At 48.0% G+C, this 239,282-nt stretch overlaps 1 protein-coding gene and 1 pseudogene across 5 annotated transcripts; one reads left to right on the top strand and one right to left on the bottom strand.

Moving 5' to 3' along the window:
* Nucleotides 1–35,935: 35,935 nt before the first annotated feature.
* On the bottom strand, nt 35,936–36,736 carry LOC149352984 (dnaJ homolog subfamily B member 2-like; annotated as a pseudogene).
* Nucleotides 36,737–60,287: 23,551 nt separating this feature from the next.
* for (cGMP-dependent protein kinase for) lies at nt 60,288–208,885 on the top strand. Of its 5 annotated transcripts, none has more exons than XM_089582191.1 (18): nt 60,288–60,870; nt 164,216–164,382; nt 165,282–165,395; nt 167,602–167,707; nt 168,526–168,589; nt 169,568–169,645; nt 175,612–175,718; nt 176,827–176,898; nt 177,327–177,404; nt 179,399–179,486; nt 180,155–180,294; nt 181,387–181,476; nt 186,889–187,030; nt 188,917–189,080; nt 200,397–200,519; nt 202,857–202,919; nt 203,214–203,280; nt 205,495–208,885. In XM_089582191.1, the coding sequence occupies exons 1-18, from the start codon at nt 60,476–60,478 to the stop codon at nt 205,591–205,593; spliced, it is 2,157 nt and encodes a 718-aa protein (XP_089438317.1). In that variant the 5' UTR covers nt 60,288–60,475; the 3' UTR covers nt 205,594–208,885. The 5 variants fall into 5 exon arrangements, with proteins under 5 accessions (XP_089438317.1, XP_089438316.1, XP_089438320.1 ...); XM_089582190.1 differs by lacking the exon at nt 60,288–60,870 and adding an exon at nt 116,492–117,096; XM_089582194.1 differs by lacking the exon at nt 60,288–60,870 and adding an exon at nt 135,833–136,677.
* The last annotated feature ends 30,397 nt before the right edge of the window (nt 208,886–239,282 follow it).

Below are 239,282 nucleotides of genomic sequence, written 5' to 3'. Positions count from 1 at the left end.
TCCACTTTGTGGGTAGATGAGGGTGAGGGAAGAGGAAAAGAGGGTGGGAGGCGACGGGTGGCGAAAGGGACACTGCGGTCTCCAGTCAGAGTGCAGGGGTGAGATGAGTGGCGAGTGTTGGGACGCAAGGTAGCAGATCCCACCGCTGCCACCAGTTGTTGAGTCGCAAGGTAGCAGATCCTACCGCTGCCACCAGTTGTTGAGTCGCAAGGTAGCAGACCCCACCGCTGCCACCAGTTGTTGAGTCGCAAGGTAGCAGATCCCACCGCTGCCACCAGTTGTTGGGACGCAAGGTAGCAGATCCCACCGCTGCCACCAGTTGTTGAGTCGCAAGGTAGCAGACCCCACCGCTGCCACCAGTTGTTGGGACGCAAGGTAGCAGATCCCACCGCTGCCACCAGTTGTTGAGTCGCAAGGTAGCAGATCCTACCGCTGCCACCAGTTGTTGGGACGCAAGGTAGCAGACCCCACCGCTGCCACCAGTTGTTGGGGCGCAAGGTAGCAGATCCCACCGCTGCCACCAGTTGTTGGGACGCAAGGTAGCAGATCCCACCGCTGCCACCAGTTGTTGAGTCGCAAGGTAGCAGATCCCACCGCTGCCACCAGTTGTTGAGTCGCAAGGTAGCAGACCCCACCGCTGCCACCAGTTGTTGGGACGCAAGGTAGCAGACCCCACCGCTGCCACCAGTTGTTGAGTCGCAAGGTAGCAGATCCCACCGCTGCCACCAGTTGTTGGGACGCAAGGTAGCAGATCCCACCGCTGCCACCAGTTGTTGAGTCGCAAGGTAGCAGACCCCACCGCTGCCACCAGTTGTTGGGACGCAAGGTAGCAGATCCCACCGCTGCCACCAGTTGTTGAGTCGCAAGGTAGCAGACCCCACCGCTGCCACCAGTTGTTGGGACGCAAGGTAGCAGACCCCACCGCTGCCACCAGTTGTTGGGGCGCAAGGTAGCAGATCCCACCGCTGCCACCAGTTGTTGGGACGCAAGGTAGCAGACCCCACCGCTGCCACCAGTTGTTGAGTCGCAAGGTAGCAGACCCCACCGCTGCCACCAGTTGTTGGGACGCAAGGTAGCAGATCCCACCGCTGCCACCAGTTGTTGAGTCGCAAGGTAGCAGATCCTACCGCTGCCACCAGTTGTTGAGTCGCAAGGTAGCAGACCCCACCGCTGCCACCAGTTGTTGCGGCTCGAGGTAGCGTGGCCAGTTGTGGCGTCTCCAGGTAGCGTGGCCAGTCGTTGCGTCACCAAGGGGGCTCGTCCGGGATGAAGGAAACTTCGAAGTTGGCGATTACAAAAACAAGCAGATTTAATGGCAGGAAACTAAGACACTTATTTACATAAATTTACAAAAAGAAGAGCAAGGAATCAAAAGTTAAGAGTTCATAGCGTCGAGCGTCTGGATGAGCCTGTTATCCAAGGCTCAGAGCCACTGGATGAACCTATTACCCAAGGTTCAGAGCCTCACTGGATGAACCTATTACCGAAGGTCCAGAGCGTTCGTGCCCACTTTGGTCGCAGGTTATATAGCCCAAGACTCCGCCCCTGCACCAGGCGACATTCCATCGCGACACAAAAGATCGGCACCAGCACCGCCATCGAAGACCTGTTGAGCCTCCTCACTAGGCGGTAACTCATCGTGGCACAAAAGATCGGCACCACACGTCACTGCCAACTAAGACACCTGCTTAGAGCCCGCACGTGGGAACTGGCGAGTCCGCATTCCTAAGTCCGCAGTCCGCATTCCTATAGCATTGTGTCGTGTTGACGTCATAGCCGCAGCTGCGCAGGCTTCCTCTGATTCGTTCCGGGTTTTTTTTTCAAGACGAGGGACACCCTTTCTTCTCCTGTTGTCGGTTGCTTCTCGAAGGGGAGGTCGTTTTCGCCAAGCCGAGTGTGGGAAGAGCCTCGTCGGCCACTTCCCAGAAAGTCGCCCTTTTCTGTGAGGTCATCGAGGGGTCAAGTTGAAGTCAAACGACCCGTCAAAATTGCCGCTACGTATAATCTCCCTCCGTTTCATCTCGGGTCTCAAGATGAGTCGTAACAGCTACCTCCCCCGCCAGACGAGTCTCGGCGAGTAGCAGTCATCGCTGCTGCACGAAGAGACGACTTGCAGAAGCATGCCAGAAGTATGCCAGAAGCCCTCTGCCGCTCGCAACGTGGTCTTCTATTACGCCGGCCAAATTCTTTGAGGCGTCTCTGAAACCCCAACCACATGCGCAAGCAAGCACTCAACTTCCCTCCGAGCAAACCAGTTCCAAAAGAGGGTGCTATAATCCGGTCAGTATAGCCATTGTGAATAGCTCACACTGAAAACTCCCAGGACCCACGCAAGCTGAGAAAAACCGAACCTGCTACTGTACACCTTCATTTTCATAAACGCACGAAAAAACTTATAGTAGCAATTTTGATTCTTAAAGAGTATTCCGGACTGCTGAAAAAGAACAGCTAAGAATTCCGCGTCCCTTCCTGCATTTACTTTAAAAAAAATAAACAGCTCCAAAAGCTGCATAACTGAGTGAAAATCACAAACTTTACAAAGACCACTCAGCATTACCACTAAAAACTGGAAACTGTTTGCCTTCACCCCTGTCTGGTTTTTTTTTTTTTTTCTTTTCAGTGAGTCAATGCACAAAAAAAAAGGCAAACACTTATTCCCCGAATTGGACATTCTTTAGCCGCGCCCTGCGCGGTCGTGGTCGGATGGCCGGTCCACAAGCAGGTGCTTCAAGAAAACTGCGTGCTTGATTGGTTCCGCCTCCGCTCGACCTACTGAGGAAAGGGTGCCTCCACCATTTCTTTGTCCCTGCCTGCAGCGACCCCCTCCGACTCACGCGCTCTCTGTGGCGCCCTTTTGTGTGGATGTCGCGCCCTATTCTTCGTAGTGCAAAGCCTGCGTCTCGTGTCCAAAGACTATGCCGTCTGTCCCTCTTTCGGCCCGCCAGGGCAGTCACCTGGGCTTTGATCGGGCCCATCCGCCTTCGGGAAAATTTCACTGATTTTCCTTTTCGGTCATTAGCTTTCGTGGTGCCGTCCCTTGTTGATCTGCCGGCCCTTGCATCAGCATGAGCACCTGCCCTGGCACTTCTCAATCGCTTGTCGCGTTTGCGATGTTTCTTGTGTAGCGACGCTACTTGCGCTTTATTCTGAGTGCCAGGCGACGGACTAACTGACGAATCGTCCACTCCTGTGGTTTCGTCTGAGCACCCAAGCTCATTTTCCTGCTGTCTTTCTATCGGGGCAGCCTCCTCCTCATTCCGGGCAACAGAAACAATCTCGTCTGTACGGCACTTTTCAGCGAACGTTGCGCTCTTGCCTGGCGCTTCACTGCTACCGTCAGGCGATTCCCTTTCACTCTTTGTGCCGCTTGATACCGCCTCGACTTCCTGAATGCTAGTGCTCGCCAGCTGCACCAGCGGTGTCCCTTCTCTGGCTCTTTCATTGCGTTTACACCGAAACTCACTGCATTCTTTCTGGCGCGGGACTTCAGTCTTATCTGCCAACGCGCTATCTGTCTCAGGCTTAACAGTAAGCGCGTCACACCTTTCGTTTTCCTCGCGAAGTTTTCGCCTTTCTTGTTCTTTATCCACATGGAGGCTTTTCTGCGGAATAGTTTCACACCTCTCGCCTGCCTCCTTGTTGAGAAGAGGTACCACTTGCTGGGGACAACCGCCCGACCTCTTGCTCAACTCCATTTCTAACTTACTGAGCTCAGTCCTTAGCTTCAGTAATTTTGCTTCCCTCTCACGTTCGCGCTGACGCCACTTTTCCTCTCTTTCTCGCTCTTCCTGCTGTCTGAGCTGCTCTTTTTCCTGCTCTTTTCGCTGTCTGAGCTGCTCTTCCTTTTTTTGTTCGATGAGACTCCACTCTTCAATGAGCTCCTCATCATCTGCCCCCAAATCAGTAATGGCCTGAATTATCATGGGTTTTCGTGCCAAACCCCTTGTCTCAATCCCCAATTCCTCACACAACAGCAACAGGTCCGACTCATGCAGTTTCTGTAGGTCCATGATAGTTCTGAGTCTGAGCTATTTCCAAAACAACTATGCAAAAATACCAAACCTGTAAGATTTAAGCACAGGTGTCTACCAGTTCTAAATTTTAACCCTCTCTTAGAACCTGGTCCACATCAAAGGAAAAGCCAAGCACTCACCCACACACGTGATCATGACCAAGACAGCTGCACTCTCGCTGGCCGACCGTTGTTGCCGCTTGTAGCTTCAGATTCCCAATCGCTGATCCACAGTTGTTGGGTCTTCGTATCTCACCAGTCGTTGTTCCACAGATGTCGGGACTTCCAGGCCTCGAATCCCAAGGCTTCGGATCCCAGGCTTCGGATCCCACGGCTTCGGATCCCACGGCTTCGGATCCCACCGCTTCGGATCCCACGGCTTCGGATCCCAAGGCTTCGGATCCCACCGCTGTTCACCAGTTGTTGGGACGCAAGGTAGCAGATCCCACCGCTGCCACCAGTTGTTGAGTCGCAAGGTAGCAGATCCTACCGCTGCCACCAGTTGTTGAGTCGCAAGGTAGCAGACCCCACCGCTGCCACCAGTTGTTGCGGCTCGAGGTAGCGTGGCCAGTTGTGGCGTCTCCAGGTAGCGTGGCCAGTCGTTGCGTCACCAAGGGGGCTCGTCCGGGATGAAGGAAACTTCGAAGTTGGCGATTACAAAAACAAGCAGATTTAATGGCAGGAAACTAAGACACTTATTTACATAAATTTACAAAAAGAAGAGCAAGGAATCAAAAGTTAAGAGTTCATAGCGTCGAGCGTCTGGATGAGCCTGTTATCCAAGGCTCAGAGCCACTGGATGAACCTATTACCCAAGGTTCAGAGCCTCACTGGATGAACCTATTACCGAAGGTCCAGAGCGTTCGTGCCCACTTTGGTCGCAGGTTATATAGCCCAAGACTCCGCCCCTGCACCAGGCGACATTCCATCGCGACACAAAAGATCGGCACCAGCACCGCCATCGAAGACCTGTTGAGCCTCCTCACTAGGCGGTAACTCATCGTGGCACAAAAGATCGGCACCACACGTCACTGCCAACTAAGACACCTGCTTAGAGCCCGCACGTGGGAACTGGCGAGTCCGCATTCCTAAGTCCGCAGTCCGCATTCCTATAGCATTGTGTCGTGTTGACGTCATAGCCGCAGCTGCGCAGGCTTCCTCTGATTCGTTCCGGGTTTTTTTTTCAAGACGAGGGACACCCTTTCTTCTCCTGTTGTCGGTTGCTTCTCGAAGGGGAGGTCGTTTTCGCCAAGCCGAGTGTGGGAAGAGCCTCGTCGGCCACTTCCCAGAAAGTCGCCCTTTTCTGTGAGGTCATCGAGGGGTCAAGTTGAAGTCAAACGACCCGTCAAAATTGCCGCTACGTATAATCTCCCTCCGTTTCATCTCGGGTCTCAAGATGAGTCGTAACACGAGGGAGTGCGACGTGTTTCGTGGTGATTGATGGCCGATCACGCCACCCGCTTGCGCAGTCTGAACCCGTCAGCGGCTGCTCAGTCCGGGAGGACTCTATTGCTAGCGCATGCTCTGTCGAACGAATGGCATTGATCAGCTGTGAATTTTTTTTGTACAAAGCAGTAAAGATTGTATCATTCCTTATACGCGTACTCTAACGAAAACTCCCACACAAGCCCCTGTATTCTAAGAGTATTGCCTATTCTTTTGAGAGCTCCCGTAGAAGTACGTTTTTGTTGAGCCCTCGATAGAAGAATGTGTGTGTCTTCTCCGTCTACTACACTGTTAGCAGAGATAAGCCAAAATGGGAGTGAATGCTGCAAAGAACGGAGGTAGCCTAAAAGCGGTGAAGGAGAAATTATGCTCCGTTTCCTACATCATGTGCAACGCTGACAAAGCTACCGCTCTTGTTTGCGCTGCCTGCATACGTGACCAAAACGTAATGCGTTCTTTGTGGTGAGTGAAACATGGAAAATGCTTTGTCTGCATGCATACTACATGACACACATATGTGTAGAGATTGATTAAATTAAGTCTTATGGCTGACCACACGCTATCGGTTTCTCGTGCCTTATACTACTCTACCACAGAATAAGCGCGAAGTAACACCCCTTCCTTTAATTTCTCGTGAAGACTACTTCCACACCTTTCACAGCGTTGTACCTTAAACAGATATATACGTTAAGAGACAAAGAGGGCAATGCTATTAGCAATATAGATAAGATAGTTAAAGTAGCTGAAGAGTTCTGCACAAATCTATGCAGCAGCCAATGTAATCAAAACGTTATAATGAGCGAGGCAGTAGCGCACAGCAATGACCAGTAACGAAAGAGGAAGTAAATAAACCCTTCGGAGCAATGCAAAGGGGGAAAGCAGCTGGTGAGGATCAGGAAACAGCAGATCTGTTAAAGGACGGAGGGGAGATTGTGCTAGAAAAATCAGCCACCCTGTATACGCAATTTCTTATGACCTCGCGCGTACCAGAAGCCTGGAAGGACGCTAACATTATCTTAATCTGTAAGAAAGGAGACGTCATGAACTTGAAAGATTAGAGACCGATCAGCTGACTGTCCTTTGCCTATACAAGGTATTTACTACGGTAATCGCTAATAGATTCAGGACAGCCTTAGACTTCAATCAAACAAATGATCAGGCTGGCTTTCGTAAAAAATACTCGACAATAGACTATATTCACACTATCAATCAGGTGATAGATAAATATGCAGAATATAACCAATCCTTACATGTAGCCTTCATTACGAGAAAGCATTTGACTCAGCTGAAACATCAGCAGTCATGCAGGCATTGTGGAATCAGGGTGTAGGAGAGTCTTACGGGAAAATACTGGCAGATATCTATAACGACTGCACAGCTACCATAGTCCTACATAAAGTCAGCAATAAAATTTCAATAAGGAAGGGTGTCAGTCAAGGAGACACGATCTCGCCCATGCTATTCACCGCCTGTGTACAGGAGGTATTTCGGCCTGGATTGGGAAAAGTTGCAGATAAGAGTTAATGGAGAATACCTTAGTAATCTGCGATTCGCTGATCACATTGCCTTACTAAGCCACTCGGGAGATGAAGTGCAAAGCATGATCAATGAGTTAGACAGGCAGGGCAGAACGGTGGGTCTAAAAATTAAAATGCAAAAAAACTAAGTAATGGTAAACAGTCTCGCAGGGGAATGGCAGTTCAGAATTGGTAGTGAGCTGCTGGAAGCGGTAAGGGAATACGTCTACTTAGAGAAGGTAGTGGCCGCTGATCCGGATCATGAGAGGGAAATAACTAGAATAATAAGAATGGGGTGGAGCGTATATGACAGGTTCTCTCAGACCATGAATGGCAGTTTACCAATATCCCTCAAGAGAAAAATATACAATAGCTTTATCATACCAGTATCCTAGGGGCTGAAACATGGAGGCTAACGAAAAGAACAACGCAGCGAGCTATGGAAAGAAAAATGATAGATGTAACGTCAAGAGACCGGAAGCGGACAATGGGTGAGGGAACAAACTCGGATTAATGACATCCTGGTCGAATCAAGAGGAAGAAATTGGCTTCGGCAGGGCATGTTATGCGAAAGCAAGATAGCCGATGGTCCTTAAGGGTAACAGAGTGGATTCCAAGAGAAGGCAAACGTAGCAAGGGGCGGCAGGAAGTTAGGCGGGTGGATGGGATTAAGACGTTTTCGGTGATACGGTCGGTAGGTATACAGCTGGCAAAGGACAGGGTTAATTGAAGAGACATGGGAGAGGCTTTATCCTTCAGTGGGCGTGGTCAGGCTGGTGATGATGATGATTGGAGTAAATGGCTCGTCCTCTTGAACACACCCATAAGAAGGTTTTATTTTCTATATGAATTATCTTATTTACTCCCCTATTCGAGAGAGGAGGAGCAAAAACTTTATTGACTCGAGGGTATTTATGGCACATATGCCTATCGGGGCCCGTACGGCCCCACTGCACTATAACGTTCATGAGTCCATGACGTCGCGCCCGGTCCGTCGCGATCTCCTGCGTGTCCGGGTCCGCGGAGCGCAGCAGGGTCTCGCATTCCCCCTAACTGGTCAGGAGCTCCAGGCCCCGCGCGGAAGTATCTGCCGGGTATCTTAAGAGCATGTGTGTGAGTTTGGTGAGTGGGTGGGTGCAGAGAGAGTAGGTGGAGCTGCAGGCTCCAGGGTGGATTCAGGAGAGGATATAGGGGGATGGAAGAAGGCGGGCCTGAGGGCGCCTCCAGGGGATATAATGGTAATTATTGAGGAATGGGTGGGGTGGCGGTAGAGCTGGCACTCTTCCCTTTAGGCATGCGTCAGCTCGCTGAGGAAGTGCATGCGCTCCAGGGAAGAGCCCAGCTCGGTGTCCTCCATCACTCGGTTTATAAGACCTCGGGCGTGGTCATCGGCGGCCTCGTTGCCGGGATTACCGGAGCGCACAGGGGCGGGTGCGCGGGGAGCTAGTTGAAAATGAAAAAGGCAGCCTCATGGACTCGCCCCATCGCGATATTTAGGAGGACACTGGCTTTGGAGTCCGTGATTATATACCTGGATTCCGTGCGAGCAAGCGCGACCGCTATGGCTGCCTCTTCTCCGGTCTCCGGGGTGAAGGACGGTGGAAGGGAAAGTGTAGCAATAGGTTGTAGGGTGTGATCTAAAAACCGGCTGCCGCTTCAGAGCCCGTTCAGGCCGCGTCCACCCATACGGCGTCAGGCTCCGTTCGCAGAATTTATGGAGTGCTCTCGCACAGGCCGCGCAGCGGGCCTGGTTATAGGTAGGGTGGGTGTTTCGGGGGAGGTTTTACTAGGAGTTGAGAGTTCAAGGGAGAGTTCAAGGGAGGATTTAAGAGTACCAGGGAGACACAAACATGGCGCCATGATTATGCATCCTCAATGTAGGCTCATTTTTACTGCCCTGTCAGCGGATGAAACAGACAGGGAGCAGCCGATTAGGCGACTGCGCTGCTCTCGTGTGACCTTGCGTCACGGGTTCTTTTAATGCAATAGAATTTAGAGTGCAGTCTCAGGAAAAAATTCGGGCGTATCTGTCACGAATTCCCTGACTGGTAGAGAGGTCACGTGACTTTGTGACGTCATCATAACCAGCACCGGATTGTGAGGTAACTGCGTATCGTTGCCAAATCCAATCCAGGTGCCACCTGCCCACCGCAGAGTCGCGCACGAGCCTTACAGGAGAAGAGCAACCTGGGTTGCACAAGCCCCACCGGCGGCTGTTTGAAACAGTCACCTGCCGGGGCAGTGGCGCATCGCATAACCACTGCACCAAATGTGCCAGTAGTGTTATGAGGACTTCTCAGGATCCACAAATACGATTGAGAGGGCTGTGACGTCATTAACACCACGTGACCACCAGTGAACCAATCATAGTGCACCGCCAAATTTGCAAATCTGAGGACCTCCAGAATTTGGAAGTTGGCACACCCCTCAATGCTCAAAAGGACCTCCAAAATTTTAGACCCACCCCAGAAAATAAATTAAGGTGGCTTATGGGGGATTAAGGGGGAATAGTGGGTCGGGTTAGTATAATCTCCTATGATAGTCCAATAGAAGGTACAGTACTCAAACATTCTAGAAGGCGATGACTTATGCATGTCATATAAGGCATGGAACCGGCTCCAACAGAGTTCTGGCAGGCAAATCGCAAGAATAACATTAGACACACATTGCAGGCACCGTAGCAGGCAACCTAAATGCTATCGTATTTTATTTAAGAATGTCTCTAAGAAGGCCTCCAAGCTTTTCTGCCGACTGCAAACAGGCCGGCGGCGGAGACAGAAGTGGCAGGAGTCGCCTGCTTGTCGTCTACTTGTGCTTTGCGAGCTGGTTTGTTTGCCTATTTTCGCAGATGAAGCAATGTAACCTTACCAGCTCTATCAAAAGTTCACAGCTGCGACAGGATTTCATGGCAGTTTTCATGGCCATGCACCATGCTTTTGTTCACTAAAAACTAGCACAGCATTGGTATAAAATGAGCAATTACTCCCTTATTACTACCGGAGGTAACTGGCATGAGTGCTTGCTTTATTCTTCGTGTCTTCAACAATTTGTTTATAATATGATTAAGGAACAATGAAGCCGCGTAAGCTTTACCAAGAGCTCCGCTTTCTATTCCATCGCAGTTCCATGTCGGTGCAGCGCACTACAGTCGACTGCAACCACGTGCAGTATTCTTGGACATCGATTTTAATTGCGAGGCAAGTGTGGAATATTGCAAAGTACTGTTATGGAAGTATTGGAGGTAATGGTCCATTCTTCCGAGGCCTAGCAAAATATTTCTTTTAAGGTTTGTTCATCGCTCGCATCGAGGAGTTAAGGCTGCCATATAAAACAAGTGGGGAACATTTTATGGATAGCAAAAACGTTAATATAAAAAAATGCAAGCCTGCCGAGGTGAGCCCTCCGGATATAATTATTGTTATGGCGGAATCTTACGATACATGAAAAGATTACGCTCATAAACAATTTCTCGTTGAAAAATGCTCTTGTGCAGAATTTATGGGCATGACACCGGGCGAGAGAGAGAGAGAGGGAAAGGCAGGGATGTTAACCAGAAAGGATTCCGGTTGGCTACCCTGCACAGGGGAAGGGAATGAGGGGAATTAAAGAGGAAAGAGAGAAGTAAAGGGAAATAATCACAGTCTGTCAATTAAGGCAGTCGCTCTCAAAAAGCGAAAGAGTGCCTTGTAAGCCTTGATGGCAGTTGACTGTTGTGGCCACGGACCGAGGATCTTGGCCTCTGTGAAAGGGCGAGGGTCCAGGCTGTCCAGAGCACATCGCAGCTTATGTCTTTCGGCTACAAAGGCAGGGCACTCACACAAGATATGGGTGATTGTCTCATCACAGGCGCAGTTCACACAAGAAGGGCTGTCGGCCATCGCGATCCGGAAAGCATACTTATTCGTGAAGGCAACACCGAGCCATAGACGACACAGTAGTGTTGCTTCACGACGCGCTACATTACACGGAAGACGGAGGCGCAGTCCAGGGTCCAAAGTCCTGAGGCGACGGTTGCACAACTCACCAGAGTTCCACGCTGAAAGTGTGAGCTCCAGCCTCAAGGAACGAAGCCCACACGCTGCGTCAGCTCTCGTTACGGGGATATTAACGGGGATTCCGTCATCGTGGGCAGAACGGGCAGCTTCGTCAGCCTGGTGATTGCCATGAATGCCGCAGTGGCCCGGCAGCCACTGGAAAATTATGTTATGTCCTTTCAATGTGGCGTCATGGTAGAGCTTGCGGATTTCGGCAACGAGTTGTTCGTGTGACCCACGGCGTAGTGCAGTTTGCAGGCCTTGAAGGGCTGCTTTAGAGTCGGTGAAAACTGTCCAGTCATGTGCAGATTCCTGACTAATGAACTGAACTGCAGCCCGTAGGGCAGCTAGTTCTGCACCAGTTGAAGAGGTGAGATAGGTAGTCCTCACCTTCATTAAAATAGACCTGGCCGGTATCACCACAGACCCAGCAGAGCTTGTTGAAGTCACTGAGCCATCTGTGTAGACATGTATGCGGTGTGTATGGTTAAAATGCAAATGATGCAGTGTCAGTTGCTTGAGAGCAGGCAATGATAAATCAGATTTCTTATTAATTCCAGGAATAGATAGGTGCACCCGGGTTCATGGAGACTCCATATGGGTGAGCATGATCTTGATGGGTGGGCGAACTGCGAAGGAAGATAGGCACGGTGAGCTTGAATTACTTTTGCAAATGCAGTATGTGGTCTGAGTACGGGAAGAGCTGCAAGATGATGACTCGGAACTCGCGTGAGGTGCCGAATGTGTGTTCTCATGGTTTCAACAGCAATGTATGAAGTAACAGGATGCTCCCCAGCGACAAGAATAGTGGCTGCCGTTGAGGCACATTTAGGTAGCCCAAGGCAGATTCGTAGAGCTTGCGCTTGAACACTTTGAAGTGTCTGAAGGTTTGTCTTTCTGATATTGTTTAAAATGGGAAAGCTATACCGCATGTATCCCAGGAACAGCGAACGGTACAGTTGAAGCATCGAGCGTACAGATGCACCCCAGGACTTTCCCCCGAGGAAGGAGAGAATATGAACAATCGCTGTCAGTTTCTTTCGCATGTCGTAAAGATGGGGACTCCACGAGAGGTTCCTATCAATAACAACGCCAAGGAAGCGATGGTTTTTCTCATAGGGAATGGCGTTGCCATTAATATATATGGGGTAACTTGTCATTTTTTTTCGCGTGAACGCCACGAGGGAACATTTCTCGGTTGAAATATTTAGGCCCTGCTGACGAAGGTATAACGTCAGTATCGTTGCCGCCTTTTGTAGTCTCGCACGAACTTGGGGACGGGTCACGCTTGATGCCCAAATACAGATATCATCGGCGTATATTGAGATCTGGACTGATTGTGGCAATGAGTCAACCAGGCCGACGAGAGCTATGTTGAAAAGAGTTGGGCTCAGCGCTCCACCCTGCGGGACTCCGCGCGAATTTAGATGCGAAGAGGTTGGTCCGTCTTCAGTCTGGACAAAACACGACCTCCCTGACAAATAGCTGCGTATCCAGCTGAACATGCGGCCTCCAATCTGAGCAGCTTCTAATGCGTCCAAAATGGCCTGATGCGTTACGTTGTCGTAGGCGCCCTTGATGTCCAAGAATAGTGCCGCAGTCAATCTTTTCAAGTGTTTTTGGTGCTGGACGGACGATACAAGGTCAACCACATTGTCGTGGCCGCTCTTCCATTGACACCGGGCGAAACGCGCCGAAAAACTCTATGAGAATGAGGCCTAAGCGACAGGGTGGTGGCGAGTAGAAAGGAAGATCAGCCATCGTGGAAGCGCTGGAGGCTTCAGAGCGACAGTTCAATGCAGCTTAATGTAGCACAAAACGTCGACTATCCGTACTGTTTTATCGCAGCAGGTACCCAGGGAGCAGCAGAAGCGAGAGGCGAGTCAGCTACGATTTATTTATTTTAAATAAAATAAATAAAAATAAATAGATGGTAACGAAGGGGGCGTCACTCACCGCCATATGCGCCTGACCAGATGCAGACGGGACGCTGTGCGGACGGCGCAAAATGCTCTTTTATTGCGAAAGCAATACTACACCTGGTGTCGCCTCTTCGCGGTACCGCAGCCTACCCTTCACGGCCGGTGGTTGGTCATGTGACTACTGACGTCATACCAGAGCGAAAGATGGGGCACCAAGTCGGCTCTTCAGCGCGCCGCAGCTAGACTTCGCGGCCGAACGACAGTTGGCGGTCGGCCATGTGACTACTGACGTCATACCAGAGCGAGAGATGGGGAACCAAGTCGGCTCTTCAGTGCGCCGCAGCTAGAACTTCGCGGCCGGTCGACAGAAAGAAGAACCTCCTGAGAATGATGGGCTACAGAAAGAAGAATCTGAGAATGAATAAAAGTTTGGAAACGTCTAAATATGGCCTTTCATTTCGTGGGTACACACGGACATTAGCAATGTGCACCATCCTTAAGCGAAACGCATAGCGTACCCAAGAGGATATTGCTTTCGCAATTACCTAGGATTAACCAAAGCTAAGCCCCAGTAATTTTTTCTTACTCCCTTTGGTATTTGGGGAGAGTTGAGACTAAAAACCCCATTTCAGAATGGGAGTTATAAGGAGGAGAATCCTCCTTTATGTCCCATTAATTCATGAATAGAATGTAATAGCGAATTTGCTTCATATTTGTTCAATATTGATGCAGTGAATATTTTCAGACGTGGAGTTTAAAGGGCGACATCAGCCACTTTAACCACCACTTCAGTTGATTCTTGTTCACAGTACTTCTTCTCGGTCATCTTCGTCCAAGGCCTACCTGAATGTCTCTCTATCCTCTTACAGTCTGCTCAGGCAGAAAACAGCGGAGGTGAATGACGTTGAGGTCTGTGAATGTATAGATGATATATCCATTCCTGCATTAAATGCCTTCGTATGACAACATGGCACTTTAAAGCCGCGATGTCATTTCTTCTTTCTTGACATTTGTTTATCGGACAAGGACAGTGTCTAGCGTCCGAGAAAAACGGTGAATTTTCAACTGCAGGAACATTATACAAGCAGTTCAAAACTAGGCTTTGGGGAATATTAAAAAAACGATGAGCAGCACACTAATGCCGTTTTCGCATGCATGTTATGCGACAAAGCCGGCAGCGGTTGAGAGGAGAATTGTCGTCACGAATCTCCTAACTAAAATCAATAAACTGCTCAGTCAGTGCACTCAGTCTGCACGCATGCTTAGGTTGAAAGCTTAGAAAGCGCTCGAATTCCCAGATCATCCATCAGCTGGCATCCTCATCGCGCCCGTATTACAGAACATCCGCTTCCGAATTTCCAGCTCAATCTGCGTAATCACACATGCAGGACAGTGACGATCGGTGCGATACTCCTCCTTGATGTGACGCAGCTGCAGAGTACGGCCGCGGTATTGGCAATTTTCATGATCTAGGGAGCGGGGCCTCAATTAGTCTGATTTATTTGCGTTACAAAGCACTGCTTCGGGGGTGAGCACAGGTAGAATCGTGCTTGTTAAACTAGCGCGTGTTTGTCGACGTTAGCAACCTCTCATCACTATTAGCAAGTCAAAGTAAACTGACTCCAGTAGGAATAAACTGGGACTTTATTCCATAAACTAGTTGGACCAGTTATGATTTTCACTTGGGTGTGCACATACTATACTCGGATACAACTTAAGTCTGCAGTGAAGCTCCGCCCACAATCAGCCTCCGCGCACAGAATTCCTCCACGACAAAAAAATAGTGCACTGCTTAAGAGTTTCTTGTTACGTAAACAAGAAGCTTAGCACAAGAAAAAAGTTATGAGCACTAGAATTTTGTTACGTGCAGTGTTTGATATAGTCAAACATTAAAAAACTGGTTTCGTTTGCTTTTTCGATTGGCCAGCGGAGTAATACAGGACGCCGCGGACCGCGGCCCAGTGTTAGCAACTGCTATTTTTTTAAGTTGTATCCTACTATAGAAAGTTTTATCACAGCCGGGCAGCCGCACGGCCAATACAGTAATACTATAGTAATACGTAGCCGTTGCTACCGTTGACAGGCTTGCCTAGCCACACTTGCAGTACGGTCGCAGTTACCGTACAGTACAAAGAAACTACCTGTAGACAAGGGACAGCTAAACAGATTTTGTTAACAACGGCTAGCAAGAACCTAAGAATGCAGTGAACTACAGCAAGTCACGCTCGGCGCGCATGCGTTCAGCTGAGCGGTTTTGGTGGCGCGCACTCGGCGCTACCTATGGACGGAAGGAGCAAGTGTTCTTCGTCGAGCTTTTCTATTTCAACATAGATGGCGCTACACTATACTTGGGAATAAAGCCCACTTGGGAATAGGGTGCCTCGATGCGCGCGCCTCCGCACCCTATTTGGGAATTACTTTGGAATCGCGCGCTTCCCACTTCAACGTAGACTACTTCATAGTGACAGGATATTTATATGAAAGGCTGAATTTAACGGGAACAGACGAGGAAGGAAGAACTAGTATTGTGAGCGGCCATAAGAGGTTAATCGCAGTTACTGGGTGTAGAGGAAAGGATGAAGCTGTTCCGGAAAAACATAACTTGCAGCACGGAATTTGTCATATATCAATGACTGTGATTTCATCACCATATCACCAGCGGTAGAAAAGTGTCACTCGAAAGGTCTTCAACAGATCACGCATGTATGAAGAAGTTCTCAAGGTAAATCATAGATACGGACCTAAATGTTGGTGGGACGTGGATATTAAAGATGCTATATCAAGCCACCAAGCATCTTCCAGGGCACACCGGAAAGCATGCCGGTAAGCAAAACAAGATAATAGGCCCTTGCAGAAACTCAAGAGAAATGGCACGAGTGCAGAAAACAAAAGAACCATGATTGGCTAAATATGGTCCAAGAAGCGGCTGGTAGGTATGGTTTAATGGAGTTTAACGTCTCAAAGCGGCTCAGGCTATGAGGGACGCCGTAGTGAAGGAATCCGGAAATTTCGACCATTTGGGGTTCTTAACGTGCACTGACATCGCACAGTACACGGGCCTCTAGAATTTCGCCTCCATCGAAATTCGGTCGCCGCGGCCGGGATCGAACCCACATCTTTCGGGCCAGCAGCCGAGCGCCGTAACCACTGAGCCACCGCGGCGGGGCCCAGGACGTCGCGTCACGAGGGTCAGCTGCACCCGGTGTGGTGGCCAGCGCGTCACCCCTCCCCTTTTCTCTTCTAGTGCACGGTGCTATCGCCGTTCTCCGCTTCAGTGTTGAGCTTGCACCATACCGTACGACTTATAATTCAGTAAACGATTGCATGAAAAACCCTAGTGGTGAATATATTTGCATGCTCATATTACCAAGGTAAGGAAAATAAAACTGTGAAATTTGCTTTTTGAACAAAGGCGCACTATATAATTAAGAGAAAAACACAACAGTGTTTTGAAGACATGGATGAATGTGACGATTGACATTGCGAGAAGAGTTGGAAATACTGTGTGAGCATTTAAAAGGTTCACAACGACATGCGTAGGAAACGTTGGGAAGAGATAAAATGGCAACTGGCCAAGGACTATTTTAAGATATGCATAACCACTGAATCGATATCTGCAAGTGTGACTAGAAAGGAACCAATCAACTGATGCAAACACCTTCCCAGCATGTGAAAGCGCATGTTACTCATTACGCAAGAATAATTATGGACTACTTAAGTGGCTAATGGTACAAGGTCCAAGCAAACGTACAGAAAACAACTGAATTTATTGTCGTTGGAATAATAAAGAACAAAAAAGTAACCATTCAAGAGAGTTTAGACAGATACCAGAAGACAGCTAAAATAAACTACAAGAATGACAAGGCAATATTAATTATTACTGCAAAACAAACACCTTGAGAACGCCTAGCAAGTCGTTCACTCTGAGTATCTTGAACCACTTTTGAAAATGTACGCACTAGCACTTCAAACCGATTAAAACACTAGAAGTGCGGATGGCTCGTGTAGTTAAGTGCGGGCTAGACAAAAATCAAGGGATTTCGTGCAATGGAAGCATTAGGGTTCCCAACTCTATATAAAGAAATTTAGTGTTCAAACTTCAGCTGGAAAGAACCTCGTTATAACGAAACGGTTTATAACAAAATAATGGATATAAAGGAATTACCATTCCCTTTGTAAGCTCTGTCAACAAGGGCTGTAAAAAAGCTACGTCTGTAAAGGAGTAACCGCCGGGCCCCTTCAACTTCGTTATAACGAGGTTCAACTGTAATTCAATTTTCTCCGAAAATTTTCTTTTCATATGCAGGTAGACAACTTATGATATGCATCAACCCGTAAAAATGCATATCAAACCTACGAGAACCATAGATGGAAAAATTACTTCATTACTTTCCAAAAAATAATCGAATTATCATAAGAATTAATTTCATGAAAATTGCTAAAATTTCATTCAATTCCATACCATTTACTGCTCACAGAGAGTAATTACATTACATTACATTACATATAATTACTTTCGGAAAGAATTACTTTTAAATTACTTTTTCTTTTCGCACGTACAAGAAGCACACCGGGAGCAGTTCCTACAATCCTTTAAGATTTCTCGGTTTACTGAATCGCAGGAGCAGCTGAGTTTCAAAATGGGCATCGAAATTTTGGGCCTGCTTTGAAGAGTGCCCTTCGCCATGCTGAACAGCCGTTCTGGTGATGCGCTTAAGGGCAGCCCTGTCTTGTGCACGATGAAAAACTCTTTTCAGCTTTAGGCACGACTACAATATCGTAAAATGAGTGCCCGTGTTCGTATGAATTAAGCGCCAGTAGCTGCATTCTTTTCCCTTCTCACGGTTCCAAGGTGGCGGCTAAGGCAGCGCACTCATCGCCTCTCACCCGCGTTTGCAATTTCGCTGGCTTGCTGGCCATGGTTTTCGCGCTTTGCTCCTGCTTTCGAAGTGCCCGGCCCGGCGAATGAGTGATCAAATCTTTGCTGGCACAAAGAGCAGTGACACATCTTTAATGAAAGTCATTTTGGTAGTAATGAATTACTTTTGCTCCCAAATTACTGCCAAGCTGTGAATCATTGCGTTACTAAATTACTTAACTAGAATAGTCATTAATTACATCCCACATTAGCAATAAAAGTAACTACATTATTGTAATTACATTACAGTAATTACATTTATAGTAATTCAATTATTTCCACGTCTGACCAGCATGTACCCACCTCCATCGTCCAGAAGCCGCCACCCACCAAAAGCCCACGGTGAAATTGAATTCAAAGAGGCAGTGGGAAGGCGATCAATGTAAAAGCGAAACGTTACCATCAATACAGCTAGCTCAAATTCGTCGCGTCACAATATCGTATTATCGCCCGTGAATAGTATTTAACTAAGAGGTGCCTGATGGAATTGTCCACCGAAGGGTGGCCAGCAACAGTCCACTCCCCCATCACCGACTATGTCCCCTTTCGAGGGCGACGCACAAATCTGCCCCATGCATCTGCCAAGGGTACGGCAGGTGCGGGGCAGAGGTGTTCGCGAAGGCCGCACGAGTCGCTGCTGCGAGCGCTTCTCAGACTGCAGACACCTTCTTTCTTTCCCACTCCGGCGATAGGCTCCAACAGAAAGAGCAAAATACACAAGCTATGCCACTCTCGTCTACCGATTATTCCTCTGCCAGACGTCTGTCAAGCCGCGACGGCTTGTAGACAAAACATGACGCGTCAACCTTCAGCTGACACAGCAGGCGCACTGATAAGTGTATAGCTACGGTGGGAAACGGCGAGGCGACCTGCTGGCTTCGCCTCCCCGATTCACTGTGGCACTATGGAGGGAAGTCTTGCTGCGTACAGTTTGAAATACGATGCTCGCACAGGATGTCAAGGTGGCTTTTTAGTAAGTCGCCAGAGCCAATGAAAAAAAAAATGACACTCCCAGACTTTTCGTCCTCCACCAGGGAGAAAAAGAGGCAGCAATAGCTGGACATGTTTAGAAAAAAAAATTTCAAAATTTAGGTAGCTATTTACTAACCCAGAGTGCTAGCTAAAACTCTTTACTGAGCTCTTGTAAATAGGTAGTAAAAACCTACAATAGAGGGTTTACAAAAGTAGGTCTGGCAACAGTGACAGGCACGCTGACCTCGCCTAGGGTCCCTAAAAAGTATTTCTAGGGACCCTACCTCGCCTGACCCCGAGGTGGCGGCCATCTTTGGATCGCTTCGTCCGTCCGCTCCGTGTCCGGCCGTCAGTGCCCGCCGTTGTGTCCGTGCTTGTAACGTTGTCGCCAAGTGCACTGTGCGTGGAACGGATTTTCAATGTCAAGCGAAGTCCTTTCCTGGTCTAGGGACCTCTCTTTTGTCCCTGACGGTTTCTGCCAGCGACGGCTAGAGGCATATTTTGAGAGCCGAGGCGTGGTGTGATGCGTTATAGTGAAGTCTTTCCCCACATCTCTGCGTATTGCAATAATCCACTTCTTTCTCAAAGCCAGGTTGCTTGGGAAACCATGGAAGGAGACCTGCACAAATAATAAACAGGTTTTGTCAACAAGCACCACATTATAGCTGTGGATGCTATACTTTATAGCAATACTGGAAAATCTGATCACACGAACTCTTGCGCGAAGCAGGCATGGCGCGGTGATAGCTGATTTTTAAAATTCCTTATCATTTCAGCACAGTTCCCTTTTCCCGAGGCCGCCCATTTCAGCTCTTGCATATGAGGTTAAAGCTTGAAATGTCTACTAAAAGAGGAAATAAACAAGAAATCGTCATCTTTACAAAACCAACACTTTTCGGGTGGCTGTCAACTAAGAAACCATCATGGGATTCGAAAAAACCCACTAGAGTGAAACGCAAGCTTCGTTATTTTGTGGATCGCGCTGGCAAGTATTCATAGGCACAGACTACAAACCTGAGCTGCGCGCTCTGGACGCGTACCGGACTTCGCACGCGTCATCAGGCGATAACATCTTTTGAAACGGGCTGGATGTGAGCATGACGCTACACGTGTGATGCCTCATCTTTTCCTGCTTTACAGGATTTTGTAGCGTGAAACAGGCAGCTTGGGCGCCCTAGGCAACCTTTTTGCCATCTGCACAATGCACGGCCATTTCACACAATGGTTTGAAAACTAGCTTCGGTAATCATGCCCTTGTAATAAGTCAAATAGAGAATGGCGAATGCAATCCACGTACAAAAGGCTCCAACGGATCTATTCGAGCTTTAGCCTTCGTTACACATGTATTGCTCCTTCTCAAGTGTCATTTTCCATCTCAGCACAAGCTTTCGTGAAGTTCACAAGGCTCCATTGCACGCAAAACAACCTCGCTGTTTCAGGTGATCGCGATCGCGTTCTATGAGCTATCTGCCAGTCAGAGGTACATGCCGTAATGCCTGACATGCTGCAAGTGACACTTGTAAAGCCGATCAAGAATGCAAACGAACGGTCGTATACACACCTTGTTTCCGTGCGCGTCTACGACGCTGCGCTGGCTGCAGAAAGGCACGCAGCAACATGCTGGCATTCCGAATGGAGCTTGGTGCTAGCACCGACTGTTGTGATGCCAACAAATGACGCAATCACTTGCGGGAATTCCAATGAAGCTCGCTGTGCGTGCACGAGTTCCACGAGGGCTCACCTTGGCGCGTACTCTCCGGGTACAGTGAACTGTCCTCCGAGTATTCCGGGCGGCGCGGACGGACTGAACCAAACATGGCCGCCGTGCGCTGTTCATGTTTTTCTCACTAGATGGCGCTAACTTTTGTAAAGGGTCTATTATCAATGTTTTAAAACTCTGGTTACACCTTACTAACTTGCTGGCGACCGTTTACATAACCCTTGAGGAGTAACTTACAAAAGTTAAAGGGTCAGTCTACTGAATTTTATCGACCATATTTTCTTTGCGGCAACCGATAGCTCTTTACTCAAATTACCGTTTAGCCAGCTGTGGTGCCAAGAAGTGCGGTAGAATATTTTAAAATAGAATTTATTAATGTGGGAACACATCTGTATGAGATGGTAGTCTCATCTGGCAACCATCTGGATTTCCGCCGCGCGGCGACAAACATGGCGGCGCCCGTCGGAGCCGGACCTCTCGCTTCACTGAATTCTCGTTGTTGCTGCCTTTTTCAGTGCGTTCACTGGCCATAAATGGGGCGCCTGTCTTTCGCTTCGTCTCATCTCGCCTATAACAAAACATATAAGAGATAAATTTGCTTTATTTTAATAATTATAGCGACGATTCTGCCGCTCCTAGGCTTAAGTGGAGAGTCGGTTTGTTTACAGCAATGGTTCTCGTCCTGACGACCAGATGGCGCCACTATAGGCTGTTTATTTTTGCGTCTCTGCTAGCATACGCTGAACTAAAAGTGGGAATGTGCCTGCGTTTTGCGTACGTGTAACTATAAATATTCATGTGATTGACAGAAAAAGTGAGCGGTACGCCTTCTACAGTTTACTAGAACAAAACGTGCGTTGCTCTGACATTGGGGCATACAAATGGTACGTAGTATATTCACTTATGCTTCCACAAAAAAAGACTACCACTTTCTTGAACAAAATGAACGTTTGGGGTCGCCACCATGCTTTTTTACGCGACTTTTAACGCCGAAATAAAATATAAATTCCTGCCTAAACCGGGCGCAGACCCCTCGTTATTGATATTATAGGGTGCCAACTACCAGAATATGCCATTATTTATACACTCATCTCGGTGAGTAGACTGACCCTTTAAATGACAGAGGCAGTAGCTACTCTAAGCTATTTAAGCAGCGCAGCACATAATAGTACGCGGCTCTCACCACTGAAGAGGGTTGGAATGGACTGCTGACAACCACAGACAGAGAACAACAAGTGGCTCTCACTTAGTGGGCCCAGGTGCTCACTGCACGACTAGCAAGCTCTGGGCGCGCCATACTAAAGGCCAATACCCCATGTAAGGTACTCATCGTTAAGTACCGTCTTTGTCAAAAGTAACCAGGCTGCATGGTTTTGCTTCTAGCTTGTATAGAGGAGCCCTTGTGGCTTTCCTAAAGATCAAAAGGTGTTGGAAAGTAAGAAGACCCCCAGTCCTTACCTTGAACCACCATTTCAGCTTCAGGGAAGCTGTAAGGGCTTCACTGTACGAGCTAGAAGCAAACCATGCAGCCTGGTTACTTTTGACAGACTGTACATGTGGCACAGCTTCCATCGACTGCGAGGTCGGTTACGACCAGCAGCTTTTAGTTGTCCAGAACAACCCGGTCGTACATCTTCGTTTTGCGCACGCCTGGGAATGGATACTTCGGGGTGCACCGGATACGATGTGCCTCCGCGATTGTTATAGGGTCGCAGCGCGACCAGACACAGCCACACTCAACCATCTGAATTTTGAGCCTCGCGGGTATCTGCTGCCGCACACGTTGGCCATCTGATAACGCTCTCTGCGGTCGTCTTTGCGCCTGCCCTCCGCGTTGGAACTCGCGTCGGCTCGAGTGACGCTGTTGACAGTATCTCAGCATACAGTCGACTACGCACGCCTTTTGCCCTCCTCCTCTACCTTTCGGCTGTTAGCTCCTTCGCAAACGCGTTTACAAACAGACCCATTCTCGGTGGGAACCAAAACCGGTTACCGCCGCTAACAACGAAGGTTGCGAGGCAAAACTACGTTTCATACATAGCTGCCAAAGCTAGCGCGCCTCTTCGCGCTGCCCATGTCCGCGCCCAAAAAGCAAGTCGTCATATCTCGAACGAACGGGCGAGGAAATATGACTATGACAAAGCTCAAATACCGCGACTGACAATGTCCTTTACTTCGTTTTATTTCTTACCACGCTTCCGTCCAGCCCATCATCGAGGCATGCGGTGGAGTGATACACAGCTAGCACGCCTAATCGCGCTATATATGTACACGCCCGAAAAGTAGTTCACTATCAGTAAAAGTTATAACGAGAGCGTTCAAAAAGACTTTGAGAGCACTGCAGTCTACTGCATTGGAGAAATGCGAAAGCAAGTCATCCTGTCACGTGACTCTTTTGATGACATCAACTTTTTGCAAGTCGTCCTATGTCACGTGACACTTTGTTATGTTCAGCAAGTTTGTTATATCCGGTTTCTAGTTACGACATACTACGACACTTCGTTATATCCGGTATTACAAGTCATCCTATGCCACGTTGCAGTTCGTTATATCTGGTTTCTAGTTACGAAATACTTCGATACTTCTTATATTCAGTTTCTAGTTACGACATACTACGACATTCGTTAAATCCGGCCTTTATTAACTATCATTACGAAATACTATATCGGCAACAATTTTGTAACCTTTACCACACTTACCTCCTCAGGACTATGACTTCTCTCGACTTCCGGTGCCATGGTCTGCGCACAACTTCCGTTGACAGACTCTGCGGACAACCAGGACAACTTATCGTCTTCTGAGCCACACAATGCTTTCGCATTAATAATTGAACTCCTGCGTGCCTTCTCCATCATTTGCAATGCCAAGCATGTGTTTATACCTTTGCATGTTTTCTTCAAAACCCTCACCAAGGCTTCGTTCTAGAAGTACTACAAGTAACACGCGGCGGAGTGATATGCTTTTGCGGGCGCACTATTTGCGAGCCTCCGCAACGTTGCAGGCTTAGTGTCAAGCGAAGTATAGATGAGAATGTTTAAAGTGCGTGCGCATAGATGGAAGCAGACCGCTGAAGCAGCAGTTAGTCTTGCTGTTGGTCAGATCTCGCTGAGTGCTTGCTGCTGTCAGCGCCAGCAATCTGCGTTACGGTGTACGTTCACGCTAGAGCGTTCGCCTCGAAAAGCGAGCAGTATTCGCCGCCGTCCAAATACTGAAGCTCTCGCACTTCGTGACACCACGGCACACTGGCGCGCCCACGAGGTTTCGATATCTTACAAGGCAACGGGTTTTTTAAGTACTTGAGCGTATTCATGCCGTAAAAACCACGGCGCTGTGTATCGAACGAGGCGCCCTTCGCTGAAGAGGGTGATGACGCTGTGGCTGTGGTATACGTGTAACGGGCAAGGGCGTCCTCAGAATTTTTTTCAGGGGGGGGGCCCATTGGTTGTTGGCGCCGGAGGGGGGGGGGGGGGTATATTCGTAGCGAAAAGGCACTATTTGAGGAGTAAATTTATTTATTTATATATAAATAAAAAATAAGTAAAAAATACACACATGAAAGAAAATTACAAACAGCAAATTAAAGCGCGGCTAGGAGAGATACATTGGAGTTTATCAACAAAGAAACAATTAAAATTAATAAAAAATGCAAAAAGATACTATCACTTCGTGGAGAAGAGTGCTCAGTCTTGCTGCATACGGGTTCTCGACTCACCCGAATTGATGACCTCGGATTTTTCTGGCGAATTGCGTAATTACACGGGTGATAAATTCATTTCTGTGCTTCATTACACGCTCTCAGTGCACACTGATCATACACATTGATTGGAAAAACAGTTGAACGAGTACGTTGAAAACAAAAAATGACTATATATACAACAAAAACTTATTTACAAGATAAATGCACGCTCGCAGCTTCATACACCTCTCTCCATCTTGCTCGGGCATCCGCACAGTCAAGCAACCGCACACACACTGCTCGGTGCTCGCCGCTCGTCGTTTTCTCGTCCGCTGTCTTGGTTGTTCTCGCCTTCGTTGACAACCCGCCACTAAAAACACCTAAGCACAAACACAGAGGCGCGCACACGAGAAAGGGCTTACTTGCCACAATATCCCTGAATGCGCACTTTTGGGGTGAAAGGAACGCCGCGCTACTTCCGAGGGGAAGGGACACTCGCCACTTCGGTCGGAAAATTTGTTTTTGTGCTTTTATGGGGTTCAGAGCCCCAAAACGACTCAGGCTATGAGGGACGGAGTAGTACAGATTCCGGATAATGTCGACCACCTGGGTCTCTTTCCCATGCACTGACAGGCACAGTACATGGGCGCTGCTGTGATTTGAGGAACAGCCAGCGGTGACAGGCGAGCCAGGCAGGCGCCATCGGGCTGCGTTGACCAAAGGCGCTGGTTTTCGGAGGAGACGCAAGGAACGCTGGTGTGGGGGCGCCTCTGGAGACTGCGTCGTCGTGGACAAAAGCAGCTAATCCCCTTTGCCGAAGGTTCTGAAAGCGGCGCTTCTACCGAACTGCGCTCTCCCGTGGTTCGGAGGAGACAGCGAGCGGCGGCGGCGCCAACTCGTCGCCCGCTTGCCCCTGAGCAGCCCGACAAAGCAGGGGTGGACACGGCTGATTTGTCCTTCCCTCTTGAAGAATTCATCGGTGGCCGGCGTACGAACGACGAAGGCAAAAACAAGATGACCTGTGCACTGTCTGCCTCCGTGTCGCTATCTCTCTAGAGATCAAAGAAACAGACACCCATCTCAAGACGGCTCGAAACACATGCTCGCCGGTGCCGCTGCATGTCTGCAACAGGTCGCCCTGTAGCAGAGCTGACTGTGGCGTGGTTTGAAAACGGCGGAACGACGCGCGCTCGGACGTGGCATTTCGCAGATGTGAACCAAAGCGTGGAAGCGGGGCTGCTTTTACCCTTTCGGCTGAGCGCACCACCGCCCCTGGCGTGCGGCCATCACTTACGGTTCGAGTGAGTGATTTTCCAGGGGGGTGCAGCCGCCCCCCCTTGCCCCCCCCCCCCCCTCCGGACGCCCATGGTAACGGGTGGACCCAAACATGAACATTGCGGCGAAGGATGATGACGCTGTGGCTATGGTATTCGTAACGGGTGGACCCAAACATGACCATTGCGCCTTCGCCGTGGTTTTTACAAATACAAATACCTTTATTTTAATATCTAGGATGTTAGGGATGCACCCAAAAAGCCAATGACTGTCTGTTGCTGCTGCTTTTTTATTATGTAGGGATGCATCTCTTGGTCAAGCCAATGACTGGCTTGACCAAGAGATGCATCCCTACATAATAAAAAAGCAGCAGCAACAGAGTACGAACAACAGTAACAAAGGAGTGTCGTGCATATATCTAAACATTTCCTTGAAACCATTAGATTAGTGATAATAATAAAAATAACATGAAATAAGTGCTAAAACACTGAAAATGCGGAACAAATAACAATAATAAATAAGAACAATGAAAAAAAAAATTCTCCGCCAACACAGCCTCAGTGTTCGACTCAAGAGCGTCAGCCTCGGGACCTTCAAGTGTTTACATCGGTGTGCTCACCAAACGTGGAGAAGACCAAATCCAAACATCCGGGGATGTTTCCTTTCCGGAAACATTCCTTTTAAGACTCAAGCAGCGTCCTCTACAACATGGATTTTGCACGACTATTGCGATTTACAGCCACCTTCACTATATCCGGTATATTTCCTCGTTATATCAGTTAATGAATTTCATAAAAATGTGCGCCACAACACGACGAATATTTTGACACCATCCGGAACCGCCTGCGACAAACGGTTCAGCCGTGATGCCCGTCTGAAGGTCCTCGGAATACACGGTTTGAGGGCGGAGAGGTCGTCGTTGAGAATCCCACACATGCACGCTTTGGGCCTCATCTCAGTTAGTAATTTTATCCTCAGGAAAAGGCCAAGTCATTTGACACCACTTGGAACATTCTGCGTCAAGCGTGTGGCCCATGAATTTTGTGCAAATGGTGGTCCCGGGGGTCCCACTTCGATGGCCGCTATACTACCATATACGTAACGCATCGAAAGTATTCGCATCAATTGAGGCGCTACGCGCCCACTGTTGCTATGTGATGTAGTGTGTCACGTGGTTACTGTTTTGGTCAATTTGATCTTCACTGCAGACAGACGCGTCCTTGAGAAACGTAAATAGTAAGAGCTAACGCTTTAAAAAAAAAAAACTGGAGAAAGTGCGCAGCCGGCGAAACTGTACCATCTTGCCCTCAGGACTTACTGCGCAAATTAAGATGGCTAGGGACTATGAAATAAAGCATCGGACGGCCGTAATTCGTGCGAAAAAATGGCACAAAGCAGACGTGCGTCGTTGTTACGTGTTGGGTAATAATTAATTTGGCGCTGTAAGTTAGCTAGATCATCACAGACAGGGTCGTTATGTTTCCGTTTTCTTTCGTAGCATTTATTTGGCAATAAATTATAGTGGTCATTAAGTGGCGTTATTTTCAGTGATGTGAAAATGGTTAAGTACGAGCCTTAAAGGGGACATCTGTAGCGATACGAAGGTCCCTTTTCCATATTTTCTGCAATTGATCTTTGTTTGCCCGTGGTATCGCATCGCGATTGAGAAATGTTATGCCCAAGACAGTTAATAACTTTCAAGAGATGCTTTTTGAGTTAGAACAGCACGGTTTACGGCACAGCAATGCAAGAGGGGAAGTGCATCAGAATACAGCTAAGACGCGTTTACTAGAAGGCCGGTGAGCTATTACTAAATAGTTAACTTCTTATCTATTACAGTTAGACTCTTCCTCTAATAAGAAGCTTGTAGCCCGCCGTAAGTAATGTCGATATTAGTTTTCAGATTTCTTGAGAATGCCATTCTTGTCGCCACTGCAGCGTTAGGAATTTTGAGGCTACACACGGGTGAAACCGAAACTAAGCGGCCGGAGAGTGCAAGCCACGCCTACGACCTTGCGTCACAGAGCAGCGCGCCGTCACGTGCTGTCTGCCCGCTCGCCGCTCTCACCCGAGGGATGGGAGTGGACATGACACACGAACCGATGTGTGACGCGCGCTCGTGGGCGTGGTTTGCGCTCTCTCCGGCCGCGTAGTTGGCTTCACCTATGCGCGGCCTCAACACAGTGGCTGGCAGCCTTCGTAGCGCATAAGCAGACGCTTTTTACGATGAATGTGTGTTGAGTTAGAAAGAAAGAGAAATAGGGGAGAAACTTTATTTCCTTTATGTTCAGACTGCGGTGAGAGGTACTTTTTCATGAGGAGTCATTGGCGGGTGCTTTAAGCTATGTTTAGTTTCCACCTGTCACAGTACTAATGCAGCACGCTCCAGTTATCTGCGCCGGACATGCTGTCCAGTGGTGCAAGCAGGCATGACCGGCCAGGGCGACCTACACATCTAGGCTCGCCATCCGCATGGCAAATCGTTTAACAACGACCGCATCACCGGCACAGAATCTAGAAGGCCGAAGGATTCCTCGTCACATAGATATACCTATACTACAGCGGGCACGCAAGCAGTGCCTCGAACAGTAGTGCTCTCACGTTGCGCTTTTAGAGACTGCAGGCCTACGAATGGCGCGGGTTTCTTTATATACAAGAAGAGTGCGATGATGTTTTATCGCTCGTGTTCCAGTTGCAGCTGGTGATTAATAGTTTCGCGTCCTCAACTTACACTCTGGCTTTCACCTCTGATGGTCTGCAGAGGAAAATCGTGGTCGTCGATCCAAGAGCGAAACGATGATTTTGACAGTTTGGTAAAGGTAGCAATTTATTCCACTTTGGGACATAACCGGTTACATCCATCTGGTGCTAAATAACGCAAAAATTATAACTTCCAGAAAAGATTTCTGCCCTGCTGCGGTACTTAGCCACGAAAATGCGGCGCACGTCATTGCGCGATGGCATCCTTCCGCTGGCTCCCACTGAGAGGGAGCGGCACGCGCCGTGCATCTCGTACATTCCCGTGTCAAAGGGACGCGCCAGTCTGTACGCGACTTTGTACTTCGACCCGGACATCGCCACGCGCGGACAAACACGGGCCACACGACTGGAATGGCAAGCGTGCCTCTTCGATAGGCCGTATGCTCACCGAAACCGGGTTCACCACCCAGTCAGGGTTTGAAGTATACTTGTCGTATGTTCGGCTACGCCCCTCCCTCCTCTTTCCTGCAGTTTTCGTTGCGCAGTTTTTGTTCACTTTATTTCTTTCTTTTTCGTTAAACAAGCTTCCTCTTTTTTGTCATTGTTCGCCCGACTATTTTTGTCGGGTGCTATCGGACAGCCAGTGTGTCCGCAATCAGCAACAGATTTCGGTTTGGAATGTTATTGCCCTGGGGAAATGAGAACAAGGCAGCTAAGATCTAGCTCATTCCGTGCATTGTTTTGAAGCACTGTGAACTAGCGCCCACGTGACTCATTTGTACTGTCACCGACGACGACCGCTCTGCGAGCTTATCGAGAGAGAATTCGTGCAGGATGGTATCGGACGTTAATGAACTGTGACTCCCACTTTTAAAAACGTTGCAACGGCACCCCGTCCATCCCTAACGCAACGTTTTGAAAGGCCGCCTAAACTTACTGCCGCTTTCCATCTAACGCACTGAATGCAATAAGCCGTTGTCGGCTGTTGGTACACTGCGAATGGTAAATGCAAGGCCGATACCACTGGCAACTATACACGCAGGCACATTTCCAAGTGACTTATCAAACCGGGCCGCAAGCGACGTCACTTGATTAAACTGCAATCTACAGACTGCTTTTATACGCTACAGCATAAAGCTATTCCATGGCGTTTTTTTTGTTACGTGTGTGAATGTAACGAAGGTGTTTGATTATGCCAGATACTTAGGTCAATAAAGCATGCGAGTACACATGCGTCAGGACATATTTTCGTGGATTTGGCAAGCAACTCTTCGTTGTCTTTTTTTTTTTTGTCCCTCTCTCTCTCGGGATTTCCTCTCATCTAGGCACTGTTCGCGTGCTGGTTGCTCTTGAGGCAGATCCAGCCCAGCGCAACAAAACTTAAAGTCAAGGGGGTGGCGGGCCATAATCACCCCTTATAATTTTTCCGGGAGGACCCCCGTCCCCATCTCCCCTCTTCTCCTCCCCCCGTCCTGTCACCAGAATATAAACACCATAGAAGCCAGACAGCGTTTTAGCTCGTGTGTTTGACAGCTGCGGCAGTAAATACACGTGAAGAGCAAACGGTAGACGCTTTACAGCGCGAAAGCATGGGCGTCGCCATATTTCGTCACGTGAGCTTTCCGCCATTGCCGGCCTTCGGGCCTTCTGGTTGCGACAGCTTCGGCGCTCTTTCGCTCTACTTCTACTTCTTCTACTACTACTACCTCTACTACTACTACTAGCGATACTTCTTCAACTACGACGTACTACTACTACTACTACTACTATGTACTACTACTGCTACTACTATGTACTCCTACTAGTACTACTATTAAAAAAACAGCAGTTGTTAACAGTGGGCCGCGGTGCGCGGCTTTCTGTATTACTCTGCTAGCTAGCAACAAAAGTAAACGAAATCAACTTTTTAAACGTTGACTTTATATACAAGCTAGGTTCGAAACTCTAGAGCTTAGAACTTTTTCTTGTGCTTAGCTTATTGTTTAAATAAGAAGGAAAGTTTTAACAAACGAATACTTTCAGTCGTGGAGAAATTCTGTGCAGTGGTCTTGAATGTAGGCGGAGCTTAACTGCAGACAAGTTGTGTCCGACTATATACTGCTACTTCTACTACTACTTCTACTACAAGCCGCCGCGGTGTCTCAGGCGTTATGGTGCTCGGCTGCTGACCCGAAAGACGGGGATTTGGTCCCGGCCGCGGAGGGTCGCATTTCGGTGGAGGTGAAATGCTAGAGGCCCGTGTACTGTGCGATGTCAGTGCATGTTAAAAAACCCCAGATGTTCGAAATTATCCAGAGTCCTTTACTACGGTTACCCTCAAAGTTGGAGTCGCTTTGGGCTTTGGGTTGTTAACCCCCATAAAACCATAAACTGCTACTTTTATTATTTCCACTACTATCGCATCTACTTCTTCTACTACTGAGCCGCCGTGGTAACTCAGTGGTTATGGTGCTCGGCTGCTGACCCAAAAGACGCGGGTTCGATCCCGGCCGCGGCGGTTGAATTTCTATGGAGGCGAAATTCTAGAGGCTCGTGTACTGTGCGATGTCAGTGCACGTTAAAGAACACCAGGCGGTCGAAATTTCCGGATCCCTTCCCTACGGCGTTTCTCATAGCCTGAGTCGCTTTGGAACGTAAACCCTATAAACCAAACCAAACCTACTTCTACTACTACTGCTTCTACTACTACTACTATTACTTCTACTAATACCTCCCCTAATATTACTTCTACTCCTTCTACTGTACGCATTCCACTCATACTCCTACTGCTAATTCTTCCACTTCTGATTTTACTACTTGTACTGCTACTTCTTTTACTTCTGCAACTACTTCTACTCCTTCTACCTCTACTTCTACTTGTGCTTCTACTTCCACTTCTGGGCATCATTGGAAGCACAGAAGCTCAGAGTACAATATTACATGAACGCTTGAGAAAACTGGATGATGATAGATGGGCAGCTAAGATATCGAAATACTTATACAGAACTAACAAAAGTGAGTGAACAACTTTTAATGTCCAACAGAAAAGGAGACCCCCCCCCCCGGCGCTAAGGCCAAGGGGACAGGGGGCGCCGCCTAGACGCAGGCCGGGAGGTCTTGCTCCCTGGCGGCGCCTTCGGCCTGTCGGACGAGGAGGAGCTGGAGCTCAGGGTCCGGGCTTCGCAGTAGGGCCTCCCAGATTTCTTTATTATCTATATTATATGCCATCCCGGGAGAATGGGGGCATTCTCAAATTATGTGGTCGAGGGACCCTCTCAAAACTCAAGGACGGATAAATAGAGTTGCAACCGACAGGTAGAAAATGCGGAAGAACTGGATTAATTCAATGAGAAAAAGCATACCGTAGAAGTATATACATGCGGGAAAAAAGAGAGCGTGGTAGCAACTGCCACCACCCCGTTTAGAAGGGGACGCTCCAAACTTCCACCCCTCCATCCAACGCCAGACGGAAACCACAAGCCTATTGCAGATCCAAGCGACTAGCTTTCCTCTATTTGCTTCGACTTGTTGTGACCTTTTCCAACGTACGTCTTATGGAACATAGACGAACTTTACATGTGGTACACATACCCCCGGGAAATTGTAAATAGCACCGCAAGTGGTGCTGCAGATTTCCTTCTTCACTGCGTCTACTTCGTCACACTGCTCCCAGTCAACTTGTCATGAACTATGTCGGCTGCTTTCTCTTCCACGTGCTTGACGAAATCTTGTTTTCCTGCTCCGTTCGTCATAATGTTATCCCGGCTTATCAACCTCAAGATTTTTTGATAGCTTCTTTTCCAGGGCACGACATTTTTGCTGAAAGAAGAAATGATTACACAAAATGTTCATCGTTTATCACTGTAAAGCTTTAAATCTGAGCGTACACGCACGTGTGACCGCCCACAAATTGGCCAAATATTTTTTATTCCATTAATGTCGCGGAGTCCAAAGGCAGTCTAAGCACATTGCTCAAAGGCCGGTTCAGGCACTCAGCGGCACTCAGCTGTGCCCTCGCGGAAGTCTAAAACTGCGCCGATCTGAGCTCAGGTCTCGCAGATGTAGTCAGCTGTAATCAACTGAAATATTCAAAATTATGTATTAGAAATTTCATCCCTGTCACATGCGTATGCGTAGTTCTAAAAGCGTAGATAATTTGACGTATTGGATCAGCGTCGTCGAAAATGATCAAGCTAACAGTAACAGGCATGCACACAGTCACCTGCCTTCTCCACACGATGACTTCATTATGAATCAGTTACACTAATAGCCGCAAAAAGATTATTTCAATACACTGAGGCGATAACACGATGTCAATGCAACGGCGCAATATATCACTGCTGTGAAGGTCATCAGCTCGTTCTCGCATTCCCGTATTGACTGCCGGCGCTGAAATTTGCTGGCGCATGGGGTTGGTGATAAACGTTTTGTGTGTGTGTGTGCGTGTGCGTGTGTGTGTGTGCGTGCGTGCGTGCGTGCGTGTGTGTGTGTGTGTGTGTGTGTGTGTGTGTGTGTGTGTGTGTGTGTGTGTGTGTGTGTGTGTGTGTGTGTGTGTGTGTGTGTGTGTGTGTGTGTGTGTGTGTGTGTGTGTGTGTGTGCGTGCGCGCGTGCGCGTGCGCGTGCGCGTGCGTGCGTGTGTGTTAGAACATGTCGGCCTGTGCCACGAAATATCTCATGTAAATAGCGCCGGGTATTGTTCCCTCAGTCGACCACAGTAAAATCAGCTCTACTTGCCCGCACATTTCTTCAAAAATGCCCTTCACGCCAGCGTCAAAGCAGCGGTGTTAAAAACTCACTTGACAGTCGCGCTCAAGCTGCGGAGCAGTGGTTCGCATTGCACACCAGTGCTGTAAACGGCGGCTCCGAAGGCCAGGAATGGCGGCCGTCCTAGTGGCGCCACCTTCTGTGCACAGGGCAAACTGCTCTCTGTGAACAGCCTATGCGTTTCCATACTGAGAGCTTTCCACTTGACGCAAGCTTACTTCATCTATAAGGTAGTCCCCAGCTTGTTTGAACGAATGCTGCTGCTTCGCTTTCGAAGTGTGGTGCTCGTTTGAAACTGAGGCACGCTTGCATCAGGCACTTCAAACTTGGTTGCTTCGAATACAAAATGGAAAATGGGATTAAACTGGGAACCTAAAAAAAAGGGCTGATGCTTAACTTGGTTAATCCTGGAGAATGCGAAGCATCATCGTGTCGCGTAATTTGGAGGCGCACAACCACAGCGACGGCGCGAGGTGGGTCCCCGTTTCTCCACTGTCGTGACGTCATCGTGTCACGTGGTGTGACGTCATGTATCACGTGATTTGGAGGCGCACAACCACAGCGACGGCGCGAGGTGGGCCCCCGTTTCTCCACTGTCGTGACGTCATCGTGTCACGTGGTGTGACGTCATGTATCACGTGATTTGGAGGCGCACAACCACAGCGACGGCGCGAGGTGGGCCCCCGTTTCTCTACTGTCGTGACGTCATCGTGTCACGTGGTGTGACGTCATGTATCACGTGATTTGAAGGCGCATAACCACGGTGAAGGGCTGAAGTGGTAGCTAAAGTAGTATGCTTCGCATAAAAAAAATGAGGGGGCACTTAAGACTGCTTACGTGATGTGAAGGCGAAAGCATTATGGCGAATTCGGTTGGCGGGACGAGAGCAGAGGCGCCGAGCAGTGCGGAGCAGTACAGTAGCACGCCGAGCAAGGGGGTGACTGCCCTCCCACGGGAACGCTCTCCGAGAGTCGAGAGCAGTGCGCCACGACCACGTGACCGCACTTCTCTTCCCAGCATTCTCCGCCTGCCCGCAGTGGCGGCAGTTGCAAGCCGAGGAGGCCAGCGCGCTGTGAAAAACCACGTGTTTTGGACATACGCTTTGCAGCCGTCATTTTCCGTGTCGCCGACGAGAGAGAAGAAAAAAAAAAGATAGCGCGGATATGACGCCTTATGCCATGTGACTTCCTCTACACTCGCTTTACAAGAGAGAGCAGCCGGGACTGCTCCCGACTGGTCTCAGCGCAGGGAAAGCCCCCCTCCTCTACCATTGGAAGAAAGTGATTCTACTCCTGCTCTCCCACTGGAGGGCGTCCGCTTGTCTGAGAGCACTTTTGAAGTGCTCTCTAGTGCTCCTGCTCTCCCACTCGAATTCGCCATTAGTGTGTCATCGTGAGCGTTCCACCTCGACTCGGGTTGCGCACTGAGAGATGAAACGCAGACACGCCTCCGAACGCTGATTCCACAAACGCTGAATCCACAAAGGTCCGAGTGAAACACTCGGACGCTAGCCTCAAACTTGACTAGCAAATGTATGCTAGCAAATGTATGCCGGAACGCTGTACGACGCATGGTTGCGTCGCAGTTTCGATACGGAAATTGTTTTTTAGGAAAGGGCGCAGAGTTACAAACACACAGTTAGCTCATCCTTGTGTTTTTCTTTATTCTCTCGCCATCCTTCGAACATAACGCTGTATCTCTATTACACCAACAGCTTGGCTTAGTGCCTACGTCGTTGGGCTGTTGAGCACAAGTCCGCGGGTTCGATCTCGTGGCGGCTGCATTTCGATGGAAACGAAATGAAAAAAAAAAAGTCGTACTGAGAATTCCGTGCACGTTTAAAAGCCCCCAAGTGGTTTAAATCAATCTCAGCCTGTCCATTACGGTGCGCCTCTTAGCCCACAGCGCTGGTTTGATATAAGAGAGCTCTTAACCTGACAATGGCACTCCTTATGCTGCGGAGATATTATTAGAATACATTCAGACGTCTTCATCACACAAAACAAAAGTACATTCCCGTCCGTGTCCAAAAAGGAACGAGAAAGAGAAAAGAAACAAAAAAAAAAGATGCAGCGCATGTATACAGGCCTAAGCAGGCTTGTCTATCGAGCACTCGAGCTGTGGTTGGTGGAGTGAAATCAGCGAATTTTTATAGCAGGTGGTGGCTTTCACAGGTAATCCTCGCGCTCAAGCGTTGCCGCGTAGTATACGAATGGGAAATTCACAAGCGCAGTGCGCGCAAAAAGCAGCTGCAGAAATATTCCGTTTTTTTTTCCACGTCACACAGCTCCAGCGCTATGGACAAGCCTGCTAATCTTTGTACGCATATTGGTCGGCCAGTTAGTGTGGTATGCGTGCAACACTGGCCATGTCAGTGTGTCGACCAGCCCACCGCAACGCTGAGGGTAAAGGGAGGATTTACAAAAAAAAAGGACCAGCAGCGTCAGAGAAATTGCTTGAGGGTTCAATTCAGGAGCTGCCCACAAGCCTCATGAAAATTCATCTCGTTTTCAACCCGAGTGGTTAGCTCCCTCAAAGTGGCCATTTTTTTCTCTGATCGGTGGTCCTGTATCGAGGATGTGGAGGATATTGCTTTTGGCCAGCAAAGATTCCTCGGCAGGAAGCCTCGAACCATGGCTGCGCTTACATACCACAGCCTTCTACAGAGTTACTCGATAATTTGGTAGCGCTTCAGGCTAGTCTAACCCAGGAGTAAGCGTTGGTCGGGCAGCATGTGACCGACAGGACGAGCTTATCGAACTTGTGCACCGCGAGCAGTTGCTCGCTGCTTGCAGTCGCAACAATTTAACTTTACTCCGAATCAGAGTTGTAAAATCAGACTTGTGTCTTCAGCTAGCAATTTATTTTGTTATTCAGTTCTGGTGGCCGCCACAGTCTTTGCTACTGAGAGCTATTCCATGCCAAGCAGCTGGTCCTGCACATTTCTTGCAATACTCTGGGCCTTCGGTACCGCGCTACTTGACTCTGGTCAGAAGAAATTTAGGCAGCGCTGCTGGAGCCCTCTTCGTCGTCGGAGGGACCCGGCTGTTCGGGGAGCCGAATCTAAGGCCCTGCCGTTTCTTCTTGGTCTACCTGCATATTCTCAACGTCGTGGTTTGCGTGCGGATCGACCAGTGGCTCTACGGTGTACGAGATGAGCCGGCCATTCTCGTAACGAAGTGTGGCCGCTGAGCCGTTCTTATTGATGGTGCGGGTCTCGACCCACTTGCCGTCCACGTAGCGAACAGTGGTGACTTCTGTGACGTTTTCCGCGGCGGGTGGAGGCAAGTTGTTGGGATAGAGCTGGAAGACGTCCACCAGCGGCGCGTCCAATGCAACGGGCACGGGCACGGGCGCATGGATCGTTAGATGCTCGACGTTCATGCCGAAAGGGAAGGCCAGGCTCGGCTGTCGCCAGGGAAAAGGGTTCCTGGCAAAAGTGGGACCAGTATAGCCGCCTCCGCCGCCGAGATGCACATCACGTACCAGATTCTCGAAAGGATCAGAGATGCCGAAAAACTCGCGGAACAATTGAGTGGGATTTATGAAGGTGAATGTTGATGCTTGTTCGCCGCTGGTGCCAGCGTTACCGTACTGGTCGTAATATAGCCGCTTCGAGGGATCTGAGAGGACCTGATAGGCCTCTGATATCTCCTTGAAGCGAAATTCGGCCACGTCCCTGTTGCCTGGGTTCTTGTCCGGGTGCCATTTTAGCGCCAGCCGCCGGTAGGCGCGTTGGATCTCGTCCAGCGTCGCACTCCGCGATATCTCCAGCAGGCCGTAGTGGTCGGTGCTCGCCATGGCTGAGGGTGTCGCCGCAGGTTCCTTTGCAGCCGGGTACCACGTCTACTGAAGCCGTAATCCGCAGGACATCACAATCGGGTGCTGTGGCAGTGGCGGACGGTGGGCGGTAGACGGCTGGCTGCGGCGAACACCGGGCGGCGGACGTCGGCAGCGGCGGCGGCGGCTCTGCTGGCTATGGCGGAAGCGCGGAGGCTGTGAGGCGCATGCTCTCGTGCGCTTGTAGAAGCATCTTTCTTTTCGCAGATATCCCAAAGATGAAATATAAATGGAATGAAGGCATTCACCATTATAAATCCGAGTCAGCAGCAGCACACAGAGTCAGAACTTGACCTTAGTTAACAGCACTGGTCGACCTTTCAAACCTAGGATGACCGGAGTGACAGTGTTGCGAACAATGATGCAAACAGCATATTTTCTGGGGAGACAGCATGCAGGCCATGAAAAGCTCCGACGAAAAAAATGGCGTCCAAGAACATCAATTCGAACATGGGTCAATTACGCTCAACCTCCGAGCTGCTTGCTCAGCTCATGTGATGTCACAGTTCAGTAACGTATTCCGACCGCTGCCGTCAACGAAGAAGAAGGCGTGCGACTACCAACAACTTCAGAGAAAGATTTACCTGGAGGTCCCTCTCGCCAGGTTAGGGCTCTCGTTATCTCTGCCAGTGTTATTATCGTTCGGTGCGAGCGCCAAAGGATTAGCATTGGGTTCAATTTCTGTGATTCTCCATAATTACATAATTGCAACTGGTAGGTTGATTTGCCAGCTCCTTTAAAAGTCTTGGAGTTTTTTTTTTTTTTTGCACCAAAATGTTCTTTGTTAATTAACTTCACATATTCTTCTGTCGTTTTTCATCGATACATTTTTCAAAATTCATGCTTGCCTCCTATATGTTTTGTAATCCTAAGGAAATTTCCTTGTTTACGCCACTATACCTTGGCCAATCCCCCCATGTGGGTATGTGTCATTATAAAGAGGATGAAGATGAAGAACAACGACTCTCTAACATACTTATAACACCCTTTCGGCACTAAGCAGTGGGTCCTCTATTCAAATTGTCTTCGACGACATTTTCCCCCAAAATGCGGAACATTTGCCACCCATATTCAAAATGAATTATTAAAATATCCTTTAAGGACCCTCCTACTCACATTAAAAAAGCAACCGACGCCTCGCAATGTAACGAAAAGGCAGGTGTGGGAATATTCTGTTCTTCTGTACACTGGTCCTTTCCTCTGCGTCTTGCGGATTACATCCAGGTTTTTCAAGCAGAGTCTCTGGCAGTAGTGTTTGCTCTATAGTATGCGCCAGCCCTCTCTTTCGGCAGTGGCAGTCATTACTGATTCTTTATCTTTTCGCTCGTCCCTCGCTTCGCCGGTTGACTCTCCCATCTTAAGCACGTTGTTATCACTGCTTCCTTCACATTCAAGCGTTGTACATTTCATACGAGTACTCGGTCCTAGCAATGCGACAATAAATTAAGTTGCTAATAACCTGTCAAAGGCATCCCTCAGCGGCCCCATGTTGCCTATCTTCCCAGTTATCGGTTTCGGCGACGTACGTTATTAAGCGCACAAAACGAGTCTCTTGTAATTTTAACAGATTATCAGCACCTGACAGATATTCCTGGAACAGGAATTTTTGTCGAATTCGACCGCCTGAAGTCTCTCAGGCAAGTCTGCGCTACCATATCCCTCCTCTAAATTTCCTTCTGCATAAGTCTGGTTTGACGCTTTCTCTCCTGTGCACATTTTGCCGGGAACCCTGATCTATGATCACTTCAGTCTCTACTGCTACCGTGTCACCTCTATGAGAAGGTTTTCGGAGCAGCCTGTGCACCACCTTGGCCAGTCAGCTCTTTGACACCACCACGCTTCTGTTCAGCCACAGATTTGTTTGTTTCGCCGTTCAAAATTTCTTGCTGGATGTCATCGAATGCCTCGCTAAATCTTACATTTCCATTATCTGCATTTATTATTTCCTTTTGCATCATTTATGTTTGCGCCATAAAACCCAATATAACTAATTTTTGTTTTATTTATCATTATTCATTTTATTTTTGTTTTTGTTTTGTTTTCGGTTTATGCCCTACTTGAATGGAACCCATCGGTGTTGCACTTCCCCGTGCGTTTCATCCGCCTTTATTTATTAAAAAAAATGGGGGCCACTTAACCGTACAGGTGAACAGCAATCTGCGCATCCCGATTCTTGGCCGGTTCCCCCGTGTGGGTGTGTGCCATCTGTTGTTAGGCCAACAACAACGACAACGACTTTTTTTGCGTGAAAGCTAGTTACACTGTGAAGTTTCTTGTGCTGTTTGAATACATATTCACTAGGAGGGAGAACGGGTGTGGTGACTGGCCCTCCAGTCGGCAAACTGGTGAGGCTCCGAGACACGTTGCACAAGCCTTATGCAGTTCCTCACCGCCGAACTGGGCTACGCACGCTTGATTTCGGAAAGAAGACGATGAAGTGGTTCTACACCACAACGCCGTTCTTTAGCCTCTTTAGTTTTTTCCTAATTTACGGCATTATAATGGAGACACTGTTTCTTTTTTGGTGAAGGTGATGAAAGTGGACGCTATTGAACCTCAGTCTGGTGGGTCAGCCGCTGCCGCCCAGAGAAAACGTCTTGGCCTCCCGAATGACGCAAGCAGCCAGGCCACCGTGGTGTACTCGGCCACCAGGGATGACTCTTTGGCTGACGACGGCTTCATCAGAGTCCTAAGCAAGAAGGCCAAAACGAATATTGCGTAAAGGTGGGGACTCGTCGTCGTCGAGTACGTCCACGATCACCACGGAGCGAGGATCATCGGTATATACTGCCCTGTTTGTGCCAGAGCCGACAAACTCAACCACATCAACAGGCAAGGCACGTCTGTGTTCCTAGAGTCTCGCATCCCGGGATCTGTTGAAGATGTGAGGGTGAATCGTTTTAGGAATGTCGTTGTCATTGATGTCATGGACCGGAACACGCTTGAGCAGCTGAAAGTTTGAGCAGTATCGAAAGGCTCGGCGGCGTCAGCGTCCGTTCCCATGTCCTTCTGGGCAGCGGCACTACGGCAGGCGTCATCTACGACATCGACGTGGCCATCCGCGACTCTGACCTGCCCATTTTGATCCAACCAGCTACCGACGGTGTAGCCATACTGCAAGCTCAGCGCCTTGAGAGGACAAAGTGTATCAAGTTGACCTTCCAAGGGGACTGCATTCCAACGCACGTGTGCACGTACGTACTTTGGGCCCTTTCGGAGCGGGGTTAGGCCTTTCGTCCTGAAACCTTTCCAGTGCCGGAAATGCATGAAGATAAGACAGTAGTGTGTGCAATTTCTCCATCGTGTGCCCACGGTGTACTCAGCCACACAGCGGCGATGCTTGCCGGGCAACAGCCCTAAAGTGTGCCAATTGCCGCGGCCCTCATGATGCTGCCTCAAAAGACTGTCCTCGCCTGAAAATGGAACGGGCAATACATAAACAAATGACAAGATACAATTCCACACACATAGAAGCCGCCGCTAAGGTGCGGCGACGTCGTCGCCCTCGTCATAGGCCTTCTAAGAGTGTAGTGTCCATTGGAAAGGATCATCCAAGAATTTTCGCAGCTTATCCTCCCCCACCGCTTACCACTCTAAGGAACGGGAGCCATACGACTGGCGAGGCAGGGACGGTTGTCGCAGACGGACCTTGGCCATCCCTGCCTGAGCTACGCACACCCGCAGGGACCAAGCAGGTATTGCGCACCTAAAGTCCCGAACCTATTGGTAATCAAGCATTAGGCCCAACTCCGGTCCAAGACCACGGACCGGCAAGTGACTTGGCCATCGCTCTCGAAGCACTGCACGCCTCAATGATGAAACAGTCACTGCGTACCCAGTGTGCTGAGCTTACTGCTGGTCGGGCAGTAGGTCAGGAACCGGCCCAAGTCGCAGACGAGCAAGTAATTACAGCGCTGAAGACATTGGCGAAACCCATGCGTGTGCTGCTTTCCAGCTTGCACACGCCTGCAGCACAGTATGCACTGCAGATGCTGGATTTGTTCAATCCAGTGTCTGCATGCAGCTCTCCAATAGATGGCACAACGCATCCTCCAGCCTCATCGTTCCAAGATGAGGTCGGGATGTCTTACGTTGTCATCCACATTATTTATTTATTTATTTATTTATTTATTTATTTATTTATTTATTTATTTATTTATTTATTTATTTAGTTACAATCAGGGCCGTTAGGCGTTACAGAGGGGAGTGGGAATAACATACAAGTACAAAAAACAAAAACAGCAGCTAAAAAATTAAATGTAGTTACAGCACACACTGGTATAAAATCATTAACTAGCATTAACAAAAGGCAGCATTGCACAAAACACACCACAAAAGAAAACAGCAGCTAATAAATTAAAACAAAGTTATAGACACATACTTATATAAAATTAATTACAGCGTTACGAAATGAAGCAGTATCAGTAATTACAGCAATATTGTGGGGAACGTGATTCCAGCTGACACAAGTTCTGGGTATGAATGAATCATGAAAACACCTTGTACGACAAGGAGGGATCCAAACTTTGTGTCGGTGATCAATGCGTGCTGAAATATACGGTGGTCTTTTTAATAACTTCTCTTTAAGATAAGGATTATGATAAATTTTGTGAAAAGTGCATAATGAAGCTATTGACCTGCGATGGGAAAGAAGCGATAGGGAAAGGTTAGCTTTCATGGCAGTTACACTACTAGTACGACGATAGTTGGAAAGTATGAGAGCGGTTTTGAAGTGATTCTAAGTCAGAAACGAGAGATTCGACCCCAGGGTTCCACATCGACGAAGCATTTTCCAATTTAGAGCGGACCAATGTTTTGTAAAGTAATAGTTTTAATGAACTCGGTGTACATGAAAAATTTCTGCGAAGGTATCCAAGGATGCGGCTGGCGTTATTTATAATGTAGCAACATGAGTTTTCCGAGACAGGTTAGAAGAGACGTGAACACCCACATATTTATAAGACGACACAGTTTCAAGAGTGATGCCGTTAATGCAGTAGGTAGAGAGTGTAGTAGATAGGCGAGAAATGGGCAAATGCTTGCATTTAGTAATGTTTAGCTTCATATTCCACAGGTTACACTAATCCAGTACCTTGTTAATATCTCACTGAAAAACAGATACATCATTATCATCATTAATTTCGCGGTAAATAACACAGTCATCAGCAAAAAGACAAATGGAAGACGATATATTAGTTGCTAAGTCGTTTATATTAATGAGAATGAGGAGGGACCCAAGACCGGACCCCTGAGGCGCGCCAGAGCAAACAGGCGAGGAATCTGAATTGACGTTATTTGCTGTTACGAACTGACTTCGGTTTGAAAGAAAACAATGCAACCATGCAAGCAATGTGGAATCGATGTTAAGGCTGTTTAGTTTATGAAAAAGAAGCTCATGTGAAACCTAGAAAAATCCATAAATATAGAATCAGCATGGGACCCGCGATCTATAATGCAATGCAAGTCATTTGTGAAACATATCAGTTACGTTTCACTTGAAAACGATTTACGGAAGCCGTGTTGGGCATTACTGAAAAATAAATTGGATTCTAAAAAGTCAGCAAGATGAGAGTAGATGACATGTTCCATGATTTTACATGGAATGCTGGTAAGCGGCACAGGGCGAAAGTTATCAGGGCAATGTTTATCGCCAGACTTGTGCAGCGGAATCACCCTCCCAACTACCCATTCATTGGGAATACAGCCTGTTTCCAGAGAGTGGTCAAACAGTTTGGTAAGGATAATTGAACTGTACATCTTTGTATTAACCAGAAATTTCGAATTAATGTTATCGACGCCACAGGAGGAAGAAGTTTTAAGGTTTTCAATTATTCTCAGGATGCCAGTTGTGTCAACCATGGGAAAAGCATCCAAGACCGGACACTCCTGATTGGTAGGGCAAACATTGCCAAAAAAAAGCAGCAGCAAAAACACTATTAAGAACACTAGCACATTCATTAGGTGAAAATGCAACGCCGTCAGAATATGAAAGTAGTATTGTGGGTTTCTACGTGGACACAGGCCACCAACCACCGCGGGTTCGAGCTTCGCGCGAGCCAAGGGCCCCGATCAGCCGTCACCACACACCACTGGGACACCGATGCGGCGCACTCAACCTCCGCTGGGAGGAGAGCGATTCGCCGCAAAGAAATAGGCCTCCAAGTTCACCAAGGAGACGTTTATTCACGTCGTCCTTCAGCAGTACACACACACTCAATCGTCACCCCGTCCCGGGGGCGCGCGAGGAGCAAGGCTCCGCTGCGCGCACGAAGCGACTCGAGCAATGCGCGCCGCTAGCACGCCGCTGCAGGAGAATGTCCCCGCGGCAGTGCTGTGATCTCCCTCTCGTGTCAACCGTTGGGCCGGTTGCGAGAGAGAGTGGGCAATGAACGCAAGGTACTCCTGTCGGAGGTCGCTGGACCCCGCTGGACAGGCTCGAGCCGCTGCAGGTCGGAGGACCCGTGCGGGCGAGCCAAAAGGCGCCAATGGCAAAGGCCGTTGGGGAGCCGGGGCGGAGCTGTGGCCAAATGACAGTGATTAGTCACCTAGCCGCCTCTCCACCGCCTGAGGCGGGAGCAAGGGAAAGAGGAGAAACAACGCGGGAAGCCGCACAGCCGCGCAGAGGCAACGGCGGAAAGCCAGGATTCCCACAGTAATGACGAACTATCTTTCTTGTTCACAGTGTTCCAAAACTATATAGGGATCAGCAGAGCAGGCAAAGTACTGTTAAAGAAGGAGTCCTTAGCATTTTCCAGAGCTAATTTGTACTCAGCGGCCGCAGAAAGGTAACCATCTCATCGTTGTTGCGAATTCGATGATTTGGCCGAGCGAAACAAACGCTTTTTCTTATTGGATATTATTAAACCACGGTGATTGGCTATTACACCACAAAATTCTTAATGGCACAAATGTATTAGTAATACGTTCAACAGTGTCCCTGAACAATTCCCAGTTAGTGTGGACAGAACGCTGTGGAAAGTCTTGTAAATAATTGTTTAAGAAAAGAGCTAATTCACGATTAATGGTATCACAGTCCACCTGTTTGTAATCTCTAATGGACTTGAAGATGCTCCGGCGATTAGGAATATTAATTTTTACATCGAAATGAAGCAAGGAGTGATCACTAAGACCAGGGAAGTACGAGATTGAAGGGATAACTTCCGGCGCGTTGGTTAGCACAACGTCTAGTACATTGGAAGATGATGGTGTGACTCGAGTTGGCTTAGTAACTAGCTGCGAAAGGTTGAAGTCCAAACAGGGTCGCAAAACGTTATTGCATTCGGTAGAAAGGGGGGCGAGGATACGGCGATGTATTAGCCCACACGATAGTGGGATAATTGAAGTCACCAGCAAGAAGGATTGCCGCACCCGGATAACGTACTGACATAATGTTAAGAGCATCATGCAAATCTTCAACGAAAGTTGCACACGGAGACGGGGAACGGTAGCATATGCCCAGAATCAGTTTCTTGAAGAGAACCCGAAGTTCAACCCAAACCAATTCTAAAATGTTAGAAAGACTAATCAGTGAAGACACAATGGCCAGCAAGCAGCCTTTCTTCACAGTGGAACGTCTGCGCTGCCTGACTGCCTTGTGTTAGGGATGGAGGACTGTCGATGTGTTCTACTCAGGTCGCAGCGCTCGGCAGCCCTCAAGGTGTGCAGGCTACAGCTGCGGCGTCCTGTGACTTTCTGTGGGTGTGTCATTGCTTGTCGCGCTTGCTACGGACCGCATTGCTCTACTTCCTCTTATCCTTTTACGCCCCGCTCATCCCTCTCCCCCAGAGCAGGGTAGCCAACCGGAACATTCTTCTGGTTAACCTCCCTGCCTTTCCTCTACCACTTTTCTCTCTCGCGCTCGCGCTTAATTTCTATATACTCGGATCACGTGAAAATGCACTACCTGGCGAGTTCGACATAAAATTTCAAGTTTCACTCAAATTAGCACACGAAGTTTCTTGTGACGTCGCCGAAAGCGTTCATCGAAGAGAGCTTGGACGAACCTACCCCACTGCTACTCAAATTCGCACTTTCTAGCGCGATTCTGAGCGCTACGGCAAAGTCCGCTACAGTGACTCCCCCTTCCACTGCTTTCTCTGATGAAACCGAAACCGCTCAGTAATGGTAACAGAATCCGGCTTGAAAGAGACACACTGAACAATGGCGAGTTCTGTCTGTTTCTTTTTTCTCTCTCCCTCCTCCCACTCTTTCTATTTTTTCTTCGGGCGCTTCGTAAGCGCCACTAAGTCTTTTAGTGCGGTGTTTGCTTCCTGCTACAACGTAGCAAAGGGAATGTCTCTGTGCTTGACTTCGGGCGCCTCGTTCGCCAACCGGCAGTTCTTGGAGCGTTCAAAACGTGAACGAAAATCCGCACGAGGCTACTCGAGGGCAAACACTTTCCGAGACGGGACATGGCGCCGTGTTTTTCCTGCGCGTCCAGGAGTTCTCCAAGCCCGCCTCCGTCCGTCTTTCAGGTACCGTTGCATTCTTGCTTGGGGCTGAGTGGCATTTTCTACCTGACATCACTGCCGCTGTACTGCGCTAAAGAGTTTTCTGAGACTCGGTTACATGGGTTGGGAGCGCGACAGGTGGGCGGCGTTGATGATGAGTGATGTTTCGAGAAGCGGCGTATCCTTGAGCCGCGTCTTTCAAATACGAGCATGCAGTAAATAAGCCTTCATGCAATGTGCTACCTAACGCACGAATACTGCCCAGGGCGGTCATATTCTCTGTGTGGAAGGTGTAAAGTGGATTACCTATATTTTTAGATTCACCACACTTCCTTCATGAAAGAATAGCGGAAGTCGTCGAAACTCCCGTGGAATACCAGAACGATCAGCATGTTTGCTCGTATGACTTAGTCATGAAGATGGTTGTCTTGAAATGATTGAACCGCCTCATGTCACGCTGATGCTATCGTATATTGGCCATTTCTATCCCCGCCGGCTTGCCGAGTGGATATCTCCCCCGTAGAGGTAATATCTTCCTACAGCACTTCCATTTGGGCCCCCTAGGTGGCACACTATTTTATCGCAAGTCACCTACATTTTTATTATTATTGCATGTCCACGCTTTCCATGTGTATTTACTTTTCTGTACCAACTCACATTTGTTCCACGCCTCAAAACCGGTCTAGCCCATACCTCCCTGCACAGCTTCACTTCAAGCGCCTGGTGATCCACCTCCCTGATTTGTGCCCTACCAGAGTTAACATTGGGGGACTGTAGTCTTACACTGTTTGGTCAGAGTGCGATGTTCGGTGCTGCCGCGTCTGGCTCCTCTACACAATACATTCCTTTACACAATACAATTAATGGTGGGACGTTTTCGCCGCGCTGAACTTCGGAAGATGAGTTCGGGTCGGCCACGCATACGAGGTCTGTTGGAAAAGTATCCGACTTTATTTTTTTCTGCGAGCACCTGATGGATATGAAACAAGCGCGCTTGCACCAGCCGACCTTGAACCTTCGTGTGCATGTACGAATATTTTCGGGCCTGCAAGTAGAGTCAGTCGCTGGGACGCAGCGTTTGAGTGAGGCAGTGCACAGTGCTCTCGTCGGTTTTTTATTACAAGGAAAATGGCGGAGCGACAGGAGCAGCGCTACTGCATCAAATTTTGCCAGAAACGAGATGACAACCAAGTGGAAACTGTTCGGAATATTCAGTGCGGCTTTCGGTGAAGATGCTATGAGCAGCACACAGATTAAAGAGTGGTTCAATTGGTTTAAAGATGGCCGCACATCGATGGAGAGCGAGCCACGCTCCAGTCGGCCATCCCCATGCCGAAATGACCGGGTCATTGCCGAAGTGAACGCTGTGGTGATGCGGGACCGTCGTGTGACTATCCGAGAAATTGTGGAAGAGGTGGACATCAGCAATTTTTCTGCACATTCCATTATCCCCGAAGATTTGGCCATGGAGAGAGTTGCGGAGAAATTCGTGCCGAAGCTGCTCACGGCGGAGCAAAAGCAGCTTCGTGTGGAAGTCTCGCAGGTCATGCTAGATTCCACAAACAGTGACCCCGACTTCATAAACACCATAATCACTGGTGACGAGTCTTGGGTGTACGGGTACGACCCGGAAACCAAATCCCAGTCGTCACAGTGGAAGCATTTCATGTCACCGAGACCAAAGAAGGCCCGCCAAGTGCGCAGCAATGTCAAAGTGATGCTGACAGCTTTCTTTGACTCCCTCTGTGTGGCACACCACGAGTACGCACCCTACAGGGTCAAACAATGACCAAATAGTACTATAGGGACGTCATCCTTCGCCTACGTGATGCTGTGCGGCGCAAGAGACCGGAGTTGAGGTCAACAGGAAATTGGCGCATCCATCACGACAATGCTCCTGCACATTCCTCGCACTTGATTCAGACTTTTTTGGCGAAAAACCAGATTCCTGTAGTTCAACAGACTACTTACTCCCCTGATATGCCCCCTGCGAATTCTGGCTGTTTCCCAAAGTCAAGAGGGCATTAAAAGGAGCGCGATTTCAAACAAGAGAGGACATTATGGCTGCAACGACCGCTGAGCTTAACTCCATTCCGAAAGAGGCCTTTTCGGAATACTTCCAACAATGGCAGCACCGCTGGGAGAAGTGTGTGGAGTCCCAAGGAGACTACTTTGAAGGTAATTAGGTTTCCAACGCTCCAGTTATGCCATTTTTTTTCTTCGGCCAACGGTCGGATACTTTTCTAACAGACCTCGTATAGCGTGTGTCTGGCAGTCTTCTCGACGTCTTCGCTTGTAGAATGCGACGATGACGCAAACCTGCGCATATCGCGAATAAAAATTAAATACGCCCGTTTACTGACCGCAAGCCTGGAGCCTGCCTGTGTTTCGCAGGTGAGTCGACGAACCTGGACGTGACATTTGCATACGTTGCAGAGTGGCGGGAAGATGCGCATCTCCTTTGGCGCGGCCAGCCGGGTGCTTGACTGCCTCCGCAAGTTAAGTTGATGCATTGAAAAGTAGCTGGTCACTGATAAGCTCTCAGTTGACTGATGCGCCTTGCTGTTTCGCAAGTGGTGCCACGCGTGCTTCCGCCGAGCAGCTCAAGTGTCATGACGATGTTTTCTGACAACATAAGCGTGTTAGCCTCACAACCCTATATTCCCCAGACCGTCGAAACGTGCATCTCGCACTTACCTGAAAGCAGTCTGAATCTGGACAAAACCCTAATGCATCCTCAATGTTTATCTTCTCATTAAATTTGGCCCCGCCGCAGTGACTCAGTGGCTTTGGAATTCGGTGCATTTCGATGGAAGTGAAATACAAAAAAACCTCCCCTGTGCCGTACAGTGTCAGTGAACGTGTGCAGTGTCAGTGAATCCGGAGCCCTCCACTATCGGGCGTCCCTCGTAGCCCATGTACAGCTTTGGGACGTTGAACTCCACATAGCATAAGACACGCAGTATAATGTAAATAGCGTAACCAAACGTAAAGGTAACCTACGATAAATTTGGCCAAAAGTTTTTCTTTCATGGGAGCGATGGAGGGGCGCTTTTATCCCTTGGCTGAGTCTGGACCGAAGTCCTGTCTTGTGTGTGTTTGTTTCCCTCTTTTCGCGCCACTACGCTTTAGCGCAAATTATGCCACGCTACAACCAACTAGTTACAAACGAAATTCTTGCCAGACGTCCCACTGCAGTTGCGCAGCTAACCTAACACAAGACTAGCACCCTCCTCCGCTCGGCGAAGCTGAAACGTTGAGAGAAATGAGCTGCGCTTTCCCGCAATGTATTTTCGAACTAAAGCAAACAAATGAATAACTTTCATCTGTTACGAACTCTAGGCGCCGACAGTTCCGAGAAACAATGAATGTCTGAATGGAAATAATGCAGAAGTGTTTGTCAAGGCCGATATCCCATTGAGATAAGCAAAGCCGCCGCCAAGAGCAACAAGGCAGCATAAAGCATGAATATTTATTTATTTATTTATTTCGTGTACCCTCAGGGCCAGAGGCATTATAGAGGGGAGTGGTTACAAAAATTTAAGAAAAAAAAATGTACAGTGCAGCAAACTAATTAGTAATACAAAAATGATTGCTCCTAGTTATACATTATTAGCTGTTGGGTTCTTGGTGTGCTGGTTAATAGTATATAATACACAAAATACACAAAATACAGCGCAGCAATACAGTGAAAAACAAACAAACAAAACGCTCGTACAAAAAACAACAAGAATATAGAATTAAAAAAAAAAGATGATGCTCCTACTTATACAAAGTTTTCTAATGCTGTTTTGAAGCGTTGGTTGTCAGTAATGGTAGCGGTAGATGCAGGAAGGTGATTCCACTCAGCAGCTGTGCGCGGAAGAAATGACTGAAACATGGCATTGGTTTTGCAAAATGGAATTCCGACTTTGTTATTGTGATCTAGCCTTGATGAAATGTACTGGGGAGGGGAGATCAGTTCGTGGCGAAGTGAAGGATGATAAAATACCTTGTGAAAAAGTGAGAGTCTAAGGGCTTTACGGCGAGATGCTAAAGATGGCAGGCTGAGATTTAATTTCATTGCAGAGATGCTGGCAGTTCGGTTATAATTACATACAATAAAACGAGCAGAATTATTCTGGACCATTTCTAATGAGTGAATTAGGTTTTGTTGAAAGGGATCCCACACTGCTGCAGCATACTCTAGCTTTGAGCGGACCAGTGTCTTATATAGAAGTAGTTTTAGGGAAGAAGGTGCCTTGGAGAAATTACGTTTTAGATATCCCAGCATGCGATTAGCATTATTAATTACGTAAGAAGTGTGAATGGACCAAGTGAGGTTGCTAGTAATATGGATACCAAGATATTTGTAAGAAGAAACAGGATCTAGAGGGACATTATTAAGGTGATAGGAAGGTAGCTGGCCGGATGTTCTTGATACACGCAGAAATTTACATTTTTTGATGTTTAATTCCATTGACCATGATTGGCACCAAATACAGATAGCGTTAAGGTCTGATTGAAGAGAAGATATGTCATCGTCGCAAATTATTTCCCTGTAGATGACGCAATCATCTGCGAATAAATGAATGTTAGAGGAAACACAAGAGGGTAGATCATTAATGTAAATTAAAAAAAGTAGAGGACCAAGTACCGACCCTTGAGGTACGCCGGACTGTACTTTACTTGGCTGCGAGGTTGAGTCATTAGCAGAAACAAATTGCGAACGGTTAAAAAGAAAGCATTCGATCCAAGCAAGCAGTTTGGGATCAATGCTAAGTTGATGTAACTTAAACATTAGAAGCTTATGGCATACTTTATCAAATGCTTTCGAGAAATCTAAAAATATACAGTCGGCAAGTGAACAGCGGTAAAGGATGACGTTTAGCTGATGCGTGAATGATACTAGTTGTGTTTCACATGAATAAGTCTTGCGGAAGCCATGTTGCGATGGTGAGAAAAATGAATTAGATTCGAGAAAGCTAGCTAGATTTGAGGCAAGGACATGTTCTAGAATTTTACATGGGATGCAAGTGAGCGAGATAGGCTGGTAGTTAAAAGGACAATGCTTGTCACCTGATTTATGGAGTGGGATCACCTTCCCTACCTTCCATTCAGCCGGCAAATAACTTTTTTCGAGCGACTGCTGGAATATCTTTGTTAGAAAAATGGAAGAATAACAGCTCGTGTTTTTCAAAAATTTCGCGTTGATTAAATCGTGCCCAGGAGCGGAAGATGGTTTTAGAGATGAAATTATTGATTCGATGCCTTCTGCTTCAATGGTTATGGGAAACATTGCTGGATAAACATTGCTGTGCGTAGATTGGGGCGTAATATTGGTAGTTGAAGAAAAGTTGCGCAGGAAAACTTCGTTAAGCACAGACGCACATTCGTTAGCTGGAATAACATTGGAAGAGCTGTCAATCAAGATTATCATGTCATCCGCTTTGGGGTTAATCACACGCCAGAATTTTTTTATGTCGGTTTTAAGCATTGATGGCAGGGTATTATGAAGAAAGTTATTCTTTGCTTGTTTAAGCGCGGTTAAATACTCATGGGCTGCCAGTTTGTATTTAGTCCACCGTGTTATGCTAACAGAACCTTTCGCAGATTGGTAGAGACGCTTTTTTTTATTAGACAAGCGCTTGAGACAGGTGCTGTACCATGGAGCGTTATGGTTACAGACAAGGGTGCGAAGTGGGATGTATTTGTTTGTTAATTCAGCAATTTTGGAAGAAAACATATTCCAGTTAGACTGAACACTACGGCAGTCAAAGTCTTGTAGAAAGACGTCAAGGAAGACTGATAATTCAGTATTAATGGCTTCAAAATTAGCTTTTGCGTAATTTCGAAACGGTTTGAATTTTTTAACGGTTTTTGGTCGCAAGATATTCAAGTTGAATGAAAGGGCCGAATGGTCGCTCGGTCCAGTGTGTTTGCGACAGATTCCATAATTCTTGTAGGCTGCGTAACAAGTTGTGAAAACGAAAAAACAGAGCACATTTCTAAGAACTCATTGGCTAATGAAGAAAAAGGCTGTAAGGTTGGAGATCCAGTGTTCCATACTATATTTGGTAGGTTAAAATCGCCAAGAAGAAATAAAGGTAACGTGGGATAACGGCATGTAACGATGTTAATGATATCATGTACCTCATTTACGAAGTTAGATGAATGGTTTGGGGGGCGGTAACAAACACCAATGATTATCTTCTGGTGGTTTAGTTCAACGATGGCCCAAACCATTTCTAAGTCAGTAGATACATGAATACACTGGGATGCAAGATCTTTCGAAATGGCTAAGAGCACGCCGCCTCCCTGTCGCATTGTTCGGTCACAACGATAGAGTGAAAAACGATGAGCGGTCTGAAAAAGTTCGTGATCTTGAACCTGTGAATGCAGCCACGTTTCTGTAAGCACTAAAATATCGGTATTGCAAGTATCTAAGACAGAAGTTAAGGAAGCGCGTTTATTCATGATGCTACGAATATTAGTAAAAAAAACTGATACGTGGGACGCGTCTTGTCCACTTCCCCTCGCGCTTTCCTAACTTGGGACGTGTTCACAATCAACATGCTCGCCGCTATCTCGTGGTTCGTACGCGGCATTTTCGCTGATGGTGTCTGTTGCCGGGTCATAGACGAACTGTTTTTTATTCATGACTAGTTTAGTGTATCTTAACTGGAAAGTACATGGTTGGGGCTGGCTTTTAGCGTACTCAATGAGTTTTTTTCGGGCATGGCGTGTGGCGGGCGAAAAATCTTCGGAAATAGAGACATCATAAATAGGGCATAAATTGGCCATGCATGATGGAGCGGGTGCACTTGAGTGGCTACAAATAGCCTCAAAAATGTATTGCGACACTTGTGTCTCGGAAACTACGGAAAAGAAGTATTTGGATTCGTGGTACCATGAATGAGCAAGACGGCTTGGGAAGGCTTTGTAAACAAAATTACCTTTCAAGCGCAACCAATATTATTCCCAACGATATTGATTTAATATTCCTTATCAGTACTGCCAACACATACAGCGCATTTTACCGAACTCTCATCTATGGAGTGTTTCGGCGAAGCCTGCCACTAATGTTTAAAAATCGGCTTTATCAGGTTAAAAGGGCCCTGTAAACAGCTTTTGAGGACAGTAGATAAACTCGCTTAATCACTACATTGTGTTGTCATGAACACACGAGCCAAATAATACATTCCAACACGCAGCAGAGAACGCACAATAGCGCGCGAAAGTTGGTGAGCCCTTTCCGACGACTATTTGAAAATCTCGATCTCCTCCGTGCCGCGCGTCTGCGTATGTCGGTTAAAAGATGGCGGTTGGTTCGATTCTTTCAGCCGTCACGCAACTACCATGACCGCGGCCTGTCAGCCGCGTCGCTTCAATGGGTCAGGAAGCTGCCTCCTCCCCATCTCGGGAAATTCCCGCGCGCGTTGGCAGCCGGCGTTGGAGAAATGGGTGGGGCTGGCGAATGACCCCCTATCGTTCATTTTTACTCATGAAGCGGCGTCCTTTAACATTCCACGCATAACGTAACTTTATTGAGAGCCCCTTTTGCAGCCCCTCTAAAGAGGGGTTTTGCAGCGCAGCAATATCAGTGTTTGCGCACATAAAAAAAAAAGAGGTGAATCACGTTAGCTAATTGTCTAATAGTGAACTGTTTACCTATTACAATTGCGCGCCTGACTGCAATTAGAGAGTTGTAGTTGTCCTTTATTAACGTAACAGCTACATGGGTTTTTACGATTTCGAAGATGCTATTATCCTCGGCGTAGTGGCCCAACAAATTTCGGTCATCACACGCGCCCTTAAAAAACCACGCTTCTTTGACCACGCTTTCCGCGGCGCATGTATAATGTGACCTTCTCTGTCCCATCAAGGCTGGAGCAGCGAGCAGCGTGTGCAGGACAGAGGTCACGTGGCACGTTCGCCATGAAGTGACGTGCACTGGTGGGCGTTGCTGTCCGCGCGTCAAGGATACGCTGTTTTGAAAAGATGCGCAAGATAGCCAAAGTTTGTCCAGCCACAACGCCAAGGATAATCTCATCTTCGAAATCGTAAAAATTGATGCATACCCAAAAATCTGGACAAAATCATGTTTGGAAGGGAAAGAGTATGAGCGCAATTTTAAGATTTCACTACGACAATCAATATATCAGCAGATCTCCCGTCGGCAGGCTTGATTTTTTTTTTTTTTTGCTATTAACGTTTTTGCTGTCGTCAAAACAGTTCCCCACTGGTTTTCTATGGCAGTCTAAACTGCTCGATGCGAGCGATGGAAACACTCTAAAAGAAAGATCTTGCTACATATCGGAAGAATGAACCATTGCCTTCAATATTTCTATACCAGTACCTTACAACTTTCAAATACTTAAAACTTTTGTCCAAGAGTGCTGTACATGGACTTTACTAAAGGCAACTACAAATCTCTGATTGCAGTCAGGCGCCTAACTGTAATAGTTAAAGAGCTTTATTTTGTGTTCTGTTTGAGTTTCGATTTGTTTTTAGTGGCTGATCCTCATACATGTCTTTGTGCGTGCACTTGGGTATTGGCTACTGTCTGTCCACATGATCCCAGCCTATAAATCTCCTTGTCTTCTCAATAAACTCGCTGTTCCGTTGGGCTCTTCCGTCACTGCCAGCCAATAGTCTCGGCTAGCTTCAATCGACCAGAGTTGACCGAAGTTAGTTAAAGTAATTATAAGAAATTAGTTAACCAGCTTACTGGTTAACCTGATTCACCTCTTTTCTGATATCCGCCGACACTGATATTACTATGCAGCAAAATGCGTCCTTATAGCTAGAAAAGCTTTTTTTTTTCTTTTAGTTAGTGGCGGGCTTCGCTGAAACGTCCGGTGTGCTATCATTACATGTGGCTGCTTCCGCTGGCGAGAGAGGGAAGTCATCTATTTTTCTGCAATAACAGCCATAGAGATTAGCAGGTAATTATCAAGCGCACTCTGCTATCATCCAGTTCCTCCATTTTTTTATCGGTAACGCTATTTTACCTCACTTCTGAGTCACTTTCGAGTCAAGGCGTGGTTCAACGTCAGTCTTCATTCAGGCAACAAAAATCACATTCTTATCATCTGTCAGCATGTAATGTGTAGATGGTTGGTTTATGGGGTTTAACGTCCCAAAGCGACTAAGGCTATGAGAGACGCCGTAGTGGAGGGCTCCGGAAATTTCGACCACCTGGAGTTCTTTAACGTGCACTGACATCGCACAGCACACGGGCCTCGAATTTCTCCTCCAAAGAAATTCAGCCGCCGCGGCCGGGATCGAACCCACGTCTTTCGGGCCAGTAGCCGAGCACCATAGCGACTGAGCCACCGCGGCGGCATATGTAATGTGTGGAGTATTACGAGTCGCTATCCCTAAAGAAAGAGAGAGAAATAGGTTTGTTAACGAAGAACACAGGGGTCGGCCAGGCCGGCTCTTCTGCAGTGGGGGAGAAGGTGAGGAGAAGAAAGAGAGTTCGGAGTGTCTCAACGTAAGTGAGGAAGGAATTCTAAAAGAACTAGAACTGTAACAGCACTGTTAGCGGTCGCGTAGAGCAAACTGGCGTACAATTTGCCTGATTGTATTGCAAAGGTTAGCTTAAGGATACTTAAATAGGCTTAAACCGCTGGAGCTACGCTAAAAGTTTCAGTTCAATAGTTAAAGAGCGTGTAGAAAAAAAAAGAGAGAGAGACCCTGAACGATGTAATTTCTGAGAGTTTATTTTGATCTTCTTTCGCAAGCCGCTCCAGAGGAAGCGTTGAACGCCCGGAAAGAACAAGATTTGGCCTGTTCAAGAGCTGACCTCGACTGCGGCTGCGCGAACCGTAATATTCGCTATGCCAACTGTTATAACGAAACGCTGCCGAGCACGGAATGCTCAAAACGCACTCCAGCCGCGAGAAGTTCGGATTTCGAGCGCTATTTCCAGAGCGCGAAAAGCACTTTCGCAAAAAAGCACTTTCCCAAAAAAAGAACTTCCGCCAAGTTGCACCCTTCAGGTCTTGTCTTGACGCTGCACAGTTTTCTAATTCAGCGTGGCAAAGACTGCGTATATGCTGTAACCGAGAGCTGCAACATTCGCCTGCTCTTCAGCGAGACTTGTGCGCCAGAAAGGGCACACTATCCAGACAGATTGTGCCCTGGGATCACGTGATACATTTGAGGGGGGAGGGGGCTTTATAGCTGCTGCTGCTACTTATCTGTGCCGCAGAAAGGCGACAAACATGGGAGATTTTGAGTTGTTTCACTCGGATAACAAGTACCGACCCAAGAAAGTTCAGCCCAAAGCTACTAAATGCAACGGCTATATAAAATGGCCCTTACTCCGAGGGTCGTCGATGCGTTTAAGCTTGCCACAATCTCCTTGTGCAAGTATGTCCTGGTTTTGAAACGCAGTCCCTGGAAACCGTAGTCAACGCAAGATATTTGTGCGTTATTAAACAACTGCAAGCTCGCTTTGTGTGTTTAGATGTCAATCTAACTCCGCGTTACCCGAGTGAAACGTATCGCACGACGTGGGGTGGCTTCAGGGGTTTCGGAGCACCGAGATCTGGAGCCCATTCCGACTTGTGCATCCGTTTCCATCGACAATTTAGTAAATCAGAAACTGATTTCAAAACTCTGCATCACATTTCTGCCTGTCGGCATCATCGGGGCCCACCGCTGCCGCCGACGCGGGATGTTCCGTTAGCAACTGCGCCACTGCTAAAGGTAGCCCCGAGAATCTTGAAACACTGATAGAGCAAACTTTCTTCCTCATGATCAGCGTTGCAGCAGCTCGGAGAGAATTCGTGAAGAACAGGTTTCACCAGCTGTGGCAGCCCAGCGCATCTGGAGCCTGTGCACGTCCTCGGTTTCCCTGTGTGACCGCACGTGGGCATTGTTGGCAGCGAAGCTTCTGACTGCCAGCGCACGAGGCTTTGTAGCGCCGGCGGTGAAGACTCGAATGACCAACAGGAGGCGGAAAAAAGAACGGTGTCTCATTTACAAATGCTGCGCTCCTCTTCCCACCAGCCTTGCGTGACCGAGCGGCCCCGACGCGCCGAAGATGCGCCCGTGCTTCGTCTTTGCGCAAACTCGGCATAGGCAGCGGGCTCGGTTGCACAAGATGGGCCAGACGTCAGTCTCACTGTGTACGCGACGACTCGCAAGAGCAGGCGTTATCCATCTGAGCTGTAGTAGGTGGCATTTAGTGCGCTGTGCTGGCGCTCTTCAGTTTTTAAGGAATGCATTTGACGGGCGCATTTTCACCCCTCTTTGTCCGTCCGTACGTCCATCCATCGACACCAAGAGGAAACTCGACAATATAAACGAAACGCGAATGGGATTCAAGGCGACAACTTATAAGTGCCAGTATGGGTAGTGGCAACCCGGCGCGCTGAGGCCCTTTGCGCCGACGTGAGCAGGCGGCACTGCGGCGCTACTGTTCACTTGAAATGAAGGTCGGATAAGGTAATGTAAAGGGTACTTGCTCGTGTAATAGTTTGCTTTCAACTAGTGCCAAGTGGAAAACAGTCGCGTTGCTTAAAGCTTGCGGTAATTTCGTACGCCGTGAAGCACAAGCAGGAGGGCAAATATTTATAATAAAATACTCTATATCAGAGAAATTTTATCCCCTTATGAATGCACAATATGCTCACGAGATGACTAAAGGGGGACTCCTTTAAAAACGTTGTCTTTCTTTGGGGTGCGTTCTCTGCTTCGCTTGAGGGCGCGTTCGCAGCACGTGGTCTTGTTCGCGCTGGCTCGTGCTTGTAGTGTCCGCGTTTGTTCTCTATTAGTGTGCGATAGCTTTTGTGGGTTTGGTTGGCTCGTCGCGTTCTGTAAATATGCGTGTGCCAACGCTGGCGTCCTCATTTTTCACATCCGTCAGACCGGCCTCACCTGGAACCCATGACTTCATTGCAAGGTAAATGAAATTATAAGAAATGCTTGCTGTAAGACGCCGATGAAAGGCGGAAGATTCTAAGAAGACATTCTGTACATGCTACGTCATCGGCGCTGCCACGTGGGTGCTTACAATAGCGTAACGAAAAGAGTGCGTAAAGGTTTCTATGGAGACAACCTTCCTTGTGTTGTTTTTTGTGCATGCATGAGATCAAAACATAAAAAAAACACGCATGCATTCCTGCAGTGGGGATATTTCGCCGTAGTACGGTTTAGACCGCAATTTTTTTTAATAATTTGTTACGACGAGCGAGCGCAATGCATTTCGGTCTGATTTGAAGCGAATGCGACAACGCTAAGCCTGAGGCTGTTGCAGCTGTACGACGAAAGAGGCGTTTACATGGATCTAAAGTCGACGACTTTGCTGACGCCGGTGCGATAGCTTTCAGCCGCCCATCATTTTCTACACAGGTGTTTCGTTTAAGAATTTCCACAGTTTTTAAAAAGGAGCTTTCTGAGTTACAAAAGCGATTTTTTCGGCACAATATTGCCAGCGGTGTAGTACATCCGAATACAGCTAAGACGCGCTAACTAGCAGGCTGGCTAACTAATGTTGAACAGTTAACTTTGTAACTATCACTGTTGGGATCCTGAGTTATTGAGAGGCGTGTAGCCCATCATAAGTGAGATCCATATCAGTATTTAGAATTTCGAAAACGCGCATACCCTCCGCGCTATGGCCCAACGAATATTTGCTACATCGCGCCAAAATATATGCGCTTTCGAGACGCTTGCAGGCAAAGGAACCGCTCCAGTGCACGTAACTCGTCGAAATAGCCAAAAGTTGTTGGGCCACAGCGCCGAGGGTAACCGCATTTTCTAAATTATAAAAATGATATGGATACCACTTACGGTGGGCTACACGCCACTCACTAATTAGGGAGACTAACACGAATAGTTAAACTGAAATTAACTGTTCAATATTAGTTAATCAGCTTGCTAGTTAGCACGTATCAGCTGTATTCTGATGTACTACACCGCTCATTCTATGCCGAAAAAAGCGCTCTTCTACTCAAAAAGCCTACTCTTAAAAATTGCGGAAAGTCTTAGGTGAAACACCCTGTATATTATATAGCTCATAAATAAATTCTTCACATGCTTTTTCCTGCCCGTTATCTATAATGACTGTGCAATTTGCTTCACTTCTTTGAATTTATTCGAGCTGTGATTGTCTGAGTAATTTTTAAAAGATAAATAGACCTCTATTCTATTGCTAAGCGTGCGATAGATAACTGACCTGCTTCGGTATGTCTGCTTCCTGCATTGATCAGCCTGCAAGGTTCAAAGCACCTAGTGACATCAGATTAGACGCCTCTCGGGTCATTAGCCCATGACGTGTTCAGCCTTTTACTGACGCATATATGAACCTCCTTTTTTTTGTGCGTTGACTTTTCCGCCTGCATCCACTTGTGCTATTGGCCTCAGGGAAGCGTCCGTCCTAAGTTTTCACGTGCGGCCGCGTGCACGCCACGTTGACTGTTTTTTGTTTATTATAAAAATCATTGCGGAATGTGGTCTTCCTGTACGCGCAACTATGGATAGACGCCACTCAAATTGCATTGTGAAGCGCGCCGGAAGGGCCCCCAGCAAATAGCCCTTGCTCGCCCGCTCCTATTCGTCCACAGCACACTCACGCTCTCACCTTCGCGGCAATCTATCCGCTAGATGATGCAACCTTATACAGCGCATAGCCCGACCGAAGTTCTCTCGATAAACGCTGCTACTTACTGTGATTTATATGCAGGAATGAGGCATTGAAATGACGGTTGATAGAGCTAGAGTAATGACATTACCATATGTCTGTGAAGCCAAAGGAAAATAAGTAAAATCCGCATTACTTTAATCACTGCAACTCGTCGATTTATTCCGGACTCTTAGCTCACTTTTTTCTTTAATTTCCCAGGAAATAATGTTGACATGACATGTGAAACACTCCTTTTTTTTTCCGATTCCGTGCATCGCACGGCGCATAACCATTAGCTCTACCTTCAAGCTTCATACATTCGCAAATCCTTGAATCTCCTTGAACAATCAAAAACATTTCAAGTTTCATGTAGCTTCTACCCAAAGAAAATGCCATATGACCAAGATGAAACAAGCTATGGGCCTAAAAGAAAATATAGCTTCAGAAATTGCATCATTTGAAAGCGAATTATCCTGCAGCTTCCATTTATGATAATAGAATCTGAGTATAGCAGCAATGCTGACTTAACCGAGAAAAATTTTCACCATCGGTAACGCCGTTTCTTTAATCCTTTTTTTTTTTTACTTTCCAATGAACCCGCCGCGGTGGCTCAGTGGTTACGGCGCTCGGCTGCTGACCCGAAAGACGCGGGTTCGATCCCGGCCGCGGCGGCTGAATTTCTTGAAGGCGAAATTCTAGAGGCCCGTGTGCTGTGCGATGTCAGTGCGCGTTAAAGAACCCCAGGTGGTCGAAATTTCCGGAGCCCTTCACTACGGCGTCTCTCATAGCCTAAGTCGCTTTGGGACGTTAAACTCCAGTAAACCAAACCAAACCATTAGGTTAAATTTATAGGTGGGCACTCCTCGTGTCCAAAGAGGGGACTGCAGTAGTGCGGTCTGCATGGTGTATCCGCCTTGTTAACTTGTGACGGTGCAGCATATTGGAATCTGCCTGATCGATAAATCCCAGTTTTTCGATGAACGCAGAGTTCTTTTCATTGGATCGTTCGGCGAGAGCGTTCGTATGGCATGAGAGCTATTTGTTGTTCCTTTGAGCAGGCTATCTTTGTTTTTAGCTATCTTTTCATCATCTTCTTTCTTGAGAAGCAACCAAGCTACTCCACCGTCACAACCGGCTTTACATCATGAGTGCGACATAAACCGGACTAATAAAACTTCCATCCCCACGTCTCCGCACTTGACCCCCAGCGACTGCAACTTGAAGTGACGCAGCCCAGACAGCACCAACTTGACGCAGTTTCGCTTGCACGAATGAATGTGGAGAAGAGGAAAAGGGCATTCCGCGCGCATTTACGAAGCGGCAGCCGCTGGCGCGCCGGCAGCAACCAGCCCGGCGGGGACGTTAAACCTGCCGTCCTTCACAGCAGCTTGCGAAGCCGTGCACAGGGCGGCGCCAGCGGCGCCGCGGAACCGCGATAACGAGGCCTCTTGAACGCGTGTGCGGCGGCCGCTCGCAGGGGCGTCTGGTGCGTGGCCCGATCGGCGAGATCGGCAACAAGTGCGTCGCGCGTCCGAAAAGCGCACCCTGCGGAAGGGCACAAACCTCGTGCGCAGAAGGCCGGCATGAGCCTCGTCGTCGACTGAGTGAGCCGCGACTGGACCGGGTGTGCGTATGTTTCCTTCGCGGCCGCGCCGTTCGGTGGTGATCTGTTTGTCGTCCTCGGCCGCCGATCGCAAGCTGGAGTGCGACGAGAGCCCGCCGCCGTCCTCGTGCCCGGCCGCTCTGCTGAGCATGGGCACGCTGGAGGAGCTGCGCGATGCCGTGCTCAAGCAGGAGCGGATTATCCACGACCTGCGGCAGGTCATCACGCTGCGCGACGAAGAGATCCTGCAGCTGCGCAGCCAACTGGACAAGTTTCAGTCGGTGCTCATCCCGTACAACGCTCGCTACAGCCGCTCGGGCCGGCGCAAGGAGCGCGCCCAGGGCATCTCGGCCGAGCCGCAGTCGCTCCGCAGCATCCAGGACCTCATACAGACCAAGTTCCAGGAATACCCCAAGTCCGACAGGTCGGTGCACCTTTTGCGCTCCGCGCGCTCCTGCGAGCCGAACAGAGCTCGGGGAGCTGCCTCGCACCCCGATCTCTGCTGGCGGTTCGTGGAGCACGCGATTCGCGCGTGCTCCGCTGAATCTAGCGATCTCGCCGCTTCCTGCAGTGCTTCCCTGCATCGCGCGATGGGTCTCAGCTCCAGCTTCTCGTAACCGATTTCACGGAAAAGCGTTTTGTGTCGCACCGCAGCCGCTCGCGATGCAGTGTCAACCGTGCAATGTGAAAACGATATTTTGTGGCAAGTCACCGTTTTATGTCAAGCAGGTGCATCTTGGAAGGAGAACGTACTTTCAGCTGGAAAACGAACCAAAGTAAATGTCTGCACCCTTCAGGAGACAGAAATGTAATTGAACTGTCGCTCAGGTCTGGACTCATCCGCAACCATGTGAGCTGTAGTACCACGCGTGAAGGGAATAGCAATAGCTTTCGGCGCGGGCCAATCTTGAAGTTGTGGGCCGGTGTTTTCGACCCGAAGGAGCGCTGGCGTTTTGTTTGTTTTGTTAGTTTCCTATTCCGGGTGCTTTGTACCGACCCAAATCTCGGCACGCTGACGGTTTATGCTAATTTTCCGCCGGGCAGCCGCAGCGGTCGGCACAACTGGCTGCAGCGGCACATGCTCATATCGCCCACCCGGAGCCAAGGACACCGGATCGCTAAGTTGGCGGCGGCGGTTAGCGGTGTCGGGAGGAGCGGTGAGCGGCGGCCGCTTTCCAGCTGCCTGTTTACCCGCTCTCTCGGCTAGCTCCGGGCGCAGGCACGAAAAGGAATGCGGAGGACTCGCGGCGAGCGCGGTCTCCGTGCTGATTATCATAACCTGCCGACCGTGCGATTCTCGTCCGCGGACTCGCGCTTTTACTTTTATCGCTTCCTCTTTAGCTGTCGACTGGTTCATTTTTCCTTTTTTAAGCAACGTTATCGTTTAGTCTTGCGGTGATGCGTCGTGCGTATATTTGCTGCAAGCTGTCTACGTTAGCCGGAAACTGACGCGGTGCTTGATAGGGGTGGTTCGTCGGCTTGGTTACTCAGCGGCCCTCATGACTATGCAGTAAACATGACACAAATAAAATGGTCAAACATAATTGCGCTTTTGAAAAGACGGAACAAAACAGGGACGACACAAACTCTCGTGCGCAAACTCGTCTTCACAAACAAACGACACAAACTCTCGTGTCGTCCCTGTTTCGTTCCGTCTTTTCAAAAGCGCAATTATGTTTGACCATGTTAACTACCAACTAGCCAAATTTGAAACCCTCTTAACAAATAAAATACTTTGGGCGTTTGGGCTATCTTCATAGCCTGAACGGTGCATTCTGTGCTGCTTCCGTGAATGAATCAAATCAAATCAAATCTTTATTTCCATCGGTGCTACAGATGGAGGGCTACGGAAAAAAAGCTGCCACTTGGCAACTTGACGAGTCCGCAGCCCCAAATATAAGGCAGCGTGTAGACAGCACCAGATAATGAAAAAACAATAAACAAATCAAGACACTTCATCAGTGCAGAACAAAGGAAAAAAGTCCTGAGCTAGGTAAAACAAACATCAGAATAGATAAAATCAGGTTAGTCAATCGGCAAACATGTCTCTAAGTTTAAGAGTGGAACAACTAAATAAATCAAAATTCAGTGACTGATAGTAGTTTAACAGAGATGGCAAAGAATAACACAATCGCTCCATACCAGAATTCAAGCGTGGTACAGCAACCTTCCAGTTTTCTCCATGTCTAGTCTGATAACATTTAGCATTTCCTTCTAAATGTGCCAAGGCATCCAGGCTGTGAATGGACTTGAGAAATCAGCGCTTGCAGTTGGAGACATCTATTCTAACGGAACAGCGCAAGTGCACCAGTGACCGTGCACAGCTCTTATATTCTGTACGATATCGGACTTCTTTTGACAGTTACTCCTCGTCATGAAGCATTACCTGTGCAGACGTATCTATAGGATAGCTGGACTGGGGCGCTGACAGGTTGGTGACAGTTTTCGTGGCGGAGCATCGATCCCATCCTTTATAAAATGCATGCCGTGGACAACTTAATAGTGGCCATTTTTGTTCCTTTTTTTTTTGCGCATTATTATGCCGTCGCACTCGGTTGCTCCTGGTTAGAATGAAATATAGCTGCAAACCGGTTACGTTTCGGCTACCTCCATCTAGCCTATCGTGATTTCTTAAAATTGCACCCGATTATAGTGAGCTAATTACGAAATTATCAAATGTGTTATTAACTGTGAACAACAATAAATGATCAGACGAAGGTTGATTTAGAGATTGTGCTCATCTCCCTTAATTTATTTTTTCTTTCGTTCTTACCTAGGGTGCTTTCAAATGTTTTCTTCGTTTCTAACTTTTTTGTCAAGAGAGGAACGGTGTTGGTGCTGATGCAGAAGTGCAAAAAATAGTCAATAAAAGCAAAAAGAAAATCGAGAATACCAAGTTTCAGAAGGGAAGCACTCACATTTGTAGCCTCCTTGTCACCGGAGGACGCTTTATGTTGCTACACCTATTTTCGAAAAAGATACCCGTAAGCGACAACATTTACTTGCAGTGGAGCCCACCTTTCGTCAAAAATATCCGCGCCACCGCATACCTGACTGCAGCAGACTTATGTCCTCGCAGGAGAGATCCTATTGCATTCGCAAACTCCAAATTCCTAAAAAATGACAACCCTTAAACTCGCACTCTAGGTCTTTGGGAAGCGATTTTCGATGTCGTAACCGAAAATTTCCTCAATGAGGCTCAAATATTCCTATTTCAGGCCCTTTTTTTTCCCTGCAGCAGCTTGAAAACTCCGCCAGTTTAGAAAAAGTGACAATTCTTGTTCTTAAAATTCTCTGCAACGACGCAAAAATTTCCTTTTCGTCAAATTTACTCCTGAAATTTCCTCAAAAAGGGAGAATGCCTCGAATGATACATCACTGTCTTCGGAGCGCCTAGGAGAGCACACGGGATCCAGTGCAGTCGAGCCCGGATATATCGAACCCGGATATATCGAATCATTGTTTATATCGAACAGTCAGAGCATCCACTTGAAAATCCCATGTAATAGTATAGCGCTATTGTACGCGTATTTCTAACTCATTTTCGGCGGAACATTCGATATTTTGAACTGTGCGCTGCGCCCTTTAAGTGCCGCTTCATCTAACGGCGCTCTTCGAACCCTTTTCAGCCGCCGCGGTGGATCAGTGGTTATGATGCTCGGCTGCTGACCCGAAAGACGCGGGTTCGATCCCGGCCGCGGCGGTCGAATTTCTTTGTAGGAGAAATTCTAGAGGCCCGTGTACTGTGCGATGTCAGTGCACGTTAAAGAACCCCAGGTGGTCGAAATTTCCGGAGCCCTCCACTACGGCGTCTCTCATAGCCTTAGTCGCTTTGGGACGTTAAACTCCATAAACCAACCAAACCAACCAACCCTTTCACGCGCGGAGACGGGTCGACTGCGCAGCCTTGGACAGCTGCTGGCAGCGCTGGCGCTGTGAAACCGCGTGATGAGGTGAACGTGAGCCGTATTCAGGGTGACCTGCGGTCTCTTGACTTAATTTTCCACGCCCCATCGCTGTCTTGCGGTGAAGCCAGCATATACTAAGCCCTTGCGGCGGCCCTCTCCTGTCATGCGTCGCTGCCGAAGTCGTTGCTGAAACCAACCGTACCTTAGTTTTAAAGAGATTATTGCGTTTATAGTTTACCAGTAACAGGGTCAAACATCTTATGGTAGGCAGTGGCTGGTTCCAAGCCATCTTCCGATGCAGATTCGATTCGAAGCAGGTTAGGCGTACAAACGCGTAGCGAGCGATGCGCTGCCAGCACGGCGGCGGGACGTCGCTACAAGAACGCGTCAAGCGTGGGTGAAATGTATTCTTGCTTCTGTGTTAGACAGAAGGTTTTCTATCGTCATTTTTAATATGTCGAACTATTTCTCGATCCCCTTCGAATTCGTTATATCCGGGTTCGACTGAACGCAGAGCGGGTGTAATTGTGCGCTATTCTCGTCAGAAATTGGTACGGTACCGTGAGCCGCTCTAAGGTAATTCTGCGTCATTCGGCAACCAAACTTGACCTTACTGCTAGTAGCATGCATGTGTCAAGCGGTGCATTTTTCTCGTGTATATGTTACTGACAGTTCTGGTAACGAGAACTCGCATCGGCCATTGCCAGTCTGTAAAAGTGCCAATGCGAGTAGCTCCAGAATTTCCGCTGATGCGCGACTCAGTACAGCGTATTGCATACTGCAATTTCCCCCTAAAGTATGTATCCATGCTTGAAATAAAGATTATCTATGTATAATTATGCGCGATATCAAGCATGGAAATAACAAGCGAAGTGCTCTAAATAGTGTTGGCATATAAATGTTAAGTACGCTACCAATGTTGCGCACTTTTGTCTGAAACGGTGTGCATGCATTAGTAATATATGAACGCTGTGACACTAGCGCTGCCACAAATAACAGATATTAAACGCTGCACTTGTCACATGTGCGCCTGAAATATTTGCAATGTGGATTATTAAGCAGGGTACAGTAACAAATACGAAATGCCTCCAGTATTAAACGTGCATGCATAAATTCATTTTTTAAACCCGCATACCTCATGGTTTTGAACAAAGGCACTTATTTTGTGTTCGCTGCTCTAAACTGCCTCTAAACCTTCGTGAACCGGAGATATGCGACTGCGAGTACTGCCACGAGTGCTAGTCATAACCAAGGGGTTTACTGTTACCCAGAAGCGATATACGTACCAAGAGCGCTTGTTTTCGAAGCACAACGTGCTGTCAATCGGTCTAGCAGCTTGTGATTGCCTATGATCGCAGTACAAATGGTCTGCGTAGTAGTGAGGTGTATTCGCCATCTCCACCAAAGCCTGGAGAGATCGCAGATGCCTTTCGAAAAAAACAAAAAAACAAAATACGTCGTGGCAAACGCTACTGCCAGTCGTCGGAATTTCAAACGGTGAATGCTTCCGAGATAGAGCAGCTCAGAAGCCAGGGAGTCAACTGAACATCTGGATGAAATGTTATTGTCGAAGCGCTAGATTTCGTCCTAATCATCCCAGCTCACCGAGTTGCTCGCGTTTAGATGCGTGTAGTAATGTAAGCGAGGTCTACTTTATTAGGGTGGTCTTTGCGCACAGTTGTAATTTCTTCCTGTGACATAGTAGTTACAGATTTTTCACTCTACACCACGCTCTCGCAGCTCGTCAATTAGCGGATTACTTTCATCTGGCGTTTCCGAAAGTCATCGTAATAAACGAGTCGCATATCTATCAGTGGAACAAATTTGCAGTGTACGTTGAACAAGCACATGTATGCGGGCCCTTTTGAGTTGCGTAATGCGTACATGCAACACGCTAACCATTGGTGTGCCATGTGCACCTCCGCATGCGTGCTAGACACGTAGAAGGATTTTTATAATCTTTTTCTGCGGGTGCAGGAAAAGGGGCGAAGGGTGCGGAATGGAAGCGCTGGGAACTGTGTGAGTTAACCGTGTAGTCGGACGGCGCTCTGACCTCTAGACTCGCAAAGTAAGTGCCGTTTAGCGTGGCTCAAGTATGGTGACTCGAAAATTTTCCTGGCTGCAGAGGATGCGTAGAGCGACTCGCCTGCGTGCCTCCAATACGGCGACGTCATCAACTGGGTTGCTGCGTCTCAGTAAAATGCTGATTACAGTGCCGCAGCTGCTGCGCGTGCTACGGTGGAGTTGCTTTACTTGCGTGCTGATAGCCCCCCCCCCCCCCCCCCCCCCCCATTCCACTATCTTTGTTCTTCCCGAAGCTTTTCTGTTTGCGCGATCGTTGAACCACCTTTGTTTAAAAGTCACCCATTAGTTGAAACCGGTCTCCCCCACCCCACCCTCCTTTTTGTTTCTTTCTTTTGAAATTTTTGGGCAGATAAGACTGTAGGCCTCTTAGCGGACGCCGTAGTTTGCAAACTCGGCAGCGTCGACCCGCGTCGTTTTCTCCGGCTGAAGCTCATTATGTCGCTGCTGCTGCTTCAAACTACACGCCACGTCCACTTGCTGGCGCCGGCGGTGTCTCAGCGCTTTATCGATGTCGCCGTATCAGATAGAAGCACCAACCGGGCTGGCCCTTTAGCAATCTATCTAGAGAGAGGAAAGACCGTTGATGTCGGCAAGAAAACGGGTAATTAACTTTTACGAGCAGCTTATACGGCGTGTACTTGAGAAGAATCCTTTTGCTGAATATTTTTAGCGCGAGACTGGAGTGGGTGATAACTCTATACCGGCTGCCGCGTTGCTACCGGTCGCTTCTTTTCTCTCTCTCCACCCCCCCCCCCCCCCCTCCCGCCTCGATATGTCAAGGTGTCTGCTAGAGTCGATCAAATTATCTCGCCCTGATTGTTCGCGAAATCAGACGGGCGCACAATTCCAGGAATCGCTCCGTCGATGGGCATCTCGTTCTCGGCTGCTTTTTACAGTCACGGCTGGCACTCCACGGTGACCGCTTCGAAAAGAGTGCGGCGGCTCGCAGTTCTCGAGACGCGCGGGTCAAGTCCTTGCCTCAGTATCAGTATGCTGCGCTGTGTGGCAGTCCAAAGCGCACTGAGTACACTCGAGTATGTTTCAGTTTACAGAAGCTTTGTTGCTCATTATCGCTGGCGTAAGAAGGTAGTCGGCGCCCTTAAGGAGATGTGCGAAATGTTGCATGCAGTTACAGGCTTTCGGTTGAGCTGAGGTTCTCTGGAACTCGTAGGAGTTCGCGGGAACTTCTCTGCCGGCGTTTATTGTTTATCGCCGCACAGCACCACTGCAATGCCCTTCAGTCGCCAGAGCACCCTCACAACGAGCTGCGGTCCGTGGGTATCAGCTTATGCCCCCATTTCCCACGCTTCGTGAGGTCGCCTCGCCTTCCAGCAGACCAGAACACTTATGCTCGCAGTCTTGCTTGTTCAAGTTTAAAGGCTGCTTGAAGAGTGAGTGCTTAAAGTGCAAGGGTAAGTTTAGGTTTAAAAGCTGTCTTTACGGGGTGTCGTCGAGGCGACAGCGGCGCGGAATTTACAAAAGAAAAACGTATACCTCCGCGGGCGCGTCGCAGTTCTGTGCGTTCATTCTCACTTCCTTGGGATATTGCCCCGCGCTTCGTATTTCCTGCTACAGTTTACTGAACGATATATGCACCGCACTCCTTCTGAACAGTTTGTCCTTTCATTTTCTGGCTTGCGTCTACCTTCGCACGCTCTAGCTGCACCTAATATAATTTCTCATGCGCTGCTCTTGTGGGTTGTGTACGCATCGGTAGCGCATGTCCGCGCTTGGGAATTGATAGCGCTTGTTATCAGCGCCCCCTTTTCTCCGCTTAACCACTCAATTGTTTCGGTTTGCAGGCATTGATTGGATGTCACTAACATTTATCTACATTTATGTTAGTGCGTCCGGTTTGGCGTCCCTTTCGCGGGCGCGAGGACGGAAGTTCATTTCGTCATGTTTATCGTGCTTAGTTGAGGCCCCCGACATTCGATATGTGAAGCTTGATCGATGACAGCAGAGCGACTGCACTGGGAATGTCTAGCAGGCAGTTGGCACCGCCGCTCTCGGCTTGGGCGGCTTATACGTGTTAACGAAGGCTGCATATTGGCCCTTCGAAATTATGACTGGAAGGCGAAAGAAGGCTGCCTCTGTATGCCACCGCGGGAATCTCCCGCTCGCACAGCAGCGTTCGCTGCTCAGGCCAGTGCCCCGAATCCGCCCGGCCGCCTGCTTCCGTAGCGGCTTGTCTCCACGGGCATTGGTGTCGAGCGACTTTGCAAACTCTTGCACCAGCGCGCGTTCGGGACGGTGGCCTGGAATCGCAGGTCGGTACGTGGGGGACGACAGCGGCCCAGCTGTGCTCGTTGCTGCGTGCCGTCGTCGGCAGGCATAGTACGCCCATGCAGCTGCTGGAGAAAGCCTTTGTGGGTCGGCCACCCGCCCGAGGCTGGCTGCCAGCCTTGTCCATGTGGGGAGCCCGGTTAGCTCGCCCTTATCAGTGCCTCGCGCCGCGCCACTGTTTTAGGGGTCCCTTTTATCTCGGCGGCGAGGAATGTGTCCACAGCCAGCGCTGCGCACGACAAGGAGCAACCTCGTTGCCACGTCCCTTCTCACTCTTTTTGCCTTTTCTTTGTGTGTGTGTGCGTTAGCGCGGCCAGAACGAGTAATTTTTGTGCAGTTGTTCCGGTCTTGGTTGCTTTAGCGGGTGCAGATTGAAAGCGAGAATCGGTTTCACCATCGGATTGGTGGGCGGTACCGGGGTTGTGGGTAGATGTTTTGTGCGCACGTGTCGGGGCTGAAGTGTGTCTGTCGCGCGGGTTGCGGCAGTTCGCAGCCTTCGAAAGTGTAGGTGTGTTGTAAATTCTCTGCTTTCTTTATTTTTTGAGGTGGGAAGCGCTGGTCGTAAACCCGACCGTCTTTCAGCTTTCTTTGTTTGTTGTATCGTGCGCCCTGCGCCTGAATTTTGAGAGGGAGAACAAACTGAATCAGTGGGGAACCGTCGGGGCAGTGGAGAGCGTGGAACTGCCGAGGCCTATCGTGCCCTTTGAGCTACGGAGATCGTGCAGGAAGTAGTGAGAGTGAGAGGGGTGACGATGGTACGAAAATGGTAAATCTTGGAAAGTTTGTTTTGCAAGAAACTACGCTGCGAACGTGGCGTAAAATTAAACATAATGGCATGCAAATGCAAATAAGCGTTTATAGATATCAAGAGGGAGGGACACATGCGAAGGAGCCCGAGTGAAGCACTTTCACACGCTCAGTCGTTCGCGCAGCGTCAGTGCAGGTGCAATTTCTTAAGAGCAGTACTGCCGTGCTTCTCTTGAGAAAGTGAGACTTTATGCGTACAGACAGACGGTGGAGTCGTGCATTAACAGTGCAATGCTCCATTCCGTTCTATTACATTTAAGACATCTTGCACAAGTGTTGGAGCGTCGTCGAGGGTTTTTCTTGTTTCTTGTATCCTCTGCATTTTCTTTTTTTTTTTTTTTTAGTCGTGGTGCCGCAGTCTTTTGAAACTAGCACGATCTATCCGCCTGACCTCTTCTGGCCCCCCTTGCTTCCTTTCACCGGCGGCTGACGCAGGGCTGTTGTTGCGCGTTCATTGGTGCTCTTGGCGGCACGCGACGACTGATTTGCGGTGCTTATCGCGCCTCCTGGGCAGCCTTTCGTCGCAAATTGTACTGGTGCCATGGGTCGGATGCTGCGTTGCCGACAGGCGTCGTGAATGTGCTTGGTTTTTTGATATTGTACACATGGCTCGCAGAGGGAAGCTCTGAGCCATGGATCACGTGTTGGGCTGCTTTCGAGCTAGGAATAATTATATCAGATTGTTGAATTGCGCATGGAAATCGCCTTTTTTTGTTTTCGTCGTGCTCTATTTTCACCTGTAACATGTAGTGAGGGAAGATTCGTACACCTGCTGATTACGCCGCGTGATGTAATACTTACGTAACATGGCAGGCAGCGAACTTATCACCTTGGATTGGCTCCGGCAATCGCTAAATCTTAATGGAGTTAGGCCCTATGGTATGCTTGACCCGTTATAAACTGGCACCTGTCGTCGCTGCACCGAAAAATGATGTTCCTATGTAAATCACCCGACACTCGCATAGTGGGCGCATGTCGCGCTTTGGAAGTGGCTAAGAAACAGTTTAGCCCAATATCTTTATTATTCGCTCGGATATGTGGCACTGCGTGGGCGAGGCTATGGTGTCGCAGTTACCCTGAGGCCCGACGAACTCGGTATGCTGAGGTTGTTTGTTGTGTAACGGAATTTTACCTGCCATGGCGACACCTAAGCAGAGGCACGGCTTTGTGGAGGGCGGCGGAGTAATTTCGATCATGCAGCTGAGGTTTTTGAAAGTGCACTGAAATTTCAGGGAGGTGGGCCTGCGGTGGAACCGCGAATGTGACTATGTGAAGTGGACTATGAACAATCAGTTCACCAGCAGCTTCTGCGACTACCTCGGCGAAACTGGTCTCTACCCGTTCTTTTAACTTTCTTTCTCATACATTGCACTCCCAGTTTCTCAACTTATGCCTCATGGCACACTTCTCGAATAAAAAAAAAAAATCTCTGCTCATAGGTTTTTTTGTTTTGCATTTCGCCTCCATCAAAATGCGATTGAGATCGAACCCGCAACCCCGGTCGGGCTCCGCAGTTGAACGCTTTTATTATACTTATTATTCTGAGGTCATTAACATACGCGCTGGATATTTTGCTGGCTAGTTGAATCGCTGACGCGCGAGCATAACGCTTCCAGGACTCGGATCATATTGTGAAGGCTTCAGAGAACGAAGCCCGATTACACCAGCCTCTTTATACAGTTTCGTTGCACTGGATTGTCGATGAAAATTCTTGAGCCGCTATGAGCTCGAGGGACGTCGTTGGATAATTGTACGCTGTAGGGAACTAAAGCTTGCGCGGCCGACCCGTGAGAGGGGTGTGAACACCGCGAACGGCCTGCGGTGTAAAGCGTGTACGTATACGCGATTCGTTGAGGTTCACCTGGCGTTGCGCTTCTGCCCGCATTAGAGTAAACATGATAGCGGTCGCGCGCAGCTCAAGCAAGATTTTCTCAAGGATACTTTTGCCCAGGGGACCATGAGGAAAAAAAATTACGCCGCCGCATGAAAAACGGGCGGCGCGCACTTCTGGAGCGGACAAAATTAAATGGCCGGTAGTTCGTGAACGCGAGAGCGAAGGCGTACGTAGCCTTCCTGCAGAGTGCGGTCGTCGTGGGTGTTTCTTTCTTTCTTTCTTTCTTTCTTTCTTTCTTTCTTTCTTTCTTTCTTTCTTTCTTTCTTTCTTTCTTTCTTTCTTTCTTTCTTTCTTTCTTTCTTTCTTTTCATTTGCACATATCAACAGATACGTGAAGATCGAGGTGGAAAGAGAAAACAGTCGAATTTTCGCGCGTTCTCGTAAAATTGTCTGCACTATTTTTCCCCGCATTTTTAGACAGCTTCCTTCGTTCAACATGCGGCGTACAAATGCTGCAGACTCGCTTCACGCGATATGCCCGTTTCAGGGGCTATTTTATAACTGGTGCTGTTGTGGTGAAAAGTGTTCCTGAATTCCTTCACTGCGTCATTCACATACCTATAGGTGACTGCGATTAGCGAAATTTTCGAATCGAATGCGAGCATTTGCATAAAGAAACAAAAATCTGCCTGCATATCTAGAAGTGAATGTTTCCTGCTTCTAAAGAATAAGTAAAGAACAGAGGACGCGGCGTTATATTCGGTACATAAAAATGTTTACTTTCTGCTTTCTGTGTAGCATTTGGCTGAGTTTTTGTGCACAGTCTGTTGAATGCCCGAGAATGTTTTGTAGAGACCGGGCAACATGCGTTCTTTCCATCTTTTTTGTGTGCGCTACAGTTTAGCAGCACCATTCATTTACCGCGCATACAGGTCACATAGCGCATGTGAGCGAACATTTTTCGTGCTAATTTACGTTTTATCGATTTAGAACAAAGGCGCATAGCTAATGTCCCTGCGATATCGAGTTTGTGCTTCAGCCTTGTATTCACGTTCCACTGCTGCTGGCGCTGTAGCCTACTTGGCCCGATACGCCTAATCGTTAACGCCGTGCACGAAGTGGCGCATCCTTAGCATATATCGACCGTGAGAACTTGTTGGGCTATCGTTTGCTGTTTGCTACGAAGCGGGACTTTGCGCTGCTGTTTGTATGCACACGCGAGCATCGTCGTTCCCATGCGCTGCCTTCTGTAGGCGCACAGAACTTTACTCCCACGCACCAGAACTTTACTCCGCCATTTACCGCTTTTTTTTTTTGTCGTTCCTTCAGAGCTTACAGCTGCCTCCGCAGCCCTGGAGGCAGATCGTCCTTTGAACTCGTATCACATGTATACTGCCATACCATGTTTAAATCAGATTGAATTTTGTATAAAGCGTATATACTGTTGATGTGTCAATTTCGGACGTGCTCTATCAATGCGTACAGGCCGTCGTGCCCTCGTCTAGGAGAGCACAGTTAAGCCGAACTCTGTGCTGCTTAATAACGCACGTCAAGTGTGCTGAATGCCGTAGGGGCACTCGGTGGCAATTGTGGTGCTTGGTGAAAAGCGTGGACAACTAGGAAGAGGGGGGTAGATAGGCGTCTTATCTCTCCAGTTTTAAACATACTGCGGTTACCGTCTGCGGACGTACAGTAGTTTATACTGGGAGCATTTTAGTGTTTACCGCCAAGTAAGGAAACCGAAGGGGAGCGGCTGTACCCTTTCGTCGCGTAGCCTGCGTAGTCTTATTTCAGGCAGCAATTTACAAGTTTCTTGTTCGCACCGCATAGCCAGAGGGGACTTACAGGAACGCGGCGCCACCTAACGGGTCGCTGCGGCGAAACGCTCGTGCGGCGGCGGAAGCGGTGCGCGGGGAGGGCGATCGGTGCCTCTGCGGTCACCGCTCGTGGCTGCCGGCGGTGGGGCGCCCGCTGCGTGGAGCAGAGATAAGCGGGGCAATTAAGGTCCGTCCGCCGCACGCACGGCATGTGAACGCGCAATCGGGGCCGCGTTTGGCGACGACGGAGCGCCCTGCCCCCCCTCCACCGATGGCAGGCAGCGATAAATGTCTGTGAGGTGGCTGCTGGATCGGCCACTTTATTGTTCTTTACACCGAGTAAAGAACTATCCAGTGACCGATCCAGTGGCCGCTTGTGCCCGGTAATTATTATTTATCTACTGCCGTTAAAACGTGTTCCGCAGGTACTTGAGATGGTCGGTGCGGGAGGTGCTAGCCTTTTCAGGAGTATTCCCGCGGCAATTCTTCCGGCCTGTGTGTTTCGTAATGCGTTCGTGCGTGCGTTCGTGCGTGTGTGTGTTGAACTTGCGGAAGTGCAGTGCACTTCGCAAGCAAATACGACGGATAAATTGGGCGATGCACCATTGAAAGGTTGTTGCAATGCTACAGCAAAGCAGTTGTCACGCCTATCACCTAATCTATCCGCTGTAATTATTTTTGTCTTGCAATAAAATCAGTGACCGTTTATTTCCTGACCGTGGAGTGGAGCTGTGGAATAAATGGCTGCAGCCGGCAAATTTTTATCGTTCTCTGACCGCAGTGCAATAATCTAGAGCTTGGTTGAACGCTGGTTCGTAGCGCTCGAACGATCGCTGTGATACAAAGCGTGCAGTACGTTTTTGGCCGGGCTTGAGCCATCTCCAGCTCACTAAGCAATGTCCCAAGCGCTGCCTGCCTGCTTTGGGTCGCGCGGAGCGCGCAGAAGTTGGCTATCGGCCGAATTCCTGCTCCTGTAATTACCCGCTTGCGTATCGTTACAATTCGGCTTGACGGCATCTGATGTTTAAATACGGTGATCCTTGCCTGCTGTCTACCGCATACGCGCCGTTCCTGGAACAAAAAATAGTTTTCTCTCGCCAGCTGTCCTCGCTCGCCGGGCTCGCGAGGCGGCGGGATCTTGCGGCATCCCGGACTAGGGACGCGGACCAAGAAGATGCCGGCATTCACTATCTGCGCCGGCTCATCCTCTATATTTATATATTAATGGTTTGCGCTCTCTCTCTCGCCTTCGAAAGTTGTCAGTTAGTTCTGTGCCGCGTTTAAAAATTTCAGTACAAACTTCGGTGTTGTACAGCTTTTCGCTCACTCTGCACAGTGGGGGAAAACGCAGTGGGAAAAAAAAAGTCAAAGTGGAAAGCGCTGTTGTATAATTTTGATGCACATTATAAAGCTGCGTCAATATATCCTGGCCCGAAAGCGCACTTTTCATTGTACCCGCCGCGGTAGCTCAGTGGTTAGCGTGCTCTGCTACTGAGCCGGAGTTCCTGGGTTAGAACCCGGCCGCGGCGGCCACGTTTCGATGGAGGCGAAACGCAAAAGGCGCCAGTGTGTTGTGCGATGTCAGTGCACGTTAAAGATCCTCAGGTGGTCGAAATTGTTCCGGAGACCTCACTACGGCACCTTTTTCTCTCTTTCACTCCCACCTTCCTCCCTTCCCTTAGGGCGCGGTTCAGGTGTCCGCCGAGATATGTGAGACAGATACTGCGCCATTTCCCTGCGTCAGAAATCCAACCCATTGGAAGCCCTAGTCTGCCGTGGGTTTGTGACTTGGATGAAATACTGTTTGTGTATTATTATTATTATTATTATTATTATTATTATTATTATTATTATTATTATTAGCGAACCCTCCTTTCGTCGAGCTACGGGTATGTTGAATCCATGTTATCGGCAGCATTCGGGAAGCCGCATAATGTTCCCTCAGAAAGTACCGCGGGGCGACCAACCCAGCTGCGGCAGCACTGTATGCGAGAGAGGAAGGGTGCTATGGCGAAAAGAAAAAAAAAAAGAAAGGGAGGAAGGATGGATGGATAAAAGCGACACCAGCGGGGAAGCGCAGCGCATGCATGCCTGTCTGCGCCGTTTCCCCTCGTCGAGAGAGCGTTTCAGTGAGCAGCGCCGCGCGGAACGGAAGTCTGCAGAGATTTCCGCCGGAGGAGGAGGGCCTCTGCGTGCACGGCTCGCTGCTGACCTGGTTCCGATAAATGAAGATGCTTTGTCGACGTCGAGGCTAGAAAAGAAGCTAGGGGCAAGGGGAGGGGGTCTCTGGGGCGTAAGATAGTCCAGATACGTTCACAGCGGCTTTGTCGTCGGCGTAAATTATTTTCTTTTTTTCCCCCGTCACGAAATAGCGCGCTCAATCATCGCTCGCCATGTTGTAACTCGACACCTTGCCGAAATGCTGGAGCGCAGCACTTAGCTGACGAGATGACTGCCTCCGGAGTCTTCTCATCATTGGCGTCGGAGGCAGAATCAGAATTAGTCGTGAGAGGACACGCGGCGGCAATTCCGTGCGCGGTGTTTCCGCTCTTTCCCTTTCTCTCTCTCTCTCGGAGCGTGCTCGGACCCCCGACGACGCTGGCGCTCGACCGCAGCGGCGCGTGCATGCGCGGGCGGAGCGCCCCTCCGCGGCTCCCTTAGCACTGTTATCGGGACGCAGTGCGGCGCCCCGGGGGCCGAGCCGGATGCGTGGCGCGCTGCAGCGATGCTCCGCGCGCAGTCTTTCGGTCCACTGAAATAGCCCGCCGAGGCTATTGTTGGCGGCAGATAATAAATTATCTGGAAGCGCTCCAAGGCAGCGAGCGCGGCGGCGGAGAAACGCGCCGCTCCGTCCGCGCAACAGCGTCCAAAGGGCGCCCGGCAACCGGCGCGCAGGTCGCCCGAAACGCGGCGATGACTGCAGCACGCGCGAGGCCGGCCCTCAATGGAGGGACTGCCGAGGGCGAACGCGCGCCCCTCGTCGCAACCGCGAGAGAGGGAGGGCTGAACGGGCTCACGGAGCCAGAACCCGGCTCGTGCCCGCGGGTCTGCGCTGCGTCTGAGACACTGTCAGAAAGCGCCTACTCACGGTGGATAGAGTGTGTCAGGTTGTAGCAGGCGGCCCCGTCACCGATCTGCTGTTGCGCATTGTACCGCAGCACTTGGCCGGCGCGTGTTAGCAGTGGCTCGAGCTCTTGTCAGCGGAAACGTTCGGGAGGTCTCGCGACGGGGCTTGCTGCTACGTGTTTCCTTATATCAACGGAAATCGAGCGATGCGGGGCGCAGATTAATGCGTCGGAAGTGGTTATTTCGTATACAGGGTGTTTCACCTACGACTTTACACAATTTTTCAAAAAAGGTTTTTCCAGCTACAACAGCGCTTTTTTTAGGCATAACATTGTTAGCGGCGTAATACGCCAGAATATTGTTAAGACGTGCCATCTAGCAGGCTGGTTGACTAAAATTGAATCCTTCAGTTTTAACTATTACTGTTAGGCTCCTTAATTATTGAGAGGCGTGTAGCCCACTGTAAGTAATATCCCTATCAGTTTTTAAAATTTCTGGCCATTTCGATGAGTTACGCGCACCGGAGAGGTTGCTTTGCCTGCAAGCTTCTCGAAAGCGCATGTATTGTTGGGCCGCAGCGCCGAGGATAATTGCGTTTTCGAAATTCTACGAACTGATATGGATATTACTTGTGGTGGTCTACACGCCTCTCAATAATTATGGAGCCTAACAGTAATAGCCAAAAAGTTAATTATTCATATTAGTCAACCAACCTGCTGTTAGCACGTCTTAGCTGTATTTCGATATGCGACGCCGCTGACAATGCTATGCCGAAAAAAGCGCTCTTCTAGCTCAAAAAACCTATTTTTTAAATTTGTGTGAAGTCTTAAGTGAAACACCCTGTATGCAGTTTTGGTTGCGCTCATGTCCAACGATATTGTAGTAGTTGCTATGTGGCGATCACGTTGGCGCGATTCTGACAAAAAGATGGGCTAGGAGGTGACATGGCAAACACGGGAGCTGCAGCTTGCCGTTTAGGAGGTCCGTACGAGGAGTGGTTTGGCCGGTTTTGTTCGTCTCACGAGCCACTTGCGAGGCTTTGTGTCAGTGCAAGCTGACTACGGAAAGACTTCGAAAATCGCTGTGGGATATGCGCATGATCTGAGTGACATTCTGCTAGCGCACAGACCCGTCGATTGCGACTCGACCCGTATGCCTCTCTACGCATCGCTACTGCAACTGCAGTCGCCACCTCGGCGCTGTTTATTCTGCTACGCGCTTAATTGTTGGCAGCCGGCGGCGGTAAACGTACTTCCATAACGTTAACGGTGTGCCGAATGCTTAAGTAGCAGCGCTTCTCGATTCCCCTCGTTAATGAGATCCGTGCAGCATGACGTGCTTTGGCGGAACGATCTCGCGTGCGTCACTCTTCCTCTCACGATTGCAGCGTATGCAACTGCGATCGTGTAAACTTGTGAGCGACGAACCGTGAAAGCGGTTGTTCCTAACTCAGCTGCTTGCGGTGCTCAGCAGGACGCGTCGGAGAGCCGCGACCCTTTCGAGACTCAGCGGCAGTTCCTGCTTTCCGGCCGCAGAAGGGTCACGTGGCACCCGCATCACTTCTCGGTGGGGCGCGCGAGTCCCGACAGGAAGCAGTGCTTTGTCAAAACGATGCTGCGAGCGTGCGTACGCGTAAGATGGATGTATACGGTGCGAGAATCCACCCATCTGAATGGCGGGAAATATTCACTTCGGGCTGTGCTGCACGGGCTACGTTAGGCACATACAATTCCTGATATGCTTGTTCTTTCTATCTCTCCTATGCAGATACTTGCCTCTCTTTGTATGTGTGCTGTTCGGGAGGCCTCATTGTTGAAAAATAACGGCGTCACTTCTTCGAGCGGGACGCTTTCAGCGCCCAAGCTGGGCTCGCCTGCTGTGCCTATCTTCCGCTTCGCCGCGTCCGACAAGCAGTACGGGCCACTCTGTGCCCTCGCAGCCCTTCATCATTCTCGCGTTGCGAAGAAAGAGAAGCAGCGCTAATGCATTCTCGTAAATGGCGGCGAAGCGAGACACGGGGTGGAGCGCTTCCGCGGTGTGTAAAGGTACCCTACCACTCGCGCGCCTATTACGGCCTCCCTATAGCTCACTAAAGCGGTCGTCGCCTGAAGCGTTGGAAACTCCTCGCTGGCTGTGCCGTGTGCACAGTATCCTGGTGGTTTTGCCACTTAATGCCTATGCCGGGAGCGTCAAGTGACCAGGAGTTTTTTAGATGCAGGGGTGCGCAGGGTGAAAGAGAACGAGGGTTAATTTGGTTGTTTGACTAGCTAGGGAACTGGCTCAACTTGATTAAATTTTTGGTCGATATAGATGCGCTAGCTTTATTTCGCAGCCTTGGGAAAAACGTTCTCATCGTTGGTATGACGTTCGACTGCCGAGCACGAGGTCGCGCGATCGAATCCCAGCAGTGGCGGCATCATTTAGGGGAGGTGACATGTAGAAAACGCCCGTGTGCTGAGAGTTCTCAGCACTTTAAAGAACACCGTATGGTCGTGGTTAACTGGGATTAACAATACGGGAAAGCAAAATTTTGAGGTATGTGCGCCTGCCCATTCCTGCACATCCCGCGGTCGACAGCTCATGTACTACATCGGTCGCTGTCCGCCTGGCGCGCCAGTGCTGGCGCAGTTGCAGTGTTCACCTCTGCGCGCGTCCAGCCTCAACTTCTGGCGCCTTTGAGACTTAGTCCAGGCCTTGTAAAGGAAAAAAAAAAAGTAACAGACTGAAATGAAACTCTTTCCAATAAAGTCAACTTTCAGAAGTTGCGCTGTGGGATGTTCATTCCACGCTCTGCGACTTTCTTGTGGAAACTTTCCGTGTTCCACCAGCTTCGACCAAAAACGTAGTTATTTTTGTTCGATCTTCATTTAACGCGCTTCAAGGTGCACAGGGTCATCAGCAAGGCAATACGGTATTATTCGCTCTAAATTGGCCAGTATATATTTATAAGCTTTCGTTCGCGGGACATGAAAAGCTGTGACACGCAGGAACAGTTTGCGAGTCCTAGCATGTTTTAATCTCCAGGTATCTTTAGTCAGTGGCCGCGGGTTCGCCTCCTGATTAGCATTTTTATGCTCGCTCGCCGTTACGCAGCCCCGAGTATATCTATGGGATCTCGCGCAGCGGCCCGGCTTTGGCCATTAAGTGCAGGCGTCTGGCGGCTGTGTTCGAGCCGATACTACAAGGCGCCGGTGCTTACAGGTGTATGCACTCGTTGACAAGGTGGAAGGAAGCACTTTATTCATGACCGGCTCCCAGCTCCGCCCCTGTCGCGAGAGTACAGCCTCTCCGGTGTGCAGCCCTGTCGATGCGTCTCAGCGGCCGCGGAGGACAACGGCCGAAAGTGGCGGGAGGGCAACAACGACCTCTCAGTGCGCTCGCATCGGACGATGCTCAAACACGAACCAGACGCCCTGCAAACAAAAGCAAGACGCGCTGTCGTCTTGGGTGCGCGAGGGCCTGATAGCGCGGTCATTTCGGAAGCTTCGAGACGGCCGACTCTTGGGCCAAGGGGTTGGAAAGCTGCGGGAGCGCGGCGTCGCTCCCCAGATGCCCACGCATGGAGCACGTCGCACGTTGGTCTTGGCTTTGTAACCCTAGTCCCGCGTCGCTGTGATGAGGCTCTTGGAGTAAAGTATTCCGCTTAAGCCGCTTTGGCAGTAGTGCCAACATCATTAGCAACCGTATTAATCGGTCTATTTCTGCCTTTTGTCGTGTGGTGCTGCACATTTGTACACTTTTTTGTCAAACGTTTAGAGCCCGGGGGTTTTCTTCTAGTTTACGTTATGTGGCTCGTTATGAATTCCTAGTGTTCCAGATATATTTGCGATAAGAGGAACTGTAGACTTTTCCACTCCGAAGGTTAGGACTTCCACTGATGCTGCAAGCGCCCCACTCCACGGCGTAGAAGCGACCCCCCCCCCCCTGGACTTTAAGCTTTTCACAAAGGCTGTACAGTCGGGGACAAAAGTCCCCGGACCACGTGTTCCTCTAACGATGCCGATAGCGCTGCTATTAGTCGGCGACTGGAGACCACACTTGTGGAGGTAAAAGTTAAATTTTTGTTCTTTCATCTCCACAAGTGCGGTCTCCAGCCGCTGTCTGATAGTAGAGCTATAAGCTTCGTTTGAGGAACACGTGGTCCGGAGACTTTTGTCCCCGACTCTACGTGCTTTCTTGTGTGTCCACTGACAGCCCTTTACAGCTTTGTGTTCTGAGGCCTCCTTTTGCATTGCATACGTTGTGTGTCATGGTCTAATGGCCGAATAAACATTATAAACATCCAACCCTGAGGCGATTATGGAATGTCCACGCACCACCCTCGGCGAGAGCCCTTGCTTCATTCCGGGCGCCGCACTAATTAGTTATTTCTTATCACGAACGCCAGCGCTCCGCGAACGCTGCATATACCATTGCGGACGTGTCCGAGACTATCTCGGGGTGGTCACATCTGCGCGATTATCTCTTCGCGCACGACTCGGCCACTTGTGGGCGCCAGAGGTGATACGGTAAAAATAAATAACTGGCTATTTGCGAGCTGCGTGATAGAGGCGCAGCGCTACTGCTGTGATTTTTTTTTTCTTGAGAGGGGGGAGGGGGGGGGGGCACTTTCAAATATGTGAACAGTGCAGCTGCACAAGACTGGTCGAGGACCACTGGAAGACTTCTCGAGCTGGCTTCACCGCTGGAAAATATAGTAGTGAACAAACAGATATATCTTTTTCTGCGATATGATAGTGGTCCCATTTTTAGAATGTATGGTTACAGGTTGCTGTTATGCTTCAAGACCTCTGTTAAAATCAGCGATAACATCTTAGCGGAAATCGCGAAGCTGGAGAAAAACGAATTTTGTCGCCCTACCCGTCGTGGTGAAACGTGGAATGTGCCCACGCCACGAGCAAACTGCGAGGAATCTTTATCATGCTCACTCCCTTCTTTGTTAAATAGGCTAGAGCAACAGTCGTCTGAACCTTTTTGTAATCCGAATTCTAAGATTAAGTTATTTTTGTTGTCTTTACCTATGTGAAGTATATAGTATGTTTTAGTCGTTCCAACAAAACTCAGTTGTTTTCGATAACAACGGTTTATTCATGTCCACTGACATTCATTTTCGATACCTGCTGTATCCTCGATAACTGCTTAAAATGTTGGTAATACTTATGTGTTCTTTCTTTTCTTTCATGTGACCTGTGAAACACTTGTGTCATAGCCGTATCTGTATGAATGCCAATTTGTTTGGTTTATGGGGGTTTAACGTCCCAAAGCGACTCAGGCTATGAGCGCCCACGAGAAGGTAAAAGTGAAAAATGAACTGAAGGCAAGCAGTTAAACCTCCAACAAATCCTGCCAAGAGAAAAATGCATTGTTGCATCATAATATATCGAGAAATAGCAAATAGGTTTTTTATATCCGTGACATTTTAAATTTATACGAAAAAGTTTAGAATACCATATTTTTTGTTCACTACTGTATATAATTCATAATTTGCTGTCCCATTGTGTTTTCTTATGCGGGTTAGCTGCGCTCCCTCGTGATTGAATTTCTGAAGGTGAAATTTTGCATTAAATATCCTTAGTGGATAGATAAAACAAAAACCGAACCGAATATATTTTCAGCAGCAGTTTGTAAACACCGAAGAGACAGGTAGTTCTCGTCAATGGCTTGAGACATATTAAACAAAAACAAAGCAAACTAAAGCCTTTTCTCTAGATGTCTACTGTGGTGCCCATCATACGTGCTGACATTAAGAAATTTAGTGAGGCAAGCCCGTTGGCTCGTTCACTATTTCGCAGACGCGTACAAGTTGCGAAGAGTCTGGCGCGTTTCGCTGCATATTTATTCGTCAAGATGCGGTACTTGACGGCGGTAGCCAAGCCTCTGGTACCAGCGCAAAAAAAAAGAAAGACTGTCGATGCACCGCAGTTTACTTTCGAAATCGGCCGGTGATGGCGACACCTGCGCTTCATATTTTGGCCTTTTCTGCCTCATGAAAGCCCCGTTTTCAGTGAAGCTATCTTTTTCGTTGCAATGTCGTAATCTATCAGTAGAGGCCAACTAAGATTTCTCCTCGGTTTACATTTAGAGCGTATTTCCCACGTAGTGAAAATTCCCCCAGTGTCTATTCGCCATTGGCCTAGTTCAACGCCTCTGATTAGTTCATCTTGCACCGTCACTTGGGTTCTTGAACCGCACACGTAAGTTTTGTTTGCCGTTCATTTTGCATTACAAAATTGATGAGATAAAACGAATTTCATTTACCGTACACACACTCGACTAAGGGCCGCGCTCTTGTATGGGCCGCTTCCCCCAACTTGGTAGGAGATAATTTGCAATACAAATCAGCAAAGAGGAGCTGCGTTTCACGCGTGTGAAGATTTCCTTGCGCGGCACGCTCCCCGGACAGCTGCCAGGCCACGACGGCAGCATTTCGCTACCATTATTGCCGTCTTCCAGCATGCACCGCAGTGTAGCTGTGTGCCATTTGGAACAGAATTCCGGCGCCTGTACTCGATATGGGTACGGCAACGGCTGACCCCGCGGGTTTAACGTCCCAACGCGACTCAGGCTATGAGGGACGCCGTAGTGAAGGGCTCCGGAAATTTCGACCACCTGGGGCTCTTTAACGTGCACCGACATAGCACAGTACACGGGCCTCTAGAATTCCATCGAAATTCGACCGCACGGCCGGGATCGAACCCGCGCCTTTCGGGTCAGCAGCCGAACGCCATAACCACTGAGCCACCGCGGCGGCTCGGCCTTTATAATTACACGTCATGGAGAGATGGAAGAAAAGTGTAGAACGCGAGCAGTCCGCATGAACAGCAGCGTATGAGCTCCAGTTCCGTGCAGCCGAAGAACAGGAGGTATCAGAACACCTTAGTAGCGGCAGAATCCGTGTCGCAACAGTAGCCAGGCTTGAGCCAGAGTTCAAAACAATAATTTCCTCTGCTGCATCGTAACACTGCCACGTAATGCGATGTGCTCCCTTGCAGGCCACAAGCTATGGACACACCTGTGCCTGTCAGTACCTGGAGCGACGCCACAAATGTCCACAAAGAAACAATTTTCGTCTTTTTATGGGTAAAATATATTTAAGCGAGAGAGCTTTTTCTGATTTAAACCGCTGCTTGTTGAACTGAAATGGCGGAACCAAAACATAGAGTGAACAGCGCTGACGAAAAAGTAGCGACTCAGTGTTGAGCACGTCGGCCACTAACTGGTAAGTCGAGCGGTTAAATGAGCAGTAAGTACACCCCACCAAATCTTTAACTGGCGTGATTGTTGCACCCCTAATTGCACTTTGTAAAAAGGCTTCTTTCAGCTATTCCACTGGCTGTAATTTGACGCGTGAGTTGGCATTTTGTGGTCCATTTTTTTTTTTTAATATTATGCTTGACTTGAGTACCTGCCTGATTGCAACAAATTATTAGGAATCCGCATTGTCAGCAGCCAAAATAAGCGGCACACGTAGCAATTGTTATGGCTGATCTCGCTTCCTTCTCTGGGTAAACTATCTTCTCCCATACTAGACAAGTCGTTTACGCAGAGTAAGCGCGATTGCGACACCAGAACCATTGCCACGTATCCCGCTTGTTTTGCCTCTTCGTAGACGCCGACGATGAAGATTACTAATAATTTTGATTTAATCAGGCAATTACTCCCCTCAAGCATAGTATGAAAAAAAAAATGGACCACCAATTGCCAGCACACGCGTCAAATTACAAAAATATGTTGGGGCTTGTGAAAAGGACTTAAAAATAATATGCCCCTGCCCGTGCCACTAGGTATAACGGGCTTGCGTCAAATTACAGCAAGAATATGCCAGCGGTTTAGCTGAGAGGAGCCTTTTACAAGGTGCCATCAGGGATGCAAAAATGACGCCAGTTAGAGATTTGGCCGGGTGTACGCTACGAAGAACATATTGATAATGCTCACAATCTGGGCACTGGTTCCTGCTATGTTGTCGCGCTTGCAGAAAGGGAACCAAAGGGAAGCCCGTGCGATCCGAATGAAGTTGGGCCTGCTAGGAGGATCGTTTACAGGTAGGCACGCGTGAGCGGATAAAGGTACACAGAAATGAGGGGCTCGTTGTGACACACCGTCTTTGCTAAAAGTAACTGATCAACGGGTTTTGCTTGCTATCCGCGTAGCGGGGCGTTTATGGCAGTTTGAGGAGAACCCTCGTCCTCAATTTTCGGTACTTTTCGGCCCGTTGGAGTGCCGCAAGGGCTCCACAATACGGCTGAGTAGCAAACCCCGTGGCTTTGGCTGCTTCTGGCAGAGGGAGTGCATTTGAAGGAAGCAAAGTCACCGAAACCAAGGACAGCATTGGGGAACGTCTCTTTTTTTTATTTGCGGTTTTAATTAATTGAAAATAATAGTGCAGTTATATCATGTCAGGAAGATAATTGATTATAGAGTAGAAGAAAAAACAACCACGCTTGTTCGCCCTTCCCGTGCCGCCCTGGGGTGCGAGCAGCCGCAGTTGCGCTATATTCAAGCGGGGTATACCTTCGTCTGCGATTCTTTATATTTCTTTTTGTGGAGCCCAACCTAACATATGTCGTCTACTCGTGGCCCTGACGCTGCCAGCGTTGCGGTGCTTTTCACAGCTGAGCTCGTCATGGAGGTCGCCTCTGCGGACCGGTTTATGGCATCCTCATGCGACGTCGTGATGGCGTTGTTTCGTGTGAAGGCCTTCTTTTCGGCACTTGGCAGTCCTGGAGTGTCTTGAGCACGAAACATTTCCTTCAAGCAGTCATCCATGAGAGTTTCTACGCTAACAGCAGCGTCAAGGTACCGACATGCTCAAGGTGTGCTGTCAGAGCTAGATGTAATCAGACGTAACGGGTGCGTGTACTTTCCGAACCAGGCTGCGTTAAGGAAAAAAAAAACAGTAATGGAAGACGGCCGTGAAATAGTGCGTGGAGGCACGTCTCGCCCGAACTGTTTTCACCTTGCGCTGGAGCTGGCATTCTGGCGCCGGATATCGCATTGATATACTTTGTGCAGCATTGAGTGGCGTCTGAGCACGGTTGGCGTGGCGTGATCGCTTCGGAGAGTTAATTTCGAGCCACTCGGATCGCTGCAGCGCATTTCGCGATAATTAACTGCTAGCACAGTATCCAACAGGTGTGAATGCAAAATGAAGTAGGAGTAAAAAAAATGCACTGGAGTTAGGGCTTCTGTGCAGCGGCATCCGCTTGCAACGCTATAGGCAGATTCGCGACCGGAAAGCGTTCATAGTTATGAGAGCAGTGTTACCAGAAGGAAGTGCCTGGAGCGCCAGCTTTTACGGCTGGAAGTCGCGGTCGCAGCGAAATTTCGCGCCGATGCGGCGCACAACCAACGGAAGAATTGTACCATGTGCGTGCGTGGATTCACCTGTCGCCTCTGCCGTAGAGCCGCTCCATGAGCTGTGTGCGCTTCTTCTCTCTCCCTTGCCCCGCGGATTCCGTCGTGCTTCAGCTTCGTAAAACCCGTTTCGAGCGTAGCTCTGGATATGGTGGCCATACGGCCACGCTCTCGGCGAGCAGTGCAGCAGCGTCGCCAGCAACGGCAGTGCGTGGCCGCCTGCGGCCGGAGTGCTGCTCGCAGCAACCGGGCGGCCGCGCGCCCAGCTGTGCGGCAGCCAGGCGCCCTTGACCCCGGAGGGAATCGCAGTCAAGGCTGGTTGCTTTTTTCGGCGGAGGCGCGCGCTCTCCGCCGCGCCCAGCTGTGCCCCCACGCAACTGTGGGCCGGCCGCGCTCGAGCGGAATCCGCCCCCGTGGATGGCAGCGCTTCTTTCAAAGCACCCGGGCTCACCTGCACGCGGCTGACTTGTCTCTGTGAAGCGCTCCTGTGAAGCGTCTCTGTGAAGCACTTGCTCGCTACGCTGGCCCGCAGCTGAATGAATTTCGTACTGCAGAACGGCGGTTGCAATGGAAACCCTATCTGCACGTGTACGCGTCCTCGGAGTTGGTGGTTCAGGAAATGGTCCTGCAGTGGCACTTCCTGCTGAGGGTGGAATAGGAGAAACTAAAAGAAGCTATCGTACGCCGAGGCTTATTGCGCACCTGTATTTACTGATTAGCCCGAGATCTTTAGTTCAGCCCGCAGCTGTCTGTGTACGCTGTTGGTGCGTCGTATCTCGTTGTTGCGCAGTCGCCACATGATTTTAAAGCCAAGAGCGCACTGCACCTGCACACTGCCGGTATGTTCAGTACGCGAATGCGGCGTTGCATGTACAGAGGGCGAAACACTTGTCTAGAGCTATCGAGCTGCGCGCCCCGGACCCGGAAAACTGCTCAGCTGCCAAAGCCGCGGCGACCAGCAAGAAAAAAAGAGCGATCGAATTCCATGAGTGTAGCTGCGCATGCTGACATCCAGCCCGTGTATAGTTATGGCTGCGTGTGCCGTCCGGGGCAGGTCCTGAACACGCAGCTGAGGCGTTCTAGACGAGCGCTTTGCCCTCTGTACGCAGTGGTCTCATCTGTGGACCACTTTCTCAGTGAGTCTGCTGATGACTCGGCGCTATGTGTATAGACCAATCATTGCTACGTGGCAGAGCGGCGCAGAGCTTTTTGCGACCAGTTTCTTAGAAATGGACACTTTCACATAACTGTAAGCGTTATTTCCTCGGTTACGTTATTGATAAGGTTAACGCCAGCCGACTAAGCGTAAGCTGCGCTGCCGTCATAAAACTTTCTCGTGACAGTTCATTGGCGTTCTATATGCTGTGCGCAGTCTGTGGACTCTGTATCGAATTTTTTGTGATGTTGAGCCCCTGACGGCGTCGGCTTGAGAGCGGGAACTGTCGAGATTGCAAAGCGCGCATCAGCAACGTCCAGCGTATCGTTTCCCAGCAGGCGCCAACCATCCATCAGGGCTGCTGAAGAGTGGTTTCGGTTTTTGTAATTTTCATTTCAGCGTCTAACGCTGCCTCTATTTTATTTATTTATTTATTTATTTACTTTTTTTGTAGTGAGCCCTGTTGGCTGCGCGTGCAACTTGATTATTAATTGTGAGCTGTCGCAAAGCCACAGCCACACGCGGCCTGTGAAACACGCCATCGGATTGACGTGCAGCTGTGCATGACTAACTGCGCTTTTAGACTGGCATACGTAGGCGTTGCTCTTTGTTTTTCGTTGGCTGCTAGTTGCGCATACCCCCAGCATTCGTCAGGCAACCTTTCGCGTTGCTTTTGCCGACTCGGCTCAAATACATTTGCTTGCTTTTCGGACACCCGTTTCTTTTATTTTGTAGTTGTATTTTATAGATGGCTTAACCATATCTTAGCCCACATAAGAGCGTGCCATTTATTGACGGAATCTGGCATTAAAGCGACTGGTGAGCCTAAATTATACTTCTTAGTCTGCAGACATTGTTAGGGGCATGCCTAGAAATTTGTCGCTCTCTGAGGTGATGTCTTGGCATTATGTCTTCACTTTATTGCAAGGACAGCCCTGCGAGCTGTGGAGAGGAAAACGATACGAGCAGCGTTGAGAGGCACAAAGAAAGCTGCCTGGTTTAGAGACCGGGAACAGACGCGAGTTTTTGATACCCAAGTTGAAATAAATAGGTGGAGATGAACTTGCACAGGACGCGTTGTGCGTAAAAGAAGTAACCGCTAGTTTGTCAGGGTGACAGAGGAAACGCCGAGGGAAGGGAGGCTTATCTGGGGAGGCATTGACTGAGGCCCGGGGAGATGCGGTGAAGAAATTTGCCAGGATAGGGTGGCTGTGGTTGACGCAGTATACAGGACTTTAGAGGTCTGTGGGAACATTTTCTCTCCGGGATTATGCCGAAGAACCGTATGACCGCGTATTTCTGCGCACGCTTTAGGCACTTCTGAATGTACTACATAAACGGTCGTTAAATATGTTCTCATTGCGAGGGTTTCAGTTCTTTCAGCTGGATTTTACGAGGAGTTTGCACGGTGACATCGATGCGGCGCTGTAGGTGTGGCGCGAAGAAATCGTAGAAGTGATACTGACGAAATGGCGCTGTTACTTGGCGCTGATAATCGCGCTGTTACTTTTTTCTTTGTCTTGTTTTTGTTGGAGTTCGGTCCTTGTCAGTGTCAGTCTGCGCTTTTAGCGGCATACGGTTGCTGATAATCGATGGTGGTTGACGGTAAAAAAAATAAATAAAAAAATGATCTAAGCTTACCGGCTAAGCGCATCAATCAGCGAAAGCTGATAGGCACTAGCGGATTTTGACGTTTCATGAGCGATTGCCCGGTTGGGCACCTCACAGGCCCGTTTTGGCGTCTCTACGCTCACGTGCATACCATGCATTTTTCTACTTGCGGTCTTCGGTTCGATCGCGTTCCCGGCACACTTCACGGACTACAGGGCCCGCTTGTACGAAGCAAATATTTGAGTTCCCAGTATTGTCTTATGCGCGCAGTCTAAACCCTCCGTTGATTTTGAGGAAAGGAAAGGCGCATAACTGGCACACTGGGTCAGTGGCCACCTCAATCGCGCTTTGAGGTGGCGGTAGTGTCCACCTACAAAAACGCGTTACGCGTAACGCGTTACACGGCTGCTGTGGTGCCCCGTAATTTCTTCTACTAAATGGCCTGTACAAAGCTATTGTAGCTCTCACTGTAAAACAGTAAAAAGAAGCGCCCTCCAGAGTTCTTCCTTGCCTTCAGCTAAGTATCTGTGTTCAGCCTTGGATCACTGGCCGCAATCACTTCTGGTGGATACTTGATTAGTTCAAGTCGGATAATTAACGCAGTAATGTAATGCATCGTCGAAAAAAAAAAACGATCACGGTCGCCCCCGTTAAACGAGCGATTCTATTTCCAGTGCGTTCGGTGGCCACTCGTCACATGCGCGCTGTACGGTGACTGAAATAGGCGGCGATAAAATTGCGCCCGGCGGAAACGGCGCGAGGAAGCGGGAGAGGTCTCATTGTCCCCCGCTGCCCTCTCGCGTCGCGTTGTCGCTCGGAGCTGTCGTGCGGTGCCGACCTTGATGTGCGTCCGGCAGATACAGCCGACAAAAAAGAAGTGCCCCCATCTCTCTGCGAAGGAGGAAGAGAGAAGTATCAAAAAGCAGACGCATTCGCCTTATCGGCTGTGGCGGCGGCAGCAGCAGCTAGGGGCTGATGATAGCCGTAGATGGGCGACTCCTCCTGGCCCCTGCTAGCTGCTATCTCGCCCCTGGTGCAAGGACGCGCGCTGCTGTGTGTGTGCGCGCGTGCGAGTGAGTGGGCGCGTGGAAAAAGACCGCGGCCCCCAAGTGGACAGCGGCTCGACCTTTAGACAAAAGCTGTCGTGCCGCTGTATATCGGGGAAAGGTTCCGATTTTTAATTTTTTTTTGTTTCGTTCTTTTGCGGAAACTCATCGGCCACTGAAGAAAGCGCATCCGCCTGCCGTGCAAGAATAAACTAAGGAAATATTCTGGCGAGGGATGGATTGGATTCGAACGTATACAGCTACGGTTGATTGGTTTAGTTGGTTTACGGTGTTTAACGTCCCAAAGCGACTCAGGCTATGAGAGACGCCGTAGTGAAGGGCTTCGGAAATTTCGACCACCTAGGATTCTTTAACGTGCACTGACATCCCAGAATACACGGGCCTCTACAATTTCGCCTCCATCGAAATTCGACCGACGCGGCCGGGATCGAACCCGCGTCTTTCGGGCCAGCAGCCGAGCGCCGTAACCACAGAGCCACCGCGGCGGCGTGTACAGCTACGTTCCGGCAGTTCAACGGATTTACGTGATTGGCATAATTTCGCTTAAGGTATGACACCACTCTTGAAGGAAGAACGTTTATCTGATGGAATAAAAATTTATTTTGCTCTTTTGAATTGTTAGGCATACCATGTCAATATGATGGGTTGGTTAAAACTTCGTTAAAATATTTTGTAATTTTCAATCGTAACTTTTTCCTCTGAAAAGTGCAAATTTTTTGCCTTTCTGGCCAACGGTTAAAACTCGCAAACAAACAAAATTCATACCATAATGCTTCGCAATTTATGCTGCTCTGCCAATTAGCTGTGCAGTGAACTAGAACGAAGAGTCTGTAATGAGATCGCAGGCAGTTACCGCAAAAAGAACTGAAACACTAAAATTGGCTTTCCGAATGTACAGATATTCAGATAACGGGCCACAGCATGAAAAATTATCAGTGTGTTTCTGTTATCCTTGTTCATCGTATGCCTCGATATATAATAACAGAAAGCGAAGTTTCACGTTAACATTTTCACTTAGTGTAACTTTATCCATGTTGGCATAACACAAAAAAGAACAAATTTTCATTTTGAGAAAAATATTATTGAAGATACATTCTGCATAAACAATTTGTGCTAAAATGTTCTCCATCTGTAGGAACGTTCTTCCTTCTTCTTTTTTTGCACGTGTAGCAGCTCACCTTCTCTCTTTGTTTTTGTTTTTTCGCTGTGTTGATATAGCACGGTGCAGGTAACAAATCAGCCTGTAACTTTTGAATGGCACTAGATACAATCATAATTATTTTTTTCAAAAAGGTAGAAGTACGTTTGCGGTTATACACAGACCAGTAAAAATACACAACTTTGTTTTTGTTTTTTTTTAAGAAATTTGGCATTTCAAGAGTGTAGTCATAACTTGAATTTACTGCAGTATTCTCTTCTTTTTCTTTCGATACCTAACAGCGTACAGTGTCCCTGCACGAGATGCGTCCATTAGCTAACGGGGACGCTTCGCTTGTATAAGCAGGTTTGGTACACACTGGCGATCGTAAAATGTGAAGCTGTGAATGTAACACTAAGTGGGACGGGCACAAAGTTCATTTTCACTACAGGGCCTGCAAAATCGGTGGCGGCGCCACAATTCGCATCTGAACTTAGCGGCAAGGAACTTTTCGGAACAAATGTCAGCGCCACTTAGCGCTTACTGTTGGTACTCTTCAAAACAGCGACTCTAGTGCGAACCCGAAGCTAACTGCTGAAGCTTTCGGCGAAAGATCGTACTTTCGGTAGTGCGCGCTACACTGCGGCCGATTCGCACCAGCTGGTGGCAGTTGAAATTTTCCTTTACTTTTTACTTTCGTGAAACAGATCTTCACAGTGTCCCTAAATTTGGGTTCTTCAGGGTCTTTTTCATCAGGGGCATGAAAGAAAATGTCGGGTCCGTTAATTTTAAGAAGGAAGGAAAGGATAGCAATAAGTAATCGACCATGCTGGGCTTGTGAAATACCCTTATTTGCGTACTTGCGCCCAAACACTGCACCGTGGCCGGTTAGCAGGATTGCTGTTGCCGCCCAGGGCTCTTTGCTTTGCACCGACATATGGATGCATGGGCGATTTTGTGTTGCGCCCTGTTCTAAGTGCAGGTTCTCTTCCACTGTTGGGGTATGCTAGCCACCATAGTTGGGGTGAACACGAACCAGTCGTGTTCACCCCAAGCGTGGACGAACCTGTACAGCCGCGGGGAAAGAATCGGCACTGATCTTGTACTCGAAGCAGATCGCATTATACATACACGTTAGCTACCGAACCACCGCGGGTCCTTGTAGCATTGGGCTCATTGGTGGTGCTTTTACGCCTTTGCAGCCTACGTGCTTGACATAGCGAAACCCTCCGAGTGGTTGAGTCGCCCTCGGGCAACTCATGCGGCGAATCAGTTGCCTTGGAACAGCTGCGTGGTGGCGGCCCTCATGCGTGCGCCTTTACGCTGTAGGCCGGGAAGTTTCCTCGCCACATGCTCGCACCTGCGCAACTATTCCGGAAGCGAGCGTCCACGATTATATATAGAAGCGAAAAGGAGGTGAATGCGCAGTGTCGTTGGCGTTCTGTGGAAGTCTGTGAGTGCGTTTTGGTTCGCCCGTTTTAACGAAGTCCGCTATAGTGCATCTGCGAGGCTTTCGGGTCTGTGCACCGTTCTGTCGAACCGACTGTTGCGGTGTCTCAGTTATCCGATATGGTTAATTGTCTAGTTGAATCTAAAACTTTCTTTACCCGTAGTGGGGCAGAGGGTGAATGGATTATCCAACCAAAGGCGAATAATTGCCGCAGTGCACTTGGCTGCAGCATCGACGCTGGCGAGCGAGCACGTTTGTGGGGCCGCCCGGTAGTTTATTATGATGTGTACAACCACGCGTCCATCTTTACCTTCAGTGGAAAAAAACAAACTCGCAATGCTGTCAATTTCATAATTCGGTCATTGCTTTCCTGGTCGTGTTGTACCGGAAGAGATGCTTCTTTCTCGCCAGCAGTCAGTATAGAAAATAAAATGTGGGGCCTTCTTTACCACATTCTTAAAGAAAATGCGATAGCATTTTGAAGTTTGCTTACCTCCAAATATTGCAAAGCTCCCCTGAATTTTGGTAGTAGGCCCATCCCAGAAAATGGATTTAAGGGGATTAGTGGATGGTTTAACTAGTGGAGGTTAGTGGTTTGATTAATGCGGATAAGTGGGCGTCTTAAGGTGGTTAATGAGCATTAGGGGGTGGATAAAGGTGTAAGAGTGGGTCGGGTTAGTATAACCCCGTATGATAATGCAGTGGAAAGTACTCGAACATTCTGGTCCTCAGATTTTCAAACTCGGCAGCTCTGATGACGTAACGACCCTCTACAAATCGGGGAATTTCGTCACGGAGAAACCCGCAGGATGACAACCTAAATGCTGTCGCAATAAAACATTATTATTAACTTCGTTTGAAGGAGCTTAAAAGAGAGCGTATTTAAGCCTTTTGGCGTCACCTAAACACGTTTTATGTGCGCACGCTACATTTGATGTTCTCTGCTAGGTATACGTTCCGCGAACACTGGAATTTTCGGTCAGGACGGTTAATGCAGACGTCCTACATGGGAGATGTTTTTAGTAGACATGGCGTTCTAGTCTCGTGAGCACAAAGTTTGAAGTAAACTACTACAGGTCACATACATGTCCCACGAGAACTACTGTGCAGCATCCCACTCGGCAGAAATATACGAACTCCTCTAATCCTTGTTCCTTGTCATCGCTGAAGTATCGATTCCACACGAAGCTCTGTCCTTCGAACTGCTGTTTCGTGCCCGGAAGCCGCTCGGTGGTGCATTGCATCCGCGTGCCTGTTTTGTTCAGTATCTGCCTTCATTGTTCTCTCTGCTTTTGTCTTTGCTGCCACAGAATGCGACCCGCGTGCATGGCGTCTTGCTCGTCCGATACGTACAGGGTATCAGCATGCACCGCTGCACTTCATTCACAAACGACTAGCGTCAGCGCTGAGGTGATAGCTAAGTGCTCAGCGCGTCGTGCGGTGACCAAGAAGACAACGATTAGAATTTTGCTAGCGGAAGAGTTTTGTTATCTGTCATGTTCTTCGCAGAGCTTACTGACGTCGCACCTCTTTCTCCCCATTCCGCCCACAGCAATGTCACCTTGCAGCTCACTTCTCACTCACAGAGGCCGGTTTTTTAACCGGCCATTTCTTCCTGACATTTAAAATCGAAGCATTCAGAAATTTTCTGTGTTGTAGTGCTCGCGTTGCTGCCCGCTTTCTTCTTTTTGGTTTGTGTGTGTGTGTGTGTGTGTGTGTGTGTGTGTGTGTGTGTGTGTGTGTGTGTGTGTGTGTGTGTGAGAGAGAGAGAGAGAGAGAGATGCTGCAGAGGCCATTGTTGTCCGAAGTAATCACTAGTCACATTGCTAGTGCCACGTGACCATTGCCGTGATGCTACTTTTGCGCGTTATATCACCTGAGTGCCGCCATTTTTGCGTTTGCTTCTGATGTTGCGAGTTATGCGACAGACTAGCCGGCTCCACGCCACTTTCGAACAGGAGCATTTCTGGCATATTCTTGTTTCATAGAAATTCGTCCATTGCGAAAGCTTTCCCGTTGCGAATAAAGAAGAAAAAAGTGCGCAGACGCTTGCTCGTGTATACTTCTTAATATTCATGCTGAGTTTACACTTTTCTAAGCTTTCTATGCCGAGTTTCAGTGAAAGGGACAAAGGCGCCGTCTTTGTGCCGGTTCTTGTTGGCTAATAAGGATTTTATGCGAAGCATATTACTAGAGCTACACTACAGCCCGTCGAGCGCGGCGGTGGAGCTACCATTGACCTTTAGCGTGACCCACGTGACAACATGACGTCACAGCAGAGGAGAGATGGGTTGCCGGCTCGCGCGGTCGGCCGCGGCGGTGGAGGCTCCACATCAGAGGCGCGGCGGCTGACCACGTGACAACATGACGTCACAGCAGAGGAGAGATGGGCTGCCGGCTCACGCGGTCGGCCGCGGCGGTGGAGGCTCCACATCAGAGGCGCTGCAGCTGTCCACGTGACGCTACAGCAGCGGTATAAAGCTGAGCTTGCCTCGCTCTCCGGGCACTTATGAGGCGGCCAGGTGTTGGGATGCCGCCTAGAAGCAGAGCTGATTTGAACGAGAAGCGAAAGCTTCAGCGTGCCACAGAGACCGATGAAGAGCGGGATGAACGTCTGGCTAAGCGGCGTGCTCAATATGCGGCTCGGCGACAACGTTCTACAACAACTGAAGAACAAAGCGAGGAACTTTACCAAGCCTAGCCATCAATATGTTTCGCATCTGACTAGGCTTAACCTTAGCTAAGCCTCAGCCATTTTTTTTCTCCAGTTCCCGAACGGACTGGCTTCGAATGTATGCATTGTTTTACAATTTTCCCAATACTCATGCAAGCAATATGTAAAATCAAAAGAAGCGTGGAGTTTTGGAAATGGTGTAGCAAGAACAACGCCGAAGCTCAGGGTATTCTGCCTTTGCCTTGTGCCAAAACGTTCAGCTTCAAAGCCGTTCTCGGGCACTGTTGCGATTGCCACGTCGAAACGGCGCCGGTTCGTGCTGCCCATTAAATGGCGTCAGTGGTGTTAATGCTCACGGTGACTCTGGAAACACTGATGCTTGTGCAGGCACAGTTCCCGCCGCGACGCTTTGTTTCGCTCCTGAAACGAAAATATGAAAACGTGGAACTTCTCAAGAAGGCCGTGATGGGTATGCTTGATTCATGCAGCTTTGACATTTCTTTTTGTAATTTATTTTTCATTAATTGCACTCCGCGCCTTTCGCCAGGAGGCGGCGAAACGTACGTCGCGTAGAATTTGTCGATCCGTAGACTTCCAATGTTTCTTCCGTGGGCAGCTGCTTTAGCCTTGAGAGAATTCTGCATCCGGCTTCCACCTTGGCAGCCATATTGCATCACTCTTCCCTCATGGACATGCTGAATTAGGAGCGTTGAAGGTGGTTTATTGCTGGTTGGAGCCAGCTCTCCCTGTTACCCTGTTATAGCGTGCAGGTTTTGAAGAGGTGGATGTAAGCTTTTACTCCCATGTCGTATATTTGATCGGTAGCCCCCGTGATGGGGGCAGGAAGGGCTTGAGTTACGGCGCGCACTAATTGTGGAGTCCGGGTTGCGGTGGCGCCTGAGGACGACAGCGCGTAAGTACATGGTGGGGCACCACTCCTTGCTGCGATGCTTGGCGGCTTTCGGCGGGATGCGGCCGGCGCCGGAACTTTGCCTAGCGTTTTGTGGTGCCGTGATGATGCGTCGAGCGTGTCCTCGAAGAACCGCATCCATGGCCGCTTCACTCGACATATGACAGGGGCACATTCGACGCACGCGCCCTTCCGTGGCCATGAAGCCGTAGCGCGTGGCGCTGCTCGCCGGTCGCCGGCTTCCCGGGCGCTACGCGGCGAAAAAGCGGTGGGGGCAAGTGGAGAGGGGGACGGAAGCAGAGAAGGGAGTCGAGCAGATAACGAGAATGGCGGAGCCCCCGGTTTATTTCTGGCTCCGAAGGCAATCGAGCTCGGCGGCCTCGCCTGGTCCGACGGCTCGGCGAGCGACTCGAAAACCAAATAAAACCGCGAAGAACAAATAAAGGCAAGCACCCGACAGTGTCGTCGTGCGTGCGACGCCGCGCCGCAGACTCGCTCCTCCCCCACTTTTCTCGTCTTCTTCCTTCCCCGCCGACTGAGGCGGCGATAAGTCCGAGAAAGGGAGCCCGGCCGCCGTTTGTCCTCTGCCGTCGCCTGGAGGCCGCCTCCCCTCTTTTCCTCGTACCGGCGGCAGAGGCGCGCCGGGCGGAAAAGCATGGGGCATTTAATTTTAAGTGGATAAGTGGCGCCCCCCAGTGCCGGCTGTCGCAGGCTGTAACCCTGTGCTCACAACCAGCTGATGCTGGGTGGCAGCGAACGGAAGAGCTTGGCGCTGCGAACTACTCGCCGCTTTCGCATTTATCTTTTAAATCCCCGCGCGCCAACCTTCTCTGGCGTGCACCATACGCCGGGGTCTACGCCGGGGCCTAGTGTGAACACGTGCATCCTCATTGCCCTGAACCTGGGCTTTGCATCCACATTTTATTCCTCCTTTATTTTATTCTTCCTCACAAGCGGATCGTAAAGAAAGGCTTAGTGTAAAGAACTCGTTATTTAGTTAGCTCATAGTGGTCCTAACAGGTTTCTAGCTCAAATACTGCACGGCAGGAAGAGTCGACAGGGGCAGCGCTAGTGCTGTCCTCCTTCACTGATATATTATTCCTTCATTTGCGCTAGCTACCTCTTAAGACCAGTGTGCAGTATAGACTATCCCACTGATGAACACTACAGTGCCTGCATGTAAGCCGCATGGTGGTCGGATGTTAGCGCGACGCTGGAACAAGAAAAAAAGTTCAGCATTGCAAACTTGCCTCGTTCTTTTGAGTGCGTTGAATTGTTTTGACCGTGCGCGATGACATGAGGCTTGTCATATTTCAACGTTAGTTGAGAAGGAAGTCGCAGTGAAGCAGCAAGACCGTCGCGTGGTATTTTATTTGCCGGCATGCAAACAGTGCTTCACCCTTCGTTTCTGACGAGGTCGTACTCCGAACGTTAATATGACGGCGCATAGAGCGCAGGTAAGCGTCGCAGCCACACAGTGAAATAAGTCTGGTTCGCGAATAGCGCTCACGGTTAAACGCATGCAAAAAGTTTCAGGTTCTGGTAGCAAATGCACACTAATTTGGGGGAGCACTGGCAGGCAGAAGAAGTTAAAAAAAAGGTCGGTTGGCCGGTTGGTCTGATCGTATGCTGGGCACTTCACGTCTTCGTCCACTCGTCCGGCGACACGTTGCCGGTTGGGGCAGCAACTCCAAACTTCTTGACCAAAAAAACTGATTTATTGAAGACTGGAGCAAAATACAAGAACTTAGATAAAAAGGCAGGTTTAAAGAAAGGCTGTCAAAAAAGGCTCTTTACAAGAAGGGCTGTATAAAAGCGGCCGAGACTGGGACTCGGCGCGCTCGTCCCTGCTCTTTGTTGCAGCGGGTTTTAATACCCTCGATAATTGGGCGGAGTTTTATTAAATCCGCTCTCGCCCAATTTCAACCAATACTACTGCGATGGCGTCGTAGATACAAATGGGCGGAGCCCAGTGCTCGCCAGAGCCCGACTCTAGAGGCGCCAGTAAGTCCACTGCTTAGCTATTTCAGAAGTCACCGACCTTACTGACCCCCCAGCCACTTGAGAGCTAACCCCTTGCGGCCCCGACAAGGCTGTTCGCGGTCTTTCTCCCCAATCCCCGCGGGCTTGGACAGCGTCCGAAGCGCGCGACGCGCTGTCTACATTCTCGACCCCTCCAGACTTCCGACGGACACGGTAGAGGGGGAATTAGCTACGAGGGGGTACCCAAAAGAAACCGGACTAAATTTTTTGGTCGGCAAAGCTTCTGTGGTACCGCGTTTTACCACTAGGAGTGCATAGAACGAACATTCCAGAGTCAGTAAGCCGAGTGCCGTCGTTGAAGGAGGTCAGACTAGTTTAGGCAGAGTTTTAGAGTGACGACTGTTTTGTGTGAATGTCGTTTTTGCAATGACTGATTTTCGTGAACAGCGTGCGCCGGTGAAATTCTGATTTTTACTTGGAAAAAGTTGAATTGGAAACTCTTGAAATATTAAGAAAGACGTACAAGGGCGATGCTATGGGGACAACTCAAGAGTTCCTGAATCGAATTCTGAATCAAAGCAACAATCATGCCAATGGAAAACTTCAAATTCACCTCGCCTCAAGAAAGCTCGTCATGTGAAACCAAACCTCAAAACAATGCTGATTTGTTTTTCGACGTGAGAGGAATCGTCCATTGAGAATTTGTTCCGCAGGGTCAGACAGTTAGCCAGCCTTTCTACTTGGATGTTTTGAAAAGATTGGGCAACAGTGTTTGGTGGAAGCGGCCTGATTTGTGGCAGACGGGTGACTGGTTTTTCCGCCATGGCAATGCCCCTGCTCACACAGCCCTGTCTCTACGTCAAATTCGGACCAAAAATGGCATGACCTCTGTTCCTCAACCCTCATACTCTCCCGACCTTGCCCCGTGCTACTTTCTTAGTTTTCTAGAATGAAAAAATAGGTGAATGGAAAGCGTTTCGCCGATGTTGCTGAGGTGAAGAAAAAAAACGACGAAGGCACTGTCAAGCATCACAAAAGATGAATTTAAACAATGTTTTGAAAAATGGAATGCAAGATTTTACAAGCGTATCATTGCAAGTGGGGAATACTTTGAAGGAGTTTGAAGGTCTGTGCTTAAAATGTGAACAAATAAGTTCAAACAAAAATAAGTCCGGTTTCTTTTGGGTACCCCCTCGTATAGGCGCCGTAGGCTTCTACCTTAACAGTTGAATTTTTATGCAAGTGCCATTTGTTGCTGATGTGGGACGACGCTTGAGTTCATGGCTCTTGAGGATCCGCCGTTGGACAAATGAAAATTGTTTCTTTTTTTTTGAGGAAAGGAAAAGACAGTTACAGACTCACTTATTTTGGTGGACACTCGAACCGCGCATGATACGCAGTCCCCGATTATAGGTCGCCGGTTCCCCCGATTATTGGTCGCCGGTTCGAATCCCTGCCACGAGCTAGGCTATAACTTAACTGATGGGTTTATGCTGCACGAAACGCTGAATCGTATGACACCATCCGGAACATTCTGCGGCAAACGGTTGGCATTATACAATTTTATCCGACGCGCGGTGCTCACAACTACAACTACTAGGACGCCGACGGCTTTTCGACCGAATTAACGATCTGTATACGATGTCGCGTAATATGTGTGCTGAGTTTACAACAGTTGGAGAAAAAAAAATAGCTGCGGTCTTTGCACTGTTGAACCTGGTTAGAGAGAGAAAGCTGTGGTGTATCGGGCATCTAGATGCGGCTTGTCGTCTATAACGTTGAGTGCATTCCTGACACTGGATAGGCAGCGCGCCCACCCTGCCACCCTGGCAGGGCTGAATGGCTGAACGCGAGAGGTTGCTCACCCAATGAGTGCTGCGGCCTATTGCTGCAGTACCGCGTGTCTGCCACTACGTTGTGAGCGCTAACGCGTGCATCCCACATCTCTCTCTCACCACCGCCACGTACCTCAAAGCGCGATTCACGCGTCCACTGACACAGGGAGCCAGTTATGCGCCCTTCCTTTCCTCAAAATCATCGGAGCCTAGAACGTTGTCAACGCCAACGGCAATGAACACAATGAACGCCGACGGCCTATAGCTTCAGCGCCGCGTTTCTGCCACAAAGTTGTCAATGCCAACGCTTGCATAAGTGGCAACACAAGCAAAATTACGCTCTAGCGTGCCGTGTGCAGGCACGTGTACTAGAGTTTGCGCGTGGGTGCCCGCCGCGAAAGTTGCACTTCTTGCCGTCGCCGCCACACGAGCGAGCCGACGGCAAGAATCTTCTTAAAAACCAACAGCTTGATGGGTCGACACGAGTGACAGTATAATTCTCCACTGTGCGTTAATTAATGTGGTTTCCTCGCGAGGGAGTCATCATAGGTGCCAACGTTCGGGTTGGTGACGTCGAATGACTACGAACTCCCCCATGCAACCCGTTATAGATCTTTCCGTCTAGTACACCGACGTACACGAAATCCACGCACTTCGTCACGATGGCGTCAGATTTCCAACATTGCGCGGCCATGTCTTCGCATTCGAAGTTCGCGGTGGTCATGCAGGCAGTTCAACTATACGGTCGGGCTCCATTCAAGTCGGTGGCGTTCTCTCCGGACAAATGTGAGCGCCGTCGCTATCGGCCGAAGTCCTGTGTACACGAGCATCCCCACGTAGCTCAGGACATTTTTCGTGACATCGTGCCAGAAGACAAAATGCACGAACAAAAAAGCCCTGAATAAATGCGGTCGTAAACAGTGCATTTATGGCGCCGGTTTTCACGAGGGGCAATCAATTACACTGCTGTCCGCTAGCAGAGTGCGGGAAAGGGGCAATGCCCTTCGGAATGTGATGGATTTCGCTTGCGAACCGCGCAGGGAGAAAAAAGAGAGCTGCTCGCGGCAGGCGGTCTAACACTGCGTTGTGGAAGCAGGTGTTCAGTATGGCACGATCAGTATGTGTTCCTGATCACCGAACGTTAAACGGGATTGATATTGTGTTAAAATACCGAATACAAGTCCTGTGACACGCGCGAAACCAATAGCAGTGGTCCAGAAGCAGCACACAGTCACATTGGAGGTGGTGTTCTAACATATCTACTGCAAGTGCGTCGGGGTATGCCAGGTGTTTCAGGGAAGCCAGATACTAATTCCTAAAAATAGCATTTTTTTAAGGCAAAGAGAAGCATTGTGCGGAATAGTAATATCAGTTGGCGGACGTTGGAAAACACGCGAATCGAGTCTAATTGTAAAGTGATTAGCTAAATTCTAATGGTGAACTTTTTAACTATTACTGATAGGCGCTTGATTGTAATTAGCGACTTGTAGCCGGCCGTTAGTAATAGCCACACCGTTTTTTTTTTTCTTAATTTCGAAAACGCGATTACCTTCGCCGCTCTGGCCCAAGAAATTTGAGCTATTTCTCGCTCCATTCGAAAACCGCGCGCATACGGGGAGCTCAGAGCGACGTTTCGCACGGACCACGTGGCCATCTCAGCCCCTCCCGCGTTGCAATGCTTCCCGTTCCGCGCCTCTTCTAGCCACTTGGCTGCTGTAAAAAGTTCTCATTATAACATCGATTGGTTACGTACACAGCACCTGAGTTGCTTCGGAAGGCTCTAGTGCGTAGTGCTTAAAGGCCATTGGTTACAATTTTATTAGGAAAATTGCATCATTTTAAACCAACGTTTTCAACAATCAGCGCACTCTGAGTAGAACGTGGTAAGAAGCGGTCGAAGTAACATATATTAGCTCTTCTTACCGGCTGTTGATTTTAATAGTGTCGTCTTCTTCGTAACAATAGCTTGCAGCTTCCAGTATAATTGCATGTAATTTGTACTTGACCTTAATCGTCTCACATTTCTGAATCACCCGAATACGCTCAGCTTTAGCCGCTTAGCTACCTTTAGCCAATTTGAACAAGTTGAGTCAACACGGAGGCACGTCACTGTGCGCAGCTTACACGGTAGCATAGTGCACGGTATACGAACGGCACGCAGTATCATTATTGTACCGGCCCACGAGGCATGAACCCTCGCCGTTAACTGGCCGAGACATACTAATGTGATAGAAGGAAGAAGGTAGCATTTGCCTTGAAATTAGTTATGTCTGAATTGTGCTGAAATACTTATAAACCTCGTGAAGTCCATTTTCGGCGTGGTTTGATTGTATTTGTTCACGTGTTGCTTGGCAACTTTTAGCGGTTCGTTGTTGAGTCTCTTGTCAACCATTTAAACATGTCTAAGCCATTATAATTGAGAGGCTATCACGAACTAAACATATCACATTTTAATCCTCATGCCGATGTGTTCATAGTTTTTTTTTTTTTTCCGCGCAATGTATACGAATTTGAAACTCTGTCTGGTCATACTCGTGCTCTACCTTTGAAAGAATTTTTTAGTTTCCGCGGTTTGTAAGTGACGTATTCTTTTCATTATGCTTTCGTATATCTTATATCCTACTGATTTTTGCAATCGTGTTCGTGCTTTTTTTTTTTGTTATCCCCTCCTGCCACAGCCTCCTGTGAGGATGCAGTATGTGAAAATAAAATCAAGTAAGCAAACGACGCGTTACGTTCTCAGGGCCAGATTCGGTCTTCCCATTCAAGCACAAGGGGGACGCGGAAATGGTTCATTCGGCACTGGCATGCAAAATTTTGGTGAGAAACTGTTTGCTTTGAAAGGAAACCGATAAAATCGGCTGACTACCAGCAGCAGCTAGGAATATGACCTAGGCTTGAAACTTTATTAACTAGACATCGTCCAAGTTTAGAGAGCGGTTAAATTATGAAGTTTCATTTTTACAACGCCGTAAGCTCGTTAGCGGCAGCATTTGTTCAACTTCTGTTTAACTGCCTTTAGAACACTCTAAGCCGCCGCGGTGACTCAGGGGTTATGGCGCTCGGCTACTGATCCGAAAGACTCGGGTTCGTCGATCCCTATCGCGGCGGTCGAATTCTGGAGGCTCGTGTTCTGTACGATGTCAGTTCACGTTAAAGAACCCCGGGTGGTTGAAATTTCCGGAGCCCTTCACTACAGCGTCCCTGATAGCCTAAGTCGCTTTGGGACGTTAAACCCCCACAAACCCAACCTTTAAGCGGGCGAAACTGTTCTCTTAAATCTGATTCTACAGTGTGTCATTATTAAAAAATACTTTTGGGAAGTTCACGGAACATACGTCAAAGATTCAAATGCATCATAATTTGCAATGTATAAATTTTGTCTAGTTGGAACTCTCGAAATGGTGCACTTCACAAAAGCCTATGACCTATGTTTGTTACTGAGCTGCAGATTTGTAAAAGTGACCTTGAAAGGAATTCTTTTTTTAGCAAAATCAAAACCTTGCTTCAGACAGGTTCAGCAACTGCTGAGCAAAGCGATTTCCCGCTTCCAGTGCATTTCGGTTAAAGCTTGCAAGGAATCTTAATGCACTGTCTACATATCTGCACATGTAATCGTCTATTTCCTTGACATTGAAAGGAAGACTACAAGGGCGGAGCGTCCGTAACTGTGTCATTCCGCCAAACACTTCGTCTGCACAAGGAGCCCTGACCACGAGGAGGTTCCTGCCTGGCTAGATGACGCCTTGCTCTCTCCGCGGTACCATGGCGGTACTTTCACTCCGCTAGGGCCCTAACTCCGCTGCTAGTGCAGCTGGCGCCACCTGTGGGAACTTCTGTTAACTACACGTGCCGAGCAAATTCGTTGTAATCAAGAAAGCTTTTTACTTGGTCTCGAGACGTTACGTAGCATCTGCTTCAATGCTAGAAAAGGATTCGCGGAGTATCAGTCGCAACGCATGACTGGTTGACTCTTTGCCACTTTCATATTCACACACTGACACATCAAGCACTCTATGAAGTAAATGGACAAACTAGGCTTTACGGTTGCTTCTGGTCAATTTGTATGTGTCGGAACGCTCATATTGATCGCGTGAGAAATTGCTACCAAATTTGTTTTCGGAGCTCCTGGGCCCGTATTTCGAGTTTCTGTCATGATCGAAATCGTCACAATCGGCCACAGCGGCCACACCTGATTGGTTGAAACGCCGGGAGCGGACGTAGTGGTTCGGATACATCGAAAACTGTCGAAGAAACTGGACGGTGACGTCACACACATAGCGTGCGCTCCACAGCAGACGCCTAAGAACCCCACTGAGATAATAGCCAATATGGCGGCATGCTCTGATTGGCTGGTTGGTTGGTTGGTTTATGGGGTTTAACGTCCCAAAGCGACTAAGGCTATGAGAGACGCCGTAGTGGAGGGCTCCGGAAATTTCGACCACCTGGGGTTCTTTAACGTGCACTGACATCGCACAGTACACGGGCCTCTAGAATTTCTCCTCCAAAGAAATTCGGCCGCCGCGGCCGGGATCGAACCCGCGTCTTTCGGGTCAGCAGCCGAGCACCATAACCACTGAGCCACCGCTTCGAAGCATGGAGGTAGGACAATTCAGGAGAGGCCCTCGCTATCCGAGCTGCTCGCGAGAAAGTGTGCCGGAAGTCACGCGCTGTCGCAAGGGCTACTGGGAGCATTTGGCCTACGGCGCAGCCAATAGGAACACTGGGCGCAGCGGCGTCGTCTGCTGCATTGTCTGCTGTTCATGCGCAGGCGCGCTGAGTCGGCGGCCAAGTAAGGGAGGGGGGAGGGGGGCGTAGAGGGGAGCCGGCTTCAAAAAATGTGACATAACCGCCTCTCCTGAGTTCTTTCCTTCCTCCAAGGTTCGGAGTGAACTCGGTGGTGTCACTGCGTTTTTCGGCACGTGAATGACTATAAATTGGGTATATAAATTGGGTATGGGGCTTTCGCATCTTATCTTGTCTACAAAAATTAGATGGACGATAAATTTGGCCTGTTTTTTATTTATTTGTTTCGTTGGACGATACGGTAGCTCCTAGGCCTGACGAGCACCGGTTTGTTGCAAAAATTGTTCACTTCATCCGAACCAGATGGCGCCACTATCACCGGAGTTATTGTCTCGTCTGTGTTTGCGCCGCAAAATGGTTGAGTTTACTACACGCAGACGTAAATTCGCTATTCTAGAACGTTCTATTAGCTGTAGCAGCTTCCTGCATCATGATCGTGTGCAATGTTTGGCAGCGTGAAACCGCTCATCATGTGCACGATGGTCAGTCGCCAGCGACGCGCCACTACACCGATGTATTTGACGTGTCAGGGGTAGTTTTTCGGCGTCCATTACGGTTCTCGATAGCCGCGGTGGTGTGGCTCTGCATTGAGCTCGCATTTGCAGGCAAGTTAGTTTTCAAGCGTCAATGGGCATGCGTGCGCTTCGCACCATGGCGAACCTCTGAAAAATTCGTCTGCGAAGTCTCCCAACGCATACAAGAAGAGAAACACAGCAATAAGATTTTGTTTTGGCTCATCCCTTTTATTTATTTGCTGCAGAAAAAAAAATGAAAAACCTAACAGCGGCATATCGCGGTCCTTGCTGTGCCTGCATAAAAGGAATGAAAAGCGTAAAATACCGTCTGCACAACGGTCCGATCGCAGCAGGAACTTACGTTCAGCGATCTTGCAGACGGCAAGTCGTCACGGCGTCCGGATGGTTCAGCACGGCAGCGAGCGCGCATTGTGCAGCGAGTCAGCGCACTACACAAATTTTCCTCGCCGCTCCTTTCCCCCCTCAAGGTAAATGTAAAAAGCCGTGTTGTGGGAACCAGCTATAGCTGCATTTTATTTACCATCGGCGGTCGGCGGCTGTAGCGGCCGCCATCTGTCACTGCAAAGCCCTGCGTAGTCGCGTAGTTGCGTGCATTATTTTCTTTTTAAGTACACCTCCGGCCCTTACAGAGTATCTGAACTATTTTTTTCTATTTATTACAGTCCACTGGGTAAATCAGGCAGTTTTTGATTACCCCTTTACAGTGCAATCCGATGCGCAAATGAAATTTTCTTATGTCCCGCTGATCGCGTTCTATTTCTCGGCAAAGAGCAATATCGCCGCTGGTCGTTTCGCCACGACAATCGCAACGCAGTGCCATCCTGCCGCCGCTCACAGTCGCAACCGAACTGACATCCGCTTCCGGCGTTTCGACCAATCAGCTGAGGCCGATTATGGCGGTTTCGATTGGGACACAAACTGGGAATACGGACCCTGCTGGCAACACATACTGCTCCTATCTCTTGCCAACGCCATTCGGGACTCATTGTCTGAGCAGCATTTGTTTGTAAGCCACGTATACTTCTATTCGCGCCGCGGTGGCGCAATAAATTTGGTGTTCGGCTGCTGAGCCGCAGGTCGCGGCATCGTATCCCGGCCGCGCTACGGCCACATTTCTGTGGAGGATGCAAAAGACGCCCGTGTGCTGTGCGATGTTTAAGAACTCCAGGCGGTCAAAAGTTATTACGCAGCCCCCTCCCTTTCTCTACGGCACCTATGTTATTGGGTCGCCACGCCCTCTATTGCCGCTTCTGTTTACTCCTTTTATGTTCCTTTATTTCCTGACGTACGAATTGCGTAAGCATGAGTGCCGCCGTGAGAGCCTATCGTTCTGGAGGGTATTATTTCTTCGTGCACTGATCCAGAGGAATGGAGTGAAAGGAAGGAGGAGAGGGGGGGGGGGGGGGGGGCGGTGCCGATTTGAATGACCGTACGTTTCATTCGAAATGCAGTCGCCTTGTCCCCCGTCGGCCGCGTTCGGCAGCCTATCTTGAGGGCTTGTCCTGTCTCCTTCCGCAGATGCGTATCTCAAGAAGCTTCTATTTTTGCATATTTGCTGAGCTTGTTGAGCGAACGCTTATCGCTTGGAACAGCCGCTGCAGCGCGAGCGATATAAGCTGCGAAGCTCCTGTCGACAGCCTCCCAAGTCGCTTCTTTTTTATTCCTCCGTACGAGAGCGGATCTTTCTGTATTACGAGTTGTGGTTGCGTAAGGCTATAGCTAGCGGCTTGCCGCCGATGCTACGAACCTAGTTGCGCGCGCTTGCGATGCCCGCGTGGGTAGCACGTGTGTCAGGGGGGCTACAGCTGTCTCAGGTGCGATCAGCCAAGCCGGTTCACGCCGGTGGACCAAGGCCACGGTTCTCGCCGGAAGCGCAGCCCTGCCTCGCTTCGGCGCGCCTTCTTGCGCCGTCCCCCCAGTCCAGCGCTGCATGTGAGGGGCCGTTAGCTGTGTCGTGCGTGCGTGACGTCAAGCACCGCTCCCGCCGCGGTCGAAGGTTGCCTTCGTCCTTGGTCTTGAAAAGAAGCGCTGTACTACTTCTTCACTGAGTGATGTTCTGAAAATATTATCACATTACGCTGTTTAGTGCTTTACTAATTAGCACTGCTCAGCGTTAGGGCTCCAGAAGTTGCCTGTTGTCTTCTGGCTGACTCATTGCGGCCAAAGCATGTTCGCTGTTTCGAGACGACGAGCCATCCTCGCTTTGCCTTTTTGCTCGTCTGCAGGGGGCGTCGGAGGGGGCAGGACCAAACATCTTCTTACCTTCAGGGAATTTGGAACGCTGAAGATGAATTACGAGCAAAACAATGTGGTCCAGAAGCAAACCCCCTGTGCTCTAAACTTCAGACAAAGGCTTTACGTCACCTCTGCCGTGTTCATCGCACTACTTTCGTCGAGGTGCCGTTTATTTCAACAGTCAACTGCACCTCGCGAAGGGCATGCAACACACCGGGTGAGGCATAGGCTTGCATGCGCCAGGCGTCGAGCGTGTCTGCCCAGCACTCACTAAATTCTCGGCGCTAGAGCGTTCACCGCCCACTCTAAACAGAAAGGAGTAAAAAGGGGTCAAGTAGTGTACTCCCTTAAAATTATCAAAGTGTGTGCGCTAGAGGACAGTTAGCGGGTTCGTGTTTAGAGTACTTGTTTGGTGAGGCGCTGCGCAGCTCGATGTGTTTCGTGTTGAATTGCGCATCGTCTGCCTCTGTGCAACGAGGCGGTAGTAATACGACACCCAGCGTATCTGCTGAGGGCCTTTGTCGCCTCCTCGTTCGTGCGCTTATCGCGCGTGTTTTCCACGGCGGGAAAAATTACTGCTGCCGGACGTGGAGCGCGCCACGGCCTGCCCTGTTGCCAGCGCGTGCTTGTGCATGTTGCTCCCGAGACCCCGCCTGTTCGCTGACGGTAGGCTGGGCCGCGCGAGGCGTGATTCACCGCCTCCGCTGGGCATCACACGCGCTCGGCTCCCTTCGCGACTGGGGCTTTTGTTTTGCTTGTTTGGAAACACGCTTTCCGGAGTGGACGCGGGGGCGCCGTGGCGCGGCGCAGTCGGTCGGGTTTCTTCCTTCTTTTAGGCAGTTTTGTTTTCCCTCTTTATATATTTTTTTTTTATTTCTTAATTGTTGCTGCGTTTTGTCGAACGATTGCTTGTGACTGTTTCTCTTCTGCGCAAACTTTTATGCCCTACTGACATTTCGGCGTTGCTTTGCGGAAGCTTACAAATGTCAGCTTATTGTTGCTTTGTCGAGCGTGCGCCTTTAGCCCTTCTTTCGTGCAAGCGACTGAAGTAACTCTCCATGCGCTCTGCATGCAGCATATGTCCTCGCGGTTGTAATCGATCTCCTGTGTTACCTCCGTTAATTTCTATTGTTCAAGTTTTTCTGCGCTGCAGATAGTGTATGCAGCGGTCAACGCCACCACTCAGAGCATTTATAGGGGACAGCTGCGTCTCGCATGCTCACACCTGTTTTATTTTTACTGGCTTATCGGTAGCTCCCCCCCCCCCCGAATTTGTCTCGCCTGCGAACAATTGTCGAAGCTGAAAGGGTCTTTTCCTTTTTCACGAACTCCTTTTGCAAGGAACCAGGCTGTAATGGCCATTCCAGTAAATGCAGATCTTTCTGCGTTGATTATGATTCGAAAACCGTTCGTGCGCAGTATGGAAGCTGTGAGTAGGCGTGCGCTGACATCCGTTCCAACCAGGTTGTGGGGACGCCGTAGACTCACGACTCTGTTCGTGTCGTACAAGTTGGAAATATCTATTTTCCAGCTTGTACGATTTCCGCAAGAAAAGTAACTTCCGTGGCTTTTGTGAAGGTGCGCGCGCGAAGAAAGAAAAGAAGAGTAGCTGACGAAGGTCTAGTGGAAATGTCGATAAGCGCTACACAGTGGCCAGCAGTCGTGTATAAGAGAGGTACCAATGCATGAGTGACGACCGTCTTCGTGACCACCAAACTGTCAGCCGGTGAAACCGACTAATGCTGTAGTGAAGGCAGCCACGCAGGATCCCACAGAGTTTGTGCTGTTTAAAGAGCACATCAGCCTCTGGGTAGCCGAAACTGAGTGAGAGGCAGCAAAATTTCTGCATGTTTCTGAAGGGCATGAACTTTGAAGTCTGAGTATAATATAGAAGGAAATTACGCTTATTCCTTTGCACTAATAATTCCACTTAAACAGCTCATGAGGTTGGTACCAAATAGGTTGCCCGAAAGTTATGATATGGCCGGTAGCGTTCATGCTGGAATTCTAGTTTTAAATATTTTTTGTTTAGATAACGATCAGCTATTCATTGTGAAGAGCTGTGTGACATTTCATTTTTATTTTGAGGTATTTCGCGCAGTCGGTTCGAGTTTTCGCTTATAGTTTATGAAACTCCGTGGCAGCTTACATTGCCTTAAATTCAGCAGATGGAATAGGTTTCTTCACGAAGGCAAGTGAGCACGAGAGTGGACGACATTGAAACAGCTCTGCGCTTACGTTGATTCAAATGCATTTCTCTAATATAAACTTAGACGGCTGCCGCCCTAAAGCAAGAGGGGGAAACAACTTAATTGAAAACTGAAGTGGTGCCTTCGAAGTCCCGGATGGAGTGCAGGACACTAGTGGCTTTGGCGACCAGCTATATGCTCTGGAGATAAGCTCTCAGTTGCTGTCTTTCGAGAGCCGTACTGATCAGACGAAGAGCCCAGTAGTTCAAGTGAAATGGCGGGAAATAAGATCACCACATTATGGGTTTAATTTTTGCCGCTTAATATTTCGCGACCTCTGTGAAGAAAAAAAAAAAGAGCACTTCAGGAAAACACTGAAAATATGCGTATGATTTACACAGACACTTTGTGAGCACTTCTATAAAATTTAAAATATGAACTCTCGATATGCGACGTCGTATACGGTATAGCCACAGCCTCCATAAAATTATGATGAGGATGATGATGATGCATTTTTATGACGCAAGGGCAGCTTTGGCCAATGAACGTCATGGAAAGAGGTGTTTTCGTTGCACAAGGTGGGGTCCAAGACCCATTGCCCAAGCATTTCACACCAGATAAGCCGAGCACCAGGCCGGAGGAATGCTTGTACCTATTAGATCACCGGTGCCGGTGGAGTGGAAATCGAACCAGGAAAATGATGCAAAATAACGGCTTGCTGGGATGCTAGTTATGTACTGGTTAATAACTGTGAGAACTAACAGGTGGGTCGCCCAGGCTCGGGATGCTGAAATTATATATATATATATATATATATATATATATATATATATATATATATATATATATATTTATTCTACTCAACAAGTAATCAAGTTCTACATGGTAAAACCTGTTTTAGAGGAATGAGCGTTTCTTTGCGGGGATTTTATGCCACCTTCGGATCAGGTGCACTAATCTAACTCTGGATTCCGTACTCTGAAACGAAGAAAAACCCTGTGAAGGGCTCGTCATGGGGAATCTTATTGTAATTTCTTACAGAAACTGTGAAGGTGTAGGACAGAAACGTTTTCTACTGCTTTATCACGAGAAGATGCCATTTCTCCCCAGCTTGCTCCTTTTAGAAGGTCAAGCCCCACTCATCCCTTTTTGAAAGGCGCCGAAATTTTACATAAATTCTAACATTTATAAAGACCTTCAGTGCGCTCTAACGAAAAAAAGACATCTTTTTTTTAACTCTGTGTTTGTCACATTATAGCTTCCGTTGCTGATGCAATAGGCCTGCATTTTCGGTGTTTATTTCTGAGAAAAATCGGCGAACGCTTTTCGGCGTTTATTTCTTCTTGGAAAACGTGTGTTTTCCGGATATAGTTATGCGGCGCAGACGCTAACAGCGGCGATTATCGGCGAAAAAACAAACAAACAAACAAACAAACTCAAAGTTCACAAAAGCGTGTAGTAGACGCAAAGCGCGTGAATTTTGTTACCTCAATGGTACAGTTGGTTGTAGTAGTAGGCTTACTAACCTTGTTGACTCGATTGTGTTAGCACGCTTGAGTTGCCTGCTCCCAACTTCGAAAATTCTCGTTCAGCATTATTGCTTGAGATATTACAAGGCGCTCGGGTCAAAGCGGGATAGCCGCACGCAAGTAATTTCCAAAACAACGGCCGGAGCGTCGATGATAGCTGTGACCGATACGGCGGCAAATTTCGACCTTCGGCTTAAGCTTATTCAAGCTGCATTCGTCCCGCGTTACGAGTCTGTAAATCTATTCATAGTGCGCGAAATCATCTGACGACCCAGTTTTTCACAATGATTAACGATTCGGACGTATTATCTTGGGGCCACCTCTGAACTCCAAGTCTAATGGGTTGTCCCTCGGGATTTAAGCAGCTTCTCTGAAGACCTTGCTTAATGATGGAGAAAAGCTGCTGTCCACAATTCAAGGTCTTCATCTACAAGGCTGTCCAGACTTCAGTGGCCTTCTGCAGGTGGCTGATTCAATTTCTTCAGCAAATGTGTACCAGAGAGAGTACACGTTTCTTACAGAAGAGTGACGTCCTCATTTTGTGCTATAAAATTACGGAATGAATTACTATTTGTACTAAAGAACAATGTGATAATTACACACATTTAAACGTCACCTCAAGCTTCTTTTTGTCGTCATTCTAACACCCGAGTGAATTTCGATGGAGGCGAAATTCTAGAGGCCTGTGTGCTGTGCGATGTCAGTGCACGTTAAAGAACCCCAGGTGGTCGAAATTTCCGGAGACCTTCACTACGGCGTCCCTCATAGCCTGAGTCGCTTCGGGACGTTAAACCCCAATAAACCAATAAACCAAATCTAACATCTGACTTTTTGTGACCCCTTTTCGTGGCTTTTATTTCCTGCTATGAACTTCCGCTGATCTGATACAGTAGGGCCCATATATCGAACCGGTATATTTCGAGTGATTGGCTGTATCGTACGCACAGATTCCTGGGTAAAAGTAAAAGAGAGTCGCGCGCTATATCGGACTCATGCAATTTCATTCGGCATATCGAACTTCGCGCCGTTCACCTGTAAGTGGCGCTTCTCCTAACGGCGCTCTTCGATCACTTTTCGCGCACGGAGACAGGTCGACTGCGCCGCATTGGGCATCCGCTGGCAGCGCTAGCGCTGCGAAACCTGTGAAACCGTATGAAGAGGTGAACGTGGCTGCGCTTGAGGGTGACCTTCGATTTCTTATACTAAATTTTCACGCCACATCGTTGTCATGCGGTGAAGCCAACCTAACTTTAAAGCCTAGGGGCAGCCATCGCCTGGTATGCTTTGCAGCCGAAAGCGTTGTGGAAACCATTACTTCAAGTTTAATGAGCTATTTGTAGTGTACTGGTAACAGTATTAGACATCTTATGGCAGGCAGTGGCTAGTTACAAACAGCAGCCCGCTGCGGCTTCGATGCGAAGCAGGTTGCGAAGGCGTTGCGAAGCTATTGCAACGCCTAGCGGGTGGTGCACTGTCAGCACCTCAGTGGGTGGTATACGTCGCTGCAGGAAGCTTTTCACTAGCGTGGGTGCAATGTGTTCTTACTTCCAGGTTACAGATAAGCTTATTTATTGTCATTTCTTATGTATCGAATTCTGGATATATCGAACTATTCATGATCCCCCTCGAGTTCGATACGTCCCGGGTGGTTGCTATTTTTTTCTGTATCATTTTTTTTTTTCAGTTTAATTTTTAACTTCTCGTAATCAGTCTTCGTTGCATTCCTTTTTTATGCGTATTTAAAGCGTTCTTGTTTTCCCTTTGTTTGTCTCTTACACTGGAGTTTCCTTAATGCTGTGGTTGTTTAGATGATATTTTCACTTTGTATCTAGAGTCCCGTTTCAGTCTGTGACCCTCGTCTTTGATATTATCGTTGGTTGTATGATGTAATTGCATGCCTTAATAAACTGAAGCTGAAGAAGGACTGAGAAGAAGTAGCAGACGACGTTTCTTGATGGTTTTTTTTTTTAATGTGCGAAACAGCGAGTGCTGTAGTATTTCTAGCCAGAGTAAAAATGGAGATTTTCTAAAGTGGCCTCAGCCTCAAATAATGCTGTTTTAGGCCAACTAGGCGCACTTTGTTTGAATACTGTCGGACTGCTCTCGTAGGAGAGGCGCCAGTAGTTCGCTCACAGTTTGCTCGCAAGGCTGGCTTCCGCTCCCCTGCGAACAAGTTGGGAGGTTGGTGCATATATTGGTGTTTGTTATAGAGGAGTGACAGCTTATTCTCAAAGTCAAGATGTCTCCGAATATTGGCCTCCTCGCCAGCACCGCCATTATTACCAGCCCTCTAAACAAGTACAGTAAAGTCCCTATGCAAGGGATTCACTTCCGTCAAGCTTGCCGTGTGGTCTTTTTTCGTTTTTTTTTTTCGGACGATTTTCTTTAGAGCTTAACAAGTTGTACTGACGTTCAGAAAACAATGAATGGTAAAAATGGAAACTGTTTTTATTCCAACTAGCGTGGCTATGACTCTTCTGCTACTCACCTTTGCGTAGCCAGCGCACTCCTTCATCCCTGGAATGCCATTCTGTTAGTCATCCACGCCCTAATCTCCACGCGATAACGGTGCAACTGTGTTCCTTAACCGCGAGGTTTTGCTGCAGAATTTATCAGTATGGAGTACCTCGAAGCTGACACCGACCCTAGGACATTTCAGTACTCGTTTTTCTTTCTCTTTTTTTTTGTTGGTTGCTTCATATTTGGAAATTAGGTTGCACTGAATTTTCTTCTCGCCTTTCCATTGTGAGAGTAGACTTTGTTTACTCAGTGTTTACTCAGTTTGTTTACTAAGCACACAGCGTGCCTTTAGCATGATTTCAAGAGGTATGAAAGGTCACTCTTAAGGGACGCGACTTTCGATTGTGGCTGTATGTTGTAGCTGCACGAGACATACTTTCTGACCGTGCTGCAGAGTTTTCATTTGTTTGCAATACGTAGGAACCTAAGCAGCGAAGACATAAAATCGCCGAGCTCTAGCAGAGTATCTCGTAACACTAATGCAGAAATGGTTCTTATAATGATGGCACCAACCGCGTTGATGGCGTCATACGACATTAGAGAGTTTTAGCTGAGCGGGTTTACTGTCCGCTCCGCTCGCAGTTCCTAGCGGAGCCACAGCGGAGCGTCGCGCAAGAGTAGAGTTTTAGCGCAGCGTCTTCCCCGTCCGCTCAAGCGAGGCGACTCGTTGCGCCTCCTAGTGGTGGTAACTGGACTTGCCAGAAAATGGTTATAAGTAAGCCTCTCTGATATATGCGTGAATAAATAAATGATAGCTGTTTACGTTTGCTGTATGCTTTCTGGTAACAAAAGTGATTTGGTTTTAGCAGTGAAGCTTTCGTATTAGAAAAAAAATTTAAATGTCTGCCACTGCGAGAGCCAAGCCAAGACCACGCAAGTCACCCCTCGCAACGTGCGCGTGTACGCATTTGTAGCGTTGTCTATCGTGTGCATTCATCCTCTACGCGTGCGAGCGTCGATCGGGATCGAGTTACGTTCGCAAGTTATCCGACACCGCCTGCAATCTGTTCGCCATGCCAAAAAGTATCCGGCAAGACCCGCGCTGGCGGCCGCCATGTTGAATGTTTACGTTTGGTTCGGCTAGCGCGAGCCCAGAAGGCTTTGCGCGAGGCCCGCTCGTCGGCCCGCTCCGGACTCCGCTTGGCTCGCGCGGGAGCGGGGCGGAGGAGCCGTTCCGCTCGCGCGCTCCCGCCTGAGCGCTTCGCGCATGCGCAGTAGCGCTCCCGCTAGCTCGCTGAGCGGAGCGAGCGCACAAACCCGCTCAGCTAAAACTCTCTATTGTTTCTGGGTGCTCAGGCACCATCTCTGACAGTCGCGCTCTCGAAAGCAAGCCAACGGGAGTCCGGTGGCACAGGGGGAGCTCCATGCAGAAAATTAACCATCACGGGTTCTCTCGAGCGAAGGCCCGTACACAGACACACGCAGCGAAGGGGCAAGGCAGGAAATCGCGCCTCTGGTCCAGTTGTGCGCTAGGTTGGGGGCCGAAATTCCGGCGTTATAGTCACCGAGTCGCCCTATCGAAAAGATGGAGGAGGTTCTTAACACGAAGAGCGATTTTACTCGGCTTGCTTGTGGCAGTGCATCACTGCTTTCTAGCGAATGGAACGTGCGATAAGGGAGTACTTACTCCCCTATTGCAAACCTCTTCTACCTTGGAGGATACCACTATACATTTGACCAACACTGTACCCATTTCGAGTTACTGGTCAGTTTGCTGTCGCCCTACCATATGCTAGCCGTCCCGGTTAACTCAGTTGGTAGAGCGACTTCTCCGGCGAAGTGGTGGTCCCGGGTTCGAAACCTGGACCAGGACGAATTTTTCTTTAACTACGAACTTTCTGCGGAAGCTGTACAGCTTTCCTTTGTAGCCGTAGGCTGTGCTTGGGTGGATTCGATCGAGTAATTACTTCTATATTGCAAATCTACTCTGCCTTGGAGGATTCCCCTAAACATTTGACCAAACTTAACGTGGTTGACAGGTGCGGCAGCCATAAACCGTTCGTTGCGAGACCCGTTCAGGTTACTCTTTTCTGCCCCTCGCCCCTTTCTCTTACAACTAGCGTTATCTAGATTTCACACTCCGCACTACTTGCAGAGGTCAGAAGGCGGATGTCCTTAATTGAACTTTCGAGTAGATACACCTTGGCGTCCAACGAGGCCTAACAGATGACAAAACGAATTCCACCTGCCCTTCGCCTCTAAGGGCACTCCACTGCGTTCCGAGGTCCTCCGAGGCCCGCCTTTTTGTTAACCAATCGCTCCGATTTCATGTACGCGCGCATTAGTTCGACCTGACGTGAGGTAAAAGGAGAGAAAGGGGACACTCTTGAGCGGTGGTTTGCAGCAGCTGGATTTTTTTCAGTTTGCCAGTTCCGTCCCTCCCACCCTTTGTTTTACGCTACGCGCATGCTGTTAACATCGTAACGGCTACTCAATGGTATAAAGCGAGAGCGGTGGTGCTTTAACTAACCGACTCCGCGTGCCAAACAAGGCGGTGGCTTCGGTCACCTTTCAGAAGGAGCACATCAAAGCGTCAACGAAGTTATTCTCTGTTTTTGCTTTGGCTCTCGTAGATGTGTTTTCGTCGCGTCCATGTGACACTCGAGTCCGGAGGTCAGATTCTCTTGTCTGATTTTCACCGTCATTTGGAAAAAGTGTACACTGGGACTTTTCGGGCGACGCGAAGCGATTACGAATCAGAAAGTGAGAGAGAGAATGAATGTCGCTTATCCCATCGCAATCCATCCGGCTCCGAGAGTGTTTTCGCCTTTGCGCGTCGTTTTGATGCTGTCCCGCGATACCATCTCCTGTCCGGGGCAGCGGCCTCGCAATTCCTGTGTGGCCAAGGAACGCTGCCGCTCCGTACGCAAGTCAATGGCTCGATAGTGGCTGCTCGGGAGCGGGTGTCGAATTTCTCCGTAAATAAAACGGACACCGCAACATGAAGACAACGGCGGTGTACACATCTCTCAAAGCTGACACCAGTTGTCCCATCGGCAGTTGTGACACATTGTGCGGCGTACGGAGGCTAAAAAAGTATCTCCTTTGTCCCTCCGGCGGTGGCGAGCCGGGGGGAAAGGGCGCCGAAACAAAGGCCGCGCACAACGCGCGCGTCATCGCGAGAAGCTCTCCCGTGGACGCGCCTTTCTCCTCGCCGCCGTCGGTCCCTTTGAGCATGCGCGCGCATCACCTGTCGCGCGTACGCCGTCATTTAAGCCCGACTTTCCCCCGCTCTTTCCCCTGGCAACACCGGCCACAGCGCGGCCGGAGTCGCCTTTCATTTCCTCGTCCGGCCTGCCCAGCTCGCGTCGGCGCGCGCGCTGGGAGAAAAAAAAAATGCTCAGCGCCGTCGTCCCCTCGGCGGCGAGTCCTTCGTGCGAAAGCAGCGGATCGCGGGGTTCACCGTCTGCCTCCCGCCGCCGTCGCCGTCAGCCGCGGTCATCATCGTCGCCTCGTGCGCGGCGCCGACAGCCGCCGCAGGTGCCGCGCCGCGGCCACTCGTCCTCCGCATCGGCGGCCTGGTCCTCGTCGTGCGTCGTCTCGCTGTCGCCGGCCTGCTTCAGCTGGACGCCCGCGTCGCTGATTGTCGGGGTCCCGTCTCTGGCCGTCGACGCACAGGTCGCGACGGCGCTCTTGATCGCCGCCCGCGGCCAGGCCGCGACGCTGGTGTTGGCCGGCCTGCACCGGGGCCGGGAGGCATGCGAGCGAACCCTGGCTTCGTTGGGCGCCGGACTGCGCGCGCTGACGGCCCTCCTCAAGGGCGCCCTGCGCGTGCTCATGCGCATCGGCCACGGTTACGGCGACGCCTGCTCGGCTAGACTGCGGGCCTGTCTACTGCACTTGCGCAAGGCACGGTAGGTGCGGTAGGCTTGCCGACCTTTGACCCTTTCCCAAAATGCTCCCGTAGATTCGAGGCGCGCGAGGGTAAACGCGGCAGATATCCTCTGTCCAGCACCATGTATGTCGGGCGCTGTGCCGACAGCATTGTACTAAGCACCATGGTACTGCCGCCTAGCGCCTAATGATGCATGTGTGTAGCCCACGTCGAACTGCGAGACACGAGTTACCGGCGTTGTCATGTCGCGAAAGCGGTTGATGTATACATGCCGGGCGTGCACGCCGCGTGGTTGTGTGACGAGGTGTTAGCTGCGCTATTAAGCGCGCAGCGTCTGACCGAAGGCCTCGTGTACACGGCGTGTTCATCGTGTGAAGCGTTTTCGTCTCGTAATGCCTCTTAAGTCGTCCCGTCATTTGCTGCCGTGCATTGCAGTTGCCGTTTGTAAGTACTCCTGCCGCGAAAGCGGTCGGGTGCACGAGCCTTTTTTTTTTGTTTGTTTCAGTCTCCATATTACTTATGCGCCGATGTTACTTCGCGACATCGCTTTTGTTGCGTAACACGCGGGCGCGGCGAACGTATGTTGGTAATAACTGTGACATTAGGCAGCTGCAGTAGCGCTCTGCGCGAAGCGTTGAAAAAAATGCAGACACCGGTACAAGACAGTGCCGGTACAGCGCGTGACGGAACAGAATTCGCCCCCTCGTATACCTCTGCCTAGGTGCTCCGTTTCCCTGCTGTCTGATCCGAAGTCCCCAGGGTCTGTTCTTTCTTCCTACTTCTATATGCAAGCTGACACCATGTAGATCTTCATTCCTGCCTATACGGCTTCGTTAGCGCGCACTCTCGTTTCGGACACGAAACAAAAGGAAGAATTTCTGCGCCGCCGGGAGGAAAATTCGCTAAGCTTTTGTTTCTCGTTTTCGAACGCGCTGCGCCGTGCTGACTTTTTTTGTTGTTATTGTTGCGCTTGCAGTCCGCACGTTTTACTTTGTGCACAAATTACAGCGGCTAATTCGCCGAGTAATGACTATGAGGAAGCGGCATTCGTTAAGGCCGTTGCGTAAAGGGCACGAGGAAGGTGCGTGATTTATTGTCGCCGTGTAAGAAAGGCGCACCGGGCGCGCTCGGGAGCACGCGATGTGTACTAGCCGATGTTCCTCGTGTGTCTGACTGCCCCGACCGCCCGCAGTGGCCACTACGTCGCGTACATGCAGACGCGCCTTCTGTCCAGATCTTTAGTGCTGTCGCCAGGGTAGCGGGGTCGTGTTGTTCCCAAGCATTTTTCTTTCACCTTCCTTCGTTTGTTCACCCGTATACGCGCATAGATGGACCGACACCATGCGTTCATGTCGTCCCGCAGCCGACGTCTTGTGGAAAAACCGTCCCAAACCCATCGTGTGCGTGGCCAGGAGATCGAATGATAGAAGTGTCTGAACGAATGAGGAAGAAAGAAAAAAAGGTCCATCCAGTGACGCCAGTTCGATCAGCCTTTGAGGCTAAAATACCCAGTGGAACGAAAGGTCAAGGATGGGAATGATGGGATGTATGAGTGATTCTCGGAAGGTATACGGCGCAGTGCAGGCGCGGTCCCATGGACTTGAGGCATTTATTCGTATAAAGGATGAAGGTCACCGTGGTTTTCCTATGTAGACTTTCACGCCCATGAGTCTACTATGGCGACACTTTTACGCGCTCGAGTCATTAGCGACCCGCCGGGCCTCGCCTGTAATTTTGTTTCCTTAATTCTTCGCTAGTCCACCGGACCTGTACAGCGCGCTAGAAACGCTAGCAACCGAAGTGCCTGGCAAACCCTTATCTGCCCACTGTTACGCGTACCTTTGGCCCTCGTTATCGCATCGTCAACAATGCAAGTGCCCACGCGCGCATGGGATACATGAAACACGTGGAGATCGTAAGCCAGAGAAGTGGAGTGCTTAACACTCTCCAAAGAGCAGTCAAAGCCCGTCTACTGCATGCACGTCAACAGCGGCTCACTCATTGTTCGCGGAGCTAAGTTCATTAGGTGCAGTTAAGATGACATCAGGAAGGCGGATGTGCGTTGCACTGAGCGTAGACTTACACTTCATCTACGTAACTTTTCAGTCTGCCTGTGCACTTACTTGATGTACTGTGACTAAAAAGTGGAGTGAAATTGTTGTACTTATGAGCCGAGTGGCTTGCGGTGTGCGATGTGTAATCGAAAAAAAAAAAAGTTGAGGTTGATTGCAAATGTCTGCTATATTTTAGAACCAAAATTGTCGTTGTTTATGTGGCTGGTTGATAGTGCCCTCATAATTCGTAGGCAAAGTTTATCTGGCAATTAGTGTGTACTTTAGTTATTTTTCTAACCAAGCCGTGCGGGGGGGGGGGCTCCGGAAAATAAAATTTGCAGGTACACCTAATTACTTTGTGTGTTGGCAATGCTATAAAGGAGTAGAAGCTGTTAGTGCCTTTACCTGAAGTGGCGTCACATGTCCGGTCTGGTGACGTCACTGTCCTCCGGCCAGTGGGAATTATCCGGTCTGGTGACATTGCTCCTCTCTAGCCAATGGGCAAATTTTATAGCCGAGGACACTTTTTTTTTTTTTCTCGATGAGTAAAACGCAAGAGTTTGAGGAGAGAGCACGTGCAGAATTGCAGTAAGTTCGTACGTGCCACTTGTTTGACTCCTGTTTGATTTATTTTGCGGGCGGCTTTCAATGTAGAACCGATAAAGAAAGGCAGATAAAAAAAATGGGAACAAAACTACGGAATCCGCGCCGAGATTGGATACTGTGGTGATGTCCGAGTATTCCTTTTGCTGGACACAGCGATTTAGATTGGAGACCCCAACGTTTTTGAATACAGTTAAAATGAGTTCCTTGATAGCGCCGCAATAGGCTAACGCTAAGGTGATTGGTAGCTCGCAGCAGAATGTGTAAAGATTTGTAGATTAGCTTGGTACCGATTTCATTCATTGCTGGCGGCATTACTTGCGGAGTAATGCGCAATTTTGGAAAATTCGAACGGACTACCGCTTTTATACATTGCCACGGTCGATGGTAGTCTGGGCTCAATCTCAGGCTTCTCTGCTTCCGACGCAGAAAATTCAGGTGCATTCCCTGCATGCTGCGGCACCTACATCTTCCGCGGCAGTGTGTATTCTCTCTAAACCTGTGACCCTGCCCATCGTTTGCACTGCACCGACGAAAAACCCTTCGATATCACGGGAGACTCCCGCAGAGTCGCCATGCAGTGTAATGACGCCATTCTCTGGTAGTCTTGATCATCGGGGGTCCTTCGCCACTGGACGGTCACAACGGGAAGATAGCGGACGACTTGGAGACACCCGCTGGGGTTCATTTTCTAATCCCCTTTGGGCTGTTTCGCGATGCGTTCTGTGTTCAATTAGGTGGCCGCGTTTCGCTGGAGGCGTTGGTTTTCTTTTGCTGTTGTGTTCGATTCGTCAGGAAGAGTTCCGACTTTTCTGCTTTGTGTAAGTGGTTCACTATATGGTGTCATGCCTTCCTAGAGGGTTGTTTCGACGTCCTCTAGACATCCGGTTTCACGCCATAGGGTAATGTCATCGGTGTAGAATGTGTGATGAAGCTTGGCCGCGGTGGTCTAATTTCGCTGGAGGCAAAATTCTAGACGCCCGTGTACTGTGCGATGCCAGTGCCCATTAAAGAATCCCAGGTGGTCGAAATTTCCGGAGCCCGTCACTACGGCGTCCCTCATAGCCTGAGACCATAAACCAAGGTTGGGGATTGTGAATAGCTGCCTGGATAAAGCTGTCATACGTTGATTAAAGAGGGTGGGCGATATAATCGATCATTGAGTTGTTCCACAGGTAATGTTGACTGTGAAGAAGAGAGGCTGCGCGTCCTTGAAACGGGCTGACCTAACTTTAGGAAACTGCGTATGTAATTGTACATGTTTGTGCCACTTTCCGTGTCAGGAACGGATTTGAGTACGCGATCGGGTGTAACGTTATCAAAAGCCTTTTTTATGTCTATTGCGAGAAGTGCTTGTGTGTGTGCAGCCTTTGGCTACAGAAGCGTGTTGTGTGGTGTGAGAAATAAGTCCTGCGTGCGATGTTTCCGCGGTAGCATATGAGCTGGGGCGGAAAATGTTTCGTGATTTCCGGGTGTTCTTCTAGTCCGTTCAATGCAAGCCGTTCCATTGTTTTGGCCACGCATGACGTTAAGGATATTGGTCTGAGGTTGGTAAGCGTGGCTGCTTTTCCTAGTTTTGGGATCATGGTAATGTATGATGTTCTCCATTAGTCTGGGAAGCCTCTTTACTTACTAAACACCATACCACTAACATCAACATCTTTAGCTACTCCAGCGCAGCCATCTGCAATATACAACGCCGACTGCTGGAAACCCACCTACATGACATTCTAATAGAATCCTATAACCGCCATCCGAACATTACAATCACCCTGCGTTGGATACCTGGTCGTGCTCGGACAGAGGAAAATTAGCTGGTCAATCAACGGACCCGCAAAATTAACATCCGGGCTCCCTCGATCCCCTGGCCTGTGCACTAGGCCTTAGCTCTGGCATTGAATAAAGTTTTTTTCCCCTTCTCCTCCTCGGTAGAGGCGAAATACCGCAACGTTTGCATTCGTTATTTTAGGTGCGCATTAAGATCCCTGGGTGGTCGAAATTAAAAACGGCGTGCCTCTGTGCCAGGACGCAGGATTGGCGTGTGGAAATGCATCCCTTGAACGAAGTTCGATCAGTCGGTGTTTTTTGCGATGGCATCGCCCGACTGAAGTGGCTAGGTCACTCCATCCAAATTGACCTCGCTGACTACGCGCCTTAGAAAACGGTGACAAAGTGGTACGCGGTCTCTGGAACACCGTGCGCGCTCCCCCAAGAGTTTCCCGTTATGACTGCGTATGGTCGTGTTTGTTATGGACGTCGACCATTCGTTTGGAGCGTGTTGCACCCACTGCTATCTTTCCGAGGAACGAGACAAACCGCGACAGTGCACCCACGGCCGCCGTGGGTTGCGCGCTTCCATCGAGTCCCAGTGCTAGAGCTCTGCGGTTGCCGCACCTGCTTCGCGTGTGTGGCGATTGAGCAGTGTCGTTACTGCAGGGCGGCGGACTTACCACCGATGATGTCTTTGTACCTTCCATCGCAGAAACAAATATCCGTGTCGCCGTGCAACCTGATGGCACTGCCGTTTCCTCCGCGCGAGACCGCGGAGAGTATCCGAAGGCGAAGAAAGCCAGTGTCCTTGGAATTTCACTGGAAGCCGAGGAGGCATCGGCGCGAGGCGTTCGCAGTTGGCCTCGTGCCGCGGGCGCCTGGACGCATGTTGGTCATGCGTGAGAGTGCGCGCGCCGCTGGTGCACGCTCGGCGGCGCATGTCCGCAAGGTTCTCGGCTACAGCATGCAGCCGCGCTTGGCTGGGCGCGCCCGTGCTGATGGTGCATTCCCGATGAACCCGCGGCGACGCGTGGGAAGCTCGCAGTGCCGGCCGACCGCGGCCTGGAGGGCACAGTGAGGAAGCCGCACGGGTCACCTTCGACACTGCACAGGGAGTCAACGGTGCATGTTCTCGGGAGATGCGGGATTTCGGTATCGTGGCAAAGTGGGCGGACATTGCAATCTAGGTCTGACGACGGCAGATTTCGAAGGCCTGCGGATGCGGTGTTATAGATAAGGAGGGATTAGAAGCTGTGGTTTACTGAGAAGCTATTTGAAGCGCGGTTATCGTGTCGCTTATTGCGAAACTCTCGAGACCGGCTTTCGCGCGCGCTGCTGCCGGTTCCATCGTCTCGAATTCGTGCAAATTTATGCAGCGCGGCGCAGGAGCTTCGCGAAGGCGGCTTCCTTTTCGAAAGGGAATTCCGACTGCGGCCTTGCCGAGTTTGTGCGTTCTATTTCTCTTTTCGCTTTTGGGCATCCCGCGGTCGGGGGACAAGCTCCCCTTGTGAGTCACGTTTTCGAGAAGTCGAACACCGTTCGCGTCGAAAATAGCCGCGAGATGAAAATCTTTTGAGACTGGGAGTTTCCACTATGGGCTTTCTCTCTCTGCGCGCCCTCGCCGTAGCCTCGAAGCCTGTTTCGGTTTACCCATAAGCGCGGCCTACCCCGTTGCTTTCGTTGGTTTTGCACTCACTGCAAGGTACAGTGACTTGTGCTTAACGCCTTCTCGGAAGCGCCCTGTTCGGGCATGCTGTCGCTGGACTTAGCGCAATGAAAGAAATCCGCGCCCTTGCTTGCGCTTTGGGTGGGAGTGAATGTGCACGTTGAGCGTTTAAATGTGCGAACTAGGGTTGCGATAAAAGCAATAGCAGCTGCGGATAGGGGTCGTTTAGACCCCAGGTCAGATCAGCGACAGAAGCACCACAGTTGAGTCACAGAGCATTAGAAATTCCACGGATGATTTTAGGGTAATGCGGTTTGCACTCACTACCCAACAAAGCGCGTACAAAGACCGATCCTCCGGAGGGACCACGACGCGGGCGCACGCTCCGTGCAGTTCTGTTGTCCGAGTCTGGTATTCTCCAGAAATGTACCCCCTAAGTTAGCTGGTTGCACGCGTCATTTTCGCATGGACGAGATGCATTACGCAAGTCAAAGTGCAGAGGTAAATGAAATATACGTAAGGCATTTCGATGAGAAAAAAAAAGGGGGGGGGGGGGGTGAAGGGGGCGCCTCAAACATGCAATGAGGCCGCAGTGCTGATGATTCAAATCAGATCCGTTCGCCTTAGACGCGTGAAGAGGCAGGGACCGAAAGAGTGCTCTGCCCCGTAGCATGTGTTTACGTTTTGAGCGGAGAGCGATAACCCTTTTTTTGTTGCACTGTCAACGGGAGTGAGCGCGAAGCCACAGGGAAACGAACGACCGGACTCGCTCCGACGGAACACCTGCGCGCGCCGCTGGCTGTCGCTCAAAGGCTCCCGCCCGTCTGTGCAAGCAGTGGCCGCGCGTTTACATGTCGTAGACCTGGCTTCGTGCCGCATTGGCTGAGCGAGCGGGCGTCGAACTGCATGTAGTCGAGCTTTGGTCGTGGTCGAGAGCGCGTACGAATGTGCCGGGGGCCAGTAACCGAGTGTGAAGGAACACCTTTGCAGGAAGGTCGTCGCGACGCCGTGCTTTCTGTGAGACGTGTGTTTGTGTTCGTACAAAGCCCAGAGGTGGCTGTTTTCTTATAAACACCGGAAGTGTCGGTGGGGAATCGTAAGTGCACTGACTTTGATTTGGAGGACAAGGATCACTGTCTGCCTGCGCAGTGGAGGTTTAGTTTCGTTTGTAACTAAATACCTTGTGACTGGTGCGGGATAATTTTATTTAATGGGAATAGTTGTTTGAAGCAGTTTAATCACGAACGAAATGTCAACGCACGCGTGTTTTTGCATCTTAGCTGTCTCGAAATACAACTGAGGCGGCTGGTATTGTGCATTAGCGCGAGCATAAGCACCTCTTTCTTTCAACAGCCCCAGACTCTGGGCATTGGCAAAAAAAAAAAAAAAAGGTATTTCACCACTAATACTTTTCTTTTAGTCGTCACCGTTACATACAAGTTAGCTACGTTATGTCTTCACTTCTGGGACTCTGCTTTCCCGCAGCATTATTGCGTAATTTTTCGGATTTATCTTCAGGAGCGGCTTATTACATCCTCGTCTTAAACACGTAGCAAAGGTTAAATGCCTAGCTTTGCGTCCTTCAACTGTACACTTGACGTCGATACTCGTGCTTCGTGCAAGCGGATTAAAAGTGGACCCGAAAGTTCTGCCAGCGCGTCTCCGGGCTCCGTTCGTGGAAAGTGCTTTTGGCCGTGATGACACCTGGCGAAATCAGACTCGGAGGCTTCACCGCGCCGGGAATGAAGCTTCCGAATGCAAAAGGGCCTCGTGCAATTCGACTCGGTGAATGTAACGACAGCACGCTGCAGAGCGTGCTTTGTTATTCGTGCGCGCGGTTTCTGTTGGTCTCTGTGCTGAAGCGTAAGTTCCGCGTTCGGAGCGCGCCGCCATTTTCGTCCCTGCGGTGGGCCATAAGACGCTCGCTTAACGATGAACATGCGATAACACGCCTCCACGCGCCGATATTGAATTACCGAACCGTACCGCTGCGGTGTAGCGCGGCTGCTCATCCGGAACGGCGTTGACGTCTCGATGAACAGGCGGAAGCAATAGTCAAGCGAAAAAGAACATCTTACTGCCATGCGACCAACGATTAGTTCCCAAGTATAGCAACGCACTTTCCTTTTTTTTTTTTTTCAGAGAACATTCGTCGGATAGGATGATCTCCGTAATGTTTTCCAAGCTTGGCATATAGAAGCAAAAGCGAATTTTGGTTCTCGATTGCGTATCCCCTGTCGTAAGTATTTCCTCTCGTACTGCTTGTACCTGTACGTGCGACTCACTCCGGACGATTTCCATTCGAAGTGCACGTGTGATCGACCGTCTACTAGTTTGTCCACCCGTAGCGTGTACGTGGAAGTCGCTCTTCCAGACCGACGTGTCCATTGCTTCTGATGCTGACTCGCTTGACAAGACCGTTCGCGCGACGACCGCGTTGCGCCGAATAAGCGTTGAACAATGTATCGTTCATGCACGCACACTGCACGTATACAACAAAGGCTGCTGCTGCAGTGGTGACAGCGGCACATGGATTGTCGAAGCGGCGTCGGCGTTGTCGGGACCACTGTCTTGGCAGTGTCCGCGGCGTGCGTGGCGAAATCGGCGTGAACGGTCTGCGCATGCGCGGCGCGGGACTCTCTGGCAGCTGCTAAGCCACGGTCAGCAGCTGCGCACGGGAGCCCAGGACGCCTTTGCGTGCGCAGCCTGTGAAGGGAGGAATGAAAGTGGGCATGAATGTGTGGGACTCGTGGTGGAGGATGTAGCGCTCGAATTCTGCCATTCCAGGCAGTTTTACCTGTTAGTTTGACAGAAGGCAGTGTTTGAGTATTTGCCCTATAATAAAAGTCACGTGGCCAAATGCCCCTACAATGGCAAATCCGTGATGTAGCCTGTTGTCGTGTTTTGGCGCCAGTAAGCGTGCTGTGAGGCAGGTGGCTGTAGAGTTCCCTATACCGTTATGACGAGGCTGGAGGTGCGTGTGAAGACAGGCTTGGAGTTGCAGACAAACGTGTGTGCGTAGGAACGGTGTAGACCTTTCCTGGTCGTTGTACGAGGCGTGAAGACTCCGTACCGCTTCCTGCGCACATACTGAGTAAGTGCAGAACGTAATTGGTGGCGAATGCAGGGGAGCTTGCGACGTAGTGTTGCGAACTGTTTAGTTTTCTTGGGTTTTATGACGCAATAGCAGCAAAGGCTATGATGCGCCAAACACAGTGTTAGGATTATAAACTGTAGAGTAGCCAAAGTTCCAAAGATAAGTGGTGCATTTTGTAAAATAAACCTAAACTGGATTTCTGGCTGTCGCCTGGCAAGCCTGGGAGTATTTTTTTTTATTTTCTCGTTATTCTTGCATCGGGTTTAAAGGGCTGCCTGTGGTGCGCACCGCTGTCGTATACAGTCTATTACTGACCGTGGCTACATGACCTGCTGTAGGCGGCGCGTCTGCAGTGCATGTGTGCCCATCAGCATGCCGAAATCAGAGGGCCTTTCGAGCGCGTCGTTAGTGTCCCTCGTCGTAGGAGACGCTGTCGCTTATTCGTTTCCGGACGCCAACGGGTAGCCAACGACTGCAGACACGCCTTCGCTGCCGACAGCGAGCCGTGCAATCTCTCCAACGGGTCGAACCGCGAATAGAGCGCTGTGCACGAAGACAGTAGTTAGAGGCGCTTACGTCGTTTTGCCGTGCCGAATTTTGGCGGGAAAGGAAGGTAGGTTGCGAAAACGCCAGGCTCGCGCTGTTTTATTTATTTATTTTTGTCTCTTTTAGTTCTGCGAAGAGAGGTTGCTGCGGTCCCCTTGTAATCGCGTGGCATTTCCTTGACGTTGCGCTCGCCGCCTAGTGCCAGTGCGTGCCAAACAAAAGCCCTCTGTCGCCTGGTTGTCTCCATCTCTCGCTGCCATTAGGCGCACAAATCGAAGCGCTGTGCGCCAGAGTTGCCGAGCGAGCACCCCTTCACGTTTGGCTTCTTGCGCGACCGAAGGCGTCCCCGTTAAGGCGGCCTTCGTGGGGTTCTTGTGATCGGCAATTTCTGCGGTAAAAATAGGAAACGCTTGGCAGCATGCATGCCATGTCTGTGGGTCGACACCCGTGTCTGCGTATGACTTTGATCTGTAAATGACTTTGATCTGTAAATGCCTTTCCTGTAAATGACGTAGTAGCTTAGTGCAACGTACTGGGCCGTGTTTGCAACACTGTGAGGAGGAGGAGGAAACTGGTCTTTTTTTTAAATTTATTTATTCAAATTCCTCACGGGCTCCGACTGGAGTATTATGTGAGGGGGGTTACATAACTGGGGTGCGAAACAGAAGCAAGTAGAAGGTGGTTATTTTAACATCATTATACAATAGCAAACAACCAACCAGAAAATAGAACTAAATTGAAAAACACACTACAGAACGCACTTCAGAAAAAACACACCTCAGAACAAAATGCTGTTTTTTTTTTTTTGAAAATAACAAATCTGAGATGCGAACAATTCCTTTGGGTAATTTCTTTGGGATGGGTAATTTCTTTAACAATCCAAGTTTCATAGAGGTGGGCCTTTAAACAAAACAACATTTGTCGAGAACGCATGCATGTTTGTCAGCCGTCAGGTGCGCCTTTTGAGATGAACCCCTTCAGTCGTCCATTGTCACTGTCTCTTTTCGAGCTCGGGAGTTTCGTCTATTGCTCCGTGGCGCCACCTCTAAGGGGGCGTGCTGCTTGTTTATGGTTGAAAAGAAGTTTCCTGAAGCGGAAAATACTTTAATTCACGAAGTGGCTTACGCGCTCGCTATTTGCTCTGCTTCTGTGTGCGTCGGGCTTGGTGGACACCGGGCTTGGTTGAATTTAGGCGGGTTCGCATCAGTGAGAACTATAGTTGGTTACCGATATTGAAATCTCAGAAATAAAAAAAAAAATTACGCATGATTTAGCACGGTTAGACCAAATGCAAATTAGGTGCGCTCGCACTTCGGTTTTCACTTCGGTTTCGGTTTTTCGGTTCGAGGCTCGGTTTAAGAGGCCGATGTGTTCTGGGTCCATTGCGCACGGATGGAAGTTGGCGAAGACGGCGACATCCAAAGCACAGCGCAAGAGGTTGGCAATTAAACAAGCAGAATGTTCGTCTGCTTGAGGCTTGTTTTTCCCATGGTCCGTTGACTGCCTAATACGCCGTAAACCGGAAACCATAGACCACATTTTTCTTGACTGCTGGGACGCAGTATTTCTCTGTATCTTGCAGCGGACTTTAAAAAGGAACCAGTCAGTCACGCCTTATGGTATACGGTGTTTACCTGTCGGTAATGAAGGGGGTATGTCGTATGTGTTATTCATGTTGCTCTGCCTCCACAGTGTATGGAAAATGAGAATGGCTGTTAGACACGCTGATGTAGATGCTCGCTTAGCGAGGGAATATTTCGTCGAAAGTGGCATATCGAAAAGAACTTTACAATGCTCAGAGCGAGCCACCTGAATGGATGCCATTGTGTTGAGTGATCTGGCAAACTTGAAACTTTTTTGAATCACAGCGCAGCCTCAACTGCGGTTGCCACTTTGAATAATTATTCTATTGTTATTGTTATTTTGCTCTCTTGTATTATTTTTTTTTGCCCTGAATAGGAAATAAACAAAAAAGCGGCGAAGGCGTATTAGTCTAATGCAGTGGCCACAGCGAAGCTGATGTGTTCGCGCCGCTGCAGGTTCGAAACGCGCTCGCAGCCATAGAATGTTTTGCCATAAAGTGCTTTGCATAGTTGATCATAATGTCTGCTGCAAGGTTGCCAACCTGCCAACAGGCTTCGGACAGACTAACATCGGTGAAACTTGAGTGCGGATTTTAGACTAATGCTAGCGCACAAAAAAAAAAAAAATCGCCTTAGCGTCGACTGCTGACTCTGTTGCTTTGCCCTTTTTAACAGCCTGGTCTTTTTTTTTTTTTTTTTACGGCCAACAGCGGCACGCGTACCCATTCGTATGCAGGGAATAGCAGCGCACGTAATTCTTGACGCCACTGCCGCTTCTTCTCACTGTATATACGCGTACCACATGCGTATTATAATTCCTGGAGCGTCTCCACCGACATCGGCATTCCTTCGTTTTATCAGTTGTCCGCTGTCATTTCTCCGACTGTGTCCATTGACGTCAGTGCGCCTCACGCTTGATATAAAAATGGCGCACACAAGAGCATTGTGTTTCACTCCTTGTTTGAGGCACTGCGGAGCCCATTATGTCTATACGAGCTATATATAAGAGACCGCGCTTTACAAGCGACTATGCCTCGGTGCTGTCTGTATACTCCATGGTGCCCGTATTACGGCGTGCATCTGTGCGACATTTTTGCCGAGCACAGCTGCAAAAAAAAAAAAAGGGGGGGGGGGGGGGGATTACGCGAAAGAGAAGAAGGAAGATTCTGTGTCGTTTTAATATAAGGGCGCTGTCTCTCCGGCCGCGCATGAATGCATCAGTTTGTCACCGCACGCCGCTTTGTATACCGTCCACGAGCCGTCGCATTAGCCCTTTTCTTCACTCATTATAAAGGATTGAAAGAATAAATAAATATAAAGGTTTTATATAACAGCTCATCGGGTGGAGAAAGACAGACTGAAACAAAAGCGTTGCCTGCCTGTTCTGGCGGTTGCGTCACTTCTCGCCTTCCCGTATTGTGACGCACGCTGCAGGAGTGCGGAAATGTGTAGAGCACTCAAAGCTCGCTGTTTTGGCGCTGAAACATCCGCGTAGACTGACGTCCTGGCCTGCATCCACGAAAAGCAGCGCAGCCGACCTCGACCTTTCTTTGTCTTCGCCTCTTACGTCTGTTCCCATGTTCTCTTTTCTTTTTCCTCATCGCTCCGACTCCTGTTATTGTCATTATTTCTCTGCCATATTGTCTCCTCGCCTTTACATTTCCCAAGCTGCCGGCAGATCGCTGATAAAACTTCTCGCATTACGTCTCTGTCGCCGTACTGCTCACGCGCTGTTATTTCCTTTGATGTCGCTTTTGCCAGTTCTTACAATGGCATCCGCCGGCGGCCCGTATATACGGCAGGAGATTTAATTTTTCTTTAATCGTTCCTCGGCGTGCGTCTCGGCCGACGGCCGTCTTTCTTCGGAGAGTGTTTCATTCTGTCGTCACACGCGCCGTGCCCTGCAAGTTTCGCCGCGCGTATGGGGCGCTTGCGTTGTGTTTCGACGCGCGCGGCTTAATTGCGGGACGTTGTGCGCAGGCGCACTCTCCATTTGCGCACGTGCGTCACAAGCACTGTGGCCTCTTTCATTTGGGCCCTAATGAGCGCCGCGCCCGGGGGACGCATCGCTGGACGGCCCTGTGCGTTCGGGACGTGCACCGAGGCTGACTGGCAGTCCCGACGCTGCACAGAAAGAAAGGGAAGGGAAGAAGCAAAACTTACCGTGGGCACTTGAGGAACTTACGAGCGAGAAATGCGAAAGCATTCCAATTCTGTTCCAGTTCTGTTCTAATAATTTTCCAATTCTATTCTATTCCTTTATAGTTGGGGTCATTAATGTGAACCAGTACCATTTCTGGTTAACATTTCATATCTTCCCGCCTTTGGTGACGTCACACCGTTGCGACCAATCGCGAGTTTTGTAACACCGCTACTTTTTTGGCCGATGCTGGGTTTTCGTGTCGATGAGCCGTCTGATGCATTCGTATTAATAACGAAGGAAAGGAAGGAATGAATGCAAGACTTAAATGGGAAAGGGAGGCAAGTTGGAAGGCGAAAGGAAGGGAAGGAAAGTAATGATGAAAGGGGAAGGAAGGTAGGTATGAAAAGAGGGAAGGAATTGGAAGCAAAAAAAAAAGGAGAGAAGAAAAGAAGAATGAAAAGGGAAGGAGATGAGACTGAGGAAGGAGCAAAAGACTGAATAAAGAGCAGAAGAAACAGTTTAAAAAGGTTATCCGCAAGCCTCTTTCTGTTAGAAAGGTGCGAAAAAATGGGAGGTTTGATGTCTAATGGATGTCATCCGTTCCAAGTACCGAAGTTTCCCGCCGTGATGTGCTTTCTTGTTTTCTCTATTTCGCCTGTTTTCTATGACAATGCACCTTTGCTGTGTTTCTTTTTTGAGCATTGTTTCCTCGTGTCTTCTCTTTAAAGAGCCACGATTACGCTGCGACAGATTCAGCTGAAGTAAAGCAGGTAAGGAGCTAGGGTACTCGAATGTCCCTCTTCTGGCATTTCGCCTTTTGTCAGAGGCGCTCCACGCAGTCTAAATAGCCATGTTCAGGTACATGTCGGCTTCGAATCTAAGTCGATCTCCATAGGGAAGCATCATGAAGGTAAAAGAATATTCGATGTGACATCACACGTGAAGGAGCCAGCGATACCTTCTTAAAGACTTCGCAGTTGTCATCGCTGGACATTTCATGGGCGCCATATTCACCTATACAGATGGTGTAGTAACACGCCGCGACGGCTTATGGAGTGGCTTAGGTGTTCGGCTGCTGATTCCGAGGTCGCCGGATCGAGCCTGGGCGCGCCGGCTGCATTTCGATGGTGGTGATGAATTCAGCAACAGCCTAATCGATTGATGCTTCGGTTTGGCGTGGTGAGGGAAGTCTGGTATAGGATATAAACTCATAACTGGTCGTGACGCTCTTTGGACGCGACTTTAGGCCGGCTTTGTTTCGTCAGGACGCACCTAGTTTGCGCAAATACGACAATCCCTTGTTCCTTGCATTCCTTCTTGTCAGTGCGGCGCCACTAATAACACGTGCCTTTCGTTTGGTCTCCACACTTGGTGAATTGCTCCCCAGGTTTTCCTAATACCTTACGCCTGGGTACAATTCCAGCCAAAACTAACTTCCCCTTTCCCCGCCACATGCGCACTCATCATTACGGATTTCGTTTTGCACTGGGGCAAGGATGCTGGCCGAAGGCGCTCATTCTTACCGCCGGAGAACAAGACAGTCACCTATGTGCTATGAACAAATCTGTTTGAAAGGATATAAACCGTCGTGGTAGAAGGCCTGAAAAGCTCCAACGACGCAGGGCAGTTTTAGGGGCATAGTAGTGCCAGTGGCGGCGGATGTCATCAAATAGATGAATCATTTCTTCCAGCGAAAAACATCGCTTGAAAAACGGGACGCAGACTATAGAGAACGGAGACACAAGCCCTGAATCATGTGTACTTTTTAGCTGGTTAACCAGCTTATAACGGTTACCTTTTTAACTATCACAGTTAGGCGCCTGGTTGTGATTAGATATTGTTAAATAGCCGTTAGAAAGCAGTTTGTAGACTTTTGAAAACGCGAATACGCTGTGGCGCTGCGGCGCAATGAAATCTGTCCATCCCGTGCCTCGTTATTGAAATCTTGAGGTTTGTCTGTACTATACCTGCGAAAGTGAAAAGGGAACGCGCTTGCTTATGGAATTAAATTCATAATTGCGCTAAACAGTAGAAGTTTGAGAACTTGTTTCCTTTTATATTATTGCTTTAGATGCTCAGTATATCCGTTAGAGCCAGTAAAGTAGCCAGCATTCCAAAAACACGACATATATTGAAACGGCGTAAATTTATGACAAAGGGAAAGTGAGAAAATAAATACCAGCTCTGGCAGATCTCTGGCGCTTTTGAAGCCATGGGTAATTCCCAGTTATTAAGTTCATAGGAAGGGGTAGGTGCCGCACACCGCCCTTTCCATTTCTATAGGAGATAAAGGATGTTTCGAGGGGTGCGAGGCTTTATTCATTTATGCCAGCCAAAATTCTCTGGTGTCTGTCTGTCCGCTTCCTTGCGACGAACCAGCCACCGGAACTGTTCTACCCGCTTCTTTGTGCCGATGTTCATCTGCGTTCTTCTTCCTGCGCTCTTCGAAAAAAAAAAAAAAATCGACGCATCGCCAGCCTTTGCTTTTCTTCGGTTCTTCGCGCAAATTTTGTTGCGTTTCTTTCGTTCTTTCGGGGCTGTATAGGAACGAGTGAGTCGTTTCTTACCTCTCCTGCAGCCTGTGCCGGATGCCCGGATGTGGCGCAAGCGCTGCTTCGGATCGACATCGAAAGTACGTCGATTTCTGGTCGTAAGACGTGCTCGCAATTGTTCGCTGCTGTACACGGTCGAGAGTGTTCGATCCTGCCCCGAACGCGATCGAATCCGCGACCTCGTGCTCATGTGGCTGACCGCCTTAGCCGCTTCGTCACAGCTGCGGGTGGATTTTAGGGAAGCAAAAATAATGAATTGGGAGAGGAATCGTCGGAAAACGTGGCCCCAGGTTTCGATACCTATATCTGTTGCAGGCTCCTAGTCCTGCGCTGTTTCAACGGTAGCTCTGCCGTGGTTCGCCCACCTCGCGGCATTTGCTTCACGTCGCTGGCTTGCGCTGAGAGGCAGGTGTCGTAGAATTTGAATTCAAATGCGTACGTGGATAAAAAATCCACTTTTTTACATTTTGAGCGCGGATGTAGTGTTCGGTGTCTCGATGCTGGCAGGATCAGCTGGCGAGGTGCCCGCCGAAGGTATACCGCGGCTGTTATCTCACTTCCCGGAACCCCCTCCGTCCTCTAGCAGACACGTCGTCGCTGCACACGCGGTCGATTAGGGGGCCCATTAATGAGCGATACCTTGGCCAGCCGCGTGCAGATTGATTTCCCGCGTCCACGGACAGGACAGGAGAGAAGAGAGAGAAGCGGCCGGAGCTGACGGGTGCAGGCGGCCGGGAGGGCAGCACCGCCTTTCGCGAGGAGGGTAGAAAGCTGGCGCATTCTTGCCTCCGCTGGGTATTTATAGCCGCGTGGGCACTTCCATGTAAACGGAAGGGGCCCCGACTAGGGAATTCACAGCTGTGCTGAGGCCCCGGAGAAGACGTCGCGGCAGGCAGGCGCGCAAGCGTGGCCCCATGCTTGCGTACGAGTGCGCGTGTGCGAGATGAGGTTGGGCGCGCGTAAGAAAGCGAGGGAGTGGAGACGCTTTTACTCTGCCTCCCAGGTCCAGATTTGCTTGTCGGTAGGTGCGGTCTCGATGTGCGTGTTGATGGATGGATCTGCATTTGTATATGTTGTGCCGCGTAAGTTTAAACATGGACCTGCGCGTGTAACGAAGACCACATTGTTGGTCCCTGGGAAGGGCATGCCAGATTAAGGTTCTGTGCTGATTGATAAGTATTTGAATGTTATTTATTAACTACTCAAGCTCTGAATTTATGGCAAACTTCTAATATGGAAGCTATAGGGCGCCCCTAAGAAGCGTCTGATTCTTAAAATGTGACTTTCATCTTGCTATCTAATAAGGTTTAAGTTTCTTTATTGCGAAGGTGGGTAATTAATAACCTAATTTTACAGAGTACAAAAAAAATTGCTTGCTGTAAATCTGTACTTACCACACCAACGTGGGTGTAGTTGCGTGCTCCTTTCGTAGCGCACTGTTCATTTTTAAACCTTTGATAATGTTACGCCACGGCACTCGGCGTATTTGAGCTGTGCACGCGACATGACAGTACCCAGCATATGCGTTGTATAGACTGTTTTTAGTACTTACCAAGACGCTCGCAGTTTATATGATGCTAAATGCGACGAATTATGCTTCTTGCCTCAATGGGGTCAGAACGGGATGGGGGCGGCAGATAATGGGGTGGAGTTGTATTCGCAGGGATTATAAGTGCAATGACTGGCAGAAAGAGGGGTAACTGAGATCACTGGCGTGGGCCGTTGCCCTGCAACGGACTTAACTCAGTGCGTGGTGTTGACTGCTGAATATTGCAGTATAAGGGAGCAGAATACCAGAATGAATAAACGGGGGAATTTTCGATACAGGTGGGCTCATTGCTGCCACACTAAACACTTTTTACACGGATCTTATCTGGAGCTGGCTGCTAGCACTAATGCGCTAAAGATTAAAAGTTATAAAATAAGCTAAGCAACCATGCTAGCTCGACCTACCTTAGAGGGCAACGTCCATAAATAAGACGTATACTAAAGCTTTCACAGAAAGATGTGAGCGAAAAGAGCGGAATTAAACACATCTGACCATCAAGAAAGTTTCATTGCAAGCCTGTGTAAACATGTTTTTCAAATGAAGCTGTAAAGTGCGAAGCGCATAGAAGCGAAAGGACGCAGTTCAGATTCCATATCTTTGCACAGGACAGGAATTCATGTTAAAATTCATGCCAATATTCATGCCAAGAAGCTGCGCTGTCTTGTCTGAACGGTGGCGGGTCTGAAGACCCGCGTATCCTTTCGGTACGGCAATGAGGATACCCCTTTCTTTTATCTGTTGGCTCAGCTCAGGGACAACTTCACACGACGCTGCTCAGCCGTCAACTTTCGTAACGATCTCACCGAACCACCATAATGGAGTTCGTGCCGTGGCCGGCGTCACTTTGCGGGCACTCGCTCTTTACGTTCGAGGCGGGAGAGGAAAAGCGTTGCGTCACGGAGGCAGCGTGGCGGCACACGCTGGAACGACGCCGGCAGCCGTCAAACTTTCATTTTTCATCTTGCTCACCGTTTACCCTCCACATCGCGCGCCTCTCAGTTTTCTTTCTCGCGCGCTGCGGTTGCCCATTGCGCGAACTCTGCTAGGCGGATGTGACGGGGGCGAGGGAGGGGCTTGCTGCGACGTTGCCCTACGCTGTGCGGTCCATCCCACGCCTACTGCCGACGCTTCTGTTCGAGCAAAAGGGAAAGGACAGTGAGCGCTGGGTTCCCGAGGCCGTGGCCCGAGTTGCGTCCAAAGAGAACATATGTCCCTCCGTACGGGTGGCGTCACAGTCATCGCGAGGCTCAAGTCCTGAGCGCCCGGCGACTCGGCCAGGGTATACTCACTGTGTGTGTTTGCGTAGTGTGTTCCCCTCGACTTTTCCGAAGGTGGCTGCTGGCAGCTGCATGTGCGGACCATCCCCCTCACGCTTCGCGTGAAGACGACCAGACCAGCGGTGCTGTCGGGGGAGAAGAAGGCGTTCGAGCCGTCTCGGCGCTCCGTAGTCCGCTGCCGTTGTGGAGCACAAGCTGCGGCACGATTGCGCCGATTGCGTGTTGTTTTCTCTTTTTGCGGAACTCCGACCCGAAACACAGCTGCGCGCGTAGTTCGTGCGTCGTCACCTGCGCCCTCGGCGGGCTCCGTGTTTTCGTCCGTCCCTGCGGCTGTTGCGTGTGCTTGTGCGAGGGCTTCGCATTTTCGTTTGGGGGGGTGTGCATGAGCAGCGCATTGTGTGCACTCGCAAAAACGGAGGCGTCCGCACAGACTCAGCCGGGACCATTGGTTGCAGCGCTGCCTTTTTGGCGGAGAGGGACGGGCGTCGTTGCTGTCGCTCTGAGTAACCGACCACGTGAGCCCGGTTGGCCGCGGCGGGCCATTCGTCCTTGAACGCGGGCAGAGAGGAATACTCCGGCCGACACCACGTGGCGGCGTGCGTAGCCCAGCGTGGACGCGACTGGTGGTGAACTGCAGCAGCCGGTACTTTCCCCGGCTGTCCGAGGTGGGAGAGTCGTTTTCCCGCCTGCAGATCGAGAGCGTCATCACGACCCGGCCGCCTCGTTCGTGAGAGTCGTGAGCTGCGGCGTCTGCCGTCCTGTACGTATCGACGTTTTGTGCGCCAGCAAACATTTTTACCACTTTGGTCGATGAACGTGGACTCTGCCTTGTTCTCCTGTCCAATGTAGAAGAGCAGCTTTTTTCCACTCGTGAAGAGGTATTGAACTGTCAGAGGTAGTGCTCCGTAACACCTCTCGCCTGCGGGTTTGGTGTAGCGTATATTACGGGGTCTCCTCGAGTTCCGAGAAGTGCGCTTGGAGCCATCCACGCTTCGACTGCTGTTCTTTAGCGCATGTGCTTTCGTGCTGGCGCTGTGAATCAAAGTTATTTAATTTGATTGAATACCCGTTCCCGCCGCCAGAATCCCGAGGTCAAGTACTCACTTCCACACGGCGTACGCAAGTATCTCACAAGTAAATTGCCGTGGAAGTTTTGAATGACAATAGAAAAACGCGCACTTAAGTTCACTGTGAGCTGCTGCGCATCCAAGAAACAAGGCAAGAAATTCTGGAGGGAGCTAGAATTTCGGCATAGCTAGCCGCCTGCGTGCTTCGAAGGAGCGTGCGGCAGCGCAATACAGCAAATTCCAGTCGTTTTACCCGTTCTCCTAGAAAGAAGCTCCGAGGTGCCTTTCTCCGGCCGTACTGCTTGGTTTCGCTCTAGCAGTCTACAACAGAAACTGGGCTGTACTGAAGCTCCCGAGTCGACTGAAGCTCTCAAGTTGTCAGACGCTATCAAGTTGCCAGGTGCCTGCTTTTAAGAGCGACGTAGCCTCCTTGGCGCTTGTTAGCACTGCTGTTGAACTGCAGTCCTCAGCCGCAAGTCTCTACCATTTATTGGCTTGCGCTGCCGCACCGGTTCTTGCTTCGGTCCGTCATTCGCGCGAAAACTGCGTGTTTGGGGCAGCATGGATCGCAGCTGCTGTGAGAAGAACGCCGCCGACGGAGGCAGTGTCGCCGAACTGCGCGCCGCGCTCGAAAAGTGCCGGCTCGAGCTGTCGGAGAAGGATGGCGTGATCGCCGATCTCAGATCTCGTCTGGAGCTCCAGGAAGGCGTGAGCCGCGATTTGGAGCTGCAGCTGGGCAAGTTCCGCGCCGTGTTGAAGCCATTCACGGAGCAGCTGGCGCACAACTTGCGGCTGTCGGCCGGCTGCCAGGTCCAGTCCTCACTACCCGCCGGCGGTGCGCGCCTCAAGCGGCTCGCCATTTCGGCCGAGCCCGTGGACGTCCGACTCGAGCACACGCCGGCTAAAAAGGTGCCCAAGGATGACACGTGAGTATGCTCTCCCCGTGTCCGCTGCTGCAGTGCCATGCCACGTCTGACGACCGATAAAACACGGGAGCGCACCAGTGATGGTTCGGTCACTTGTTTGACGGCGCCACAGGCAGCAACAGCGCGTACGAATACTTGTTCCGCGCCGGTCACGCTATAGCTGTCATGGGGAACATTATGATTCTTTACAGGTGGTCCCGTTTATTGTGTCAGTCGTAGCCTGCCGAGAATTGTCAGGTTTTATACTGTATGCCCGAAGTGGTAGCCTCAAGAAGAAAAAAAGAAAGGCTGTTACCCCGTCTCCACCTCCGCTTCCGAAATTCGGTGAAGTCGACGTTGTTTTATTACTCATTTTTATTTGTGTACAGTTTTAGGCTTATGGTTTGAGGTTTATGGGGGGGGGGGGTTTAACATCCCAAAGCGAATCAGGCTGTTGACCAAATATTTTAGGGGAATCCCCCAAGGTGGAGTAGATTTGTAATAAGGGAGTAATTACTCATTGACGTCCACCCGAGCGCAGCCATACGGCCGTATGGCTGCGCTCGGGTGGACGTCAATGAGTAATTACTCCCTTATTACGAATCAGGCTGTGTGGGACGCCGTAGTGAAGGGCTCCGGAAATTTTGACCACCTGGGGTTCTTAAACGTGCACTGACAACGCACATTATGCACGGGCCCCTAGAATTTCGTCTCCATCCGCGGCCGTGATAATATAGAGAGTACGGTTCGACGATGTGACTCCTCTCACGCTGAATACGCAGCGAAAACTAGAAATTGAAACGCCACTGGTGCGCCCGCGTACCGGCCCAGGAAACCTTGATAATTGTTTCACGGAACGCGTGAGAAAAGTTCAAACGCCAAAGCCTGCTCGCTGCCGCACCTGTACATACTGCGTACCATGGTTAGGCCCAGGCAGGAAGCTAGACACGTAAGAAAAAGCTAAAACAACAGCAAATTCACGTTAGTAACGTTGAACGTAGCAAAGGTACATAGTTTAGATTCTGTGGGGTTTGGTGTGATTAATGTGGCAGTCATTTATGGTGCGTAAAAAAAAAAAAACTATAAATTACGCGTGCAAAATACGTTTATAGTGTCTGCTGCTTTTGCCGCCTTTGTAAGTGCAAGGTAATGCATTTTGATGGTTTCGGAATTTGCTATGTAGCAACTGAGCACAGCCCCGGAAGTGAGGCAGCTTTTCTGAAGATCACACTGTCTCTGGGTTGAAGCCCTATACTAGCAGCCATCTCTTGATCTAACATCGAAATTCCCTGTGCTGGTGCAAGAGTCACCTCTTAACGTATGTACATGTGCCCGCAGAAATTTTTAGGAACACTGAAATCACAACATTGATTTCCTCGCTGACTAGAGTCGCAGCCAGGCATTGAGTGGTGTACTGGGCAGGTCCCGTAGGGAAGTGTAAAGCACACTCTTAGTTTGTGTCTGGATAGTTATGCTGCCCAGCAATCGAGCTTTGTTGTAATTTTCGTGTTCAAAAAAAAATTGGTGGGCACCTGTGCGTCCGCAAAGATAGGGCTGTTCAATTCTTTTCCCTGTCGTCACATAGTAGCGCGTGCGTGCTACATGTATACCTTTCACCGGTTGCTTTAAGGAACAGTTGTCAGCGCCTTGGTGCTTTTTTTTTCTTCCTATTTCAAAATATATACATCTCTCTCAAGTCAATCAACAGGCGGACCAGATGAAAGTGCTGCTTCTTAGCCGTCGCTCATTGTTTTGTAGTCCGGCAGAACGGTCAAGATACATTGTTTCGCGTTCGCCGTATTCCGCCACGCGAATGCGCCCTCTCGGGAACTCGCATCTCAGCGGTCAGACAAAGCCGCCCGAGAGGGTGGCTTTGTCTGAACACTACTAACACTGCTTTGTCTAAGCACACTACTACACGGACTAAACATTTTTCAGCTGAATTCGTGTCGGATGGTCGGGGAATGTATAGCCTGAAGGCATTGCGACTTGATACCAAAAAAAATAAACGCTAGGCCTGCCAAATGGGGTGAATTACTGGTATGCCTTGCACACAAGCTTCGCACATATCCTCTCGTGTCCTTGCTTGCAGAAGGAGGAGGAATATTGACGGCTCGAGGCCGCATGGGATAGCTGTCCGGAAATTCGCTTCCTTCGGCATTCAGACATTCGATCAGGCGTACTCAATAAAGGTGTGCTCCCTTTCGGCCCATTTGTTTAGCGAGGCTCGCGCTCAAGGCATTTACCTCCTTCTGTAGCGCTCCTGCCATGGTGGCAGCCGCAGAAAAAAAAAAAAAAGCTTCGCTGTGCGACTGTCTGCGTTCCACGCAGCGTTCGAGGTTGTTGGTCTCGCGGAACGTCAACATGCCCCCTGCAGCCAGCCACCGTCGTGTTTATTTGGCACGAAGAAAAAGAGACCGCCGCGCGCGCCTCGAGGCGATCGCGAATTGCGCGCGCGTGCATTTTTGGCACGAGATCCGGCAAAGGTGGCAGCTTCCCGCGCTGCGGAAGCACTGTCCCCGTGGCGGCGAGGAGCTGCGTTTGGGGTCAGCGGAAACACTCGCTGAGGAGTGCATGAAGCGAGCGCTATGCTCGCCAGCTCTGCGTCGAAAAATGGCTGTTCAGGCGTGATGAATTGCGTTTAAGGACGACACGCACAAGGCACTACGAGCGCTCGTCCTGTTTTCTTACTGTGTGTCGACGTTTAGCGCAACTATTAAGGGAGCCAGCAGTAACCGAAACTAAGGAAAGCTTAGGGGAACGTTTCTATTTTTTTCATTTGTGGTGTTTATCAAATGGAATTCAGTAGCGTAAGCACTTTATGGCAAAAAGATAATTGATAAGAATTCGGCAGCGTAATCACTACTTTATGGCTGAAAGATAATCGAGTAGAAATTGGGGAAAAAAAATTACAGATAATCAATGTGGTTCATGCGACAAAGTATGCGTTAGCGTTAGTGTCTCCCCCCTTGCCGTGAACGGGGTAGCCGCTGCCGCTAACTGGTTCCGACGGTGCGCGCGGGTGGCGTGATCCAGCCTTTCAGTCACCGTGTGCCACGCCGTTTTCACTCTCCCGATACAATCCAGTAATCGCAGCGTCACACGCTGACTCCCTTGCCACTCTCCCAACCTCTCGCCTCTGATTGGCGACCGCGGTGCTCTTCTCGCCGCCCGTCGCATCCCACATCTCTTCCCTCTCCCATTTTCTCTCTCCTCTATCCTGGAAGTGGAGAAGGGGTTTTCCCTCTCTGCACTTTGCCTCCTGCCTACCGAGGCTTCTCCCTCTAGGGCCGGACACTTTTTGAGATAATGGTGATTCTAATTCTAACGCATTAAAACAACCACATACCACCAGTGAGATCCGAACCCACGACCTCCGTATGTATCTGCCAACTGAGCTATGGCGGCGGCTGTCCCATCTTTTACTTACAGGGTTATTTATGTTGTATGTAGCCTAACCTTGAGAATGTTCACTAGAGCCGCCCTATGCATTTCCACATGTTTCTTTGGTTTCGGTGACTGTTGGCTTAGCCAGACAGCATCCTTTTCTGGCTGTTATCACACTCAGTTATAGTCATGCACACAGTGGGGGTACGGCCTCCACTAATAGGCGAGTGTGTGCGCAAATTTTGTACCATATTGTCCTCTGCTTCCAGAAGGCATGAATCAGAAGGTGCTACCATGAGTTTTGACCTCCCCTTTTGGAAACTCCTTTTGCACACGCTGTTGATGGCAGCTGAATTGCTTTTTATTTTGTTTCGTAGGGGAATGCTCGAATTGTGGAAAGTGTTAAAAGAACAGCACTCATGCGGTCTACACGCGCCGCCAAGCGAAAGAAACCATCGGTCTCGTGTATCTCGCCCTGCACCTCGCGTTTGTAGCGCCTTCACTACAGCCTCAAAAGCCGGTGCGGGATACCTACCGGCTTTCCGGCCATAGCAATGCCTTGATCGGTGTGCCTGGGGGCGTTTGCGTCTTAAGCGCGATGCTGCTCCGCGTGGAATAGAGGGCGCGACATGCACTTAGCCACGGGGGTGCTGCTGCCACTGCAAGGGAGGCGCTGACTAGTGGGAACTTTAGAAAGGATCCCGTCGGCAAGATTCGCCGTATTTCATATCAGTCTGGAGACTTTTCACAGCCTTCACATGGTCACGGTTATGAACGTTTACGTTCGGTGCAGCGCTGCACTTGCCTTACAGAACTTGCGCGGAGTCATGTTGATACACGGTGCAGCGGTGCGCCGCTTTTGCACGCACGGCCGCGATCAATTCACGCTGCGCAGAAGTGCACGTAAATGCGCATGTGGGTACCTTTCATTTCAGTGTATATGTCGTGGTGATGGTTCACTCAAAGGGCCTCCGATTGCAGCTTGACAAGTGGATGCTCGATTCGAGTTCGTGGTTGGTGCAGTCTCTGACTGAAAATAACGGGCAGCATCGTGCCGACCATGCGAAATCCCTCTTTCTTTTCATCCGTTTCTGTTCTTGGCCTCAACAACGTTATAATAACCACAGAAACCCTGTATTGCGCTGGAAACGCTCCTCATACGGCTAGACAATTAACGAAGAGCAAAACTCATGCTCTTTGTCGAAGTTCTATTGGTCGCGAACGTCTTTAATGGAGCGCAGCCGTGCTGCCTGTCATTCCTAGGTATTTTTCCATAACCTGGTATGCTGTTTGCGACAGGTTTCCGGCGACGACATCGTATACGCGCTACGCGCTCGGCAGGGCTGCGCGTATGCTCTGCACACGGTTCTACGCACATTGGAAAAGGACGCCGCGTCCACTCGATCCGTACAGATCCCCGCCATTTCCGTTCTTCCCACGCCCGCGCGTAGTCGGTGCTCCCGCGTGGAACTTTCCGAGCGGAGGGAATGCATTTCGCGGTTTCCGGTGCTTTTTGCCTTCCCCACGTAAGGAAAGAAGGACGCAGGCGGTACCTGTATCACGCGCATGAGGCGTGCACTTACACGCCGCTACCGCTTTTCTTTGTCTCGCTGCGGCCCGGCGCTGTGTGCGAGAATGTGCTGCCAGCAGCTTGATTGCGCCTCTTCTGCTCCGTTGAGCGGTTCCGCGTAACGTGGTAAATCGTTGCCTTCAAGAGTACTCAGTGCTAGTCAAGCATTCAAACCGAGTACGGCTCGTGCGTATCCGAATGCATCACTGATGCGCGTGTCAAAATGCGGCTGTGTGCGTTGTAGAGGAGGCTTGTGTAACGAGCGCTTCATTGATTTATCGCTGCATCGCTCGAAGCCTCGTTCAAGCCGGCAGACGATGTTCTCCTTTCACGCTTGTTAAAACCACTGCTGCACGGTTCTGCTATGCATTACCTTGGTTAAAGCGCTCTTAACTTAAAGGGAAGCTGAAACGGTTTTTTGAGAATTTGAGGTTATTCGAGAATTCGAATTTACCAAGCTTCTAGATAAAGCATGCAAAGTATATTGCACTAGCATTTAAAATGGTGACATAATCGCCGATTAACACTGCGACGATGCTTAGGCTTCGCCTCACTACGTTAGAGGAGTGCGAGGAAACTCGGCAGTGACGTCATTGTTGCCGTAATTTCAGATGTCCACTGCTTACGCCTGCATGCTGCTGTGCGTCGCCAGATGGCGCCAAACAATGCATAGTGAGCATCACCTTCGATGGCGTCGGTTTTCTTCCATGGAATACCCGTTTCTTCGCTGGAAACGTAGTGCCGTCATACGTGACGTCATTATCGGGGCCTCTGCCCGTCGCTGTGCACTTCAGAGAAGCTGAACGCCGACGACGACTTTATTCGGCGATTACGCCGCCATTTCAAATGCTAGAGCAAAACGATTTAGCAGGCTTTACTTGCACATTTTGCACATTCGGCAACCTTAAATTCATCGAATTCTAAAACCGCTTCAGTTGCCCTTTAACCGTTGCTAGCGCGGGTGTAATGAGAGTGGCAGGTTCGGCTTCTTCGCACGTTCTTTTTATGCGTAGCATATTGCAATCACTCAGTTCAGCCCTTGGGCGCGGACGGGCAGCCACCAAACCACGTGACGTGACGTCACGTGGTTTGGCGACGTCACGTCACGTGGTAACGTGAAGTCACCAAACCACTTAAAAAAAAAGAAAAACAAAACAAAAAAAGAATAAAAAAAGAAAAAAGAACAAAAAAAAGAAGAAAAGAAAAAAAGTACGGCTGAGCATGGTGGCGGTTGCCACCGCCCCGTTTCAAAGGGGGCGCTCCTATCCATCCATCCATCCATCCATACGTCAAGGAGGAAAAGCTGCTCAGAAAATCGAGTGCCGCCAAGCAATACCTCGCGCAAAAAGACCGCGCAATATGCAACGCATTCTTGGCTTAACCAAGCTAAGCCTGGGCATCTTTTTTTTGTTTTAATTTTCCTTTTGCTGCTACGGGAAGCGCAATGCTGTAGTATGTATACGTAGGGGCCTGTTGAAAGACACGGAAAGCGAGCACGGCTTCCTTAGCCTTTCTTGATGAAATGCCGTCCCCGCATCGGAGCTTCGCTTCGAATACCCGACCGTCTTGCTCGGGAGTGCTAACTTCATTCAATATTGTCCGCTAGAAATAGTTGAACGAACCTGGGGCATTTACCTAACATTTCCGCCTGCGGATTTTCTCTGAAGAACAGCGATCAGAACGAAAGCCAGCCTCATAGAGGATTTATGGGCACATGTCGGTCCTTTTTTTGGCGCCCGCTACAAACGTAATGGAACGCCAACCACTTTTGTCGCTGGCTGGTTTAGTACGGTAGTACCGTCATGCAGAAGAGTTTGTCTTGTACTGTCGAGTATGCCGCGCAGCTCGTGTGCCTCGCATGCTCGGCGTGCGGCAGAATCGTGAAAGTCGCGGTGAAAGCAGCTTTCTGTTGCGCTGTGCTAAAGCTGTAGCGATGCAGAATGCTGTGGCCGCACTGCGCTCTGCAGCCTTCTGCATAGCTCATGCGTCCTCTGAGCCGAGGCTTTTAAAAAGAGCCGTTGCTTGCTTCTTGTCCGCATAATCGGGATGGCCTCCATGGACGAGCCGTCACTGCCGTCTCGCGCAGGTGCTTGCGTGACTGGGAGGAGTTGCTCGAAGCCTTCAGCTGCTCTAAAGCTTTCTCCTAGCGTAGCGCGTACAGGTGCAGCCACTTGCGCGCTCTCGAGTGTCAACGCTCTCCGGGTCGAACCGTTTCCCAACCGCGGCATTATACAATGGCTTCCGCGCTGCCGCCAAGCACGCGGCGGCCTTTAGGCTGTAAGCACTTGCTCTCTTTCTTCCGCAGGCGTAGTACGTTCGGCTGCATGTTGAAAGGGAGTTAACGGAGTAGCTCCCTTGTGCGCTTGTGCAGAAATCCTTGGTACAATACTACTGTGGGCTGTCGTTTCCGACGAAGTCGCGTGAGACATTCTGCAACGTTCGCGTTTCTCTCGGGCAGTCACGAAAAGGTCATGGAGATGTTGCGCTTTTTGTATTGCCGTGACCCGTCTGCTTTCACATGTTTGTGGCATCGGTAAGCAGCCTAAGCATGCGGCAGAAAAAGTTGCCGCATCGCAGTTACCGGTATGCTGCTTTTAAAAATGCGCTCGTCGTATATAAGTTTGCAACATTTGTACCCGATAGGCAGTTTCCGCTGGCCGCCCTCCTCGCGCCGGAAAGAATCCTGTACGCCCTTGTGCATGGTCAGACGAAGCGAGAGACCGTACAGGAGCTCGGCCGTCGTGCTTTTCTGCTGGTGATTGTGGACCGTTTATGAACTTCCACTAAGCTTGGCCTTCGCTCTTTTTTTTTTTTCCTTTTTGCGCATGCGCGTCTTGTCTGTGTTTGTGTTGTTACGTTCATGTTTCATCTGACCAGGGTAGCGCACGAACTCTGTTTATGCAAGTGAGTGCCTAACAGTGACAAATATTTGTGCGTTCAGTTTGCAAAAGGGGAAAAGCGCTGACACTTCCTAACAGTAACGTTTCTTTTAATCGTCGTAAACATGGTCATCATCATCCTGAGTTGCCGACGTGGCCAGTTCGCAGTTACGTGCTTGTCGTCGTCGCTATGCAGTATCGCGTGTGCCCGTTCGGAAAGTGTGAACATGTGGCGCGCACGTACTTGTTTTCGAGCAGCCGACAGAGTGCATGCAGCCTCTTTTCGCGCTCCTCACCACAGACCTTTTACGCTAATCTCCGGCTTTGCAAAGTTAAATGGGAAGAAAACTCGAAATCGTCGATACAGCGGCATCGAATTGGTAGCGCTCACTTCTAGAGTTTTCCACAGACACTTGGTTACCCGCGTTTCGATGTGGCAGTTATCCAGCGAAAAAATTAATTAAAAGAAGGGAAGTCAGAGGGCTCGACCAGGCCTAATGTCCAGTTCAGTACACTGGGCCTATAGGGAAGGGGATAAATGGGCGACTGTATAAGGACGCGTAGATCACAACTAAGAAAAGAAAAAGAAACTATGGGCAGAAGCTGGCTGTACGTCCCAGAACTGATTTCACTTCACCCTGATGCTTTACTCATAGTTCAGCGGGATGGAGCTCGACGCTTCGCAGCCCAAGTTACGCTCTTTGAAGACTGGAATGCAGAAACAATCTCGGCCAGGTAGCCACTCACTATCTACCGATTTAACGAAATGCTTGGCAGTAGCCATCGAGTGACGGAAAACAAAAACAGCTCACTCGCGCGAGAGCAAATTGTCAGAGCACGGGCTCCGTTTTCCCTTCGGGCAAAGGTGCTGCCAATGCGCGCATGCATTTCTCCCGCCTTCGTGATATTGCTTTCACTCGTTTACTCTTGTTTTTCTGGGGGCCTCATGCTTTCTTGTCGCCATGGCGCCAGGGCCGTGGTTTGCGCTGTAATAGCTCAAACCTGGAAAAGCCAGCGAAAACGGGTTGGAATATCCCAGGTGGCCTGCAGGAGCTAAAGAGGGCAGTGGGGCTGCCGACCTCCAACCCCGCTCCCCTTCTTCTCGTGTTACTCGTCGGTACATAGAACGTCCGACCTCAGACCGAAAGCCACCGCTATTTTTGGTGTGTCGCTCGCCTCTATCTCGTTCGTTTAATCCCTCGCTCCGACCTTTGACAGAGTCATCCCTGAAGCCACCTGTTTTTGTAAGCGATATTATCGGCACACATTTTTTCCTGGCTGGCCTTGAACGCTGTCAAACGTATGCAGTGCGCAACTGTGCTTCGAATGTCACTTTGCGCAGTACTTGCCATCCTAATTGCATTTGAAAAAGAAAATAAAGAAAGGGAGCGCATCGAAACTGCGCATTGTTTGCGTGCGGATGTTTGTTGCCCGCGCGGGTAGAGCGATGAAGTGGCGGCCGCTCGCTGGGATGTTTACCTGCGGCGCAGGCCTAGCGGGCTTTGCAGCGGCGATACATACATGTATGGAGGCCGCCGCGCGTTGGCGTACTCGCGAGCGGGGTGCGAACGAGTGCTCTTGTTTGCTCCGGTCGGACGGCCGGCCGGCGGAACACCCGATAACCTTCGGCCGGAAAGCAGAAAGAGCGGGAGGAGGAAAAGCAAGCACAAAAACACGCGCCGCCGCTCGTTCTCCGGCCGATCTAGGCGCCGGCCTCCCTCGTTCGGCGGCCATCGCTCTGGATCGCGCCGACCTTGGGACGCAATGTTGGCGCGCAATTAAAAGGGACCCTCGCTCTGACTGGCTGGATGGCTGCAGCCCGCAGCGACCGGCGCCGTGGAGCGGCCTGGCTTCCACGTGCACCCGGTTTCGACGGGCCGGCTGCCGGCCGGCGAGTCGCGGCTTCGGCTGCCGTGCGCGTGATTGCCTTCTTATATGCCCCCTTTGGTCATCAGCGCCGGCCGTGGGAAAATGGTGGCGGGTACAGTGCGGAGCGGAGCTTGGCGTCCGCTAATCGGGGGGCAGTTCACAAAGCCGATCGGGCGCGCGAATGCTTCGTGACTGGCTTGCGCCGGTGGCGCACAGGGCAGGATGGCCGGAAGAGCTGGTCGGCCGATCACGGACCGTTCTAGCGTGCAGACTGGCCGCCTTGTGAGGTCTGCCTATGGTTGGCGGAGGAAAGCTCTAGCTTCTGCTAAGATGCGCGGTTTTAGTGGGACTTATCGCAGTCTGTCTGTGCGGCTTCGCAATAGGCGGCAGGCTCAATATACTTGCGTCTGCATGATGATGATCACCGTCGTCAGCAGCAGAAGCAGCAGCCTAACTGCGCCCGCTTCAGGCAGGGTGAAAGTTTTGCCCATATTCCTCCAATTAACCCTCTCCTTGCGTATTGTAGGGGATTAGTTAAACGGGGAAGCTCTAGAGGCGACGCTGCTGTCTGCATCAAAACGACAGGCACAGCTCCATCAAAAAGAGGATTGCAAGTGTGAGGCTTTCGTAAGCTGTTTTTAAAAGTGTATACTGTGAGAACCCCACACAAAGTGTAGGCTGCGGAGACCATGCAGACCGCTCTTTGTCTTGGGGTGGGCTCTGGTATGATGACTTAAGGCACAAGCAAAACAGAGGCAGCCAAAACTCCAACCGCGCCCCGGTGCTAGCACCCGCGTGGTGACGTGCGCGACTTTGTCACAGACGTTCACGCAGGCCTTTACACCCTGGTAATCGAAGGAGCGGATGCATAACTAGCAAAAATGCACTACCGTTCAGGGAGAGTGGCCAGCAACAAGAGATTTGTCTAGCAGGTGGCGGTCCTTAGAAATTGGAAGGTAAGAGGGATTAACCTATGCGTATTGCGTGCACTTTGACCTGCGATACCCTCCAGGTCACGTTGAGGAAAAAGAAAGACGGAGGGTGGATAAAGATGAACGACTGGAACTATGCGTGGAATACTAATGTCAGCAGGTGGGGTGCTACAGAAGCAGCAAGCACGCTTTTTTATGTGCTTGCTGTATCTGTGCCAATGCTGAATATAGCCGTGTGCACAGTGAGCCCCTGCTCAACTGCCCAAGGAAACCTGCCCTCTCTCCTCCACCCCTATCGCCCAGCTAACGCGCTCACCTCGGTACACCTACAACTCGTATCTTCGCATTTCTATGCACAATTTCCGCGCAAACAAAAGATTGGAGTGCGGTGCTCCGTGCTTACTTGCCTGCTGATAGCAAAGATTGAGCCGCTCAGTGTGTCACTGCCGAACAGTGCATAGACCGCCGGTCCACAAATCGTCACTGCACGGCCCGGAATCTGGCTGCGGTGTCAGGCTGGAACAGATCACATGTGCGAGCACCAGTTGTGCATGCACGTGTGCTTTGTGTTGCCGTTCTTACTGAAGCCTGAACAAGTAGTACAGTATATTCAGTTCTTTGATGTATTAAATGCGTGGGCAAGAATCACTTGTTTGAGAGCGGTGCGTTGAAAGTGCTGATACCTTGCAGCGTGGTACGCATGCAGTTCCATCGCCTATTTTTCGTCGTCTGTGTGTATTCCTCGGGGTCACGAACGCGAAGTCCTCGGGCTTACGTTGGTAAAGTGTGGTGAAATTTATATAGACGTAATTCTTTGCCCCAAAAATGTTACAGCATTCACAGGCATTCACAGGTCTACTGTCAGAGGTCCTTATGGCAAACCATTTGCACGACGGTACAACCAGCAGCGACCTGAGCATAAGTCGCGTTTGTGCGAATGCGGCAGCAGAACATAGCGTTCGCATCACACGGTAATGCGGCGCGGCAGCGTTTACACCATCGCTTGCGTGAAGGTGGCGGCGCCTTGTGTCACCTCTCGAAGTCGGGCGTTGATGTGCACGAGAGTAGGGAACGCGTACCAGCTGCCGTCGCGCACTGTCACTCTTTACAAACATGGTGCTGCAGTGTGCCAACATTTACATGCGCCGCTTCTCGATCTCGTTTATGCTGTGCTCATTCTCGACGCATTATCCACGTTTGGTCGGATTCGATGCGTTCTACTCCTCGCTTTCACGCAAACGCGGCTTTAGTCGTGTACAGCTACTAGCGAGAGCTGCACAGCTAATGTAAACGAAGAATAAATTGTTTCCTTGCCTGTGAAAATGCTGTTACGCTATACAGTTTTCCTCTGTACGGCTGCCACTGAGCGTTCATTCGAGAAGCTTCGGCAGCGTTATTTGTATTCAAATGTTTGTCGTAGTAAGGAAAGCAGTCTTGAGTGGCATTAGCGGCGAGGAGAGTCACGTGGCTCGCTGTGCTTTTAGTTAGTGGATGCGTGATTCATGAAAAAAAAAAAGACTGTAGCGCAGCAGGACACGAAATACAAAGTAACAGACACGAACAGCGCCCGTGAAAGCAGAGATGCTTTTTTCGTGCAGATTAGTTAAAGCAAGGCTGGTCAATGCAGAGCTTGCATGCACTCCGAAATCTTGCTGAGAGGAAAACACGACAGTTTGTTTCTGTTTGCGTCGTCGTGAACAGCTGATCGCTTCAAAATTTCTCAGTTGCTCCCACTTTTCGTCCCTCAGCCTGTACCGTGTCTCGTTACATGGACAAAAGCTCGGAAACTGCAGGGACTCTGAATGCGGGCACGGATCGCCCAGATGAAAACGTGCGCGGGTCACCCAGAATAACGAGGCTTCTGCTCACGAGTTGGTAAACGGTGAGACGTTCGTCTCCGCTTCTGCGCACGATATCGCGCGTTCTGCGTACGCCACCCAGCCTAGCAAACGGAAGTGTTGTCCTTAAACCCGCCTTTGGTCCTCATCACGGAGCACCGCGGCCCTAACCCTGCATGGCACCGGGAATCCAGGCGGGCAGCGCGCCTGCTCGCGTGTGCGGCGCCCAGCCAGCTCGGTCTCCCTCTCCGTTGCGGCTTTTTCCACCGAAGAACCCGACTGCTCGCGGAATGTGCCCGCTGCGCGTTTCTGTCGGCCTGCCTCTCTCTGGAGGAACACAGCTGAGATGGAGGAGCTGACGGCGCAGTTGTTTGTCGCGTGGAGGAAGAAGCGAGCCGCGGGCAGCTCGGACAAATTTGGACGCGCCCCTGTGTCCGCCCCCTCCCCGCTCCCGCCGCCACGTCCTGCTGCAGGCGCAGCGTTCCACCCGTGCAGGGCTGTGCCTACGACGCTTCAGCGGCAATGGCTACGACACGAAGTGCCCGCGCTGCCGTCCTTTGTTTGGCCGGCGTGCCTGGGAATTGGGTTCGCTATAAAGCGGGTCTTTGGTGCAGGTTAACCTTTATTACAGTGGCATAGAGGCAGGTGGGTGAATTGGAGTCGGGAAAAACGCCAACGTGTATTGTTTGTCGAAACCAAGTGGGGTGGATTCTTCGCAAGCAGATTATTCTGTAGAGTTTCTGGTGACCTCTGCTTGCCTCGGCGGGCGGGAGCACATGTGTGCTATTTGGAGCGCAAAACTGTCCTCGGGGGTGGTTTCCCCCTTTGGCTAACTAATGCGCAGTGAACACACAAACGTACAGCCTAATATCGCGAGCCGTCAATCAGCGCATGCTCATGTATTTAACTGTGGCCCCCAGATCGGCGACCGTTTGTGGCAAACGCGACCGCGTCACGTCATGCACAGATACGCTGTATAGCAGAACGTTGAGCGGACGCAGCGACCACGAAAGGTGTTTTGACTTGCGGCGCCTGTTTAGCTGTAGCCTCGCTGGCGGCGATAGTCCGCGTGCACATCGTCACTGTGCTGCTCTTTGGTCGGCGCTCTGCCCTGGCCATGCGCCGCAACTGCTGGCTGCCCTGTCCTGCGGATTTCTCCGTCGACTCGCACTGTGGCTGCAGCTCCGCAGGCCGCGTGCTGAGGTTGTCCCCCTCAGTTCCGGCAGCTGACGCTGTCGTTGTTGACGCTGCTCCAGCTTCCTGCCCTCTCGACGTCGTCATTCTGCTGCTGGCCACGGTCCGCGACAGGCGGCGCATTCTGAAGGGGCGGTGAGCGTTGCTGTAGCTCTGAAGTCGATGGTTCGCTAGCTTGATGCGCACTCGAGGATTGATACCTAACCAACGGTTCGCGAACGCTGCAAATTGTGTTTCGGCACTCGGACAGTATAGCGGGTTTACGGGCGACTCTTGGAGGAAGCGATCCTATGCGCTCTGCCTTTTTTTTTCTTAACTTTCTTTGACCATAAAATGAGAGCAAAATGGAGATTTTCTTCAAAAAATTCTCCATCACGGGTCAGGCGCCCTATCCTTTAAATTTGTCCATGCTCTCATTACAAGCATGCCAAATGTGTTGGAAAGTCTCGCTCGAGCGATTTATCCGATGGTCGTCGACAGTCGCACTGCGTGTTCGCGGGCCGCGGAATTCAGTGCGGTACCCTTCGGTAGCTCATGGGATTTTGTCGTGTGGGCCGTGTGTACTGGTGGTGTTAAATGCAGCACGGCATTCACAGCGAAGGTGTTGCGTAATTTTTGCGTCGTCACGGGGCGGCGCCGCTAAGGGCTCGACGTCTTGCATTGCAAGTTGTGCGTTTGTTCGTTTTATTTTAAACTGCGCATTTCATTCCGGGCACATGAACGAGGCTCAAGGCTGTTCATTGATTGAATATTACTATACCCTAATTATTGACTCTTTCTCTGGTACAAATTGGCTGTCGCTCTTTAGGACTAGGAGTCCCGATCAGTAAAGCAGCTGAGAGAATTTTGGCTGTTCGTTCCACATGTTTGTTTGTTGGCGCAATCATTTATCCGTCCGGCGGCTCATAGCAGACAGCTGTGTCTGGCTGTCATAAAGAATGCACACGCGCCTGGGGAGTTAGTTCGCCATCACGAACATATTAACACCAGATCTTAACGTGAACGCTTTCTACAATACATGACAAAAGTTGCGCCGTTGATCTTCTATGGACTGAAATGAAACCTGGAACCCTGAGAGCGGTGAGCCAGACACAGCGTTCAGATGTAGGAACAGGTGGAAAGCAGTAAACCGAATCATTTATTTGCGTACTGGCGCACCTAGAGCACGGCGGCTCCTGTATGCCGAAAGCGGCGAATGTGGCGTTATGTTCCCCTAGCTTGTCCCGTTAACTAAAAGTGGTAAATTGGTTTTTGAGGAATGGAAATGGCGTAGTATCTTTCTCACATATCTCGGCGGACACCTGAACCGCGCCGTAAGGAAAGAGAGGAAGGTGGGAGTGAAAGAAGAGGGAAAGAGGTGCCGTAGTGGATCGAGGTCTCCGGAATAATTTCGACCACCTGGGGATCTTTAACGTGCACTGACATCGCACAGCGCACGGGCGCCTTTTGCGTTTCGCCTGCATCGAAACGCGGCCGCCGCGGTCGGGTTCGAACCCGGGTACTCCGGCTCGGTAGACGACCACTGAGCCACCGTGGCGGGTCCGTTAACTGCGTTCTTTTCTTTCTTTTTTTTTTCCCCGTCGTTTTGCTTCCGTGTCACCTCAGTATTCAGTGTTCCTTGTTTACGCCTGTCGATCGAAGCAAGTGACAGAGCTTGGATGAATTGCAAACGTCGCCGAACGACGCACGCACGCAGGCATCAGTGCTGACAGACGATAAGCTCCGCAAAGTATGGATCTAGCTGTGCCGCGCTACCAAAGCGGGCAACTTGTGCGCTGTCGAATTCCCTTGTAGAGACCGCTTCGTTGACAGTAATTATGAACAAAGTCGTCCGGCGTTTCCTGCGAAGCTTGAGTCTGTCTACCGCCTGAAGCTTGACTTCATACCCTCAGTTTCTGCGAGAAAACGGACAAGAAAAGATCAGAGACGAGTTTTGAGAAAAGCCGACGAAAAGAGCTTCGTGTTTTGTCCGTTATTGAGCGAGGAGTGGCTATTTCCGAGGTAACATCCATAGTGCAAGGAGGGGGGGGGGGGGGGGGGGGGATGGTCGGCCTGTCTCCTAGCCGAGAGTAGGGCACAAGCGACGGACGTTCTGTCAGTGATAAAGCCGTCTGCTAACTTGACTAGCAGTGCGGCAGCAAACATGTGCGTAGCGCACAGGTTGCCTCCGCCAGTCGACACTAACCTGTGCTTAGCTGTTACCGCATGATTATGAATAACTGAGAGGCGTCAGCTCAGCTGTGTTAAATTTTCCACACAGGAATTTTGCAGGTTTCCGAGAAACTGTTGAGAAAACGTTGGTTACTTGCACCAAGCCTTCAGAAAAAAATTGGCTATTTTGCCTAATGAGGCGTTAGGGAGTTTCGTAATAGGGGAACCCTATCGGTTAGCGGGGCAGGGGAGTAGCGTGGCACCAGTGCGCATGCGCAGGACAATAACCCGAGACATTATTGTGCTGCGCATGCACACTGGCCCACCGCTATTCCCCTGTCCCCCTCATCGATGGAGTCCCCCTATTTTATAACTCACTATTGCCTGATGCTGGCCTGATGCTAGCTTGACTTTCAGCGGCACGGAGATAGAAAGGTGGCTTCGACGCAAAGCTCGAAGCAAGTTTGCTGGCTGTGGCCCTTTCTGGAGATTGCTACCAAAGTAGACTTCGATAACTTCGTCCTTTCTGCCTTTCCGCAGTGCATGCAGACGGATCGTCGGAACCACTTCAGCGGCGAACTAAGTGCACTGTCCGGATGACGAAGTTCACCTTTTCTTGCGCACGAAGAAATTAAAAGGTCGCGTGTGTCACTTTGTGTTAATTTCTCCAAGTGTATCTACTTTCCCGTGCGCTGCCTAAGAGGACCACATCTGTATTCCGTGTTGGTAATTGTCTTTCCGCCTGAACAAAGGCGTGAAGGAAATTTAAAAAGGAAAAAGAAGCTAGCTTGTCCCGGACGGTGTTACACTGCGCGTTCGCTTTATGCGTCCCTGTCGCTATTGCTTGGCAGTGAGGGAGGGTCTTACGTGTGCAATTTCATGGTGTGCTCCAGCCTTAGGAACCAGTGCGTGTCTCAATTCTAATCCCCTCTCCAGCTTTAATGTCCTTTGTCATTTGCGTACTCAAAACGCTAAAAATTTTGCATTGAACCACGCGCAGCTCCTGTTGCGGCTACTGCAGAAATACACATCGACCAACTACAAAATCTCCCGTATTTTGCTGAGGATATGATCTATTTCATTTTGTCCTTCCTATTCATCAAAGCTCACCTGGACAACGCGTATGACCCATCCCGTCATCTACGCGGCTATAGATGCAGTTTACGCTCTTCGTGGTCATGTAGGCAGTGTACGCTTTTAAAGGCACAGGTGGTTTTTGTAGCGAGAGCTACATTACCCGCAGTCTCGCCGTTTCGCTGCGGGCCTTGGGCGCCACTTGTGCGCATGCGCGAGGAGCGGAGTGACGTCACAGCCGCGCAGCTGCTGCGCCGCGCCGCTCGCCTCCGACCGAGAGACTGCGCATGCGCGACACGCAGCTGGCGCGCCGTGCTCTACTGCGCATGCGCGGAAAGGGAGGAGGAGGGTCGCGGTGTATAAATGATAGTGATGCGGCGGTGGAAAAAACACACTGTCATGGCGGCCTAGGAGAGCGAGGCCGACGCTGTGCGGCGCAGGAGACGGGAGAAACTCGAGTCGTCGGACCTCGAGGTGGTAGCCTGGCAGTTAGCCGTCCAGGCAAGGAAGAACGAGCGGAGCAGCGCCAAGAGAGATGCGGAGACACTCGAACAGAAGAGCGCATCGCCAAGCGCAGACGCCAGGACGTGAAGCGGAATCAGCAGCGTGCCCTGGCCCTACTGGAAAACCAGGGCGAGTTGGATACGACCAAGGGCGTCCGCAGAATTTTTTGCAGGGGGGGCCCCATTGGTTGTTGGCGCCGGAGGGGGGGGGGGGTATATTCGTAGCATAAAGGCACTATTTGCGGAGTAAATTTATTTATTTATATATAAATAAAAAAATAAGTAAAATACGCACATGAAAGAAAAATTACAAACAGCAAATTAAAGCGCGGCTAGGAGAGATACATTAAAGTTTATCAACGAAAAAACAATTAAAATTAATAAAAAATACAAAAAGATACTATCACTTCGTGGAGAAGTGCTCAGTCTTGCTGCATACGGGTTCTCGACTCACCCGGATTGATGACCAGCACACAGCACAATATGTTCACAAACACGCAACTACAGTCACTCAGTCAGTCTTCCTTGAACAGCAACTGTAGGCGCCTCGGATTTTTCTGGGCGAATTGTGTAATTACACGGGTGATAAATTCATTTCTGTGCTTCACTACACGCTCTCGGTGCATACTCATCATACACATTGAATGGAAAAACGGTTGAACGCGTACGTTGAAAACAAAAGACAACTATATATACAACAAACACCTCGCTCCATCTTGCTCGCGCATCCGCACAGTCGAGCAACCGCACACACACTGCTCGCCGCTCGTCGTTTTCTCGTCCGCTGTCTTGGTTGTTCTGACCTTCGTTGACAACCGGCCACTAAAAACACCGAAGCACAAACACAGAGGCGCGCACACGTGCAAGGGCTTACTTGCCGCAATATCCCCGAATGCGCACTTTGGGGGGTGAAAGGAACGCCGCGCGACTTCCGAGGGGAAGGAACACTCGCCACTCCGGTCGGAAAATTTGTTGTTGTGTTTTTATGGGGTTCAGAGCCCCAAAACGCATCAGGCTATGAGGGACGGAGTAGTACAGAGTTCCGGATAATGGCGACCACCTGGGTCTGGGTCTCTTTACCGTGCACTGACACGCACAGTACATGGGCGCTGTTGTGATTTGAGACCCAGCCAGAGGTTAGCAGGCGCCATCGGTCTGCGTTGACCAAAGGCGCTGGTTTTCGGAGAAGACGCAAGAAACGCTGGTGTGGGGGCGCCTCTGGAGACTGCGTCGCCGTGAACAAAAGCAGCTAATCCCCTTTGCCGAAGATTCTGAAAGCGGCGCTTCTACCGAACTGCGCTCTCCCGTGGATCGGAGGAGACAGCGAGCGGCGGCTGCGGCGCCAACCCACCGCCCGCTTGACCCTGAGCAGCCCGACAAAGCGGGGGTGGATACGGCTGATTTGTCCTTCCCTCCTGAAGAATTCATCGGTGGCCGGCGTACGAACGTATCCTGATTATAGCGAGCGACGAAGGCGAAAACAAGATGCTCTGTGCACTGTCTGCCTCCGTGCCGCTATCTCTCTAGAGATCAAAGAAACAGACACCGATCGTAAGAAGGCTCAAACACATGCTCGCTGATGCCGCTGTATGTCTGCAACAGGTCGCCTTTTAGTAGAGCTAACGATGGCGTGGTTTGAAAACGGCGGAACGACGCCCGCCCGGACGCGGCATTTCGCAGACGTGACCCGAAGCGTGGAAGCGGGGCTGCTTTACCCTTTTGGCTGAGCGCACCACCGCCCCTGGCGTGCGGACATCACTCACGGTTCGAGTGAGTGATTTTCCAGGGGGGTGCAGCCGCCCCCCCTTGCCCCCCCCCCCCCCTCCGGACGCCCATGGATACGACCGAAGAAGAAGAGGACGTGAAGGGACGGCGCGTGACTGACCACGTGATCAGATCGACTGAAAGTTCCAGTGCCACGAGCCCGTGTGAAGCGGACTTCACGAACAATCCGTTTGGATTTACGTGTGACGTGTGTGACTAGACGTAACCAGGGATATACCGTACTCTCGCCACGTATATCCTGGCATAGCCGAGCTAAGCCACTGCCAATTTTACTGTTATCCAAGCGTGATTTGACAAGGGGCCGTGTTTTGCAACAGTTCATTTCATTTCTTATTTCATTTGGTCGTGACGTCAGCAGCAACGGAGGATGGAGAAGCAATCGACCACCCACATGGCGCCGTGCACCAATTTCTTTTGTTGTTTTAATCTTTTCGGCCCATGTTAAATGCGTATCAGTGTATCACCGTAGCTCGCTCACTCGTTTGCATCGGTGCCGATCGACCAGTGCCCACCATAGAGTTTCTAAACACTACCTTGACGGAGAGCTGGCGCCACAGTCTATGCGAGTTTCTTATAGGGCACTTCTAGTAGCATTGGGCACTTCATCCACCGTGCATGGAATGATGGGAAGACAGCAGTATCGTACTTGGCTTGACTAGTGTTAGCCCTAAAACATAACTGCAACTGCAGAAATACAAATTCTCGCAAAACTACAGTGAACTAGATAGGGGTAGTGGGGCGAGCGGCGCGCCGAGGCGGTTTGCAAGGACACCGGCCGGCGGCGCCGCAGTTCCCTTCATCTGAAGGAGGCTGGAGCCGTGCTGCGCGCACTGTGCGCATGCGCGCTTGCTTTCCGCAAAGTTCGTCCACTCATCGGATCAGTATGCTCAGGGTTCAACAATACTGAATGCGTATCATGACAGTGATGTCTGCGAAAGGTCTCCCAGCTGAGGCCTCGATTTGCGTGCGACAAAGTTTGCTGAGCTGAATGCGGCTACAAAGAATGAACGGCCCGTATATGAGATTAATTCTTTGTTGTTGGTGAGCCGTTTGGTCCTGTGAATTGGTTTGCTATTACTTAGGGTTCTGTGCTATGCACTGACGCTCCCCATTTGCTTATCTATTTGCTTAGTGTCTGTCATCTCACAATTTGATCTCTGTGTACAGCAGAAAAAAAAAAACGCGAAACGCACACGGAAAACTGCATGCAGCCGTGAAACATACCATTGCTCGCGGCAGGACGCGGCGCGCGGCTTGCAGGTGAAAGGCGCACTAGCGCCACCACGCGGCAGCTCAAGATTTCCGTGGTTTTCACCTCACCGGCTCCGCTGCTTTCCGGCCTCCCTCGCCCCACTACCCCTATCTAGTTCACTATTCGGCGCTGCGGCAGTACGACATGGCGGACGAGGCCCCAACTCCATGAACACGTCCACAGCGTGCGCGCGGAGCGCCTGCGCGCCCAGCGCGCGCCGCGACGAGCGTCGAAAAGGGGCATGCATCTCCATGGTCCTGATGCTGGCTCGCTCCCCTCGCGAGCCGTCTGAAAAAATGTCAAGACGTGAACAAAAGATGGTTGGGGAGCCGCAAGGATTCCAAGAAAATTTGGGGGAACCTGAAAGAGCTTTCAGCCATGAAGAAAAGAGTCCCCGAGAGCCCCGCGGTCCTCCGATTGTCGTAAACCGGACCCCGCCTCCGACGCGCGCGCTAGCGCCCGTGCGCAGGCGCCGATATCTGACACTGTCGGATACGAGCGTCGTGGACGCGCTCGGCGGCGGCCGACAACTCCATCGGCCCTCCAAGGCCCTACGTAAGCGCCGAGCACGCGCCGCGACGGCGTCGAAAAGTGGCATGCATCTCCATGGTCCTGGTGCTGGCTCGCTCCCCTCGCGAGCCGACTGGAAAAATGTCAAGCCGTGAACAAAAGATGGTTGGGGAGCTGCAAGGATTCCAAGAAAATTTGGGGGAACCTGAAAGAGCTTCCAGCCATGAAGAAAAGAGTCCCCGAGAGCCCCGCGGTCCTCCGATTGTCGTAAACCGGACCCCGCCTCCGACGCGCGCGCAGGCGCCGATATCTGACACTGTCGGATACGAGCGTCGTGGACGCGCTCGGCGGCGGCCGACAACTCCATCGGCCCTCCAAGGCCCTACGTAAGCGCCGAGCACGCGCCGCGACGGCGTCGAAAAGTGGCATGCATCTCCATGGTCCTGGTGCTGGCTCGCTCCCCTCGCGAGCCGTCTGAAAAAATGTCAAGACGTGAACAAAAGATGGTTGGGGAGCCGCAAGGATTCCAAGAAAATTTGGGGGAACCTGAAAGAGCTTCCAGCCATGAGGAAAAGAGTCCCCGAGAGCCCCGCGGTCCTCCGATTGTCGTAAACCGGACCCCGCCTCCGACGCGCGCGCAGGCGCCGATATCTGACACTGTCGGATACGAGCGTCGTGGACGCGCTCGGCGGCGGCCGACAACTCCATCGGCCCTCCAAGGCCCTACGTAAGCGCCGAGCACGCGCCGCGACGGCGTCGAAAAGTGGCATGCATCTCCATGGTCCTGGTGCTGGCTCGCTCCCCTCGCGAGCCGACTGGAAAAATGTCAAGCCGTGAACAAAAGATGGTTGAGGAGCTGCAAGGATTTAAAGAAAATTTGGGGAACCTGAAAGAGCTTCCAGCCATGAAGAAAAGAGTCCCCGAGAGCCCCGCAGTCCTCCGATTGTTGTAAACCGGACCCCGCCTCCGACGCGCGCGCTAGCGCCGATATCTGGCACTGTCGGATGCGAGCGTCGTGGACGCGCTCGGCGGCGGCCGACGCGTGGGCCCCCAAGCGCGCAGGACGCGTGCCGAAAAGTGCCGATGGAGTTGGGCCTTTTACCTCAAGGCCAGTCGATCGCTGCAAGCGGAGGCATACTGATGTCGTAGCGAGTCATCACAAACGTTGCGACCACTCATTAAAAAAACATCTCACCATCAGCCTTTTATGCAAATGCTCCGCCGTGCTGCGAGTAATAGTAATATTTGCACACAAAAGAGAGATCATGCAAACCACATGCGAGGCTGGACAGAAAGATGAGAACCCATACGCAGTGCGCCATATGCCCTCCAGTCGCTTACGCACGTACACAGGCAAGCACACACGCGCGTATACACACACACGTATGCGCACTTTCATTTCAGCTGTTTAGTGCCAGCACGGTGCAGATGCCGCGTCTAGCACGGGTATGCAGCCGTCTCAAGCATGGTCTCAACGCCGCTCACTAAAACAAGCGTGGTCGCGGAGCCGTCTGCTACGGAGCGCGCCAAGCACCTCGCACTACTTGCACGAGAACAGAACTCGCCGGGAGGCTAGTGCAAAAGTGCAGGAGAACTCGTGCAGCACTACATCAAATCGAGTGCCGAAGTTCAGCTGGCGCTAGCTGTCACTGGCAAATCGAGGATGCGAGCGCAGCGCCGCCTGAACTGGTGCAGAAAGTACAGCCAAATCGAGGAGACCACGTGATGTGCGTGTGCCGCTTATTCCGCGCGCGCGGCCATTTTCTCGCTGCGGCGGCTTTTACCACGCGATGAGCTGTGAGACTGTTTATAGTTCAATGGACGGATTTGATCGTATGAAGGGGAGCGACCTCCATTCCCGTGATTTTCCACGTTCCTCCCTTTTTCCTCCCAGAACGAGAAATCTCAGGAGGAGCACCCCACTCTTTCACCTTTCTTCCCTCCTTCTCTCGCTTCCTCCGTTATGCCTTCCCTTACGGCGTGGCAAGTGTCCACCGGTGGGAGACAGGTACTGCACCATTTCCTTTCCTCAAAAAACAATCTCTGAGCTAAACATTTCCCTCACTAACCAGTGAACTTATTTATTAGCGAAGGTTGAAGAATTAAGCGCGCCTCCTCTTGCCGCCTCTTTCGAGATTCTGCCGGAAAATCCGCCGCTGATTGGGTCATAACTTTAGAATAGTTTCGCAACCTGATATAAGTTTGATGATAGATGCGACGTTCTGATGCGACGCCACGAGCATGTCTATGTCCAAACAGCCGTAATATGCCTTTCCATACATATGCGCGTTACGGGCACTTTCTCGGTATGAGGGGGCTAAATTTAGTACGTGATCGAACATGGCGGGCGCAGGAAATGTGCACGACGATCCGCCTCTCGCGTGCATATGAGACGCGACACGGCGGCTTCCGGAGATCGGGCGACTTGCGCGCATGCTGTCCGGCGGAGGCGCGAGCGGCGGAGGCGCGTGCGAGGGCCCATGGCGCGTACGCGAGGGAACTGCCGCGGCATTCATGCGAACCGCTTCGCGCAGCCTTGTTCTCTCGCGAGAGTCGCTGGTGCGCTGTTACATATTTTGCGACTGCCGGACGCACGACTCCCATCTCTTTGGAAAAGCAGGAAAAGAATTGGTCGCCACGGCTGCCTTGACTGCACGCCGCCAACAAATCGGCCTCTGCTCCCCGCCAAACGCCGCTCCTCCCGGCTGGCAGAACAGCGGTGAAAGCGAGCGCGCCCGAGGAGGAAAGCCAACGGGAACGTATGCATCGGCGAGAGGGAAAATCCGTTAAGAGCGCATGTGCGCTTGCGCATTGCACGCTGTGTTACATCTGAAAACAAAGTTATGTTTGAAAAGAGTAATTTATCGAACCTTCTCATTTTTTAAGTGCTGCTGACTCTGGCTGTGAAAGGAGTGTAGGCACCTAACTTTTATTTGCGTGTTTTCTTCTTTGTAATGGTGCGTAAGACATTATTATACATGGATGACCATGTGGCATTCTCCTACGGCCGATAAATGATTTATAATCGAATTTCTTTCTCATGCTGTTTTGGTTTCAACAGCTGACTGATGACTGTGACGTTAAAGTGTATTTTTAGGTCACATGAGGCATGAAAAAACTGCAATATAATCGCTGCTTCTGCATTTTTTGTCATTCCGACTCTTGAGGAAGGCTGGCTTCAGCACTGTAGTAAATTAAAATAATGTTCCATGCCTCATATGACGTGTAAGCACACTTTGACATCACAGCCATCGGTCAGCTGCTGAAACCATAACAGCATGACAGAAAAATTCAGTTATAAATTATATATCAGTCGCAGACTAATACCACATGATGATTCATGTCTTACACATTGTAGAGAAGAAAACATGCCACAGAAATTGTCTGCACTCCTTTAAGATGCACATGCTAGATGCAGCGTTTCCTGAGAGCTGGATTTGATAGATGTGCATTTTTTTTTAGCCGGCTCCTGAGGTCATGCTTATGCAGCATGTCTATCATATATATGATATATTGCAATCTACTGCTAAGTGTACTGTGATGCACATCATCCGTGGTTTTCATAGCACTATCAGTGTGCAACACTGCCCAGAAAAAGTGGTTGTAACTGCATCTTGCAATTATTTTCTGATGGTCAGAGAATAAAATCAGAAGCAACGCTGGAGCCCAATTTTGATGTTGTTCCGAAAGCAGAAGTGCCTGTTTAGGTAAGATTCTAGTTTTTGCAATGATACGCAATCAGTGCTGAAAGTCCTCTCTGGCAGTAGCATCGCATATCTGCAGTAAGCACTATAGAGGTCATGCACTGGCTGATATGAAGGTGTATGTTGCTGCGGCACTGTATGTGTGCTTTGAACATGTATACACTCAGAATGAATATGAAGGTGATCACTTCTGGGCAAACCTACTTGGATGAAGTGCTTTACCGCAGTTCATATATTTGCTAAAAGATAGGACAAAATACATAAATATAGCTGGCTGCTTCGTCCTAGTATTGTTCACCGCCACTCTGTTTAGAGAGCTGGGTATCGTGACACCAGAAAGAAATGATTTATTTTGGTTGGCCAACACGAAATATATTACCTTCATATTGACGCTAACGGGACAGTGTGACTTGCAGGACTTGTGCAAATCACTATGTCAAGAACAAAAGGTGGTGATATTTTGCTTACACTGAATGTAGAGGGCATAAAAAAATGCTGATAGTCGGATACAACATAAGTGTGCAGTAAAGCTTTGCCCACATTCTGTACTGCTGCACAGAATTCCTCCACAACAAAAAAGTAGTCCGTTGTTAATACTTTTCTTGTTACCATGCCTATAATTGGCAAGTTTTTGGCAAAATCGGTCAGCAAAATGCAGATGATGTCAGTTGGTCGTGTCTGTGTAAATTAGAAATTTTTGAGGTGGTTGCTGTGGTATTTCCTGCTCTCAGAGGAATGGGGTGAGATGACAGCAAAGCCATGAGGCTTTCTCTCAAGAATTTCTCTCTGATCACTGGAATTCCAGTCTGCTTAGCACACACCATATTCATTGTAATGCATACCACATTGTTGTTGATTGACTGAAAGTTCTATTGCATTCAGTGACTGATGCTTACAGTGCATATTCAAAGCTTAGAAAGGGATCCCAGACCCAAAGACTGTAGAAAGATCCCCTTATGTACTAACATAAAATATATATTAGTGATAAAACAGCCGTAGTAGCATGAAAAGACAAAGGAAAATCAGAAAAATTGATGCTGACTAGTAAACAAAAGCAAAATTACAATAAAGTATCTGAAATTAAGTACCAGAAAGAAGGGAATGCAAATTATTTTTCAAGAGGCGTAGTGAACTGGATTCTTTAACGTAATTTGGAAACATATTTCGATCTGAATTTGAGCAAAAGCTAACAGTCTGTTTGCCATTGTAAGTCTTTGAATAAGGCAATAAGTAAATGTTCATAGATGCAAAGTGTGTGTGCTTGAGGTGAGGAAGTTGATTGTGGTTGAGCAAAGTGAGCGGCAATTTCTTGTTGTGAAATTTAAACGCTACAAAGCCAAGAGAATATTTAATTAAATCAGAAATCAGTAATATTTTATGTTTACCAAGTAATGGCGATACACAGCACGTAGTTACTAAAGGTGCTAATTCTAATAGCTTGGTTTTGAAAATGTTGGATGGGTGATAAATGTGTGATGTAAGTGTTATCCCATGATGTGATGCAGTATGTGATATGGCTATGAATGAAGGCGTAGTAGAGTGAGATAAGGTCGGTCTCTGATTAATATTCTAATTCCATAGGCTGCTCTTCTGCTAAAATATGAAACAAAATACATAAAAGCAGCACGGCTAAATGTATTACCAACAGCTCATGCTTGCTTCTTCTTTGCCTACACAGATCCCGGGAGCTTATTAAGCAGGCAATCCAAGACAATGACTTCATGAAAAACCTGGAGACAGTGCAGATCAAGGAGATCACTGACTGCATGTATCCTGTTGAGTATGCCCAGGACAGCCTCATCATCAAGGAGGGCGATGTCGGCTCTGTCGTCTATGTCATGGAAGGTGCGGCCTTTGATATGTTGTTGTACGTGTGTGTGTGTGTCCGTGTGTGCATGTGTATGTGTGCATATAAATATGCAAAGCAATAGATATACACAATACTAACAGCATCAAAACAGAAACAAAAAAATGGTTGTCATAAGAGAGAAATTTGGTTTAAAGATGTGCGGATAACTGATAGACGGTGAGCCATACAACGATGTGGAATTAAAATTTCACCGAAAGGATTCTGATTAGACTGACCAAAAATAGAGCAGTCTGAGAATGGCGAAGTATTGCAGTTTACTTGTGATTAGGTTAGACTGAATACGCAAAGTTGAATGTGCCCTCTTGTTTTCTCCCTTTATACGATAGAAAAAAGCGCTGCACTAAAAAATCAATAAAGTCTACAATGATAAATTTTGACATAACAAGCCATGTGCAAGTCAGTACTGACTCTGTGTGTAGCTGTGCTAATGTTATAAGCACTTGAGGTGAAAACAGGTGCACAATGTTGCTGCAGTGATTGTGATTTAGCAGTTCTAAATGTTCTATAGTAATTCATTCAGTGAAGGAATTAAGAGCTTCTCCTATACAGGATTTACTGCAACACTGAAGCACTATCATTTCAATCCACTGAACACGAAGCATTTCACAAATTGTAATGCAATTGTTGACCTTTCCTGTTAGTAGCACTATAAATCAGCTTATTCTTGTGCATTTAATAGTCAATGTATGCATCGCAGTTTTTAATAAGAACAGGGCATGAAATTTATCCTTTTGTGCTTTCACTGATGTATGCCATTTTTTATTTCACTTGTACGCACATTGATGTGGTAATTCAGGAGATAAGTAATTAGTGCGCTGTTAATGAAATGCCCTTTGTGTGAGCTGGGTAATGGCATCTCTGTTGTACTCTGCAGAGGGCAAAGTGGAGGTCACAAAGGAAAGCAAATTCCTCTGCACCCTGGGGCCTGGCAAAGTGTTTGGTGAGCTGGCCATCCTCTACAACTGCACCAGGACAGCCACAGTAAAAGGTGCGAAATGTTGTACTTTTCCTACTCGGTGCATATGGCGTGCTAGCAAGCTGCTGAATTGGCTACTCAAAGTGTGTAATGGGGCTGTAGGTGAAAATTGGGAAGGCAGAGAAAAAAGGGTTTACAGGAAATGCAATAGAAATGACCCAGTTAACCATGTATATGTCTTGGACACCAATGGAAAAACTTTTGACATACTGGAAACATCTCTTCGATGTCTATGTTTGACTAGGTAGCAGTGCAAGGATGTATTGTCGATCATCTAAATCCTATCCAGATCATGTTGCTGGTATAATGTGTGAACAGTGTGTCAAAAATAAGTATTATGAGCATAGACTATGGCCATTCTGAGCAAACCATACCACATCATTGCACCCGGCATTTTTTAGAGCACAGTAACTTAAGGTAACAAGCAATATATACATCTCTGCTCTCTCCCGATCTAAGCAGATAACCTTTGCTCGTGCGCTTCTACCATTATTTACAGCCAAACATTAAAATTGTACTAGAAAGCAGCAGAGGTTCTTTTACATGCATATGTCTAGCACATGCTTGCCAATGTCAACCAAGTGCCTGTGGTATATATCCGTGTTATGCAGTATTTGAGATGCAACAATGCTCCAAAGATGTGGCCTCTTATCCTTTGTATTTTTCATAGCTAAAGGTTGTACTTTTTGGTTTAAGCCAAAAAACACCAACAATAGTACAATGAATTCAATTTTTCAAATTCAGTTTTAACAAAAAAGGCCAGTTTCTTGATATACGCTACCAGCTAACTGGCTATCGAGTAGGCATTACACTCAGTCAAAGCAGAGAAATAACGAAGTGTGAGAGCCAGGGGCATGGTGAGCGTTGTACGTACCATTTGATTAAGTAGCACAGTTGTGCATTGCGAGGTATTGCTTTGGTACCTACACGCCTTTTAGACTAGAACGCTGCACCCCGTAGCCAAACATCGTCTGCTAGTGTAGCGCTGTTTACTGTCGTCACCTGCTTAGACAGTTACTTGGTTAAGCACGTTTCTCTGCCACATGTAACGATGCTTGAAACTGTGCATAACTGTCACGAAAAGGTGTCATGTTCTGGCCACCACGAGAGGTTAGCGGCAGTTTCATCGCTATAGTCAGCACATAGACCACTTCATTTCTGACACTTTTGATCAACAGTCCAGCGATAACACGACAACCCTCCTTTTAGAAATAAACTTCCACTTACATTTTTGTTCAACGGTTCTATCACTTAATTTCTGTTACTTGTTCTATTGCTGACAGCATTTCCTTCTACAATTAATTACTGGCAAAGCAGTTATAGCAAGGCTTCAGAACCGTTAGTGTATCAGTCACTGGTAAATCAGTTGCTCAAGCTGACAAAAAGCCAAGATAAATTCCAAGTCACTTGACCGTGCAGGAATACCACATTATGTCACCCCCCCAAAAAAGCACGGTTATCTGTTTTTTCAGGTTCGTTAGGAAAATTATGCAGAAATAATTTTGCCTACGTATGTCTGAGAAAAATCTAACTAGCCTGGCAGATAAGTTGGAAGCCTTTGAAATAAATGCTGTATGTCACAGTTTATAATGTATGTCATATGTGCAGAATTATGGATGTGGAGGGATGTTCTCATTGTTATATTAATGTTCATTAAATGCCCGCTGTGTAGAGCTTACAAAGGGCTCTTGTCACAGGTGTTAAACTAACGTTGTTATGAACCTTTTGATAGTTTATCCTTTGTGATGTGACCATTTGATATTTGTGGTTCACTGGTGAGCCACATCAAAGTAGCTGAGTTATGGAATAGATTTGCACTATTGCCTAATATCTTAGGAAAAAAATAGAAGCAGAACTTCTTCAAGGGAACATCACCATCCATTAGCAGGCAGTGACCATGAAGAAAAGATGTATAGCTGGCCAACACCTTTACAGTTTAAACTAGAATGTTCTACCTTGGGGTTGAGCCTAGATATCCATTTTCGAATTAACTTTCTGTAAATTTTAAGTCTGGTTATAGTGAATATTTCATAGTATCAGTAATAAATTATGGGGAACAAGTTAATGCAGCACATAGAATGTAAATTATTGTTACGAGGTCTTTCGAGCAGTATGAGCCAAATTATATTCTTTAGCTTGACCTTTATTAGTGGACTATAATAATAAAGATACTGTGTTCATTAAAATAGTGTGTCTGTGGTTGTGTCACCTCTTGCAGCAATCAGTGATTGCAAGCTGTGGGCCATTGAAAGGCAGTGCTTCCAGACTATCATGATGAGAACAGGCCTGGTCAGGCAGTCTGAATACACTGAATTTCTTAAGAGGTGAGTGCAGTAATTATATTGTGCTGAAATGCGATTTATCTTTATTACTTCACTTTGTCAGGATGGCCTGTCTGCTACAGCATTACACTTTTTAGCTTGCAAGTCAGGTTGAGGTATGCAGCTTACTTGGAATTGTCTGTTGAAATATTTTTATTCCATTTCTTTCAGTTATTTCCACCTGTCCACACATGACTCATAAACTTTTTTATAAGAAGGGATTGAGAGACACATCTGCAACTGCTGTTCAAATATAGAATGGCAGACTCACTTAAAAAGAGTACTGAAAGAAAGTTCACATATGAGTGGTGTTTTTGTATGTTTCTTTGCCCAAAAGTTTATGTAAGAGGTCATTTTAGTCTGACTTCTTGGACATTATGGCCATGAATAAATATGTTGTCTGAATGTCAGGACAAGTCTTGAATATGGGAAGTGTAGGGAGAGAAGGGAGGAAAAGTGGGGCATCAGGTGTTGGGTCTGTGTCTGATGGTTTAACCTGCTCAGCATTGTTGGGGGTCAGCTGGGGCACTTGGTTGGCGGTATATCAGGTGTCAGTAGGTAGCAGCTGAGTATTCTTATCAAGGCCAGCTGCCTGGGTAGAGGCCCAGAAGCCAGTGAGGGTGTCTTCTGTGCACACGGGCATAGCAGATAGTTTACATTGCAATGTACTTGAGCGGAGGTCTGTACAGGAGTTGAAGGGTAGTGCACCTCTTTAACAGTTGGCACTGTGTGGCATTTTGTTCTTAAGATTTATTGTGCCTGCTTTTTGCTGCTTATTTCGAATAGACTGTAATAATGCTCATCAAATTGCCTTCTTCTAGTGTGCCGACATTCAGGAAGCTTCCAGAGGAAACCCTTGTCAAAATCTCTGATGTCCTTGAAGAGGTGTGTGATACCCTTGTATTACTGCAAGCATATTTTTGTTGAGACAGTCATTTTTATTGTGTTTTGTGTTATCATGCACAGAAAATGATCTTTTAGTCATGCTTTAGAAATTGCAGTTATTTGAATTGAGGTGACTGCATCTTGCAAGTAACGACAATCTTTACTTTATTTGAGGAACATAAAGTCAGGCATGCATGGCTCAGATTATCACTCCAATCACCTAACTAGAAGTACGCTCTGTCTCTGTGATAGAATGAGCTCATGAAACTTAGACATGCTCCTGCTGGCTGTGTATTAGGAATTTCGTAAAGAAGTCGAGAACATGCCCTTTCAAGTCAAGCATGGAAACTGCTGGCTTTTATTCTCATGGCATTGCATTATCATGGTGTACTCACAGCATTTCAGTTCGTCTTAGCTTAACTTAGATGCTTCAGTACCTATGCAAGTGCGACACTCAATATTCACGTGGTAGTGGGGAGAAATTTTGACTGGTCTTCTTGTCCATTATATCACCATGCATGCCTAGCAGAGGGTTGTGGTTGAACACTTATTGTGAACTTGGGAATATATAGGCAAGAATGGATTCTTTTCTGTAGCTCACAGCAAATCAAACATGCTACCTGCAGAGGTGACGCAAAGACTGTACTTCTAGTTTTTGTTTTTAATGCTTGTGGTATGTCCAGCTTGTGTAAACTGTCCTTCTTTGAAATGCCTTTGCTTGGTTATTAATCACTGTCTTACCACCTAAGCACGAGGAGCTTTACAGATTGAAAATAAAATGTTACTTTGGTAGAGAATGAAGTAATGTTACAAGCAAGTTAAGCAATCGATGTTTTTCTGCCAATTGAACATGCTTCAGGTGTTTATTGATATCACTAGAAGGAGTCAAGAGACCTATGGCTTTTTTTTTTTTTTCAATTCTAGTGTGGCGACTTCTGTTTTGCTAAGAGTTTGTAATTTTTCACAATCCCTTTGCAGACTACTTATGCACAGGGTGACTACATCATCAGGCAAGGAGCTAGAGGAGACACATTCTTTATTATCAGCAAGGGAACAGTAAGTGTACTTTTTTGCATTCTTTTTTTTTTTTTTTCATTATGCTGACTGTAGCTACAAATATAGCACACTTTCTGCGGCAAACATAACGACACCTTGTAAAACTGTTCAGGTTATCAGAAGTTCAGTGTGAAAGACGCTGTCTAGACTCGCTCACTTACTCCCTAGATATTAGAATATGCATGAATACACTCTCCCTGTACAGCACCTGTAGAGGTACATAATGCCATCCACTTGCTTGGCCAATTTAAAAACCATGTATGAGTAGGGCTCTTCATTTTCAATTGAAACCCAATTGCACCCAATTCTTGCACCTTGAACATATTTTGAAAAAATTGGGTTAAATCTGATTCCTCCCATTCTCCTGAAAAATGAGCCTTCGAGGCTTGTTGGTTTTCCAGTTCAAAAAGCTGAAGACACCACAAGAAAAATTTATGGATATCTAGTGCTTATTCCAAAGGGGTGTTTTCGGTCAATTGGGGATCTTAAACCTCTTTTAACGTTCGTTTTCATGAGGCAGATGAATCCAAAAATAAGTTTGTAATAGGTGATTTAGAAGCGAGAAGCCAGAACATGGCTACCACCCAGACGTTTTATTAGAGTTGCTGTATTAAGCGCTACCCACACTAATGACACCCTGATCCAAGGGCCTTGCACTGTGATATTGCTGTGATGTTAAATGTTTTCACACTGTACAAATAAAGGTACACTGGTCTTGCTGAGATGTAGGAGTACTCCATAGGAGATTGGTAACGTATGAGAATAAATTTATTTTAATGCCATGTTTTTGTTCGAACAATTATTAAATTTATATTTTGTTAGCATTTTTTTATTCTGCGTTGCTCAAAGGTGTATTTCTTTTTAAGTTTAAGTTTAATGTATATAAAACTTAAAATGAAGTCAGCAGCTTTATAAAGATGTACATATGAGTTGTGATCGACTGCATTATAGGAGTGTCCACATGGTCTCTCAATTCTGCTAATTGAGCTCATGAATAGAGATCAGTCAATCAACGACTTCTGTTAGGACATGATTGGTCTAGGTTACTCACACGAATAGCTTTAAGACTGGATGCGAAGCCAGCTAGCTCAGCCGCATTGTGTGTACATTCATAACATCCTAGAGTTGAGGCGTTGGTCAGAAATCTGATGTGAGTTGCAAACAGTTCAAGACTAGGGGTGTGGTGCTGTCCCTTTTGCAAAAATGTTGGAGGGCAACGCCCCCCCCCCCCCCCCCCCGCCCCCCCTGTTTTGAATTTACTGCGTGGAGGCATCACTCTCTGCTGTGTTTCCTCCATTTTCACGCTTTTTTTTTTTTTTTTAAGAAAGCATTGTTTTCATAGCGTTCACTGAGACAGTGCCAGGTATTCTGTGTGAAGGCAAATTTACTTAGTAAACATTCTGGAAAGGCATTTTAGCCTCACTGGTGGCGATGGTGATATAGGTGCAGGTGGAGTTAAGCTTACATTAGTATTATTGTCCACTGCACCTGCTATATTTCGTTGTGCAAAAAAAATACAGAAAAAAGAAAAGATTGCATCTTTAATCTTGCCTCAAAAAGCCAATGTCTCTGAAAGCTTCTCAACCAGCTGAGCTAGCATGACCCTCTGTTAATGATCTTTCATAGAACACAATTCAAACAGCACTGTCCAGTGGAACATCAAAGTTGCTCAGCAAAGTGTTAATCTGGTCATGAAATTGTATCATGTAACAGTTAAAGCAGCGTAGACATGTGCACCAAATTTTTGTTGCGTGTGCTTCTTTGGAATGATACAAAAGTCATTAGTAGGCATGAATCACTTTGCGGATTTTGCATGTGCCCAATAAACAATGTATAATTGGATTTCTTCTTCTATGCAGTTGCGCTTTTAGCAGCTGAACGGAGATTTTGACATTGCAGGCATGGTTTAGAAGCAAGGCACACAATATTCAGTATAATTTCTAGGGATCGAAAGTTGGAGCTTAGGAGTTAAAGCAAAGGAATTAGAGCAAATTAAAATACAGAAGCAGCTGCTTCTCTATTTTAATTTCTTCTAACTTTTAAGCTAGCCTGTCTTAGAAGGTAGAATGAAAGCAAGCAAACAAGCAGTTGTTATATTACCATTTTTGTCTGACCCATATGTGACCCCAACCTTACTTGTGCAGACAAGGGAAAGGAAATGAGGGGCTCGTTATGATGTACAGTCTTCGTCAAAAGTAACCAGGCTGCACGTTTTTCTTCTCAGTCGTATATTAAAGCTATTATGCCATCCCGCAAGGTCTAAATCTCTGGTATGGTAAGAAGAACCCCTGTTCTCACCTTCAAAGAACTTTTTGATCTTTAAGGAAGCCGTGAGGGCTCTGTTATACGAATGAGAAGCAAACCACGGAGCCTGGTTACTTTTGACAAAGACTGTACATATGAAGGAAGCCAACAGCCACTGAAACCAAGGAGCATAGGGGAGAGAGAGAGAAATAATTTTTATTCACACCCGTCGATAATGACTGGGGGAGAAGGCTATAGCCTAAACCCCCTTTCAGTACCCTAACTGTCTTCCGGAATCCCATGGGACTCGGTGGCAGTCAGGGCAAGACCGATGACTTTGCGTTGCACTTCTGCTTCATGGTTGAGTAATAGGGGAACATTTTTTTTGTTTGTCTTGATCATTGGGAGATTAATAGTATAATTATTGTATCACTTAAAGATAATTGATTAGAAAGCAGAAGAAAAACAACCACATGCTGTCAGTGAGATCCAAATCCATGACCTCCAAATTTCGTGGCCGGTGCTCCACCAGCTCAGCTATGGTGGCGGCTGCCCAGTCTTTTGCTTTCGGATGTATTCATGTTGCTTGTAACCTAACCTTGAAAGTGTTCACCAGCGCCACCCTTGTCTATAGTGGTGGACATAGTACATCCTGTATTACCGTGAGTGTGACATGGGACGTCATTGAACGGTGAGGGCGGAAGCTGTGCGAGAGCCCTCTTATGCTACCTGTGGCATAACCCTTCGAACCAAGACTCTCGTTAAGTTATTGAACAGATAAGGGAAGAGAAATGAGGGGCTCGTTATGACACACATATGAAGGAAGCAAACAGCTACCGAAACCAAGGAGCATAGAGGAATGTTTTTTTTTTGTTACTTGTATTGTCAAAGACCCGCAATTTGGTTGCTGAAACCAAAACTGAAACTACATTGGAGAAGAAATGCAGTTTTAAATTATTTACCTGGCTGAGATGAATTCCACATAATGCTGCATGTCTACTAATGTCTTATGTGTGCAGCGTTCTAAGGAAGAAAACACACAGTGAAAGGTGTGGTGTCTTCACCTCTTTGATGCACAGAGGTGATTAAGTGCATTGTCTTATACGAACACACTGGCATGTCGGCAGATGGTGTGTCAATTATGACAGCTCAATCATAGCACGGTCTTGTTGTTTATTTTAATAATGTTATGCTAACAAACCTGTTGATTAATTTTCTTTTTTATGTTAATGTGAGTTCAGGGCTGCCTTTTAATAAGAGCAATTACGCTTTTTATGCATAGTCTTAGACTACCACCATTTTTGCTGCATTAAATAGAAGTGAAAAGTCATGCCTTGTGTGCCTCTGCATAAATGAATATTATGCAGAGAAACTCGCGTATTGGTTGTATGTCAGGAAACAAGCAACCAAAAAAAAGAAAGAAGTTCAAATCTCGTATTGGTTGACGGATGGAAGCTCCGAGCCACAGACATTCAACTAAGGTGACCAACACGGCACATTATTTGTCGAAGCAGTGCAGGCGCAGTGAAAATCTTGTCGGGACCTTATCGAGTGCAATTTCGGTAGTTTGTCCCTCGTGAATGTGTGATGGAGCACGTGAGACGTAAAGGCCTTCATTCGATTTGTTTATAGTTCGGCAGACTCCCTCAACATCCGCAGAGGTGCTTTTACTGCTTTCCTCGGTATCGATGTCTGACGCATTTGCAGCGACATTGAACACACGTGCTGCCGCTCAAGTTTTTCAAAGGCTGCATGCATAAGACGATGGTTCGTTTAAATGTAGCCAAGAGCTGTTACTGATGTTCAGAAGGCATGTCTTTCCGCGCGGTTGAGTGACTGAGAGAAATTTCGTTTTTACGACGAGGCCACCTCTAAAACACATGATCAACATGGGGACTATGCCATGGGACTCCGTGTATATTTTCATATCGCTCTCATCCGAGAACCTTTGGCGCGGCTCCCTTCAAATAGAAGGGGCATATGAAACTTTGCTGTGTATGTAAACAACTGCTGTCTCATTTATTTTGGTAACTGCATGATAAAAGTGAAGCACAGACAAAATGCAACGCCAGTGGTGCTCATGCAACTGACAGATAAGTTTTTTTGTAAAGCTTTGCTGTGCACAATGAACTGTGCAGCATTGCAAAAAGCACTGTGCAGTACACATGCATACACCGAAAACCCCAGCAGACTGTGCATCTAACAGTTTAGCAGTGTGTCTAGAGGTCATCATGAAAAACCATGAGCCACTTATGGTATTGCGTAAAGTGCACAAAAGTAACAGCTGTGGGTTCATTGCATACTTGTCACAAAAATAATTGTAAAATTCATCAAGTGTCTGAACATATGCAGTGCAAAGTGTGTTCAAGAAGAAATGGTTACCAGGTGTGGATGCAATGTTTAATTGCTAAGCAAGCACCGCATGGTTCAAAACTAGAAATTGTTCAGTGTTTTTTTTGTCTTCTGTTTGATGTAGAACTTTTGTTCATGTAGGGTGCTGCCATCTTGCGTGCCTCACATACCAGGGAGAGGAACCTTCGTGAAAGAGACTGCTAGAAGTACTATTAAGAGGAGGGTTCCTTTCTTTAAAGTGTGCACTGGTTCTTTCTTACCTTATCAAAGATCTCCAGTGTTGCATATGTACAGGTGCCGTCAAAAGTAAATGGAAGGCAATATTCACGAAAAAATTTAATCATTGGCCCCCCAATTCATGCATCCTTGAATACATGTGTGCAGCCTAATTGTGATTTTGCAAATTGCACTGTGCACCAACATGCATGGACCATTATGCTTCAGATTTAAAGAAATTAAACTTTTTTGACAAAGTCGCCTTCCATTTACTTTTGACGGCGAGTGTACAATGGGTGCCATAATTTGCTTCAACAGCTTGTGGCTGTAAAACAGCACACCTGCAGACGCAGTATACGCATGGAATCATGCAGCATGCAAGAAAGACAACGATGAAGCAGCAGCAAATGTTAGTGTATTCCAAATACTAAGGGACAAAACAAAAACCTCGGAATTGGGTACGAGGATACCTTTTTCTGCTTAACCGTGCACCTCATGTTGTCCAGTAGGTTCATTGCATCTGAAGGGTATTTGCATCTGTAACTGCTATATCTTGCTCTGGTAACATCAGTACTAGTAGCTGGGGTAGTCAAGTCCTCATGTTGTTTCATCACTTTTCTATATGGTATGTTGTGCTTGGCTGCGCTCTTCTCCTCAGCTGATATTCCAGATAATGGCATAGTTGCAAGCTGGTCAAGATGCATTGCAGAAACACTCTAGCTAGGACGTGGATAATTGCATTCTACTGGTCTTGACCTACAGGCATTCATAATAATGATTACAATGTGCTTTTCTTGTTGCTTTCAGTCATGTTACAGCTCTGGCGTAGTGGGGCAGTGTAGGGAAAGTGCTGGCCACTGAGCTGGGCTGGCCTTGCAGCAGTGGCCCCTATTTTGTTGGCCAGTGCATTCATTACTTTGTGTTGCTGCTCAGGGCAGCAGCCACATATTTATCCAGTTTACTTGATTGCGTGCAAAGGGAGAGGCAGGAGCTCCTTGTGAAGAGAGAGGGTTGTTTTCAGGAGAGGGTACAGGCTTCCCTCATACATCACCTTTCATATATCCTCTCTCTTGGTTGTTTGCTGTGTTTGTAATTAATGAGAAAAACTGTGTTGAGAGGAGAATGAGGGAGGTCCTATGTCTTGGCTGCTCCAGGTCAAGGTAACCAGGAAAGCGCCTGAGGAGGCAGGCAGCACGGCAGAGGAGATCTTCATCAGGACCTTGCACAGAGGAGACTTCTTTGGAGAAAAGGCACTGCAAGGGTGAGTCTACTCTCACTGCTCACTACCACCCTTTCTTGCTTTCTTTCCCTCTTGCTCTTGTGTATACAAATGTGCTTTTTGCTGTGGGTGTGGAATATTTGAAGTGCAGGTTGTCCCGTTGCACATTTGCAGTACCTGTGGGTGTAGCATGGTTTGTGGCTGTGTTTTGGTGTGCTGTGAACATCACATTTTTTTTACATTGACTTTGGTGTCCCTGCTATGCAACATGTGAACTGCACTTTATTTTTGTTTCCGTTGGGGATGGGGAGTATGTTTTCATTCTCAATATGGTAAGTCAGTTCGGCCATTGCTTTTTTTCTGCAGGAACTGCTGGCAGTATAAATGTTTCTGCTTGTGTATATAGCAGCTACAGGTTTTTTAAATGGCAGCTTCAGCTGAAAAACCACGGTTGTTTTCTTTTTTTTCATTGTATTCCTTGATGCAGTGTTACCTTACATATTTGTGTAGATGACTTCCTTCGTACTTGGCTCTTTTACCTAAATGCACAGCTTTAACCTAAGCTCCTCCAGGTCCTAAGCTTGTTGACCGCAGTTTTGATTGTGTTTCATGTAGCACTTGTGATTTTCATCGTGAGTACATGCATAAGGTGTAACAGTACAGAACTTTGAAAAAATGCTTACTATGCTAGTTAAGCATATATTTTGTTGGCATTCTAAACTTTGAACCATATTGATTAGTTTTTTAGCAGAATTTTTTTTAGCAATGTGTTTGGTTGGTAAAAATTTGCTGAGAAAATTTTTTGCAGGAGAAATTCACACTTAAAATTAAAAACTGCATTAGTCCGTGTTTTGTTTTCTTTTTTGTTCCACTTTTGGAGTGTGAGGTAGCGAACAGGTGGCTTGTTTGTTTAACAAAAGGGAGAGGATTAGGGTCATTTAATCTTATTCTTAAATAAATCTATTCAGTGTACATGTAGGTCAAGACTAACTCTTTCATGGCACTTGACACGGACTGCATGTAATAGGAGCCACTGGTGCTGTCTTCTGGGTTTGCCTTTTCTATGTACCTTTTCTTTTCATGCATATGTTGTGATTTGATAGCTGCATTACTCTGCTGATATGTCATTTCGCTACATTCTATTCTACAGTGAAGAATGCCGTACAGCCAACATAATAGCCGATGACCCTGAGGGTGTGACATGTCTAGTCATCGACAGAGAGTAAGCAAGCATGCTGTTTTTTTTTGTTCAATCTCAAGATGTCGTTTTCTAATGTTTGCTATTGTTTCTGTATGTTTTCAGCTTATATTTGCACTTGATTCACATCATGTCCCATCCATCATTACTAGGAATGTCTGTAATATTCATTACATGTGTTTGTGGGCTGCTGTTTCTTCAGCAGTGTGCTAGATGTACCATGCGAATGCAGGCGTGTTCTGAGCCTTCAGACTGCCTATTATGCTCTTCCTTAAGTTGTAGGCCAATATTTTAACAGTGTTTATGCTGTTTCTACTCTCATAATTTCAGCTAAAGTTGTCATGTAGGTGACACTTGCATTAATTGCCATCAACCTGCTTGTGTGCTTTCACAGTGGGCCTGTTCTCTTGAACAATGCATATTGAACATTACTTTCTCTCTCACTTTTGCAGCTCTTTCAACCAGCTCATGAGCAACATTGATGAAATTAGAGGAAAGCAATATGATGAGGATGTTGGTGCAAGGCAAAGGTGGGTTTCTGTTGTACCACATGCTCAAGTCAGGGAACTAAGATCCATGACAAATACTGTAAGCAAGAGTGCTGCTTGCAGCACTCTTGCTTTGTGTTTGTGTTTAGTAAAACCTTGTTAATTCAACCTCCTTAATCCGAAAATCTGGATAATTCTGACCACTTATGTAAATCTGTTGCATGTCACAGGCTCGCTAATTTGGGCACAGTTAAGCTCATACTGGTTAATTTGGACAGGAAGCCAACAGAGAACCATATGTTGAAGTGGGATGGGCATGCAAACAATCATCCAAATAGCCCTCCTCAGGCCTGAATTGTGTAGTAAAGTGTTTCCCCGCGCACCTCTGACATATTTGCAATGACAAGCATGACGATAGTAGTAGGGCCCCGTTGCCGAAAAATAGCCCAGTCTCATAGTTTTGGTTTTACTTTTCTGAGCATCATGCCAGCCTGCAGCAAAAGCGACTGGCAGTGAACATGAACAAAAGATGACTGGAATCCACTCAGGGAATTTATCAAGAAAAGCAATTTTTCTTTCTTATGTTGAGCAATGGCACATTCATGTGTATATGTTTACAGCTTGTGTAGTTGCAAACAGGCTTCTAACAGCTCCTGCTAACAGTTCTGCCTTGTACAAGAATGGCACTGCCAAAAAGGCACGAGAAGCTCCTTAAAAGAGCATTCACCCCCATCATGTCAGCAGGTAGCATACATTTTGAAGCCTGTGTTATAATTGCAGCTGCTACATGTGTTGTTCTGAAATTTTTATTCTTGGCTGAAGCAGAACTGGGTTTGAAGGGGGTGGTCGTAGGGGCCTGTTTTTTCATTGAAGTTGAAGATGTGTGTAGTATTGGGGTGTAGCGCAATATCATTTTTTTTTATGCTTAGCATATGGCTTGCTATCATCTGTTGTTTGTAAAATGTGTCTGTAATGCCTTATGTTTGCTTAGTGAAATTAAAGGAACACCTAGCACATGCACTTTTTTTTTTACTTTGAAGTTCATTCCTACTGTTATAAATCTGTTTTTGAGTTCAGCACTTCGTATGCTGTTTTTCTGTGCCCTCAGATGTATTTTTTGCTATTATTTTGCCATTGTTCCACATGTTAATTAGTTCAGTTTTATATCTCCTGAAAGTGTGGAGGCTTAGAAAAAGAAAGCTTCTCGGTTATTCAGGGTGTACCACCAAAAGCAGCTGGTATGTAGCACAGTACTTAAAATGAGCAGAGATGTCAGTAAAATACATTTACAGAATTTTGAAAAGGGTCCCAAAAAGTTTTATAAATGATTTATGACACCTGAATACATAATCTGGATAAACAACTGAATCCTATTTAAGCTGGTCAAAAAGACCTTTCCACAACTTGTGTGTAATAAAGTGGCCTGGCTCATTATTTCAGAATGCCTTGAATGCCTTGGAGCTCAAGAAGTTAAGTGGCAGGACTAAAAACTACATATTTTAAATGTTCAAAAAAAACATCTTTACAATGCATTACTAAGCCCAGACTTGTGCTCATACATGTATTACATTAGTACGTTGTCTGCGACTTCATTTCTCATAATGAAAAGATGGTGATGTGTCCTGGAGATATGTGAAAAGAAAAGGTATCAAAACACCTTTTATAGGATGTTCCAAAGCAAGGCTGAGTACAGGCGAATTGATGATGGCATGACTATTCTGTAATAGATAGCAAATCACAGGGCTTTGTACCTTTCACTGTTTATGACTTCCGGCGTTTAAATAATGTTTCTATGAAAATGCTTTAACTTAATTATTTTGTGCTTACTGTTTGCTTTGCTGTATTTTGTCATGTTGTTAAAAGCAGCTGAATTGTTCTAATTTGCTGTTGTGCTTGTTTTGATGCTTACTCTGGAAGGAACCACGGTAAGCATTGTACTCTGGGTTCAGGTTTTTTCCAGCATTTTTAATTATTTTTTTTTGCGCTGCTCATTGTTGTTGTGTCTAATGATTTAGTTCTATTTCTTTTCTTGACAGGATCAATGAAGAGTTTGCAAACTTGAAGCTGAGTGATCTCCGCGTGATAGCCACTCTAGGAGTTGGTGGCTTTGGTAGAGTTGAACTGGTAAGTGTTGACTGTCGAACTGAACATTTTTATATGCGAAACTATACCATACAAAGTAGTTATGGCAAATGGGACGTCTCTTTGTGGCTAATTTATATTCATTAAAGAAAGCATTGCGTTAAAGATTTTCACCAGAGAAAAACATCTTCATAAATGTGGCCGCATGGTTCACTGTCATGAACCTACTGGTCATGTAACTCTTACTTTTGCGAAGTCTCTTCATAAATGTGGCCACATGGTTCACTGTCATGAACCTACTTTAGTTTGTTGTACGTACGTGGCAGGGGCTTATTATTTTTATTTCCTTTTGGTTGCCCCAACCTATCGTTTGTCATGAACCTACTGGTCATGTAACTCTTACTTTTGCGAAGTCTCTTGAAGAGTGCTTCGTGCAAGTCGTGTATTCTGCTGGTTTATTATTTACTTATTAGGTGTGGATTGGTGTAATATCGAAGAAAATTTGGCAGTAGTTGCCTTCAGGGCAGTGCAAAACTATGGGCTTTGAGATGTCACTCCTTGCAAAGAGGGAAAGTTTAAGTGCTAAAAGGTGAATATAATGTTCGTAAATACAAGGGTAAGCATTTTCTCTTGTGTGGTTGTGATTAGTGCACACGATCTGTGGTGATTTTACTACTATCGGCACCACTGTGAATTTTCATTTTTCCTAGGTGCAAAGCATGCAAGACCCAATGCGCTCATTTGCACTGAAAGTTATGAAAAAGGCACAGATTGTGGAGACAAGACAGCAACAGCATATCATGTCTGAGAAGATGATACTCGAGGAGGCCAACTGTGACTTCATCATCAAGTGAGCATCATTTGACAGAGCATCATTGATAGCACTCAGGCACATTCAAATTCAGTATGTGTCCATGTTGCTTTACTGTGACATGGAATGCTACTACCCTTAAAATGCTTGAAAATTGCAAGTGTCAGCTCCATAGGGTTCTTTCTAGGAATCCTATTGCCTCATATCTGCATAAAAGGATCCAGACTCTACATTTTTGCTGCTGCCTTCTGCTAGATTCAGAATGAGATTGATTTTTTTATCACGAGAGGAAATTTATTGTAAGAAAAAGCTTGAGAGTTTGTTTGCAGGACAGACCTGTGTACATGCGTGACCATATCTTTTACCTCTGTTATTTTCTGCATTTTTTTTCTATGTATGACTGAATAGAAGGGGCTTTTAAAGTATTGACATCAGTATGGATTTTAGTTGCTGACCAATTTTTCGATCTTGAAGGGGACAGGAATGGTGTTGAAATATTCAAGCAGTCCGGAACTATATGGATAGTTTTCTGAAGCTGTTTAATAATGGGGATGTCCGAATTCTTGACATCCAAAAAGGCGGTCTGCAACTACACATACATGCATTTCCAGAAAGTTATCATTTAGTTTTTATTAATGTTTGTGCTTGCAACAGCTTGGTGTAATAACCGAGCAGTTACAGTAATGTAGTTTATGCTGTTTATCAGCAGATAGTGAAATAACGCAAAACGTAGTTTCAGAGCATTTCTTTTTTTCCTTAAGCAGTTTTTTCAGTTTCACTGTGGATAACGTGGTATTTTGGAAACGTTCGTTTCGTTTTTTTAAATCCCCGAGGTGTTATTTAAATTAATGCATTGTATAGCTTTCAAGCAAGTTGCTGACTGTGGCAGTCGCATTTTGATGCAGGCAAAATTAAAAGATGCCCCTATGCTGTGTGGTGTCAGCGAGGAGCCCTCCACTACAGTGTCTGTCATAGCCTATATGTTGCTTCGGAATGTTAAACCCCTAGTACCACATACTTTCCAAGCAAGAGTAGTTTTTCAATATTTTGGTATTATTTGCTATCACTGGAGCTGAAGCTTGTGGTTGAGATGTTTTTGATGTAGGATTGATTGCCGCCGATGTGCTGCAGGTTGTACAAGACATTCAAGGATAGAAAGTACCTGTACATGCTGCTTGAGCCATGCCTGGGAGGAGAGCTCTGGACAATTCTCCGAGACCGGTCAGTCTTATTTCTGTGTGTTGCACTGTGCATGGTTTCACAGCAGGTTCAAGTTTTTTTTCTCTTTCCTCTATTATTTTCCATATCCTGCAACATATGCAGCTTTACTTGGTAACAGTTGACACCCAGCAGATGTCAATTGTAACTACATTTTATAGCAGTAGTTCATGGCGATATCTGGCAGAAAATGAAAAGGCAATGAAAAATGTACTAATTAGTTTGCAAGACAAAAAGCTGAGCAAGGCACCATGAAATATTTTACATTCAGACAGAAAGTAGGTGGTCTAATATAAGATTGTACTATAGTCACTGTAAAAGAGTGAGAGTCTTCATGGGTTGTCACTGATGCGCATGAAGCTGGAGTTGTTTTAAACACACTATGCTATACAGTACGAGCTTGAAGAGAATTTAAGCAGAGCAACACCAGCATATGTCTCTTGAAATAGATGTTACAATGTAAACAGGTGGTATATGTACTTCTGAAACAGGTGCAAAAGAATCAGCGTGGTAAATCTTTAGGAGATTAATCAAATGCTTCAAACCTAAGCTTTGTTGTAATGGCGATACCTTTGCAACTTCAAGCTTGCTGGAGCCGCCGCGGTGGCTCAGTGGCTATGGTACTCGGCTGCTGGCCCAAAAGACGCGGGTTCGATCCCGGCCGCGGCGGTTGAATTTCTTTGGAGGAGAAATTCGAGGCCCGTGTACTGTGCGATGTCAGTGCACGTTAAAGAACCCCAGGTGGTCGAAATTTCCGGAGCCCTCCACTACGGCGTCTCTCATAGCCTTAGTCGCTTTGGGACGTTAAACCCCACAAACCATCAAGCTTGCTGGTCTACTTGGAAATCATTACAGCATGGTTACGGAATAATTTTATGAGGTTACCGTATAGGTGATGCATGTTGTAGAATTTGCCTGACAAAGATGAATTTCCAATTTACTGAGATCGTTTAATAAGTTTCCTGCAAAATTGCTGATTGGGCGAGCTGGTGGGACGATTCGAAATCATGCCCCACCAACTCGCCCGCCCTGTTGCCCGCCCTGCTGTTGGGCAGCGCCCGCCCTGTCGTCAGTGTTTCTTCTCTTGTCTCCGTCTGTTTTCGCACTGGTCATTTCGAAGTTTCCTGCATTGTTGTCTGAGTGTACTGACGACTTTTAAGCTTTTGAACGTGTAGCAGTTACATGCACACTCTTGGAAAGGAAAAATTATGCGCGAGGTGCACAAGATGTTGTATACAGGTTGAACCAAGTTTAAGGGGAAAAAAAAAATTAAATAAAATTTATTCATCATACAGAGATGAGGCCAATAAAATATTGTTAACAGTTATGTTACAAAAGTTACTAATTAAGACAAGTGTTGCAAAAATTAGAAGTTTTTCTAAGATCATAAAATTATCCTCAGAAATTGAACGGGGCTTTAAAAAACCTAGTTTGGTTGTATGCCTCTTACATGATATTTTTTTTAAGGCCGATAGGGCCCTATAGTAAAAAGTTAACAAAGAAATTGTCAAAAGATAGTTATCGAGTATGAAAAAAGAGTAATAGAGTATGTAGAGAAGTAGAGCAGGTGAATGTGAGAAAAAAAATTGGCTAGCAGTTTAGCATTGCTAAGCACGAAATATTCTTTGAAAGCACAGTTTTTTGCTAGTGGACTCCACCTCTATGTGCCCCAAAGCGCTATTGAGGTGTCCACTGACTCAGGGAGCCAGTTATGCGCCTTTCCTTCCCTCATAATCAACAATCTATACCTTCCTCTAGTTTTGAGAAAAAGGAAAGGTGCATAACTGCCTCAGTTTGTAGGTGGATGCTGCTGCCTACTCACAGTGCAATTGAGGTGTCCACTGACCCAGTGAGCCACTTACACGTGCTACTCAGAGGCTTCATACTCATATACAGGCACACACCACTGAAACCTGGGGACTGTGACTAGATGTGCTTTCGCACTAAAATGCCACATGGAAGTGCATATGTGTGGCTCAGTACTAGTGTTCATAAGTATATTTGAACACATTAATCTTGCAAGCAGGCCTCTGCATATTTTGTTCGCCTATGATCATACTCACTAACTTCAAAGAAGGCTGTAAAGATTGATGCGTAGCAGTACCATCATCAATATGTGTTGCAGTCATGCACACTTTTTATCATTGGAACAATGGTGCTGACACAGGCTGTCGGACTGACGCCAAGAGTGGGAACTTAGCCACAGTAAACATTAAAGGTGCACTGAAGAGGATTCTGAACTTGTCTTTTTGCCACGGGAACTCGATCTACACGTTCCTAGCATTCTTAGAAACTGCGACTTATTGCCCTGTGTGGCCGATTTCTGTAATTAAATCGAATTAACGTCCGGCTCCCGCCTTTTTTTTTTAATTCTTCCTCGTACGGTGGGCAGAGTCGACCAACGCGTGAAGTGCCTTTCAGTCAGCTCCGTGGAGGCTTTGCTTTCGCTTTATTTTGTTTTTTAGGTTTCCATGAATAATTAGTTTCATTCGCAGATAATATGGCCGCAAAACAAGCCCGCAGAATTAGAAATACGCGCGGACTATTTGCTACTACGGACTACTACATATTACTCCGCCGATGGCTGAGCGGCAAACCGCCACGGGAGTGGGTGAAAGGCAACCCACGCTTTGGTCGACTCCTCCCACCGTACGAGGGAGAATTAAAAAAAAAAGGCGGGAGCCGGACGTTAATTCGATTTAATTACAGAAATCGGCCACACAGGGCAATAAATCGCAGTTTCTAAGAAAGCTCGGAACGTGTAGATCGAGTTCCCGCGGCAAAAAGACAAGCTCAGATTCCTCTTCAGTGCACCTTTAAGGATTTGTTCATGAAAGATGTGCTTGGGTTAGCTGCAGTACACCCAAATGCTTTCTTACTTTAATGAAATTTTCGGCCTTTCAGTGGAAAAAGCAAGAGCCAAGGAAGCCGCTTAGCAGCATACTAAAAGCATTGTTGAACATTCGCGAAGTTGCTCACTACTTGTTACTCTCTGCATGAAAATAATTGTTAGGAAGTCATGATTATCATATTTGTTCGCATAATGAGTGCACTTTTTTCCCCAAAAATGTCTGAAAATTTGGGGGTGCATTTACTACATGGGGTAAAATATTCAGAAAAAATTGGAAGCAGTAAAAACAGGGCAAAAACCAGTGGTTGGCGAAATAAATACTTCATTTGGTATGACTCACCGTCAAATTAAAACAAAACACACTCCTTATCACGGTCAACAATGTTTATCTTAAAGCTCCATGTATAACTCGCATAGCGACCGATAATTCTGTCCGAAGAGAGCACAAGTAGAGTTCACTCTAGCACAACTCATAGCATTCAGTGCAATGCCCTACCACAGGTTGCTGCAGTGCGCAATATGGCCAATCAAACTAAGAAATTCTTTGCAGGCATGGTGTCTGTTGCTACCCGGATTTCTCACGGAACTTTTTATTGTCTGTTTGTCCCATAGGGTGAGGTATTAGTGTGAAAGCACTATTCCAACGGGTGAACCCCAGGCAAGATCTTGTGATGTTTTTGGGTTTGCAATGTTTGTGGGTTTTTGACAAGTGAAATAAGCAGATATGAAGAAATCAAATAAATATCCGTGACTAGGATTCGAACCCGTGACGGAGCGAACAGATGAGCTTCGCTGGCCACTGCACGAGAGCACTAGGTATCGCCACAGCTGAATACGCCTCGTGTTAAACTGCAACACACTCTTGCACTTGCATTGCACATCTTCTTTTTCAACTAATACTACTATCAAACTAATATTCGCGCTTTGAGCTGTGTGGCGGCAGTGACAGAGAGATGTATGCTGCATGCATTGGCATGGACAACGCTATGGCGGAAACACGGCACTAGAGCAATATGAGTTGGCATTGACGACATTTCTGCTGAAACATGGCACTGGAGCATAGACCGCTTGCGTACATTGGGCAAATTGACATTGACGATGAAAAAGTTTAAGACGCTCATAACTGGCTGGATCCCTGGGCCAGTGGACACCTCAGTCATGCTTTCAGGCACGTGGCAATGGTGTCCACCTGTAAAAAACTTCTTTCACACAATATTTCGTGCTTAGCAATGCTAAACTGCCAGACATTTTTTGTAGTCATCACATTTGATAGATGGCACTTTATAATGTTGTGTAGCTGTTTTTACATTCAAAGAAGGGTGCCTGCTGGCATTCAGTATTATCGGCAGCAGACTGCGCACCAAAAGAAAAGGTGCATTTATTAGGCAAGAGGAAATTATGTGTACTTTTTTACTGCAAAAGTAAAGAGTGCATTCATCATGCGAGCACGTTCATTGCACAAGTAAATACAGTATGCAAAAGAGTTTGGTTGGATGGCAGATAATGTGAAAACTAGATGGTAGTGGGTATGTTGCACTGTTTTCATGGTACAGGTAATGATGCTTTGTGTCAAGCAGGCATATCTTTGATGGTTGTGCCCTTTGGGAGCATGAGTTTATTGCTCACTTGGGGCAGGAACAGATGTTGGTGTTACCTTTGCAGGTGATGAAAGGCGTAGACAGATGTGGCAGATTTTTATTGATACTTTCCCGAACTTGTGCTACATTTATGTTTGTAATCCTTTTGCACACTTGTAACATAGCGCTCGCCATATATGTTTCTCCAAAGGAAAATAAAAGAATAAAAGCACTTGCTGCTCAACCTGACAGAGGGGGTAAGGCCAGTCACGACGGAGGTAGAGAGGAGAGTACACATGGATAGTGTCCCCTGATACACGGGCAGACCTTTTCCCCTCTCCCTTTGTACTGTGGGTTATAAAAGAACAAAGAAAACTGGGCCCTGGGAGTCTTGTCTAAAAGCGGAAGTGAAACAGTGTCTTGGCCTGACAGCTGATATCACTCGTTGCTGCCTTTGCTCGCGCTGTTGATGCAGACGCCAGAGACAGCTTCCCCGCTTTCCTAAGTCTCACAGAAATCATATGCATGGTCCCCTCTGTTGGGTTTAGTCATGCATGCTAGATTCAACAAGAAAGCTTGTTCCTGTTTTCCTGTAAACATTTGCAGGGCATCATACCCGCAACAATGGTGAGGGGTACAAACCAGTACTGATCGAAGACCAAAAGCTTTCTTCTGAACAGCAACATTGCACCCATTGTGCATACGCCAAGGCTCGCTTTGGCTCTGCCACAGGACTCATGGACCCAGCTGAAAGATGGCACAACCATGATTCGGAAGAAACATAGATGGCGTGCACCATGTTACACACTGAAGCATTTCATATCATAAATAAATATGTAAATAAATTTAATGCATGGAAACTTGGGAAAAGAGGTTTTCTATGGCTAGGTTATCTCTAAATGCCGTGTTCTAATTTCTCACAGTATTTGCCAGTTTGCTGTGAAAATGCTGTGAGCATTGATGTGAGCACCTATTTTCTTTCTCCAGTGGCAATTTTGATGACAACACCACAAGGTTCTACACAGCATGTGTTGTGGAGGCGTTTGACTACCTGCATGCCAGGAACATCATTTACCGTGATCTCAAGCCAGAGAACATGCTGCTTGATATCAGTGGATACATCAAACTGGTATGTCAGCACTCTTCTACTTCACATCTCTTTTGCACTACATCTGACCATTTTGTGTCGTCAGTTGCTAAGAACTTTGGCTTGTATCTCTTCCATAGTTCTTCGAACAGTTCCCAATAAAAACATAGTGCCTCGATATCTGACACTCCTCCTGTGTTGAATCCCATAGCACATTTACTAAGGAAATGACATGAATATGTTAACTGAGACATCCAGCTTTGGAGGTCCATGAGGCATCTGCAATATTTTCTGCTACAGCCCAATGCATATTGCGGGAAAAGAATGCTTGCTCTTTCACTGGACTGCATTCTGCCATGATTACATGCACTTACAGTTAAGCATAAGGCGCAGCATAACGAGTCTATAACATAGCTGCTGCATCACCTGTACAGTTAGGCCCAGTAAACATATCTGCATACCTGTAGTGGCCCTGTCATCACTGTTCATGAAGTGTGTGTGCAGTATGGTGCGAACTGATGTGCTGTTTTTGTTAAAGGACATAGCAGTTTGATGCATGCAGTGCTATTTATTCTTTGCACCATTACAGGTTCATAATTGAGTGAGATATCTTCGCTCATCCATTAAATGCGTTATGGCTCTCGGTTATAACGGGGGCTTGGATATATTTGTTTCATCAGGTTTTAGAAAGTACGTGTTTAGAAAATATTTAGTGAGCTTAGTGCTGTTGTTTGGCCACATCTGACTTTGTGGTGTTCATGTGGCTCTGTTTGTGCCTCGTGTGATTGTTTGATTTGAGTACACATAACACAGCAGCGCACGTGTCACATTCTTTTTCGCAGTGCCCACGCAGGGGCAGCGAGCGGGTAGAGAGCATGTCTTGTGCACCACTCATGTAGGTGTGGCTGCGTGCACTCCAGGGCATGCAGTTTTGGTTTTGCACTTGTGCAGGACTAATATTATTTGCGCTGCATCACTGACAGAAATTATGTTTTTGAAAATATCAGAACTGGTATGTAGGTTCCTAATGGCGAGCTATAAATCTTCAAGTGAATGAGCTGCCTAACTGTAACAGTTAAAAATTTCAACTATTAGATCTTAGTTAGATTAGATTTCAGTTAGATAGGTTAGATTTTAGCTAGCCAGTATGCTAGTTAACATGTCTTTGCTGTTTTCTGATGTCAAACACTATAGTGACAATACTATACCAAAGAAAATGCTCCCTTAACTCAAAAAAACCTATTTTTAATAATTACGAACAGTGTTAAGTATAACACCATGTATATGCAGGTAATTTCTGTGTCTGTATGGTTGTGCATACTTTCCTTGGAAGATATTCGTAGGAAATTTATTATAATATTCTTTGAGGTTAAGCACAAGAGAATAGCCACCATGTCCTGGGTAAATTCCGTAGAAGACCTGTATAGACATGGAAGGGATGCCCCTAGGTCATAAGCTAAGTGTTGTAATGGTCATGCATGTCCAGTGAATCGTTTTTGTACTTCTAAGAAATATCTGATTGCACAGCCTCAATACCTTTGGGATATGCATGGTGCATAACTATTTTTAGTGGGTGGTAGATGCCTCTTAGGTGTTGTTTGCAGACCTTCATTCTACATTTGTGAGCAGCTGCCTGCTGTAAGGTAGATTTCGCCTGCTTTCCTTACAAGCATGCATTTTTTTTTTGTGCCAAATATATACGATGATGTTATAACCATTGCCTGCTTTCTTGAATACATGAATATGCATTATAAAATAGTGTTTCAGTGAGATTCGTGAGGAATGTTTGCTCGTAGCATTTTTTGCAGCTTCTGTTACGCCACAAATTCTTGGCTAAGCTTATTTAGTGCTGCAGATTGAACCCAACTGCTTGCATAACATAGCAATGTGACTCTGCAGGCACTTTTTTCTGGATGCCGTGTGTGCAGGTGGACTTCGGTTTTGCCAAGAAGTTGGTGAACGGTCGCAAAACGTGGACCTTCTGTGGCACCCCCGAGTATGTAGCTCCTGAGGTGATCCTCAACCGAGGGCATGACATCTCAGCTGACTACTGGTCCTTGGGTGTGCTCATGTTTGAGCTTCTTACTGGCGCGTGAGTTCACTATACTTTTTCTGTGGTTGTTTATGTTTTGCATGTGCTGAGGGAAGCTGTAGCTGTGGTCAGTGCTATCAGAAGTCACCAAAAATAAATGCCAAATCAGAAGAACAGCATTATCAGTTTTTCTGCCTGGCTGCCTAAGAGCACAATCCAAAGGAATTGGCATATTTTTGTAAAATGGTGGTACAGAACTGTAGAATCCTCCACAGATGTAGCAGATGAAATTCGACCCCACTTGAAAAACGAAAATTAAACAGGTTTCAAAAACATGAATGCAACCAATTCATTTCCACTTGATTACAGCTGTATTATTGGAACTCCTACTTTTTGCTTAACAATGGCTGAGAGCCTCATTAGCCACCCCCTTGTTATTATCTACAATGTGACAATAGTGCTGTTATTTGTAGCTTATTACCTCAAGTCCCAACACTTACACTCAGTTGTCATGTCAAGAAAACTTTCCTTTCTATCATTCCACTTAAACAATGTGAAACCAGGGCGATACTAGAAAGGGCACACAGCAACAAGAGTGCTGTAAATCGTCCTGGTTTTGTGCTCTTTATCTGGCATGAACAACCAACTCATCCAACAAGTCCAGTTCATTTATCAATGTTACATATATACACGCAGGAGTAATCCGAAAAAACATTGTTGAGTAGTAACATGCATATTTTCTTTAAGTGAAGGTAGCAAGGAAGCACGTAACTGTGGTAGTTATTTTAGGCTTCTGTTATGCTTGTAAACTGAAGAAACATGACAATACTAGAGTGCTACTGCAGAAGGTAGAATGAAAGAGGATGAGGAGGCAGTCCTGTCATATACGAGGATGTTCATTAACTGTCTCATCAACAGTACTGCCAGGAAAGGGATGAAAGGATTCAAGGGGCACCACAATGTTTTCCTCAGTGCCAGTTAAGCTGATTAAATAGATTCCTCATGTGTTCCAGAGACCAGTGCAAAAAGAATTATTGAAATCGGAGCATGCAAATTAAAGTTACCTGAGAAAATTCAAAATAAAAAGATCAGATGATCATCATCATCAGCCCGACTACGCTCACTGCCGGGCAAAGGCCTCTCACATGTCTCTCCAATTAATTAACCCTGTCCTTTGTCAGCTGTGGCCACAGTATCCCCGTAAACCTCTTAATGTCATCGGCCCACCTAACTTTCTGTCGCCCCCTGCTACACTTGCCTTCTCTTGGAATTTACTCCGTTACCCTTAAGGACCAGCGGTTATCTTGCATTCATATGACATGCCCTGCTCACGCCCAATTCTTCCTCATGATCTCAACTAGGATGTCATTAACCCGTGTTTGTTCCCTCACCCACTCTGCCCGCTTCCGGTCTCTGAACATTACACCTATAATTTTTCTTTTCATAGCTTGCTGCGTTGTCCTTAACTTAAGTTAAACCCTTTTTGTTAGCCTCCATTACCTACCCTAAGTAGACGTATTCCCTTACCACTTCCAGCACCTCGATACCAGTTGTGAACTGTTGTTTCCTTGCGAGGCCGTTGAACATTACTTTGATTTCTGCATGTTAATTTTTACACCCACCATCCATGGATAGAGCTCATGGTTAAGGCCCTTAGTTTTCTGTGTATCAGCGGAAGATCGTAGATTTTAACATGTAGAATTGTGTGTTAGCAGCCACATCCTTTTTTACTTAGATGACATAATGTTTGTGAACATATCAGTAGGAATGATAGAATGATGAGAATGTGATCAATTTAATCGCGTGAATTTTCTTGAAAGGTAGAATTTATTGATGCCTTCACGTGCTTGCTTCCCCTCTGCTCAAGCAAGCTAGCATGTCAGGTGCTGCAGCTCTGCCAGCAAGCAGCATATTTTTTATGGGAAGAATCGCAATACTGGTAACTGTTGAAAACAGTATTACCATATTTGCACAAAATTTACGCGTTTTTTTTTTCTTTTTCCTAAATCATCTGCTTCAGAAAGCACCTCATGCTGTATTTTGAACCAAGCTCTGAATACAGCTCGAATTTTTTATCGCTGTTTGAGATACCCACAGCAAGTTCACCCACTAGTAGAGGTGTGTGAATACTCGAAAACTTCAAATAGGGAATGAAACATCCTCCTATTTGGTTATTCGAACAAATTAAATAGCATGTGTTCAAAATTGTTCGAATAGAATTGAATATGTTCTTCAAGAAAAAGTCAACATCTCGACTACCTTTCGTCATCGAGGTGAAGCACGCTGCATGCGCTGGCAAGAAAGGGTTGCTATAAGTGTGGAAAGAATATGGCGTGGGCCGTTGAGAAAGAAGAAACAGCAGTGAAAGAGCTGGGAGGAGTAGAGAAGGAAAAAAGAGCGCGATCGGGCACAGAACTGTGCAGCACAAAACACGAAGCAGCAAGGCAGGAAGCGGCATCAAGGCGGCTGCTGCTGCGCAAGAGGTCTCGTGCATTAAAGGTGCACTGAAGAGGAATCTGAACTCGTCTTTTTGCCACGGGAACTCGGATCTACACGTTCCGAGCATTCTTAGAAACTTTGACTTATTGCCCTGTGTGGCCGATTTCCGTAATTAAATCGAATTAACGCCCGGCTCCCACCTTTATTTTTTGAATTCTCCCCGTACGGTGGGCGGAGTCGACCAATGCGTGGAGTGCCTTTCAGCCAGCTCCGTGGAGGCTTTGCTTTCACTTTATTTTGTTTTTTAGGTTTCCGTGAATAAATAGTTTCATTCGCAGATAATATAGCCGCAAAATGAGCCCGCAGAAATAAAAATATGCATGGACTATTTGCTTCTACGGATTACTACGTATTACTCCGCTGATGGCAGAGCAGCAAGCCACCACGGGACTGGGTGAAAGCCACTCCATGCGTTGGTCGACTCCGCCCACCGTGTGGGGAGAATTAACAAAAAAAGGCGGGAGCCGGACGTTAATACAATTTAATTAGGGAAATTGGCCACACAGGGTAATAAATCGAGGTTTCTAAGAATGCTCGGAACGTGTAGATTGGGTTCCCGCGGCAAAAAGACGATTTTAGATTCCTCTTCACAGCACCTTTTAGGGTGCGGAAGCCTATCTATGGAATGCTGTAGAATCTATATGTTCTTAGTCTGCAGAATTCAAAATTTTCTGCCACTGAAAATTGGGGGCCATACTCATGGTGCAAGGAACTGGCAAGTGGTAGCCACTGTGCCCAGCTCATCATCATTAACGGCTTTTGAGAAATATTGTCATGTTGAATTATCATGTCAGAGAGCCTTCCACTTCTTTTGTATTGAACATTCTCAATTATTCAGTTGTAGTTGATTTTTAATGCAGAGGTGAATCCTGGAGCTTGCATGCCAGATTTTTGCAAATCCACTTCTGTATTTATTTCCGCTTCGTGGAACATTTTTGTGTTCATACTGCAGATCTCAATCCAGGTATAAGCTCACCCAGACGACAATAAAGGCCACCTGTGTTGTAAGCATACACTGTATATATGTCTACATATATGTGGGAAGATAGGTTAAAATGTTACCCAGGTGAGCTTAGAAAAGGAGGAAGAAGTAGCTGACAAGGAAGTAGGTAGCTTTGATAGAATACAGGGGCTTCTGTGGCAACCAGTGGGACTATTTCTGCAGCAGTTGCACTCAGCGTTTTAGATGTTAATCTGACATTTTTAATTTTTTTTTCTGTAAACGTAAAGTCATCATCATCATCAACCTGACTGCACCCGCTGCCGGACAAAAGCCTCTCCCATGTCTCTCCAATTAACCTTGTCGTGTGCCAGCTGTGGCCACCCTATCCCCGCAAACTTCTTAATCTCATCGGTCCACCTAACTTTCTGCCCCCTGGTACGCTTGCCTTTTCTTGGAATCCAGTCCGTTACTCTTAAGGACCATTGCTTATCTTGTCTTCACATTACATGCCCTGTTCAAGCCCATTTCTTACTCTTGGTTTCGACTAGGATGTCATTAACCCGCATTTGATCTCTGACCCACCCAGCATGCCCTCTTCCTGTCTCTTAACGTTGCACCTACCATTTTTCTTTCCATAGCTCACTGTGTTTTTCTTAAGTTGAACCCTTTTAGTTAGCCTCCAAGTTTCTGCCCCATAGGTGAATACCAGCAAGACACAGCTGTTATATACTTCTCTCTTGAGGGATATTGGTAAACTGCCATTCATAATCTCAGAGAATCTGCCAAATGCACTCCACCCCATTCTTATTCTTTAAGTTATTTCACTCTTGTGATCTGGATCTGCGGTCACTACCTGCCCCAAGTAGACGTATTCCCTTACCACTTACAGCACCTCACTGCCACTTGTAAACTGCTGTTCCCTTCCGAGAGTGTTGAACATTACTTTGGTTTTCTGCATATTAATATTTAGACCCACTGTACTGCTCTGCCTGCCTGACTCTTTGATCATGCTTTGCAATTCATCTCCTGAGTGACTTAGGCAATGTCATCAGCGAATCACCGATTACTAAGGTATTCTCCTTTAACTCCAATCTCCCCTCATCCTTCAACAGATCTGCTGTTGCCTGATCCTCACCAGCTGCTTTCCTCCTTTTCATTGCTCCTAACACTTTTTTTACTTCCTCGTTCGTTACTGGTAGGATGTCCCTTTGCTGTGCACTATACTGGCTCTCTCATTAACTTCCTGATTACATTGGCTGCTGTATAGATTTGTGTAGAACTCTTTGGCTACTTTAACTATCTTATCCATATTGCTAATGACATTGCCCTCTTTGTCTCTTAACACATACGTCTGGTTTCGGCCAATGCCTATGTATGAAATCTATTTCATTTTTAGTCTCACCGTTGGGGCCCTTCCACGTCCACTTCCTGTACTCTCGAAGTAAATTATACTTATTTGCAATATATTTTATGTTTGTACATTTCTACTTTTTTAAGGTAGCAGCTCTCTACACAACTATCCAGTCAAATGAGTCATTCTTGTTGTTAACAGCTGAGGAGTAATTTTTTTTACGTATTTAAAAAGGTCACACTTTATTTGTTGTTTTGGTAGGCAACAGCAATAAAGCAGGAACCACTGTATTACAAAGGCTTGAACACCAGCAAATTATCAGTGAAATGCATGTGGTGCTCTTTTGTTTGGAATGTTTGTTCCACAGTACCTCTCAGCATTTGCTCCATAGCACCATTGCAATTTTTGTTGTTTGTTTGTGCGGTTATTTATTTCCCACGTTACCCACAGCACCTTAGATGGCATTACCGGGGGGGGGATTTTACAATGAAAGGGGACAAAAGAAAAAAATACAGGTGATTTGTCATGTAAACAAATAATCTATGATAACACAACAAACACACAAACAACAAAGAATCTGTCGTGTCCGGTCGCTGTGTTGAATGCAGCGAAAGACGCACACGGTACTTTTAGACTTCGTTTACTTAAAGCCGATGAGGGTGCGACCAGCGTAGACCGAGGCAGGAGCCGAACTGGCCGCCCGAAGAAAGGAGGGAGCTGAGAAGCGTCCACGGGAGGGAGTGGCTTCCCAGAACAGGAGGAGGGTGCGGGGGCGCACCGTGGGGGGGCATCTGGTGACAGCGTGCGACGAGGGGCAAGTGTCGTTAGGAGGAGGATTGAGTGGTCGTTAGGAGGAGGATGCGAACTGTCGTTAGGAGGGGAATGCGAGTGGTCGTTAGGAGGGGGCGCACACACACAAAAGCAATAAGGGGACACAACACTTCCTTCCCCCTTAGAAAGTTGCCTGGTATCGTGCAGGGGGTCGGCGCTCACGCGTGGAGGCGCGCTGGCTTTGTGCGCTCGGGGGAGAAACACTTGTAGGCTGGCTGTTGTTCGCTGTGTCTCCTAGGTCTGTCCTGGGCGAAGTCTCTTCTTCCGGGAAGAGGTGCCAGGCTATGTGGGAAAATGGTGCACGTGTTCTCTCCGCTGGCGGACAGCTCTCAGACGGCGTCGTAAATCTACGCAGCTGGTTGAGATGTCGGCGTGCTACTGTGCCATGTATGTTGACGAGCCAAGAGCGCAGGCCTATGCGTCTGACAGTTGTAGCTTCCTCCCAGCGTGGCTTTTTCAGAAACTGTCGGGCGAGGACGCGCTGCCCCTCATTAAGCGTGCCGCAGCGCGGAATTGCTTTTTCTTCCCGGAACGTCTCTGCCTTTGGCTCGGGGAGGATGGCTGTGAGCTGGGTTCGCATTTCACGCTCGAACATCATTTTCGAGGGGGTCTCGCCTGTTGTGCTCTGAACCGTCGTGTGCTGCTTGAAGAGAAAGCGCGCAAGGCGGCGCTGCAGCGAGCCTGTCTGATCTCTTTCAAGGGCGCGTTTTAGCTCGGCTACGTAGCGCTCGGCTTGTCCGTTTGTCGCTGGGTGGTAGGGGGCCGATGTAACTGATGAGATCCCGTTGTCGCGATAAAACTTGAGGATCTCTGCAGACACAAACGGTGTTCCGTTGTCCGACACTACCTTGCGCGGCAGGCCAAACGTTGCAAATAGTGATCGGAGGTTGTCAATGACTGCTGCCGAAGTCGTCTGTCCCATTTGCCTTATCTCAAGCCACTTTGTGTAGGCATCTACGACCACAAGGAAAGTGCAGCCCTCAATTGGTCCTGCAAAATCAATGTGCAGTGTGTGCCATGGTGTGTCTGGCTTTTCCCATTCTGGGACAGGAGCTTTCGGCGGGGCGCTCCGGCTGCTCTGGCAAGGCTTGCATTCTCGCACCACTGTTTCGATGTCGTTGTCAATGCCAGGCCACCACATGTAGCTTCTGGCACACTTTTTCATTGCAACGATGCCCCGATGTCCGGCGTGGATGAGAGACATAGCTTGTGCGCGTAGTTCTCTCGGCATCACAACTCGGGACCCAAATATGATGCAGCCGCGATGGGTGCTCAACTCTGTAGCTCGCCTGCGGTAAGCGTCGAAGTTGTCCCCTTTGAGTTTATGCACGTTGCCTTGTTGAACAGCTGTGTAAACTAGCCGGAGAGCTGCGCACTTCTGCGTAGATGCTGCAACTGTGCCTGCTGTAAGCGGAGGTTCTGGCAGTGCTTCGAACATCAGAACGTCTCCTGGTGGAAATGGTTCGTCAACAGTTGCGTCTAGTGGCAGACGGCTTAGCGCATCGGCGTTTTGATGTTTACTCCATTTCATCACGCCTAGTGGAGAAAACCAATTTCTCCCTAGAAGGCTTGATCCTGTGCCCTTCACAACAAGCAGAGGTAGCGTATGGGTCTGGCCGTTGTAGTTAACCTGCACGTTGGCAGAGCCCAATAGTGGCAGATTCTGTCCTGACCACGTTCGCAGGTGCGTGTCGTCTTGTTGCAGGGCGGGTGCGTCAGATGGCCATGAAGTTCGGAACGTGTCCTCACTGATCAGAGTACAGGCTGCGCCGGAGTCCACCTCGAACTTAATCAGCTGGTGATGTACGCTTACTTCTGTAAAAATCTTCGGTCGCGTGCCGAGATTCATGGTGTTCAGGTCGTACAACACAGATGGTGTTGCTGATGTTGTTCCATGGAGATCAGATAGCGGCGTATTCTCTGAGGCGTTGACGCTGTGATTAGGCTGGGAAGGTGACTTTATCTTGGCAAGTCTCCGTTTCGTAATGCATGCTCTTTCGATATGCCCTCGCTTGTGGCAAAAATTACACGTGGCTGACTGGAATCGACATCCCTGGGGGTTGTGTTGGTCGTCACACCGCCAGCAGCGTTGTGCCTTTTTGACCGATTTAACAACAACAGAAGGCTTGCGCACCTGGTTGCTTGTCTGGTGTACCGGCTCGGTGTTCCGGCGAATCCCTCTCTGCTGGTGACCGGCGCTCTCCGCTCGAACGGCGATGTCGTAAGCTTTGCTGAATGTGAGGTCCTTCTCAGCGAACAGGCGCTGCTGCAGTGACTCGTCACTCAGTCCGCACACAAATCTGTCGCGTAACATCACGTCCAAGGGAAGCATGGTGGTGTTAGCAGAAGAAGCTGCGTCTCCCTCCTGCCCGGTAGCTGTTGTCGACAGCGTTCCAAAATTGCAGTCGGCAGCGAGCTTCTTGAGCGCGGCTACGTAGGCGCTCACAGTTTCTCCTCCCAGTTGATCTCGTCGTTGGAAGCGAGCCCGGCTGTAGACCTCGGATGGCCTTGGGTCGTAGTGCTTTTGCAGCGCTTTTACGATGTCGTCGTAAGACACTGCCGCTGGTGTGCTTGGCTGAATAAGGGCGCAGACAGTATCGTAGGTCTGCTCCCCGCACAGCGTCAGCAGGTTGGCCCTCTTCAAGGCTGGGTCTGTGATGTTGTTAGCTTCAAAGTAGAACTGAAGGCGTCCAACCCACGATGACCACGATGAGCCGTTGAACTCTGGTATCTGATTGGGAAACCCTCGCGTAGCCATGGCTTGTCAATAGCGTTGCGTAGCGCGGGTCGAATCCACTTCCTCGTCGCCACTGTCGTGTCCGGTCGCTGTGTTGAATGCAGCGAAAGACGCACACGGTACTTTTAGACTTCGTTTATTTAAAGCCGATGAGGGTGCGACCAGCGTAGACCGAGGCAGGAGCCGAACTGGCCGCCCGAAGAAAGGAGGGAGCTGAGAAGCGTCCACGGGAGGGAGTGGCTTCCCAGAACAGGAGGAGGGTGCGGGGGCGCACCGTGGGGGGGCATCTGGTGACAGCGTGCGACGAGGGGCAAGTGTCGTTAGGAGGAGGATTGAGTGGTCGTTAGGAGGAGGATGCGAACTGTCGTTAGGAGGGGAATGCGAGTGGTCGTTAGGAGGGGGCGCACACACACAAAAGCAATAAGGGGACACAACAGAATCATAAGAATAGAGAGGGATAATTGTATCATAAACACATGTCACAGGGCTTAGTGATTACAGGAAAACATGCCTTGAATTTCAGAAAAATTTATTTTTGCATAGTCACATTCCACAGCATACAAACACTAATGCAGCAATGAGGAAAAGTTATCGTATCCAGCAGTGGTGGCCACATCTCAGGGTAACCGACTCCAATCTGAAATTGTCGGGGGAACAAAATGACATGTTAAATCTTACAGTTTCACTCCTTATTTCTACAATTTTGCTGACATGGTTGCATCGTAAAGAAACATAATCACAAGGAAGCAAGTATGTACTTATGAAGTCGTATACCTGTTTGAAAGTGAAAAATATTGTGAGAAAATTTCAATCTTAGCATCTTCCTGTGTTTCTCTAATGAAATCCAGCCAGGGCTCTCCTTAGCACGTCTTAATCTGAACTGTCTTGTGCAATTCCTGAGAGCTTATCGAAGCACTAAATTTTGCATTTCCTTTATTCACTGAATGTCATTTTTAAGCCAGGGATTTCGCACTGTACAGGCGTAATCAAGTTCAGTAGAAATTTGGATGATACCTATCTCATGGGTTCGCGAAAAAATTCGTACCATCCGAACATTCATATCATCAAAACGAGCAAAATTCGTATGCAGAAGCATAAAAAATGCATTCACGTTGATCTGTTTATGGCTGACGGGTTTCTATCAACGGCCGTGCAGCTACAGCTTGCTACTCGCGGTGCGTATGGCACGACGTCGGCGATGTGCGGCTGGCCACACAGCACCTCTCACTGCTCGCGGTGCGTACCGTGCTATTAGCGATCGTGACGTAGGCAATCTACGCGGGCAGCGCTTAGTGCTTGAGGCTGCGGTTGCAACTCATGCATTTGTATCATCCGCAGTGGCGCGGAAGAGAGTTCGGAACATCCAGAATCTTGCAAATTGTACATAATGCACTCTGGCTAGGGAATTTTACAAATGCATATCATCGCGAAATTCATATCAACCGGTTTCGTATCACCGATATTCTACTGTATGGACCTAATATATGTTGTCTCTGTTTAATTCCTGAAGGAAACCACGTAGTACTATGGCGCAGGAAACCTAATGTCTGGCATGGTTTGTCTGGCAAGGGCAAAGAAGTAGGGTTAAAGTGGGTAGAGAGAGGGACAGAAATATATGTAGAGATATATGGAAGATTATGGAAAGATATAAGAAAGGGAAACTGGCCATTTTTCCTCTGTTGAGCAACACTTGCCGTTGGGCTAGTTGGCCTCCCATGATTTTTGATGAACCAGCTCAAAAAGACAATGGACTAGAGTAGAAGGAGGACGATGTGGATGGAAGTGCTGAACTATAAACTTTTATTTCGGAAGAAACGGGGACAACATATTTATGCAGCTTCCAGTCACCTTTTATCATTTTAGCTTTTTGCCGCATTGTTTGTTGCCCTTTCACCTTTCTATATATCTTTTGTTGTTTTTAACTTTTATGATCATTTTTCATTTTATCACCGTGGGTTCGCCACGTTTATTATTGGCCGTTCTTCTTCACAACCTTTTTTTTTTTTTTTGCCTTGATGTGTCATAGAAAACAGCTTTGCAGATTTTACTGACCAGTGACTCTGTCTCTTATTAGTTGAAAAAATTTTTCCTGTTTGTCACGGTGTCTCTTGATACATTCTTGTATCAAAATGGTTCTTGCCTAGCTTTCTGCATCACTGTTCCTGACAGGAAAATGTATAAATATGTTGCCTCCATTTCTTTTGAAATAAAGGTTTATAGTGCAGCGCTTCCGTCCACATCGTCCCCCTTGTACTCTAGTCTGCTCTGTTTTTGCGCTGGTTCATCAAAGATTTCTCTGGTTGATCATCCCACTGTAGCCACTTACAAGAAGCCAGAACCAAAGTGATGTGTTTTCTTCCCTTAGGCTGTTTAGGTTCATGCAATTTTTTCTTGAGCCTGTGGTGCCTCTGCACAGCAGATGTCTGCAGAGTGCTGGAGTCTCTGTAGAAAAGGTCATGTGACCATGCGGCAGCTTTTGCACTCACAAATATTTGTTATTGTGTCTGTGTATGACTATTCAGGTCATTTTGTAACAGTTTGTTTCCTAATAGTAAGTTGTGAAGGTTTTCAAGCTTAGGGCGCTGTGCATGGTTAGAAAAACTGCAGTAAGCAGTAATAACCAATATAATTTACCTTTAGTTTTATTTTTATACTTGTGTTAATAAGAAAACATCCAATTTTTGGCCGTTTTGTTGAGGTATAGTACCAGTGTGCCCTATGTGCTTACGGTCCAAGATATATTGAAAGTCACAATATTTTGAAAGTTGTGCGAATTTGTGTGGAGAAGTCATGTTTGCCTAAAATGCAACCTGAAGGAAGTGTTACCAGTTTATATTCCACATTTCTTTTCACTAGGTTACTGTACTTGTGCCATTATGTTCTCTGAGAAGCTGCTTGTATGCTTTCCTCTGCTAATATTCTTTGTTTTCATTGGTAAGGCACTATTGGTTCATGAATATGTGAGATGACCTGGATGAATGTGTACCTTACCTTCCACTTCTTTTTATTATGTAGGCCTCCATTTACGGATCCTGACTTCATGAAGACATACAATATCATCCTGAAAGGGATTGATGCTATTGACTTTCCAAGATGCATCACACGAAATGCTACAGCCCTCATCAAGAAGTTGTGCAGGTGAGTGCTAAGCATTGTTTCATTTCACTTTTCGCTTTCATTATCCTTAAATTCCCTTAGCTTGCATGTGCTTTACACAGGGAGGCTTTATAATAGTGAAAAGCAAATTAACTCTTTTTTTTCACTCATTCTATCATAAGTCATGTCATTTAGAAGGTATACTTACGAAGTACACAACTTTTTTTTACATCAATATATGCAGGTTGAGCTTACTTCTTATTGTGTGGAATGCAAACTGTGATGGTATCAGGACTAGCTGAATTACTCTCTTACTTAAAATTCCACCTCTGAGTGTAAATCTTATAGAACTGCACCTTGGCATGGTCAGATTGAAAAAGTAGCCATTTAAGTGCCATATCAGTCTGATATGAAAGCCAGTTAACCCCACAGACCTTGGATTCTTCCGTTCCTGTGCACACTGTAATGTGCTACAGTTACCATGCCAGTGTAATGCTTGTCCTCGCATTAATTCTTTTGAATATTTTATAGTTGGGTGTAACTAAATGTACAGTTATTAAGAACAGTCGTGCATTGTTAGTTATTATGAACAATCATGCATTTTTGCATGGTCACTTACCTTTAAGAGCACATAGATTATGCATATTCAGCCTCAGACCAGCATTTTGCAGGAGGTTAAGGACATAAAATGCATGTCTTAGTACTAAAATTGGCACAAAGATTAAATATCAGGGAAAAAGACAAACAATCGCGTGCAGTTTCAGGAGAGGTGCAGAGCTTATATATGCATTGGATATGTCGACTCCTACAGTTGGAGTGACAGTAACTTATTGTCTGTTGTGGTCAATTCCTTGTGACTGAATAACTGTATAGTTTCATCTTGGCTGCAAACTTGTGTCCTAGTCTTGAGTCTCAGTGATGCGGTGCATGCAGCATTTTCCTCAACCACCTGCTTAATTTGGCTGAAATGTTGGTCACTTACATTAGAACAAGCTTCTGATCATAAATTCATGCAAGTTAGTGTCTCGGAAATTTTGTGATCTTTGCACATCTCTCTTTTAAGACATCAATAGCACAATCGATTGGTATCATAAATAAACGACAAAATTGTATTCAGTTTGTTTAATATCATCATCATTTATTAACCCTTAAGCATCCTGTACAGACATTACATAAGGGGGGGTGTCCCTTAAAGGGGTGAGTAGATCACATTCTGTCCCTCATGTAACCACAATTATTTAACCTTTTTACTGAGTTTAGGGCCAGTTTTGCGATGGCAGTTTTGAAGAAAGCGTCACAGCAGCCTTTTATACCTTTTAGAAATTTAAGAGCGTAGTGTTCTTGTGATTTTTACTGGCGGTAAAGTATCGAGCACTGACTCGGTGCACAATACTTTTCTGCCATGAACATTCCTGACCAGACGGGTGTCCGTCAAATCCTGGGATTGATGAGATATTTATGAATTTTTCACATTTTTCTGCTTCGTTTTCATTTTGGCACACAGAAAACACTGAAAGCACTGCCCAATACAATAACTGTAAAAGTGGTGGTTTTGTAACATTGGAATCTTCAACACCTCACACAATCCTAGATAAGCATTTAGCTGCACAGACCTACAGTACCAGTGCATCTATTCTAACTCGCAAGTGTATCGTCAAGGGCATAGGCGGGGCCTGCACTTTGTCTTGCAAAGCAGATCCTTAACTGAAGCAGCAAGCAGCAGCCCGGTGTCTGTTGCGGCCTGCTACACAACCAAGAAGGTGATAAGTAGTGTAGGATAGATGATGTCAGTCCTTACGGTCATTATCACCTTTTTGGCAGTGGAGTACTGGGCCTGCAGACTCCTGGCACTGTCTCGCTGCTTCTTACTTGAATAGGACAGAGTAGGCCATGGGACGAGTATGCCGTAGAATATGTGCTTGCAGGTGTGGTTGTGGGCCCTCCGTGGCTGCTCCGTGTCAGTCTGGCATCCCAGGAGGGCCAGAATTTATTGCACCACAGCAACAAGTACAGTAAAGTTTCTCCAAATTTAAGCAGCTGATCTGACTATTATGGCCTTGGTACGAACTTGTAATTCCAATTAATTGATGGTAATAGTTAAGGTCGCTATTATAGTTTAGTTAACCAGCTTACTACTCTACACCGTTCACCTATTTTTTGGCATCTGTCATTGATAAATGCTGAAATTTCAATGAGGCCAATTTTTCACCTCGAAATGCGTATTTGTAATATTAGTGAAAGCCTTCGCTGAAATGCCTATTGTGTGTGTGCGTGCATGTGTGTGTCTCCCTGCATATGGAAATCGCAGTGCAGCTCTCTCATTCCTGCAGCAAACGTGGCCTTAAGAGTGGGATAAATGCTACTGTGAATCTGTTGCAGGGACAACCCAAACGAGAGGCTAGGTTATGGCAAAGGAGGAATCCGGGACATCATGAAGCACAAGTAGGTTCCTACAGACTTGTGCATGGCCATTTGGCCAAAGAACTGTTTGTTAAAGCTGTGTGTCCAGTGTTGATTTTATGTGTTTCTACCTTTTATTTTGTTATGCAGTGAAGAATAGCCTACCAGTATCACATATCTAAAAAATAAATGCATGAATTGTTTTATTTGCTGCAGTAGGGAATAATAATTTAGCCAGCAGTAATCATCTGCATGACTTCTGTGTGTTGATTCATGACATGATGTTCACTCACCTGTATCCTCATCACTTGTCTGCTTTATCTGTGACCTATACAGGTGGTTTGATGGATTCAATTGGGAAGGCCTCCACACTAGGACACTGAAACCACCTATAATTCCACAGGTAAGGGTGTGCTTACTTCATAGCTGAACATATTGCTGTCTTTCTTGGTTGTACCAACAGGTTTAGGTCTGAGATGAGAAGTAAACAGTGGTTAAGGTGCTCGTCTACTGAGCCAGGGTACCCGGGTTCAAACCCGACTGCGGCGGCCGCGTTTCGATGGAGGTGGAATGCAAAAGGCACCCATGTGCTGTGCAATGTCAATGCATATTAAAGATCCCCAGGTGGTCGAAATTATTCCGGAAACCTCCACTACGGCATCTCTTTCTCTCTTTCTTTTTTCACTCCCACCTTCCTCCCGTACCATACGGCATGGTTCAGGTGTCCACTGAGATATGTGAGACAGATACTGCACCATTTCCTTTCCTCAAAAACCAATTTAACTTTGTGTTTGGTCTGAAATGAGCTGTGAACTTTCTGCTTCTGTTGCCTAATAACAGGAATTAATTTTTTATTGCTTTCATACGGAGCACATTCACTACGTTTGTGAGTTGGGAGCAGGTGCTTCAAACTTTTTTGACAATTTTGCGCTCAGGAAGGAAGGAGGATGCTCCTATCTGCCACGTGCTGCATTAAAGGGACCACTTTTATTGTTACTCATGTTATGAGTAAACTCACATGAATATCTTCCTCAAACACTTTGTCAGTTGATGCAGGATTACCTTGTGTTGCCTTACTCAAGTTGTATTACTGAAAGTATATCATACGAGTTGACATTACTTAAATAATGTGAACTTGTTATCCATTTTTTTGGTGTTATATACTTAGTGCCATGACTCTCAAGCTACTTAAACAGGATAAAAAAAAAGAACTGCTACACTCTTCCATTGTTGTGCGGAGAGGGAGAGAGACACTGGATAGCGAGCATCTATGACCTCTTTTCTGGTGAAACAAGCTACAATTACGCCTTCAAGTGCACAGTTCTTCCCCACTTGCATTACATCTGTGTCTATGATGTCACCCCTGCTGCTGCTGGCTGAAAAGCATTCCTCCCAGGCCAGCATTTCTTCAAGCACATTCAGTGCCACCCATGCACCTGCTGGGTTTGGCATGGCGTCTCGGGCCTACCCATTCTTCATTACGTTGGGGTCATTCTGGTTGCAGTCACTGAGCACTGTTCTTAAGTACCTGACTTTGATTAGTTTTATTGTGCTAGCATCACAAATTTGTTTTGTTTTTGACAATTGCTGCTTTTAGTCTACGAAGCCCACCATGAGAGGGAGGTATGGGCTTAGAGATGTTGTTACAGACTAGACAATGAAGTGGGCAGTTGCGTGGGCTAGAGTGCTTGCACTGGTCCTGCTAGCATTAAAATTGTGTTATTTCTATTTGTCATGTCATATTATTCTTCAGCTTGCTTCCACGTCATTTAGTTGGAGGCACTGGGTGTTATGTGGGGAACAGTGTTATTGCATTTGAATGACACAAATGTCTTTGCTGATGTGTACAAAAATAAATAGCCAGTACTATGTCTCCCGTCAGTGTGCGCGCAATTTTTATGTAATTTGAGGCACAGCTAACTTGGAAAACTGCTTAGTTAGACCATGCCTCTCGCTCAGCTAGTGGTATCCAGCTACGCAACCCTGTGTTCATATGCATGCTGTTCTGCACTTGTGGTGGTTCATGGGCCTGCACAAGTGGGACATGTCAACTTTTAATGCGTTAGCGTTAGAAGGGTCTGTGCAAGAAATAATGCTCACTGCCGTCATGCGTAATGTGGTGCGTACCTTGTGACATCATCACAACCTGCCCACCATGGCAGGGGGCAACCTTCCCATTGAATTTTGTGCAAACTGGCAGGTGGCAGTTAAATTAATTATTGGTTGCTAGAGGTTGCTCGGGAAGAGCAACCTGGGTCCCACAAGCCCCACTGGAGGCTGTGTTTGAAACAGCCACCTGCTGGCGAAGGGGTGCACCACTTAACCACTGCGCCACTGTGCCAGGAGTGGCATGAGGACTCTCAGCGATCTTTAATTGTGAAGTAGAGAATGACCAATTCCTCATATATGGGCATTAACCCATTAACACTATCACGTCATATCTTAAGGCAGAGCTACAACAGAACCAGCAGTAACAAAAAATGCAAACACATTCAAATGATCCATCAAGGATCACCTTAGAGTTTTATTATGATGAAGCTGAAATTCTTCATGTGATCTCTAATACATGTTCTCGCGGAGTCAAAACTAATAACAAGGCACCTTCCATTGCCCGCAGGTTCGGCATGTGACAGATACGAGCAACTTTGACCGATACCCACCAGACACAGATGGCCCACCACCAGATGACATGACTGGCTGGGATGCCAACTTCTGAAACTTAACATGGAATGGACTCAGTTTTTCACCTTGTGTTTTTTGCAAACGGACTCCTTCTTGCCAATCGCCGGAACATCCAAGCGGGCCAGTTGTTGCAACCCCCAATGCTCCTTGCCCGTTGTCCTTCTCCAGAAGCTGGTAAAAGATGTGACCTACCTTCGGACAGAAACACAAGAGTGGTGCATGCAGCTGCTGTATGATGGTGGTCTCCAGTGAAGATGAAACCTTGCTGAGAAGAGCGTCCTTCCCCTGTGAGGCACCTCATGACGTGTCACAAGAAGGGCCTTGTCTCTAGTCTTTGATGATTGTGTCCAAAGTCTGCATCTTCTCTTTGCATCTGAGGGCTGAAGCTGATGCGTCGTGCAGTAGTGCTGTGACGCCCATTCCTCTGGCTTCATTTGCTACCTTGTAGTGATGAGTGTCAGCAAAGCATGACACCACTGTGCAATTGTGATGAAATGATGTGGAAAGTCTTGTGCTGATGGAAGGGGTGCGCTTGCCAGGAAGTGCCTAAGGCCAGAAGCGAAAGCCGTCAGTACAGGGCACAAACGCTGTTAGAAACAACTGAAGCAAATTGGCAGCAGAAGTGAAGGAGATAAGGCAATAATTGTAATTTAAACTATATGTGAGCAGTACTGACTTTGCCGTCCTCACATAGCAGCTCATATTCATATCCTACAAATCTGTTGTCTATGCACTGAGCACTCACTACCAGCCTGGTTAAACAATTTGACCTGTTAATGCAAAATATGATACCATATAGTTTGCAAAAATGTTGACATCCATATCTGAAAGCAGAATGGATTCTGTTTACATGCTTTTAATGAAGTGGTGCCATGGCTTCAGGGTGCAGCTTGGCTCAGTATATTGTTGGTACAATCTATTTCATTGTCATGCTTTTGTAGAGAGGCCTCCTGCACTTGCAATGAAGACATGTTGTCTTTGCCAGTACAAAAAGATAACTTCCACAAGTATGGGAAAGCCTGTGTTTGAACAGTGTGCTTATTAGGCCATGTTACCTTGATTAAACTATGGCCGCAACTGACAATCTTGACTTAAAAATGTGTGGTGGTCTCCCTGCTTGCACCCTTTTCATGCTAATTAACAGAGAGGTGGTGCATGCATCAAAGTGGTTAAGTTTGTTGGCAAAAGGTGACTCGTCATAAAAGTGCCTTCGGAAAAGTGGTAAAATTAACTAATTGGCACAAGTCATAAGATTTAAACATCAAAATTAGTTTATAACTCCTTACTTGCTGTTTAAGAGTTTGTATTATGTAAGTGTTGCTCACTTTGTGCCAAAAATTTCAGTTTTTGTGGCCATACCACCTGCTTGCTTTTTTTTGGAAGGAACAACAGAGGCTTTTCTGTATCCAATAATGTGGTTGTTTTATAATATCACTCTCCTTTGATATTTCAGCAATGACAGAACTTGAATGCTGTTCTTTTGTTGACTAATTTGTTAGTGTTCACGTGTGTCATGTTGTGCAGATTCCGTTTTTTTTTTTTTGGCATTGTGGGGTTCAGGTCTAGTGACCGCCCTGCAATACTGCGAATGTGCCACAAAGTCAAGGCTCCCATATGTGTAATAACTCTAGCTGTGCCTTTTCAAGCCTTCTTATACAAACATTTACATTGTTACAATACTTACGGTTTGTGCATTGCACCAGGAAATGTTTTGGTTCAAAGTCCAGTGATGCAAGACCAATGTGGAGGCATTTTGGCAACAGCTCCCTTTTGAGAGCATCTGAGGTAGACAGCATTGAAAGGCAGGAAGTTTCAGGCAAAGAGAAACTTATATGTTTTATACCTGTCAATTTCCACTTCTACTTGTAAATATGATTATTGACGTGCTGCCTTTGTTTTGGTTTGATTCATGATTGACCTCAGGTGAAACCTGCTTGTTTGGCACATTAAAACTTAGACGTATTGAGCATAATGCAAAGAAGTAGGACACAGAATTCACCAGTAATGATTCACTGATTGTAGCATTTTAAAAGTTGCGGCAATCAGGCAGTACAATACAACGACCATAACACATTGCAATCATTGTGTTGTTATTGAGTTCTGGCTTTCTTGGTGCAATTTTCTTTTCCAAATTTTGTAAGTAATTCATGTGCAAGGTCTTTGACAATGCCAAACTACATAATTTTTATGTGTAGAACAATGAAAATGATTGTTTCATAACATGTAATTAGTAGCAGCCCTTCAGGCAAGATTGGACTGCATATTGCTATGGAGTTGCTTCACTGAAGAAAGTCGTGTATTCACTGTGCACTTGTCACTTAATGCTTTCCGATTTGATCTGGACTTTTTGGGCTTGTGTGGCTGACATCTAGACATATTATGGTGGCAATAGAATGTGGTGTTGCCTGATATAATATGTTTTTACAGACGCTTGCTCAAGTATATTGCAGGAAAAGAAAACGAGAAGACTTTGTTTGGCCTCTGCCACCAGTTTCTCAACAACTTCGTGCCAAAAAGAAAGACTTTGAAGACTTGCCTTTCAGTATAACAAAAAACTTTTTTGCAGCAATTATTGGGTGGGGAATGTGGTGTGCATTGCCTATGAAGTGCAAACTTTTGCCCACAGGACTTTTGGGGCTTGAATGTGTAAACTGTGTTTTCTCTGTTTCAGTTTCTTTTGTTCACCTTACAGTGAAAGCAATAATCACTGTGTGTAAGCAAGGTAGTTGATGTTTATATATAGAAAAATACCGAGTTTTATCTCAGTTTCACCACAATGTTAAACTTCTCTGCAATATTTAGCTTTATTGTTTTGTTGTTGTACAGACCATTTTCTTTTTTGTGCCTGTTATAACCTAGGACACCTTATTTAGGCTAAAAAATGTTTTATCTTTGAGGTTTCTGATGCACATAGTAGCAAAGCAGGTGGACGACTGCTTCATCCTTCCTTGAAAGTGGCAGTGATGACAGCGTTCTGTTTAAGACTGTGCTGAAGGATTGAGAGTTTCTTTTTTTTATTTTATCGAGCTGGGTTGCTCAAGGCTGTCTTTGTAGCGATCCTGCCCCTTTCTTGCTTTTTTTTTTCTTAATGATGACGTAACTGCAAGTTAGTCGATGCAGGTTTCGTTGTTGTGTACAGGTGTAGGAAACTATACCTTCTGTTTGGAGACTGTAGAAAGAGCGTGCAACCATGTTTTGCGGCAAGTTGGACTTTCAGGGAGGCTGAGAGCTAATCTTCACTGAGCACGTGCCAGGAGAACCGGTGTAATGTGGAACTGTTTTATGTGACACCAACTTAGGAGGAGAATAAAGGTTTCATATTTTGCTGTCAGGCTGTTCTGATTTTCTTTCTCCGTTGGTTTAGGGCCAGTCACAATGAAGTGGGTGTAGTTGTTTCTTAAAATCTTTAGTTACTGCTCACCATGGAGCTAAGGTACTGTGGCCCATTCTGTTCGAGAGAAATTTAACTGTTGTTTCATCTTTCAAGACAACGAGTGCAAGAGCAAAACCTTCTCTTCCTGCGGTTTGTGGCACGAGGGGGAGAGAAAGAAGAGCGAGCAGTCGATTTTGATTTCTTGCTGATAATCATTGGTCCCGAAATGCTATGCCCAGTTACTTTTCTGGGACCGAAATGCTATGATTGGTATATGTTGCTCCTTAACACTTCCGAATACACATTTCTAGGCCCTTAGTGCCTTATTGCTTGTGTTTCTGTGTTCTACCTCTACGGTCTAGAAATGTTTGATAAATGTTGCACTGGGACTTGGACATTCCATCCTTTTGGGCGCACATGGGGAAGGTACGTTGCCTGCTGGGTTATGGGAGGTGTGTGAAGGAAACTTCAGATCGAACTATGAAAAACAAACAAAAATATATCAAATGTCCTTCCTTACCGAAGAAGTATAAAAACACGTAAAGCTCCTTGTCCAAATGTCTTCATAAACACGCAGAACATGTTTTACTAACAATCAGCTAAATTGCGGTGAATGAGATGGGAATAAACTACAGCTGATAACGGATATATTTAATTACTGTTTACGTTGAGCAGTCAAAACATTGAAAATCCCATGCAAAGGTATAGCACGCACCATTGTTCATGTCTATCGAACTACTGTTCAGTGGAACATTCGATATTGATCGAACGGCATGCCGCGCCATTGCGCTTTTGCTAAAAGTGCTAGCCGCGATCACTATTCGCGATCGGAGCCTGGTTGGCTGCGCGGCCTTGGACACCTGCTGGCAGCGCTAGTCACGTGTAGACTTTGTAAAATCGCGTGTCGAAGGGACCATTGGGTGGCGTTCCCATTTTCCACTCGACACTCCTGTCATGCGGTGAAGCCAACCTAGCTGACCGAAGGCAGCGGTGGCTTACTGCCGAAGGCGTCGCAGAAACCAACTGCTTTTTAGTTGCAGTGAGAGATTATTCTGTTTGTAGTGCCTCTGTAACGGGATTAGACATCTATGATAGGCAGTGACCAGTGCCAGAGCACCGTGCGCTGTGGCTTCGAGCTTTCGACGCGAATCACTGGCTATATGCATCACTTTGGGTTCAGAGCATGTAAAGGGTACGCAAAACAATTGCTGTGATCTTTAATGCGGCATTCACTTGCCATGACCTAGCAGTCGGGGAAAAATGAATGAACGAGCTGTCAAAGCTTTGCAGTATGAGTGGCCTTGAGGTGACTCGCAAGAAGCACAGCCGGGCTTTTTTGCTGACTGCGCAGAAGGCGTAGCTTACGAGATTCCACAAAGTTGTTGAAAGCAGTGAGTCAGGAAAGCCGTGAGATATGCTTTAAAGGAAGATTAAAGAAGCATGAAAACAATGGAAAAGAAATGCAAGGGAAGGGAAAGCCACTATAATGGTCTTCTTTTGCCATGCACACAATGTGTGTCTGAGTACTGTACACCGAACTTTAATAGCACTGAGGCCATAAGAAAAAGCAAGGACTGTGCCGCGTGAAATTGCCGAATCCGAACGAATCACTAGATTCGGGCCGGACAGCGTGAGCTCGGCTTCCACTGGCTACCCGACTAATAAAGATCTGACGTTTCTGCGCATGCGTCAGTGGTACTCTTGCCTCGAACAACTTATATGCTGCTTACAAAGTGCTCAAAGGGAAGTACTTTTGCAAGTTCAGCGCCCGTGCTTCGTTCTTCCTTGCTTATTTCGTCCTTATCTCTCTCTCTTTTTTGGTGCTGCAGTCACCTAGAAATGTACCAACACGCCCATTTCGCCGCCTTAATTTAACCTTTGATGTGGTCGAAAGATGTTACTTTTTTATGTTGCTTCAGATTTAAACAGTGACTGATAATTTTAGTGAAGCAGCACACTATATTTGATATGAGGTAGCTGCGGAACTATAGTTCGTCCCTTGGTACAAAGAAAGGGTGTTCAAAACTAGGCTGTCAGAATTTTGAAAACAAACGGCTAGCAGCGCGTGAAAGCAGTTTTAAAACGTAGCTATAGGTTATCAGCTTTGAGACTAGGAGGATACAAAGCGCAAGATGAAGAGGCTGAAGGGAAGCCTCAGTCCGCTATCCAGCGTTTCGAGAAAGGGACTGTCTTCGTCCGGGCGTCAGGAGGATGCAGACTAAGGTTCAAAGTTTCGTAGCCTAGAGCTTTGAGCCCAGCACAGATCATCATCATCTGCCTGACTACGCCCACCGCAGGGCAAAGGCCTTTCCCATGTCTCTCCAATTAACCCTGTCCTTCGCCAGTTGCGGCCACCGTATCCCCGCAAACTTTTAAATCTCATCCGCCCACCTAACTTTCTGCCGCCCCCTGCTACGTTTGCCTTCTCTTGGAATCCACTCCGTTTACCCTCAAGGACCAGCGGTTATCTTGCCTTCGCATTACATGCCCTGCCCAATTATTCATCTTGATTTCGACTAGGATGTCATTAACCCGCGTTTGTTCCCTCACCCACTCCGCCCGCTTCCGATCTCTTAACGTTGCACCTGTCATTTTTCTTTCCATAGCTCGCTGCATTCTCCTTAGCTTAAGCTGAACCCTCTTTGTTAGCCTCCACGTTTCTGCCCCATAGGTCAGTACAGGTAAGATACAGCTGTTGTATACTTTTCTCTTGAGGGATATTGGTAAACTGACTGCAGAGATCAGTCTATGTAAATCGGAAGAATGGTTGGGCGTACCTGCAGTATACCTGCGTACGCTGAAGTCCGAAACCAAAACAATGTAACGCGCGCCGCCGCGGTGGCTCAGTGGTTATGGTGCTCGGCTGCTGACCCGAAAGACGCGGGTTCGATCCCGGCCGCGGCGGTCGAATTTCTATGGAGGCGAAATTCTAGAGGCCCGTGTACTGTGCGATGTCAGTGCACGCTAAAGAACCCCAGGTGGTCGAAATTTCCGGAGCCCTTCACTACGGCGTCTATCATAGCCTGAGTTGCTTTGGGACAATAAACCCCATAAACCAAACCAAATCAATATAACGCGCGACGAGCAAGCGTAGATAGCCGAGCGCGCTAGAGCAGACGCCGCGCCATCGGCTTCCACGCAAACTCCGCCCATTGTTAGGGTTATAGTCCTTCAATGCCGACGCGGGCAGTGATGCGGCGAGACATTTAAACTTTTGCATTTTGTGTGTTTGCTTCTGCGAGTAGAATCGAGCTGAGGCGCATGTATCGAAGATGAAGAAACAAGCTTTCCGCCGAGCAGATGCGCGCCGCTGGATCGCGGCGCCGCAAAGTAGCATGGTTCAAAAAATACCCATTTTTCGACCATTTCAGGTGCCACTGCGGTTGATAAGAGATTTTTTTTTTTTTTTGAGCACGTATCAGTAGATTTCAACAATAAAATTTCGAGACAGCATAGGAAGCGAGTCATACGATCAGTTATATTTAGATATTTAGAAAACAAGAGTTTTTCGCCATTTTTCGCGATTTGAAAGCCGCATCCCCCCATAAATCGTATTGTCGTTTAAAGTGCAGCAAAATATATGTGCAAATATGATTGTCCTGGCTCTACCACAAAGCTCCTCTCGATTGATGATGAATTTTTATGGCACAAGGGCATCTGTGGCCAAAGATCGCCAGGTACATCGTTCACTCTATAGATGGGATCGAAGATACATTTCTCAAGCACTTCACCCAAATTAAGCCGAACACCAGGCCAGGGGAAACCTTGTGCCCATATTTGTATCACCGGTGGGTACCCAGCGGCACTGGCGGTCGAAGTCCCCATCTCCCGCATGCGAGGCGGATGCTCAAACCACTGGGCTACGCATGTGATCCAAGCGACGATTCAGCGGGTGTGAATTTTGAGACTTGTTTTCTCATCTCCTGTTATACTGAGCTGCTCCCTGTCATAAAATGGCAGTACCTTGAGTAACCTTGAGTTGTAAATTAAGATAAATGCATACATTTAAAGACAAGACAACTGCTGCGCTTCGCTTATGAATACGAGAGAAAAAAATACCGTTCTTCTCAAGAAGTCTGGGTGTGGGCAGTAGTGCCTTTCTTGAGCTGCATTTTCGCGATCCTTGACAAGGGCTTTGAAGCTCAGAAGGTACGCGCGGCGCCGGTGTCGCCTCACGCTTGTCCCTTTGTATGCGTGCACGCTTCGCTGCGAAGTCTTTGTCATCTTGATACCTGCTCACGAGGAAGGAAAGTTTCCAGCGCAACGTGCCTCATGACGGCACGTGTGCCATTTCCTCGTATTCCACGCACTGCAGTTGCTTCTGCGCGTTTGGTTGAGCTCGCATGGTGAAGCTTTGGCTGCTCTTCTTTGGCCATGGCCGTTGTCGTCCCGCACGGCGCTGCTGCATAAGCGAGAGTGGCTGTCATTTTCACGCTAGAAAGCACGCGAAATGCGGACAGCCTCCTTGGCGGCAAAGAGCTCCCCTCCCACGCTGTCGCCTATTTGCTATAGTCGGATACAAGACAAAAAAAAAAACAAAAAAAAACGCGGCTTTTCCCCGGCAAGGGATCCCCTTCCAGCCAATGGCATAGGCCGATTCTAATGAGCCTGCTAGCGTGACAATGCAAAGAGTGGTAGATGGAAGGGAAGCTGCTCCATCCATTGTCGGGGAGAGTCCCTTCCCTGGCGCCATTGGTTGGAAGGGTGTCCTATGACGGGCAAAAGCCGCTTTTTTCTTGACTTGTATGGGACTATGGGTCCCCTTTTGCCGTTTGCACCAACATCGAAAGAAAACTTGGGCGACCTGTTTACTCAGCACCTGTCCTTCGTCACGCAAAGGACACAGGCCAGTGGTGTGCCGTGATACACGACGATTGGCTGCAGCTGACAAGCGCGGAAGCAACATACTGCTGATAGAATTCTCACGCCAAACGAAAATTTGGCGGGAGCCGCGTTGTAGACACGCGGTTAAACATAGAGGCGAGACTCGGCAACAGAAAACACGTACGAAATACTCGACTCACACTCCCGCATGGCACGTGACGGCAGATCTTTCTAGGCGGCCGAGGCATCATGACAAGATTTACGGTGAAATGGTCATCTGCCACTGCTTTTTGAACCCAAAACGTTATAATATTGTATACTTACAGAACTTAGCAATTTCACATCCGTTATCACTATAGCACTGCATCGAAGAGTGTCGATATTAGAAACACTACAACAAGGGGGGGGGGGGGGTTCCCCCTCCCAACATTTCTACAGAGAGGGCAGCCCCCCCCCCCCCCCCCCCCCCATTTTGCATCAAACTACTTGCACTCAGATCATATTTCTGACAAAAACTTCAATTCAGGACGTTATTAATGTGAAGCACAGTGCGGCTGAGATAGTTGGCGTCATAGCCAGTCGTAAAGCATTTCGTTTGAGCAGCCTATACCAATCACGTCACAACAAATGTCGTCGACTGCTTGACCCCTGTTAATGAGCATGATTAGCCGAAGTGAAACATACTTGCAGCCGATCACTGCAGGTTTGCATCTTTATAAAGGCGCCTATTTCAGTTCAAGTTTCATATGCATTAATAAGCACACCTCTGAACAGTGCAAAATACAAAAAATACAAACCAAAAATATAAAATTTGGTATTTAAAGAGCATGGAACAAACAAATAAATAAATTCCGGAGTCGCTGGTCAGTTTGCTCTCACGAACGGTCTAACTGTGAAAGATTACACGCTTAATGGGTAGGCAGCGAATTTTCAACACCATTTTATAGCGAAAAGCTGTTATAGAGAGCTTACCCGCGATTTTTTTCTTCAAAGATGTATATACTGCGTAGCCCAATTAATGTAGCTATTCTCACGGCTGCAAGGGAGCTGCAGTTCCATGGGCGTACAAGTGTACGGGTGCTCTTAGAATTTTTGGACAACCTTCGAGTTGGTCATCACGCGTACATCTAATATGATTTGAGCTTTTTATTAAATGATAATTGCAACTTGACGCTTACAGCTGAGTCCGCGAATTGTGCCTTCCCAATTTGAGAACTAAACTATCTACGCTCGAAAGCCAAGTATAAACGCGGATAAGCGTTTATACGTGCTACTGGCAAGTATGGGGCACGCTTTACCTTTAAAAAGGAATTAAATTACAATACTGATTAGTTTCTTAAAAGACGCGATGTTAGTAAATTAAATTAAATTACCAATTACTGCTCGCAAAAAGTATCGACATTACATTGCCGTTACTTCCATTACTCTTAAATTGCTTCTGGGTTTTCATGTATACGAAAACCAAAGCAAACAAGAACAAACACCAACATCTCTGGACGCACATACTCGTATTCTCTGGTCTTCCCGCCAAATTCCACCCCAGAAAGCTATTCATCCTTCCTCCTCCTTCCAGCACGAGCCATTGCAAAGATCAGGCAACATTAACGAAACAAATAAAACACAAACATGGCCGAACACTCGACACTGCGCTCAAGAAAGAAACGAGCGGTGAACCCGACACCTTGCTGCTCGGAGCTGTTTCCACCGTTACAAGTCACTGAACGATTTATTGCCCCAGTCAAGAATAGACCTCGGCAGCCTGCGCTTGGTAATGTTCGAGGCATGAGCATTTCCGCCGGTTCCCCATCGCGTCTCGTGGCGGTGAGTGTGACCAGAAACTGCCCCTTGCCGACGTAACCTTGGGAATGTCTCAGAGCCCTCCTGAACCTCCTGAATAGTTGTGAACTGAGCCGTGCGCCATCTGCACCTTCGGCACCCCAAGCACCGCCTTGCATTTTGCTGCTTGGGGGATGCTCGCGAAATGTGCACTCTGCTGTTATTTTCCCAAAGAAACCTCTCGCTACTACTGCTTGCACCTGTACCTGACAAGACTGCTTGGCACCACCGTTTACGGAGCAGGATGCTGCTTTCCCCTCTTTTTTCCCTCAACGCAACGTTGCGAGAGTGCTCCGATCTTTCTGAGTGCACCGCACGTCGAACCTCCTGGTCCGAGTGTCAGCATAAAGTAGCGGCAGTGCCAAGCATTGCTCCGGCCTCTGCGAAGCCACGTGTTTGCGTAACCATTTCGGAACATCCCTTCCCTCCCCTCCTCTGGGGACTGGGAGAACGGTAGAAAATGTGCGGTTTGCGGGAGCGAAGGACTCCACTCTGCTAACGCTCCTGCTCGAGTCGCGCTAGGGTGCCTGTATAGACCAGATTTTTGAGCCTCTCCTGGGCGCGGCCATTTTGCACCGACTGGCGCGCCGCGGTGCGGGCGTTTCTTTGGGGACTGCGGGGCTGCGGCAGTTCCGCGGCCGCGCCTGCATATAGCCGCGCTTCGGGCGCTAAAAAAACATTGTCGAGCATACTTCCGCTGCGTGGCTGTGTTGCAGGAAGTATTTACGTTATCAAAGCGATAACATTGACGCGTTTTAATGACATTTAGTTTGACATTCAGGTTAATTGTGCCGGCGCTTAGAACGCGCTTGTGCTTATATCGAATTCCGTCTAGGTGCTCCACCGCAAAGAAACTTTTTATTCAATATCAAGAATTAGGTGTGCGGCTAGTATGCAGTTCCAATTCCCATGCACTCTTATTCCTTCCTGCCGGCCATAAAGCCCCCCCCCCCCCCCCCCCCCCCCCCCACTTCCACAAACGGCTTTCTTGTCGCCGCGCCAGTTTATCAACAAATTACCGCTGTGAGCTCAACTGAGTCGCAGCGCCAACAGAAAACAAATTTTGTCATGGTTTATGCAACCTTGTGCATAAAAACGTACTTTCGCTTAATTTATAAAAGCTTGAATAGATATGAGCAGCTAATCCAGCTTTCACTAATTCTGAGGTCCGAAGTCGCGTTATGTTATTCAGGAGCTCTCGCCGCGTGTGAGAGCGTTGCGTAGGCGTTTGGCTAAGTGTGGAAAATGTAATGAAATCGCGCATATTTTCCTATGAATAATGTAGATACCGCACCGCTGCGGTGGCTCAGTGGTTACGGCTCTCTGCTCTGGCCCAAAAGACGCGGGTTCGATCCCGGCCGCGGCGGCCGAATTTCGAAGGAGGCGAAATTCTAGAGGCCCGTGTACTGTGCGATGTCAGTGCACGTTAAAGAACCCCAGGTGGTCGAAATTTCCGGAGCCGTTCACTACGGCGTCCCTCATAGCCTGAGTCGCTTGAACGTAAAACCTTAATAAACCAAACCAAGCTAAGGTAGATACCAACAGCAGAAAGATACTATAGATAAACCTTTACCCCCCAGATACCTCTGACATGTGTGCGGAAAAAGCAGCTGGATTCGGTAGCGGTCGTGCTTACAATCCTGTGCATGAAATGTGTTTAATGGGAACAAGAGCAAGCTCAGCGCAAGGATGCCGAACACGTACTAGTGATCGAAAACACGCGCTCCGTCGGGACAACCTTCAGTCTGCAGCTCGCCTATCCAGTTACTATTCCACTGAGTCAAATCAATAGATCTATATTCTGATGCATAAAATTATCATAGATGATATCGCACATAAAAGGCGACAACAAACGACACGACAGCGCAGAAATCTGCTTCGAAGTGCCGGTTTCCAGTCGGTACACTACCTGGTCGACTACCCTCGGATGTCACGTTAACGAGTAACTGCGCACAAGATAACCGCAGCACTGTCTGGAAGAGGGCAAATGTGAGTAGTGACGCACAGCACACACCCTCATACGTTAGCTAATGGAGCACAAAACGGCAGAAGCGAACACGTAAACATGCGTTCTATGCGCGGCGCCGGCGCGACCCGCAGTCCCTCGGGCCGCGCGCGCCGACAGATGGCGACTGGCGTAGAGAGTAGGCGCGCGTCCGCAGCCTGCGTGCGAGGGTAAAAAATCTGGTCTATACGGCGAGGTGAGCGGGCATCCAGACACCCCAAGTTGGGCGGACCACGGGGATGCCGCTGGCGGCTGGCTTCAAAGCGGACGTTCCGAGCAACGTTTATAGATATACTATATACTATATATATATATATAGATATACTATAAACGTTGGTTTCGAGAACCTGCTGCTTGGTGGATCTGCTGCTCGCAACTTGCTCCCCGATGGACAGGTCAAGAGGGCGTTACGAGGCGGACGCCGCGGCACCCGGACAGTGACGTTGTGTCAGCAGTGAGTCTGACGAGACTCGAGAAAGGAGGCCACCACGTTTCAATTCTAACAAGACGTAAATACCTTGTGCGAAGTTCCTTCCTGGTTTCCTCTGTGTAACCTCGTCTCTGACCTCCTCTTTCCTGCTCCGACTCCGACCACGCTACCTGTGTGAATCTCAGAAACTCTCGCCAACCCATACAATACCCACAGATGGTGAGACGACAAAAGATGACTCCGGCGGTCACGGAGGCACAGTCCAGCGGACTTCTTGTCACGCGTTGTCCCTGCCCAACTGGACGCACACGAGACCAGGGCTTTGCCGTCACAAAGAGTAATAAAGTGCATGTGTCGGCGTTGCGCCACCTTTCTCGCGACACGCGCTGGCGCCGGCTGCTGGGCCACACGCTAGGGAGAATAAAGAGGTATAGCTGCCTCCCGGCACTCGGCCTGTTAGCCTCGTTCGCGTCGCGCCCTGTAAATTTAGCTTGTAGGGGACCCAGTCTCCGTTTCCCTACGGCGCATTTTAATTAAAGTTACTTTGCAAGTCATTACTTACTTTATTTGAAATTACTTTCGAAAAGTAGTTAACTGCATTACTAAGTTACTAGACTATACGAGAAAAGGAATTCATTATATTGCAAATTATTAGGAAAAGTAATTAAATTGCAGTAATTTCATGACAGTAATTCAATTACTGCCATATACGAGGCTTTTGTTGGACTCTATCACTTTAATATACCGTTGTACGTTTCAGCCTGGTTGTACTCTTCTGGCATACGCCTATGTGGCACGTGCTAGCATCGCGCTGCTGTGCGGGCACGATGATCTCCTTGGAGGAGCTTTCTTTTTTCGTGGAATATACTCCATCAGAACTGTTGCTACGCTGCGAACATGTGCCGGCAGGCCGTGAAAAACTTACACCTTGGTGTCATCTTCATAGTCGGGGTTACCAAACTCTAATGTCTATCGAGAAATGCCGTCGGCATGCAGCATTTTCTAGTAAATGTTCAGTTTCCATTCAAGAGTATATACTATCGGTGTTCTTGGAAAAAAAGATTGTAGAGGTGCTTCACCATCCAGTGGCTTGGTAGTACTACCAGCGGATGGAGCGGAAAGACCAAAAATGACAAAAATGATGCATATTAGCGCAACAATAGCTACCGGCTTAATTACCAAGACAAGCATATTCACCACAATTGCAGATCGTGTGTAGGCCTACTTCCATAAGTATGCAAATTTTCTTTGCTCTGCACATAGTAGTTCTTTAGTCTTCGTTGTGCGTCGCGTTTTCAAGATTCGGTCTTTTCGGCGGTAAGCTGACCTTTGGCTCATTTTCGTTCTTTAATAAGGTGCCTAGCTGGTATAAAACAGTAATATAAATTTCAATTAGAAGTTGCAGAGCGTCTCAGCAAACAACCTACGGCATCATTTTTGTCCCACCAGTTTGTTTCGAAGCGGGGAAACAAAGAACAAGAAAGGTTTCGTACTATGCAGGCGAAAATCAAAATATATGCGACACGAGAGCCGCCTTCGAAAATTCCGCGTCTTGCCCGCGTCTTCACCTCTAGAGTTTCACGGGGTTGGTTCCGTGAGTAGAAAAAACAAAAAAGCTCAGCATAAAGCGGCGCTTTTAAATACTTCACTGATCGGTGCTGCCCTAAACGCTCCATAACTTTTGAATCAACGCTTCTCAAGAGTCTCGAGAGGTATAAAAATTAATCAAGCCCTATTGAACAATTAGCTAGCCATGAAATGAAAATATTCGGCGCAGTAAATAACCGTCAAGGGCACTTGTTTGGGACATCAAGAAATTGCGCGAGAGACGTGAACACGAGGCAGGACACGGAACGAGCAGAACTGTTGCGCTCGTCCCGTATTGTCTTCCTTGTGTTCGCATCTTTCGCGCAACCGTTCCGTGTATAAAGTACACCAACTATTCCGAAAACACATTCTACTCAAGAGTACTTGAGTTTCAGCATCGCGAAATGAAGCAATGTATTCCTGCACAAAGTGGACGCATGCACTGTGTCTTGTGTGGTAATGTGACATAGACAGAGCCTTCCTTGTTTCCATTTCTTTTCTTCTCACATAGAGAGGGCATGGCACCCGGCCAGTAGACAATATGTCTAAGCCGCCAATACTGCTGCATGTCCTGCCACGGATTTTCGCCGGAACCATTTCAACTTGCAGTACGGATGCAACACCGTTTTTCTTCGTGGCTTATCGTGACCTCGGGATCGATGGCAACCTCTCTATGGAGCGCCTTCCGTTGATGGCAATAATATCCCCAGCGGCTCGCCTGCATTTAAAGGAACTGAGCGGCGCGGGAAGCTTCAGAGGGCGCGGCACTTGGCCAGTCTAAGCCGTCAGTGTTGCTGCTACAGGTTCGTTATTTGACTGATGTTGGAACTTTTCGAAGTGACAACCGCTGTCTGCTAGTTCTGTCGTGTCCTAATAGCTATTTGACTTTTTTTGGTTGATTCTTGGCCCATGGTATTGTCTCTGATAGTCCTAGGAAATGTCGGGGGAAACACTGGGCCTAACACTCCTGGAATGTTGCTGTTAATCCTAGATAACCAGACCGCATCAGATGTTAAAGTCGATGCAATATGAGGGGAAATGACTGACCTGAATGCGAAATGTGATGAATGAGGTTACAGATGAACAAGCGAGTGTAAACTCTAGAGACCTATAGTTCGTCGTCAGCCGGATAAGTTGATATAGTATGAGAACAGAAGTCGGCATAATAATCTTTTTGTTATTGGTGTAGCTGAGGCTGAGGACGAATCATATTCACATCTAAGGAAAACTGTGATTCAGAAGACATTTAAAAGAACATTGGGCGTACTGGTGAACACTCCAGACAGATTTAATCCTATGGGCATGAAAAAAAAAAAAACGGTGTCAACTTACCTGTAATTAAGCATGTTTACGACTTCCAGGAAAAAGATCTTGCGCTTAAGAACTGCAGAAAGCTGAAAGGAGGCTTGATAAGTATAAGCCACGTCTATACGAAGGAAACAGTAGATGTTGGAAAGAAGATATATGGCAAATCAGTGAAACAGGCAGAGCAAAGGTAAAACTGCTACATGAAAAACTTAAGGTTGACAACACCATTTACGTCTGGGATCACAAAACAATTGAACCCTACGCAGCAAGATAAGATAGATCGACCCAAAGTGACCGATAAGTCACAAATCGCTACTGTCGGTCAATTCAAGTGACGCTTCTGATACCCACAGCGAATCACCGCAATTGTAGCTCAGAATTCTTCTGTTGAACGCCCGCAGGGTAGCAAACAAAAGAAGTGACTTCGAGCATTTACTGATTTCTGTGAACCCTGACGTATTGTTTATAACTGAGACTTCGTTACATGAAGAAATTGGTGATAACAGCATTTCTCCTCAGGCTACAAGGTTTTTAGCTGGGATATGAATTCTAGACGAAGTGGCGTGGCCACGAAAAACACTTTATCCGCAGTCGCTCTTGATTGCAGCCTTCCTGAAATGGTGTGGTGAAAGATTAGCTATGGAAACATGGTGCACTTAATGGGCGCTGTGTACAGGCCACCTCCCAATCCTCCTGAACTTCTGGATGAATATGAATTCGTTCCTGAATTCTCATGTAAATGAAAACACCAGACTAATAATGGCTGGCGACTTCAATTTGCCACGTATTAATTGGGAAACTTTGTCAACTGCTAATGTAGAAATAAGCAGTGCTAATAAGATGATGAATAGTACGTTTTTACATAACCATCAGCAAATAGTTAAGGATTTCACAAGGGTAACACCAATGTCGCAGACATTGTTGGGTTTGGTCTTCATATCCAGCAAAATTGCAGACTACACTGTACCTGTCGAGACAGGCTTATCCGACCACAAGATGGTTTGCTTGAATGTACTGTGCAACGCACAAGTTCTTAAAAACTCTATGTTTTAGTGCGTGTCAGAGATTATAGCCGGGCAGACGACACGGCTATCTGAGACGTTTTAGAAGCAAAATTTTGTTAATTTAAAATTGCATCACAACCGTGAAAGTGTCGAGACATTTGGCAACACTTTAAAGGCACGCTGAAGTATTGCGTAGACAATTTTGTTAATACTCGCTCAAAGAAATCAAAGCAGCGGAATCCCTGGATCACGAGGTACCATTCACTTAAAGCGCAAAATAAAATTATTACGAAATAAACGATATAAGGTGGCAGAGCTTTCAAATGTCAAGAAGGGGCTCAGAACTGCGTTACTAGATTTGAAAAAAAATGTTCTACAAAACACTCAATTTCTCAAATGCTCGCCGCAGAAGTACTGGCAATATTTTTCCGATAGGAAGAAAACAGTCGAACAGATAAAGGGTGGGAAAAAAGTCGTGACAGAAACAAAATGATATTGAGAACCTGTTTAATCATTTTTTCTTTCAGTCAGTATTCAGCACGGATAACACTGACAATGAGGGTGATTGTTTAGTTTCCACCTTGCCGTACTCAGTGCAAGAGCTTCCCATCAATAGGGAGTGCGTTTTTCAGCAGCTGCTAACTTTGGACCCGAAAAAATCTTGCTGTGCCGATGAAATACCGACGGAATACCTTAAACGGTATGCTGAATGGATGTCATTATTCTTTGCGTCAGCATTTTTTTGCCTCAAGACCGGCACAGTACTATTGTTCATTTATTCATTCTTCATTTTTTTGAACGAAACGACCTGTTGTATCCATTCCTGCATGGCTTCCGGTCCGGCCTTTCGACAGTGACACAGCTGATCGAAACTATTCATGACTTCATTAAGGCTATATATGAACGTGAGCAGGTCGATGTTGCATGTGCAGACTTTGCGACGGCTTTGAGCATCTTCGCTTTAAACTTCGCAGAATAGGTATTAGTGAAGCTATCGCACTGTGGATTCAAGCATATCTAGAACATCGTTATCAAGTTGTCGGAATTGGAAAGAGCGCATCGGAGAAACATGGAGCGCTGTCAGGGCTGCCACACAGCTCCTCTTCTGGCCCACTTTTTCTGGTTATACATAAATGATATGCCTGCTATCTTTGAGCCGCCCGTTAAGATCAAACTTTTTGCTGATGACTGTTTAATTTATTGACCTGCAGGTTGTCCGCAAGATTAGATTAAAATAAATAGGTGTCTTCAGTCATTAAACACAGTGTGCCTGAAAGAGGGCATGGAAACAAATTACAAAGAATCCACGCACACGTGCACATGTAACAAAAAAGCTGACTGCTATGAAGTTTCAATATAATACCAGTGAGAATGCCTTGGATGTGTGTACAGAGTTTCAGGTAATTGGGAATGACATTAACATATAATCTTGATTGGCGCACCCACATTGAAAACATTAGCTCAAAATCTTGCCAGAAGCTTCGTTTTCTCAGGAGAATGCTGCCGAATGCGACCAGAGGAATAAAGTTGATTGCCAGCCAGACGTTCTAAGGCCAATTATAGGAGATGCAAATGCTGTATAGAGCACAGATCAAAAGGGTTTAAAACAGAAACTATAGAAAGAACACAAAGGATCGCAGCGCATTTTATATGTTCTAAATATCGCCGCACTGACTAGGTCGCATAAATATTAAAACAGTATGAATTAGAATTTATAGGCATAAGAAGACAATTAAGCACAGACTGAAACTTTTTTTTAGATAATACAATGAGTAATTCAATGAGTAATTACTCCGTGATTACAAATCTACTCCACCTTGGGGGATTCCCCTAAACATTTGACCAACCTGACCGACCATAATACAAAACAAATTAAAAGACCACTACGTGAAACCTTCTCTGACACGTTGCCCATGAAAAAGACAGAGTAGGGTAATACAAGCTATTATTACACGTGCCGATGTGTACTGGGTATTCCTTTTTTCCAAATATGATTGAAATGTGGAATCATTTCCCAAGTGATGTTGGTGAGCAGACTGACGCAGAAAAATTTGTTAGGTGTGGAGTCTATTTTTGCGGGAATGGCGTGTAAATTTCTAAGTCTGCTTTTGTGAATTACTTTCTGGATAAGAATTCGAAAAGAGTTGGAATATAGTAGGCTCCTTGTTCCCGAGTGAACTTTTTCATCATCCCTTCTCCGCTCCTTGTGACGCTCTCCGCCACGATTGAGAAAATCCGCACTACAATTGCGGTCGCAACGGAGTAATGCAAATTTTTTTCATGTTAGTCTACGGCAGGGCATGTGCTACCGCCTAACGTTTGAAATACGTTTTATTAAATAACAGCTTTCAGTATGGGCTAGTCGGTGAAACGAGAACACAATGAAGAAAATTGCGCGGAGGAACAGGAAGGAAGCGCCCTGTGTGCCCTCGTCCTGTTTCTACGCGTCGTTTTTTATTGTCTTCGCGTTTTATTAAATAGCGAAATCCACCAAACTGGCCCAGTGACGACGTTATACTCAGAGCAAGAAGTCGCCGGTTCGATCCTAGAAGCGGCGGCCGCTTTTTGATGGATATAGAACGCTAAGACGCTTCACGTGCTACAGTTTCGGTGCACGTCAAAGAACACCCAGTGGTGAATATTAAGCCCGAGCCCTTCCCTATAAGGTCCGCCTCATAGCACACGCGCTGCACGTTTTTTTTCTTTTACTGTATACGCGAAGCCCTGAGGCGCGTCACGCGGCCGGCGACATGACTGCCTCACGCGTTCGTATAAGTCAACTGCGCAACGAGAACGGGAGTCTGTCCCGTGCTCGAACGAGGTCTCACGTTGCAGACCTGGCGAATAAGAAAACTTAGGCGATACTCGACCGGTGGGTCGTTTGAATGCGTTAGCATATTCTGTCGCTGCCGATTCTGTTGTAGCTCCTCTTTAAAGGAGTGGCGTGATAGCGGTTATGGGATAATACCCATATGTGCTGAATTGCTCATTCTCTGCTTTACAATCGTAGATTGCATTGGAATCCTCACGCCACTCCTCGTGCAGCGGCTAAGCGATGCGCCACTGCATCGGCAGGTGGCTGTTTCAAACACAGCCGCCGGCGGGGCTTGTGAAACCAAGGCTGCTCCGTTCGAGAAATCTGTCGCGACCAATCATTAATTTAATTGCCACCTGCTACGGTGGGCAGTTTGCTCACTATCCGGTGGGCAGACTGCGATGACGCCGCATGGTTACATGACGTAGGTGGCCCGCCTGCTTCCCACGTTGTTTCTCTGGGGATTTTTCGTGGATTTTGCGCCCACGGTCAACGACGCAGACGGCGACGCTGGATTTTCTGCGACACCAGCTCCTTAATGCTATTGGGTTAAAAATTGGAAGCTTGCTTCACCGCTTCCCGTGCTTCAACAGGATTTGGCACAGTCACAATGATGGCCGTCATTCAGACGGGGACGAAGTGCTGAAGGGGTCCAGGTTTCTCGCCCTTTTCAGGGGCCAAGAAGTGGCGGTAATAGCTGTACCCACTCATAAGCTAGTTCACCGCCGGGGTGGCTCAGTGGTTATGGCGCTCGGCTGCTGTCCCGAAAGATGGGGTTTCGATCCCGGCCGCGGCGGTTGCATTTCTTTTTGGGAGAAATTCTAGAGGCCCGTGTACTGTGCGATGTCAGTGCACGTTAAAGAACCCCAGGTGGTCCAAATTTCCGGAGCCCTTCACCACGGCGTCCCTCATAGCCTGAGTCGCTTTGGGACGCCAAACGCCATATGAACCAACCAACATGACCGCAGGTGGCGCCATCTCGAGAGCGCCCTCACCAATGTAATATTCCCATTAACCACAAGGCGAACGCGGGAGTTTTTATTTTTTTTTTTTCTGTTTATTACACACGATGGCGGTGCCGTCCGGTCCGGAGAAAGCTCCATGTACAGCAAGCGCTGCAAAAACTACCATTAATCGCCTTTGGAAACTGAAGATGCGGGATCCGTGGCGTGCGCTGATACAAGTGATCGGCAATAGGCATCCAGATCTGGAGAAAACGTGCACGTTCCGCTGGAAATGTTTGCCAAAATTTCCCTAGAATCAGCGACTGCTCGTGAAACTGAGATAACCTTAGTCAGCACTTCATTTTCGTAGGGGCTACCATCTCATTCTTAGAACCCGAATCAAAACTAATCCGTCATATAAGGAGCATTCCCCTAGCGTTTCTCCTCAGGCCAGCGGAGTAATTTCGGAAAGCTGCCAGAAACTTGGGAGACAAAGCTTAGAGTCTGTGTTAAGCTTTAGGCATGCCGACACATTATCGGGTCTTGGGTCAGAATCTAGCTTTATATCCTCTTTCTTTTGGTCCTGTGCCATTGGTCGCGGGTTCCTGGTGATCTAGGCCTTGGCGGACAACTCCAATGTCAAGATGATTAAAGGGAAGAAAAACGAACCAGAGCGTTAAAAAATGTGAGGCGTATTAAAAATACACCTTACATGCACCTCACTCGGCTCTTTGTTTTTCCGCGCTTTTCACGAACATTCGCAGTGTTATTTTTAAACGCGAAGAGATCTCCAGTCTTTTTCCCTCACAAAAACAGCAGCATTCTCATACTAACCGAAACAGGGCTGACCAGCGAAGTAAACGACGGTGAGTTCCTGTCCGACTTGCCGAACTTTAAGCTATTTCGTAAAAACCGTCAAGGGTCCCGCGGCGGAGGTGTTCTCATTACCTTTTATGAGGACGTGCCATTTTCAATCATTACCATTTCCTCTGATCTTGAAATAATGTGGCTTTTCTGCGAATGCGCTCCACAGTCAGTTCTTCTTAGTGTGTGTTACAGGACCCCGCAAAATAGCCCGGACTTTTCTGAGAAACTTCATAACTTGCCTTGTGAACTTACTGCTAACATCGAAACGCATACATACTTCTTTTTGATGACTTTAACTTCTCAGATATTAATTTAAGTACTAACGCCGTTACAGCGTCGGACACGTTAAAAGCAGAAATAATCAGAGAAGTCTGTCTGAACTTCGGCCTCACACAAGTTATCTCGGCACCAACTAGAATAACACAAAAGAGCGCTAACATCTTAGACCTACTACTCGTGAGCCATCCCGAAAGTGTTAACACAGTAACGCTTCTTCATGGAATAAGCGATCACGAAGTAGTTCACGTCGATATAGCCTTAACTCCGCTTCGAAGAAAACTTTCCAGTAAAGACTATTCGTTTGTACGATAAGGGCGACTATGCGAATATTAACCATGAACTAAACGCTTTCTTTCCACCTTTCCAAGCTAATTTCCATAGCCGGTCTATTAATGAAAACTGGATTATGTTTAAGAATAAAATTACCGAAATAATTAATCAATTCATCCCAAAATTCACCTTCCGAGAGAATTCACAAAAATCTCGGTACACTAAAACCTTAAAACGCTTGGAAAATCGAAAGAAGCGTCTTTTTCGCGCAGCCAAAGCACAAACTAACAAGTCTGCCTGGGACGCGTGTTACGCGGCCGAAAAGGCGTATAATTCAACAATTCGGAACGCCAAGCGCTATTTTTTTTTCGCAAGGAGTTGCACAATATACTTAGAACTGATCCCCGGAAATTCTGGGACATCATCAGCCCAGAACACAAAGGCGACGTTACCCTTACGATTGATGCCGGAGACGTGCTTAGTCAAGCGGACTGTGCAGATGCATTCAATATTGTATTTCAATCCGTGTTCACTAACGAAACTGATGGACCACTCACTGGGCTAAACACTGTTATTAATACTTTTATGCCACCTGTTGTATTTAACTCCCCTGAAATTCTGTTGCTAACTGATAAATTGAAACTTTCATCTGCAGCCGGTGTAGATAGATAATATCAACGCTAAATTCCTTATTAATACTAAACCCATCAGTGCCACATGTTTGTGTTCGTTATTCCAACAGTCACTCTCCACTAACCAACTTCCTCCTGATTGGAAAGGTGGGAAAGTTATTCCAGTCTTCAAATCCGGCAACGCCAATTCTCCATTAAATTATCGCCCCATGCCTTTACGAAGTGTGCCTTGCAGGATCATGAAACACGTCCTATTCTTCCATATAATTGAATTTCTAGATTCGAACAATTTTTTTTTTCATCCTGCGCAGCACGAGTCACGGAAAGGCTTTTCCACCGACACTCATTTAGCTCTTTGCATCCATGACTTACATGCCAACGTTAATCTTAACCTCCAAACTGATACTATATTCCTTGATAAAAAAAAAAAAAAAGCTTTTCACAAAGTTTCCCACAAACACCTGCTTCATAAGTTATTTCACCTTAACAGCAATCCTGATGTTAAATGGATCAAGAATTCTTAACTAACCGCATTCAGCCCGTCCTCATAAATGATCACACTTCCAACTTCCTATATACCTTTAACATCTGGTGTCCCTCAAGATTCCGTCACATCCTTCTGTTTTTAATATATATATATATATATATATATATATATATATATATATATATATATCTTGTAATGGGCTTTTCGGGTACAACGCACAAAGCACAGCTCGACACAAAGCACAAAGCGCGGAACGGCGTTCACCGACAGGCACTGGTTCCAACGGCACCAACAGGAAGCGCGCGCTCGCCGAGAGCAGTCCCGCTGCCGCGCGAGCACTTCTTCTTCATCACAATGGCCCCCGGCGAAGGAGGAGCCATCCTGGCTACTCACGGCGTGGTACACATCACGGGTTCGTGGTAGGGCTTGAGGCGGCTGATGTGAACGGTTTCACGGCCACGGCGGCGGTGGTCAGAGGAGGGTGTCAAAGGTTCCACAACGTAGTTCACGGGGGAACTCTGACAGACAACACGGTAGGGGCCGTGATATTTTGTGAGGAACTTGGACGACAGGCCAGGAGGACCAGAAGGGACCCAGAGCCAAACAAGGGAGCCGGCGGGTAGGTGGGCAAAGGGTTGACCAGAATCACGCCGTTCTTTCTGACGATGTTGGTCGTCAGACGTGAGGGATCGGGCTAGTTGGCGGCATTCTTCGGCGTACTTGGCGATTTCAGAAGCAGGCGAGCAGTCAGATGCGTCAGGATGGTAGGGGAGAATGGTGTCAATCAAGCAGGTAGGTTCGCGTCCATAAAGGAGGAAGAATGGCGAAAACCCTGTAGTAGACTGGACGGCGGTATTGTAGGCGTACGTCACAAATGGGAGTACGAGGTCCCAGTTGGAGTGGTCGGGAGTGACATACATAGTGAGCATGTCACCGAGCGTCCGATTAAACCTTTCGGTCAGCCCGTTCGTCTGAGGATGGTACGCCGTGCTTGTTCTGTGAACTACGCGACATTCTTGTAAAAGCTCCTGAACAACGTCGGATAAAAACACGCGGCCGCGATCGCTGAGAAGCTCGCGGGGAGCACCGTGGCGAAGAACGAGGTTGCGAAGAATGAAGAAAGCGACTTCTCTGGCTGTAGCCGTCGAAAGAGCGGACGTCTCGGCATAGCGCGTAAGATGGTCGACAGCGACGACAATCCAGCGGTGACCAGAAGTAGAAGGCGGCAGAGGCCCATAAAGGTCGATGCCCACACGATCAAACGGACGGGCAGGACAAGGTAAAGGCTGCAATGGCCCGGAAAGGCGCTGCGGTGGTGACTTGCGGCGTTGGCAGTCAAGGCATGAGCGAATATACTTTCGTAGAAAGGTATACATGCCGCGCCAGTAGTACCGGTGCCGAAGGCGCGTGTATGTTTTTAAGAGACCAGCATGGGCGTTCTGGGGTTCGGCATGAAAAGATGCGCAGACTGCAGCACGTAAGTGGCGAGGTATGACAAGCAGCCATTTTCGACCATCTGGCATGTAATTCCGGCGATAAAGAATACTGTCTTGCAAAGTGAAATGGCGGGCTTGACATCGAAGCGAACGGGAGGGCGCTGACGTAGTGCGGCCGGAGAGGAGGTGCACGAGAGAGGTTATCCAGGCGTCTTTGCGCTGCTCCAGATGCATGTTTGGAGGGCGTAACGAAGAGAGCACGGGGTCAATGCTAGAGATTGTCGCATCGTTGGCAAGTAGCGGTGAGCGGGAGAGGGCATCGGCATCAGAGAGGCAACGGTGTCCGGCTGCCTGGCAAGAAGCATCTGAAAGGCGTCCTCGTCGATGCCTTTCATAATGTGCTGGATCTTATCTCAGAATTGACGCGCTTGCACAGGTCTACGACGTCTTCCACGTAGCTGGTGAACGTCTCACCTGGCTGCTGCGACCGCTCACGCAAGCGCTGCTCAGCGCGGAGCTTGCGCACGCCAGGACGGCCAAATACCTCGGCAAAGCTCGTTTTGAAAGCCGACCAGGTGGTTATGTCTGCTTCATGGTTGCGGAACCACAGGTTGGCGACGTCAGCAAGGTAGAAAATAACGTTGTTAAGCTTCATGGTATCGTCCCAGCGGTTGTGCGTGCTTACCCGCTCGTAGGACGCCAGCCAATCTTCGACATCACTGTCACCTGTGCCGCTGAAGACAGCTGGGTCTCGCTGCCGAGGCATGCCAGCGCAGATAACAGGTGCTGGCGGAACCGAGGACGGCGGCGGGGATGTGTTTCTCGGCATTTGGGTGGTAACGGTGCCGTTTCTCAGCTCCAGGACGGGATCAGAGTCCACCTCCACCACTTGTAATGGGCTTTTCGGGTACAACGCACAAAGCACAGCTCGACACAAAGCACAAAGCGCGGAACGGCGTTCACCGACAGGCACTGGTTCCAACGGCACCAACAGGAAGCGCGCGCTCGCCGAGAGCAGTCCCGCTGCCGCGCGAGCACTTCTTCTTCATCACAATATATATATATATATATATATATATATATATATATATATATATATATATATATATATATATATATATATATATATATATATATATAAATGATTTGCCCTCACGTGTGTTCTGCAAAATTCATATGTTTGCTGATGATTGTGTTCTTTATCAAACCGTTAATAGCACGTATGATCACTTATCCCTCCAAAGGGACCTTAACGCTATTCAGGATTGGTGTAAAGTTTGGCTAATGGAGCGTAACCCTCTGAAATGCAATGTGCTGTCTTTTCAGCGTCGCCGTAACCTGCTCGGGACCCATTATCACATTGCCTCAGTTCCCGTGCCGCCAGTGCATTCTTACAAATATCTGAGCGTAACCTTGAGCGCTGAAAGTGCATATAACCAACATTATTTCTTCACCTAGCAAATCCCTTGGTTTTCTAAGACGTCATCTTCGCGACGCGGCCAAGTATGTCAAGGCTTTTGCTTATGAATCACTTGTGAAATCAAACTTCGAATATACATCACCCATTTGACACCCACACCAAGCCTATCTGACTCGCGCACTACAACTTGCGCAGAACCGCGCCGCTAGAATTATTCATTCGTCACACCATTACAGCATCAGCGTATAATATCTGAAATCATTTTCCTGCATACAGCCACTTGAGCTGCGCCGCCGCACAGCCAGCCTTGTGTTATTTCGCAAGCTTTTTACAGCCATCAACGAGCTCTAAACAGATGGTCCCACCGGCACGCATATCTCGCTGCACTCGCCATTAACTCCAGATCTGCCGTCCTCACGCACTCACCGTCACCGTTGCATACTCATTGTGCTCACTTACCGCCGTCGACTAAAATGACCTTCCCGACGGCACTGTAGCAACATCTTGTCCCGCGAACTTCGCGCGCATTGCCAACGATTACCTATTACAATTATAACTCACGACTACGAAACATGACATGAAAAACATTTTACCCGCCCCTTATGCAATGCTCCTGAAAAGGGGCCTTTCAGGGAATAAAAGATATGGAAATTAAGATATGAACCATAGACCACACACCACGCGCCACACACATATAGAGCGTTTATTTCGGCACAGCACTTTTGTATGCCCACCCTGCGAAAATCCCTTCCTGGGATTGCAGTATAAATAAATAAATAGATAAGTAAATAAATAAATAAATAAATAAATAAATAAATAAATAAATAAATAAATAAATAGCCTTATCAGCGATGTAGGCCATCAGAATACAGATAAGACGTGCTAACTATAGTAGGCTGATGAATAGTAAACTTTTAACGAGATAGCGCTAAGCAGCCCACGTCGCAAAAAAGTCGGTGTCATCGGCGTCTCTTGACGGTGTCGTTGACCGTGAGCGAAAAATCCGCCAAAAATCCCCGGAGAAGCAACTTAGCGGGCAGGTGGGCCACCGTGGTCACGTGACCGTGTGGCGTCATCACAACCTGCCCCCGGATCGTGGGCAAACTGCCCATCGTGGCGGGCGACAGTTAATAATGATTGGTCGCTGCTCGGGAGGAGCACAAGTCCCACCTGTGGCAGCAGTGGCGAATGGCTTAATTAACCGCTGCACCACTGCGCAAGGATCGAGTAGTATGACGGCTCCCAGAGATCTATCAATGTTAAGTAGAGAACGACCAGTTCGGCATAAATGGGCATTAACAAATTAACTTTATCGCGATTCCAGTTTTTTTTTTTTTTAGCTGTTACGGTTATTCTCTTATTTATTGAGAGGCGTATAACCCACCGCAAGTAATATCAGAGTCCTTCAATACACCTGGTAATATCCATATGAGTTTTTAGAATTTCGAAAGCGCAAGTTACTCTCGGCGCTACACACCCCAACAAATTTTGCCCACATCGCGCCAAAATACACGCGCTTTCGAAAAACCTGCAGGCAAAGCAACCTCTCCAGTGCACGTAAGTCGTCGAAATAGCCAAAATTTGTTGGGCCACAGCGCGGAGGGTAACTGCGTTTTTGAAATTCTAAAAACTGACATGGATATTACTTACGGTGGGCTACGTGCCTCTCAACAAATAACGAGACTAACAGTAATAGTTGGAAATTTGACTGCTCAGTACTACTGGTTCACACGTATTAGCTGCATTCTGATGCGCTACACCTCTGATAATGCTATGCCGAAAAAAGCGCCCTTCAAACTCAAAAAACCCATTTTTAAAAACAATGCAGTACATCATACAGAAACGTTTTATTAAATATAGGCAGGAACGATGCCCTGGGGCGCTGCTCCGTGAACTGATGGGTCCATCATTACCGACGACATTCGATAAAGTTACGGAAGCTACGCCATGCATGGTGCACGACATAATTTCTATTCTCCCATAATGAACAATCGCCATTCCCGCTCATCCCCCCCCTCCGCTTATTATATATATATATATATATATATATATATATATATATATATATATATATATATATATATATATATATATATATATATATATATATATATATATATTCTGGATTGGAATATGCTGATGGGAGTCAGGGGTGCTTTATATGCTTACTGCGGTAGACGAGGCCGCTACTCGTTATCAAAAGCGCATATGTGCTGTCCTGCCGGAATGAAACGCGAACACCCATATGCCGTACTTTTCTACTTTGCAGGGAGATATTCCTTTACAACCAGTTTATGAATACGTACGTGGGCAGACCCTTTAGCCAGAAGTATGAATCGAGCTAGTTCTGCACTGAACCTGAGAAAACGCAGGTAAAATATTTTGTTTTATTCACAGGCGTTGTTCGCGTTTCATTCCGGCCTGACTGTATACATCATACGCAAAGCCCAGGGAGAGAAACGTTGTCAGTTTCTGCCTTGCACGTCTCGTGGGTCTGCTCGATCGCCTGACATCCGCAGACAATGAGATTTTTTGGCAGGCGCCCCATTTCTGCCCCCTCTCAACCTGCAGGCATGTGTTACACTCTGATCGCGCTCCTGCAACTACCATATATACCAGAGCTTAAAGTCTGGCTCCATCGAAGGGGGTCTCTAGCGGTTCGAGCACAGGTGGAGAGGGAAATATAAAGGAAGAGGGAAAAAGCGGCTGGCAGCCTGTTTTACGCATCATTTTAGACAAAGGCGTGTAGTATATATTGTACAAAAACTGCATACATAAGAAAAAAGGATAAACAAAAATAGTGCAAACTAGAAACATCACTAATCTTCTCCGGGAGGCAGGAAAGAGAATGAAAAAAAAAAGGTAATTAACGGCTTAGGGCCGTTTTGGGTTTAGGGAGGCTGAAAGCTTTTACTCGTGAAGGTTGCTGGGGGAGACTTTACACCTTGCTTCCCATTGTTATTGGGTAGCCTTAGAGCTGAGTGACCAGCTCTGGACTGACTCGTGCTGTGAGGCGACAGGTTTCCCCCTTTCTTCCAGCCTTCGTGTAGCGTTGCCGACCTTTTATTTTTCTCCATCTCGGGCTTCAAAAACATGTTGATGATTGTTGCTAAAAATCACGGTGAAATTTTACCGCTACTGAGAAGAAGAATAAAAAATTGTGGCCTGCTTCGGATTCGTGCAGCCCGTGTACATTCCAGCGGGGGGGGGGGGGGGGGGGGGGTCATATTCCTAGTCAATACTGGAGGGTGGTGCAAGACCCCCCCCCCCCCCCCCCCCCCTGTCTTTAAGCACTGCCGTATACACTCGACTAAGGATCGCGCTCGTGTATGGGCCGCTCCCCCCCAACTTGGGAGCCAATAATATGTAAAAAAAAAAGAAACAATTCGCAGACGAACTGCGTTGCCCGTGTGCATATTTTTTTTTTTTTTTCTGCGCGGCAAGCTCCCAGGTAGCCACTAGATGACAGCTGCCTGCTGCTATCAATATTATCACTTTCCAGCATGCGCTGCTATGTAGCTCTGCGCCCTTTAAGCAGTATTCAAACACCAGTACTCGTAGTGGATGGCAACGGCCGACCACACATTAATGCTTACTGGGCGGCTAAGAACAGCATCGCTGCAGCTCATCTGCCCGTGGATTTTGAATTCTTTGCATGCGGTGTCTCAGGGCAATGTAAAAGCTTTCAAAGTCAAAGGAGTTTCAAATGCAATAAATGGAACCGAACATGACTTGATTTACGAGGGTATCGAAAAGCCGGAACCGGGCACCGGCGACAGCGGTGGCGATGACGAAACTTGAAGGCATCTGAAACTAGGCGCCACATATAGCGTCAGACTGCATGGTAAAATAAAGTAATTTCCCCGGAATATAGCTGAAAAATTGAACTGAAAAGTGCCGCACCCCGTGAAACTCACGAAAAAAAAAAAAAGTGCGGCTCTGAGCTCTACATCCCTCCCCTTCCCGCCTCCTTTCGACCTTTTTTCGCGCATGCTAAATATTTAAACGCCGCATCCATATAATAAAATTTAGAAACGAAAATAAGAGTGTCGATTTATTCTCGAAAAGATTGATGCACGTTGTCTCGGCTCTATAATAGGAAGCGGAAGGCATTGCCGAAAAGTCACTCTTCGCCATCGCACGACGTATGGCACTCCTTTTTATAGTGGGCACAGTTGGCGCAGTTAAACGTACAGGGGGCAAAACACATGCCTAGAACAACCAAACTGTGCGTTCCGGAGCTCTCAAAGCCGCTGCAACCAAGAAGGCAAAAAATGACGATGAAATTCTATGAGTTTAACAGCCCATGTTTACATCCAGACCATTTTTAACCAAATCTAATCGCTAGTTATCGCGTGTTACGCCCGAAACACGCTCAGAGCGTGTTCTAGACATGCGTTTTGCCCTCTGTACCTTCTCACGCCAGCCTACTTTTTCATCCTTTGCATTGTCCTCAAATGATCATAACCTATCGCTAAAATAAAATGTGCTTTTTTTTTTTTTAAAGTGCCTCTGCGGCCGGGCGCAGGTTCGCATGCATGGGGTAGAAATTTTGACAAATGCCATTCGTTCGCAGTTGCTGACTTTGTTGTAGAGCAGAAGCGTTTATGTCGTTGTATATGATGTGAAAGTATTGTAAATTGCAACGATTTTTCGTACGAGCGTTTTTTTTTTTTATTGTGAGAAAATAAATGTTCTCTACGAATGAAGTCCTCGGGATCCTGCGTGCTCGTATTTTTATGTAGATATTACAGTGAACGAAACTAACCTTTCGGCTTTATTAAAGAAGAAAACTCACTAAGGTATTGTTTGGGTGCAGGCCTTCTTTCTTTTTTTTTTTTTTTACCGGGGGCGTATAGCACCCCCGAAAAATATTTCTGGATACGCCACTGTCGCAGGATGTCACCCGCAAGCCCGAATTCATTGGCTGTAAAACGGCAATGCGGAAGGATAAAGTGCCAGGCTGCCCGCAGGTAGTGGAAGTGTGGCAATAGAAGGGCAAAAAAAAACAACAAACAAACAGTAAAGTCACGAGAGACAAATAACCTCGAACACTGATTAGCGCTTCGCAGGCGTTGCTTCGAAAGAGCGACATAGACGATAACGAGCTGCTATCTCGAGTGCTCATTGCTTGAAGAGGATCTACTCGTCCGTTGAATAAAGAGGCATCAACGATGTCACCAGAAGAAATGGAACGAGTGCGTGGGCGGCATTTGCGTGAACCCGGCCCCGGCAACAACGAATCGGGTCGCTTTTCTCGGGACAGAATTCGCCTGTTGAATGTGGGCCAAGGAGGAGAAACAGGTGCATAAAAGGGGCATTTACACGACACCGACGGATGCGAGTCCGGCCGGTTTTGTCGGAAATTCGCTCGGCGAGCCCGCATAAACGCTAGCTGGTCGGGTTGAGCGGGCGCGCCGTCCGAGCGGGTTAGGTCAAGGCACCAGCACTGTCTGTAGTTGACGCGCCCTACCTATTCATTTATGGTTTGGTTTATGGGGAGTTTAACGTCCCAAAGCGACTCAGGCTATGAGGGACGCCCTAGTGAAGGGCGTCCTCCTGGGGCTCTTTCAACCCCAGGAGGTTCTAAAGAACCCAGGGGGTTCTTTAGAACCTCCTGGGGTTCTTCAACTTGCCTTGACATCGCACCGCACAAGGACCTCTAGAACTTCGCCTCCATCGAAATTCGACCGCCACGGCTGCAGGATCGAACCCGCGTCCTTCGGGTCAGCAGCCGAGCTCCATAACCAAGATCCTTGCAAACCAAGAAAGTCACATTTAAGTAATTTTAAATTACGTAAACGTGATCGCACTGGTCCACTTGGCTTGTGGCGTCTATACGAAAACAAATAAATTCAGAAGAAATCTGTCCCCCAGCCATAGACAGAATGAGTGCGCCAACCTTCACACGCTAGTGAGTGAATTCCTGGCGACAGGTGTCGAAATATTTGCTCGGAGGCAGAGGACGGGTGTACTCCAGAGCCACTGGCACGATGTCGGTGTAGTTTTCAGCGTGTGCAACTAGTAGCCGGGCCCCATATTACACCAGTACGGCACAATAGCTAGCATCTAAGGCTCACATAGACATGCACTGTGCTCGAGCGGCTACGACTATACCTCAGAGGTATGCGAGAAAAGCCCGATTCCTAACCAGTTGGGACAGTGTTCGCCACGCTAGGCTGGTGAGAGTCATAGGCAGCCAGTACCTTGCGCAAAGGAGACCGCAATGTCAAGTGACGGTACTAGAAACTGAGGGTGGGGCTGCAGGCAGGGCAGACTCGAGCGGCGAGACCAGCTTAAGTCGCGATAACATGGTTACCTCGTTATATTTAAAGAAGAAACAAAATTACAGAATTAAGTAATATCAATTTTTGCGCGCCAAAGCTACACCTGAGCTAAGTATGACTGCATTTGAGGATTTCTACCTAAGTGTAAATGCAGGAACGACTGCGTTTCGCCTTCATCCAAGTGCGGTCCGGATTCGAAATCCGTGAACTCGTTCTTAGTAATGCCGTAGCATTTAACGCGCCTGCCACTACAGCAACTTTGTTCACGCTGATTACAATGACAGCGCGTAGAAATAAGCTAGCGCTTTCTTGATCACAGAGCTGCCTCCTCTTTCTCGATACCAAGAAGCCGCATGAGCCACGAGCTGTAAATTGTTCTATTGAAAAGATATGTATGCCCCTGGAGTGCGCACATCTGCGCATCGTCGGACTTACCCTCCTCCACACCCCTCCCTTACCCATTCCCAACAGATCCTCTGGAGACGCCTCCAGACCCGCTCTCTCTCATCCCCTCAGCTGCTATCCCACTACTGTGGCACCTCCCCTGCATGCACCCTGTGCGGCGACCCTCACGCCACACTCTCCCACATCCTTTTCGGCTGCCCTGTAGATCCTCCCCCGCAGGGACAGCCCGCGTTATCAAGTTGGGAGGACTGGGAGGTCGTGCTCTCGTCTCCGGACCCGCCATCGCAGCTTGCTGCGGTGCTTCGGGGTGCCGACGTCATAGACAAACACCACATGAACGTTCCGACGTAGAGTGGGACCGTGCGGTGGTCCAGGGACCCAAGGGGATCTAACACACTTGCCATAATAAAGTTTTTTCTCTCTCTCTCTCACAGGCAAAACAAACAAACAAACAAACAAACAAACAAACAAACAAACAAAAAACAAACAAACAAATAGAAGAAGCGTGAAATAGAGGAAGGATACCAGATGTGGTGACGTATCGGAGCGGACGCGTAAAAGTGAGGTTCATGGGGCATTAGGGACACGGGCTGGGACCGCTGGAATTCTCTTCAAAGCAGGCAAGCAGAAGTTATTACGCACGCTCATCCATATCCTCCTAGATCCAGGATGCTATGGCCCATCGGATTTCATCAAAGGCCTTTGAGAATAATGCCCTAGTGAAATGTTGGGAATGTTAAGATCAAGAAACGCCCGAAACCATGAAAAAAAAAAAACTGCATTGCACAAGAATAGTACGTGGAAAACTGCGCTGACTGGTACTGAAGGCAAGGAAAAGAAAGCATTTCGCGCTTTAAAAAAATAAAAAGTCACAGACTGAGTATACTCGGGGGCTCACGCTTGGATGGGCCACGCTTGGATGGCGCGACTTTTTTCAGAGATAGGAGGGGGGGGGGGGGGGGGGGGGGGGCAGTTCCGTACAAAGCATTGTGGCCACTGTGGTCTTCCCAAGCGAAATTTCGTGTTTGGAGGGGGGTGAGGAGGGGGGATGTCCTGTTTTCGGCTTGACCAGCACTGTTTACATGAAATCAGTATGCAATGTGCCGTATTTTCCGGCTTGTATGACTCGCATGCCACGCGTAACTGGCAACATAAACGCGAAGTTAGCACGTGAACCGTATCTGTGAGCGAGATGATTTTCCTAATGTGGAGATGGCTTAAACTAGTTTGGGCATGTGGCCGTCGTATTTACCCACCTCTTCAACTCTACGCCTCTAATTATAACTATATCTTTACCCACTTCTTCAGTGTTACATCTCTACTTATAACTACCCCTCCGTTTTCGCAGGCAACAAGACATAGCAACGCAGACGCAACTGTAGCTAACGTATACACTGACGATCCAGACAAAAAAAAAAATAAAATAAAAATATAGCGCATTTGCCGAAAGTACCCAAGCAACAGGGTTCGCTTCTGAGCCGTGTGGTGAAGCAGTCGCGGCACCCCTTAAAGGG

This window comes from Amblyomma mixtum, chromosome 3, assembly GCF_055824585.1.
Source record: "Amblyomma mixtum isolate Tamu chromosome 3, ASM5582458v1, whole genome shotgun sequence".
NCBI lineage: Eukaryota > Metazoa > Arthropoda > Arachnida > Ixodida > Ixodidae > Amblyomma > Amblyomma mixtum.
The sequence above is the reverse complement of the archived record's forward strand: the minus strand, read 5'-3'. Positions and strand labels throughout refer to the sequence as shown.

Excerpts from the sequence above, each read along its gene's own strand:
- for (XM_089582190.1), top strand. The coding sequence starts at position 116,579 with ATGCTCAGCGCCGTCGTCCCCTCGGCGGCGAGTCCTTCGTGCGAAAGC. Across the intron at positions 165,396-167,601 it reads CAGGACAGCCACAGTAAAAG|CAATCAGTGATTGCAAGCTG; the intron begins GTGCGAAATGTT and ends CACCTCTTGCAG. Across the intron at positions 176,899-177,326 it reads TGTCTAGTCATCGACAGAGA|CTCTTTCAACCAGCTCATGA; the intron begins GTAAGCAAGCAT and ends TCACTTTTGCAG.